The sequence below is a fragment of the Erithacus rubecula genome, assembly GCF_903797595.1.
Source record: "Erithacus rubecula genome assembly, chromosome: 1".
In the NCBI taxonomy this organism is placed as follows: Eukaryota; Metazoa; Chordata; class Aves; order Passeriformes; family Muscicapidae; genus Erithacus; species Erithacus rubecula.
In genome coordinates, this window is record NC_136658.1 from 83,069,934 (window position 1) to 83,299,561 (window position 229,628).

The following is a 229,628-nucleotide window of genomic DNA, read 5'->3' on the forward strand; positions in this document are numbered from 1 at the left end:
ACTGCAGTGCTTCCTCACTGTGCCAAGCTTGTGTAAACAAGCTGATCCACCAGAGCAAGATGAGGTGTAGCATCACACACACAAGAACTGACAACAAACTCAAGTACATCCATGAAGACACAGCTGATTTTGATTATTAAAACAAAAAATAAACACAAAGCAGCACTAGTGTGTGTTTCTCTCTGAGTATTATTATAGAATCACTTTAGCAAATTGTGCTCTGCCCCATCAAACAGGGGGGTTTCTCAATGCCCCCATCCTTCTTTAGCAGCTAAAGACCAAGGGAGAGGGGTTTATGTAATTCAACTGTGCTACATTTATCTCTACCTGGCAATGATTTTGTCATGCTGGCTGAGTGCTGCACGTTCTGTACCTCATCCCCAGGATCATGTCTCTGCATTTAGAACTTAGAACATAACAATGTCAGATCTTCTGAAGGGAACTAAAGTTGTCTCATCTCTTTCCCCTAAACCACATAGAATCACTTTGTCTTTTGACTCAGGTCTCATGTCCTCATTGTTCAGCCACAGCATAATTTATCTTTCTTTTCCCCCTCTCTTGACAATTCTTTGTTGATGCTTATCTGATGAGCAGGAAGAGATGGGGGAGGGGAGGGCTGGGAATCTGAGAGGTGGGGAGGTGAAGTGACTTTTCAGTGGCAATAAAGCAGCTCACTGAACTTCAGACTTATGCTGAAGTATCCAGGGCCTCTGCAAAGTGCTTACATCACCAGGTCACACCAAATCCCTCCAAGTCTCAGTCCATACCTCCTGCCAGACTTTTTTGCATCTCTTCCCATCTTCTTGATTGCTCCTTTTCTGAATACCTCACATGTTCTTCAATGGCCTCTTCACCCTTAATTCATGCCTTGCTAATATACTGCCAGTACCCTTCTCTCTACCTGCCTTTCCAAAAGCCTCCTTCTTTACCAGGCAGGAATTAATGGCTCCATGCCATCTTGCCATGTTGGCCTCATATTGTTGCAATTGTACAACACACTCTGATTTCTGTTTGAATAGAAAAATGTTACTCAGCTTCCACTGTGAATAGTGGCTGCCTGGGGCAGGCATGCTCAGAGAAAAGATCTTTGCTCTGTATCTAAAAAAAAAAATATCAAAGAAAGGCAAAAGTCAAAAGCTCATCATGCCCCAAAGAAATGTCTGTATCTCCATGGAAGAGTTCCAAGTACATAAGCCAAGCTGAAGTGGTAAGGGTAGTAAATTTTCAGATCAAAGCTTTTGAAAATATGAAGTTCTGTTTGTGTGATGCAGACCAGAGCTTTTTGTGCTTCTCAGAAGTAGCAAACTGGCCAGCACACTGATGCCAATAAAGCATTAACATCAGCTTTTGAAAGCTGAATGCCACTGCTGATTATTGCAAGAAGACCTGGAGCACAGCTTATTTTAATTGAAATGAAGCTTTCAGGCCATTTCACGCACTCTCATAAACCAGCTGGAGATACTTAGGCACAACTTTAGAAAGGCATTTTAAGGCATGAGTTCAATATTTGTACCCCATGTCACTTGGCTTGAGGTTCCAGACTAATCCCAGGGTGGTGGCAGAGAGCACAGGCCACTGCTGCAGGAGGAAATGGTAAAAATCCTGAGGGTGGGCATCAGCTGGGGAATTTGGGGGGTTTGTGGTTTGCTTAGTGGAACCAAGTGAGAAATAGGTATTGGTTACCCTGGAAGTAGGAAACATTGGACTGAAACTTAGGTCATCACTGCTGGTTTTCTGTAGTGCCATATCAGTCTGATTTAGCAGTAGCAGCATAGATTAGATTAGATTAGATTAGATTAGATTAGATTAGATTAGATTAGATTAGATTAGAGAGATTTACAATAATACACCTATCCAGGATTGTGAAATTAAAAAGGAACTGTAATTACAATATTTACAACCAATTTCAAGTAATCCAAGCATCTCACTGCATCTTTAAGGGCAGGGAGGATATTTTTAAACAAACATGCTTCCTTCCTGCAAGTAATAGATTGTAATAGCAACTGGCAGAAGGATTCATCTATTTTAGTTGTTCTCATGGTTTCATCAGTTATAGCTCTAACAAAAAACATTTAAAAGAAGGGAGTACATTCTATTACAAGGAAATTGTCAAAGGATTTCTTTTATTATTCTCTTCTATCCTGTCATACTTTTATTTTCACAAGTTTAGAACATTTTGAAACATTTCCTTTTGCTGTTCAAGCTTTCTGTGATTGATCCCCCTTCCCCTCCCAGCATGGCTGTTTTTTGCATACATACATACATACTTAAATATAGCCCCTTCAGAAATCTTGGAGGTTACAATGAAGAAGAATACTTTTTCTCTTTAGCAACATTCTAGCCATTCTTTTCATTTAATAGAGAGAAATATGTAGATAACTTAAGGCAAATTTCTATTATTTTGGATTCAGACAGGCTATTTAAAAAATAAAAGGTAAGTGGAAAGAACTGTTCTTGAGCTCATGTAACTGAACTGTTCTATGCATCTTAGAAGGTCTTAAAGACACAAGAGCCATAGCTCTGTGCTAGAAAATATTAGTGAAGGAGAACCAAGAACACCATCATGCACCTGTACAAATTTAGTGTGTGTGCATTTCGAGAGCCTGCTAATACTACATGCAGTCCTGGTCCTCACCTTAAAGGAAATACAGTGGAAAACATTCAGAGAAGAGTCACAGGGACAATCAAAACCTCAGAGCAATTTCCATACTAAGAAAAGTGAGAGAGAATATGGCATATGTCTATAAAACCACAAAGAGCATAAAGAGGATGAAGAGAGACTGATTGTTCTCCTTCTCTTCCAACCCAAGAACAAAAAGGTATCAAATAACACCAGCAGGTTCAAATTGAGCAAAACCAGATGGCACTTCATAAAATGTATAGTTAAGCTGTGGGGTTCCCTGCAGGAAGATGTTGCTTATGGTGGTTACATGGGCATATGGGAAGCTCCTGAGCATAAACTATTGAGGGCTGAGAAAGCACTCCAGGGAAGTGCATGCCTGTGCTATTCTTACTCACTTCCTCAGAACTCTCTTTCTTGCCACAGTTAGAGGCAGCATACTTTGGTCTGGCCTTGCATTTCTGTTCTTATTTTCATAATTGCTTCCTGATAAATCCACCTGAGTCCCTTTCTTTGCCCCATATACGTACCCAAACCCAGGCAGGAGTAGGACTGCCATTGCAGATAGGTTTGTTTGTAACAAGGTGCTGAAGTAAATGATTTACTGAAATACATGCAGCAAATCTAATCAGCAAACTGTGCTGGCATCAAGAACAGGAAAAGATGATAAGAGTGTCAAGAATGAAGCAGTAATTCAATTATTTTATGGTCTTGCAACAACTGGCACTGCAACAACACAGCGTGTGAAACTCTTGTTTCTAAAAGAAAAAGTGTTTCTTCCCGTGAAGTGACAGCCATTGCACTATAGTTGATGGACTGTTCTCATCTCCAATCCAGCCTGGCATAAATCTGTTCTTGACCAATGTTAGCGTTAAGGCTCCTCACTCCTCATCCAAATCACAAAGGGGCAAACTTCCCCTTGGAGACCTACTTCCTACACTGATCCTATAAATAACCCCTTGGAAAATATTTTGCTCTATTTAGCATTTTATTAAAAGCATTGTGTAAAATGAATTCTCTTTTACTCTGCACTGTTCATCTGCATGTAATACCAATGGTAATTGATTTTCTGATGGTGCATGAACTGCTAATGTAAAATGTCTGCAGAAGACTTAAAGGTGAAATCTATTCTCCCTGCAGAAAGCCTATATAATCTGGTTTTACACGGGAGAAGAGTATCTGAAAGGAGCTGGAGGGCAATGCAGTTCCTGCATCCCACTTACTGCTCCAGCCTATGGTGAGGAGACAGGCACTAGCCCAGACTCACCACGATCTCTGCAGAGGTGGCAGCATCAGCCACCAGCTGGTGACTAACACAATTTTGCGCCAGCAGCCCAATTAAATACATATTCTTCACCTAGGCTGTGTGTTTGCATCCACTCATGCCACTGCGTTTTCATCTCTGCACTCACCAACCCCATTCCCTGCAAACCTCCTGGCTGCTCCCAGTGGCACATGGAGGGAGGACACTGGCTGCCTCCCTGGGCTCCTGTCTGTGCAGTGGGTGCCACCACGCCAGGATCAGGCCCTGCAGGCTGAAACAGCTCACCACCTTCTCAGCAAACAGAACTGAGGGCAAACATTGCCCACGGTATCTGCTGATGCAGGAACACTGCAATTACTTCTGAAATCTAACCTCATTACAGTTGCTGAAGAATTTTTCTCCCTGTTCCCTGGCTCATTTACAGTTCTCCCACATTCTCCTTTATGTCTTCTTTCTTTGAGTCAATATTTACCTTTTAACACTTTCTCTTCCACTGCTCCCTTCCCTTCTGCAATGCTCTGTGGGAGTATCACAGTCTCTGCTAGAAGCTGCATCTGTGCACTGCCTGCCTTAGAAATGGAGACCAAATGCACCCTTCAACTTCTTACAGCTCCATCTCTGACTTTGCAAAATCAAGGGAACACCTCATCTGATTTTGCATTACTGAAATTGTTTGGTTTGTATTTTGACACTCTCCTGGGGCAGTCACAAGGAAATAAGAACCACGTTTCCATCAATATGAGGGTGAGGAGTTGACAGCCACAAAAAAGGAAGAGCAGTCCATGAACTCACCCATTTTCATTGATTATAGAGAAAGGAAATAATCTAGCTTAAAGGAAAAAGTTTTCTGAAGTTTTTTTTAATGCTCAAACTAAGATTTTGAAACAGCAAAGTAAATAATTTTTAAATGCATGGTTTAATTTAGGAGCGTTTTTAAAAATTGTTACCAGGAATGTAGTATCTGTTTGAATAAGGATGAGCACACAGAAGAACACTCCTAGGGCCTCATTGGCATCTAGTGCCTATGGACTACAGTAGTTTAAAATAAAGATTGAAAGACACAGTGAAGACATGAATCTGATACCAGCAGATAAATTCAGACTTCCACACTCTCTTATTATATTGATATTGTATCACTGAATTGATATTGATAGTTGTTTACTGTTTTGAGAATCATAGATGACAGAACTGAATATGTGTGGATAGATTTTATACACCTGAGTTTGAATATTTCTTTATATTTCTTTTGTCATTTACTAAACTTTTGCATTTAAATTGTCCATATTTCTAGTATCACATGTTGGGACTAGCAATAGCATCATGACCTTAAGGTAGGTGCAAGAGTAGGGTGTCACACAGAATCAAAGCAAGCTGAGAAGAATTTGAAAGAGCAAGTGTATGGTGGGCAGTAGTATAACTCCAACTACGTGAGCAAAACTGGTACCCAGAAAAAAAGAGGAGGGAGAGAAATTATCAAAATTATTTGGAAAACTGTGGAATCCTGACTGTGATGATGAAATCCAGGCCTAATCCACCTTCTGCCAAAATCACTGAAGATGATGATCAGGCTGTTTCATGTAAGGAGAGAGGCAATGGTTCACTCAACCTTCCTTCTGCTCACCAAGAGCTTCTGCATGAGATAGAAGGTCTCTGTAAAACTAGCCAGGAATTAAAATATTTACACAGGTCCACAGGAATATGTGCCTGCTAAAAAAGTACTAACACAGTGCAATAATAATGTAAGATGTAAAACATAATAACTATTAGCAATAGTCTTTTATTCTCAGCCAAGGTAAAGACAAAGATGCTGCATTGGCATTGACTTCTCCCAGTTGTTTTAAATTCAGTTGTAGCACTACAATCCCTTATTATCTTCCATTTTACTGGGACTTCCAGAGCAAAAACAGCAGATCCTTTTACTCCTGGGTTTGAGTTTGAGCTTCCTTTTCTTGAACAGCTCTCAAATCTAACCAAACTCCACCAGCCTGATTTGAGACCAGAGCCTTTTTTTTCCCAATATCTTTATTCCTATTAACCAGCACAGCCACACTGAAACTGGCTATATTCCCATGAGATGTATTCCCATTCTGCTGTGAGTGAACTGAAGGTCTTGTATGGGTAAGCAGAGGGTAAGCAGATCATCTCTTTCCCACACAAGTAGGAATTATTTCCACAGCCTTGAGCTTTGGCTTGCCAGACTGACACACACACACACACACACACACATGCAGTATGCTCCATGGCAATTGAATGCACACGTACAGCTCATGCTGTCTGGAAGTTCTTCCCAGAAAACATGCAAATGCTCAGCCACAAGATTGCCAGCAAGCTGTAGGGCTTTCTGGGCACCCAGCAGCAATTTCAACCCTTCCAGACAACAAGTCTATTCAATGTTTAGTAACTAATTTTTCAACCCACACCTTCTTCCTCCCCACTCTTGGCATTAACCACTTCAAGGAAACTTACAACCCTGTTTTCTGAATAAGCTGAGAAAGTCAAACCCTCAGGTAGTTTGTACACCTGGCTTAGTTCTTCCAAGAAAACCTTGGCAATGGATTTTTTTTTTTCAAACCAGATCTGACTAAAGTAAATTCAAACAAGCAAATTGTCTCTTCTTTTGTAATAACCATGCAGAAAAACAAGGAGTTTGGTTTTCTAGGAGAACAGATCCTGAAGACCCATCAAACATCCTACTCCAGTGCTTGGGGCAGCTCCAGTAGGATGCATGTGAAGTCCTTTTCACTGTGTGAAATCTCTCTGCTTTTCCCTGCTTCGAAGACTGTGCTGCTGGTTGATAAATATGCACCACCTCTCCCTCCCTCAGGAAGCTGCAAGCCACAGAATGAAAAATAATGCTGAACCCCAGAAGACTATTCCTCCCTGCAGAAAATTCTAACAAAATTGCTTACAGAAGTACATCACCCAAAGAAGGAGCTCCTCACATCTGTCCAGTGCTCCCATGCTTGCATCCCCCAGCCAGCCTGTCTGGAAAGAAGCACAGAGCTGTCAGCAGACACAGCCAGTGTGACTCCTCTGACCAACAGGAGACATTAGATTTATTTGCCATTTATTTGCTCTCACTTTCAACATAGAAGGTTGGAAAAGTGGCCCAAAGTCTGTCATTCCCCTTAATTAATATGAATCCAATTAATCCTTGTCCATCTCCTTACTTTCTTAAAAAATAAAGAGAACAGTTTCATATTCAGTGAAATTGGTCAGATCTTTGTGGGTCCTTTATTTTTTTTTTTCCATCATGGTCCTCTCCCCTGCAGTGCCATCTCTGACTTTTGTACCACTGTTGCCATTTATGTGGATTAGAGAATGATTATTTGGGAGAACCCTCTTTACCTCTACAAAAACACTAATCCGAATGTAGGCTTCCCATTTAAATTATGGGCTGCAAATGGCATCCTATTTCCCCACAATATCTACTGTTGCCTGCTGAATTCTGAAGTCTTTATATATCACAGAACATTCTGGGTTTGAAAGTACCTTAAAGATCATTCTGCCATGGCCAGGGATATCTTCCATTAGACAATGTTGCTCAAAGCTCCATCCTACCTAACCTTGAACACTGTGAGGATGGGGCATCCACAACTCTTCTGGGCAGCACGTTTTAGTGCCTCACAGTAAAAAATAAAAAAAAAAAAATCACCTAATATCTCATCTAAACCTGTCCTCTTTAATTTTAAAGCCTTTATTCTTTATCTTATCACTACTTGCTCTTGCAAAAAAGTGACTTTACTGCTCTCCTGTAGGCCCCCTTTGGGTACTTGGCAGACCTCTGCTTCCAGATTGTGGTGGCCAGGCTCTGGCTCTGGAGCCAAAGGATGTCCATAGCCTCTATGCCAAAGGTTATGCCATGCAGTGGCAGCACCTCATCAATTTAACTCCTGGCAGCAGGAGAAAGCAAACTAGCAGAGTTAAACAGTGTGTGTGGGTTGAACTCACACCCAACCCAAATCCCTGCCATGGTCTTGCCACAATGGAGCAGCAGGGTCCCTGGGGCACTGCTGTCCTCTCAGGCTCTTCCCCTTGGTGCTCCACCCTGGAGACACCTAGCCTGGGGTTCATGGCCTATTGAAAACCCTGTCGCCTGTTTCTGGGCAGTGAAGGTTGGCCAGACTATTCTAGTCAAAACAAAGGGGATTGTGTCTTTGGGTCACAAGCTCCTGGTGTCTGAAAAGTTCTTACTAGTATTTCATTATTATTAAAAGATTTCATTCTTTAAAATTGAACACTGGGCTCCCTGCCTAAAGTTCTCTTGCGTAGCATCTAGCATAACCCTTTGGTTAATTTCCAACCCAAACATGGTATTGACAGCATTTGGTTATTTTCCATGTGTCACTGGATGGAGAGAAAGGCTGTGTGTTTTGAATGGCTGGTATTTCACAATTCAGGGATTCAGGTATGAGCTGGGAAAAGCCTGCCTCACCCCTCTGCTGCTCGGCTCTTTGTTGCCTTAATTAAAGTTTACTCGGGTAACCTAGGGAATGAATTAAGAAACAAACCTCAACCAGTCACACTTGTTCACTTGTGCAATGGTGTCCTTAGAAATTCACAGCAAAAATGTTAAAACACAGCACGGTAGAGATGCAATTTTGTACATGCGCCCCTGTGTCCCTCTGATTGCATTTCTCAGCCTGGTATTTTCCTTAAGGTGCTTGGTTTCCCAGCTTCTGAAAGCACAGGGTTGGCTTAGGGAAAGGATTTTGGTAGGTTTTCAAAAGGACTGGAATATCAAATCATGTAGTGTATATAATCATGGGAAGTTTCCTTTTCTCTAACCTTACAAGGCTTGAAGATTTTATGTTATACTTCATTGTGCAATACAAAAAAAGTACCTCAGGAACAGAAATGTCTTTTATTCCACTCCCCATGTATCTGATGCTTTATTCCCTCAGGCACTACTTGCTTGCCAAAGGATTGTTTAACCACTGTTTGACAATTTCCAAATGGGAAAAAATGCTGGGTTTCATCCAAAGGAAGGGAGGAGCTTTTTGAAGTTTTGTATTTAATCTTGGTTAAAAGTAAACAACTTTACCCTTTCAACATTAGTCATGCCTGTTGTATAAAGTATGGTGCAAAAGAGCTCAACAAAGGAGGGTAACATTTTTCCATATTTTGTAGTTATTCCCATTTGCGTTGGGGATTGAATTGGACCAAATAACTGGCAGGATAAGGTGTATGGCAGGAGGCAGACATCACAGAGGGGTAACTGGGTGAGCTGGGGGATGGGGGTAGTGGGAGAAGCAGCACAGCTCCTCGCAGGAGCCAGGTAGCTGGAGCAAGCATCAGTCCACATGCCGCACCCACACACACGCCCGGAGTGGGCAGTGTTCTCTGCTGGTGGATATTCTGTGAGGATTAATGTGTCTTTACCAAAGGAGGCATCGAGGAACGTGGGGAAACAGCGCCTGGGCCAACATACCAGCTGATGCCTCGGAAGAGGCATGGCTGCTCTGTCAGGCCTTTTGGTACGGACAGAAGTTACACCTTTTCCTCCCCAACAAAACTCTCCTCTGAAGAGAAAAAAATACAACTCTCCTGAAAGTAAATGCTTCGGGTACTTATAATAATGATCTCGAGGAGAAACCTCATCTGCCGTTGCAAGAGGTGTCTGCCAGCAGTGCCGACAAGCCCCGGGTGCGCAGAAGTGCGAGGATATCAGCGGGCCCGGCAACAGCCGGCGGGCCCGGGGGACGCGGCTCCGGGGCTGCGCCCGCCGGGAAATGCGGGGAACGGCGGGCTCTGCCCGAGCCATGTCCCAGCTCTCTGCCTTCCTTGGGAAAGAAGGGCAACTCCGCAGCCGCCGTCAGAAGCCGGCAGGAGCGCCCGTCGAGGCAAAAGCAAGGCTCCGATCGCCAGCTCCAGCCCGCCTCGAACGCACCGCCTTCTCTCTCACTGGCCACTTTGCAGGACGAGTATTAAAGAAAAAAAAAAAAAAAAAAAAAAAAAAAAAAAAAAAAAGGAGAGAGAAAAAAAAAGGAAAAATAGGGAATAAAAAGAATGACCTACTTTGAAACAAGGAAAAAAAAAATAGCGCTCTCTGTCAAGGTTTTGCTCCAATTGCCTGTGCGCCGTTGCATAACCAGATCGGGAGCTCCTGCCCGTGCCCGGCGAGGCCGAGAGCCTGCCCCGGGGCAGCGCGGTGCCGTGCCCCGCTCCGGCCCGGCTCCCGCCGCCGGGACAGCGGGCACGGGCAGGGCACGGGATCACCCCCGAGCGGGGCCGAGCGGGGAGGGCGGCCCGGCCGCAGAGCGGAGCTGTGCGGGGTCCCGCAGGCTCGCCCCGGGAGCCGGGCCCGGCACCGGGCGCAGTCCGGCCGGCGGGGGCTCCCGGGGTCAGGATACCGGGGCGGCCGCCGGTGCAGAGCGCGGATATCGCTACAGACATATGTAAACGTGGGCACGCCGGGGTGCGCTGGCGGCGGCGGTGTGAAACCATCCTTGATGCGGGGCTGGCTCTTTGGTTGAGCTTTTTTTTTCCCCCTGCTTCCCCTTTCGTTCTCTTTCCAGCTTCTCCTTTTCTTGGATCCTCGCCTGTCTCCTCCCACAGAACGAGAGAGAGAGAGAGAGAAAAAAAAAGGTCACGTATGTTTGGAAAAATATGTAGGTCAGTGGAACATTCCCTGCACTTGTGCACAGGAGCCGGGGCGGGAGAGCTCCTCCGCAGCCCTCTCGCTCCCCACCGCCCCAGCCCGGCCCTCCCGGCGCCCACCGCGGGTAGGGGGGCGCCGAGCGCCGGGCTCCCTTTCCCCCTCCCTGCCCTATTTTGAGCAACAGCCTCGCGTTTGCGCTCCCCCCGGCCCTCACCCTCCCCAGGTCCCCCCGCTCCCTGCCGGAGAAGGCGACGAGCGGCGGAGGAAGCCGGCGCGGGAGATCTCCTGCCGCCGACGCCGCGGCTGCGCCCATGGGCGCGGGGCGCGGGGCGCGCCCCCGCAGCGCCGCCGGCTGAGGGCGCGGGGCGGTGGCCCGGCGGCGGGGGCAGGCGAGGGGAGGCGGCGGCGGGCGGCGATGAAGGGCCGGCGGAGAGGATGCCCCCGCCTCGCCCGCCGGGCTCCAACTTCGCGGAGAACTATCGGCCCCGCAGCCCCCGCTCCCGCCCTGCCTCTCCAGGCCGCGCGTCCAACTTAATGCCCCAGCGGGAGCCCCAGCCAGCAGCCCCCCCGGCCCCCGGCCTCCGCACCCCCCCGCAGCAGCCCGGGCTCCCGGCGGCCTCCCGGTGCCGGCGGAGCCCCTGGCCCCGGCGCGCGTGGGTCCCGCGGCGCCCGGGGCGGCGGCAGCGCGGCATGCGGCGGCCCCGCGCACCATGAGACAGGGCACCGGCACCGGCACCGGCGGCAGGCAGGAGGCGGGCAGCATCCCCGGCTCCTCGTCGGCGAGGAAGAGTTTGCCGGCTCCCGAGGCCGGCCTCTTGCGCGGCTGGAGCAGCGGCGGCCGCTGCCGCAACGGCACCGGGAGGCACCGGAAAAGCGGCGGCATCCAGCTCGGCGGCACCGGCACCGGCGGTTCCCGCGCCCAGGTGGCCACCGCGGACAGCAGCAGCAGCAGCAGCAGCAGCGGCGGCGGCGGCGGCTGGGGCTTCCCCGCCGCGCTCCCGCAGCACCGGCACCCCAGGTAACGCGCGGCCGTGCGGCCCCGACCCTGCTCCGTCCCGTGGGGCGCCCACCCGCGACACCCGCCCGCCCGGGGCACCCCCGCGGGATGCTCGGCCACGCGTGACCCCGCGGCTCGGCCGGGGTCACTCCGCGGTGCCCCACGCTCTGCGGGGCTGGCGGGCGCGCCCGGTGCTGCGGGGCCGCGGGAAAGTTTCCGCGGGGAGCGCGGTTATGTGCGGCGTGTCTGTCCCGGCCAGGCTGGCGGGTTCCTCCGTTTGGAAAAATAAGTTGCCCCCGGAGCAGTTCCCCCTCCCCATCTCGTGTTGGTGTGGTTGGACGTTTCCTGACTTTGGGGGTTCATATGGGCTAGACTGGAACAGGGTCTGCCATGCGACCGGGCGGTGTTTGCTCAAGGAAAACTTGCAGTAGGACCGTGGGGTTTTTGAATGGGCGAGAGCCGCTGGGGGCGCGGAGGTTGTGTGGTGCTGGGAGAGCCCTGCTGCGGCAGCAGCCTGCGCAGAGCTCCCGCGTGTTCCTTCCGCGCGTGGAACGGGGCGAACTTCAAACCCACGGCAGCACCGGGCTGCCACCGAGGGTGCCGTGCTGTTTTCCTCCGTGGTCACTAGCCTGATTTGTCAATTAACAGGCACGCTCATCCAGAAACTTTGCTCCGTACTCCTTAGCTGTCTGCAGGATGGCAGCTTACTTTCACTCAAGTGACTCAGAAATAATTAGCGGTTATAAGCGTTACAGCCAGCAGAGGAACTTGGATTTTTTCATGGCACTAAACCTCCAGAAGGGCTGTAGGGCTCTCTCCGATGGGCAGAGCCAACCTGAGCATTCAGTTCAACAAGTGGTTGCCTCTTGAAGTGGAAAATTATCTCATTTACCCCAGTGTGAGATGTTAATGCACTAAACTGTGGGTTTAGTTTGTTTGGTGGTACTAAATAATTAGAGTTCGCGTTGTCCAGACATAGCCAGCTCATCCACTGATCCACGTCTGATTCTGAGAGCTGCTGGCTCGTGGAGGGCCCAATCCTGTGTACATTTCAGAATATGGACACAGGGTTGCTCTGCAGAGATGGGCAGGAGTATTTGGAGAATGTGATTGCCAAACTGTACATTATTTCTGAAGATGTGAAAATGAAGGTTTTCCAAAACAAGGTATCAGCGTGATTCCCCAAGCTGGCAGCACTTCTGTGCCCTGCACCAAAGCCTGGAGACAGTGGGCTTGCCTAAATTAGTTTTCCCTCACAAATAAAGGTGCCTTGCTGCATGTTTGTAGGGTTGAATTCACAGACTATACTTTGCAGAATTGCGATTTTTTTTTTTTTGCCCAGATTCCTACCCTGAAGCATATGAGAGCCCTTGAAGGAGTTGTTTTCTCATCATAGACAGCAATGTTGTCTACAGTTAAAATTAGCTAGTGCTTTCTAGTACAATGCTCTGCTGTCAGGTGCTTATGCATTTGCTTAGCTTAAACCTAGGCTGATATTTTACAGGCTGAGTTTCTGCTGAAGACAGACTGTCTTTGGGAAGTTTCAGATTAAATGGTTTGGTTATTTCTGAGATCATGGTAAGAAGAAAACCTGTTATTTGACCACATATTTTATGAAGATGGTTTAGATATACATCCCAATACGTATATGCATTAGGGATGATCTATCTGGGAATCTGAATTTTTTTGCTATGGTACGAAACACTTTCTTTGAGACTTGCATTCTTGTGGGATTGTGCTTTGGAGCAGGGGAAAGATATTTGGCTTGGAATCAGTCCTGTCATGGAGGTGTGCCTTATGTTAAGCCTCTGAGAATCTTCCAGAATTTCTCTCCAGTATAATTTTATCACAATGCTCAGGGCATGTGCTCTTGGGAGAGGTATTGTTGAGGGCTTGACCAGTGCACTCACTGAAGATCTCTCAGCACAAGGCATGCTGAACATCCCAGCACTGTTAGGAGCTGAGCAACTGCTCCTCTTCCTGGGAAGGATGAGAGCACTCCTGTTGGTGGCTGAATGGACTTTCCCCCCAGTTATTCTTCCAAGGTGTTGCTTCTACAGTGAGCACAGGAGGGAGAATTGAAGACTTTCTCAACTGTGTGCCATGGAAGGGTGGAGGAGGAAAACTCTAATTCACTTGCATGGTGACAAGAAATTGTGGGACTAGAACTGTCCCACTTCTGAGAAGAAGTACTGGTGATAGATACATGGTGAAATTGAAGAGCAGAGGATTGAGACAAAGGATTTTGGGGTCACAGATGACACATCTTGGGAACAAGGTGCAGGGAATTGTAAATAGAGGTGGTAAACCCAGGCCAAGAAAAAGAATGGTGGGAAGAAAGAAATTGACACTTGCTGTGTACAGGGACAGCAGATCTGAACATGCACAAGGAGTAGTTTCCAGTCTTTCAATAACCAGGGCGTAGTACTACTCCTGCTTTTTCATCCTTCTCATTTTCCTCCCCACACTGCCTGCTGTGTGTTTCACCCCCTGCCTCTGCTCCTTTGCCTCTCCCCTGGATTGGTAAATGTCATACAGTTAAAAGTAACAGTCAAATATATATTTTATGTGGATTTAATTGCTTTTCTTTCTGTCTTAGATGAAGTTAGGTAACTTCCATCTGTGTTCATAGTTTTGTGTCTAGGCTCTTAGGACAGATGCACTTGAATTGCAGATTTTTAGAGGGATCATTATCTGTATAAAAAAATAATTTTCCTGGATTTGGCTTAACTGTCTGTCGATCCTTGGTCTAAATAAAACTTCTTGAATAGGTAGGCTGAGGCCATTCAAATATTTGTATTTTAGCTAATTTAATTCAGTCAGTCATCTGCATCAACTGATAGACTGATTTTATGAGTCTGACTACTGAAGTTTGAAAAGGAAACACTGTGTAATAGCATCTAAGCAGAATGCATAGATGCTGGTGAGTTTATTTATGCAGTGCTGCTTTTGGTATTGCTGGTTTTTGGGAGAGATTCAAGTCATTGTGACATGCTATGGGAAACAGAATATATATATATGTATATGTATATATAACAGTGTATTGCCAGCTGAATTCAGCAGTACAAGATATGCAGGGCAGGAAAGGCAAGGGGAGGACAAGGGATGCAGGTCATGTAGGCTCATGCTCTGAATAAGGAGCTGAGAAGCTGCAGATGTGGTTCATTCTCTGCTCCCTGCATTTATCTTTTGGTGGCTTGGGGATGTTGGCAGATTAGATTGAGGGATTTAGGGAATGGCTTTCTTGGCCTCATCCACATAAATTCGATGTACATTTTGGGGATGGAGGGATAAATACTGGTTTTTATGTTTCTCTTCCTGTGTCTCTCCCCCTGAAGGCAAACCATGAGGCACAGTTCAGTCCAACCAAAATGTTGGTTTTAATTGCACACTTCTGTTCTTTTATCCAAGGACCATGGCAGAAATCAGTGTTTATTGCAGGTTGTCTGCCACATTTGGGAAGAATAGTCTTATGCATCTCCAATTCTAGTTTTAATTCTGCTCCAGTCTGAAAATCCACCTGTGATTTCAGAAAAACAAAGCTCTCACCAAACTTAGGTCACTGGTGAGCTTGGACCTTTGTTACTAGGAAGTACAATTGCCATCCTATAATACCAATATTATAGTACTCCATCTGCCTGCTGTTTCTTGTCCTCTCCTTTACCTGCAAGCCCTTTGAGGCAATGCCATCTCTTTCTCCTGTGTCTTTGTGGCAGGTAGCATGCCTTGAGCAGCAAGGTCCTCCAAAAATGACTGTGTAAATGGTGGTAACAGGGTGGTTATTTAAGCTTCTTCTGCTTGGGCACAAGTCTGTATAAAACAGCTGGACTTCTGCTGGCCTGATTAGACAGAAGGTGTTTTTCAGCCGTTTTACTACCATTCTTAGGGATCTGCATAAAATAGAAGCTTTCTAGCCAAGTGGAATGATGATATGGGAAAAAAAAAAATCTAGAGGGCATGTATGTACATTTGAGATCAGAACTGAAATTTGGAAGTTCAGGTATGAAACCTCTCATTTCAAAGAGTACGGGAAGTGCTGGCATGACAGAATGTCATCTGCTGGGACAATTCAATCACTCTTTCTCCTTGAGTATCTTCATATTGTATAAATGTAATATGCATGTCAGTTTGAAAATAAATAGAAGAAAATATATCTATAATCATAGAAATTAATTGCTACGGATCACTGAAGATGGCAAAGCTTAGGCAAAATCTTCCATGGACAACTCAGAAAAAAAAAATCAATGCAATATGCAGATGTGATTTAAAAACCAAAGAGAAATAGAACATTGAGATTTGTTTTTTAAAGGATGGAAAATAATAAAAAAATAACCCTCATTATTTCAGTGTAGCAGTTGTAGTGTGCTATATCTTCAGTGTTCTGTGCTGTTGATTCCCCTACGTCAGAGATGGATAATGGCAAGGGAGAAGGTGTGTAGGGACATAGCAAAGGTGATCAGAGAAACAGAGACTCCTATCTCAGGACTGACAATTCTGATAAAGTGATGCAACAAACATCTGTAAAATTAAGCAAAGCATGGAAAAGGCAAACCAGGAATGAGTGATCACAGCAACAGCAGCAGAGGGCACTGGGTGAAGCAGGTAGTTACAGGAATGGAAACGAAAGGAGATGGCTCTTCACATGGCATGGTCAGATTGCTGAGCTCCTCACCACAGGATGTGGATGCTGAGAGGTTACATCAGCTAATGAGGTGACTGGATGAGTTCATGGAAGAGAAACCCATCAAGGGCTATTAAATTTAAAACCACTGCCTCTGGCATAGGAAGTTTTGAGCTGCGTATTTTGGAAGCTTGGTGAGTATCCTGAAGAAATAGCACCATTGGTTTGCCTTGTTCTTGTACTTGCCCCTCAGCACCTGTGTCTGGCCATGGCTGAGAGGGGCTGCAGAGCCAGGTGATCTCCCTGTGTCTGCTCTGCAAAATGAAGAGGGCCAGCATCTGGTCCCTCTCAGTGCCCAAGGCCAAGGTGCTACTGGTGGCTTGTACCTTCCCTGCTCAGGCTGGCCCCATTCCAGCACATCTGCACATCTGCCAGGGCTGGCTTAGAGGAGCTGGTCCAAAGAAGAGCCGAGGCACAGTCCAGAAATGTACCCCAAAAAGCTGCTTGAGTGCCCTCCCTGGTGTCCTGTTGTGGAGCTGTGCATTCATGGTGGGGATTGTCTTCTTGGGTTCAAGTAGGTCCCAAAAGCAGTTTGTTCACAGGAGCAATCCCGCCTGAGGGCATTGAATAATGAGATACAGTGCCTGGCTGAAGAAGTCCTGCTGGGAGACTGTAATATTGCTGCATGCCTGCCCCCTGACACAGGCTTGCCCTGCCTTCCCTGCTGCCCTGTGTCAGGGAGAGGGTTTGGGCCAAGGGGGCCATCTCCCCTGATGAGATGACCAGGGAAGCATCATGACCACGATTTGCTGTGGTTTGAGTTTCATCTGTCTCTTCAAGACCAGGCTTTGACTTTCTGAGCAGAGAATGAGAGGACTGGGAATTAAGTTTCTTCAGCAATTCACTGCATTAAAGCACTGGTTAAAACAAAAGTGTTGTGTTGACTGCTGTTTACCAAACCAGACAACTTGCTTAATCATCTGAAAGGCAGATCTTAAAGCCATGAATTACATTTATGATGGCTGTGCTAAACCAAGGGTTGTATTACTGTTCACTTAAGCACAGTGTATTAAAACACAGCTCACACTGATGGTATTTTGCTGGCTTTTGGATGAGGTCTGTTGCTATTTAAACAACAAGCACCAATCCCAAACTCAGCAATGTTTTAAGTCCTTCTGATCATTTCTTAAAATTCCCAGATGCTAACTGATACAGAAGCTCCAGTGCAGCACTTAATGGAGCTCACAACTGCCTAGCTGTATATTTTTGGGCTACCTTATGTAATAAAATGGCAGGCCCTTGCACTGCCTGCACAAACAAGGTTGCATAAGCAGCCTGGGGAAACAACCGGAGCTCCAAGAGCCCTCCTGAATCCTGCACGTCTTGTTTGATCTCATTTAACATTATTTAATAAGCAGTGTTAACCTTTTCCTCTCTTCCCCCCCCCCCCCCCCCCCAAGTTATCTGGAACCAGTGATACTGATTTAATTTCATGCACAGACCTCTCTTTTTAGAGAAGTCATCAAACTTTCCAGTCAATTGAGCAGCCTGATGTCTGGGTAGCCTTGAATTTTCTGTAATCAGCACTCAATCTAGTTAAAAATAAAAAGACATTAAAAACAAAGCCTTGAACAGGAAAGTACTTGTTTTTCACTCTCATTTCTAATTTGGTAACCATTCTTAAAGTTCATTACCATGGTTTGTTCTATCAAGGGATAAACAATTTATTATTCAAGCAGCTTTGGGGTTTTTCCTTTAAAAACAGACAATACTATTCAACCATTGGGAAGAAAACCAGCACAAGAAAATTGTAATCAGTTTTTTTTTTTTAAACAGGCTTGCAGATGGCAATGAATTTCTTTAAGCATAATATTAGCCCCACAAACAGTAATAATTGAGTTTGATTATTTATTATCCTTTTATCATTGATAAGCAGACCTGACTGTTTTTTCCTGGATTCCCTCTTCTAGGTGTGTCATATTTTTAAGCTGGAGAACAATTTTAATAAGGCAGCTTCCACCTGTAATCTCTAAATCAACAGGTGGATGTAACCATGTAAAACCTGAGCATTCCTGGTTATCTGATTGAATCAGCGGCTGAATAAATCTGACTTTGAACATGTCCTGGAATTATTGGTTTGGGTGGGACACCTCTCATTAAACTTCATGGGAGGATTGACATATTTCCCATATTATGCATAAGAATGGTATGCTTGCAAAATCTAGTCAGTAATAAATGCTGCATGCAATGTGATCAGCTAGAGATAGGATATTTCTCCGTTATTTCTAATTCTCGTACAAAATATCTGCATTGGTGTTTTTATTGGTAATTCTATGGATTTTACTTGTGGTATTTTGTCTGTTCCTGGTTTTGACATATAAAACAGGAAAAAGTTTTAAATTGGAGGCTTTGCATTAAGCATACCCACCTTCCAGTTACACTTCCAGTGAGGGTTCCTTTAGTTTATAATTTATAAAGGAGAAGACAGCTATATGATTTCTACATGGACCATTAAGGCCACTGTTTACTTAGGCAAAATCTTCATCCTGTTCATCAGACAAACAGTGAGTTGTTATAATTTGCTTTATCTTTGGCTACGAAGATGAGAAGAATATTTTATTCTCCAATCTACTTTTTTCATGCTTTCTTTTCCATGTAGTAATACAATATTTGGGAAAGATAGTTTCACATAAACAGCCTAATCAAAGAATAGTTCTGTAAGGCAGCTGGGTGCATTTCCAACAATTTCAGCAAGAGCAAAACTGATGAAAAATAAATAGGTCACTCATAGTCATTCCTGTATTTATATTTTTTTTATAAGAAGGACTAAAGAATCTTTTTTTTTCTGGGCTGTCACTGAAGTCGATGGAAGCTTTGCTGGAATAATTCTGGGCCTTTAATTTGATTGTTTGTAGAGTGGCAGCAGTCGTATTTTTCATCTTTTTTCTTTCTTTCCAACACAAAGGACCTTATTGTCAGCTGATGCAGACTGATGTAACTCAGCTCGTTGTAGCAATTGCCTGGCTTCTAGCATCCATATTTATTCACAAATGCATCATCTTTTTCAACAACATAATATCTTGATATATCTTGCTGTTATTTAAATATAAGAAATGAAGCTGCATGTGGTACATGTCCTGCTGTCCTCATTAAGGCAAAACTCCCACTGAAATCAGGGAGAGTTTGGCTGACAGAGAATTACTGACTCAAGCTTGTGAAAGGTCTAAATTATCTCACTTTCTGGGTTTGATTTTTTTTTTTTTATTTAATTTTAAATATTTATCTCTAACTCTTCCTCTCCTTTTACATTTCTGGTTTTGAATCTTTAGCTTCTTTTACTAGGATCCTTTTTTTCTTTTGACTTCTCTCAGGTCTTAGGACTTTCTACTTTCCACCTTGCCCTCCCCTCCTTTCTTCTCTCCTCTTACTGTCTCACACTTGCTTTCAGTCTGTTATTCTCACCTTCACTGACTACAGCACAGTAAAACGTTGATATACATCATACATGTTTCCAGGAATTTCATTTAGCCCCCTTCTATGTACAGGTGCTTATTTTAAAGTACTTGCCTTAGGGCAAAGCAGCAGTTTGTAAGATTGGTGATCCAGGCAGAGATTTATTTGCAAAATATTCATCTCAGTAATCCTTCCTCTTCTTCTGGGTAGAATCTTAGCATTTCCTCTGAAGTACTGATGCAGGGTTTCAGCAGTAAATTGAGTTTTGGACTGATAAAATAAATATTTGGCAGTCAGAAAAAAAATATACTTGCAGATTTTGAAGTCTGTGTAAAAGGGGTTTTGTTGAGGGTGACAAAACTGGAAATCTCCAGAGAAATGGGTTTTATTCCTAATTCTTCTTCTGTGCAATGTTACGAGCTTAGACCACATACATAATGCTTTCTGTGCATCACTTCTCTGATCTGTAAACTAGGGCAGCTTTACAGAGTATTGTAGGGTATGAACAATTCTGCCAGTCATAACCAGGTGTCAGAGGGGGGCACGAAGCAGGGGGCTCTGGGATGCTAAATATGCCATTGGCAGGAAGAGCAGCTACAGTAAGGGGGTTTTGGGTGGTGATCCACCTCTGTGTATTGTTGTTTTCTTGCAAGTCTGACTGAAAGCTGTGTTCTGTTTCAGAAGACCTAATTCATGCTTGTAAAATAAATAGTAGATGAATGGCTTCTTAATGTATAGTGTAGCATTTCAAGCACTAAAGTTATCAGTTTACTGCATCTCAGCATCTGGATCCCTGCAGTCATACTTCTTAAAGTAAAAGACATAACATTAAATTCACTTATTCTCCCTTAAACAAGCAAACACATTTTCTCTTATGGGAATGATAAAAAATAATTTTTCACGGTGCCCAGTTGCCTGTTATTCTGGCAAATCTAAAATTAATCAAAAACTGTGGTCTATATATAGAGAGTGACAGTTAAAGAAGCATTTCTTCCTTGATGCAATTTCTATTTGATTTTCTTAAAACCTCCTCTTCCAGAGACCCATTTCAACCATGTCTGAACAATAGATTTATTGTTGTCAACTGAATGAGAAATTTGATAAAGATAGCTTTTCTATTTCCATTAAAGAATAGATGATTTTTCAGAAGACTGAAGGATACAAGTTCAATTTTTAAGTTTGAATTTCACATTTCATTTGACTAGTCTATAATATATATATTTTCAAAGTCCTAATTGGCATTAGACTTGCTATATTTCTCTGCATATTTTTTCTCACCATATTTTTTCAAGTATGAAACTGTTAGAGGGTCATTGTTCTGGTATATGAAAGAGGGCTGACATTCTTTGTAAGTTGTGAGTGTTTAAATATTCCTCTATGCAAATTTTCCCCTTTAATGAAAAAGTTTAGAGAGACATCTTAAAAAAAATTCTTTCACAGTGTTGAAAAATGCAGGCTACATTCATTCCAAATCTATGCTATCCAGTGGTGCAGGGTGATGACACATTTCAAATTTGCTACTGTATAATTAAGAGGGGATTCCATATAGGACATGTAAGCATAAAAATTGGGTATGGCTCTTGATAATACTGCTGGTTTTGCTGCTGAATTCTTCAGTGGTTTTGTTAGAGTGTATAATCAGTTACACTTGTGCTGATTTAATCAATTATTCTTGTGCACAAACAAACAAACAAACACACACACACACAAAACCCAGCTAATTTCAGACTGTCTTTGAAACACCAGAACTAGAGATTTCACTTATAATGAAAGAAAATATTATTTTCAAGCCTCTAGAATGATTTTAAAAATGGCAAAGATATATTTGGGAACTATCATACTTTTGGGTATCAGCAGCTGTATATCCTTATGCAAAAGTGCATTTGGCTGAAAGACCAATTCATAAATATTGTGTTTGAAGATTGCAGCAAGCTTTCATATTTGCAAGAGATAATGTAAAATGTGCCACATTTTTTTTTGTTCACTCCAAGAAGTTTGAGTTTAAACAGCTTGGTTTCCCAAATCTAATGAATAATGGCCAACAAGCAAAAGTATCCATGGCTTCTTGAATCATGGAGACCATTCTGTCTGTGGAAGCAGAAAGGTCAGCGTGCTGTGGTCAGTTTGAACACCCTCCTGCGTACTGCCAAGCTGTGAAGTGGCTTGGAGGTGGAAGATGCCAGTAAATAACTTGACACTGGCACTCCATGACTTCACATCTTGTGGTCTATGAGCTTCCAGGCAAGCAGCAGCCTGCTCCTAGCTGCACTGCTTGGAGAAACCAAGGGAGTTGGGGGAACAGGAACGTCTCATTTTTCTGCTGGAAAGCGATTCTATTTTTTTCCTTTTTTGTAGTCCTCCTCTGCCTTGATCTGCTGTTTGGGGAAGTGAGGGGTGTAGCGGGGGAGGTAAGACTTATCTTTGATCTGATGGCTCCTTTCCTTCTGGGCTGCTCTCCAGGAAAAACTTTTTCCCCCTTTGGGACACAGTGCTTTTCATGGCAGAGGCTCTGCAAACAGGAGTGCTGTGGATGCTCCTGACTTTCCCTGACATGCTTTTGACATTTTAGCACGAATTCAGCAGAGCAGCTTGATTCAGGTAAACTCTTAAGCACATGCTTTTCATTACTCAGAATTTCATCTGAGTTTCTTTCCTGAATGTGGAAAGACTTAAGCACTTATGTAGGGGCTCCATTAGGTCTCCAGTCTGACTCATGTACAGAGCAGCAAGGATGGGTTGGATGGAAAGGGAGCAGTCATCACAGCAGCTGTGAAGTAAAATGTACTGTCTGAAAATCAGTACAAAGGGGCCTTGTTCTTATGGAAGGTTGCTTTTTGTCTGTATATGGTCTCAAGAAGAGGAGCAGGCCTGAACTTTCTGCTTTCATCTACCCATTCGTTCCTCTGTTTCTTCTTATTTTGAATTATTCTGCATGTAGTTTGGATGATGTGAAGTGGGTTTATAATTAGAATTTTTTGGTTGCTCTGCAACCTCATGTTTGTCAGTTTTAAGATTCACCCATCTGGCACCCAAGAAGAGGACAGTGTTCTTTGGCAGAATACTTTTGGCTATCTGCATGTGAAGATGGTGCTGTATGCTAAGTCCTCTGAGGATTTCTCACGTCATATCAGCCACAGAAGGTTTCTGAAATTTAAGTATTTGTCAGCAGTGAACACATACCCAAACCTTTTGGCTCTTTGTAACTACTTCATTCATGAAAAATGTTTGTTCACAGTTTTGTGTGCAGTGCTTAAACTGACTCAGGCACTGATGTAACCTTTCTCGCTTCTTTTGAGGATCTGAATTATGAATCTAGATTAATGTTTTGCAACACAGTGGAGGAAAGAGAAAGGCACTGCAGAAAGAGCTCAGAAATGGTTCTGCAGATCTTGGCTGTTTTTAAACATCTTTGCTGACACTAGCCATGTAAAGGCACAGTTGTAACTTCCTCTAAAAGGTGTGTGTTGTGTGCAGGTACTTTACTGGCAAGCTAAACTCTTACTCTGAGTAGAACGAGCTATCCCAGCAAAAAATTGTTTCAGGGGAGTATAGTAGAGTTGGCAGAAAGATGCTTCCTACATAGGGTTCACTGAAGGTTCTTTCACATTCCTCACTGACAGTGTCCCCCAAAATTTTAAATACAGACTACACCTGAATAGAATATGGCTAATGGGTTCCAAAACCTCAGCTAATGAATAGCCTTAATTATGGCATTTCTTCTTGCTCTTTGGCTTGAGCGTGACTACAGTGGAAGTCACATGTTTTTGGGGGATTATAATGTAGGAAGTGTGTCACTTCAGTCAGCAGGTTTTTTGCATTTTATTCTGGAGTTAATCATGTTTTAGGTGTTTCTTCCCTGTCTTGTTTCCTAGCTAGTCTGCAGGTTTCTTTTGGTGAAATATATTTGATGTGAATCTCCTCTTTGCCAAAGCATGACACCTCTTGCAAGCCATTGTCTTGAAAGCAGTAACTGGGAGTCATGAGATGTTTCTGGCATGAACTCAGGCAGCACTGCCCATATAGTGTATTTTTCATTTCAGACTGATGTTCCATTGCTTCCTCAAATCTCACCCATTTTGGCTAAAGCCATAATTGCAAGACTGCTTTAATACATTGTATTGAATTTGCTTGGAAAGGCTGTGGTGAAGGGAGGGCTATAGGTGTGTATTTTCTGAGAAACTGCTAGAAACTTCCCTGACATCTGGCAGAGCCAATGCCACCTGGCTCCAAGACAGAACCACTGCTGGCCAAGGCCAAGCCAGTCAGCAAAGGTACTAATGATTTTGGGATAATATATGTAAGAAGAAAAAAAACAGTTATGGGCAGGAGTTATTGCAGCCAGAGAAGAGATAAATGAAAATAAATGAGAGAAACAGCTCTGCAGACACCAAGGGCAGTGGAGGAGGAAGACAAGGTTCTTCAGGAGCAGAGATGCCCCTGCAGGCTGTGCTGCAGACCATGGTGAGGCAGCTGTGCCCCTTGGAGCTCCACAGGAGCAGAGATCCACCTGGAGCCTGTGAATGACCCCCTGTCATAGCAGGTGGATGCCAAAGGAGGCTGTGACCCATGGGAAGCCCACATGGGAGCAGGGTCCTGGCAGGACCTGTGACCCATGGAGAGAGGAGCCCACAGTGGAGCAGGGTCCTGGCAGGACCTGTGGGTCTCTGGAACTCACACTGGAGCAGCCTGTTCCTGAAGGACTGCAGCCTGTGGAACAGGGACCCACGCTGGAGTGGCTGGTGAAGAACTGCTGCCCATGGGAAGGGCTCCTGTTGAGCTGTCTCTGGTGGGAGGGACCCCACCCTGGACCAGGGAAGGCACTCCTCTCCCTGAGTGGCAGAAACAACATGTGATAAACTGACTGCAGTCTCCATTCCCTGTCTCTCCATGCCACTGGTCAGAAGGAGGTAGAGAATCAGAAATTAAGTTAAGCCTGGGAAGGAGGGACAGGTGGCAGGAAGGTGGTGGTAAGATTTATTTGATTTCTTATGATTCTACTCTGATTTCATTAGTAATAAATCCAGTTAATTTCCCCAAGTTGAGTGTTTTGCTGCTGTCAGTAACTCGTGGGTGATCTCCAGTCTCTCTCCACATCTTTAACTCATGAACCTTTTATTACATTTTCTGTCTGCTGTCCAGCTGAGGAGGGGAGCAGTAGAGCAGCTTTGGTGGGCACCTGTCGTCCAGGGTTAAACCACTACATCCATGTACATCTCTGCTGCCACTGCAAAGGATGATGCTGCCTCACTCCCAGCTCTGGACACCAGTGTGTCAGAGCAGAAAGCTGATCTTGCTGAAATTTAACCTTTATGTGGATGGGTTAATTGTCAGCTGTTGAAATTTTCCTAAGCTGGGTCACTGTGCAGCCACAAAAGTTGCAGAGATGGGAGGAAGACACAGGATCTCCAGTGTGGGTTTAAGCCACTTCAGAGTAACTGCTGAACTTTTCACATTTCTGGATGAGAGGAGAAGTGGGACTTGAGGGGAGCTGCTGAGTGAAGAAATGGAAGTAAGGCTGAGACTGACTGAAGGATTTGTACAGGTCAGGCAAGGACATGATGCATTGGGGTGAAAAATGGACCAGCAGGAGAGAAAGAGTGAGCATGGATGGAGTTGAAAATCATGACCAGTAGGAGAAGGAATATGGGCAAGGAGCAAGGAAGACAAGGAGATTTCAGCTGTAATCCATGGCAGTGAGGAAAAAGAAGAGATGGAAAAGAAGCCCTTGGTAGAAGCTTGGCTAATGAGGGCATGGTGTGATCTGCAGGAAAGAGAGGATTTCATGAAGGGAGCAAGCATGGAGCTGAGCCTGGAAGAGGGAGACTGGGGGGCTACATGGGAGAAGGAGGTCAGAGGAGAAGGATCTTTGGGCTGAGAAAAGTCTGAAAGTGGGGTTCTTAGGATGTGCCTGGGGCTTGAACAGCCAGAAGTAGAGATGAGCATGTGCTCATCCTGCAGTGAGGTACAGAAGGAGGTATCAAGCTGACAGGGAGGACAGGCAGGAAAAGCTGACCCATGTGGGCATCTGGGAGAGTATCCCAGTGCTGACAAACTGGGTGCTCCTCTGCTGCCTCAAGGCCCAGCATCTTATCCCTGCCTCTTACAGCAGCCCATTGTCCCTACCTACAGCAGGACCCTGGGACCACTTCAGCTGATGCAGCTTGTTAGTTGAAATGTGTGGAAGGCTGTTGATATTTTGGAAATATCACAGCAATGCCAAATAGTGAGGGTTTCCATTTTTAAAGACCTAGCAAAAGTCACACACTCACAGAGACACTGTTGAATGCTAACTGCTACGGATGCAAAGCTGAGCACTCCAAATTTAGGAAATAGCGTAATTAAGTCTGCCTGTATAATTTTGATTTACTCCCTTCCTGTGCATTCATTATTATGCAGTACTTAATCACACTATAATGAAATAATTTTTTTATTTTGCTATTGCTGGTCACTTTAAGTCAGCTTAATTCACTGGCACTTCACAATCAGTTCACTAAGTCACTTCACAACTACTGGTATAAGCTGGGATGGGCAGGGGAAGGATGTGACCACTTCTGTGCCAGCAGTGCTAGCTTAGCCTGGCCCAAACCAATGCTCAAATAACAACATTACTCTCCATTCAGTTGGGTAAAAGCTTGAGTTTTATGAAGCGTTGGCATATCCAGGCAGATTTTAAATGAGGATGTCCTTGTTGCAAAGAGCACACACACCTGCAAAACTTTTCTCATGAATATATTATCTCTACTTCTTAACTCCTCTGGCTGAAAATAGGAATAATCAAAATTCCCAGGCAGACACCAGACTGCAGAATTTCAACCCAAGTGGTTTAATCATGGAAATGTTCTGTATAACCAAAAAAGATTCTTGAAACTGGAAGAACCAGGCGAGGTTTCCTGGCAGGCACTGTCCCTAGACCGCTCCCTTGAAAAGGCTGAAGCTGAGAGAGCTCCAATGAGGTTAGCCCTATATAAAATCCATATTTACTGCAAACTTTCTTGTTTGTTTTCAGGTGCTTCTACTGCTAGAAAACAGTGAGTTTGGTATGGTTAAATCATCCTTTTGGGATTTTAAATTTTACTTTGTTTTAATAGAGTAATAAAGTTTTTTTCTTACTAATAAGTACTAATTTTTATGACTACCTTGGTGATATAATTTTCACTTTAAAGAACTGTGCACAGTTTTTGTGTCTTATAAAATACCAGCTGCTCAAGTTCAAAATTATATAAAGCCTTAAGGTTTCTTTCTGATATAAATTATTTCAAGATTGTCAGTATGTAACCAAACTCTTGAGATGAAACAGACCTTCTTATTAGTATTTTGATCTTCTAATTACATCTTTTTGTAGCAGATTGACAGGCATTAATAAAACTTTTAATATACATTTATAATGTACTCTACAAAACCTTGTGTAGGATTTTCATTGTCTGTTTGGATACTGCTTAAGCTAAGGAAACACAAACTTTAAGAATCTTGCTATAATCTTGCTTGGTGAGCTAGAATTGCATGTGCTGTTTTGTATTATACCTTTGATTCAACAAGGTTTTAAAGCTTGTGCTGAAGTTTGAAGTTATTTTTATCATTAAAGTTACTTGATTACCCTCATGCATCAATGTCTTCAGGAGAGTAATAGGTCTTGCTTCTATCATATATTTTTACACTCCAAGCCCATATGTATGCAAAATAGCATCCTTTAGTTGTGAGCTCTTTAAGAACAAACCTTTACACATTTACTTTCTGCTGTGCAAGGCTGGAAAACTCTGAAAAGTTGAATAATGTAAACAGTAAGAATAAAACCTTTGTGATGTCCATATGTTACATCCTGTCAGATTGATGCATTAACTTGCCAGAATACAGGTTTCAGTCAGCAAAAAACAAAGTAAAGTGGTGAATAAAAGTTTGACCTGGTTTTCCATAGAATTAAAATAGTCAATAGATTTAAACTGATGGAAGGCAGTGAACTTGGCTAAGGAATTGAAAGCAAATAAGTTACCTGTTAGATAGTTCTTCAGGAGAGAGTAATTCTTTCATTTATCTTGGAGACCAAAAGCTCACCCATGGACTTCTAAGGGATCCATTTACCATCTGAACTCCATCTATAATGGCTACAATAAATACACTGTTGTCATGGTAATACAGTGATCAAAGTCTGAGAGAAAAACTCTAGCGTTTCTATGGTTCGTAGTGTGAGATGAAAGGAAGACTTGACAAGAAATAAGATTGATTTTTTTTCTTCTGGACTCACTTCAGCAGGTCCATGTTCTTTATCTGTTGGGGGTTCCAGAGCTGAGGTCTATATTTGGAGCACAGTAGAGAGACATCATTACCTTCTTTGACCTGCACTTCTTTTGGTGCAGCCTAGGATGCAGTTGGCTTTCAGGGCAGTAAGAACACAAGTCCTTTTCCTTGGGGCTGCTCTTTATCCGTTCTCTGCCCAGCCTGTGTTTGTGTTTGGGATTGCCTGACCCTGGTGCAGGACCTTGCACAAGGCCTTGTTGGATTTCATGAGGCTCACACAGACCCACCTCTCAAGCCTGTCCAGGTCCCTGTGGATGGTATCCCTTCCCTCCCATGTGCCAGCTGCACCACACAGTTTGTGTTGTTGGCAACTTACTGAGGGTGCCCTGAGTGCCACTGCAGAGGTGTTGAACAGCACTGGTCCCAGTACTGACCCCCAAGGAATGCTTCTTGTCCACTTGCTCAGCAAGCTGTTGATCACAAATCTTTGAGTGCAGCCATTTAGCCACTTCTTACCCACTGAGCGATTGATCCATCAGATCCATGTCTGTCCAGTAAAGGGACAAAGACATTGTGCCAGTGTCAAACACTTGCACAAGCCCAGGTAGATGATGTCAGTTTTTCTTCCCTCATCCACCACTGCTGTAACACTCGCATAGAAATTTACCAAATTTATCAGGCACAATTTGCCTTTAGTGAAGCCATGTTGGCTTGTCAACACTCACCCCCTTATTTTCCATGTGCCTTATCAGAGTGAGACTGACTGGGCTGTAGTTCCCTGAAGTTTCTTTTCTTTTTAAAGCATGGGAACCTTCACAGAAAGATATTCTGAATTTAATTTAAAATTAAACTATTTCAATTTGATAGTGTAATCTTGCAGAGTTATTCTGATATTGTTGGGACTCAGAATAATACTGTCGTTGCCTGGGAAAAGTGACAGTCTTCTTCCCCAATTCAATTTCTAGGTTTTGTGGCAAAATTGACACAAATTGGCCCAATTGAATCATAGAATCATCAAATCATCGAGGTTAAGAGAGACCTACGAGATCATCCAGTCCAACTGCTCACCTGGCACTATCACTATAACCCCTAAACCACTAACCCACATCACCCAGCACCAGATCCACACACCTGTTAGACACCTCCAGTGATGGTGACTCCACCACCTCCTTGGGCAACCAATTCCAACGTCTGACATCACAAACAGTGAATTTTTAAAAAAAAATCTAATCTGAATCTCCCCTGTATCAGCTTAAGACCATTTCCTTTGGTCCTTTCACTGAAGGCACAGCAGAAGAGATCAGCCCACATCTCACTAAAACCTCCTTTCAGGCACTTGTAGGAGTGATGAGCCTCCCTGAGCCTCCTCTTCTTGAGCCTAAACAACCCCAAATCAGGTCTCCCTGCAAGGTCATGCTGGGAAGTTGCTGTGATCAACTCAGAGGATTAATAGTGAAGTCTACTGACACCTGAAAGATGAGGTTTCACAACAGACCACAACTTTTTTTAAGTCCACTCTGCCACCACAAGTGCACTTCAGTGGTGGAGGACCAGTGCCATTTATAAAAGTCAGATTTCCCTTCCCTGTTTCCTTCTGCCAGTTGCCTTTGCTATCCTACCTAATGAGGCTTCTGCACAAGTCCTGTCAGCTTTCTCTATCAGAAAATAAAAGAAGAAAGTAAAGGATGGCTGTGTTTTTTTCCAAAATTACAGAATTTAGCTAGCTCACAGAAGGAACACAGACCAGCAATAAAGATAAGCAGTGCAGGAGAAGCAGGACGATCAACTGTGTCTGTTTGGTGGCCATAAGCCAACTTGGCTGGCCCACTCTTCATGGCTTTGGGCATTCAAGATGGAGAGCCTGAACTGCCTGCTCACCAGGCAGGCAAAATGCATGTCCCCAAGGAAGTGCAGGATAAAAGAGAGGCTTGAAATCCTACCTTCTTCTGCTGCTTCAGTGCCTTAGTGAAGGCTGTGCTTAGGGCCATCTGTAAGGCAGGAATTTAAAGCCACAGTCCCTTATGCATTTATGCAACAAATCTTCCCCTCTGGGTTATTAGTCTTAGAGAATATTACCCAGCTCAGATCACTTCAGAGGAATAGTCTCCTTTGCCAGCATGCTCAGTGTGTTTCTAGCCCCAGTCCAATATTACTTGCTCACAGTGAATATCTCATTATTCCAAAGCAGTGTCCTTCACTTCAGTGGTGTAGCCTAATGGGGTATGCCCATAAATCCAAGTAGATCAAGCTGTGCGAGCTTTAGTCCCAGTGAAAGGGGATGACTCACCTGATGAAGTGCTCACTAGTCAAAGCAAAAGCAGCACAAAGGAAATCTGAAGTGTCAAAGTAGCCTTTTGTCAACAGGGACAGATCCTGACCTCCTTAATCACAGTGAGTGCATCTTACAAATAGTCCCATGAACAAACTGGAACTACTTGCAGAGTAATAAGGTAGCTCTCCTAGGAGAAAGGGCACTGAATTCCAGCTCTAGGTCATTAAGCTTGTATTAAAGTCTCGGTCCATTTTGTTAGTGTCTCACGGTTAATGTACCATGACAGCCCTTTAATACACAAGAAAACAGCTTAATCTGAGAGTGCCCTCCTGGCATGGTATAAATTTCATCAGTATTGACGAGACTATTGAAATTCCAATTACAATAAAAGATGTGAAATGTCACACAGCATGGTGATGATCAAATGCTGAGCACTGTCCTAGCCTCCTTCCTGGACACTGGAATAGGCCCACTGCCCAAAATCCTGAGATAAAGGCTTAAATATGAAGGGAAAGGCAAACAAGGGGAAGTGCAAAGGAAAAAGTGCAAAAATGAAAATAATAAATTTAAATTTCACTTCCAAAGAGCTTGATTGTCTGAACAGAATTGATGAGAATGTGGAAACCTCCGTGCAGGATTGAGGCAGCTTTCATTGTTTTTTTTTAAATATAAGCAGTATAAAAAACTGAGTGCATGTGAGTCATCATTCACAAAATCTGTATAAATACTATGACTACTAATCTGGAGCCATTTCTGGATTTTTTAGAAAATCCTTGCCAGAAAAGGACTGGTGACCTTAATATTTTTTTATTCAATAGTTAGTATGTCAAAAAACAATGTAACTTTGCTGACCTAAATGATAAGGAAGTACTTGTATTGCAGATATTAACTGCCTCATGCAGTTTTCAACCTAAACAATGTAAATAGAAAAGTAGTTTTGTCTGAGTAAGGACTTTATGATATGCCACAGAGGAATTAAAACTCCAGGAAAGGAAATGGAAAAATCTAGAAAATGTAGAAAGTACAATTTAATAGCATATTTAAAACATATTTTAGGACATGGGTTTAGCATCTTCCTTTACTGGGTTTTTAAGTGTACAAGTAAGAACCAGATGATGATGCACATTACTAAATCACAAAACAAAGATCAATAAGCATATCTGCAAAACTTGCATTTTTCTTGGACTCCAGCCTGGATATGAAAAAAAAAGAATTAAAATAAGACAAGGAAATTAAAGTATTAAATGCACTTTTTAACCTCCAAATAGACTGTAAATCAACCTTCAGGCAGCACTTAGCCATATAGAATATCAAGCATCTGAAGGAAAGACCATTACATCTGAGTGGCACTTACTGTTCTCATTTGTGCTGTATACTGTAAATATACAGCAGTAGAACAATAATGCTCTTTGGTTAGATTTTTAAAACACAAGAAATACTGAAGTCAAAGGCAAATGCTCAGTCAGACAGTCTGATAATTTTTTAAGAATGAAGTCAAAGTGATTTCAGAGACTCCTAACCCCTGACTCACCCCCTTGTGCTTTTGCACTTCTGCTCGTGAGTGTTTAATACATTATCTTACTTCCTATGTCTGATAGGGCCCTACAAGCAGAGACAATCCCAGGCCATGTGTCTGACAGCATAGTAAAATAAAGGGTTATTGAATAAACAAAGTTGGGGGGTTTAAAAAAAAAAAAAAAAAGATTTCTTTCTTTTCCTTCAGGTCATAGACCTACAGAATAGTTTCAGTTGGAAGGGACCTTAAGAATCACCTAGTTTCAACCACGTGCCCTAAGCAGGAACACTTTCCTCTAGACCAGGTTGCTCAAAGCCCCATTCTCCTGGCCTTGAACATTGCCAAGGGATAGGGCATCCACCACTTCTCTGGGGAACCTGTTCCACTGTCTCACCACCCTCACAGCAAAGAACTTCTTGTGAACATCTAGTCTAAACCTTCCCTCTTTCAGTTTAAATCCATTCCTGCTCATCCCATCCCTCCATGCCTGTGTGAAAAGTCCCATGCAGTTCTCTTCAGGTACTAGAAAGCTATAAGGGCTCCCTGAAGCCTTCTTTTTTCCAAGCTGAACAATCCCAACTCAGCATGTCTTCATAGGAGGAGTTTGGCATGATCCAGCCCTTTGATCATCTGGGCTCTCTCCAACAGGTCCAGATCCATCTCCTGTTGGGGGCCCCAGGCCTGGATGAGTGCTCCCCTTTGGTGAGTGTCATCACAGGAGAGCAGAAGAAGAACCTGCTGTTTTGAACCTGCTGTTTAGAGATGGTTGTCCTTGTACATTTTCCTGCATTTCCCTTACAGCTTTGTTACTCCTTACAGGACTTGATCCTTGAACCTGCATGGTCTGGGTATTGACATAACAACAGTTTTATTGGGGAAATGAGGAATATTTGGTCATGTCTGTATGTGTGTCTGTGTGTTTGTGTGTAGACGTGTTTGTGTGCCTTTTGAACCTGCTAGCAAATTTGTCAAGTTTGAGAGAAAGATAAGGATCTTGAGATTGCTGAATTTCTTCAACTTTTATTACCATAGATACCTGTCCCTGCAGACCAGGGAATATACTCAAAAGCTTTCTGACAGTTTCACCACTCAAAAAACTTCTTATTTTCTGCAAATACTTCCTTTTGAATCTGAATGAAGTGCAAGATTAAGTATCCCATCTGAAGTAAGTTTTGTTTGCTTTTAAAAAATAAACATTTTAGAAAGAAAAGGTTGGCAACCAGGAAAGAAGAGATATAAGAACTGGACAGAAATTGAGAAGGGTGGATATTTTTCAGACCAAGTGTCTTGAATTCATGGTGATTGCAGTTTTGGCAGATTAAGTATTATAGTAGTGGTTGTTCTGGAAAGATTCTTTGTCTCTTCTGGCCCCAAAAAGAGAAATCACAAGTGACAAGGGTTATTAACATGAAATGCTGTATTACTTTCCTAGGTCTAATAGATGATGTGAAAAAGCAATTGTCAAGAAAAGCCAGAATCACTCTGAACAGCATTTAGACCTGCTCCTGACTAATTGCTATTCTAGAGAGGTACAAAATAAAAAAAGCTAGAAGATGTGGTGCTGTTGATTACATCAGTGGGATCCACTGATCTGAGCACTCATGTGCAGCCAGCTGGCTCCTCTTTGAACTTTCTGGGGCCAGCCTTGCCTGTGGCACGTGAGCTGGGTGCAACAAGAGAGGAAGGCAAACATCAAGAAAAGTGAGGGGATGAAGAGACTGCCTGCTGAGCACTGAGCTTACTGCTCACAGGGACGCCAGTAAATATCACAGGTTTTATCTGGAAGGTCTCAGGTCTTCCCCATCATGAATTTGTAATTTTTGTCCTCCTCCAGTCCTTAACATTTCAGAGCAGGCAGGAGCTGGCTACTCTGCTTGCCCTAGATGAGTCACTCCTCCAGATAAGCCTGACTGACTTCAAAACTGAAGTTACTCTGCATCGAGTTGAGACAGAAAAAAGCAGACTGCAAATGAGGAAATGCTCCTGCCAAATTCCAGTACCCATCACATAAAGTAATGCTATTTCATGTGTGAGGTGACGTGCTGTTTTGAACTGACTTCAGCTGATCGTAAAACAAAAATGATATTGTAATTGTCACATAAAGGCTCCTGACATAGCAGGGGAGAAGACTTCAATCTGTCACAACCTGTTCTCTTTGAGGAAGAAAAGGTGACTGAGAAAGTGTTATTTGGCACAGAACAGTGAATCAGAAGCAGAAATACAGCCGTCTTTCATTTTTTTGGATGCGTTTACACTTGCTAATAGGCCACTTGGTGCTCTTAAAAAACTCAACTATTCATTTCTACCTGGCAGCAGACTGAGAATCTGCTTTGCTAGGAAGGTGCCAGAAAAATACCGCTTGTTAAGAACCAAAAGTTTCAGTCAAGTGTGCAATGCAACAGTTAAAACAGATAATGTTTCACTGACCTGTGGACTGGATGCTCTCCCTGTCCAGCACTGTGTCTGGGGAATTCCTGCGTGGCTCTAAGGCAGGAAGATTGCCTTTGTGCTTTCCAATGGCTCCACTTCTGAAAGAGCTCAGCCCACTTCTAGAAAACTTCCTAATGTGGAAACAAGGCTCCAGAAAGTTACAAAGGTGGCTATCCAGACCTTCAGACTATAGTGGAATGCCTGTTTTACCATTAGGGAGGAGTGAGGGAATGTAAGCATAGGAATGACAGTGAACCTCCCTTCATAGGAGCATCCTGAAGCTGAGCAGCACTGCTTTACAGCAGTGCAGTCAGGCAGTCACCTCACCATAAAGGTTATGAGCCAGGCCTTTTTCAAAGGAGTTCTTCAATGAGTCAAAAACTGTCAGAAAAATATTTGCTTGATGTTTTTGTAGAGAAGAAAGATAAATATCCTGTGTAATAAAAATGTTGAAAACTCTTTAATATCCTAGTAAGTATAGCCATAACTATACAACAGTATATCATCCTGGAACAGAGGAGCTTTTAGGACATAGTAAAAGAAACTCTTCCAGCTCTACTGTTCATAATCCTGACATAGGACACCTGATGGGTGTGCTAAATGGCCTGCACCCAGCAGAGGCTGCAATACTCTCATCATGCATATCTTAGAGCAGCCATCAGTGAACACAACCTCCTCGACTAAAATGCTGCTGGTAAAATGGAATACCATGCTCAAAGCTACTCTCATGCATTTATTCCATGCAGGTTATCTTATTCTGCTTGACTTTGGGGTAGAGACAATTAAAACTGACATTAACATTTGGGTTGTTGCTAGCAATCAGAAGAGCAGGAGAATTCAATTTATTGCTACAAGAATTCACTGGGGTCACTTCAATACTGGATGATGAGAGGAAAACCTGAGTTTGAAGACCAGCTGTGGAGGAAAGGAGGAGACACTGGACAACTTTTACACAGTGTTTGTGAAAGAGAGACTGTTAAGTTTTATCTGTGAAAATACCTAACAAGGAGAAATATCCATGGATTACAGACTGACCAGAAGGCCAGTGTGAAGTGAGCACTGATAGGACCAAAAGCTTGAAGCTGAATTTTGGCCCCATGAGGCTTGATGTAGAATAGGTAAACAAGCTTGGGGATGCACATGAAGTGGGGATGCAGGGATGGGCAGTTGAGTTGGCTGATGGATCCTGTATCTATAGAGGCAGACAAGGCAGGAGTCAAATATCTTAAATTTACTTTTCTGACTGTTAGTCTCAGGTAATAATTAAAGATATAATAAGACTTAGGATGGTGATTGCAGTTAAAATCAGGCAGAAGTGAGCTGCTCAGTCTGCTGGGACAATCAGCAAGAATTTTTGGGTTGCAGTGATGGTTTGGGACATCTGCTGAAAGGCAGATGCTTTGCTGAGTTTTACTGTCTTCATTTTGGTTGAGGTTAAGGGGAATGGGATCTGAGAAGTTTAATCAATTTTTGGTCTAAGGCCTTTGCCTTAGTAGCATGGCAGCAGGTTTCCCCAAGGAGCTTAGAGAAGATTAGTTTTCATTTGGGGTTTGGAGGGACTGTAGAAAGTGAAGCACCCCAGATTTGGAGCTAAAATGGGTCCTCATTCATTAGCTCATTATTCTACCAGCTCTATAGATCCAGTCAGATATGAATCTTCTTTCAGTCTCACCTCTAAACCTAACTTGAACATCAAAAGAAGTTCAGTGCCCTTCTTCTCAGTACAAATCACTACCTGCCTTTCAGCCCCAACACCAGGTCAGTGAACCTGCAGGGTCAGTGCTATCAACACTCCTGAAGCCAGTGCTTCCCCTCTCCCATCCTTTAAACCTAGCTCTAACCCTAAGCCTCATCCTTGGTGTATTTTAGGAGCCTGTATCTACTCCAGGGTTATGCACAAGCCATTTGCTCTGCTGGCATTTGTGCTCAGTCCAGCTCCATGGATCTCTTGAGGCTTTCTGACATTGTTCATCCTCATTCCCATCACAACATGGACACTTGTGCTGGACCCAAGACAAAGGAGGTGTTTTCCCCAACATCTGTATGTTCCAGCCAGACAGGTTTTTTAATCAGTGAAACTGAGACAATGCCATAAGACAGGCAAGAACACTAAAAATCTTTGCTGATGAACACAACATGCAAATACAACAAAATATAGAAAGCTATAAGCTGCTTTACTCCTCAGATGAGTGGTTGATGATCCCACTTTTTCATTTTCTGAGAAGGAATGAGTCACTGACCAGACAATTCTATTCAGCAGCAGAGACAGGATCTCAATAAATGGTCCTCTCCAAGGTTTCTTAAGGGGGTTTCTTAGATGCTGCCTTAGATGGTGTTATTCCCAAGCTATGTGCCTACCAATCCTTGTTAGGTTCTACACAGACACAACCAGTGCATGATAGACCTTGGCACAATGTGTGTATTTGGCAAGACTGTGAGGCCATACTTGTCTTCAGATCACTTTGTCCTGGTTTTTTATCTAAGCCTTTTCTTATCAACAGCACTTTCATTTCAGTAGGCTAATAATAGCCCTGGAAAAATTTGATGTATCAGCATAAAGGCTTCCCGTGGCTAAAAATTGAATTTGGAAGTATATGCTGACAAGGGTGAGCAATGAGGAAGCCAGTGTGTTGGCTCAGGCTAGGGTACAGCCTTGCATTTGCTTGGGGGAGGCCTGTGGTGAGGTTTTGCTGTTGTCTTTAGCTGGATCATGTTAAGCCCTTTGAGATCCAGTAATTAACTCAGTTCTTAGGGTCCAAACTCTAGTTCTACACCAAGCCATTAAACCTCACACTAACATAACCTAAAGCACATTGTTCCCACTCAGCCCTAGAGCTGGTCATGCTTTACTGTGTTTATGCTGTTCTGAGCTTTTTAAGCTTTGGTCTTCCAGGAATAGCACCTGCTTTTCATCCTCATCAATTCTTAGCCCCAGTCTCAGCTCCAGCCAGAGTCTTAAGAGACTTGAGCAAACTCAGGTCTCCAGAAGTCATGAATACCAACCTAAATTGAATCACAGCCTTTCAGTCTGGAGGAGCCAGCCAGAAATATTCAACTCCAGCTTTTCCAAAGCCAGACACCAGCTGATGCCATTCCTAAACTTGTATTAGTGGCCATGTGGAACATTCTGTCTTTGAGCCATGAACCCCTAAGGCAGAACGATTCTTTGGAAAGCACTCAGCAGCAGAAATGAGCTTTGTTTATGGTATCAAACTTGTCCTTTGAAAATGCCAGTGCAAGGTGCATTTTAATTTGCCTTTTAACTATAGCCCAAGCACAGGCCCTGAACAGTATCCTGTGTTACCATCTAGTCTTCTTTATGCAGAAGTCTGGCAGTAATTGCAGATATGAGTGAAGAAGTGCTCGTGGATAAAGACTGCTTTTCTCAAAGCCTCATTGTAAAATGGACACCTCAAATACAGACATGTACGTCATGCTATTGTTGGTATTTTGGCACTGCTTTTGAGAAAGCTGGAGTGCAGTAGTTTAGTCAAGGTCATGAGAGCAGTTCCATTAGGATGATGCACATTTTCCTGGGCAAATAATCTTAGTACTATTTATCTCCAAGCTATGTTTTCACAATAGAGTTGAATCAATGTATCTGATTCCAGTTCACATACATTCATTTTACTTACCAGTGGAAATTGATATTACTGGTCTTTGATAAGTACCTAAATGAATTCCTTCTAGACAATTCATTTAATGCCTTTCAGCCTGATAGAGTTAAATTAGCAGGACTAACTACTTAAGAGTACTGAAAAGAAAGTAAAACATTTTTAGGATTAGACATTTGAGACAGGTTTATACATTAGTATATTAAATCCATGCAATGCAGGTGTTAAAAAGGACTTTAGTTATTCCCTAATTAGAAACAAACCTTTGCTAAGACTGTGTGTGCATCTCTAGACGTGAGATTCCCTGTGGATGGGAGAACAGCATTGCTATGCACACAAAACTGCCATGGTGTATTTTAAATAGCACTGTGATATCCCTTATTCAAGTGGCAATGTAAATTCCTTATTTTCTTTGGTTTGTTTAAGAGCAGTGCTCAGAGCAGCAGTGCTGTTCTCACCCAGCAGGACCATCTTGTTGCCTGAAGCCTGGGATTGAGCACCCACAGGTCTCCAGTAACACCAAAGAGGTCAGATGTGAACCACCACTATCTGGCTTTATTTGGCTCTCTTACTGGAAATTGTGGCTCTGTTGGCACCTCAGTGTCTCCTGCCATTTTGGGGGAGAAGGCCCACAAAAGCTTTCTGGTTGAAAGGCATGAGCTGCTATCCCTTGCTTGTCTGACAGAATGGAAAACTTTCATGGGCAGTTCATATTTTATCCATGTCACCTCCTGGATCAGAGTCTCAAGGTGATGATTACCCAGCAGGAGGGAAAAAGCAACAGGTAATTTCAGAGTTTTTACTGTGGTGGACACTGCCTGCAAGTAGCTTATGATTTATGTGCAAATGGATCACATCTAATAAGAAATTTTGAAATATTTAAGTATCTTCCCAAATGTTTTTACTTTCTACTAAAAAAGTCAGGAGATCTGAATTATTTCATTAAAGAGAAGACGTATTCCATAGATGTATTCATAAAAGCAGTATCCCAAAGATTTCTTTTAAAGATGCACAAAGTGTTCCTAATGTTGTTTTTTTCCATGAAAATATGCCATTTTTCAGACAGTGAATGCTGTATCACTGTTTGTCAGTGTTCTCCTTAATTTATATTTCATTAATAATATTTTGTGCTCACCTTTGTTTAAATGTGCAAGGCCTACATATATGAGGATCCAGAAACAATTGCAGAAATCTTCAATAAAAAAGGTAATCTTTACTTTCCATTCCCTCCTCCTCTTCCTTCTACACCCTTCACTCCAATGCAAAGTAGGAAATGCAAGTTCTGAAAAATTGGCAAAAGGTTGAATTTAATGTATTTGAGAAATCTCTCTTATGAGAATAAGCAGGAAATGCAGTGTTTATGTACTGAAATGTCACCCTTCAAAGTACTTTCCACACAATGAAATATTTCCACTTAAGCTACTATGAAGTCATTAGACTATGTTAGCTATGATATGCATAAGGTTGCTTGTTTTTGAAACATTTCTTCTAGGAATATGGGTTTGTGCTGTGTGGCTTTGTTCATTATAACCTTAAGTCTGCTTGATTCCCATCTCTGAGTCTTGTGGAACTTTCTTGCTAATGGCTCAGTGATAGTGGCACCCTCCATTTCCACCTTTCTTGTTATTTAATTGGTAATTTTACTGCTTTGCAGATTTGTCAACTAGGAGGAAATGTCAGTAAGTACATTGTGTGCTTAACATCTCTGTCTTTAGTATTGGGCATTTTTGGTGCCATTCACAAGCCAGGATTTTTTCCTTTTTCTTTGATCTGCATCTGGCAGTAGTCAGTATGTGCTAACAAAATTTGGCATAATAGAGTTTTTATTCTTAAAGAAGTAAATAAAAATTAATTCTAAAGTGAAAGGCAAAATCTGTTACATTTTATATTTACAGTCATTTTCAGAATATTTAGATTTCAGGGTAGACTACAGTTTTAGCAGAATTTGGTGAGATATCCTTGACTCAGGATGCAGGTGTAAAGTAAGTGTGAAATTAGGGAGGAAAGTTTGTGAACATGGTGTTTCTTCTGTCTTTCACTTGTTTACTCTTCCTTGTGCCAAGAGCCAAAATATGAGAGTAGGAAAGGTCAGAGAGAGGAGATGAAGAAAGTGAGTCTCAGAGTTTCTTTAGCTTTCTCTGCTGCTTCAGGAAAAGCTTTTTCAATTCCAAGAGCACACATTCAAACAAAGATGCAGACCACCAGTCACACAAACTCATTTCCCAGCCCTGAAAGTGCTGCCATAGTATGTGTTGTGTGCTGTGCTGGAAGTGTCCTCATTTTAGGAAAAGAGTAAATGCCAAAGAGAAAGTTCCTGTATTGGAGCAAAGGCAACCTGCTTGTGTGCTTGAGAAGAGCTGGGTGGTGCCAGGAAGGACATGCTGGTGTGGGAGTGCTCATTTGTACTGGGCAGTGGTGGATGAGGAAGAGGGAAATAAAACCCTTCCAGAAACATTTTGATGTTGAAACTTTCTGCCCAATTGCTCAAGACACCGTATTTTTAATAACAACAAACCAAAACCAAACCAAAGATATTTGCATTTGTGTGACTTGAGTTTGCTTAATGCATATTGTATTCTAGGTGTGTATCACTGCTGTCCTACGAAAACAAAATGGTTCTGTCTTTGAGCTTTTTGTTGTGTTCCCTCTTTTCTGACTTGTCTGTTGAGAGATATTCTCCCTAATTTTCTGAAGCGTGATAAGTGCACATCAACATTGCAAAGCAGGCTAAAAGAAATTTAGTGGTAAAAGGAAAATAACAGTTTCTGTGGCACTTTTGTCCTGCAGGAACCCTAAATTAAACAAGTATAAAATCTGGGGGAGGTGGAAGGAAGTGGTAGAATGTTAAAGCACTTAGTCTCCTATTCCTTCTTGAGCTTTTTACTCTCCTGCTCTTTCTGTTAAGCACAAGTATCTCTCAGATTTGTTGCTTTCTGAGAAGAGTCATGTCTGCATTTGCAGCTAAGGAGCATCAGACTCAGCTTAATCAGAGTATTTTAGAGTAAGTCAAATGTTCCTTGGTCTCTGGTGCACAGCACAGCTTTCATTTACACTAGAGGCTGGCATCCAGAAGAAGCCCAGGCCATGGCTCCATTCTCTTCCCTTGCCCTCGTGGCTGGCGTGAGAGCCATGGGCTGCTCTAAAATCCAAGGACTTCCTTGCTCACCCTGCTGTGCCCCAGCCTTGTGCTGGCAGGTGGGTGCAGCATCTGCACCTGAGAATCACAAGCCTCAGAAAGCAGGGCAGGCAAGGAGGGCTCACTCCTTCCCTCTCTGTCTCACCATTTGCTTTAAAACTGTGTGTTCCTCCACAAGGGGACAAAATACCTCACAAATTCTCAGCTCTCCTGAGGTTGCATGTTCTAGTGATGGCATTGCCACCCATGTGACAGGAGAGGGGATACAGGCAAGGCATGCAGTGCTTGGAATAGCTATTGCAGCCACCAAAGTGCTCAAGTTGCTTGTGCATGCTTAAGTAATGACAATGCTGAGGGTAGTGGAGAAGAGTCCCCCAGGAATAGAACATGAACATTAATTATAGGGGGGAAAATATATTATTAACATCAGGCTGCACACTACAGGAGATCCCAGTGTGACTATTAAAGGAAATTAATTACCACCTCTTTTTACCTTTCAGATCAACTCTTCTTTATAATGAGAATAATTCCTTCATTGTTACCACTACTATTATCAACTGTAAGAGAATATTTTTTTCCTCGTATTCCATTCACAGCTAGTACGCATCTCTATGTTTTGAAAATAAATACTTCAGTGAAGGTACTGCATCCCCTTTAAGGAGAAGTTCCCCAGACTCAGCTCAGGCTGTGTAAAATGGGGCAATATGCTAAAATGCTCATTCCTCTGCACTGATACTTGTAAAATAGCATTCTCTGTTTAAATTATTTTCCATGTAAACCACTACCCTAAAATAGAGCAGTTAAGGAGATATTCTTTTTTAGACTACTCCAGCTTCACAACACTCATTTCCAGATCCCAGTGTATTTCACAAATGCATCTTGCATGAAGTCACATGAGAATTTTTTTCTGGCAAAGTCAGAATTGAGGTCAAAACTGGACTAAAAGAAAGCTCATTACAACTTCAACATCTGTAATCCACCCTGAGGAGAAAAATGAATGCAAGCAAGCAGGCCATGGATGCATTGTTTCCATTGTAGTCTTGATTAACTTATAATTCACAAGTGAGGGACTGTGAAGGAGACTACTGACTGATGGAAGGTCACCAATTCCAAGAGGAAATAAATGATATATAGGCATCCCATTCATCACTTTATTTGTGTAACAGCATTTGGGACTTTGTCTCTGTAGAGTAAAGCCCATTTAAATCTTTTAATATTTTTGCAAAGGCAAGGCTGGGAAGCTTGTGTAATCTCAGTGACAAAAGAACCGTATGTAAAATTCACATCATCCCAGGGCAGCCAGTGACTTTTTCCTTGAAGAGGGTGCTAATTCCCCAAATTCCTCATGATTGTCCTTGGATAGGAGCCAGTAATTTTTGTGGGTTTTTTCCATGCTATGTGAAGATCTGCTGTCACCCCATTATTTCTAGTGAAGTAGTAGCTGTAAGCTTTGCTGTAAGGTTCACCCTTGCACTACAAGGAGCACCCACTTCTCAGAAAACCCTCTGTTACAGCTGTGTCTTTAATTAGTGTCAGGTTCCCAAATTCTGGTGTAATATGAAGATACGGCATCAGTTGATCAGTTTCTTTGTAGAAAAGTAGCCAAATATCTGAGAACATGCATCAAGCTCCTGAAGCAATATCTCTCTTTACCACATTGAAATGGAAGCAGTAAAACAGGAGCTAGTCTAAGCCTGGAAGCAGTAGGAAGAAGTCAGGATACTCGACTTGTAAAGGCTTTAGAGAGTTTGAGTCAAATAAGACAAAAAACAGATAGTGGGTGATAATACAGACATCAGGGCCAGATGAAGAAAAGCCTTTTGCATATATATCCCTATTTTTATTTCTGCTAAGTAATACCGTGGCAATAGGGCAGCTAGACATGAATGAAATAACACTGTGTTTTCTCTACAGCTTATTGCAGAAATAATAAATGCTGTGCTGCACAGATTCAAATTGATGTATGTGATCTTCTATGTTTTTGGTGGCTAATAGGATTGCTTTGGAGCAGGTCAATGCACATTCACACTTTCAATTGCTTTGGACAAAAGCAAGCTAAGTGTACCATGAAAAATGTCATCACGTAACATGGCATCGAAAAGATGATGTATGTCTTTACTGTGATATTTTTATTATGCCTCAGAGAAAATCCACTTTAATGCACGGCTGCAAAAAAACCCACGGGTCTTAGGGCAAAAAAGACACACACTAACCAGAATGGGCTTGTATTTTCTTTCACATAAACTCGCAGAACTGCAAAAATGCATGAGATGGGACATAACCTGCATCTTTCTGAGTGGTTTGGGGGGGGGGGGTGGTTAGTGATAAATTTGAATTAATGAAGTCTAAATGCTGCATTTTATTATAATGCCTGTTTGGAAGGACTGAAATGCTAGATAAAGAAACAAGAGAAAGCTATAGCATGTCTGCAGAATCTTGAGGTGTGGAGGAATCAAGGCACAATATTAAAATAAATTCTTAAACAGCAGAAGTCTTCTTTGTTCAGCCCACCATGCAACAAATATGACAATCAGTATGACAAAAAAAATCTCCAGCCAAATTCCATCTTTGTCATATATAGAGCATGCAGCATGATTGGAACTGAGTGGGCAAATTCTCACCCAAACCACACCTCCAGTTAGTGGGAAACCTCTTCATGAAAGAAGCAGCTGCTGTGCTTGTTCATTCTAGCTCCGTTTCAGTGACTCTGTGCAGTGCTAGATCACAATTCTAGGTCAGCTTTACCAAGCTTTAGCTGCACACATTTCAAAGGTCTTTCTGTTGTTTCTCTCTACTGATGTGAGTAAGAGCAGAGACTGGCCTCATTTTTGTGTCCCAGCGGATGTGCTGGAGGATGCTGTAGGCAAAGGATGTTTCCCCTGGACCACGCCTGGATGGGGATGGCTGCAGAAAGAGGCTGTTCTCACCAGGGCTGCAGTCACCACAGAGAGGGGCAAAATCCAGACTGAGCCCAAGGTAATAGGTTTGATAGTTTAGGGGTAAGGAAATAGCAGATGTCTTTGAATGCTTTTTAAGAGCAACCAGGTCAAAAATTTGGTTTGTGGTGTTCAGGGTTTGAGAGAGAGAAGAAGCAGCTGCCCGTCTTCTGACGCATGGTGCAAAGCTTCAGTCTTTATTTGAACATCTCTTTGGGATGACAACTGTGGTCCTTCTTTCTGATGTGTAGTGTTGGGGTTTTTTCTTTCCTGTGGTTTCCTCATGACAGTGGCTGCTTCGATCTGCAGTTTAGTTCTTCAGGAGTAGACTGGAGAAGGCGAAGTGTCTGCATCTGTGAAAGGGAATAGTACAGGAGAAGGGGTCAGAGAACATCTGTTTCCTGGGGAGCCTTCTTAATGTACTTCACCACTGACCCAAAGATGAATTGCAATCCATGATAGTCAATGCAATTCCTTGCAGCACCTGGATTTTCTTTCAAGGTTTCTTACCCAGCTTTTCTCAGTCTGTTATTGCTTATCTGTACAATCGAAAATCATGTTAGCAGCCAACACAAAATAGTTGAGAGCTAGCTGTGAATTTAGGAGCTGTGATAGCTGTTCAGAGATTTATTGTCTTTTTTGTTTTTTTCTGGGTAATGGGCAAGTTAGAACCTTTCGATATTTCAGCAAAAGAGCAGCAGAAAATACCCCTGAGGACAGGCTGCCTAAGCTCTGATCCTGTATCTGAAGTCCAGTACACCAGTGTTTTCTCTCAAGAACAAAGTAATTCATTCAGCTAAAAGAGAGTGAGATTGACTTTGAAAATTAAAATCAATGCTTTAATTCAATACACATACAATTACCAGCTGTCAAATGGCATGTAATGCACTTTTACTGAAAAAAAACAGCGGCACAAAAGACGAGAAAGGAGGCTTTGACAAATGTTAGGATTCTCATAATGATGTTTTTTGTGTGGTTTTGAAAGCAAGACTGCAAAGTTAAGTGCTGTAGATGATAGGGCATTATGCAGAGGGCGTAAAAGGACCAATGGTGTTTTTCAGAACACATATCACTGCTCTCTGTAATGCTCTGTTGTCACAAACACATGGTGATTAGCTATTTATCAGCGTGAAAGCACATCATAAAACATTCCACATATCATTGAGTTTCTAATAATCTGTGTCACTGTGAAGATTAATACATTAAGTCAGTCCACACAACTTCATGAAATATCTTCTTTTGCCAAGATTTGTGTTGGGTTTGGCAAATGAAGGATGAAACACTGATGAAATGGAAACATCTACTTTTGTTGACTAGTCTGGGAAATAACACATTTGTTTTTTCACTCTTTAACACTGTTTTGAGGGGATAAGGGTGTCCCTGGTAGCACTGTCAGCTTCTGAAATACCTCACCTGCCTGCTCTGATACTACAGTCCTCCTTAGACTGTTTTGGGCTGTGACTTACCTATATTGAACCCCCCTGCAGACCTTTTTGCTGTGTTAAGGCATACTAAAGACCAGCACTCCATATCAAGATCCATATTTTCAATTGTGGATGTCAAGAGATCAGCACTTAAATCTATATTTACCCATTGGGCTAACTACCCTGCCAAGCATCCACACGTCCTTCAATTCCAGATTTACCTCTATCTCTGTTGTCACATGTACTTTCCCAGAGCTCCACTGTCTCTAAGGATACCCTGAAAACCATATTTTATCTAAAAGATAACCTGTGTAATTACTGTTTCTGAAAACAAAGAAACTGATCAGCCTTAACATTGCAAAAGGGGATTTGTCTCAAATCACAGAAGAACTCTGAAAATCCATCAAAATATTAAGATACTAAATATACTGTCAACATTAGCTTAAAACCATGTTTGAAAATGTTGCCCTGAGCCCACTCAGTACATGATTTGGAATTAGATGAATGATGAATCCAAAGGAAATGTAACTTTCTCAGGTTAGAGTGTGACTGATGACACCCATCTCCAATTCAGGGGAGAAGGTGGAAGTTCATTTAGATTGATTTATTAATGTTTTTTCCAGAGTCAGTAAGATGCTTGATAATTAATGGCACAGAAATATGAGTTCAACTGAAATCCTTCATAAATTAAAAGTATTTAATTTAATAGTAATTTAGAGGATTTTGCAAAGTGCCAGAGCAAGATAACTGCATTTGCAGAGGAGGCAAGATTGAGAGGATTGTCTCCTGGACTGATGGAAGTAATGCATCTTTATAGCCATGTGGGTCAGAATTCAGTAGCAGTATTACTATCCTTCACATCAACATTTCCATGGAGAGAGAGAAAATATATCAGGAAAAATATTCTCTCGCATTTCACTCCTCGCTCTTTAACTGCCTAGAAATTTACTGCGTGCTTCACACAGTACGCAGTGAAGTATAGTTTAAGATTTCTCATTATTTCTCAGGAAAAATGTCAGTTCTAAAATAGCTTAGAACAAGGCAGTGGGCTAACTGAAGCACAGCTGCAAATGCGTTGTGGTTCTTTCCTGTAAAATATTTCCGGGTGATAAAGACAGAAGAGTAAATCTAAGTGAAGAGAACCTTCTAATGCATTTCTGTTGCAGCTTCCCATGACTAACAATGGCTTGAACCCTTTTGGATACCCAGGCAGTGGCAGATGCTGTTTCTCATGGCCAATGCGTGCATCAGGCACTCATGTGTTCCAGATGCCCAGCACACCATCAGGGCCTCTGACTCAGGCCCTGGATGCAGTGCAGAGGAGGGGAGTGGGGATGGTGTGTGCTTGGCCAGGAGCAAGACAGGCCAGTGCCAGGGTCCCCATGTCACTACTCTGGAGAGGAGAGCGTCCGGGGCGCCACGGGCAGCTGGGGAGGCAGGACAGGGAGAAGCTCTTGCTGCTTAACTGGGTTCCCCAAATATGCGTCTATCAGCTTCCAGAAGATGAACCAAGATAGCTGGGGTTTTTTAAAAAAAAAAAAACAACAGGACAGTTAGACAGTAATGGAGCAGGATTGGAAAGGGTGAGTGACATAGACGTCAGTGCACACTGCGAATGTACTCATTGAATTTCTGTGCAATTTTCCCATGAATTTTGGTAATATGGAGCATTTCACTTAAGAAAGGTAGGTGTTACTTTTTTCTGCCCCGTGTCCTGGAGAGGGAGGTGGTTTGAAATAGCAGGGTGATAATTTTCAAAGAAGAGAGCAAAGGGGATAGGGCTGAAATTTGGATGAGGATGTCCCTCTTTTTCTCACACTTGTTTGAAAAAGCCCTACTTTGCTTTGGGGGATTTGAGTGACTCCCTGCAGCAGATTTTAGGACTGGAACATGTTCAATCATGGTCAGAGAGGATAAAGTGTACTTAATTCTCTGCTCTTTAGGTGGTTTACATTGGCACAGGCTGAAAGATTTAGAGTTCTAAAGTTTACACATTCACAGAGTCTTGGTGTTCAGATTTAACATTATGTACTTCTTTCACTTGAAGTAGAAAACAATAGGAACCAGCAGAAAAGTTTTCTCAGGATCTTGCCTTTTGAAGTATTTAAACAAGGGAGGCTGAGGAGGGAAAAAAACACCTACAGAGAACTAAGATGCCCCTGAAACAGTGTGGCAGTAGGATGAAGTATAAATTTTTCTAAACTGAGTGCTGTGACATCAAAATTACACCACCTTTGTCACAGTTTCTATAAATTGATATCTTTTCACAGACGCTAGAGTTGCTACAGTTTCAATAGCCACCCTTGAGACTGCTTTAAACCTGCCCAACAAGGAGGAGCAATAGCATTTTTACAAATAAACTTCCCAATCCATCCAGTGACAACAGCATTTTTCCAAAGTTCCTCAAAACTGGGATCTCTCTTTTTGTGTGGATTTTAGAAATAGGACGTGGGACTGTCCCTTTCCTCCTCATCTCAGCTCAGCCCTGCAATTTACCTCTCCCAGCTGCTCACGAGACCAATCTCAACCCCAGTCACGAGACCAGAGGACCCAACCCAACCCCAATCTCAGCTCCCTGCCAACTGCTTCTCTTTCTTTCCTCTTTCTCCCTCTCCCTGCCCTCCCCCAAGCTGAGCTGCCCTACACACACTTTTTTGGTGACAGTGGGTAAATATGTAAACCAGCAGACCCATGGTGAGCTGAATTGATGCTGAACTACATCTCTACAGCCAGATCAGATAATGTTTCAAGAGCTGCAGTCATAGTACTGGCTACAGAATAGATGGGATGTAAAGTACCTTATTTTCTTAAGGATATTTAATCCAGTTTTTTTAGGTTATCTGCAAAATTCATGGTGTACTGAGGGTTGAAGTCCTATTTTTTTATATGTGGTGCTCCAGTAATGGCTATGGCATTCTACATAAATAAAATGTGGTGCAGCTTGAGTTGAGATCTAGAATTATGTCAGGTTTTACCCCCTCCTAGTTTTTTTCCTGGTAATTATGAAAGATAGGAAACAGTGATGTCCTTTGGCACACGGACACACACTTAGTGTGCCTGTATGAATATTTGACACAGCAAATAAAATAGCAAGTCAGCTTGAGATTCCAACATCAAATTTTCTTGCAAGAGAAAAGGTAAAGTGCACATTATGAGTGGAAAGCAGCACCCATCAGAGCCAAAAGATGCTTTCCTCCCAATATCATTTGGCACAGAACAGAGATTATTTCGCAGTTCTAAGTCATGCAGTACATAAGTGTGAGGTGAATCAGCACATCAGTATTTCACTGTGGTTTTCTGACTGTCTCTATTCCTTTTCAAAGTTAATATCTGGCAGAGGCATAATTTGATCTTTGGCTATGGGGCTTTTAATGACTTCTCTGTTTCTGAACTGCTGCAGTTGAGTGAATAAGCTAAAATCTAAGTGCACTTTACACTCTATGGGCTGTATCCTTCATTTAGCCTGTGTTCAAGAGGACATTAGCCTGAGACTTCTTAAAATCTCTGCTTCATTTTGGTCAATAGGGAGAGTTTAATGTATTATATGAAGCAGGAAGATTTTGGTATATGAATAAAAATATAAACAAAAGCAGTTATAGCTCTCTCTTGTTCCCACATTTCATCAGTTTAAAGCTGTTTTTATGCTAATCAGTGCTGGATCAGTGGAATGCACTATGAATAAAATACAGAGCTTTTCAAGTTATTTCCTTGTGTAGGATCCTTAAGAGGGTATCTGAATTCTGGAGCCAGATCAGTTTTAATTGATTCTAAATAATCAGATTCCAAACTGACTATATATTGATAGAATTTTTTCAGGCTCTGCACTTAAATTGAACACACAGCTTAAGCTTGTTCTTGTGTTCTCCAGAATCCCCTTTTTCAAGTCACAAATACATAAGGGGATGGTTGGGATGGGGTTTATTCCCAGAGGACCAAGAGAGAGCAATTCTCTCTTCCTTGCTAGCTCCCCATGCAGCACTGCCACACACATCATGTAACACAGCAGTGTTGCACCACAAAAATAGAACATCTATCAATTACGGTTGAAGAGACAAAAACCTCCCTCTCAAATTCAAGACAAAATCCCCTGGGAATGTTGAAGCCAATAGCAGAAAAAGGGACACAAGGTGCAGAAGAACTGACAAATTAGAGAATTTCCCATGTGGGAAGGCAATATCAGCCCTTAAAGCTGCCTTCCACTGGAGAACGATTATGCAGAGATTTTTCCTGCTTCTGTACTGGCTTTGGGGTTGTTTTCTCCACATCTTGTTTTTTTATCATGCTGACCCATAAGAGTTACCAGTAACTAAAAATAAAAAAACAGGAAATGCTATATGCTTGGTACCATAAAGATTTTAATTTTCATCTCATAACATTTTGTTTTTCAAATCACTGTATTCCCAGTAGCACAGCAAAAATCATTTGCTTTAATGCAATTGCTAATAATGATGATATCAACACAAACCTCTGTTTGTTCATATGTTGAGCTCATTGAATAAAGAAGCTTATCATTTATCTGTGTAGAAGCTTTTAATTAGTTTTCTGAATTTACTCCAGAGATTAATGGGCAGATGATATTCAATATATGCTTTATTGTTTAAATTCCTTTATTGAGATATCTGAATTTGTGTGCTCTTCCCTCTTTGATCATTTACTTTTCTCTCTCTGTTAGATAACTGTAAAATATTTGTCTGCAAACAGGCTCATAAAAAAATCCACTAGGCCATTGCACCTGGGTGGTGGTAGTTGGGTGGTAACAGGACACAGCTGCAAATTCCACTCTGTCAGGGATTATAAACTTTACTCAGAAAACACTGTGTCACTGAAAAGTGTCACTTGCTGACACTTTATTTCCAGTAAGGAGGAGGAACATTTTTCTGCTCACACACAGCACTAATAGTGTATGTATTCAGACATTTCTTTTCTAATTGAGATTTCTTTTGACCTTTTCCCCCAGCTGCCACCTTTTCCCCTGGCCATCAGTTCCTGTTGGCCAGTGCAGCGTGGCTCCTGCCATCCTTTGGTATCCCTCTTATCCATGGGACTGTTCCAGTATGGCAAAGTCATCCTAGCAACCTCCTGCTGTCTCCACCTGACAGGTCTCTGTTTCATGAATCCCTCTTTGCTTTTCTTAATTTCTTGTGTCTTGGGAGAAGGTGCAGATAAAAGGGAATGGAAACCCTCAGTAAACAGTGCATCGTTTTTATTAAAAATAGTGGCCTATGTAAATACAAAGTTCAACATTAAGGTTTTGTTGGCCCAGTAGGAAAGGGATTAAAATGCTTGTTAATGGAATTTAAAAGCAGGAGTTCAGTTATATTAGCTACAAAAATATAATTATCATAATTAAGATTGCAAAGCACTAATGAAGTTCTTTAATAATTATCCTTTTTCCTTGGAGATTAATTTTGTAAAACCTGATTAGAATTTTACATCACGCTGGAGAAACTTTATCTTTGTTGAGATGGAAGCACTGGTAGCATGAAGGGTCTGAGAAGAGCAGTACTTGCACATCGCTGGAGTGTGGCTCAGTCTGAGGCAGGAGGGGCTCAAGAGCATGAATGTTCAAAATGGCACAAAATACAGGCCTGATGCTGCAGCTGAACTCCTGGCAGGTTCATGGACTCAGAAAACTGGGAGATGCAGCTAGAGAACATTACTCCCCAAAATGTCATGCAATCTGGCAGGTTGAGTGTCTCTATCCTTGCTGTCTTTAGGCTTAGAGATGCCCAGGCAAACCCTGAAACCTCCTGCCTTGCTCTGCTCAGAAATGACCTTAAAACTCCATAGGTTATGTTACCTGCAAGGGAGGCAGCAAGCAGTACAGAGCAATAATCTGTATGGTCACAGGCTTGCAGGGTCCCTTCTGAAGAGAAAGAGAAAGCAAATTCTCAAAATTAAATGACAGCAAATTGTTCATTTAAAAATATCTCCCCCAAACAGCTTTTCATGATTCATCCAGATGATTATTTAGTTCTGCTGACAGGGATATGATAGCTATTATAGAGCAGAAAATTTAGTGCAGTGTATGAGTTATCAGCAGATGTGTTATCAAGCCATTAACACAAAAGTGGTGGGATTATTGGTGTTGATATTTGTATTTATTTCTGTAATATTGTATAAGGATTTTTTTTCCATCACCAGCAGATCTAGGTCTTCTGCATGGGGCAGGGAAGTTGTCTTTCAACAAAACAAAGTAAAAATCCTTTATTTTTGACAAATAAATCTTTATAGTATTACACTTGCATATTTTGCCTGTATCAGCTGAGCATTTGACCATCATAAAATCATAGGTAAAGTGTTAAATTATTCTACTTATTTAAATATTTGCAGAAGAACATAAACAGATTCTTACAACTAAGAATACTTTATAAATTTTCAAGGGAAGGTTTCAGAGCAGCCCAAAATTGCAAAATAATCTATGCCATTCTACCTCCACATTTTGACCTGGATTTTGCAAAGATACACATACATGAGGGCCTTCTCATGTCAGTATAAAGTTAAGCACATTGTAAAGTCTTTGTACATTCAGGACTTCTGATACTATGAGGATTAAAGTTTTATAAATATCTAAAACCGATTAAGAACATGAGAAGTAGAGAGGGAAGAAAAACAGGTTTTACAGTCAAGGGCCATTTTCCCGAGAGGCCTCTTTCTTACTTTTTTTTTTTTTTTTTTTTTTTTTTTTACTAATTCTATCATAAAGTGAATTTTTTTAAAAATTAACATGTAGAAGTGACATGACAAACCCTGACATACAGATGTACAATGTCAAGATGTGTACCTGTTTATAAAGCAGTAATGATGTCAATGTAAAGGAGATCTAATCTGCTGTATCTAAGATCTAAGCTGTATCTAATGCAGAGACCAAAAACATAGTAAAATACATCTCAAAAACATATATAATATAGGAACTAATTCAAGGGGACTGATTTGCTTAGTATATGTAGCCAGCTCAGTAGAACCAGAATGACTGGACAATTTGAGTTGAAACTGAATTCAGGTTGAAACCTCAGGAGGTTTCCAGTCCAATCCTGCTCAAAGCAGGGCCAGCTCTGAGGTCAGATCAGGCTGCTCAGCCTGCAGGGATGGCACAGCCTCTCCAGTCAGTCTTCTCCATGGTATGGATGTCCTCATGGAGAAAAGTTCCTTCTCTCTTCTTTAAACTTATGCCTGTTACTTCTTACTCATAAACCCTTCCCTTGATCAGGCTGTGTTCCTGTCCATGCAGCCCAGGGTCCTGTTGGCCATCCTTGTCACCGAGGCACACCACTGGTTCATGTGCAGCCTGCTGCCTTCCAGAGCTCCCCAGGCCTTTCCTGCAGAGCTGCTCTCTGCTCAGTCCATCCCCAGCCTCTATCAGACTTCAAGACTCTTCATTCCCAGGTGCAGGACTTGACAGTTTTCCCCACTGAATTTCCTAAGTTTTCTTGTCTGTACTTCCCTTCAGCCTCTCAGTCTTCCCCATGACAACAGCCCTGCCTTTGAGCACGAAGCCAGCATGAATGACATCCACTGCTCTCTGCCCATCCCCAGATCCTGTCAATTCATCATACAGACAGTTGGGTTATTCTTGGTTAATCCACACTGGCTGTTTTTGATCACCTTCTTCTCCATGTGCCCTGCCCTGTGCTCCAACAGGACTCACTCCATGATTTCCCAGGGGCCAAAGTGAGGCTGACTGGCCTGTTGCTCCCTGGATCACCTTTTTCCCCTTTCTTGAAGGCCAGCATTTGCCTTTTTCCAAACATAGGGACCTCCACAACCTCTCAAAATGAGAGATCAGCCTAGCAAAGGACATCAGCATGTCTCCTAGCACCCAATGATGTAAGTAGTCAGTCTCTGTCAACTTGCACAGTCAGCTTCCCCCAGGCTTCCTCAGGTTTCCTGAGCTGATCCACACCTGTTGCTGGTGCTTGTGTTCCTCCCTGCCCCTGCCTCCAACACTGAGGCTGGGAGACCTTGTTGGTGGAGACTGCCTTACCTGTTTGGCTCTCACTAATTCACCCCCTCACACACCTCCAGGACTGCAGCAATCCTGCACTTTCACTGTTCAACCTTTTGCCACTGATGTACCACCAGGACCTTTTCTTGTTGCCCTTGTCATGCCCTGCAGATGTCACTGCTGGTGAGCTTTGGCTTTCCTGCCACCATCCCTACATACCCAATGAAGTCAATACAGAAAGACAATATCTCTGCCAGGTGATTTACCATCCCTTGCCACTTTGGCTGATCTGTAAGCTTTGATGACTATTTGGCTGTACACAACCAGAAATAACTAAGCATTTAGCTGCCCTGTGCCTCAGTTTCCGTGTTGAATCGCACCCACTAACTCCAGTGCATCAGCCAGGCTTTGCCAAATCCCTGATCCTGCAAATGTCAGGTGTCACCATGCAGGGAGGAGGGTGTGAGCTGTCTCATGCTCCCCATGACAAGCCCAGGTGCTTCATCTGCTGGCTGATAGAGAAGGCGAGAGGGCTGCCAGCAGACCACTGCAGTCACATCCTCCTGCGCTCATCACACGCAGCGATGTTACCGAACTGACCTACTTTCCCCGTCCGCCCACGGAAGGCTAATCCTGTTTAGCATTGCTGGAAGGGGACGGGCACGTGGAGAAGTGCTCTGAGTTATACAGATGGCAGTCTTTGCTGATTAATGTTAGTTTAATTTGTTTGCCTTTCTGTTTCCAGCCATGCGAGGGGAGAGCAGAGCAGCGGTTGAACGTGGGGATTCACAGCCTGTTCACTAAAGTCTGAATGGCTTTAGCCATTCAGTAGCAATAATAGCAGTGAGGAGGATAATGAGTATATATGTACTGATCTCCATCCGAGATCCAAACACTGCACAAAACTTTACATGTTGCTCACAAGCCAGAGATAAAAGATGCCTCTCACCCTGACCATGCTCCAGCACGGCATTGCTGACATCAGCTGTCTCACTCCTGACTTCCAAAAACTGATGTGGATCACACTGCATCTACAGAGGGCTCACAGACTGAACACCCCAAAATTCAGCCACCAGGGTGGAGGGGACAAGGTGTCTAACGCAGAGCAATAGGTGCAAGGTTTCTGACATATGGAAATGAATAGCCCTTCCCACTAAATGGAAATACTGTAAAGAATAAAACCAGAATATGCTCTGAGACTTTATTTCTGTTCATCATAATCTCTTAATACTCAGCACTATTACCTATGAGGATCTTCCTATCATCCCCAAAAAGAGAGGAGCATTAATTTCTGTCAAATTCCATTATTTTTACTGTCCACATGTGGATTGTTTTTAATGTCTGCTTTAAGCCTGTTACCATCTAAACACTCATTGTATACATATGTATGAAACATGAAACAGCCCATGAGGTTCATGAAGTCCAGTATTTTCTAAAAAAGTTTTCGTTTTGTTCTTGAAGCCTCTAAATATCTGTAGTGTAAACAAAATGTAGTAACCTACTGAATGCAGGAAGACCTCACTGTACACTGTCAGGCAAAAACTCTAAAGCTGGACACTTAATGATGCTTCTGGATTTTTCCTTTGCTCCTAAAGCCAGTAATTCCCATAACAATCTCAGCATAACGTGGCCCATGGTGATTCCAGACTGCCATTTTCCCACTAAAAAGCCACATATCTTTCTCAAATAACCATGTATATCATCAGGAAAGTGAATTTTTACTATCTTAAGTTTTTTAAAGGCTAGTCTGTTCACATTTCGATAAATCAGTTTTTATTGCTGTGGTTGGGAATGTGTCATATTAAATTATGGACTCCAGCATGTTCTTGTAACAGTTCATAGGTTTATATCTGAAAAAAAAAAGGAGAATAGAGTGGTACAGGTCAGTTTGATGTGTCTGAATCTGTTGATTTGTTCTGTGTTTGTACAGATCTTTTGGCTGTGTGTTCACACTGTACACTTTCAGGTGGGATATCCAAGTGCTTCATCCATATTACAGAAACTTGGAACAAGATGCTTAAAATGGTCAGATGGTCATTCTTGCTTGTCATTCCTGCTGCTTCCTGTTTGCTGATCTTTCTCTTTGCCTTCCAGCAGGGCTTGGGAGGGAAATACTTCACTTGTTAGTGTTATTCATTTCAGAGCTCATCTGAGGGAAGCAGGTAGATTTCCTGGTCACAGTGGTGCTCCCGGGGTGGGAATGCCCATCTAGCCCTTGCTGTGGAACACCCTTGGCATGGTGCCATTGACCATCCACAGTGCCCATCAGAGCCAGTTCATCATCCCTGGGCAGGGGTCTGGCAGCAATGCCAGCACAGTGACCGAGCTGCCCTGTCCCCTGTGCTAGTGGGTGCCTGGAAACTGTGCCTAAGGATCATGCCTAGAGTCTCTACTGTCTTTTAGTGCCTTCTTCCCATGTATTGGACTCTACTCATTAAGCACAGGATGCCATGCATGGCTGGATCTGCCTTTGAATCCTGAACCCCACCACACATACCTGTGTGCCTCCTGTGTAACACTGACCTCTCTGCTAAGAGCCTTTTCCTCCCCTTCAGAGATGGTAACTCCTTGCTGAGGCAAAACAGGAGCAATGCTGAGCAAAGAGGGGCTCTGGAGGCTTAGCAGTGTGTCTGGAGGGCATGGGACCATCTGCCCTCCACTGCATTGCTCTGTTCCTTCCTCCTTCACAAGGATTGCAGTTGTTGTTTCATCCCAGCATCCCCATTTTCCATACATGCCTTCCCCATCCCCTGTCTTTGAGAGGATTGTTCTCCAAGTGCACTATCGTCCTCTTCAATTAGGATTGGTTGTACTGTACCAGCATTCCCAAATGGTCTGAGGTGTAAGGCTCAGGTGTGTCTGCAGTGGGTGGGAGCACCCCTCTCCAGGGCTGGCCATACCTGTACAGGACAAGGGGTAGAATACCCAGACAGACCTGTGGGATGATGGAGGCAGACACCCCACCTTGCTAGACAGGGAAGTGAAGGAAAAGCCTGGTCTCTTCCTTGAGATGCCAGACACAAGGGCCAGGGAAGCACAAACACTCTTGATTTCTCAAGAAGGTCCCCCAGGCACATCTCAGGACCTCTGGAAGAAATTTACAGCTCTGCTTTAATTCAGCTAAGTTAAATGAATATGATTAAAAATTCTTGATAAAAATCAGGCTGATTTGTAAGAACTATTAGCTGTCCTTGTGGCAACTTGGTGGGAAAACAACAACTGATTACCTACATTTAAATGTCTACAGCATATCCTTATGAAGAGTGGGGCAGGAAGGAGTGAAACTAACCTCACCAGCCCAGAAAAGTAGTAGCTTAGCTCAATAAAAAATATGTTTATAGCCCAGGATAAGGTGATCAGTGCCAGATGATTTTTTATAGTGCAAGCTCTGTGTCCACTGGGAATAGACTGTATCAAAATAAACATGTGCAACCTTTCTTCTGGAGAGTCCCTGGAGCGAGCTGGCACTCTGCCTGAATTACTTCTTTCCCAAGCAACTATTCATTGCATGAATGAATGTGGGGGGGATGTTTGTGCTATAATTCTTCAGCTGATAACTAAGCCAAGGGTACATAGTTAACGGTTTTAGTCAGTCTTTTGTTTCCAAAATGCCATTCTTCCCTACTTGTCGATATGCATCTTTCTGTGTGTTTGAGTACCTCCCTCATGGGAGTACATGAGCTTTCTCCTCCTTGTTCCAAGTAATTCCCATCTTTTTGAGTGATAGTCTTCACTCCTTGATGATACTGATGATACTAATAAAGCTCCAAATGTAACTGTCACTGTTAAATACTCTGCCAGCAGCAGTTACATCATATGGTGTTCTTTCCTGTAAGTTTACAAATTCCCTTTCTTATCATGAAAGGATTCTTCACATTTTGAGAAACACTTATGCCACTTCCTTTTTTACGTCACTTCTTTACAGGAGAACTGTGGCACAGAGCCTTGGTATTTACTGCCTGCCTCCATCACTGCAATGAGTCAGAATTTTCTTCTAAACTAAGAGACAGTAGGTTTCCAGTTTGCAGTCTGGGACCTTCACAGCTGAGGAACTGGCAGAATAACAGAAAGCAAACAGGTTGCATTAAGCACATACCTAAGCTCATTGCCATTTCTCCATCAAGTTGTAAGGAGAGAGCTCTGGTGGGGCACTGGAGAGGGATGGCAATACCAGCTCGCAGCAGTTTTACACTATGATGTGTCTATTTTATTGAGAAAGTTTTAATTTCATATGGTGCATATGTACTGGCAAACCCTGTTAGCAATGCTTATGATGCTCTAGAGATTTTGCCATGTGAGCAAACAGAAGCAAAATGACAATTAGATATTGTCTCAAGCTAGCAACAGCACAGCAGGTCCAGAATTTCATGTCAGTCAGTGAGAAACCTTGTTTACTGGAAGCTGGCCATGAATTGCTTTACAGATCCAGCCAAATCCTTGGCAGAACAGACCAGTTAGATCTGTTGCTCTCTCTCAAGAGTAGAGGCTTCCTGGCGGTGTAATTTCTTGATGGTTTAGGGAGTCCAGCTGCAGGAAGCCCCTTTTCATTAGGTGCATTGTGCTTCTCCAAAAGAGCCAGGGCTGAGCAGCAGCGCTGCTGACTGTCTCATCCTCCTCCATCCTTCCTCACAGGCACTCAGCACACTTGTCCACATATTCCTGCTTCCTATTGGGAATCTGTTACAACCAGAGGAAGACCTTTAGGGATTCAGGGAGAGCGACTTCTGCTGCTGGTACTGCCCCATTTTGATTGTCATACCCTAGATTCAGCAAGTGTGCATGCAACAGAACATTCTGTGCTGTGCTGTGCTGTGCTGTGAGGGTGGTGAGACACTGGAACAGGTTGCCCAGGGAGGTTGTGGATGTCCCAACCCTGGCAGTGCTCAAGGGCAGGTTGGATAAGACTTTAAGCAACCTCGTTTAGTGCAAGGTGTCCTCCCAGCCATCAGGACTAGATGATCTCTTTCTACCTCCTAACATCCTATTATTCTATGATTTTGAGCAAAGGTTTAGCAAAGAAACACTGCAAGATCCTAAATGCTAATCCTGCCATTTTAATAATGCCTTCTGTATTCTTGAATAGCATAGGTTGCAAAAAGTGAGCAAATAACAACAGAACACACTGAATATTGTCACTACATTATAGCTTGAATTATTTGAAAACACAGTGATTGGGATAATAGTTTCATTATAGGACTAAGAAAATAAACATCTAAAATACATGTAAAATACTGGTTGGTAAAATTTTGCTGGGCTTACACATTTTCCTGGTCCAGAATATGGATTATGATGTAGCTGACTTGCAAGTCAAAAATCGTGGCTGACTGTGGCTGTTTTGCAAGTAAAAACAAATATCTGGAAAAAAAATCTAAAAACTACATGGTATTATTTGTGATTTTGTTCTTACGTATTTGTTATGATGTTTGTATAATGGAATTCAGCAATTTAAATTCACCAGTTATGACTCAAAAAACTAGTCCCTGGGCCTTCATGTTTCTTGTTTGTCTTTCATCAAAGAGCTGAGTGTCATTAAGTGGTAGCTTTACCCTCTAATCAGTGACCAGTGGCTCTAATTCCTCATAACTCATTTGATAAAAAATTATGGGGTGGTTTTGTGTTCTTAACTAACTGTTGAGTAATGACCAGGTAGAATATTGCTGTAAGGTAACTAGTAACAGAAGTACTGTTTTTACTATAGTTACATTTTCACTTTGGTTTTTTGATAAAATTTTCTTTAAACAGGCAAATTTATGTGTGACTCATATGTGGAAAATAACATGGGCTTAAATAAAGCCTAGTTATTAACTTCCTTCCTCCTCCCTTCCAATTTTATTCATGTCTTACATGTTGAAGACTCATTAAATGAGAAACATTGATTGCTGACAAAGAGTGTTATTGCTGCCTATCATTACACCACTGCTTTGAAAATGAGGCTTTGACAATAACCAGTGGATTGTGCTGCTGTTTCAGAAAATACTTGCCTGGGATGCAGCAGCATGTGGATTTTGCATCCAAAAGGGATGCCAGATGCCATGAGAGGGGCAGTGGCACAGGGTTGCTTCTTAGACTGAAGTGGTTTCAGATAAAGTGTCCCTTTCTCATAAGATCACAGAGCACAGGCGGGTGGCAGTGAGCTTGTGGCAAGTGTTTCTGAGGCACTCAGCCTTCAGCTGGGCTGCTTTTGCATTTTTCCCTTTGCCTTGCCTACACACATGTACTTAATTTACCCAATTTACCCTTTTCTCCTTACAGCTCACACTGCTGGAGCAGTTGAACTCCAAAGCTGAGGTCACAACATTTTGGTGAAGATTAGCAAAAAAAGTGATGGGGATGGGACAGTCCCCATGCTTGGTGCCAGCATGGCTGGTATGGTCTGACTGGGCTGCAAGGGGGGGTTTTAGTATGGCTCAGGCAGTGGAATTTATAAGGACACCTTGAATTTGAGGTGTAGTTCAGTAGAGTTATTACCATCTCTTCTGGCTTTGGGTCAAGATGCACAGAGGAGGATGAAGAGCTTCCCAGTAGGAAGTGCAGCCTGAGAAGTCAGAAGCATCAGTGATGCTGGCTCTTGCACTGAAGGTGGTTTTGGTGGGAACATGGGGGCAATGAAAATGCTTTTCAGCCTGCAAGTTTGCAGAGAGTAATCTCCACACAAAAAAATCCCCAAGAAGTGGCTGCTTTTGTAGTGTGCTGATGCACCAAGTGATACCTGTGAGTCTTGGTCCTAAGGCTGGCATAATGCTCAGGAATAACATAACCCACAGTGGATATTTCCTAAAATCAAGGACTGTGGCATACAGCACTGCTGACACATTTTTCTGACCTGGATATCATTGCTGTGTTATTAAATTGAAATAGAGTGACTGTGAGATTAACCTGCAAATAGAGCTAACAAAATGACAATTCATAATGATTCTTGCATTCCTTCAACAGAAAAAACTGCTTAGACAATCTAATGGATGAAGATGAGAAAGACAGGGCAAAGAGGTGAGTATCTTTTCTTCTATAACTCTCTGTGATGAGCTTGATACTGTTTGTTGCTGCAGAAGCTGTTTTATCCATAATCAATTAATCAAAGAGCAAGAGAGTAAAATACAATCAAACACAACTTGAAAAGCTGCCATCTCACAGACCTCCTACTCCTGGCTGCACTGTAAGAAGAAAATAACGTGGCAATGTTTCCTGTGGAAATGCTGAAAAAGCCTAGGCATTGATCGTTTTCTTCACATTACTGCAGAACATCAGAACTGAAGCACCAACAACATACTTCTGCCACTATAATACATCATCTGAACTTCCTAAGTGAACAAAAACATTGTGGCTTTTTTTCCTTTAAATATATTTTGCAGAAGAAAAAAAACAACTGGAAAAGTGGGGTTTTTTTCCCTATTGGAATGGTCATTTATTAATTTATTCATCAATGCCTGTCTCACAGCAATGAAAAAACCCAGAAGTTACCTTCAGAGCAGAGGAAGACCACAAAAAGTCAGCCCTAAACTGGCACAAACCTATATTCATATACAGTCTGCACTCCATTGAGTCCTGGTTGGTGGGAATTCATTGTGAAGCCTTTGTTGGGAGAGAAAAGGTGTGTTTCAAGGCAGAAGACCCGTGGCAATGAAACTCTTAATAACTGTCAGAGCTGACTGGCATCTGCAGAAAAGCAGTTTGGAAGCATTCGAGGTTATCAGTGCCTCAGCCTGCAGTTTAATTACTTTAGAGAGAGCCAGAGGTTGCCCACATTTTTCCCCTTGGTTCCCTCTAATGAGAGTTTTTCCAGTCTGGGCACAAGCAGTTGATCCAGTTTCATCTCTTTTGATTCCTTCTCCGCTTCTTTCCCTCCCTGCAGCTTTGTCTCACCAATATAGGTCAGCACAGGCTGCAGCCAGGCTCAGCTCTTCCCCTTTGCTTCCTTTTTGGAGGATGCAGGAAGGAGCCCACCTTGCAGCACTGCTTCCCCTGCTAAAAGCCTGATCATCTTCAAGATATTTGTGTGCTAATTGGTTAAAAAAAAAAATTTAATGGATGCATATATGAAAAAATAAGATAACACGTATCCTCGCTATCGGCAATTGTCATCACCATCTGGTATGGTTTTTGTGCTGTTTGTTCCCAGGAGGAATTTTTGTCATACCCTGGGGCAGGCCTCTATCAGGGTGCATAAAAAAGTTATAACTTTAAAAATTAAAAAAGGGAACTGCTGCTTCAAATTGTAATTTGCTTTTTAGAAATAAAGCTAAAGTTGAAATCGAGTTTGAAATCATGAGATGCTTCATGGAAATCTAAAATTAATACATTATACTGAAATGGTTCAGGTTCATTTGAAAGCTACAGGTTTTCTTCCAGAGAGTCAAACTTAGGAGAAGCTGTTTGAAGAATATGTTGCTGCTGCATCCTGTAAACTGAGGAATCTCACTTTTTTTTCTTCTGTTTGGTATAAAGACTGGGTCCCTCCGGGCTGAGAAACATCAGAGGGGATTAAAAAGCCTAGAAAGTGGTTCTTTACTTTTATTTTCTGTGTTAAAAGTAGGTGAGACTCAAGATTTCTGGACCTAAGTTTTTGGGATGGACTCATAGGCCAGGAGTTAGGTGTGTGTAGAGATACACATACACACCATGTACATCTGCTGCAATTTATTAGGCATGTACAGGTTGCATTACACAGACATGAAAAAAGGATCCATCCTCTCCTGAGAAGAGGCACTTGCACTCTCACCCCTGTGCCAGGTGTTTAGTATTTGGCCAAAGTACAGAACTCTTCTTTCAGGAGGAACACTGGGTAAACTGAGCCCTGTTCTGCATTGCCTGACTCCTTCAGGCACAACTTCACTCTGAAGACCTGAGGACTAAAATGTGGGTGTGATGGCACCACAGCTGGGAGCACTGAAGACCTATGTGAGGTTTTCTGATCTTCTGAGATCAGGAGCCATAGTTTCATTTTCAGTTCTTTGATGCTAGATGAGGTTTATTTTGGTTATAGAGATTTATTAATTCTAAACAAAAGGTGTGCTTTGTGCACGTTTTTCTCTATTTGCTCTTCTTTCAGTTTGCTTTAATAGTACATAATTTTAAAATACTTTTTTTGCAATTCAGTTGAATTCCAAATTCCAACCAAAACCAGCTTGAAGTCAACCATGAGAAAGTGCTTAATCATGAAGACTACTACCTGCCATTTTCCACTGAAATAAAAAGTAAATTTAAGAATCTGAATGAAGGTATGTGATACACTTACTTGCATTGATGCATATATAACACTCTCCACTGGACTGTCAGAAGAAATCTGAAATTTAGTGTAAAGTCACATTTCATTGTAAATTAGCAAAATGTAGCATCTACAAGTCAGTCAGTGAGTATCTCTCTGTCTGAGACAACAAGCAGCACATCTGTAAGCAAACAAAAGTGGCTGTTAAATTGTTGATTTTGATCATTCTGAATTCAGGATGTTCTGTATTGCCTTTAGCTGTATTCACTGAAGGTCCTGATTCTATTCATATTGTGTCTCCTCCTTCCCCATGAACATGCTGTAATCTTGGTGGAGTAGCAAGGAGGGAGGAGAACTGGGACAAGTAGTATGGAATTAAGACAGAGGTTGTTTGGGCTTACTATAATTGTATTCCCTAGCACTGAAGTAAGCAAGGCTAGGAAATAATCTTCAAAGGGAAGTGAGGAAAGCTATCTTACTTCATGCATTTATAACTGTACTAAACAAAGTATTTTCAACTGTGCAGGGATAATTTTTATGATATTTTCCAATCTTTTTTCATTTTTTTCCTTTTCAAAACTTTACTGTGATCATTGATTCATATCTTGGTACAGTTATTTCCACTAGAGGAGGTTTTATATTTCCTTTGTGAATAAAATGTCAAGTGTTAAAAATAGATACTTTAAATTTCTGTCAAGGCTTTTTTCTTTTTTTTTTTTTTTTTAAAGCAACACATTCCCTAATGACAGTTGGTGGTTTATTTTATTTTCAGGGAAATCTGGACTCTTTAAGCTTAAAATGAACTGAGAATGGAATTATGAGGAAGTAAAACGTTGATATTCTTAACATTGCCCTGAACTGTAGAGAAATAGGATAAGGCTGGAGCTTTTCACATCTTGTTCTGACAGCCTTTTGCAGTGTAATAGAGCAAGCTGAAATCAGTCAGGCAGTATCCACCCAATCTCTTGTGTTCAAAGCTGTAAAATAATCAAGCATTGGCTTCCATCCAGTGTATCTTCAAGTGTGTTCAGGGTTGAGAGCAAGACAAACAAAAATTACCCCTCTGTCAGTAGTAACATCCAGAAGCCTCTGTAGTGATTTCTCTGCTGAAAATGTTTATTGCCATCCTGATCCTCACAGGGGATATATATGCTGGGCTAAATTCTGCTCTGATTTTCAGCAGTGTGCATCCAGAGCTGCTTAGAGGCACAGCAGAGTTAGCTGGGGCTGAGAAATTCAGAGTGAGAACTGACCTTTTCTTTCCCATCTACATGTAACCAGATTTTTAGGTCTTTGCATAATTGACAAGGCAAATCTCATCTGCTTGAGGACCTTTCAGAAGAACAAACAAAGCTACTGGGCTATACTTATTTCTATTTCCACATGGATACAGAAGTCCAGGTGATAACCTCCGAGTCACAGTCGTCGTATTCATGAGAACAAGTTAGAAAGTGCTGTGTACAGATTGACATGGAGTTAAAAAAACCAAAGTGCACATGCTGAAGAGATTATCAACAGCCTTAATGACAGTATTATGATAGTGCCAAAACACCCCAAATGAAATCAGATCCTTTCTTCCTCTGAGCTCTTGGAACACAGCAGCAGAAGCAGGCTCTCTGTGAAGAATCTGCAAGATAAACAGACAAGACTGAGGATGAAAGCTGTAGAGTCTTTGTTTTACATCTAGAGACTTGGGGCACTGACACTGATTTTCCCAGTGGCACACAGAGATTAAGGGCAAGCACTGCTGGCACTTTCAAGACCCCAAATCTGGCAATGCATCCCAGCTTCAGACCCAATCCATGCTGTTTCCCTCTCTCTTGCTTGTCTTTGTGACCTTGGACCCTGAACAAAGCGACATACAAACCAGATGGGAGCTGCAGCAAGTTCTGCTCAGGTCTCTGATCTTAATGACTGGAAGGCAACATCCTGATTCTTCTCTGCCAGCCTGGAGGTAGGCAGAGCACCTGTGACCAAAGTGGGCAGGTCCTTCTAGATGAACCCAGCTCCATGCAACAGCTGCAAGACTGGGGTCCCTCTCTTCTCTTAAGACTGCACAGATGGGTATGTGCACCCACCAGTCTCCACTCTTCTTCTTTATGGACAATTTTACTGTTGTCACAGTATTCCTGTTTCTTCTCACTCTGTATGCCACCCCAGAGACTGCAAGAATTTTTTAAGATCCTACATATATCTGGGAGATGGACAGAGCTCCTTCAACTACAAGCTCAATGGTGTCCTGATAAGCTCAGCCAGGGTGTCCAGAGGCATCACAGAGGAGTGAGCAGAGCCTCCATCTCCCTGCTGGGCACTAAAGGCAGCTCAAAGACAAGAGCAGGAGGTGGGAACTGTTGCCTCCTACTTGCTTCTGCAGCTTTGCTGGAGTCCAGTGTCAAGTTCACACACTGACACATGCAGCAAGCTGATTTTATGTGTATACATTGCAGAGAGCAGGTACATGATCATTTCCCTTCTTGGTCTGCTCATCCTTTGTTTCTTTTCCCCTGTCTACAGGGCTTCGCGTAACAAGTCTGAGAAGAAGAGGCGCGATCAGTTCAATGTTCTCATCAAAGAGCTCAGCTCCATGCTTCCAGGCAACACTCGCAAAATGGACAAAACTACTGTGCTGGAAAAAGTCATTGGCTTTCTGCAGAAACACAATGGTAAGGTTTAGTGCAGCTCTTCATGCACTTGCCAGACAGTTACTGTAATATCCTGTTTCCTTCGCTGATAATCAGAATGGCTGGAGGGACCTACAAGTGCCAACGTAAGGTATTTGAGGTTTTTTTCCTTCTCATCAAAAAAGATCATTTGCAGACACTGTGCTGCCCAAATCCATCTCCTTGTTTGCTCTTCAGTTGAAGATGACTCTCAACCTGCTAGAAAAGGGGGCAAATGGCAGCAACTGAGGGAAAGAGGGCAACAGTGCCCTGCAGCACTCATGAAGACAGATGCTTTGAACAAGAGAGATTTGGGAGGAGAGGGAAGATTCCCTTACTTGAAATTTGCAATATTCTGAGCAGAAGAACAAAGCATTCGCCCCAGTTTCTCTGCAGAAAAAATGCAGGGAAGCAATCTGTTCAGCACTCCAGCTCCTCAGTGGACTGTGTAGGACTCAATTTTCCACATTGAATAGAAAACTCAGACCAGAAATCACCTCTGTTTTTGAAGCCAGCATCAGCAAATTGCATCCACACATAGTTGACTTGCTTCATCCAGTTTGCACAAGCAGAAGCCACATCACATGTGCACAGCATGGAGTTGCAGTAGTCAAGTTCAGCATTGGAAAGGCAGGAGTTTATTTTTTAAAATGCTTGCACCAGTGACAGTTAAGTCCCTTAGAAATGCACCTTCACAGAGGGCAGAGGAGATTTCTGACCCTGCTGATCTACTGTCTTTGGTCTAGTTTCTACTCAGAGGGGGGAATGTGCATTGTGACTTTCCTGATGCTTTGACACCCACCAGTAGTGGTCAACTGAAATGCTTCTCCCTTATAAATCAGGGCACTGGTTTGAAATGGGGCTCTCCTGCTCTGCCCCCATGAGGAAGAGGTTTCAGTGGGTGACTGTGAGGAATGCCCCTGGTGCCAGAAAGCAGAAAGGGGTTTCACAAGGTGATTCACTACATCACCTGGTATACCTTGGATCATCCAGCACCTCCCTCCTGCACTCTATGGAGAACTGTGGGTGTAACAGGAAAGACCCATTAAAACTCTTATATCATGACTCACAACAGAATGGAGTCAAAAATGTCAAACTTATTGAGGAAATAATTATAATGGTTCTGCCATTAGAGTGCAGTTTCTCCTTAAATGAATTTTTATCACAGACAAGATAGAATCACATATTTGTTTAGGTTGGAAAGGACATTTAAGACCAATGAGTCCAACTGTTAACCTATGGTTTTGTACAGGAGGGGATGACCAGGACATTTCAAGGTTTAATAATACACTTTTTAAAAAATTATAGTAAGAGCTTACTTTTTTTTTTTAGCTGCCCAAGGCAAAGGAAGATGTGAATATGCTCAATTATAAAACTAAGCAAAGAAAAATCACCCAAGATTTGAAAAAAGTGTGTGAGTGTAGCTGAAGGTCGAAATAATTTACTCCAAAAGGTGCTTTTCCTTGAAAAACAACTAGATGAAGGAAAGCTAACAGTCACAAATCTTTCCATAGCAATTGGGTCAAAATGTGTCTGGGGTTTGTGCACTTGCTAAAAAAAGCAAATGTTATCTATTTTTAAACCAGATTAGTAGTCACAGTATATAATACAAAGCATCTGCATTTAGAAGTGTTGATTATCCTCAGTGTACTTGGGATTTGGTTTATTGAGTCCTATTTCCCTTCTATTTGGTAGGCTAAACCAAGAATTTAGTCATAACAGAGGAGGAGGTAAATTTTCAGATTCTTTTCTTCATAAACAGCCTCCTTCATCATAATCCACAGAATCTCCCAAATCTCAAGTAATTCTCCCAACAGTCACCATTTCATGTACATTGGCTTTTCCAAGCTACAGATCTGCTGAAAATATCCTACATTCTGAAACTACCTTAAAAAATCTGATGGACTCTTTTTCCTTATTCTGGTTTTCAAACCTGTGTGTAAAACCTGTGTGAGGGCTATGGAGAGTTGCTGTGCTGCCAGGAACAACCCCTAACAGTACAGAAAGTGAGTCAAACCAGCTGGTAGGAGCAAACATCTCCACTGATACAGCCTGAACAGAGGCTTTGATTTCTTTCCTGGTGACAGAATGCACAGGCACTGGGAGAAATTTACTGTCTTTAGTATCATTTTTCCATTTCTCTGGCCAGTTTGTCTATGTGCTCCGAATACAAAGCATGGAGTGTTACATGCTCTGGAAGTGTTAATCAACAGGATTAATTAGCAGGAGGTGCTGAAAAGAGAAGACAGTGTGTGCTCATCATCCCCTCACTACTAGAGCTGAGTGAGGGAGCACTCCTGGAGAGGCAGAGTGAGCAGCAAGCTAAACCAGCTCAAGTTTCTCTAAGTTAGAGCTGTCCCCCAGAATCCTGACTCAGAGCTAACATGAGTGACTGTTTTTCAAAGGCAAACAGTGCATCCAGCTGTCCAGAATGGTCCCCAGTTTCATTGCAAAGCTGTGAGGTGTTATCCCAGTGTGTTTGCACCCCTCCATGGAAAGCCCTTCAGGAGCAAGCCCTCTGCAGGATGCTGTGGGGTCACGGTTCTACAGCAGTGGGGCACATCTCCTCTTGGGCCTTATGGACTGACAGCACAGGGAACCCTGCCCTCCAGACAGGATTTGGGATGAGATGCTGGTGCTCCATTCCTTCTCCTGGCTGCTCTGCACCATGTGGCTGAAGGCAGGGAGAGATTGGTGGCTCTAGCACCAGTGTAAAGCTGCTGCAAATGCATGTGTTTCACTTTCCTTTTGAAAAACAGAGCAATAGCTCTGCAGTTTGGGTCACAGCCCTTTGGGGATCCTCTGATGGAGCTTTCTTGCTGTTCTATTTGGAACAGAAGCTATAGGCTGAACCCTCTCTAGCATCCTGATTTTGAAGCTGTAAATTGTAAATACCAATTTGACACGTGCTAATCCTTGCCTTGATTTTAATTTCATGCAAAGTGGTTTTATTTTTTGATCAATACCCCAGTAATGCTGCTTGAGGCCAATGGCCTTGTGCATACAGGCTCCCACTGAAGTCTGTACAAGCTGACTTGAGTAAAAAATGAGGAAAAGATTTCAGGCTTGAAAACTGCAATTTTTGAATACAAAGGTTATTTCTCTCTTTTCATAGCAACTCATATGTAATATTCCAAGATAGAAGTTAATTTGAATTTTAAAGATGTAAATGTTCTATTTGTCTAGAAGTCTCAGCACAGACGGAGATTTCTGAAATTCAGCAGGACTGGAAGCCTTCATTTCTCAGCAATGAAGAATTCACCCAGCTGATGTTGGAGGTAAACATGTACATACATATACCTTTCCTGATTTTGTCTAGCACTCATGGAAACCCCTGTGCATTTAGAACAAACTGTCATCTGCAGTTCCAAAAGAGGAGGTTTTGGGAACTGCTGTACTTGACCATCAAGCAGAGCTGTCACTGGGATTAAAGTCCCCACTTGTTGCTCTTCCCTCTCAGCAGCACTGCTGCTCTGTGCTGCTGCAGCCTGCAGAGCTGTGCAGTGACTCCTAGGAAAAGCATTCAGGGCAAAGATTCAAATCACAGGCTATATATATTTTTTTTACAAACAGAGGTGAGGTAAAGGGCACATGGCTGTTTTTCTCCTGTTCTTGGAAGGTGTTGTTAGCATCTAAGGTTTGTGCAAGACTAGCACCTGAAACGTAGTGGTGTCGCATCCCTCTAGTGCTTGGTGCTGAACGAGCAGATAAAGCCTGACAGCTCCTCTTGGCTGGATACAGTTGGTACTTACACTCTGATTTTCAAGGCCCTTATCAAACACTTCTAATTCTTGCATTTTACAATCATAGTTTTTAAATTATAGCATAGGTTCTTCTAATGCTAACTGGGATTTGAAGGGAGGCGACTCAGTGGTGTTTATGAGTGTTCAAAATGAAAAGCAAATGAGTTGCTAGAATGTGATTTTCTCTCTCAGTAATAGCTAGAACTGCCTTTAGCAAGGGTCTTCTCCTGTACTAAACACATGCATGTTGCATAGCCCCACAGTGTCCTTTGAGAACAAGCTTCTTCTCTTCCCACAAATGATCTGAACATGGCACATGATCCAGGCTCTGGTGGTGGGCAGGGAAGGATGTTGGGGAACAACTTCACCACCAAGGAGTGGCATAAAGCCACATTGCTGACTCCCAGGGGCTGGCAGTCCTTTGACCATTGCAATTTGTTGTGATGAGACTCCCCTGGGCCAATTTTATGAGACATTTTGCTCCCATTGCTCTGACAACCACCCATTTCCATTTCTGTGCACAGGAACTTAACACACATAACTCCTTCAGTCTGCACTGAAATACGTCCCTCAGATAGCAATAAATTGACTTTTGTTTTGACAGGCTGGGCCTTTGTTGATTCAACACAATTTTAGATTAAAACAATCACTTTTGGTTTCCCAGCTTATAAATCACGTTCTTGCTACTGTGATTTTCCATGCCCTTCAAGGTAACATTGGGTATGGGGATGTCCTGTTGTGCCAGATGTTCATCATTCCCTGCTATTTTGCCTTTCTACTAATCTTATTTTATTAGCATTTGGACAAAACTGCTTGAAGTTTTTCCCATCCTGTTATTAAAAGATGGATAGGGTTTTTCCAAGCACTAATTCAAAAGACTCAATGCATAATTGACTGCAGTAATATATCAGCTTTCCTGAAAATGGCCTTTTCTTACCACATTGAAAAGGCTGTCACCAAATTACAGTGGGTATTAGGCTCTGTTTGTCTGTCTAGGACTGTTGCAATAGTAAAACCTTTGAAGAAGAAGATGCTCTCTTAATGCTGGGATGTCCAGTTGCAAATAAAGTAAATACAAACAGAGTTATGTATTCACACATTAACTTGATTTTACCACAAAGCGCTGATATGAGTCACTGTGTGTAATTTGCATTGGATATGAAATAAAGACTTGATTTTTTAAACACTAACAACCTTCACCATAGTAACACACACAATCCAAGTGCCTTGTAAAACCGCTGCTCTCTTCTGTGGGTTAACAGCTATCATGCTTTTTTAGAAAACAGCTTGAATGTACTGCACTAAAGAAAAACATTCTCTGCACCTAGATTAACAAAATCAAACTAACTATAGCAGCTGGAGGGTTTTCAGAGATGCTAAACACACACTCTTCTACTGGGGTATAAGTTATTGACTTGCTTTTCAAAGGATTGAAGCACCAGCAGATTCCCATTGACTTAAATAGTTGTGGATGCTCAGCATTCTCTGGAAAAAGGAACATATGTTTGTGTCTTTATTCAAGGCTTTGTGTTCCCCTTTTTTCTTTTTTTTTTTTTTTTTTTTTTTTTTTTAAACAATTAGCATTTTCCAGTGTTCTCAGAATTCTTTCCCTTATTGAAGTCAGCGGGGGGGAAAGGATGTGCTGTGGCTTACAATATCAACTGCAGGTCTGGCTTGGAGGCAGGTCTGGATTTGCAGTATGGTTTTGGCTCTCTGGTCAGGCTGTTTGCAGTACACCTGTCTACTGAGCAGGTATGGCCACTAGAGCATAGTCAAACACTGCTCTGATTCAGCCATGCTTGCAGAGCCTTTGCTGCTCAAATACTGCTGGAGTCAGTCAGTCAGCAGCACTGACTCCAGAACATCAGGAAACTGGCAGGAAGGACCCAGATTTGCTCCCCTTGAAGGACTGTGGCTCCCTAATGACAGTGGAAAGGTTTTAATATATTCTCTGAGCATCTCCTGCTGTGTCTTAATTTTTTGAGGTGTTCTCCTTATAGTGATCTAAAGATCATCTAGCTTTAGTTCACTCTGAAGAGAATCCCCGAAAAATAAAGTTAATCTTGCCTTAGATCTCAAAATCTATCTAGGTTTAATTTTGAACAAAAACTTAGCTCAAAACTTGGCAGCTCATACTACAGAAGAGACTCATTTTGATGGTGAAATTACTCCTGTGCAGAGCATGGGGATAAGGCTGACATTTCCCTTCAGTCCTAGGAGTGAAGGGGTTTACCACAGGATGGGACCAAAGTGAGGAAGAAATTCTGCAGAAGGGTGAATTTCTCTTGGAATGAATAATCTAATACCATGACCTTTAAAATAAATCACTCAATTAAAACTCAGACTAAGGATTATTTGATCATTTGCATTGCTTTTACTTACATGAAAGCCCAGTAATATACAATGTTACATTAATACAAACTGAGATTTATGGGGTTTGCAGAGAAGTACCATTTTGAGATAGGACTGCATCCTTTCATCGTCCTTTGATATTTACACAGAGCTCAAATGTTCATTTTAATAACTTCCAAGGGATCCAGTCTTAGTCATTTTGCATTATTAAAATGTGTGATTAATTTAAAAACTGAGACATGAAGTGTTCCTGTGAGCCCTTTGTTGCTTCAATAGTAGGTTTTACTAGACTACAAAGAGTCTTGTGAAAGTTAAATCAGACTGTAAAATCAGAGAATTACTGTTCTGCAACTTGAGATAACATTCCTACAACTCAATAACAATATGGTGCTGAAGTCAAACTGTTCTGATCAACGCAGGATGAGATGTCCTGTTTACACTACTCATTCCTATTAAAGCACTGTCGACTTGTCTGTTTTCCTTAGGCATTAGATGGCTTCATTATAGCAGTAACCACAGGTGGAAGCATCATCTATGTGTCTGACAGCATCACACCACTTCTAGGGCATTTACCGGTGAGTAATTCTGGCATTGCCTTTTTTACTGCTCATTGTACAATTGGGCACTGCACATTTAGAAACGGATGTAAAACGGTGCTGGGGGTGGTGTTTTCCTAAAAATGTGTGAAGGAGTTTGTCCCTGCATTATGTTGGCTGCTGCTGTTGCTCAGCTCTGCTCTCTCTCTGTCTGATTCATACCCTTCTGGTTTTTGTTGCTATGAGGAACTTCAGCTTGAATGGAAAAAGCTCTGCAGGAATAGTCTGGCCAGGGGAGGGACAGGGTGACCTGGCTGATCATTTCCATCTCTGATTTCTAAGCTAGCAGAGAATAGCACCAGTGCTGCTGGCAGCCCAGAGAGGAGCTTGTTAAGGGCCTTATTCTGCTCCCAGGGAGATAAAGGACACAAATCCCATGGAATCTGGAGGTAGCCAGAGGCTGCTGTGCTTTCCCAAGGGGAGCACACGGTGCTCCCAGCAGGTGCTGGTGGAGATGATGCTGGGTGCATCCCTACACCAGTTCAGCCAATGCTCCAGCACATTCAGCTGCCTTTATGTGTGTGCTGCTCCAGGAGACACTCCTGTGTGCATTGGCTTGGGCTGGAGGAGCAGGGGAGAGGGACTGCTCCAAACCCTGCTCCTGTTGCTAAGGCTGCCCTAGGAGAAATGGCACAATAATTACAGATTAATCCTCATGCTCATTTTTAGTATCCTGGTCTCAAATAAATACATGCCCAGGAGAAAAAAATCAGCTTCCAAATCATTATAGTACTACCCCCTGCCATGTTCTTAAGAAAATTACAATTCTCTTTCTCTCATTTAGTTTTTCACCAAATATGTGTTATGTTTTCCACCCAGACAAATGTATTTCACAACACTACCTTACTGGAATAAGAACAAAAATTATTTTCTTCTGAGACAAAAGGAGCTTGATGAAAGAGCAGCTCCTGGTAAATACAAAAATATTGCTATGCAACAAGAGATTGAACTGAGTCTATTTATTTCAGTTTTCTTTCATCCTCAAGAGTTTAGAAGACCAGTACTTTATTTTCTGACATTTGCCTCACTTACAAGTGTGGGGAGAGCTCTATCCTACATACAGGTTGTGGGGTTTTCACACATTTACTGATTTCCATGAAATTTCCTTGTCTTCCATCATTTGGTGGTTTCATTGGTATCCCTTCCAAATACTGATTCTCAGTGGAGATGGTAGATCTGCTGTGGGAAAGTATTCCTCTTCAGGGAGATATATTTCAGACTCTGTGCCTAAAATCTGAGGCCTTGACTGAACATGGATGGGTTCAGATTTATAATTCCTGAGTTGGACCATCAGAAATGAAATTGGTTTTCTCTCCCAAAGACATGCTTTGTGTGATAACCTTACATGGTATCCTGCCCAAAATAAGGATAGACATTAATTTTATTGGCATAGAAGCAGCACATGGCAGTTCCAAGTCAGGGGCAAGCCTGGCAGGTTGGAGGTGGAGCTGACCCTTCTGGAGCTGTTGGAGTGGCAGTGGTTAACAGCTGCCCCACCAGCCCACAGGTGCAGAGGAAGCATCCCAGAGGCACAGCTGAACAAGGAATAAAGGCTTCTGCCTGCCCCAGGCTGGCAGATTGCTGTGGCCATGGCCAGGGGCCCAGCTGAGGGTGCATCTAGGTGACCATGGGTATTTTAGTCCTCTGTTGCCATTTGTTGTTTTTCAGTTTTAAAATTGATCAGAGTGCTTTCTGGAAAATCTACGTGGCTTATTTTGTTTACCTGGAGGATCTATTTGTAAGCTAAATTCAGTCACTGTTTGAGGGACAAATTACCAATTCTTTCTCCTCTGTGACAACATGGAAAAATACTCTGCAAATCTTTTGCTTTGAGCAATGAAAGGAAAGCAGAATGGGCAGAATGCAGAGCAGGGCTCTCTGAGGGCTCCTGTTAAGAAAACTGATATATTTTCTTTCATTAAAATCATGAAAGACTCCAATGCTGAGAGCAAATACATCCAGTTCTCTTTAACACAGCTTCCCTTACTTCCATGGACTATTTTCAAACACAAGCTTTCCCTGTTGTAATCCTCAATTATTTTTTTTAACAAGATCTGGAGACTATTCGTAGGGTCAGTTGAGATGGAGGGGTCTAGCTCACATGGTAAGGATGACTCAAACTGAAGTGAACCCATTGAAATCTGATCACAACTTACAGCATTTGCCAGTCAGATGCTACACTACGACTCCAGGAATATGCAGTCTCTTGAGAAGGATCCTCCCTGTCCCTTCTTGCCTGCTTTTCCTGAAGGTCCCTGGCAGGGTTGAGATTTCTCCTCAGGGGCTGCCCAGTGAAACTCAAGGAGCTGCTCTGCTGTGTTGGGTGCTTAAGGTAAACATCAGGCTGGAAAAATCCAGGACATAGCATCCTACAGAGTACAGAAGTCAAGCATGCTGTGTTGCTGTTACAGGGTAGCAGTGGGAATCAGTGCAGGACATACAGGTGGATACAAGGGCCAAATCCAGCACACAAGTGCATAGCCATCTTTATTTTTTGTGTTGATGGGAAAGAAACCTGTCTCATATGAAGCCCTTTCCTAGTAATCTTATTTGCTTAGTTCCTTTATTTTTTTTCTCCCTGTAGCAGGATTTTTTCTTCCTAACCATTACCCCCATCCCCTGGTAAAAGCAATGAAATTATGAGGAAGGAGTTCCATTTTGGAGTACAGCTGTTTTGTTGGAACTGCAGAAATATTTTAACTATTCATCCCATTATTGTATTTAGATCAGACCAGCATCCATGTAGACAGAGGTGTTCCTTGCCTGCCTTAGCTTTCAGGAGTAAATACTCCAAAGCTTTGCTTAGCAAGATCCATAGATTTGAAGATGCAGAGTAGATTCCAGGTTTGGCATCATAACCATGCATTAGCATAGTTCATCTAACAAGTCTACCCACAGTCACTGGAGTTTGTCTTTTATCTGTTTTGCCTATCTCATTCAAAAATACTCTGTGGCTGTCTCAGCCAGTGGCACAGAACTGCCCACTGCAGAACAATTAGACAGAGCTACAAACCATTCCCCTCTAACTGATCCATTTTTATCACCAATGGTCAAATTTTGTCAATAGAATCAGGTCAGAAAAGACCTGCAAAATCATCAAATCCAGCCTCTGACCTAATATCACCATGTCCACAAAACCAAAGTGCAACGTCCACTCATTTTTTGAACCCTTCCAGGATGGTGATTCTATCCTGGGCATCCTGTTCTCATGCTTAATCACTCTTTTGTGAAGAATTTTTTCTGATGTCCAGCCTGAGCCTCCCCTGGTGTAGCTTAAAGCCCTTGTCCTGTCACTGGTTGCCTGGGAAAAGAGACTAACCCCCACATCACCACAACCTTCTTTTAGATAGTTGTAAGAGTGTGATAAGGTCTCCCCTGAGCCTCCTTTTCTCTAGGCTAAACAATTCTAATTCCCTCAGCTGCTCCTCTTACACTGTAAGACCTGTGCTCCAGATCCTTCCCCAGCATTGTTGTCCTTCTCTGGACTCCAGCACCTCAGTGTGAGGTGAATTGAGCAGCTCAGAACTGGACACAGCACTCGAGGTGTGCCCTCACCAGTGCTGAGTGCAGGGGACAATCCCTGCCCTGCTCCTGCTGCCCACACTATTGCTGATACAGGCCAGGATGCCATTGTCCTTCTTGCCCACCTGGGCACACCCTGGCTCATGTTCAGCTGCTGCCACCAGCACCCCAAGGTCCTTTTCCACTGGGCAGTTTTCCAGACACTCTGCCCCAGCCTGCAGCACTGCCTGAGGTTGCTGTGACCCCAGTGCAGGATGTGGCACTTTGCCCTGTTGGACCCTCATACCGTTGCTCTCAGCTCTTTGATCCAGTCTGTCCAGATCCCTTTGCAGAGACTATCTGTCTCACCACTCACCCTTTTGCCATGACATCTGATGTCTGCCCTTTGGGTCTGGTGCAGAACTAGCTCTGAAGAGCTTGCTTGGCATTTTCTGCAGCTCCAGTGAGACAGTGGAATATTTGCTTCCATCTCTCTGTTTGACTTAGCAATGTATTCTGGATTGACTTATTGATTCGAGAGCATTGTTGAAGTCTTGATATGCACAAGATCTAGAAATTCTGTTCTGTGCACTGTTTTACAGGTGTGCCATACCTCTGCAAGAGGAAAGAGTTGTGAAACACAGGAAGAAGTAGAAACCTTAGCATTTTTTTCAAACTCATTTAAAAAAATTTTTGTATTTCTTATGATCAAAGATGCAAACCAAAAATTAAATTGTGGATATGGCACATGATGGCAGCAAAAACTGTAAATACCAGGGCTTGCAAGGCAATGAATACCTGGTGCTCAGGGTGAGAGGTTGGTCTGAAGGGATGTGTAGATAAAAAGTCTCTTGCAACTCCAACCATAGGTGTAGTGACAGGCTCTGCAGCTATCACCTGAAACAGAAACAGCAGTGCAGAGCTAATCAGAGGTTTGGAATTGGAGCTTGGTCACGGTATGGAGACAAAAGATTTCAGAGGAGTGGTGATGGCTCACATCTAGTCTTCCTGCAGTTACTGCAGAGTAGATGGGAGATTAATTCACCTGATGGTATCATTATCATTTACAGGAAAAATATAATTTCTGAAATTGCACCTAAAGCTTGAACAGAATTCACTAGCAGAGTTTCCTGTCAAAGGCTCTTTCTTCATATGCACCAAGAAAAATTTACATGAAACAATGTACTGTATTTTGTGAAATATGTGTATATAGATGTATGTATGTAAGTATTTATAGATATATATATATACAAAAACCTTAATCACATACTGCATATCAGTAGGATTCACATTAATAAGATACTAACTAAGGCCACAAAAATAACTTTCAAGTATTCTTCACAACAGGAATACTCAAGTAATGAGCATATATAATACTTCTAACTGAATCATCTAAAGTGATATATTCTTCTCAAGATGTGTGTATAAAGCATAGCAGTCTGATTTTTAAAGCCTGCTCAATGAGTTTCAGCACTCTAAACAGGAATTCCACACAGAAGAGCTAGCATGAATAGAAAGCAGATGGAAACCAAAGCACAATCTCACATAAATAAATGATGGTTAATGACTTGCCAGTCTCATGCAGGGCTGACATGTTTTCAGCATGACTGTAGAGTCTGATAGAAGCTGCTCTGATGACACACAAAGCTGTGTCAGTGTGCCAGCTCAGCCTGAGGTAGTCTCAAGTGGGACAAATGTAAGTCAGTGCCATTGGAGGGTCAGTTTATCTCAGGCTTCCTTTCAGAAGTGTTGGGTTAGTCACCATGCTGAGCAAAGGTGACTAAATACCTCTTGGCAGCCCCTGACAGACTCTGTTTTCTCCACCCTGGGCCAGCCATGGCCTTTTGCACAAATCCATGTCCTCTTTCCATTCCCAACTCTCAGTTCCTAGATTTTTGATGGATTTCAGGGTGAAGCCAGCTGATCATGGGGCTGGAAGCACATGGACATTTAATCCATGGCTGGCCAGAGGGAGGGCTTGTGTTGGTGGCACTTTGGAGTCCCCCTTCCTGGAGACCAGCTGCTGTAAAGTCATGTCCAGACTTGGAAGTGCCCTTCTCCCTGCTCCCACCTGCCAGGAGGATGCAGGCAGTGGGGACCATGGCCTGCCATCCCAAGGAGCTGAGGGGATCCCCCAGGAAGGGGCTGGTTCTTGACCTGGCTCAGGGTGACTCTGCTTCACTGCTCCTGCAAGTCAGGATCTGTCAGGGAGAGAACAAATTCCAGTGATCCACAACAGGCCTGTGCATGGAGCTTAGTGACAGTATGGGGAGCCAGACACACTTTCCCAGCCCTCTCCCAGGTCTCATAATTTAATTGCATGGACACACCTGATGCATCTGATGGTCTCTGAGAAGCTTTAAATGTTGTTGAGTGCTGAGACTTAATCTGATGACCAGCCCACAGAGAAGTGGCCACTCAGTTTGTCCAACAAGCTCCCCCTCTGTTTTAGAGTACCTGGAAATCAGTGAAGAAGCTCCTGTCAAATGCCACAGGTTTTGTATCCACCTTGTTGCTCATCTCTGCAAGCATTGCTTGTTATGATATTTCTGTTTGTCTCAAAAGTTATTTCTCTTTGCAGTGTGATGTCTTGGATCAGAATTTGTTAAACTTCCTCCCAGAACAAGAACACTCAGAAATTTATAAGATGCTATCTTCTTGCATGCTTATGACAGATTCTGCCTCATCAGATTACCTAAAAAGTAAGTTTCATTTTTTTCTTCTCTAATAAATGAAGAAGCATGGGCAGGATAAAAAAAATTTCTCCCAGAAAGAGTTTTTTATGTGATGTGCAATAAAAAAATTAGGTTTGTAGCCTTTCAAAAAGATCTTGCCACCTGGAATGACCCTTTGGTTCTATTTCTAAATTAAATTCTTTGACTTTATTTTACTAGGCTAAGACTACTTGCAGTTATGTTAATTATTAAATATCATATCATTTGAGACAGCTAAGGAAAATAGGTTAGCTGATGGAAATTGAGAGTTCGCCTGAGACAAATCACATCTTAATTGATATTTCAGCCTGTTCAAGTAAGATATTATTCAGAGATAAGCTAATGTGGCACACCTTTGGTTTGCCTTACTGTCAAAAAATGCCTCTAATTCTTTTTCCAACTGAAATTTGTTTTTCTTAGAAATGTTTTTGCTTCCTCAGCCTTGCTCACTCTAGGAGATAAGGTGTAGAAAACCAGAAAACACACGATCATGTAAGATGTACAGCTGCTCAATCTACTGTATTGTACCAAACCTGCAGCTGATGGCTAATAGCCAAAGTTAATTTAATAGATATTTTGAGGTAATTAAGCACAGTTCTCCATCATGAGATGTAGAACAGCTGTGAGCTGTGAGGAACTTAAAGAGAAAAAAGCAGTAAGTGAAGGACCCAGTTTTCTCAGTTGCTGCACAGAGGCTATGGCTGTGTAGCTCCTGTGATGAGATGGTGTCAGAGAGGGGTGAGTTAATCCTGTCCCTGAGCTGCAGGCTCACCTGTGCACAGCACTGAGCAACCTGCAACCCTGCAAGGTGCTTCCTTGCAGGGGCTCTGATCCTGCAGTTGTTTAGGTCCTACAAAGACATTGGTGTTTAGGACTCCTGAGTGGTAACAAGCTGCTCTTGTGCCACCAGTTGCAAGATTGGGGTTGGAAGACACCATTGGTTGTGTTTAGCTTAAATAGTATATTTATTTCTTCTTCTTCTTCTTTTAACAATCCAGCTGACAATGAACTAGAGTTTTATTGTCATCTTCTGAGAGGAAGTTTGAACCCAAAGGAATTTCCAACATATGAATACATAAAATTTGTAGGAAATTTTCGGTCTTACAGCACTGGTAAGCTTTAATTGTTGTATAAATGTTACTTTAGCTGTGTAAAATAAAATATAAGTATTTCTCCATTGAACAAGACAGGCTTTTAACTGACAGAACTATTTTTAACATTATGGGATGAATTTTGCTTCACATGGATCTCATGGCTGAGTTGCAATAGCTGGATGGATACATGTGATGAGTGAAATTGTGTTAGTTGCTTTTGTTACTGCCCTTCACTTGCAGTGATCCTGGACTCTGGGTAAGTTTGCAAATAATGACAGGTTTAGAGGAGGGTTTATTTGTGCTCACTAACACTGTGTGCAAAGACCCCACCTATTAGCAAAATTATAATCTTGCTACCTTATCTGCTGGTTTACATTAAACACAAATTCCATGCCAGAACTGATAACCTGTCAAATCTGTCTTCTCACCCTTCTCTGCAAAATCCTGGGGAAAGGCAGCAGTGCCACGTGGCATCAGAACAGCTGAGGACACTGCCACCCACCTCCCTCTCCAGCTGCCATTTTGCATTCCTCTCCAGCACTGCAGAACCCAATACTCTCAAATAATTAAAAAAAAAAAAAAGAGGAAAAAATGCAGTCAGCACAGTCACTAATGTGGCACAGTCAGTCCAGGGAAACCATCTTACAAGGGATGAAGAGCAGATTTCCACCTCACCCGTTCTCTAACAAACAGATTGCTGCACAGCCATTAGTGTCAGAAATGAAATACTCTTTTATTACTTTCCTTCTCCTGCCTGCCCAAGTTTGCTTTAGTTGCTTGCCTGACTGAACTCCAGAGTGGCATTTCCAAAGTTGCTGGTATTGTTCCAAATAGGTCATCCTCTGCAAAAAAATTCCCCCACCGTGCTTTCCAAAAACTGCACGCCACGCTGTGAAAAAAAAATGTCCCTGTCCCCATTTAACTTTCTGCTTTTGCTCCACATGACTAGAATAGAAACCTACGTGCAGGATGGAGATATGTATTTCTTGTTTGGTGCCATCTGATTTGAGGCTCTATTTGTATAAAAAAATGTAGCTGCCTGTATGCTTTCTAGTTTGAATGAAGTGAAATCGCCTGCCTGACAGACGTGCACACCAAGCTGTTCTGTTTTCTAGAGCAGAAACCGGATTTCAGGTGCTGACTCATAAGGATACATTTCTACCAGGGGAATTTCTGATCCATTTTCTTCAAGGATTTTCAGTTCTCTCTTTTGGCTTGACATTAATACTGCCCCCTTACCCATTAGGATTTCACATCCCAGCAATTCTATCTGTGGCTATTTCTCAGAAGAATGATAAAACTTACATTACAGATATCTTCCCTAGCTTAATGCATAGAAACTAAATGGGAACATATTGATTTCAGAACACACCAAATCATTTTCCAAAGACCCCATCTTAATAGCTTTCAAACAAGTCATGTGCTTTCTTCTTCATGGGTTTTTTTTTTTGCCTTTGTGCCACTTTTCTCTAAATCTTCCACTTCATTTTGTCTCTTCCACTTTCTTCCCATCTCTGCTGCAGTCTGACCCTCTGATTTAGAGGGAGGGGCAGCCTTAGCCTGGCTGTGTGAGATGGTGCCTCCTGGCCCCCTTGCCATCTGGCTTTAGTTTCACCAGTTCAGTGCAGAGCCTGCACTGATGGAGATGCCTCACCAGTGCATGTCCAGCAGTGCTCCCCTTTGGCTGGGAGTCACCCCATGGCTGCCTCCCAGCAAAGGTGGAACTCCCATGTAGCAGCAGCAAACTGCTTGCTTGGGAGCTGATACCCTTGGCTCACAGGGTGAGCAGCCAGAGGAGGGTGTAGACCTCCAAAGGGTCTGTCCTTGCACCAGCCAGCTGCACCCTGAGCAAGGCACAGGAGAATCAGCTCAAGTGAGCACCATGTGAAGGCTGCACCCTTTGGGGAAGCCACCCAAGGGCTGTTAGCAAGCAGCTGTGCTTTGGCACAGGGACCTGAGGCACAAACAACTTGGAGCATCTGGTGGGTGCAGTGGTGGGCTGGATTCCTGCCTCTGCTTGCCCCACAATTGTCAGGCACCATCCCCCAACCCGTGCTCCTCAGGGCTGTCACCTGTTGGACCTGACAGTAATTGCCCTGTTTTCCTCTTGTTAAATAAACACTGGTTCTCCAGTCATCCATCCTGCAGGTGTGAGGCCAAGTGGGCAGAAAAGGAAGTGGTGGGAAGGGTGGTGGGAGAGACACATATCACTCAGGGCAGCATTTGTCCTGTATGCATAGGATCAGCTGGCCCCAAAGCCTGCTTTTTGGAGGTGTTTGTGAAGGAAGGAGTCTAAGCTAAAGATAAGAGTTAGCTGGGGGAGAAAGACAGAAATTGCAAATTAGGCTTAATTAGCAGGAGGCATTCCTTATGAATGTATTGAAGAATGTTTTTCCCTGTAGCTTTTCACAGCAGTGGAAGTGCGAGCATGTTTTTGCACATGAGAGACTGATACAGGATGTTCTTTAAATACAAATCCTGCTGTCCCTTTTTAGCCACCCAATGCCAGCTCCCACCTTTATTTCCAATGGTTTGCTGGGTGTACTCTGAGCCCACTCTGCATGTTCCTGCAACAGGGATGCCACACCCTCTATGGCCAGGAAAGTTTTTTATCCCTGGGCAGGTTATATCCTATTAGGATGCTTAGCTGTTCTATTGTCATTAATGTAGAGTCATAGCAGCAACAGCCCATGTAAATCTGTCTCCATTCCTTCTCTTTAACCTTTGCTGTTTTTAAGAACTGGTAGGTCCTTCTTCACCCTCTTTAACAGAAATGTCACTATCTTTATTCTACTTCCACATAACCTTTTATGTAATCTCCTTTGAATTATCATCTCCTTAAGCTTATTTTATTATTGTTCATTGCTCATATACTGTTGGTGCTTGGGGCAAGGAGGTCATGCATGTGGGTTCCCAGTTACCTTGCCCCCCTCCCTCCCCCTTCATACCTTCTCTGTTAATTGCATTGTGACTTACGGCTGAGAACATCATACAGGGATGGGTTTGAATGGATTAATTTGAAGGATTGCAGCTAAGAAAGCCAGTTAGAGGCTTAGCTGCTGTCCCTAACTTTAATGGGAGCTCTGGGGCTTTAAAGGCTGTTGTATTGAGATGCCAAAGATAATTTCTTTCATGATAAAGGAGAACAAATACCTGATACATGCCAAGGTGACTTGTCACCAGAATTGCTGTCAGGGAGCCAGATCACACAATCTGCATCGAACCCATGCTACTCCCACAGAGGAGCAGTCACCAGCATCTTCACTGATCCCAGAAGAGGCAGGGACATGCATGTGCAGGGCCCAGAAATTGCCCAGGAAAGCTCCCACAGTTCACAGCTGGTCTTCAGTCTTTCAGGAGATCACTGTCCCTGGAGCTCCTGGGGTCAGCTATAGCTGCAGGCTAGAGGAGCTGCCAGGGTTAGCAAGAGTGTGCACACTTGGGCTCCTGAGGAATCTGTACTCTGCAAGCCCTACTGCAGAGCATTTCTGCAGCTGTATCTGCACCAGGGAGGTGACATGAGCTGCCTGCACATGGTGAATCCCCATTGCATTGGCCGTGCCCAGGCAGGAGCAGCCGACCAGCGAAACAGCAGTGCAAGCTGTGCAGAGCGCCTGCATGACTCACTGGCTGTGCTAAATCAAATACAAGAGATTTGATTTTCCATTTGGGAGGATTATATAATCATCATTAATTAAGCTTCAGTGAGGAAAGCGGGACTGTAACCTGATGTGAAGATTCAGTAGTCCCGTGAGAGGAAAGGAGGTGGCCCAGGGGCCACTGGGATGAGGAAGGTGGAGTTCCTTTGTGCTTCTGTGAGAAATGCCTGCTTGCAAGTCAGATCATCAGGGTTGTTTCTGTTTTATTTGCAAATAGGAACTCTATCCAGTATTTTTATATATTTCATGTTCTGGGTCTGTAGCCCAGATTTTAACAAGACACATGAATGCCTGCAAACATCTGAGGGAGCCAAGTGCATCACTGTACCTATTTACCAGTAGTACCTGATAATAGAGAGAGTCATATCAGCATCACCAATGAATAACACAGTGGCTCACACCCAGTCTTGCCTGAGGGCTGAGGGGGAGGGCAAGTAATAAAGGTAATCCTCCTCAAAAATCCAAGGAAATGCCCAGCTCCCAGTATAAAATGTCAAATTGAGTGAGAATAAATTATTTTACAAAGCCGCTTAATAGCTCACTCTGATAAGAAATGATAAGATGGGCTGGATTTATCCCTCCTGTGAAAATTGTTTGTATGTTTGTAAACAGACAAAGATCTCTCATAATTATATATCCAAAGATTGGCTCTGGTATCCTCTTTCTGAAGTGACACACTTGCTTAAAAACTTCCGAAAGAAACAAAACCAGAGTCGTCCCTTTCAAGGAGTTAACCAATATTCAAAAGGACCACCAGCATCTTTTAAGTGATAGATCTGTCCTTTCATCCAAAATGCCTGAAGCTTTTCTCTTGAAGAAGATAAGCATTATCTAAAAAGAGTTCCTAATCAAGTAATACAATATTATAGTGGAATTTAAAATTGTGCATTTTTGTTCCCAATTACATGGAAACTCAGGAAGTATCTGGTTACTGAATGCTAATAATAGCAGATACTCTAGTGTTAGCTGATACATCTCTCAGATACAATAATAAACATCAAGAAAATTACTATGTTGAGAAGAAAAAAATCTTAACTTTTGGAAAAATTAATTGTATCTGAATTAATTTTTAAAATAAATAAACAGTTCATACAGAAGACACCTTGATCTTGAGTCTCCATAAGTATATGCTGAAACATCTGAAACAAGATTAACTCAATCCAAAATTAATGTTTTGATCATAACCAACAGCTGCATATTATTATTTGCTAACAATATGCAGCACTCATGCTAGGCTCTCTGTGCAAAGAAAAGCCACCACTCCTGTCCTAAAGAATCTGTTTGGGATTCATATCAACACAGCATGGCCAGGGGAGAAAGAGGAGGAGGAAAGAGGAGAGAGCAGATCCAAGTGGACAGGTGATGTATGGACACTGTCACTGTTACTCATCCACATAGCTGCTGAGACCAGTCTGGCTCACCACCAGCACTTTAGATTTCTTCATTGTATCTATTAATTGTCAAATATTCTGTTTATCTGAGGCCTGATTTAATTTATGTGAAACAATTTTGATTTTATTCTGGTCTGTTTGGCTCATGTTTTTTGAAATCACTGTTCAATTTGTTTGGCAGTCACTAAGACTGGTACTTTAAACATTAACATCTTCTGACAAAGTAGGAAGGAGAGATTTCTTCTTTCAAATAGCACAAGCAGCAGGTTTGCTATCTTAGGAAGATTATGTTTTACACATTCCAAGTTGAAGTAAGATGACCGAGCAACTGACTGCTGTACTATTATTAACTGAATAAAGTGGCATCTGGGGTTTTTGGAACATGTTTTCATTCATTTCATGTGGCGTGATTTCTCTCCCTAAGGATAAAAATCCTTTTATCTGTGATAGTGAAGGGCTTGGTTCCCTGTGTATATTTTTTATTTGTACCATTCTGTCCCTAGTGTTCTGGTCTTAAAAAAAAATAAAAAAGAAAAGAAAAAGAAGAGAAACAAAAATCAAACTAACATCTCTAGATAAGTAAATCAGTTTCTATCTTATGAGATATTTGCAGGTATTTAATACTTCTACAAAGTAATTTTGTGGTACTCTAGCAGGTGTGGTAGGTAACCACAAAAACTATTAAAATTCACTCTGAGGAGCATCAGCTAGCTGATATATATGAGACAACTGTTCCACCTTTCTGATTATGTATTTAGCATTGTCACATGATCTTCTGATTCCTTACTAAGATATTTTGTCTCAATCATTTAATTGTGAAACACAAAGTCCTTCATTTACCCAAGCCCACCTGTTTATGGCCAGCCTAACATTTTCATTAGGCATCTTCTGACAAAATCACTCCAAGGCCTATATTTGACTTACAAATGTTAATATCACCATAGCCTCAGGCTTGATCCTATCTTTTTTGTTCCACTGTTTTTCTGTGGCACTCTCAGAAAGTTTGCTACTCAGCTTGGCTACCTCAAGATGTTGTGTTTGTTTTAAAGAGACTTGTGGAGTCATAAAGTATGATTTTTCAGAAGGCTTTTTTAAAAGTTTATACAAGGATTGTATTGTTTTTTAATTTATCTAATGAGCTCTTTTTTAAACTACACTTCAAAATTCATCAACCAAAAAAGGTTGAAATTCGCTGACCAGCTGCAAAAGCAGAGCAAAGCAGGTTGAGCAGGCAGAGCTGTGGAAAGAAAAGATAGCAACAACCTAAGTCAGGCAGCAAAATAATTCAGAAGCAAATGTGAGTGGTTTTTTTCTTTCATTTGTTGTAGTTGTCATTTTCAGATGGAGATGTACTTGACAATGTAGTGGCTGCCTGCCTGCATCATTGAGGCTTTTAATGCTCTGGACTTTGTCAAAGGCATCTGAGTATGAGATAGCACAGTAGCTGTTCAAAGGCAGGATAACATCCAGCCAGGCCAGCTCTGTCTCATCTCTTTGGGCTTATTCATTCACTTCCAAATGTTGTGAGGAAATCCCAAATTACTGCCTAGCTGTCCTGCACAATAATTATCACCCTCTTACTACTGCATTTACCTGTTGGAAATGCAATCCCATTCAGGGATGTATTCTGCTTTCTTCTAAGTAAATGCCACATTCAGGGATCTATTCTGCTGTCTTCTGGGAATATGTCTCAGGCTTGTGGCTGTTTACATCCAACAGCTGTCATAAAAAAGCCATCTGCTCTCTTTGGTGTGACTCAGTCTCTGCTTCCTTCTACAACTGGTGTCATTTGCTAGCCCATTGTTGGCTAATGAGGTTAACTTATCATACCTGGGTTTTGGAGGCTAAATGTGCTTCTCTTCTTTTCATATCTTAGAGCCCTGCAAGAATTTGCTACTGAACTTGCCTATTACAGAGACAAACAGCCCCACTAACTTCAAATGTCACAACATACTACATAGCAGGCTTGGAATTGACTTTTCACAGTGCCCATAATGTGGGTTTATAGCATTGCCACTACTTTCTAAATGGGACCAACAACAGCAATCAATGGACTTGCACTAAATAATAATATCAGAGATGGACCAATAACTCTTTACTTAGGGCTACTCATGTGTCCTTTTCTTTTTTTCATCTTTTTGTGTTAATAATCACATGGAAGCCCACATACATGTACATAGTCCCAGGATCAGAATGGGAATACATATTCCTAGGGAGTTCCAAGAACATGTGTGCTCTGCTGGTGAAAGGAGAAGAATTTTGCCCACATTTTTTATCTTTATCCAATCAGCTATGCCCTCCAGTCTCAGCTATGAGACAGGACATGACCTCTGTGGATGTTCATGTCTGTGCTGTCTTCTCAGATAAAGAACCTTTCTTTTACTTTTTGGTGTAATATATATTGTACATGCAGTGGCCCAAACCAGTTAATCACAGGTGTGAATTCCACTCAGCACACTTGCTTTTCTATCTCATATACCCTGTTATCCTTGTTACCTGTAATGCATCAATATTCTAAGGCTTTTAATAGGTTGGAAAAGCACGTGATCACTTGAGACTTCTTCCATCTCTGCAGTTTGTGGTAGTGAATGAAATCCCAGTGCAGAAGCACCCTAGGATAAAAATGGTTAGTTATCCTCTTCCCAGATAGATACAAAACTCTTCGGTTTCACAGTAATGCTTTGCCCTGTGCAGAAAAGCTAGACTGTCAGAAACTTCATGAAGGTGGATATAGGGACCTAATAGTAAGAAAAGAGAGTTTCATATTAGTACTAATCCCTGTTATCATTAAATTAGCTCATGTTGGTGAACTCTGGCTGCTAGATAAGACCTTTTCTGCCCCTGTGGGAGAAAGTCAACTAGGCAGGGCAAGAATCCAGCCCAGCTCCCACTGCAGCCTGGCACACTGTTTTCTTTCATAGCAGTGGGAGTGGGATTACCATTTCTAAACAGCTTGAACTTGGAGGAATAATTTGCATTATGTCATTCTAATATGGGTCTGTGGGCTAGTTTATAGCAACACGTCCTTTTGGCATTGTGTCTCTGTGGCAGGGGGTGCTAATGGGCTCTCAAAGCAGCTGGAGCCATGCAGTCATGAAAGACACAGGTAAAAAGCACACACAAAGTGTGCAGCCACATCACATGCAGTTTTTCCCAGTGTTGGACACAGCAGACCATCAGCAGACTCGCCAGATGTGCCCATCTCTGGAGTCCAGTGGCTCCCTTTTCCTCTTGTTTAAAACAAGGATAGCTTGAGCACACTGGGGACAGTTCTTTCAGTGCAGAAGGGGAAGGCATTCTTCAGCAGCCAAGAGTCAGAAGCATCCTCTTGCTAGCTCGCTGAAGCCCCGCTGGCTGTGGGCCCCGGTGTTTTGCCACTGATGACTTGACGAACTCTCTTCAGCTGCCTCCTTTGCCAACACTTTTTTTCACTGCATCATGGAAGTTACAGCACTAGGCATGCTGCAACTTTTTTTTTTTTTCTTTTTCTTGTGAGTGGTGAAAAAGAGCAATTGGATGCATGGGGTTTCTTTCCAGAAAACTGGTTTATGCTCTGTAATAAGGTTTGGCCTTATTTTTATCAGGATTAACCTGTAAAATTCATACTTGAAGTTAAGCTCTGATGCCTTTCTGCCTAACTTGACTGACTTGGATTTAAATATATGCATATCAGCTTTAAAAGCTTTTAGAGCACTTCTCTGAATAAAAATAGTATTAGTACACTTGGAGTGTGCAAAATATTCAGTGACAGCAAATCTTATCTGAGGCCTGACTCCAGGTCCCATTTTTCCCCTAACTAGTGCCTAACTCCACTTGCAATGGCTTTGATGAGGCTGTCCCAAGGGCTTACAGAACATCCCCAGGAAAGCAGATGTGCTTTGTTGCGACTGTTCGTTTGGCAACGCCTCAGTTTTTAAAGGTAAGTGCTCACCATGGGTCCCATGCATGGCAGAACTTCTCAGAACACTTTCAGACGGGGGGACACAGAAGGTTCTTAGTTTTGTTAATTGAATGGATTACAGATATCACGTTTCATGCATAAAAATCCAGTGAAGAGGATTATCAGTGCAAACCAGGATCTGTGGAAGCACTGTCACTTCTGCCCCCATTGCACAGGATACAGAAACCCCCCTTGTAACAGGAATTGGCAAGTTGCTTTGAAATTTGGTTGCCCGTTGCTGCTTTGTGTTCCTGCGATGGGACAACGTACAAAGGTCTCAAGGGTCTTTTCCAGACTAGTTAATTCTGTGATTCTGTGATTTGGTGATACTGCTGACCACCAACTCTTTCATTTGTGCTCCTCAGCCTCTTTGGTGCGTTTCTCTTCTCACAAATCCTGGAAGTAAGATAGCTGCTTGTGGTTATAAGGATAGACAAACCAAGCTTGTGCCTAACACTGCTGTTCCCTCATTAACAAAGGTGAACTGCTGCATCAGGTGTCCTATGCCCAGAGTTTTAAGAGGTCTTTCTACATACTTGAGATGTGACCAATATGAAATCACTGCTCCCTTGGCCTGGTTCCATTACTTCTCTGGAACTTGCAGGGCATTCTAGACTTATTCCTGACCCTGCAGGCAGGTAGAGTCCCTTGTGGGTAAGTGAGGACACTTCCTATGAATCTTAACCACAAAAATCATATTAACAGAAGGGCTGGAATTAAAGGTTATCCGAGAAGCCTAAAAGCAAATTTCCCTGTTATTTGGGTAGCTAGCATCTCAAAATAAACAGGGAAACAAAATGGGCTACTTGTGGCAATGAGTTGCCCAGTGCTAGGGAGGAAGCAGCTGCTGAACATCCCAGTGAAGGTTTTAACTGCCACAAAGTCTGAACACACATCTCTTCAGTTCATCTGGGTGACTCACCCAACTCCCACTCTTGACTTCCTACTGTAAAGTGAATTTAAAATGTTTATCTGACCAGCTAAGGAAGACAGAATGAGCAGTTTGGTTGCACACAGGAGTGTTAGCACATTGAATTTTAGTGTGTGTTCTTGGCATCAGCATGGATTTTGGCCTGAACTGGAAAGAGAGGGAGAGAGGAATTTAAGGAGTTTTGAAGCTTTTTGCCTCTGCACAGCTAGAGACTTCAAACTACTTCATCAGCATTGATACATATCAAAGAATTGCTTGATGGCAGCACACCTCAGCTTGTTCTCTGGTCCCAACAGGGTTTAAAACATCAGTGGTCTCCTCTGCCTGTGGGACAGCAAAGAGGGAAGCAGTAATGGAAATGTTGGGAAGGTGTCAGTGATCCCACAGCATGGGGGCATGTGGCATCAGGGAGCAGCACTGGGGGCCAGTGGGCAGGCTTTCCTTACCAGTGAGGATGGAGACCCTCCTGAAGTACACCAGAACCCTGGGTGCCACAAATCCAGAATGCTGATGCTGGGAATTCCCAGGCAGGAGCCTCCAGGCTGACTCTAGGCAGCTCATGGAGCTGCAGCTGCCTCTGCAAAGCACCCAGTGAGAGAGAAAAGGTTGACAGAGGAGAGCTTGGCGTGGACAGCAAGGTGGCCATGGGATGTGCAGCCAGCCCCAGTCCATGCATGGGTGTTCACTGACATGTGCTGACATCATTCCCTCACTTCCACCTCCACCCAGCAAGTGACCACCACTGACTGCCTCCTGATCCTCATCTCTCTGGGGCAAGGCTGTCCTGCCTCACATAACTCACTTTTTAATTGTCATCCTCGTGAGCACTGAGTGAGGGCTGCTGTCAATCTTAAGGGCCAGCTTGTTTGCTGTGGCAGTGAAGTGCAAGGCAACACTGACCCCTTTTACCCATGCAGACTGGCTACATGAAAAGGCATTTATTTACTTCTGCAGCTACTGAGGGAAAAGGAAAGTGTCCCCATTTCTCAGAGACTTTGGAGGGCAGACATCCAAAAGGACCAAGGGTGGTGGGTATCTTTAGTAACACAGAGGGAGTGAAGCAAGATGTGGCAAGCCCTGGTGGGATCAGGCACAGGCTGGATGCTGGGAAAGCCCACGGCCATCACACCCCAGGCACTGCTTCAATGCCAAAACAGTTCTGGCACCTCGAGGCACAGTCTCAGCTCTTAAGTACATGCGCATTACAAGTTCTTCTCCCTGTCTCCTATAAAAAATGTTGACGTTGATAAATATAATAGTTTGCTCTCTGGAATGGCCAGAAGATGGGTGAATCCTCTGTTTTCTCCTCTTATGCACCATATATTTATAGCTAACAAAAGCTAGACGAAGCAGAGGGGCAAAGCTCCAACTCTGAGTAAGTCAGTTTTCTCCATTGGACAGGAGATGTGCATTGTAGAAGAACCTCTAGAGGAATTCACATCAAGACACAGTCTGGAGTGGAAATTTTTATTCCTGGATCACAGGTTGGTGACAAGAAAAGTCCTGCTGGTTGTGTTTGATGCTTTTCTACTACTATATCACAAGTACAGTTTTCTCAAGTAGTGTTCCATTTCACATTTAAATCATGAACATGAGGGCTGCCACCGAAATTCCTACAAAAGCTGATGCTTACTATTTTACATTTACTTTTGCTTTTATTTCTAATGGGCCTTTAAAACAAAAGGACTCTGTTGCTTCAGCTGAATTTGTGATTAGCTTGTTCTTCCTTCCTTTAAAATTATCAACAGACCAAAGCCTGTCACGTGGCAAAATGATCTAATTATTATACAGCTGCAGAAATCCTTCTTTCCAAATCCAGTCGTTGATTGCGTGTGTGCAATTCCCACTGAGTTATGGAGGGAAAGTCTATGTGCTGGCCTCAGGCATCTGTGCTGGCAAAGGTACAAAGCAAGTGCCTCAGCATGCCACAGATGAGCTCTCCAGGCACCCAGAGGAAAGCAGCACAGATGATTTCCTCTCTTATCCCTGCAGTCCCAGCAGATGAGGCCTTCCAAATACCTCCCCGTGCATTTTCCCCTGTGTGAGGGCTGCAGAAGCCATCACAGAGCCCCTGACCAAGCAGCAGCCAGGGAACAGCTCCCTCACAGCAGATTCCTGTGTAAAGGTCCCTGAGAAGCTGCACTTGTGCTTTCCACAGTCACATTTTCCCTGAAGGAGTGTTGTCATAGTCTTGTCCTGGTGGGATGGTTCCTGCTGGTATTGCTGTGCCCAGCTGGGTGTCCCAGGCTCAAGGTGGGGGAAAGTCAGGATCCAGCCCCCTGAGGTGAACAACTATACTTTCACTGATAAGTGAAAAGAGATCTGGGCTGTTTGCATCTCAGCATCCACATGCAGAACTGCTTGTTCTGTGTTTCATGGACTCCTGTTGTGCCCAACCGCAGAGCACCGCCGATTATCGGGTACTTGCCTTTTGAAGTGCTGGGTACTTCTGGCTACGACTATTACCACATAGATGACCTAGAGCTGCTAGCAAGGTGCCATGAACACTGTAAGTATCACATGGCCCAGGCTCCTGGGAAGTCACTGGGACACCTCAGTGAAATGCTGTTTGGAAGGGGAGGTTTGACTCTTGCCTCAACGTGTATATCTTAGCAGAGCTGTAGCAGACTGCAGGCACTGCAGCTGATTGGCATCTGGGACAGACTTACCAAACTCTGAAAAGTGCAATTTTATCTTCTGTATCCCCAAAAGCAGTCAGTGAGACTCACTGAATGGATAAAATATGTCAGATTTGATCCCTGTTCTATTAGTAAAGAATATGCAGAAATTGTTCAAGCAATTCTTGTGGATTATTTCCCCTAATGTTGTTCACTGTGTATTTGGGATTAGCTATGATTATTTACATACGGTCGATTAGGATTTAATTGGAAAACTCTTTCACTAAGTAAAGAAAACAAGGCAATGCTTTTCAAATATTTGCTTACAGAACTGTCTGTAACATCTCAGCTTACCACATCTTCCTGTCTTGGAAGTATCCTGTCAACATTAGTTTTTATATATTGACATTGAAATATAGAAAGGCTAAACATGTGGATGTTTGGGAACCCCTTGAAGTCACCAGGGGAAAAAAGCAGAGATTAATTTGGTTGGTAAATCTTCAAAACCTTCAGTACATCCTGATTTACTTTAGTTTGAATTCTTGTCAGTCTGGGAATTTTCTTTCAAATTATTTTTATCTTTGCACATGTTATCTTCTATGCTTACCTCATTCTAAAACCATCTGCACACAATGCTCATCTTTTCAAGTATTTTTATCCTGTACTTTTCTGGTCTAGAACTTAAGATGATCAGTCTTAGAAAATAATCCCAGGTGTCTAATTAAGCAGTATGTGATCAGCACATAAAGGAGGGTGAGAACTATGTTTAAATTGTAGCAGACATTAATTCATTAGTGTCCAAACTTAAGGTTAATTGTACTGTGTAGGAATATACCATCCAAAGCGTCACAAGAAGGTACCTACTAATCATTATGATTTTGCTCTGTCAGAAGGCTCAGAGGTGCACTTACTCAAAATTGGTGCTTATACTCCTGTCTACCTATGACAGATATTTTTGTCACTTTTTTCACATTTCATGTCATTCTCACGTGGGAAATGGTGCTACAAGCTGTGTGTGTTTTCTGCTGGCAGTGATGCAGTTCGGCAAGGGGAAGTCGTGCTGCTATCGGTTTCTGACCAAAGGACAGCAGTGGATCTGGCTCCAGACCCATTACTACATCACCTACCACCAGTGGAACTCCAAGCCAGAGTTCATTGTGTGCACACACATGGTGGTAAGGTATGGAAAATCCTATCAGCCGGCCGGGACATAAAGGACAGAAAGAGAGGAGCATCCTCATATCTGCCAGCATTTTCTTTTAAAAATATAACATCATTTACATAACAAAAAAAAAAAATTAAGCCTGAACTTTCCAAAGGAAATAGGGTAATTATAGAAAAACTATCAGACTGAACCTTAGTTTATGTTAAACCTAATTTTTTTCTTTTTTTTGTTTTGTTTTGTTTAGGGCTAGAGAACTATGGCATTTTTTCCATTTTGTGCAAAAATACAGAATAGACAGATCCCTTAAATATTCACTTCCTTTAATCATTACATTGTTTTTAAAGAGATGTATAGAAGCTTCTCAGTGAAGTAATAAAGTGGTTGTAGGATGTGAACTTGACCTTTTTATATAGTTCTTTAATATGCATCTTGCCTTTAAGAAGATAGGAGTAGAGCAAAACCTGAAAATTTCAAATGTTATTCCATAGCATTTGACTTAAGTCACTTTTCAGCTATTCATTTAACCTGTAAAATGTACAGTAGTTTGTTCCTCTTCTCTTAAAGTGCATTTTAAGAAATACAGCAGTTCCATGTTGATACATAGAATTATGCTTTCCACTCAGTTACGCAGATGTTCGGGTGGAGAGGAGACAGGAGATGGGCTTGGAAGAAGTGTCCTCAGAGGTTGTGTCCTCAGCACTAAAGGTACAATGAGAAAAGCTTTTTTAATGAATTTATGTAGTAATCACAACTTTTTCCTGTGTTAATGTCACTGAAGACTCCAGTATTGTCTTTTTCCAATGTTGGTGGATTCTCTCAACTTCAGAACTCATTGCCCAATTAGGTGAGTTTATGAAGGGATCAACCTGGAGATCAGTAACAGCTACAAATGAAGTGGAGCATGGTCAGGGCCAGTGTGAGATAGCTTGACTTTTCCTTGGCAAGGTGCTACAGTTTAAAGATTCATTAGAACAAGTTCTGGCAATCAGCCCTCTTGGCCACATCTCAGTGATCTCTTGAGGGAAGACAGCAAAGCTCATCCTCAGTCCATGGCCGAGTGTCTTACAGGGGCTGCAGTTGCTGTCACATCCAAATGAACACAAAACAAAGATTCAGAAAAACATCTGAGGGCACAAAGTGACTATGGCAGCAACTTGCTATTTATAACTCAGTGATAGTTGTGTATAAAATACATTAGTTCAATCCTGTTTGGAAGGGGCATTGATGCCTTGGTCCATGTCTTCTGCTGGCCTACCTGAGATTAGTTCTGCTCAAGTCATTTGAGGTCTGCCAAAGAATTGGTATGCAACTAAATTTCAAAATGCTTTACCTCTAACAGATGCAATAGTTATTCTCCTTTTCTGGTTTGTTTTAGGACAGTGGTGCCAGCTTGGATCCTGAACAGCACTTTAATGCACTTGATATTGGTGCCTCAATCCTCAGCGCTAGTCGGACACCCTCAGTATCATCCAGGAGCTCTCCAAAATCTTCCCACACACCCAAGTCAGACCCAGCATGTGAGTGGCATTCCTGAGTTATGGAATTGTTTTTAATTTTGCCAAGTTAAAGAATGTGTGCTTATATACCACAGCTGCTGACTTAACAGTAAATTATGAGGTGTTGATGATAGTCACTGACAAAGAAGTTCAAAAGCTGAAATGGTAATGTACAGGAGGGAAGGTTCTAGCACAACCACCTAAATGCTGGAAGATGAGCAGTGGGATGAGACATGAAATGTGCTGTTTTAATCTTTTACAAAAATGAGGATTTTGTCTTTAGATTTGAGGGCACCAGTGTGAGCAATATGAGACTTCTCTAGACTTACATGAGTAGTAACAGCCTGCAGGTCACTCTCCCAAGATTTAGGATGCTCCAGTGTTGACTATTTCTGCATCCTGGTCTGGAAAAAACGCCAATGAGCTAACCTAAATTTACAGTTATTTGGATCTATAATGGGAGTTCCAGCTGGTTTGGAACAGTTCATGGGTCCTTTTGGACTGCTCATTGGAGCATAGAATCAAATAATCTGTCTCATTTACTTTTATCTTTGCCCAGACCCTCCTTATCAGTTTAATTTTATTGCCACTGGAGTCAACAAGAACAGCCATGACTTCCACTGGAATTTAGCCAGGCCATTGCAATTTCTACCCAGGTCCTGTCACATTACCCACTTCGAACAGGGTTGGTTTCCAGCATGTAAGATCTCACCAGTACTTTTCTTGCAGCTACACCAACAAAGCTGATTGCAGAGTCTAACACTCCCTTGCCAAGAACACCGAGCACACAGCAAGATTTATCCGTGCATAGACTCAGCCAACCTGCTGCTCTTCAGGTAATTTCACAAGGAATCATGGAAATAGGCAGAGGATGTAACAGCATGTGCCTCATATGCAGCTTAGCAATTAAAAACAACTTACACAGAAGCCATGGCATTAGGAGAAACCTCAAATTTAAAGGAGCCAAACTTATAAATAAAGATTTGGTTTGTTTGTTTTTAACCTAGGTTTCTTTGCCTTCTCAGCTTCCATGTGAGCTTCTCCCACAGCAGTTGCTGCCTCAAGCAACTCTGCAAAATCAGCCTGCACCTCTGGCACAGGTTAGTTGGGGATTTGGAAGTGGAATAGGTCACTTGCTTATCTCCTGATATTTTCTCATTTTGGGGCTTTTAGGTTACCTCTCTAGTAACTAAAATCTCCAAATCCAAACTCTCAAACATTAAAATATTGTGGGAAAGTAATTTGAATTGTACACTTGTATGTTTTAACATATAACTGCATGCAGGTGTTCAGAAGCCCAGGTGCATGTAGGTTCAGTTGTGCACACATCTATTTTATAGGAGGACAAAAAACAGATGGAAAAAGACTTTTCAGCTTTGCTTTTACAGAACCAGGTCCCATCAAGATCAAATTCACAATGAGAATTAAAACCAAAAACTAACAGACACCCCAGTCCTGCAAAAAACACCTGGTTGGCTCTGCTGATACAGAATTAACTAGCAGTAAAGGACATGGAAATTCAGCAACACTGATTTTGTCAGTGTGCCAGTAATGGTGAGGATGCCACTGAAGACAAACTTCAGATTCCTCCAATTATTAACTCATATCTCAAAAGTGGATGATGGTCTAAAAAGTTACCTCAGGGTTACATTTGCAGTGGATTTTGAAGAAGCAAATTTGAATACCATATTCCCAGCACATTGTTTTTCTCCTATGGTCCTGCTGTGATAATACACGCAATCATCCTCTGATTTGAGGAATGACAGAGTATTGCTGGACCTCCACTGGTTCTGCCATTGATATTGTATACTCACTGACAAGATCCCAGAGTTTATTTCTGTAGCACATACAACATTACAAAGTCCTGAGGATCCTGGCTTTAAAATAACAAATTCTCATTTATCTTCCACGTTTAATATTCTTTTCATGACTCCACACTAGCACACAGTGAATAAGCAGCATATCAATTATCTGCTCTGAGCATTCATTTTCTTTTACAGATACTTCTCTCTGTTATTCATTAATGCATTTTCAAACATCAATTAGTTTATGTATTATAAGCCTCCGTGTGTTTTGTTTGTCTTTTTTCTACCTCCCTTTCTTCTCCATCAAAGCTCTTTGTGAAAAGAAGCTTTCCAGTTGTTTACCAAGAGTCCTGCTGCCTTGTCCCTTCCCAGTAAAAGGCTCTTACTGGCACACCACCCCCCCCTTTTTTTTTTTTCTGACAAATTAGAGTGCCACCTAGTCTATGATTAAGCCTCTTTGAGCCACCTAAATCTTGGTGAAAGGAGGAGGGCTGACTTGAGTCTGTCTACACAGGCAGCCCTCTGGCAGCAGTCACAGCAGTGCTCCTGGCAAAGCTCAAGGTGAGGCTTGACATGGAATAGGGAAATAACACCAGGACATTGCAGCTCAGGCTGCTGATGTTCACACTGCATAGCAAAACGCCTGCACAGAGTACCAAATCTCCACACACTTGGATGATGTTCATAAACTGTTAGGAACATTACGATACTATGCTGTATGTCCCACTTCAAAATAATTAACAAGTCAGCCTACAGCAAGATAATTAGTTATTTAAAAGACAAAGGTGCCTGCAGCACTAGGTGAGTGAGGGATGAAACCAGGTACATGTGCATCCCATCAGGAACATTTTCTTGGCTTCCTAGCTGACCATTTCCCAGCAGTTTAGTGGCAGAACACAAGCTCATTGCTTGTAGAAATAGTGTGGCCAGGTGCCCCACTGCCAGCTCGCAAGGAGGAGCTGCACAGGTTTCTCCCTGCTGCCTTTCTGCCACTTGTCCTTAGCTGAAGGTTACTGATGGCAGGAGCTGGAGGGTCTTGAATGTCCCTGTGGCTAACATATGGCTACAGGGTGGCAGCAGCAGGGAAAACATTGTAAGTGGCCACAACTGTGTCTGCAGCAAGCAGCTAGCTGCTGCCTCAGGCACCATCTGCTTGAACTTTGTGTAGTTTTATTTCCAGCAAAGGCTGTGATGGTTTTATCTACACTGAAATGTGATTTTTGTTTCTGCCTTGCTTGTGTGAGTGAACAGACAGCACAGTGTCACCCTAGATGTCACCTGAATGTAAATGGTTTACTTTAAACCAAGTGCTCCTAATTAGAATATTTGTTTGTTTGTCTTCCTCATTGTCATAAATTAAAATCCCCTGCAACACAGCGGATGTTGATGACTGAATAATAATTAACACTAATAATCTGTTTGGGATTGAGCAGGTGTTATTCAGATGACAGAAAGAAAGAACAAGTTGTTCGGTGAGCTGCAAAACTAATAAAATCCAGCTTCCCAGGGGCTGTGCCTTGCAGGGCTGGTGCATGGAGCCAGCCTTTCCCACAGGAAGAAGGGATGAGTGCATCCTTCTCTCCTTTGCTCAGCTAAAGATTTTGTGATGTTGCAGCAATCTGGTATTTTTGACACTTTCACAACTCTGTTGAGTATCTCCAGCAAGAATCATGGCTCATCTCTTGGGCCAGAAGGATTGAAAGAGAGTTGGAAGGTAGGCAGAAAATAAAGTTTTAAAGGCAACTGAGCTAAAAACCAAATAGGGTCTCTTTTCTTTCCCCAGCTACCTACTGTCATGACACTTGTAGCAACAGAATGTCTTGAGACATCCATTTTTTTGTTCATCACATTTGAAATGAGGAAGCATCCTGACAGACACAGGAGTCATAGGTCCCCTCTCCTGGCTGCAGCCCCCCAGCACCTAGAGAGAGGAAGCAAACCTGGCACCCTGGGGTAACACTCAGTGGAGAAAAACACCTCTCCTTGGGCATGGTCTAGCTGATGTCTTTCAGATGCCCATGGTGGAGAAGAGGAACCACAGCATGGAAGTGCCAGTCCCTCTCCCTGGGCTGTAGGGCCTCCCTGGACCATCACCAGCACAATGCATTGAGCCCCTCCCTACCAGAACATCTGCTGACATGACCCCAAATGCATCACTTTGTTTTACTTTTCCTTTTTAAAGAAACCAGACTAAAATTACTGCTGTGGGTTTTGCTTGTTTGTTTTGGGGGGTTTTTTTGCCTGCATTAACAAACCTTGGTTAAACTGGTGCATCTATAGAGATCTGACTGGTTTAGTCTCCCATGTTTGACTGTATCTAGGAAGATGACACTTCTGTGTATTTCATGCACTTTTCAAAGGATTCTGTGGACATTGTAAATACCTAAGTGAGATGAAGAGCAACTTCATCTGATGTCAGTGGCAGAGTAAAGCTGGGCAGTGTTTTCTGTGGAATGTTTTGAGTTAAGCTCTTTTAATTTATTATACAATTAGAGGTTTCTCCCTTAATTAGTAGAACGGTTAATGATCTTGAGATAAATACTCTCTGGTGCAGGTAAATTGCTGTTAGTGTCTCATTGTACAAAAACAATAGAAGCTCTGTAAGCACAGGGGTCATGGTTAGAGTTATCAACAATTTGGGGGCTAGAGTAGGAAAAGGGAAAAAGCAAAAGAGTAAGTTCCTTGTCTTCATCTATAATAGCTTTCACTCTAGTATATCAGCTAATTGTTGACATTAAGTATATTAACACAAAAAGCATATGAAAAAGAGAAGAAAAAGACACTATAAGATGAATATGCTAAATATAATAAACAACAAAAAAAGGAATAATAGTTTTAAATCAACAGCAATATATTCTTGTGTGCAACTTTACAAAGCAAATTCAAATTTAAAACTAAAGCCTGGTAATGGATTTTGTTTCATTTTGAGATATAAAGTGATTCTGAAACTACCTGGTTTAAAATTTCTTACATTGATCAATTGAAGAAAATCAGGTTCTTTTCTCAAAGGGTCTTCAAGGAATTTGCATGTCAATCAAAAGTCTGCCATCACCAAGCTGGGCAGTTAAAATGAAGCTCTTTTCTAAAACTGTTTTCAATTCCTTTTCTAACAAGGATCCTTTTAAAAACTTAAAAGCAGTCCTAGAGATAATTAGATTACAAGACTTGTCTTTTTAAAAGATTCTTCTGTACAGAGCCAGGTTAAAGCAGGAATTGGCCATATCTTGTCTATGACCTGTTGCTCATGGCATCATTCCACTCCTAAAATCAGGATACCTGGGACTCTTCAGAATCAAAAGGCTGGGCTACAGCAATCAGCACTAGATGCCCCTTGGATCACATGTTCTTATTCCCAAACATCTGAGGTCTCATCTCAGCCATTCCTCAGGTTAATTCTTTATACATGAAGAAAGCAAGAAAGACACTCTGCTCTGGCTTCTCTGTAACACCAATTCAAAGTACCAGAACTTCCCTTTGAGAGGTTTGACACCATTTTCCTGCTGTGGGAGAGGAGTGGGTTGCAGATGATGGCACTGCTGTTTGCAGGCACAAGCACCATGAGCCACAGCATGGCCGAGGGTTTGTCACCTCCTTGGGCAGACACACGAGCTGTGAGTGCTCACAGCTGCCTCTGGCTGCAGAGTGGGCTCTGAGGGCTTCTGTCACCATCAGCTGCAGGTGCCACCTTAGCAGCCCTCCTTGCCCCTGAGCAGGGCTGGCTGTGGGACTGACCTCCACCTGGCCACCACTCTGTGCAGTGACCTCCCAGGACTGTGGGAAAGCCATCCTCTGCCTGATAAATGGGAATAAACCCTCTGAAGTTCTCTCTCTTTCTCTGCCAAAGGCAGAGATTTTTACTTGGAGATGTCAGCTTTGCTAGAGGGAATGTACTTTCACGTACTTAACTGGTTTAAGGTGAACTAGTTAGCTGATACAAATCTACTCTGTCACATTTAGCTTTCTCTAAGTAGACAAAAATTTCATCTAAGGAAGTGTACAGTGCTGCTAGCACCAGAGCACTCCTTAATTCCTGTCTTTTTATCTTTTTTTTTCCCTACTTAAAGCCAGAAACAATGTAAGCCAGTGTGCACCATGGAGAAGGAAGGTTCCAGCAGTGAGCATCAGCTCACCCACTAGCACAGAGCCACTGGAACCACTAAAGGAATAGGGCAGCATTTTCAAGTCACAGCAATTTATTTTTTTATGCCTGTACACTCACAGCCCTGCATGTTTTCAAAAGTATCTTGGATGCCTTGGTTACATAAAAACTTAAAACGATTTTTTGAAGGGTTTTATTCTTTTTTTTCAAAGACTGTTTTTTACTTTTGGAATATGAGCTTATGGAAAGCAATTATTCCAAAGCCTATTAAAGTAATAATTAACTTTGGTGAACTTTGAATCATACCTGAAAGCACCAAATACTGGGGATTTATTGCTGTTAGTCCTTTCCACAATTCTTGAATGATTTCAGTTTGTGCCAGTATTGCTGCTATCGGAGGTTGCACCTGCTTCTTGACCTTGATTAATGATCTCCATTTTTTACTGTTATTTAGAACAGCCTTTCGTCCATTGAGTTGAGCTATTAATTTTACATCACATACAAAAATAACTTAATGAGTATTTCTTGTTTCTTAGTACTACTTAGTACTACTCAGCTGTAGAAATCTAGAAAATGTTTATTGTGGTCTATTGTGTGATGCCTTAGTAAGTCATCAGCAGAACAAAGCATTGCAGAGCTGCTATTTCTGTGCAGAAAAAGGAAAGCATTAGTAAACCACATCTGGATTATACTGTTATGCCATACTAAGGCACAAACTACACACTAATGAAAATAATGCACTCATTTGCCATCCAATTAGGATGCTCTTGATATTTTAAAGGAGCATACTCTCAAAAACAGTCCTTAGAACATGGTCAATTGTAAGCAGATCATTCTAACTGAGGCAATTTGATATATGTGCATAACCCTGAAAATAGACAAGATCTGTCTTTGCCTACATGTTAGTATATTACAAAGACATTTTTATTTTTTAGCTGTGCTTTACAATCAAACAGCTGTTAACTCCTTACAGAACAATGTTCTACTAAGGCCTGTTTGTATTATAATAACTGATTCCCCCCCTCCTCTTTTTTTATTTCCCACCCCCCAGTTCTCAGCACAATTCAGCATGTTCCAGACCATCAAGGACCAGCTAGAGCAGCGGACACGGATCCTGCAGGCCAACATCCGGTGGCAGCAGGAGGAGCTCCAGAAGATCCAGGAGCAGCTCTGCCTGGTCCAAGACTCCAGCGTACAGGTGTGTTACTATTGGAAGGGGCAGAGTCAAGCATCCTCTCTCACGTGGTTTTTGACAGGCTTGGCAACTTAAAATCGCTCCAGAGTCCAGGGTATCTGGACAAGTGTAAACTAGAAATCTGAATGAGGATGTTACCCTCTAAAAGCCTCTTGAGTAACCTATGTCCAGAAAAATTTAAGAGCTCTCTGGTAAAAGAGAAGGAAGGAATACCTCAGTCTTAGGAGGAGGAGAATAATTTGGGTCATTTACAATAGCATTTTATTACTTTATCTACCAAGTCTTCAGACTGAGCAGCTGTAGTAGAAAGAATGTTAAAGTTCAGACTTTCTTGTCCCATTAAAACCCCCAAAATTCTGCTGATGTTCGTTTGTTCACACCTGAGAGGTACCTGAATGTGTTCTTCACCAGGCAGGCTTAAGCCTTTAGGGTGAATCTGACTGAGCCTTCTCTGCTTCTGCCTTTGACACCTCCTACACAGAGGTAGGATTCTCTAGTACAGTATGTGCTTTTTACTCCTTATGCCTACCAAACCTCAGAAATAATAGAAACTGCAGTTTAGTAGATTACAGGTTCTCTTTAACAACAAATGGACAAATCATCCAGTTTTACGGAAATTTTCTGAATGTGGAGTGATTATAGCTATATTTCTCATAATTTAACTATAAATGCCAGGTTAAATGATCCTTGCTAGTTTTGTGGCACTGGGGAATTTGTGAGTATTATACTAACAAGACTTTAGAAAACAAGCTCTGTTAAGGAAACAAATATCTCAAAGAGTATTTTACAAACAGGAAGAAAACATGGGACCTACTAAAGTCAGTGGGAATTTTGTTTGCAACTTCCACACAGAAATAGACTCTCACCCATCATCAGCATCTGTGAAATGCAGTTTCACACATTAACAATTTGGGATTGTATGTTTAGGTAATTAAGGGACCAGTGATGCCAAATTAGAAACTTTGCCACCTAAGTTGCTGCATGTGCACTGCTGTAAGACAGCATAGCAACTGTGGGTTTCAAACCCAGGACTTTCTGTTCCTGGTGCCATACAATCACATAGGGAGACCAGGTTTAGCTTCAGTGTGTTTCTTCTATTGGTTCTCTGCTGACTTTGATTAATGGGAAGAGAAAGTCTCTCTGCAATTGACAGGTGTTCAGTTCAGAATCATGTTATATGTCTGAAAGCTATTATTGTTATTATGAGTATCAAGAGACATGATATTCTCACTTCCTCCCTTTTTAACTGGGTGACAGCCATTACTCTATCATGATGACATCTTCAATAATCATACATGCTCTCTTGTTTTTCATCATTCAAGCAAAAATAGAATTTCAGAGCACATTCCTGTATGCAGGAAACATTTTATTTTTAGAAAGCTGTCTCCTATATACATTAGGGTGCATTAGGGTGCACAAAGACCATGGGACAGATTCTCATGTACACTCAGAGAGAGCTCAGGCAGAGGCCCAGAGGGTAAATGGTGGGTTATTCTTTACTTACTGCCCACCCCTTACCAGTTTGTGGCTCTGAGTTACACCATTTGGGTGCTGCCCTCTCCCAAGAAGACTGCACCAGGTTGGAGCAAGTATTTTCAGACCATTACAAGTTCTCTGGTATCAGTACCTATCATTTCCCAGCTTACTGCAGATGCAGAACTGAGAGACAGGAAGAATGGAAAGATCCTGGAAGTGCAGGGCGATGCACATTTGCCTGAAATGGCAATGTTGGATGGAGATCATCCAGCAATGCTAGATGGAGAATACATCCTCTGTATTTAGTGTGCTTTTTTGGTCTCCTCAGAACAATCAAACAAGGTGATGAGATTCAAGTGGTCACACTTACTCCTGGCCAGGACCTTTTTCTTCTCCCACTTCCTCTAGGTAAAAAAACAAAAAACACACAAAGAAATTACTGTGCTATTGCAGGGATAGATGGAGACGAGGAATTAATTCTGTCTTACTTGGCTAAGGGCAATTTGAAAGAAAGCCTCACACTTTTGCATGCAGCTCTTTTGTGACTCACAAGCAGCAAGGAGTAAACTGTTAAATCAGAAATCCAACCACATGCTTTGCCACACAGATTTCATCATTCAGGGAGCTGAATGTCTGCAGACATTGATCTGTGTCTACTATCAAAGCTAAAATGCATAACAAACAGGCTACTATCAAGCACTTTTCTGGTGTCTTTAATACACTGCTTAATAGAGCTGTAAGCGTGGGGGAGTGATGTAGGTTGTCTGAAAAGGAGGAAGAGTTCCCTGCTTTTCCCTTATTAGCTGATTTATTAGCATATCATCCCTGCTGGTTCAGTCCCTTCCACACAGAAGTGTACAGGTAGCTCCATGGAGAATTTAGCTCGATTTCCATTTCCTTCAGAGATCTTCAAAACTGAGTACGGCAGTCCACCAAGAAATGCTTTCCCAGCCAGACAGATGTTGAGCACAGTAGTCTGCATTAGAAACTGTTTGCAGGAGCCTTGTGCAGAGAAAAATGAAAGTATTGGGAGGATTGCAGGCCCTGAATAAAAGTGTTCAAAACCCCGTTAAATCTGTTACTGCTTTTCCTGACAATGAAGGACAAGAGCAGAAAGAGTAGCCTCAGAAGTCTGAAGAATGCTGTGTCTGCTGCAGTTTGAACAGTCTAGCTAATGATTCACAGATGCAGAGGAAGGCAGAAAGGCTGAGCCTGACTAGCTTGCAAGAACTACAATCAAGACCATCCACAGCCACCCATCATTTGCAAAGCAGGCTCTCTTCGAAGTCAGTGAATCTCAGCTTCCCAGTGCTGTGCTTCTCATCGTTATATATTTTACATAAAGAAAGAGTCTTGATGCCTGTAATGATGAGCCCAAAAGCTATAATCCCCTGATTATCCAAAGGACAGGTGGAGTCAAAGAGATGTTTTCCTCAGGATGCCTTGTCAGTGTGATTCAGCCATTAGCTGTAAGGCCCATCTATCTTGGAATGAGGGGGCAGCAGTGTCAGAGGGTCCCTCCTCTCCCTTGCTGCTTTGCTGTGTATGTTAACAATCTGGCCAATTAAAAAATGTTTGTAAGATGCTTCATTGACCTTGCAGTCCACAAAATCACCAACGAGACATGTCATTAGCAGCAATACAGTTAGGAGGCTGCTAATTTATCTATTTAGGGAAAAAACTTATTTTTTATGAAAAGGTTTCTCTTGTTATTTACAGCTGCTGTATTTTGGTGTTTTGGGAAAATTCAGACAGGACTATCACAAAAGAGGCACATTATGAAAAACCACCATTAAGTTTTGTACAGATTAAACTTATAGGTTTAACTAGCAGGTGGAAGTTCCATTAGTCAATCCTCTGTCAGGTTAACTCTTGCCTTGATAAGGCATCTTGAGTCTTCATTTCTGCAGGGACACGGCCACTACCGCTTCCCACTCTGAGCTTGTTTTTTCCAGGTCATTTATGTCCAGAGGGTAACAATGCTGCTTTGCCATTATAATGGCAACAGAGGGTTCTCAGGTATGAAACACTCAGAGCCCTCTCAGGGTATGAACACATGAACAAATGAAATTGGTCTACTGAGATAAACTTGGTTCTAGATTTATGGTGTGTTAGCTGCCAACCATTAACTATGCACGTTCCTACCCAGTGGCACACTCCAGTAATTGCAAAGTAGATTACTCTGCTTTCTTTGGAGGGTAAACTCCTTGGCCTTCATCTGGAAGTGGTGTAAGCACACAGGGAGGTCCCTGCTAAGTAAGTAGTCTGCTGCAAATTCACAGGCTGGGTGACGTTAGCCTTGATAGATGTTGAATTTGCATTGTTGAACTGAGTGTTTCTCCAGTGCTGCGCGCAGCATACAAGGAGGACACTAAGTAATCCTGCTAAAGGTCTTGATTTGCAGTGATCTGTCAAGTACCAGTGGGCTCACACTCCCTCCCCATCACTTTTTTGAAATGCACCACTTGCTTTGCCTGTTCTGAATTTTGTACCAAATTTCATACCAGTGGCAACCCGTTTCACTGCTAGGGCTAATCAAGTGAGTTCATGTACTAAGCATGTCCAAAGCTTAGCTTCTATGTACAGAAAATAAACAAGAAAATGAATTTTCATTATATTTGTCTTTGATTTATTCATAATAAGACCTATTTACTTGGCAGAAGTTGCGAGACCATCTGTCTTTCTGATATGTAATGGCTCCAAACTCAGTGAGCAGTGTTTTTAAAAGGAACAACTCAGAGCTAGTTTCAGATCTGCTGCAAGCAGCAGCCCCAACCTTGTCACTTGACCCATTTATTCCTATCAGACATCTCTGAGATGTGGTTAGCCTACAGCACCTGAAACAAGCTGTTGCTTTTCCTTAATTGCCCCCCTCTCCCAGCTGATTAATGTAAGCTTTGTCTGTACCTTTTTTCCTGGGTAAAATCTTAGCACAGAGAAAATAATTAAAAATTTATCATATTTAAATAAGCTAGATAACTAAGTACAGACATGGTGGATCAAGCCATACTTTTGCAAAGAAAAAAAGCAATACATTATGCTGGGCCTTTGGAGAAAGGTATAGGCTTTTTCCAGGAAAATTTAGAGGGGACATGGTAGTTTAGGGAATTGTTAATACAGCAATAAGCTGCACAAAGGTGTACTAATTACTGGGTGTACCTCGGATGTACTGCTAGGCATGTACATGAGACTGATGGATGAATAATGAAGAGAATAATTTGATTCTGATTTCATTGAAAACTTAAGTAGCTCCACTTAAATTAATGGAGTTCCACACATGTAGCAGTGGTGTGGAATCAGAATCAGATCCAAAAATTACGTCAACTGTGTGGGATGTGTATCTCCATACAGTCCTTGGTGGCAGAAAGGCTAGATCTGAAATACTGCAAAGAAAGCTTGTAGTATTAATAATGCATGGTTTTAAAAGATTACTTTCTCCTCTTTACAGCTGTAATAAAAGAAATAGCCCCTAGAAAAACAAAAATTCCCAAGTCCTATAACTTGTAAAGAAGAAAGCCTCATCTTGAAATGCAAAAGTAGAGAGGACATCATTTACAGAAACACTAAGAGAGGAGGAGCTGCTAGCTCTTTTGCACAAGCCAAATTCATGACACAGTTAGGAAGAATGCCAGGTGACAGTTACCTGATGGGAAATCAGATAAATGACAGCGACTGTCTGTTTACACACCCTGTCAATGATAAGGACACGGCCATTCAGCTTGGAGAGCTCTGGCCTGACTGTGGCCTCATTAAAAACATTCAACAACTCAGCTGGGAGTAAAGTGTTGAATTTCCAGAGACAAATTCAAAGACAGCTCTGTCTGAAAGGCAGGTGGATTTTGTTGAAAGGAGAAACAAAAGGGCTGAAAAGACATGGAGTTGCTCTCTTCCCTTTGGTCAGGATGCCCCAGAACAGTGAATATACTGGCAACTGTTCTTAAGAGGGCTGTGCCTGCCCCATGGAGAGAGGACTTGCACCTTCAAGACACATTTCACAAGTAAGGGGTGCACTTGCAGAACAAGAATCCAAGAAACTAGAGACAGTAGAGCTATTAATGTAGGAATGATAGGTGATTTCCAACTAACAGTAAATGTGTTATTAATCCAGAAATGTGATAACTTTATTTTAGAATATATCTTTGGATTTACTTCTGTCACATTCATTATTCAAGATATCTGGCCTGTGTAAATAAATCCTCCTCTCTTCTTTTCCAGATGATCTTACAGCAGCCAACAGTGTCCCTGAGCTTTAGCAATGCTCAGCAGCTGGACCCACAACAGCTACAGCAGAGGTCAGGGGCCATTACTCAGCAGCAGCTTGTCTCCAGTCCTCAGCTTCAAGGGCAAATCACATCTTCACAAACAACAAACCAGCAGTCACTGAGAGAAGCAAGCGTGATATCAAGCCAGGTAATCATTTTTTTTGTTAATAGAAAAGCATTTAGATAGAAAGAAGACACTGAGCTGTTATTAAGCAAGCAAGTAAAATCATGTCAGTCCTGTAACTGTGCCTTTGCCTTCCCTTCTTATTCTGTATAAAGGCAGCCTATAAAAAGGGTTTCCCTACAGCATTTGCCTTACCTTAAAGCCTTTTTTTAAGACCTCAGCCAGGAGGGCTACTTGAGCAGCTGTTTCAGCTGCTTCAGAAAATAGAGCAGGGGGGCACACCAAATGTGTAGGTGACTTACTGTTGTTCAGGTGGTCCTGAAAGAAACCTGACTGATCACACTGGGAACTTGAAATAGTGAGTCCTCTCAGAATACTTGCTCCCCAAGCCCAGTGGGACACCACCAATGCAACAAAGCTTGTCTGCTTTGGTGGCACACACAATATATTGAGATTCATTTCAGACCCTCAGGCTGTGGATGTCGACAGGTTCCCGCACAGCAAAAGTAAAGTTCAGCCTCAGCAGTAACTGTAATCGGTGAAAGCTATTTGGTTTGGCACTGTATTTATTATTTTCTCCATACTGCTGGTTTCTCAGCATTTCCAGTGTTTGCTCTTCCACTCACCTGTTGTACCTCCCTTCACAGAAAACTGAACTCCTGTTTCTGCTTCCTGATTGTGTACCAAGCATATTTGCATGATTGTCTTCAAAGTGCCCAGCTGCAGCTTTTCACTTCCTACATACCTGTGTTATAATGACTCTATTGAAATAGAGAGTGTATCTGTATGACATTTATTAGACAAGGGGCAAGGGGCAGAAACTGATGCACGGGAAGTTCCACCAGAATATAAGGAAGAACTTCTCTGTCACTGTGCGAGTGACCGAGCACTGGAACAGATTGCACAGAGAGGGTGTGGAGTCTCCCTCCCTGGAGATTCTCAAGAACCGTCTGGACACGATCCTGTGGATCCAGGATGACCCTGCTTGAGCAGGGAGGTTGGACCAGATGTCCCACTTGGTCCCTTCCAACCTGACCTGTTCTGCGATTCTGGGAAGTAGGAAAAAAAAAAAAAGCAAACAAAAAAAAACCCCCAAAAAACCACAAAACAACAACCAAAAAACCCAACATTTTCTTTCTTTGATTTGCTCCTGTTATGGGTCTTGGCGGCAGCTCCTCACGCTTAACTTCGCTCCTGCCTTAATGGGGGGTCGTTTGGGCAGTGCCGGGTTTGCCGGCCGGCAGGAACGGGTCCGGGGCAGCCGCGGGCATGACGGTCGTTTCCCGTATGGTGACAGCAGCACCGCCGGGCACTGGTGCCGCAGTCGGGCTGTCTCCCCGCTCTCTCCCCTTCTCTTGCAGGGCCCGAAGGCGGCGCGCAGCGCGGAGCTGGCGCCGGGCGGCGGCCGCGCCCCGCCCCGCCCCGCGCCGTTCCCCTCAGGCGGCGGCGCCGCGGCGCCCCCTGGCGGCCTGTCCCGCGGCGGCACCCCCGCGCCCGCCGGCTGCAGCCACGACCAGCAGCTCAGGTACGGCGGGCCGCGCTCGGGAGGGCGCGCTCGGCAGCCATCGCAGCGCACAGCGGCTCCGCCGCTGCTCAGGGCGCGGGGCAGTGAGAGAACCGCAGTGTAGCTGCCGGAGCCCGCAGCCTTATGAAAACTGAAACCTTGCTGCTGGCTTTGAAGAGCACAAGGTGAATTTAATCCTAGTTGTAAGATAGTATTGAAGCATCGGTACTTAGCAGATGATAATGGTAACAAAAGTGATTTATGAGATGTCTGTAAGGCACGTAGATCAGCCCAGCCCCGCCAGAGTTCCTCACCCTCAGCCAGCTGCCGTGCCTGGGAAAATGCTGCTTCTCTTTGCACAGCGTGGGGTTTGTATGGCCCTTCTCTTCCAGCAATGTCACTTTTTTGTTTGTTTCCTCATGTGCCAGATTGTTGCTCAGCCAGCCTATTCAGCCCATGATGCCTGGGTCCTGTAATGCAAGACACCCTTCAGACCTCAGCATGGCGGGATCCCAGGCCAAGTACGTGCCTTGTCGAAGATAAAACATCACTATTGCTTTGGAGGGGAAATACCCTTATTTTGTAAGATTATGAAGTAGTTATAAATATGGGGAATGTGTTACTGTGCTGAGCCTGCCTTCCAGCATCAGGGTCAGCCTTACCCTGCCTGGTCATATCAGCAAGAATGACAGAGAGAAACAAAGTGCCAGTTTTAACAAGCCACGGCTGGGGGAATTTTTGTCCCTCACAGGTTGGATGTTTCAGCACTAGAACTTCTGACCCACCAAGGTAAAGTCAGCACTGGCTCAATTAAATGACTGGTGCCAAGAAAGCCTCACCTCAGTCATTTTGTCTCCTCAAAACTAAGGTGAAGGAAGCAGAACATGCTAGTCAAAATACACCTTTTGTTTAATCTGTTTTTTGTCACTGTACTTAATTGTGAACTGCTAAAATAATAAGCAACTGTTCACACACAATTTCTTTTAAAAGAATTATTTTTATAAAACGGTATTGTTCTAATGTTATCTCAGGAATATAGGTATTCACTACTTTTTCTTTTAAAAATCATTACTGTTAATATTACCTTGAGCTAATTTATCAAATGTTAATATTGTAGCTCTGCTTTTAAGGCTCTGAATAAAAGAGGCCTTATTTGCAAAGATACATCTCCCAGTTCATGTAGACTTCCTGCCTCATGAGACCCTTTTATAGGAACTCACATCCTCATAGAAGTACCCAGACTGTAACATTTCTGACTAAACCCTAATGTTGAACAGCTGCTGAGTGAACACAAGCCACACTATGATCTCATCACCCTTTACAGGATAAACAGAATTAGGCTGGGTTGGCAATAGTTTCATTGTGGTTTTGCCCACAGCCTTCCACAAAACAACACATACTTAAGTTTGCTTTGCAAAAGCAGAATGGCAAGAGGAGATGAGTATTTTGGTTCTGTCCCATCCCTTGTTCCAGAGGGTTTCTAGAGGCTTCTTCTGTTCCTAGAGTGGGGCTCGTGGTGATGGGAACTGCTGATCATACTTGGCAATATGTGCATGAGCAGCTTCAGAAGTAACCAACCCTAGCCATGTTTCTGCAGGAGATCCAAACCCCCCAGGCAGTCACAGGGGAGCCAGGCAGGACAGGAGGTGCATTTGCCTCTCTCTTGTTGTAGTTCAGGGCTCAGCATATTAAAAAAAAAAAAAAAAAATCAAAGGCCACTTGGTTTAACGAGCCTGGGATGTGAATGCTGTGGCTGAAGACAAGATGTGCATAAACCAGAATATTTAATGAATCTAAAACGTGATCTGGATTTTGAGGTGAGATATATTCTTCCCTCCAAGTCCAGCTCAAGCACAGAGTAAGGGAAAGCAATGCTGCCCATAGTGCTGTTGTTCATATTTGTAGGTCCCATGCACTGGAATAATTTATTGGGAATTATCTGGGGGGTTTCAGCTGCACAAGAGACCCAGGGAGACCTTACAGCAGCCTTCCAGTATCTAAAAGGGGCTACAAGAGAGAAGGGGAGGGACATTTTACAAGGCATATAGGGATGGGACAAAAGGTAGTGAATTTAAACTGAAAGAGGGCAGGCTTAGAGTGGATATTAGGAGGAAATTCTTCACTGTGAGGGCCATGAGGCACTGAAACAGGCTGCCCAGAGAAGTGGCTGATGCCCCATCCCTGAAAGCCAGGTGAGTGGGTGGGGGTCTGAGCAACCTGGTCTAGTGGAGGATGTCCCTGCCCATGGGAAGTAAGTTGGAACTAGACAGTCTTTGAGGTCCTCTCCAAAACACAGCATCCTGTGATTCTATGATTTAGGAAGATTAGGGATTGCCATCCCTATTCTAAGGGAAGACCTTGGTTTCCAGCACTTTGTTCTTGATTGTTTTGCTGCTTCTTCCACAGATATTCTCAAACCCAACAAATGTTTCAAAGTTTGGAAGTGCAGACTTCCAGCAGCAGCTCTCCAATCGTACTGATGGGACAAGCAGTGTTAAACCAAGGGTTCACCACTACCCCTCCTTCCCAGCCATCCTCTTTGCCACCTATGCAACTCCAGCACCAACAGCATCAGCAACAACGCTACCTGCAGGTAGGACAAAGAGGATGATGTATAAAGTGTGCACGCAGACTAACAAGGTGAGTGGGCTGTGCAAGTGGGGCCCCAGGTTTCTGCTGGAGCCTGATGCTGGCAGAAATGCCCATTCAAGAGATTCTGACTTCTGACCTGTGGCACACTGCTGCAGTGGCTGGTGCTGGTACAGCAAGGGAGCAGTGGGAACAGTCAGAATATTTGAAAGGAAATTACTAATTCTGTACATTTAAAGCAAAATCAGATTATCTTGGATATATTTAAAGTTTATTACCAGCTGGAAATCAGTGCCTTAGGATTTGTTCTGTACTCTTTATTCAGTATAAAATTTGCTTAGTTTACAAGTCAAAAAATTATTTTTAATTACCAGCATCAACATAAAATAGATCTGGATCAGATATCTGGATCCCTTCAGGAAACTAATGTATTTTCTCAACTCCACAAGGCAAAGAAGATAAAGTGGAGCACATTGCCTGGAAGAGCCAGGTGATTTGAAGATGTAAAAATACTTAATTTTTGACCTAATTCAGTGCATACTAAAGTAAAGGGAGAAAATTAGGTGTCTCTGTAGTAGTTTAACAGGAGCTGAACTGAGTCTATAAAACCTGGTTACATATCTAATGGCATTATTGAAAGAGTATAACCAACCTCAGATGATTAAACTCTTGTAATTGAAATGAAATCCTTATCATAGCCGAGAATTAATGAAAAAAAGTCTGGCAGATACTGTTTCCAATAAAGCATCTGAAAAATTCACATCAACTTCAACACTGCAAGGTCACTCCCAACTGTAAGCTCAGGAAAAGGAAGGGCTAGGAGAGAGAGCATGAGGCATATTAGGATCCTGTTTCATTTCTGCCATCCATCCATGTCATTTCTGACATGTTCACTCATGCAGTTCCCAAACAGGCTTTTCAGGATAACCTGCAAATCCCAGGCAGTGCATTCCTATGAGAAAACCTTCTCAATGTCTATTTGGAATGTTCTTCGTTGCAATTTATGTCCATTCCTTCTAGCATTAGTTAAGCTAACCTCATGCCAAACAGCTCTAGAAATAGAAGCCAGCAAACCAGTAGTATTTTTAAGCATCCTGTAACCTGAGGACAAAGAGCATTGATACATGAAAGAATCAAACAGCACAATTAATTTTATTTCATCTGTAGGTGCAAACACCAAGTTCTTTGCACAATGAACAACCTGATTCTTTGCTCCTGCCATCTTACTCACCACAGCAAGGAAATATGGGGTATCATCAGACACAACAGCAGCAGCAGCAACAGCAACAACTAACATCAAGAAGAAGGAGTAGTTTATCAGAATCATCAAATTTACCACAGCCACTGCGATAGAGTCCCACCAGCACAATCAATGCACGATTAGCTTTAACCAATGGGCACACGGGGCAGAAGAGAATGACTTTGTACTTACTGTTCTGGCTTTTGCACAGCATTTCTTTCCAAGCTCTATGACAGGAGTACGCCCAGAGTGCAGACTGCCACAGACAGTGCATTCACGGCACGCTGGCTTCCGTTTGTGCTGTGCCGTGAGCACAGGATGTACTGACGGAGCAAAATCAAAAGGAGCACTAATCCTGTGTGCCTCCATCACCACTGGGAGCATGGGAAGAGGCGTGTCACTCTGGAAGCCATCTGGCAATTCCAAAAGACTGTCGACAGACTCATGAGGTACTTGGCCTTCACTGTTTCGGTTCTTCTTTTGTGTATGAAAAGCACTGCGTCAAAGGTCTATCGAGGAGAGAACAAGAGATTATTTTTATTATGATTATTGTTATTATTTTGCACAACTGCACAGATGACAAAACCTAGGCACTTTCTGTAAAGAGAAGTTTGTTTCTTTATTCTTGTGGCCAAATCAGCACATCCAATGGAGGAAAAAGCCCAGCCATTGGTGAAGATGGTCTACAGCTCATACCCTTGATTTAGAATCTGAGAAGTATTATGCAGCTTACCCTAACTGTTCTTCATTACTAAAAACCAACCAACCAAAAAAACAAACCCGCCACCCACACTGGACTGTTTTCTACATGAATTGTGATTGCAAAGGAGAACTCAAATTGTAAGCACAATCATGGAACTCTCCAATAGTACATTAATCCTTCTTCAACCTAAACTCACCCACTCCAAGTCTCTGAGAAATATGCACTGTGTTTTGGCCCACTGACTCGGGATGCTGCAGACTATTACATATCTCTTTCATGATAACATTTAGGATTAAATTTTCCTTTGGAGGAAAAAAAAAAGAAAATGCACTTTTCGCTTTTTTTGTATGTTTTCCGTTGATATGTTTCTAAGAAAGATTTTATGTAATTATTAAATAAAAAGTAGTGTATTGTACAGCTGTTGTAATAATGACCTATTTCTATATAAAATAAAATTATATGGAATTATGTGGAAATTATTTTGTATATGAAATATCAACTCATTTCACAAGTATAAAGATTGTGCTTGTGCTTTTTTGTGAGTGGGTATTTTGTAATAAACTAATGAATTAGAAATGTTTTTGTGAAGGGAACTACTGTTTCATGCTATATACAACTCAGACTATTATTTTTTTCCATTTAATGATGGACAGTTGTCTTTATTTGTAGAATAAAATAAAATAGCCAAAAGGCTTTATTGCAGGACTTGCACACATTTTCCTGTGACTGTTGAACTATGTGATTCACTTTAGACTTTTAATCTTAGCCACAAACTTGAATGGTGTTTGGCACCCAGTTAGCAAAACCAAGTTTTATCCCTTGTAGTTTTTGTCATGGTATAGACGCTGAGAAAGAAAGCTCAGGAAGTTCTATTAGCTGCAAGCAAAGCTCATTTTAAGCACCTTTAAAACTTTAAGCACCTTTAAAGACCTCAGGCAGCTTTGTACTTCCAACCAAAGAGTTTTATATTAGCACAAAACAGATGGTTTAAAGAACAGTTTGACACAGCATATGCCAGGGCTTTGACCCATGTCAGCTTCAGTGTTTTAAGACATTGCTGAGTTTTGGGGCACTTCTCTTCTGGAATACTTGCCCTGTAGACAGTCTGGTTTCCACTTTAGCATCCTTGTGCAGACTCCTTTTCATGTTAAATTCAAATTGACTAGAGGATGGAGCAGCCAAGGTACAGGCTAGTTTTCCCTCTGGATTGAGGTGGGTAACTGAGCAGAGGAATGTTCTTCATTCCCCACAGTAAGACTGAAAGGGGATGGCCCTCAGGGTAGCTTGCAGCCACTGGAGCCAGCATTAGGTTCATCAAAGTGCACACATGGCCTTCCCTCCCCTGAGTACCAAGGATCACATCAGCAGGGCCATGTGTTCTGGTTTCTATGCCATAGGGGAACAATAGAGATAACTGGGCTAGGAGATGGAAATTGTGAAAGCAAGCTTTCATGGAAATGGAAAAAAAAAGTTTATTGGCCCTGAGTTCTGAAAAAGCTAAAAATCTCCTAAAGAAAATCCATTTACAAAATTACCCCGATGCTTCAAGTACAAGACTGGGTGGTAGCACTGATGGGTGCATGTGTATTTCAGTCCATACTGTATTGGGTCCCTAAGAAAGTGTTTTTACTGCTAACTTTAGTTACCAGGGTGAATTAGCTTGCTCATCCCTTTAAATTCTTGTATTCAGTGAAGCAAGAGTGACCCCACCAGATGAAGATTAGATAGATGTGAAAGTCACACTTAATGTCTGAAGGAACCTCTCTCTTTCCATTAACTATGACAAACCTAAGCAAAGGTCAGCTGGCTAAGCTAGAGGCTAACTTCAGCAACCCCAGCCACTCCTGGGAAAGGAGGGCACAAATCTGTAAGCCCAAAGTTCACGCAGGAAGAGGTAATGAAGGAATATGAGCACCTCAGAGATTCCTCTGTGGAAGCAGCAGCTGACAACGCCTATGACAGAAGACACAGGAAGGGAAAATTCTTTGTAAGAATTTGTTCTACTTTCCCAATTGCCATTAGTATGTCCAAACCAAAATCAGCCTTGGAGCAAACACTGTATCAGTGGCAGTGTAAGCTGTTAACAGGGAGGTGCTGTAAATAGCGTCGGTTTGCCTTCTTCTGAGCTGGTTTAATACATTGTTTGGAGGGATACAGACAGTTCACAAGAGCAGATTTACGTGAAGACTTAGTTTTTCATGCTCTTCCCCATACACACATTCTGATTTGGGATTATTGTCCTTGTTCTCTGTTGCACACAGAAGGCATCGCCAGTCCTCACAGAGCTGGGCTGTTTTAGTTCATTATAGCCAAAAGCCAGCTTATTCCAACATAATCCCTCATCTCGGATCGGTTTTCCGGGCAGGCAGGATGATTACATCAGGCTACTGCCCCACGCCGGGATGCCTCGGCTCTGTCTCTGGAACAAGAGCTCCAGATCTGTAAGAGGCAAAATGCTTGCTGGAAGCACCACTGCGCCAAGCCGAGCTCCTCACACACCACTCCACAGGAAGCGGGCGGGCGGGCACTGAACAGCCCCGGTACGGGCACACGCTGACACCTTCCCAGAGAGCGGCCCCGGTACGGGCACACGCTGACACCGCCCCAGAGAGCGGCCCCGGTACGGGCACACGCTGACACCGCCCCAGAGAGCGGCCCCGGTACGGGCACACGCTGACACCGCCCCAGAGAGCGGCCCCGGTACGGGCACACGCTGACACCTTCCCAGAGAGCGGCCCCGGTACGGGCACACGCTGACACCTTCCCAGAGAGCGGCCCCGGTACGGGCACACGCTGACACCGCCCCAGAGAGCGGCCCCGGCACGCCCAGCCCAGCCCAGCCCAGCTCAGCTCAGCCCAGCTCAGCTCAGCTCAGCTCAGCTCAGCTCAGCCCAGCCCAGCCCAGCCCAGCCCAGCTCAGCTCAGCCCAGCGCAGCTCAGCTCAGCCCAGCCCAGCCCAGCTCAGCCCAGCCCAGCCCAGCTCAGCTCAGCCCAGCCCAGCCCAGCTCAGCTCAGCTCAGCCCAGCGCAGCCCAGCTCAGCTCAGCTCAGCTCAGCTCAGCTCAGCTCAGCGCAGCCCAGCCCAGCCCCTCCCGCGCCGGCGCAGTCGCGTCCCCGGCTCGCCCCGGAAGGGCTCCTGTTTCCCAGCGTGCCCCGCGCGCTCCTTTCCGGCCGGTGCCCGGGCACGGTGAGTGAGGGCCGCGGCTCGTCCCGCAGCATCCGCCTCCATCCGCCCCGCAGAGCCCGCGGCGCGGCGGGAATGCGGCCGGGCCCGGTGTGCGGGGCGGCCCGGCAAGGGCGGCACCGGCTGGGCTCTCCCGGCGTGGCCGCGTTGGGCGGAGATGGGGCCCCTTTGCTGGCTTCCCCCGCCCCGGGGAGGCCTGCGGGACTCTCGGACGGGGACGCGGCCCGTGCTGCTGTCCCTTGGCGGAGCCGGTCTGGCTCCGTCCTGTTCACTGCGGGACGGGCTGGGCAGCGCTCCTGGGTCGCCTTGCAGAGGGGGGGGCTCGGGGCTGCCAGGAGGCCGATGCTAGTGCGAGGTGATCGGAGAGTCCGGGATGTGCTTCCTGCTCTTCTCAGGGAGATGGAAGTAAAGCTCCCGTGATGCTGGGAAGCTGCTGCGTGAATACTGCGACTGGTGCGACCCCGGGGGTTAATGAAGCTCGGGTTTAAGTTTCTGGATGTGGGAGTTGTGCGGTTTGTAGTGTGCTGGGGACGGGAGGAAGGTCCGGGATGTGCGTGTGATGCGTGTGCGCGGTGCCTTTCAGCGTCGCTGAGATGGCTCCCGCAAAGAAGGGCGGCGAGAAGAAGAAGGGGCGCTCCGCCATCAACGAGGTAGTGACTCGGGAATACACCATCAACATTCACAAGCGGATCCATGGCGTGTAAGTTCTTTTTATCAGCGACATTGGCCTTCTGTGAAGTGGAATTTGGTAGTGGGTTGGGTAGGTTTTAAAGAGCACAGGACTGTCCTTAGAGCGTTGTGTTTGTGGTCCCTTGTGCCTCTGTTGTGTCCCTAGGCTGCAGCCCTGTGCGACCCCAGATTTGGCTTGTGGCTTTCAGGAATAAGCCTGTTTCTGTGATTGTGAGTGTTCTGGCACTTATGTTAAAGTTAGATCAATTTAGTTTCGTGCACAGGTTGTCATCTTTCCCAAGCAAATGTTTAAACTTCAGCCCACTGAGAAAGTTTCAGAAATGAAATGCTGCTGTCATCAAATGACTGGCTTCATGTTTGTCACTAAATTGTGTGAGGTGTAAAATGGGATATGATTTGGGTGAAAGAATATTTGTTGTGTGTAGGTAAGAGTGGTTTTTTTAGTTGACCTGATGCTGAACCTCATGAAACTGTAGTGGAGAAGTGCTTCAGAGGAAACGAGTGCTCTTGCATTCTGTGTATACCTGCAAGCACATGGAAGACACCATTTAAATCCAAACAATTGGTGCAGTGCTAAAGTTAACGTGGAATAGGAGAGAAGTGAGGCAGTGGAGCATGGCAGAACCGTGGCTGAGAATGGGAGGCACTGGTTCTCTTTAAATGGCAATAAGATGTTCTGGCCTTGCCTGTTGATTGGCACTTCATTCTGTTCTAATGCTGATTATCCTGCTGTCCACCTTTCTTTTTGGGCTAGAGTTAAAAGCTTTTATTTAGTGCTTGTCTCACTTGTGATCAAGTATCCACTTCCCATTTCTAGCACAAAATATCAATAGCAGTGTGCACATAATATAGGTAAATACAATCCCCTGTGGGACCTCAGGCAGTGCTGGCACAGCCCCATGTCATAGTGTGGGTATTGTATATATGGCAGAACACTCGTGGTGCAGCTCTTCATTCTATTGTGGATGCCCAGTCCTGCAGGATCTACCATAATGGGCATGAGACAGGCTGTACTGGGGAAAAAAAACCAGTTCTGGTGCAGTCCTGATTTGGTGTTGGTGCAGTCCTGAGAGCATGAAAGATAAATATCAAGTACTGTTCAGCAAAATCTGGTATTCAGAATAACATCAGATTTTTTGTTCTGTTTATTTCAGTACTGATAGAGTTCTGTCACGTTTATATTATTGTTGCACTGCTTTGCTCATAGGACTTTTATTCAGTGTCACTGACACCTCTGATCTCTTCAGTGTTGCTGAGATATTCAAACATGTTGACATTACAAAGAAGGCTTAAGATGCTGGAGATCTTGCTGCAAAACTTTACTGAAGTTATTCTAAGTGTTTTCTATTAAAGTTAGCATCTGCCTGCCAGGGTGAAGGTCTGGTCAGGCTGGTGCAGATGTTTGCTGTTATGCACAATGCTCTGGGGGGTTGTATGTTTGGAGAACACATAGAACAAGTGTCTAGTGCTGACAGTGTCCTGAAGTTAAAGTTGAATGGCTCTTGTGTTTGTCCCAGGGGCTTCAAGAAGCGAGCCCCACGCGCTCTCAAGGAAATCCGCAAATTTGCCATGAAGGAGATGGGCACTCCTGACGTTCGCATCGATACCAGGTTGAACAAAGCAGTCTGGGCTAAAGGAATAAGGTGGGTTTTGCCTTTTTCTTTACTGGGTGAGGAAGGACATGAAGGATTAGGAAAAAAATTGTGTACTTCTTGCAGTATTTGTGTTTTCTTTGCAAATGCTTCCTTCTTGTGGCATGGACACCAGCTTAATCTTTCTGTCTCCTCTGTGTTCTGCTCTGCTGTCCGGCATATTTGTAACAAAGCTTTGGTAAACTCTGGGATTGAAAGAATTTCCTTCTGCTTTTAATAAGAATAAAGCAAAGGCAAGAAGGAATGCAGGTTTGGGGGTGGAGGGCGGGGAAGAGAAAGGATTTGGGGTATTGTAATACTGTAGTACCTTGATCCATGTTGCACCAGACAATTTTTATAAACTTGACCTTTCAGTGATAGCCACAATCCCAGGCTAAGTGGGATAGGAATAGGAATAGGTTTTGAAGCATGCTGAACAAATGTTGCACAAAAGGAGGTGTGTTTTCAACAGGGCTTATCTTTTCTTGAAAGTACAAATAAATAAGTTGTTTGGGGACCAAAAAATTACAACTTATGTCAAATCACTGTTACAAAGGCAGCTATAGCATGCATAAAAAGGGTCCAAAAGAACTCCTGTGGGGAGTGGGACCTCTTAAACTGTAACAAAAGGTTAACTGTTCTAGATTGATGCTTTGAGAGATGCAGATGGGTTTAAACCGTGTCTTCTGGGAATTAGATCCCTAAGTCTGGTCTATGACATACATAGAATGCTTTGCCTGGCGTCGTGCAGCCAATCCTTCCTTCAGAAGCAGAGTGGGAGGGAGAGACCGAGTTCCTTGGTCATACAGGCCAGGGTTCTCTGTCCTCCCTTTAAACTGCCCAGTTCACAGGGAGTGAAGAAGTGGCAGTGGAACCAGGAGACAGCAGTCATAACTCCAGAGCTTTGTAGTGAGGCTGTTAACCAAAACTTCCTTGTATTAACTGGTACAAGTGCAGTCCATGGAGCAGGGAGTTGCTACATCAGTCTTTCTGTTGTGAGTCTGCAGTTTTTACTAGTTGGAGTAATGTATGCAAAGTAAAGTATCTTTCTCTGGAAGAATCAGCAGAGGCTAAAATTACCATGTTGGCCGGTATGATAGTCAGTGATCTACATAAAATAGTGAAAAATGCTTTTGACTTTGACAGGAAGGTAGTAAAGCAAAGCCAGTTCCTGTGTCTTAATTGCTATGTCTACCTGATAATAACTGTTCTTGAAAAGATTGTTCTTGCAGCAGGGAGGAGGAGGTTCCTTCACATATTCTGTGGAACAAGTACTCTGAGGAGGAATTTCCTAAAATCTTGAGTTCAAGGTGGCAGGTTATGTGAAAAATGGCAAGGAGAAAAAAATCTTGTGCCTCCCCTCAACAGCATATTTTGAGCATTATTAGGTGAGGACACTAAGCTGCGATTTGCCTGTTAAAATTAAATCATTGAACAATGTAGTTATGATTCCATGGGCTTTATGAGGAAGAAATGATCAGTTTTGTGTCCATAAGACTTGGTTCAGGCTTGATGCCCACTGGAATTTCTATGACTTCTGGCATTAAGACAGGCAGTACTCTTTTGACAGTGGCCTTGGACTTTCAGGGTGGATTGCTGGTGTTTTCCTCACTATTTTATATTGTAGTAAGAAATGCTTGTTAGTAACAACTGCTTGCTGATCATGTTCACTTGATGATCATCTTCCTGGTGTGTTTCCTCAGTAGTGGACTGATGATGCACTTCTGACTTTATGCTCTTACTGGATTATGAATTAATCTTACTCAGGGCTCAGTTAAATCTTACCAAGCAAAACTAACAAAAAAAAGCTCTTCTAAGGCAAACAATACAGTCTCTTAAGGTACAAGATTTTGCTCTTGGTATGATGCTGAGAAAGAGCTTTCCTATGAATTCACAAGTTTCAGTACATCACTGCAAATGAATGTGCCATCTTCATTTCAGGAATGTTCCTTACCGTATCCGCGTGCGTTTGTCCCGAAAGCGCAATGAGGATGAGGATTCACCCAACAAGCTGTACACCCTGGTTACCTACGTACCAGTCACAACGTTCAAAGGTAAGGAACGTTCCTGCATCTCCTCTGCAGTGCTCTCTGAACAATAAGCAAAGCACGACAGCTCCTCCTGCAGTGCAAAATTTAGATGAAAAGCACGCTGCAAGAGTCAAACCACTGGCTTAACCTAGCTCTGCTGTAGAGAACAGGGCTCATGATCCACAGTAAATAGAAGTTAAATCATCATGTAAATTTTGAGAGATGCAAAAACACAGCCATAGTCGCTAGGGTAGTTTTAAGGTTTGTTTTCCCATGTCAAAAGCTCAGGCAGGTTAATCCTCTCTGCTTGTCATGAGAAAAAAGGATTCTGTAAATGCAACTAAGTTTTTGTAACCTTGGGAGAAATACTTGTCTATATAGTTTGCTCTTCCAGAAGTAGATCATCAGATTAGTCTGGAAACTGTAGGGTACTTTATTGGGAAGACTTCCAAATATGTAACAGGTGGTGATAAAATGTCTTGTTTTGCAGGTCTACAGACAGTCAACGTGGATGAAAATTAAATGGATTTTCATTACAATAAAAAGATAAAATATATTATTAAGTTGTTGTTTTTATTGTCCAGAGTCTCTTCAAGTTCTCAACTGTGAAGCATTGACTTGAACAGGTACCAGCCTTTTAAAGTATCTTGCTTTCTTTGAATTTGAATATAATGGTGTAATTTCCTTAATTCAAGATAATTAGACCTAAGTTACATGTGAATGGAATAAGGAAGAGATTCAGATGTTCTTTGTGGGTGGCAGAGTCCTGGTGGGTTTGTTTATTTTGGGTATTAAAAAGCCTGTACACAGGTATTTTAAGTTTAAGTCAAGTTTGTTTAAAAACAAAAAAAGAAAAACTCAACAAAACGGATAGTTTTAGATATTTCATGTGTGTAATCTCATGTGGATGATGTGCCCTTACCTTCTTAGGCAGACTCAGTAGGCTCCTCCCAAAGCAGGTCTGTATGCAACACAGAAACAGGGTTTTGCTTAGTGAAATAATTGTGATCATACTACCTCAGGGTATTTGTATAAAGCAGCAGGGACTAAAGTCACTTAGCTTCCCTAAAACAGTAAATACTGTCAATGCCAGTCTAGTACAAAAAGGGTTTATTGAAAAGTGCATGTTTTCACAGACCAACATCAGAAGGACAGTCCATGTACACTTAACATTTCAGCAAGACATAAAAATTGGAATACAATCAAATATATTAAAATAGTTTCAATTACCAGCATTGAAACAGTTTTCAGTATTAGTGCAAAAAAAGGCAACCAAAACAAATTGTGGACAGCAGATGAAAAGTGTTTTCCCCTGCTTAAAAAAAAGAAACTGGAGCCAGCCTCTGCTGTCCCAGTGCAGAAGAGGGCTTCAGTGTCTCCACACTGTAGACAGATGGTTTTTTTACATTCAAAACAACATAAGAAGTCAAGGGCACAAAACAAACCTTACACTCTTTTAGCTTTTAAAGCTCTTAAACTGAAAACCACAGACCAACAAATTGGATACCAGAAGTCCACTGTTAACTGAAAGCCTTTTACAGTATGTCCTTTGGTGTAATTTCAGTGCATTTCATGTTTGACATGTTGACTGCTACTGGGTGCTTGGTTTTGCATGTTCACTCCGTGACTGGCAGCTCATTCCGTTTGTTCTGAGACTGTATTGATTTAGCTTTGCATTCTCAAGTTTTGGTTTCAGTTCTAAGGGTTTTTCAAAGAAGTTAACTAATGATTGCTCAGTCAAGAGGGAGGCTAAAATATGTTCAAAAGACACAGTCCAGTCCCCTTCAGTCACAGGTGAAGGTTGAGAGTCTTTGGGGGGAGTCTTCACAGTGTCAGTAAAAACAGCATCCTGGTCTGAAGTAGAGGCCTCTGGCTGTAAGTCCTCAGTGAACTCGTCTGATCCACTCCCCGAGCTCATGCTCCTTTGTCCTACTTCTCCAATCTGAAGTAACAGTGTGGTCACAGTGGCAATGGCTTGATACAAATCATTCTCCTCTGGATCTTCATGAAACATGCTATACAACGTTTTGCAGAACTGAATGAACTCCTTCTGTAAAAGATGAAAACCAGCATCAAAGTCTTGACTAGCCATGCTAAGGATCACTGCAGGAGTCAGTCAGGGCATGGGAGTGCACAGGCAGGTGGAATGCTGTGTAAATTGGTATGCTCTTTTATAACTTACACCTGCTTTTTAAAAAATGTTAGTGAAGGCTTTTCAACCCCCAGTGGTGCTAGAAAACCCTGTGCTGAAATCAGAAAGGGAAGAGTGCAGTGAAGTGTTTTTATGTTCTGAAGAAGGAAATCAGGACCTACCAGATGATCCAAGAGCAAGTGAGATGCAAGGCAAGGGGTAATCCTTTACTGTTGGCTGCTGCAGAGACAGGGTTACAACCAAAGCAGCCACCACAGGCCTGCAGGCAAACTTCCCTTCTGCTGTTTCTCTCCTCCTTCCCAGCTCTTCTAAAACAATTCAGAGATCTTCCCTGCCCAGCTCTTCCTGTCTGTCCCTTGCTCATCCATCACAGGTGGTTATCAGGCTAGAGGATGTCCCCATGTATCTTGTTAGAAGTGAGCCCTCAGTGAAATGATGCCTTTATGAGATCATGAGCCCCTGCAGAGCTGACAGGCTGGGTTCATGCCACCCATTTAAAACTTTATTTAGCAACACAAGCACAGAGGGATTCTGGGGCCAGTCCCAAGTCTGTAAATTTGTTTCATTAATATGGGACCCCTTCCCCTCCAGTAGATTTCCTTATGCCAACAACACAGAAAGCTACTGGCATTAGGAAACAGATTGGTAGGATTGTGAAAGCCTTCAGCTGTTTTCCTGCAGTTCTAGTCAGTGTTTGGCTAAGACAGGGCAAGTTCCAGGTGTGGTGGAGTAAGAAGTTACTGGTTTGGTGCAGAGGAGGTATGGGAAGACACAACAAAAAAAGTGCATTCTTGGGAATTCTTTGGCTTAGGAGGAGGAAAACTTTTTCCAGCCTGTATAAGCCTGTTTGCTTGCATGTTCTGCTACAGATGAGGATGAATCTGAAATTCTATTCACCAGCCAGTCTGAGCAGAGGGGAGTGCTAGGAAGGTAGTTTTTTCAAAGTGAAAGTTTTTAAGCACCTGCTTCCTGGATCAGAGAAGCCCAATCCTCAATGCCTGAAGGACTGAATACAAGTTCAGGCTGAAGTTATGCTTCATGAGAGAGAGCCAAACTGTTATATTCAGTAATTTCATTTTGAGTACACTTCTTCATTAAAGAAGTATAACCTCTTAGAGTACAACCTCTAAGGTACATACCTGGCTCATTTTTGGCAATTCCTTTTCAGTTTTTGTATCCTTTTCTTTGGCTAGATCCTTCAGCATCTGCTTCAATTGCTTCTGGTAATCTACTGCATCACCTTTTTTGTAGCAGACATAAAAAGGAGAATTAATTTTCAAGTCACGAGTAACTTCACATTTCAAAACAAACCTCAGAGCAGAGATAACATGGTAGGGGATCACAAGTGGAATTGGTTATCTCATGCACTCACATTAGAGAACCATTCTGGACATACCATTTGATTTTCCAATGACCAGTGGTCTTGATGTTGACAGCAAAGGATTCTTCAATGGTGACTGGCTGTCTCGTTCATTTTCTGTGAGAGCTGTCCAAGAAATGTGACAAATTTAATCCTTTGAATTCAGCATGATTGGTTATTTATTTTTCTTAAATTTACATACTTGAAGAAAGCAAAGTAATTCTGCAAAGAAGTTCTGTAAATGCTTTTAGGTACTCTGTTAAATCATAGTGCAAAATTACGTTCCTGTAAGACTGCTGCTGCAGTTGGAAGGTTGCCAAGAACTGCACATTTAATTAAAATCTTTGCACAAAGGAACTACCACAGAGTTTTGTCACCTAATCAGTACTGGATCAAGGTATCCAAGGAGATCTCTACTGTACATTGAGTACAAGCCATTCAAAAACGTTATTTCAGTTTGTACTTTGTGTGGAAGTAACCATATAATTGGCTGCAAAAGATCTCTGAATGCAACAGATGTGTGAGCTTTGACATTATAATCTATGCATTTCACCCAAAAAGGTTCCATTTGTAATTAATTGAGTAATTTGTAAAATGCAGTGAGTGTGACTACAAATGCACATCCTATAAGCTCCCAGTTGGAAGGAAGCAAGATTTTTATTAAGGTTCTTTACTAAGCATTTTTTCCCAAAAGCAAGCAAGAGATTTTTGGGGAAACTGAGGTATTCATTTCAGATTTCTTACCTGGTGGGATATGCAGCTTATATAGTAACTTTATCTTTTCATTCATTTCTCCATTATACATAACATCTGCAAGGAAAATAAAGAACAAGAAGGAAGTGAACCAAGCATTACTTCCACAGTTTAAAATAAATCAGGCATCTCTCTGTGCACAAAGGATAATTGTTTACATGGACAATAAATATATGGCCAGTGTCTAACTTTAGATTGTGCCTGTCACTGAGGACCAGCAGGTGACAGCCATCTGTTTTGGTCTTTGTTCTTGGGAAATAGACTGGAAGCACCTAACCCTGTGGAGCTTCAGTTTCAGCACTGCTTTTCTATAGAGTAAGCCCAAAGGAGGTAACTATTTCACATGTATTGTAATTCACATTTTCAATGACCAGTAAAAATTAGGTTGTAAACTTTCAAATGCACTCAAGTACTGTGAAGAATTTTAAATTAAAGTTGTATCCCTCAATCAAATCAAATAAAAAGAGAGTAGAGGGTATCTTGGTGTTCACATAAAAATCCTAAGTGGAAAGAATACAAAAATCACTGATTTTTACTGAAGCTTTGAATTTCAGGTTTTTCCACTTGAGGTCAGGCAACAGTTGTGATCTGCCACTTTCTCTTCAGCCAGATTTTGGACAGGCAGTTTCACCTATTAGGACAGCTGGTGGCCTCAAGAACAGCCCTAGCACAGCCTTCAGTCACTTCTGGCCAGATTTTTTTTGTTCTGCTTACTGTCAACATGCAATGCAGGCAGCAGTCAGCTGTGTAGGGTTAAGTCTTCAAAAAGCAGTTTCAAAGAGGTACACTGAGATTTCAGAGGTGTACTCAGAGCAACAGCTGGGTAGAGAGGATTTCCTAGCATTACGTGCAGACCCAAGTGTAATCCTTAAATCATACAAGATTTGTACCGTCTGACAAAATCAAATGTTATAATACAGAATTCAGTCATGTCCTTAGGCTGTCTTTTAAATCAAATTGACTTCAGGTGATTGAAACACAAACGGTAAAGTAAAGGTCACTGATGCGGGTAATTACAAGCCCTCGGATGCCAGTCAGGTGGCACTTTAGCCCTCCCGCCGCCCCCGGGCGCTCTGCCCCGCCCAGCCCGCAGCCAGCCGCTACCCAGGCAGCTGGCGAGCGCCTTGAACTCGATGAGGCGGTCGCTGTTGTCGTCCAGGAGGCGGAAGGTCCTGTGCGCCAGCAGGTCGGTGTGCTCGCCGCAGGTCCAGGGCGAGAGCAGGCGGTAGAGGCTGGCGAACTGCCGCGCGTCGATGCGGTACTGCTCGGCGTACGGCCGGCTGGGGTCGTGCCGCTCCGACAGCGCGCCCCCGCTCTCCCAGTAGCACCTGAGCAAATGCTCCCTCTAGGAGACAGAAACGGGACACACAGCGCTTGTTGCGGAGAGCACGAGCAGCAGAAAAAGGCGTTCACATCAAACTACGTGCTCGAAATTCGCTCTGTGCAAGGTGTCACTGTGATACCGACACCATTCCTGCGTGAAAAAGCAAATCTCTCATCAGAGCAGCCAGCCACTCTCACAATCTTTAATGGATAATTAATAAATATGAAGGGAGACTGGGAAGATTCTTGAAAGAGATTCACTGTGGGCTACTGAAACTCTTTTAACCACATCTGATCCAGGATGTCCCTGAGGTACAAAGGGTCACAGAAAATCTGGAGTAAGCATAGGCTTGACCTGCTCGTTTATTTGCTCTCAGACCTCTCCGCTTAGTCTTCTGTTAGGGACAGGCAAACCAGAGTCCCAACAAAGCAAGCTGTCCCTGGGAGAGCAAAGGAAATAACAAAAAAGGAACCACTACCAGAAAATGAAATTAGGGGAGTGTGAGCTAGTCAAAGATCAAAACCAGCAGTGAGGAGCAGGAGGGAAGCACTGAAGAACAAGCCCCAGCAGCATCATCTTAGAACCACTAATGGAGGCAGGATAGAGCTGCTCTTGGCAGCAAAGCTGTGTAACACTAACAACATACCACAGTCAGATTCTCAGTATTCATGAACAGTATGCAGAAGAAACGGTCCATTAAGGGAAACAATTACAGCTTGGACCTCTAAATCAAGTATAGCTGTATAAGCTTAGATGTCCCTGTATCCAACTTTACTGTAAGTTTTATCAAACATCAGCTTGACAGAAAGGAACTGAAACTGCTTTTAGTTTAAAAAAAAATAGACAATATGGAACAAATGGCAAGGACACAAGGTTGGGGGTTTGGGGTTTTTCTCCCCATGGAAAAGAGAGTCTGCCTTTAAAGAGATTTAGAGAACAGGATTTAAAAGCACTGCCAAGCTCACAGTGAGCAGATCTACATAATATTTAATTTATTCTGCATGTGAAAGTTAACAGAGCCTAACTTGTCAGGGACCATTTCCAAGCAGGAAGTTAGAAAGATGCTCTGGAGCAGCTGTCCGAAGAATCAGTACATTACTATTCTTCTTTAACAACTGCACAACCACAGCAAGGACAAGATTGCAAGATCCCATCCAGGGAGCACATCCCCGGCAGAGGATGGGAGTGCTGCACTGCCAAGCAACAGCTGCAAGTTAAACCCAAAGAAGCCTCAATGAGATGCATCCCCTGCTCTTCAGGGAGACCAACCTTGAACAAGTCATACAATTCCTCTAAATCTTCAGGAAGAATGGAGACATCTGGGATGACAACTCGGAGCTTAAAAAGAAAGAAAATCATGTTAGTGACATCTCACTCACGGTAGACTCACGAGCTCTACTTAGGTGGAACAGCTGAAACCACTATTAAAAAAATCTTTGTGCTGTTTCCCCCTTCTTTAGGTACAACAGTTGGACAGATCCATGAAAAGAGAAATCCCTCAAGGGCTATTAGGAACAAAGACAGGAAATCCCTAAGCTACAGGTCACAGAGGCTGGGGATGCATCGCATGGTGCTGTCTCTCCCCACGCTTCTCCCCAGCCATCTGCTGAGGGTTGGCCACAGTCACAGACAAGGTGCTGGGCTGGACAGTCCTGCAGTTGTCCAGAACTTTAAAGCCACCCTAAACTGTAGTAATTACATGGCTGCCAAAGAAAAACCATCAGCATCCCAGGAAAGCTTTTTGCAGAGTCAGCAATGATTTTTCAAGACCTGGTGGCACCTTTTTTAAAACTAAACCCGTGTGCCTTCAGAGGCAATGCTGAGCCACCTCAGTCAAAATAATGCCCTGCTCACCACATTCTGCTTGGTTGTATCCTCATGGCTCTGCAGGACACGGATCCGGTGTTTGTAGCGCATGTGCTCTATCTGTTCCACAGAGTGGTCTCCAAATTTCTGTAAAAGAGGAAACAGAGTTTATTATGTATTTTATTATACCTGCATTAATTGGAAATACGGCTTTAAAAGTGCAGTGAGACCTGGAGGAAAAAGTATACCCAGTCTCTAGTTAATCTAGGTGCTCATACTACACCTAGTCTTGTGTATGAGAGCATTTCAAGGAATCTGTAAACATGTGTATTAACTTTCAAAGCATCCAAGCTGAATTTAACCTTTTTCTTTAAAATTCTAACTTAACTGACTAGTAGATACAAAGAATTATTTTACCTCATAGGAGTCATGAATCAGGTTTGCTATTTCAGTCACTGGAGAGGGTTCCTGATCGTCACTGAAGAATGCATGGTGATTACCAATAGGTGGCAGAGGGCTTTCCTCGTTTTTGACATGCTCTAAAAACCTGAAAGGAGAACATATATAAGAACACAGATCACATTGCACTGTGCTCTTCTCAATTCAAATAAGCAAATATAGTTCAGATTTAGAAATAAAACGAGTTTTGGGCAAGCTAGACTCTTCAAAAATGCCCTTGTGATTACTCATCTGAGGAACAGCAAGCCAGCCAAATGACTAAATGCTGCCCAAGGAAGAAAACTTCTGTCTCCTTGAAGTCTGGAGCAGGAAGCCCGTCAGTCTAGGGAAGGCACGAAGAGCAGCAGTAAATATTGCACGCTGACGCAGGCGATGCGCGTCTCGGCAGTGCCAGGAAATTTCACAGGACATCTCGTCTGATGTGCAAAGCCATTGTTTAAGGCAGACACAGTGACAGCAGCAGCAGCAGCAGGGTGACACAGAGGGGCCCTGGTGCCTACTGAGCAATGCCTTTGTTTCAGGGCAGAACAGGAAGGAGTGCTCCTGTGTGGCCATACCTGCTCAGGATCATCAGCGCCTGCCCATCATCCTTGCTGTTACACAGATCCACAGCGTTGGCTTCCAGTATGGCCAAGCCCAGCTGGAAAATGGCTTTAATGCCATCATAGAAGAAGCAGTCCACAACATTCACAGCACTTTCCAGGGGCATGATGCTGAGGAAAAGGGTAAGGAACCAGGAAAGAGAGATGGAAGCTAGGGCTGTCAGATCCTTCATATGTTCAGCCAGCTCTGGAAGTTGCTCTTTTATAAGTTCTTCAAACACTGACTGATCTACCTGAGCACCTGCAAGTCATAAAGGAACAGTATTAACCAGGACTGACACAGGAGAAAATATTTTTTAAGCTAATCACTGCTGTGAACTATTAACTGCAAGACTTCCTTAAAATTTAAACCAGCAAGAGACACACACATCTACAATGAAAAATGCCATTATCCTTCTGCTCTGATCTCAGCCCAACCCTTGTGTCCGTAATCCTTACTGAACAACTTTCTGCAAAAAGTGTGTTAATTCTCCTAAGTGCCTTTAGGGTGCAATGAAATAGCAATAGCAGCAGCTGTTGGTCTTGGCTACAAGAGCACATAATAATTAAGTGCTAGTAAAAGCAATCTTAAAGCATTTTATTGCTCCACTTGAGATGTATGCAGTAAAAAATAAGACAGAACACATTCCTCTTCAATGTATGTACTCAACTAAGTGGGCAGCAAAGGTTTTGCTGTAAGTGAGAAAATATAGGCTGGAAGTCCAAATATGGCTACATACACCCAGCAGGAAGAATATTTACACGGAAGTACATGTACAGATACAAATATATATTCACAAACATACGTATCTACACATAAAGAACAAAACATTTCTGCAATGCCCAGATAAAAGATTTCCTAACTGTCCCAACCTGTCTTTCCAAAAGGAGCAGATCTGGGCTCTGATTTAGTTACTAACTCAGTTCTGCTTTGTCAGCAGCTGTTATAGAAGCAATAAAGTTTCTTCTCAGTGAAGTGGACTGTGTCTACAAACCAAACCTGCAACATCAGGGCTTTGAGCAAAGACACTGCAAGTTAAAAATATTCCTGAATACAAAATGCAGTTAGCTTTTCAATTATTTTGTCTTTCTTCTCACATTATTGCATTTCTTTCTTACAGTCCATATTCTGCTAATCTCAGGACACAATTTTAATTGCTGACATATATATATATCCCTGGCACTCAAAACTTCTGTTGTTCAAAAGCAGAATATAACCTAGACAATTTGTGGCAGAGAGCCAGCATCTTTTGGTTTGCATCCAAATCACATGGAAAAAAGTAGCTATGACATTTCTCTGTCTTAGAACCTTGCACATCAGGCCATAAAGAGCTTCTGCTGGTGACTGAACAAACATTACAGCATCACAAATCAAAAATAAAAGCCCAGGCACATCCAAAAAGCTTTTGAGAAACACACCAAGCATGATGCTTTGAATAAAAAGCCTCCTGTAAGATTGAAGAAAAGGAGAAAAACAGACTGGAGTTACTCAACAGAGGGCAATTTCTGTTTGGGTTTTTTTAATAAGCTTAAAGCAAACAATTTAATAGGCATAGTTAACATAGACCCAAAACCCAGAGCTGGATTTAGAGGTATTTGAAGCAAGCCAGAGACAGATAGACAAGACATATATAAATAGATCATTCCACACTCAGAGACAGCAATAGCAAAACCAGAGCTTTAAAAGGAACATGCAACACTGCCCAGATCTTTCTCAGATCTTCTTATAATGTGTTGCCACTGTAGACGAAAGTCAAGCAGACATATTAAAATGGATTGTTCTGCCCATTTTTTATTAGGCTCACAGAAAACATGAAATCTGAGCAAATGAATCTGTATTACAGCATGAGACCATAATGAGGTAGGTGAGGATGCAAGATTAATGACATCTTCGGGACTGAAAAGACAAATCAGAGAAATGCAATAAGGTTTTCAGTGTTTGAAGAATTACAGTGTCAAGTTGATGACAGTCTAGCAGGTAAAGTGGGGTAAGATGCCCTGCTGGTTTATGCAGGGGATGGAAAAGTCATGGTAATTGAGAATAGGATATGCCTGACCCTTGCCACCACTCTTGACCCATATACAACTTGTTCCTATCTTGCACATATCTGCCTATCATTTCCTCTATGCATTGCAGAGAGGAGAGGGACAGGGAATTCCTGAAGGAGGAGCCCTGCCTGCAGGCTTTTCCCATTTGCAAGCAGTGAAATAATGAAAAAGTTCATGAAAGGGGTCAAGGGCAAGGCTGAAGGAGGGAGATGAAAGTAAAAAAAGGTTGAGCAGGACTGAATTGCCTAAGCTTTGAAAGCAAAAATTATAATTAACTAAATAAACACCCACATAAATAAACAGAATATTTTGAAAGTCATAAAGAAAAGGTCTGAGACAAAAGGAAGCTCAGAAGACCTGTCATAACCAGGTCATTAATTTGGTAGCTGTTTGGACTGTAGAGATGACTGGCTGACACTGAAGAGGAAAAGCGCAGTGACGGGTGCAAGGTCAGGGATCGCCAAAGTTTTTGAGAGATCCAAATTGGGACAACAGTATTGGCAGGGTACACAAAAAGGAAAAGTTGGGTCTTGGAAGTGTTAGGCAGGAAGAAACAATACAAAGTTTAAACAAGAGCTGGTTGCAAATCAAAAAAGAAGGTTGACTGAAATGCAGAGCCAAGAACACTAACTCAAGCAACAGGAACCAGAGGAGGGGCAGGGTGGAAAAGATCAGTAGCACCAATTTGGGCATATTAAGTTCTAGGATAAAGCAGAGCTGCACAAGTAAGTGCTCAGTAAAGCAACCATGCTGCAAAACTGCACCAGTGCCACTCAGCCAGGGAGAGCAGGGCAACTTCCAAGCTGAACTCCTGGCTCTTCACACTGTGGTGAGCCATGGCAGTAGAGAGACACAGTACCCTTTCTTTGAGGTAAAGAGGGCCAGAAGATAGAGACACAAGACAAACAGAACTTTCAGCACTTAAACAATGTAGGCTGTAGCCATGGCAAGTGACAGGCAAGATACAAAGCACAAAATAAGAACAACAAGGCAGGGGTAAGGCTGGCCAGAGAAAGCTACTTAAGGGCAATAACCCAGCAAACATCAAAGTTATGAGTAATCCAAAGCACACTGTTGATATCTAGAAATGCTTGAGAACCAATAAAACTGTGTTTCTCCTTTAACCAAGGAAGGAGACAAACATGAAAGTCAATTATCAAAATAGCAGTTTAAAGTCATGTTTGAAGACAAGAAGAAAAATTCTGACAGGTGGGACAGTTACAATGTCCAGTCCATTAGCAGAAAATACCAATGGCATTCAGAGCACTACAAAACATGCTAAGCATCCAATTAACTTTGGAATAACTCAGCTTTAACTTACCTTCTTGCTAGTTCAGTGATAAGACAGAAACTGAGCACTGAGACAGTGTTTGCAAGAAGGTATGACAAACCCATCCTTCAAGGAAAAGACTGGAAATTTTCTCAAATGTCTCCTTCCACTCCACAGGCAGCACAAGAGTGCCCAGACCATTTCTAGCTCCCAGAACCACTACTGCCAGCGATTTTCTCCTATCCTCACTTCCTCACATGTGACCCTAGTCCCTCTCTTTGCCACAGCAAGGGTGTAACAGCAGATACTGCAGCTATGGACTAAGCTTAGCATTAAAAAGGGAAAAGCTATGAAACATTCCTGTGAGGGAAGAAAGTGACTGCAAAGAACAAATACTGCTCATCCCCTATCTTTCTGTGCATTAGGCATTCTGCATAACAGTCTTTAAAACAATGGCACGAAACAGGAGACACAACACACACAGTGTATAGCAGTGTATAGCAGAGCTCATTACTATCACCTTCATCATTAAGGGCTAGTGTAGATGCAAGCCTGCATTGCTCCAGCAGCCAGGCAATTTAGACAGTTTAGGTCACAAAGCAGATCTTATCTTAAACAGCTTGAGTCTCTAACACTGCACACTCCTAGCCAAGACCCACAAGCTCTTCTATTTATGTAACAGGAAAAAGTGTCACCATCTTCTGATCAACAGGAAAGAAAAAACAAACTGTAAAGTTGAGCACATATTTACAGATCTTGCAGTTCAAACCCTTCAGACTGAAACCAACCCTGGCTGGAATCTGATCAGTCACTGCTGCTGTCCCTGCATACCAAACAAGTACATGGAGCACCTCATCTGTGGGGTCTGGACCCCAGGTGACCCTGAGCACTTTTTTCCCCAGCCCTGTGCCATATGGCTGCCCCTTCCCAGTCTGCAAGACAACGAACACGAGCTCACCTATCACTCGGTGGTTGAAGTAATCCGGCAGCATCCGCTCACACACAGCAACCAGCAGCCAAAAGGCTTCTTCCTCTTTGGCATACAGCAGCAACACAGAGGTCAAAATATTCATAGACTTAACAAGGGCAAAGAAGAAAATGGGATTTGTTAGTGACAGCAAATCCTACTGACAAAAGCTCGACTGTGGCTATTTTTATAGAAAGAAAAGTAGCCTAACAGGATGTAAAGAACTAAGAAAAATATAGCAAGAAAAAGAGAGAATAGACAGCAAATACATAATTGCAACCCATAGGCATAGCAAATTTTCCAAGCTTATGTATACTGCTTTTCATAAGAGCAATAGGAAACAATGGGGAAAAGCACAACACTGAATTAGCCAAGATATAAAGCAGGTAACCAATACTGCAAGATGTTTTGAGGCTGCTGTCACTGCCCCCTATTCCAGTCAAAATTCAGGGAGTTGACCAGCTAGACAAAGTACTTTCATCATTTATCATTGGTTTTGGAAGAAATTGGCAGAAAGGTTCTTTAAGCCTCTGCCCCAGTGCACTACATAAATCTCTTCTGTGTAGACCAATTTGCTCTACACAGCTTCTACGTATTGTCCAAGAAATGCACTTTTGAACAAACAGAATTTTTCCCCTCCTATAAATGCAGTTTGCAAAAATCTGAAGCAATACTGTTGGTGGGACAGAGCCCTCTGCTGAGCCTATGTGCTTGTTTTCCAAAGCCGAACAACATTTAGTATCTACAACGATGTACTTTTCCAACAGAAAAGGCATTATTTATCTAAAGCACTCTCAAGGGAATGACAGAGTGGGAAGAAGGGAGAGAGCAGGGCCACTGTCGCACCTGGCAGTAGCCAATTTTGGGGTTCCTGTGGGCGTAGGCTGTGAGCACTCTGCGCAGGGCAGCGATGCCCGTCTCGCTCTGGAAGGCCGGGTGCTCGGGCAGAGAGCGGTGCAGGTCGCGCTCAATCTCCTCTGTGGCCATGCAGCACTTGCCCATGGATGCCTCCACCAAATGCACATAGTAGCCAGGGTGTGAGGCCAGATCTGTCTCGGCATCTGAAGGCAGCAAGAAGGGAGGAAGAGGAAGATGGGAGCGGTAAGGATGATGCTAAACCAAAGTGTTGTGGGAATTACTGCTCAAGATGGTTTTCCCCAAGGTCTGTGAATATCCAGACCTAAAAGACAAAGTCTTAGCAGAATACATGTCTTGAAAACTAAGTATTAGCAAAGCATGACACATCATTCAAAATACTTTGTTTCAGCAAAAGATGTCTCCAGCAGAAAGTATTTGTTTTATTGGTTTGGGTTGAAAGTACTGGTTAAAGATCATCTCCTTCCAACCTCCTTGCTGTGGGAAGGGACACCTTTCACAAGACCGTGTTGATGAAAGCCTGATCCTTCCTGGCCTTGAACACTTCCAGGGATGGGGCATCCACAGGTTCTCTAGGCAACCCCTTCCAAGTGTCTCACCATCCACAGGTATTACTGGGAGAAAAAGCTCCACATTTACAAATGTCTGAATATGTCATATATTGGATTAAGGACTAAACTTGAGATCATACTGTGGGCACGTTCTGGATCTCCCATATCTGTCGATGAAATGAGTTGTTTTTTCCATCTCCAGTTCCTGTAAGCCCTGCCAACATTCAACAAGAAGCAGAAGCAGGTCTGCCAGCATTGAGATTGTCATTATTTTGCAATAATCTGATTTGTCTAGGGCTAACTCAGTATTTACTCTGCAATCTAATTGCTGCTTGAAGATGAACATTGTTTTATGAAAACATGATGCTAATTTTAACTTACATAGATTGCAAAGATGTTATTTTGATTCTTCTGTACGTCATATGGCATCATCCTGATATAAAACTTTTACAGATCTACCTGGGTACTTCCTTGCATATTAGTTTAGATCACATCTTTTCCTTAAGTAGTATCACAGGTTCCATGTAAAGGATATTTAACTGCCTTTGAGAGATTTCTTGCCTGAATGTTTTGACATATCCAGAACCAGATGATGCCTACAGCCAACATTTCTAAGCATGCCTACCTGAGAAAAGCAGCCAGAGTTTGCCTCTTAAGGATTCAGGAATTCCCATAGCCACAAGTTTTCTGATTTTCTCTGTGCGAAACATGCACACAGTGCTGCCATATTCTACAAAATGGTCATCCCACAGGCTCTCTTTGATTTGCTCCCTAGACTGGGAACAAGATGTATTAAAAAAAAAAGATAATGTGCATGTGAGAGCTGATAAACAAAAGCATTTCACATATTAGAAATTACACAAGGTATTCCATTACCAATGGAAATGAGAAGGCTGCTCTAGGGACTTTGACTTGCCCCACTTTGCATATCTAATTCACCACACAGGGATAAAAATTATAAATATTCACCAGAATGAAATGGGGGAAGAAGATAAAAATCCAAGCAAATAGAAAAGCTGTTATCCCATATCTAACTTCTCCAACCAATAGAGAGTGCATTTTACTAAAAATGCCTATCTGTCTGAATGTAACCCCTGCTTTTTTAAAAACAAAACAAAATCTAAAACTCCTAAAACTTCCCCCAAATGTTACATACCTTTCCAAAATCAAGGCCTGGTATTACAGACTGATGAAAGTCTGACCTTAGTGCTTCTGCATTGAGCAAGTAATTGTTCTCCTTTTCACATTCACTTCTCTCTTTCCCTTGTGAAGCCTCTGTTCCCAGACACGCAGGCTCATCATCCCCCGGCGTGCACACGGATCCGCAGGCAAGGCTGCTCTGCAATGCCAAATCAAAGTGCCAATGGCTGAAAAGGCTAAGAGCTACATCAACTGTCCTCCAGTCACAGAGCTGAGTTACCCTTTGCCTTTTGCATCAAAGCCTGTGACACCCTTCAGGAGGAAAGGTCTAACTCAAGACTTTATATAAAATTGTCATTTGCATGTAAGGAAAAGGATTTTACATTAAAACAGAAGTTGTTCGCCAATTCTAAGTGTCCTTGATGGCAAGCTACCAAAGTTTTCTACTACTATGATTTGAAAGATAAACTCAGAACAATTTAGGCTGGGGAGGACTATTGTTTTCAATCCCCTGCTCAAAGCAGGAGCCCTCAGCCCTGGTTGCTGGGGTCTGTGCCCAGTCAAGTTAAGTTGATCTTCCAACTCCCCACTATTTGGCAGGCTGGCTGAGGAAGCCCTGCTCCCTCCACCTCTCCTCATAAAGCATGTGCTCCAGCTCCTGACCATCTTACAGCCCTCCACTAGATGTACTCCAAGTTATCAGTGCTTTTCATGTGTAACCAAGCAGAGTTAAAACTAGACACAGTACTTCTGATCAGCCTCATAAGTGCTGAATAAAAGGGAATAATAACACATTATAACATAATAACAATCTATGACCTGCTGGTTACAATCCTGCTAGTACAACCTGATATGGGGCTGTCCGTCCGCATTTTAGGAGCACACTGCTGACTTACAAGCTTGACTTGTTCATGACTCCTCCACCTTGTCCACACAGCTGCTCTCCAACCAGCCAGTCCCCAGCCTCTCCTATCACATGGGCTTATTTTGCCAGGTTTCACATTTCCTTTTGTTCAACTTTGTGAGGTCTCTATCAGCCCATTCCTCCAGACTGTTGAGGTCTCTGTGAAGGGCAGCCCAACTGCCCACTATAGTTCCTGCTCTCCCCAGCATGTCAATCACAGCTATGCTGTGAGTGTCCTCTATCCCACTAGCCAGGTCTTTAAAGGTGGCATCAGATAAGCATTGGATCAAGATCAATTTGGTGGGCTCCCAAAGAAGGCAGGACAGTGGAATACTGGATTAACATATTGGATTAATAATAAAATAAAAGTCCAGTACCTGATTGTTATTTTGCAAGTTGTTGCAGTACAATGGGCTGCTGGAGTTCACCTCTTTTAACCTCTGGAGCAGGTTCTCCACCAAAGTATCCCGGTCCTTCAGCTCAATGAACTGAAAGGCTGTCTTACTCCTTATGCTAACAATGATGGGATTAGGGAGAAGGCTCGTGTCCTCCATCTTCTCTATACTGATGACCTTTTCCAGAGACATTACAGAAAACACATTAGGCACCACATGCACAAAAACATATTCAAATATTCTGTGTGTACCAAAACACAGCATTTCATATGCATCCTTTAAATGTGGTTATTCATATTGGCTTTCCTTGATCAAACATATCCTAGCCTGAAGTTCACAGTTTCCCTAGAAGTTCAAAACAGATGCCAGAAAGTATCCCAGATGCCTTTTTTTCCCATAAATTACTTTGCATGCCACTTCTAAACAGCAGACTGAGGAAAAAAGATAAGAAAAGGGTGTATGATTTAAAAAAAAGATTTCTAAGAGAATCAACTTGATCACATTCTGGGGGTGGAGGAAGAAATTTATTTTCCCACCTTTAAAGATCAGGAAAACAGTTGATTTGGTAATTTTGATTAAGTATACAACACTGTTCTCATACTGTTTTCTGTTTCTGCAACAGGGGAAGGTGAGTTGCTACAGTTACAATATGATTTGGATGTTACTCTATTATTAGCCAAGGATGAAAGGGAAGCTTTAATTAAGAGAGCATAACAGTCTTGTAATTCACATCAGATCAGACAGGTGTTAGATGACAGCTTCCTTCTATTCTACTCCCACCACCTTCCCTTGTGCTCTCCCTCCATTTAAATTCATCTCTTGATTTCATGGAAATTTGTCAGCCCATCACTGCATCCATAACATCACCTCTTTCTCTCTGCCCTACAGCTTGGCCATGTACCCACAGGTTTGTTAAAGGTTGTCTATGGAGAGAGAACTCAACACCTGTGTTGATCCCAGGCAAAGATGCTTTTGCATTGCTGGAATGAGTTGAAGCCAATCTCCATCAACATCAAGATGGATGTACATGTTTGGGGAGCCTTGTCCAAGTATTGGGCCAAGCAAATTCTGGTTTTGAAGTGTTCTGTCCTGCTGCATTACCTGTCCATAAATCACCCATATTTTTAGGAGCTCAGGCCCTAATGAGTCCCAGAACAAACTGTACAAGAATCCTTATAGGCAGGATACATTTCATTGAACTTCTGTGCAGCTATGTCAAGTGGCAGCAGAGGCTTAGGGCAGAAAAAGGCAGATAAGGATCCACAGCAAAGCAAACAAACAACTCTACCTCTCTAAGTGGGATGATAACAGTGCAGCAGCCATTTTCTTTGCTGGCAAAACAGATGTAACTGTCTGAAGTGTACATCCTCCCCGCCGTGTGGCAGCGACTGAAGGGCGTCCAGAGAGAACAGTCCACAACTTCCTGCAGCTTCTCCTTCCTGGGCAATCTGAAGGAGGCCCGAAAGAATTCATTCTGTGCTCTGGCTTCAAGATCCCTTAAGAAAAAGCAGCAAGAAAGAATCACAAGATCCAGAAAGCCAGGACATGCACTGTGAGGTTAACTTTTCTTGCTGGCCTCACCAAGAGCAAGGAATACAGAATAAAAACACCATGCACAGCAATCTTCAGTGCCTATTTGAACAGAGCACTATATAGGTAACTCTGAAATATGTTAAAAGAAAAACATTATCAATAACTGTTTTTTAACAATAAGGTCCAAAGCAACTAATACAGTAACTATGAAGGGAAAGGAAACTAATTCAAATCAGCTATTTTGCTGATTTGGTTTGGGGTTTTTTTATATTATTTTTTAACCATGCATTTTCTATGGATGCTGTATGACTATACAGACTCCAAGCATTACAAATTTCAGTGCCTAGGAGATAATTAAATATTTCATCTGATGAACATATATTGAGCAAGGGAGATGAGCTTGATGTTCCTTGTTTCTCTTCACAGTAGTGTTACTAACATCACCTCAGGGACTTGCACCTGCACCCAAAAATAATGCATTTTCTCAATGACTACTTCCAAAGTGGACAGTAATAGCAGTGTTAATGATGGTGGCATTTACATGGTGGAATCCTTAACTTGCAGAGGTACCAGTCTCACAGAGCCCTCTGAACAGTTTCAAAATGCAAAACAGTTTCAGGTCACTTAAAGATTCAGTTGGGAATAACAGCACTAGCCACACTCATTTTGAACTTGGCCTCTTTCCAGCCACCCATCCACATTTGTGTGGAGAGAAAAGTTTAAATAAATAAAACTTTCATTACTGAGACATGGTTATATAGACTTGGCTTTGGGGACTTATTTTTCCTCTCCTTTCTTAATGAAGAAGCCTACAGGAATTTAGAGAACTATGCAATTACATTATAAACAAGCCATGGCTATTAGCTCACCAGCAGCAGCTCCAGAAACATTAGGGCTTAAATTCTGTAATTGTCTTTACTACAAGTAAATTTTTCCTACCATGATTCACTTCAAGGAAAAAAAAAAAAAAAGAAAAAAAAAAAAAAAAAAGAGAAAGGAAAAAAGCTTGATTTTGTGCCACTGGAAGAATTTAAAGCGTGGGCTGAAGCATAACAGGGAGTGGTACCTTAGTGCAGTAAATCCCTTTCCACTCCTTCCTTCACCCTGCACTTCTGCAGGCACCTTCCCTCAACCCCAGCCCTGCTGTTAAAATACAAGCTGAGTCAAATTAAGCCATTGCCTCAATAAGTAAATCAATTGCTTGTTTGGGTTTCAATTTTTTTTAGTTTAGTTTAATCCACAGAAAAAGACACAGCCATGTGAAACAGGAAGGAAGACAATCCAGAACAAACTGAGACCTGAGAAGGGAGGATCTGTATCTGCAGGCAAGAGAAAAGACAGAATGCGCTCAACCAGCGTTCAGCTTCTGTTTCCTTCTCAAGCATTATCTTCCTTAATAATATTATCCAAAGAAAGCAGACAAATAGTCTCCTGTTTTTCACACAGAACAAAGAGAAATCCTATTTGTGAAGAAAGACAAAAAGGTTGCTCCTGAACTAAAATTCCACAGTGAGAGCAACTCTGATAAGTGCCTGCAGCGAACTGCTATTGTGACAAGGCTGGATCAGGATATGCCTCCTAGTTAACTCACCACTAAAATATTTTCCATTTTTGCACAGCACAGATGAATGCTGCTGATAGCATCTGCAGTCAGGTCTGGTAGAGCTGTGCTCTCCTGCCATTGTGCTGAAAGGTAAGAGCCTCCCTGCACCTACTCTGTTGTGAAAATTTCTTGACCTCTATGTGAAAATTTAGGCTTTATACAGTAGAGTGGGACCTCTATTGAGGCACATGTTGTCTGTTATTTAAGACCTGACTATTTCATATGCTCCAAAATCTGAAGCTTCTGAGTATTCAGGATTTTGCTGCGTTTGTTGGAGCTGTGGGTTTCACATGCAGGGCCTTTCAGACAACAAACCACAGGATTTTAAGCTGAAGAAGAACAACATTAATTACATCTGAAACTAAATTCACCAGCATTTTATCCACCCCCACTCACCCTGTACCTGTGGAAGGCTGCCAACCCCAATATCCCTGGAACTGCCTGTGCCCCCATGAGTCACACACAGGCTCACACATAGACACCATAGGGACCACAACACAGCCAGGGCTGCCCCACAAACAAGTGCTGAAATGGGACAGCCTGCTTGGAGGAGGGATCCCAGAATGAAAAATAATAGCAGAAAGATGACATGCTGTCAGCATTTACTACTGTGGGCTCAAACAAGAGGTTTTATTCTAAAGTTGAACACCACGAATGTATTTCCTGTTAAGCAAGCAAACTCTAGGGCTTAAAGGCTTCCCTTCATAAACACAGCCAAACAAAATTAGAGCTGGTTAAAATAAACCCCAACCCTACAACTCTTAAAAAAACCCACAAACAAATTTAGCTCCTAAAACAAGACAGGCAATGTTTAAATATGATACAAAAAAGATGGTCCATGTCACCAAGTCCCACAGCTTCCATTTAGTTTCACAAGATCTCCAAAACCAAACTGAAATGCAATCTTTCTATTTGTACCCATACCTGTTTGAAAATTTCTACTCTTGCTTAACAATTTCCAAGTCAGTTTGGTTTTAAGCAAATGCAGCATACTGAGTGGTACTTAATAAAAAAGGAAAGCTATAATTATGTAAAAATAATGTTTATTGAGTATTTACACAAGCATCAGAAGAATAAAAGGTAACAAGATGCAACTGCCTTGTTCCCTACTTTTCAAAAAACTCAGCAATTCCTTCTGAGTGCAACTCCCAACTTGCATGTGATGGGATCATGGACTGCCTCCAACTGCAGCACTTCAAAGTGAATGGCAAGCCTGAACTGCAGTAACTCCTTGTGCATGACCCCCATGTTACCTTCCAAGAGTTTTAAATTAAAGGAAATAACACACACAAGACTAATAAAATGTCTAAAAGCATCAGGATACTTAAATGCTGTCCTCAATGTCAAATGTTTTTCTGTGCTTTAAATCCAGCAGAAGCCAACTTGGCAAGATTTTAGCTCTGCTGAGTCACTTGTTGCTTATCTAAAATCTAAACAGACTCACTGACCTCTTGCTTTAAGAGAGAGATTACTAGATTCTTCTTACTATTGAGACTCCAGAAAGTCAGATACTTTGGAAATAACATATCCAACAGTATATGTCTTGTTTATTAGAAAAACTACTAAATTCACGTGGGAAGAAAGCATTCTTATAAGCAAGCCAGGAGATGTTATCTGAGAAGAGCCAACATGGACTTGTCAGGACACATGTAAACTGAACATCATTCCCTTACACAGCAAGAACACTAGACTAGTAGATGAAGGAGTTGCAATGAATTTCTCAGACAAAATATATGAAAGTCTTGATATATCCTCTCATGGAACTAACAAAACTAGAAGTGACAAACTGTTGTACCAGGACAGTTGCAAAAGAGTACCTCAAAGCACAGCCCTTCAGGGCTTCCTAATAAATTAAAAGGTTGTATCAAGAGGAACCCCCTTGGGAATCTGTCCTAGATTAGCTTCTGCTCCATGTCTTCATCAGCAACCTGTATGATGGATCAAGAGCTTGTTCCTAAACTTGCACTTGATGCAAGGCTGGTAGAGGGTAATGAACGTAACAACAGGATCAGGTTCAGATTTATATTCATAAATGTTGTGGGAAAAAAAGCATTACAAATATTTTCAGCTGTAAATCATAAGCTTCACAAATACAGCATGGAGATGAATTCCAGCAGGAGCCATCCCTTGGGGATACACAAGCTGAACAAGAGCCAACAGCCTCATGCTCACAGGAGGAAGAGGAACAGTGGCTGGGCTGCAGAAGTGCATGGCCACCAAGATGCAGCATGGCAGTCCCAGAACTGGCAAGGTTTCTGGAGCAATCCTATATCCCACCACAGTGCACCTGCCCCCCACATGTCCAGAGAAGGGTGAGCAGGATGGCTAAAATCCAGACTGGTAAGAAAACCCTGGTGGAAGTTGGGCAGTGCAGCTTAAAGAAAAAACGATAAAAGATACACATCAACCTCCAGATACACCAATGACTGCCCTAAAGAAAGTGAGCACTTCTGATCTCTTCAACAGTACTGGGAAGAACAAGAAGTGACAGACTCAAAAAGTGCAAAAGATTCAAGTTAGACCTCAGACTTTCAAGTGACAGAACAGTGAAGTACTGGTATGGATCCTGATATGCCCATTACTGCAAATCCTAAAAAACACATTAGGCAATCACAAAGAGATAACCCAACCCCTACCTTTTGCTACAGAGAGGTAATAAAAGGAGGTTCTTTCTAGTCACATTCTCCTTGTTGCTCAAGTTTTAAAGCATTCTCAGATTCCCTCTCTGAGGAATAAATACAAATTGAAGTAACATTTATGACTCAGGATACTTCAAACAGTTTCCATTGAGCTTAGATCAGTGACTTTGCCTTCACATGAGGCAAAGTCATTCTCATTGGTAATTCACAGTTAAACATGAAGAAAAGAAACTGATGTGGTTAGAGCCTGGGAAAGCATATCACACTGTTGAAACCTTAGTGACACCAGCACTACAGCTTTTAAATTGTGGGTTCTGCTCTGGAGAATTTCTCACATGTTTGAGAAATGCAATGGTATTTTTGCATCCTGAAAGAGATGGAAATTAGAAGTACAAGAAACCTATACCAGAAACTGTTGCAGCCTTGTTTTTAAACAAGAAAAAATAGTTATCATATGTGTTCCAGTAAAATTGTATGGCACATACATGTCTGCAAAAAATGACATTTGTAGGTACCAAACACATCAGCTCTAGTTTGCTTTTTATGGCAATTACCTCAATTAATGCCTTTATAATCCATAATTATAATCTGTGTCTTATCATTTCATTGAACAGCACCAAAATTGCATACTGACTTGTTTGATTCTGGCCATGATAAAATTTGTGTCACAGGCTGTGGGCCTAATCCCACAGTGTCTCTGAGTCCCATCCCTCCTCTGCTCAGCAAGATGACCCCAAGAGTCTCTGGAATGGCAAAGGTTTATGGTTTTCAGACTGTAGAACATACAGATCATGAGAGCACTGAAAATATATTTTTTAAAAAATAAAGATATTGAAGCAAGCCTCTCACAAAAGAAAGCCAAGCAAATAAAAGCCATCTACAGTGATTTCATTAATTTATCAGAGCAGGAATAGTTCCAATGATGTGTCTGTCTGCTTTCATTTTCACAGATTATTATTTTTTCCAAATCATGTACAAGAATTAACAATGACAATTATTAGGGGGAACGTGCTGAGAGGAAAGTAATTGTTCTCATACTACTGCAGTGGCTTCAAGAAAAAATGCAGCAAAAAAAACTTCATACACCAAAAAAAGTACAACATCCCCCCCCAAACCTGTTAACACTAAAAACCAGTTTATCCACTATTCAAACTACAGTCTTGCTAAATCACCTTACATCAAAGTGGTTGCTGAAGTGGGACAAAGGGCACCAGAAACAGCAACTTCTCCAACCACTGCCTAGTTTATGCAGAGGAAATGGGATTTTGGTATCTTCCATGTTTCCCTTTCTGTCATCCCAAATCACAGCACAGGTTAGAGAACATCTTGACCAGGAAATCCAGTAAATATATTTTTATCCTTCCTTCTCCCTCTATTCCTTTAACTTTCCTTTTTCTTCTTTAGTTGGAGGGAAGGAGAGAGAGAACCTTTTTGAATAAGTGTGTAGGATGGTTGCTCTTGCTTGTCTGCTAACAGACACACTACTTTTCCAAAATGCCACAAGATACTTACAAATTGATTCCCTGACAGCCCCTTTTCATAGCATATTATTAAGCTTATACTTTTCTTTACAACTGTAATTTTATTTTCTTTCCACTCAGTTAGTACCCCTGATTCAAAGACTATTTTGAGAAGTGACGATGACAAAAATTGGTAGATGCTGAAAAATATCTCCCCCAGGTTTTTGTTATATCTCCTCTGAATTTCACTTCTTGCATCTAAATTTTCAGCCCAAAAGCAGGAGGAGGGTAAAATGGTAAAGGAAAGGGGAAGGATATAGAAAGGGGTGGAGTTACAACCTATAACAGCCATATTCTACATGAGCTAAAGTACATATCCCTACATCTCTTGAGCCAAAGGCCTACAATGTTAAAAAAAACAAGTTACATACATAGTGTAAAAATGATGGTACTCTTGTATTCCAAGGATCTCGAGCTATTAAAAAAAAGCCTGCAAAGATGTTTATAGTTGCTCATCACTGTGTTACCTCACGTGAATTCTTCAATAATATCACAGACGAAATTATGGTGTCAGTGATTTTCCTTAATGTGTGTGCATAGGAAATTGCAGAGGAAGTCCATTTTACTGTTTTAAACTCCATTATGAAACTTTGCAAAAGTCTTAAGTTGAGCTATAGGCCCACCACCACTGCAAAAATGTCCCTCAGAAACAATAAAATAGCTACTGATCTCTCTTTTTTGGGAAATGATACCATGCATTCCTTATGTTTTAGTCAGGAAGCAACATCTGGGTGATTCCTTTCATATCCCTGGCAGAGGGAGAGGAAGGAAGAGCAGGAAAGGGCATGATTCAAGAGGAGATAACTGTTCCCCTCACATCCCATTCAGAAAAGAAGTATTTCCAATCAGCACCTTAACCTTGATGCCCCAGGCAAATTCCAGTTCGGGCTATTCCATCCTGCCCACCTAAAATTCCTCAAGACATCTTCCCTCCCCCTTTTTTGAAGCAACAAATAAAACACAGAGTTGTGTGTTGTGTTACCAGCAGAGAAATAGCCATCAATCTTTCCCTGAGAGCCAAATGCATTTCTGTAGTGGGAGAGGAATGCAGAGATGCATTTCAGGGATGCAAGGGGTAGAGCTGACAATAGCAATACCACAACTGTGTATTTTTTAGTCCTTAACTGCTTGCTAAATTGGCTGTGGTAATCACACTAGTGGGAATTCCAATTAATGTTTCAGATATGATCAAAAGCAGTAATTGCAGAGAACTGAAGGCACTAGGAACGTTACCAATATGTTAAGCAAAATAATGCTGCTTTTCAGGGAAGATAGAAAATATTTCTTGTTGCAATCTTCCCTTCTGTGAGAATAGTATTTTTGAAACTCTGTGTTGTTTAAGGGAGTAATATAAAGTCGAAAAATGTATCTTGCAAGTTAAAATGCACCTTTTGGATACACCATAACACATTATGAAGGCTCTTTTGCATCCAAGCAAACAAAGCTTTGAAATCTTACCCAGCTAACACACCAAACCATGAAGCCCACTCGTGAACCTCTGCTCATACAGCAGTTTAGCTTTTTACCTCTTGGTAATCTGAGTAGGATCCTGCAGGCCAGGGTCCAGCTCGAAGATTTCATTATCCAGCAGCCTCCGGAGTGTCACATCTGCCAGCTGCTCCATGATTCTGAAAGCCTCGGCGATGTTGAGGAACGTGGAGAAGTCGCGCTCTTTATTCGCTGTAGTGACGCGCACCGTGTCGGTCATGAAGACATTGGAGGTTCTTTCCAGTTTCTGGACCTCAACCCAAGGAATGATAAGTTTCACTGCAATCCAAAAGAAGAGAAACAGTGAGTTGGAAACTTTGCTTACATCTTTCAGATTTGGGAAACAATCAAATTCAGAATGAAATACAAACCAAAGAGCAGAGAGATTAGTTTTAATGGGCAAGACCAAGCACATGCTGAAATGTCTTATGACTGCAATCAATCTCACTCATTCCAAAAGATGTGTCATTTTTAGAATCTCCCCCTAATTTTAACTGTCTTCACAAGAAATGCTAGACTGGGGTGTGGTGCCTTTGTAGAACATCTGCCATATGCTGTGCTCCTATCTCCTTTACAAGTCATTCTGCAGCCTCACCACCAGAAGAAACAGTTCATCTCCAGAATACAAAGATAAGAGGGAAAGGCTTTGGGATCTCCTAGAAACAAAACTGTAGGCAGGTGGAAAACCAACTGCATACACAGTTACTTTAGCTTTTAAAATAAATCTAACTCCCATCCAAAAGAAAGCTCTTTTGGAGACTGCTATAAAGTGTAATTACTACTATAAACAAGACATTTAAAAATCTGCCTAGGCATTGGCATCTTCCCATTTTGGTTACTTTTTACTGAAAAGACGCACAGGCACATCTTGCCCAAAACATTAACTATAGTCAGATTTGTTTATAGAAAACAAGAAGTGTACAGCACTGTTCTCTATACTTAAAGCTCTTGAATCATATAAATACAAGTGGCAAACAGAATCAGCTTATTTTGGATAACTCCTGCAGGATGTTACTTGCCTCTCACATGAAACTCTGGGTAGCAATTAGGCTGGAAAGGACTTTAAAATAGATTCAATTTCTTCTTAACAACTGTTGGAAGCTTCCCCGACTGCCCTGTGCCAGTAACATCAAGACCACACCCCCTAACACCCCAGCTGGTCTCCTGATGCCAATAAAGCAATAAAAGGCAGTAATAACAAACACTGTCATATATATACACGACATTTGTCCAAGATCATTAATTACATAAGGAGCTACCCTCTGCAAGTTTTCTGTACTACATGAACAACAGCTGTCAAGATTATTTGCAGATTACATTTTTTCTTAATTAAATACAGCACAGCTGCATCAACATGCACAGACTGTTGCAAATGGTCATAAAATCAACTGTACCAACCCAGCCAAGGGAAGAAAGATTAAATAATGCTGTAGCAACAGCATTGCTGCTCAGGCAGGTCACAGCCACACAGGCTCTACAGTGCAGCTTACAGAAAAAGCACAACAGCCTGTAGAGGACCCAAGCCACTGATATAAGGTACAAAGTCTTCAGAAAGTTTCAGAAAAACACACATTTAATTAAAAAATGTGAAGAAACCTTGGTATGCCCTTTCAAGCTAACTGATGATCTAAACCTCTGAATCCTACAAATACTTGGAGGCTTAGATAAAAGGGGCCTTGCCCTGGAAAAAAATTTCCATAGAGTTCATAGTCAAATAAGCCACAAATTAATTTTATAAGAAGTTGAAAACAGGTTCTAATATTGCATTCCAGGTCACTTAACAAAAAAAATGAAACAAGAAGAAGAGAAAAGACTTGCCAGATGCAGAAGACTTAACACTTTACCTATAAAAGAGATTTGGCTATAAAGAGATTTCTGTCTACAATTTGAGGGGATTCTTCAGAGGCGAAACACAATTGAGAGCTAATTTTATTGCAACTCATATATTGGGTTTTTTCTCAGCATAGAATTGAAGAATGCAATAAATGTGATTTCTTAGCAATATTTACAAAACCAGATTTAACCAGATTTCATTTGTGATTGCTACCTGTAAAAAATAAAGGTAATGAATCACTTGTTCTGCATGTAATCAGCATCAGCTTCTCAAATAGTTAACAACCAGAACTGTATTAATTCTGGATTATTCCCTGTAACACAAATACTTCATCAACATGACAAAACACTAGTCTAGAAACAGAACTAATCTGCTTTATCACAATGAAGGAAGTAGGAATCATTTTGGCATATATGCTGCTTCCCACTGAGCTAGGGAAGTTTGTCTAACCAAAAGAAAATTCAGAGGGTTTTCTCACATTTCCATGCAGATATATGGGAACACAAAGACAATACAACTGACAACATTGGTGAATGAACAGTGCATTTTCCATGGTCAAAATAAAAAGTTGCAAACATGTAATTGTTTGTTTGGGATGGGTTTTTTTATCTTCATAATGAATCCTATTAAAGATATGAGAAGAAATCTCTTCTTAAACAACACATCATGATATTGTATTTCCATTATCATTTAACAAACTGTGGTATGGCATAAACCAAATTTTTGGAACCATATAAAGGGTTTTTCGCTCTGCCTCCTCCTTCCACTGTTATCTATCATTAATAAGTATCATTTTTTCTTTGTGTCCTTTGGCAGACTGGCTATCCCAGATTTAATGACAGAAAACATCCAATGATAGTAAGAAATAATGATTGACAAAGGATAATATTTAATACTAACCAGAGAACAAGGAGATTAAACAAGAACTCATATATCTAGTATATATCAAGAAATTTCATTCTACTCTTCACAGCAAAACTCAACTTTTATTTTTAGAGTGAATAACAAACTTAGCTACATTTCGAATATAACTCTTCCACTTTTTGCTGGTATGACAAAATAATTGGCTTGAAATAACACAAGGGAAGAAAGGATCTGCAGCTCTAAGCATGTCTTTCTATGTTTTCAGTCTTAGAAACTCTTAGTTACTATATTTCTTAAGATGTGCTTCATTTTTAAACCCACAGCTATATCTCAATATTAAATTCAGATGGAATATGGCAAAATTTCCTAATTTTTATAACTGGCAAATATTGCTATACCTACAGCAGTATGGGTTTGTACTGCTAATATGTTCCAGCAGGATAAACAGGCTTTAAAAAGCTAGAGGTTCATGCACAATTTCGCTAAACAGAGAAATGCTATAGAATTTAAATGGCTACATTCATTTTTACCACCTCATCTGTTACTTTAATTTTTATCTCCTAATATCTATTCTGACAGGCTTTTCATTCACACAATTCTTTCTCCATAGAGGAACACCATAAACAAATCCTTAGAACTTGCTGAACCATCTGAAAGTCTAAAAAGCCCCAGGACACACTTCTTGTGACCTTACTGCAGTGCCATTCAGAAACACAAACAAATCCCTAAATCACTGTTCTTTCCTTAAAAGCTCTGAATTTTCACCTGGTTCTTCAGGGCACATTCCTTTTAAGTTTCCTGGGCTACCTTCAGGCAGGCAGCATGACTCAGGCATCCCTGGTCCCACCAGCCCTTCCCCTATCACCCTGCAGCAACGTGGTGACTCTGCTTCCTTGCCTGTGGGAGGGACCCATCCTTACTCACTGTTTTCAGCACTAAAACCCCTTATTTTAGAACTTGTAGGAGGTCTGCTGCATCTTAAGGTTGCCTCACCGTGTCAAAAAGAAAAACCAACTATAGTAACTATGTCTGTGTGCTCTTGCAGTGTCATTTTTATTACTGGATTCATATTAAAATACGAAGGCTAAAGCGAAAATTGAACAACTAAAAACTCAGAAACTAAACTTCAGAGGTGAACTAGGCTTTTCATAAGAACCCTGGCTATTCTTGCTTCTAAATGTAGTAACATTTATATCACTCCCAGCATAAGATTTCTTATGCATTTACACTTACACTCTTTGCCCAGGAAGAAGGAATAAAAACAAAGATGATTGATGCTCAAATAAAGCCAGCCTTGCCGAGGAACTTTTCCTTTCCAACAGCAACAGGAATAATAGGTGATCAACTTCTCTGCTTCAGGAAAATTAAATCTGGATTCAAATTTCACCAGGGCTTCTCGGAACTTCTCGGGGTCTTCCTCCTGCTCAGCAAGCTTGCTGCTCGTTTCCTCTGCAATCAGTGCCTGAGCCCAGAACAAGACCATGTATCAGGATAAAGCTACAGCACACACACTCAGGCAAGTTGCTACAAGCTACCCATCCAAATTTTAATAATGCAACAACTTCTTACAAAGAAATTCCAGTCAACTTGCAATTTTCACAAATGGAGAAGTTTCTCTGGTGCTTGCATCTCCCATGTATTTTGAATGATCCCAAAGCAAGAACTTTTGGGGCATTCTTTTCCTTTTATCTAGTTTGTTCAGTGAGTCTGGCAGAACCATATCTCTGCACTTTCACTATGGCTTATGAGTGCTCTTATTTTGTATATACAGAGAAAAAGTAGAGTACCAGCTGTGTATACTGACCAGTACTATTTAGCTATGAAGAAGCAAAGCAGTCAGATGTGTCAGTAACTTGAGAAATGCTTGGAACCATTACAAACACAGTTTCGAGAACATCTACATAAATATAATTAGGATTTCAGATTTTTAATAGTGGTATTACAACAAAGGAGGTAAGTATGCATTGCACAGTGCAGACAAATAAGCCATATGTTACAGCACCTGGTATAGTTTGCAATTACCAAGGAGTCCTAATACACTAGAAGTCTACAGCAGGTACAAGGGTCCAAAACCTGGATTTAACATTAACTAATGAAACCTGAAGAATTTTAAATATGTGTTGTGTAACAGGTAACAGGCTGTCACTGTGTTTTATCAAGAGAGATTAATTGTATTTGGTATTTCAGTGTACTTAAGACAATATGCCTTTTTTCAGAGAAAGTGGGATAGAAACTAGGATTTGTACAATGATGTTTTGGTTTTGTCCTCTTCTTCCCCAGATTCAGAATCCATAGCAGCAAAGTTAAAATTCACCAAAGACATTATGTTGCCACAAAATTCCCAAACTGGAAAAGAGGCTATGGAGGGAAGAGCATCCCACTAAAATTCTTAGCAAGAAAAATAGTGGGATCTGAGGTACACCAGTGAACCCACACTCCCACTAAGCCATCACCAAGCTCCTCTTAAAGTACGTATTTAATTAAAAGCAGGGCTCAGGACATCAGATTTTCTACATTGCTTACCACATGCCCTTGTTATTTTTAATTTGATTTATGGTCACAAAATTCCTTTACTCTTAAAATTCTTTAACCTTCCAGAAGGATACTCATTTCTCCAACCCTGTGGCAAGTCAGCAGCTTCATGTACTGGCCACATCAGGTGCAAGAGCCAATAGAAAACAAGCAATATTTATATGGTCAAAATCAAGGATAAGTAACAACAACTTCATGACATTCCTCTAATAAACCATATGCAATCGGGTAAGGGAGGGTGAAAGTGAGACAATTTTCTTACCTTCACTTTCCCTTTGACAAAACTAACAATATCTTCTTTATTGTCAAACACAGACAAAGTATGGAGCAAGTTTTGTTCCAGCCATTCCCAGTGCTGGTTTATTTCCTCTGCAGTGGCACCTAGAAAGCAAAAAATAGTATATTGAAACTAATCCTATAAAATAAAATTGAAAGAAGGGGGGAAGGGGAAAGGTAATAAAATGCACTATTTCATAAATTCATTATGAGAAATTGAACTTTCAACCTCAGAATTCTCAGTAGCAAACAGGTCAAAAAGGTCTCATTCATAGCAGCATAGTTAGAGAAAAACAAAATCCTCATTGTTTTAGAGAATTAGTTTTAGTGCTTTTAGTTTTATCTTCTCAAATGCTCTCAGCCAGCAAATGCTGCATTAAAAGTCAAAGCAGCAAAAACAGCAAACCTTCATCCTGAGCTGCTAGACTGCAGCTTATTCTGACATGACGTTCTGTAAGTGACCACTGGAAACTTCTGATTAATGCCCTGCTCCCCAAAGTCCCTGATCTTCCTCTCTCCCTCCGTCAATACACACAAGCACACAAACCCCACACACAAACACACGCACAGCCTTTGAGAGGAATACAAAGCCCTCTATAAAAAATAAAATCCCTTAAGAGTTTGGTTTTAGAACCTAAAGGTTCTAAAGGTTCTAAAAGAGCATATTTCTGCAGTTTGGGGAAGAAATAAAGCAAACAGAAATCTTTGACTAATACAGCTTTCCAAATCTTTAAAGCTTCTTTCTCTAAAGATCTGAGGGGTTTGCTGGTTCTTTAAATGTAACGTCTTCACACTAACTCCAGAAATAATTCACTCATTATCAATTTGCTTTGGCTCTTTCTGCTTGAAACTGAATCGTCTCTGTATGACACAATGACAGAAAAGCCATAGCAAGATGGGAACCATACAGGGCCACCAAGGGAAAATCTAGCCCCTCCAGATCTTACTGGTCAGTAATTAGACATTGTATGTAAAAAAGTAAAGGCAGTATAAATTGCTTCTCCTAGTGCCTTGCTTGTGAAAGAAAGAAAAGAAACAGCTGTATGAAAGAGACATCCAAATCACACATGAATTTAATAATAAAATTATACTCAAACAGAAGACCCATTATCTCAAGATTTGTTTTGTGTGTACATTAGTGACGCATTATGTTGCCTCACAACAACAAAAAATGATAAATTTAGGTAAGGATTTTCCACTTCCCTCTGCTCTGTTTTCCATGCAGAATGCCAACTGGCAGGGAAACCTTCCAAGCTTTAACTTCCCTGACAGGAAGGTCTTGTAATGGAACTTCTTCAATATCATTAATCAAGGTTAAATTTAAATTTTAAAAAAATCATAAAATTAGAGACACTTAAAAGCCCTTTAGCTCAAGAAAACAAATTATATAAATGTTTAAGAACACCAGAAATACAGTAATTTTATACTGAAATGGCTGCACAAAGCAAATACTGAGTCAAACTTTTATTTCTGAGTAACCTAAAAGATACCAACTGTATGGACAAGCTGTTGGGCTGCCTATTGTGAAATAAGCTGTGAGTAAGATCCCTTCCATAGTAACATTCACACTACTGGGACTGCTCAGAGCCCAGGCAGCTGCTAAATCCCACAGGGGCTCCTGCAATCCTGCCTCCAGGGTTTCTGTTCAAATACCAAAAGATCATTTTTGCCCTTTCATTTGGTCAGACCAAGTCAACTTTTTGAGCCCCTCTTCCCTTCTAATTTCTATTTTTGTAGTTTAAAGTTGTCCTGTGATTTGATCCAAGCATTGCCAATTGCTTATTTCCATTCCTTATTCTTCTACCCATCTTCTTCACCTGCACATGCCAACTGTTTTGTCTAACCACTGCCTCATTCCTCAGAATCTTTTCTTTAGACCCACTTCTCAACAACTCCTTGCTCTACCTCTCCTAAAACCAACTTTGCTTGACTGGGATTTGAGTTTCTGTTTTGGCCAAGAACCTCCTGGAAAATTTCAAGTAGCTCTACACAGGGGGTGAGGTTAGCCTTTTTTTTTTTTTTCCTGTACTGGTATAACATAATTAAAACAACTCTGCCAGAACAGCCAAGCAGGGATCAGACTTCCTAGCACCCCTCTGAGATTTGCAAATGTCTGTAACACAGATCTGACCCTTATGCATATATTATCATTTAAGCCTACAGCTCCTGGAACCGAGGACTGACAATACACAATGCAAAATGTCATTTTAATTAACTGCCTGATGACATGATGGCTATCCACAACGAAGTTACACTGGGAGACTGGAAGGAGTTCCTGGAGCTGCTCCTTGTCCTTGCTATACAGCAGCAGGAACTTTAATTTGACTCACTGCTCCTTGCAGAGCCAGTAAGAGACTCCCAACACCAAGTCTGTATGCATGAAACGCCTCGTTCAGACAGGGCAGAGCTGGGTGAGCAGCAATGGCCATTTCTGTGTGGGAATGTCTTTCTCCAGCCTCCCAGAAGGGGTTGATGGGGTGATGCTCCTCTGACTCCTATTGCCAGCTCTCCCCTGGACACTCATGTCAGGGTTTCACAGCAGCAATATTAATCACAAACAGCTTCTGCTGCCATGGTTCTTTAGTTCTGCACAGCTCTGGCAACTGTGTATGTTCTATCCATGCAGCACACAAAACAGACCCCTCTGCTTTCTGCTCTACAACTATAAATGTCATTTCCTCAGGGATGAGCACCATTCAGAAGAGCTAAAGAGAATTTTAGAAAACATGAATCGTGTAAATTTGTCTCAGCAAAATCCTTAGCCATTACAACCCAGCAAGATTTTCATTTGTAGTTCCTTCAAAAAATAAAACAAAACTAAACAAATTCTGTGTGCAGTAAAAGTATAGGTGGAGCAAGGATCAGCCCCAGAAAGTAGTATTGCATATGTTCAAATAATCAAGGTCATGAAAGCAACTCTTTTCCAGTGAAAGCTACCTGATTTCATCACAGGACTGTAACAGCATGAAGCTCTTAAATTTCCCCATGAGATGGCATTACTTAAATACAAAAAGGAGGGGAGGAGGGATAGAAAGCACAGAGCAATTGCAAAACAAAGAAAACCTAGCCAAAACAAAAATAGCCCAAATAGATTTTACACAAGCTTCGTCACACACACATCTGACCCAGGGAACAATTCCCAGTATTAATGGGGAACACGCAGAGGGACCTCTGCTGAACCAAGGAAAAATTGATGGATGAGCATGTACAGAGGAAAGGGTTAGTGTGAGTATATAAACTGACTCTTCCATTTAAAGGACTACTATGTCAAACACTATCAATGACATGCCAACATTTACATTACCTAACTATTGCATTACTTGATCTGTATAAGAAAGAATAGAATAGGATAGCACATTTTCAGTTGGAAGGGATCTACAACAATTACGGAATGGGAAAGGCTGGAAGAGACCACAATGGGCTATCAGGTTCAACCTCCCTGATCAAGCAAGGTTATCCCTGAACACATTGAACAGGATTGTGTCCAGATGGTTCTTGAAAGTCCCCAGCAAGGGAGACTCTACGACCTCTCTGGGCAATCTGTTCATCTGTAACAGGCCCACATTATTCTTTGTTTTCCTTTTGTTTTTGATGCGTATCACAAAGCTCTCCAGGTTTTCCTTGAAATCCTGGGAATCATCTAGTGCAACTGCCTGACCACTTCAGGACTGACCAAAAGCTGAAGTTATTAAGAACATTGTCCAAATGCCTTTTAAATATCAGCAGGTTTGGTGGGACATCAACCACCTCTCAGAAGGAATCCCATTCCAAGATCTGGCCACCCTCTCATTAACAAGATGCTTCCTAATGCTCCCCAGTCACAGCTTTGAACCATTCCTAAAGAAAAACTGCTGTAAATATCAATGCTAGGATTTTTTAGATGGCAGCAGAAGGGATAAGAACAGTCCTGTACACTGGCAAAGCAGCAGTAGGATGAATGGAACTTCAGATGGCTTTTACTGGGTCATGGCAAGATCACTGCATTTCAATAACACCTTCCTGAAGATCAACTTGACTTTCAGAAGTTGCAGAAACATTGCAAAAGGGATTAGTGCACAGATTAGATCAGGAATTTGACATTTCCTCCCTCTCCGAGAACTTTCCCTCCTAAATCTTCCAAATGTTCCAGTTATATTTCATTATAGCAAAGTGTGTGAAGACATTTCACAGTAAGCAAGTGAAAGACTAGGCTGGTAAAAGCCTAGACTAAGTAGCTTCTTGCTGTAAGGGATACTACTACCATAGTGTAAGATATGCATAGGAACAGAACCACACCACTTAGCAACAGAGAAAATTAACACAGCAAACCACCCTCAGCTAAACAAGTTTTTCATTGAAACTTAATGTTCCTAGGTAACACTTTTTCAGTGATTTTAACCAGAAGTTAATTTGGTTGTTAAACAAGCTTTCCACATACACACAACTAGCTGGGGTTACCTTGAGCTTCCTGGACATGCAGACATTGACCATGCTCAGAATCAATTTGGGGTTTTCCATCTGTGACTCACCAATAGCTATGGCCCAGTAAACTTCTGATCCATTCAATAACTCACCACATGCAATGGCAGAGTAAACCTGTGAGCCTGGAACTTGGAGTAGAATTCGAAAGGGAGCAACGCGCGCGTTAGAGTCTAACACGGCATCCAGGGCACCAACCAAGCGACCTGCAAACAAAAAAGGGGGGAAAGAGGATTAACACAAGTTTTCACTTCTGTAGCCTAAAAGTTGCTTCACATTTAAAGCCATAAAATTAAAATACAGAATATAATGGCAACATTTCTTCCCCAGTTTTATGCTGTGCTTTACAGGTGCTCAGAATGCAAAAGGCAAACCAGATTAGAAGATCAAAAGCATATAGAATGCTCTGCATTTCTGGTTTTGCCTCATATATATGTATATAACCACAGAACTGAAGTGGAAAGACCTGAGGGCATCTTAAGAAGTTACTGTTCCAGCCCTGCTCTGAAGTTGGATAAATACACCTATGTAAGTGGTGATTGGTAAATACACCTGTAAGTGGTGTTTGTCTAACCTGTTCTTCAAAACCTGCCACAGTCAAGATGAAACAACTTCCCCAGGTAGCCTCTTCCACTATTTTCATTAAATATTGTTACCAAAAAAAAAAAAATAACCAAACCAAAAAACTGAACAAAAACAAACCAACCAAACAACCCAACAAAACCGACCAAACAAAACACAAAATAAAACCAAACCAAAACCCAAACAAACAAGTCTAGCACAATCTTAAACTTTCTTGCTATAAATTAGTCTTGCTCCTTGGAACATGCAGAGTAATTGGCCACATGCATTTCTGATATTAATGTTCAACATAATGAAAAAATAACATCGTGGTTTCCCACCCCTTAATGATTTTTCTTTTTCTGAAGAAACCCCAATCACCTCATCTCCTCCTTATGGGTCAGGTTTTTCAAACAGCTCATTGTTCTTGAACTTACACTGGAATCTCTCCAGCTTATCTTTAAGCATACACTCTCAACTGGACGGGGTGCTCACTGCTCCTGAAGGCTAGCAGGATGGAGGATCACCTCCTGTATCTCACATTTGTACCACTGCATCCAAGAAAGCTTGCAGCAGCATCCCACTGTAAAACAGCGTTGGATTTCAATACACACAAATTCATTTTGAAGTGCTGCAGCAACTGCTGACCTCAGAAAAGACTTTCCAGTCTGGAGGACACCTGGAGTTCCTGGAGTTTCTTTGCCCATTCCCCTGAGCTGGCAAAACCAAGCTACCAATGAAAAAGTTATCTGAATGCCATGATTTGCAAATGCAAGCTGGCATATTAGAGTAACTCAAAATTGGTTTATGGTGCTTACAAATAGCAATTCAGGGCAGCTTTATACTCAGTTTTCCTGGGACAATGAGGAACAGCTTTACCATGTTTGTTTTAGTACCTAAAGTATCTAGGAAATTTTTTGCAATACTTCTTTTTCGTTTTGCATATGTAACTTTTTCAACTTGTATTTTTGTTTCTTCACCATTAACCCAACACAAAAGGAACTAATTTCCCTCTCCAAAAGGTTTGCCAGCCCTTGGCACCACATGCTGTTTTAAATATGGCATTCTCCAGTCCATCACCCAAGTGATTAATGGCAATAATGGAGACCTACAAAGTCCTAATTGCCTTCTCACTTGGATAACAAATGACAGGTAATTAATTTAACACAACCAAACAGCATTTCAACGACTTTCTAGTCTAGAAGCTGTAAGAAGCTCACATGGAACAGCATCAATAACCTGAGAGTAAAAAAAAACTACATTAAATACTTCCTCCTCACATACACACACAACATGGATGATGCTTTCAAAGCCAAGTAGAAGATGGACACAAGATGTCTTTAAAACCATACAGTGAAACATTCTTCTCACTTAAATATGTGAACAGGTGTTACACTCATCAATTAAAATGGAGATATGGATTTGCAGACTGATGACACATGTATATATCTGAATTGCTACATGCTCTCCTGTAATTACAAGAAAAAAGCAAAAAAACTCATCTTAGTATAAAAGGTAGCAAATCAGCTGTGCTCACAGAAAACACTGTGCAGAAAACTTTAGTGTGTAGTCTTCAAAACAGTTGGATTAAAGCCAGTAAGAGAGTATTAAATGATGCAGAGAACAAAAATAGGGTTTAACTTTCAAATTTCAGAAGAATTGAGACACCATAGAAAAGAAAAAAAAAAGAAATTTCTGCACTGTGCATGTTTTCCCCTGATGATAGGCCTATGAGAAAGATTTCTTTTCCATTTCACTAAAGTCATAGAAAAAAGTCAACTAACAGCAAGTGCTATCAAAATGCCTAGAGAATGCTTAATGAACATCTGATTTATGAAATACCTTTTTTCCTTTCAGAAAACATAAAAAAACACATGAAAGCACAGAAGCAGCTGCAAAGTTTTGCCTTACTAATTCTTAGCCTGTGCAAAATTAATTCCTTTTTCTCTTCCTGAATAACAGACCAGAAAACCCAATTCCTCTTCTCACTGTTTACTTCTGCTTACAATTTCCATTTTGCTTCCAAACTATTAAAAAGAAACCCATTACTCCTTCAACTGTACAGAGCAATAATTGCCTCGCTTTTCTAAACTACCCATAACTAAACTATTAACTCAGGATGACAATGAGGAGCCAGAACCAAGACACAAAGAGAGGAAAAAGAGTGTGGCCATCAGGATACCTGCCAGAATAAAGCCCAGGTGCCCTGGCCCCTCTAGGAGGGGCTTTGCAAGGGAACAGAACCCCACACATAAATCACTCTGAGCCATCGCTCTGGCTGACAGGGAGTCCTGTCTTGTCCCACCTCTGCCAGGAGGAGCTGCAGAGGGGACACAAGGGCAGCAAAGGAAAATAAGAGCAAGTATTGTTAAAGCTGAGCAAGTATAAAGAGTGGGGTCTATCCCCATGTTTGGGACTCCTTTATTTTTTGAATGAGAGACTGAGAAAGGCAGCAAAGAGGGGAAAAAAGACTACTAAGAGTGCATTTGCAGAAGCATGAAAAGGATTCAAGACTAATATATACACCCTGGCCAAAATAGTAATTTAGTTGAAACTGTGGTAACAAGAAAATTATAAAAACGAGAGGCAACTTAAACTTAAGCTTAAACTTCCAAGATGTGGGGCAGAGAGTGAGTAAAGATGAACTCAAACTAGAAACTCAAAGTGAAAAACTATCTGTTATTTCCACCTTTTATGATAATACCCATGAGACAGTCCAAGACACCCTCTACATACAGCAAGATGATTTCTACCTACCTCCATCATATATTAAAAGCCTTAAAAGAAACTTTTTGAGAACTACTCAAAAATGGGGTGGTTGCTTCAGCAGCTAAACCATGCTGGAAGGCTGAGGGACTCGGATTCATCACTTAAGAGTCTGGGACTAATAAGTTAATAAAACCCTCCCAAAAATTAAATAAAAAGGGAAAAGGCCAAAGCTGCCACTGTTCTTTTTTTTTTTTTTCCTGGAGTAGGAGGGGGGCATAGGGGGAAGAGCAAAGAGAAGGAGAGAAAAAAGTGAAGATTTAAATCTAAGTGACAAGGAAGCCCTTAGTTTCACAACACTCACCATTGTTACCCTTTCAGTTCTACTTGGTTTTTAAGTAAGACATTTAGTCACCACAGCCAGGATCTTTTGATTAACATGAATTATCCATCCATTACAAAGTGGGGAATGAAAGCCAGTGTACTTCAAGGAAGCAATTATATGCAGTACTTGCAATTGGTCAGTAAGTAATTCTGATGGTATTTTTAAAATCTGGGGAACAGTGGGTCAGATGCACAGAGGAACCTGTTCCCACACAGCCCTGAACTTCCCAAATCAAGTACTTATACCCTCTCTACCAAAATCAAAGGGGTGGCAGAGTCCAGCCTGCATCTCCAGCATCATGGAGAGCACCTTTAGTCACTGTACAAACAAACTGACTGCTGCAGAAGTTTGAAGCAAAGAAAAAATAGTCCTTCAACTTCTGCTTTGTCTACTTGGAAAAAAAAATACTTGAGATTTCCACTGCACCTGAGACGAGCTCAGCTGGACAGATACACAACGACACCTGACTTAAAAGAATATCTAGCCCTTCCAAAAAAATATGCACAGGACCACCACCTTACAAGGACCCAAACCAGACTGCCAAGATGCTCAGCAACTCCAAAGCTGAGGTTTCTTTTGGCTGCAGGCATCTGGCACTTTCAAAGCCAAGAAAGTGACGGCACCACATGGTCTCTGGGGACTGCAGTGGCTGATCTGCAGGGACGTGGAAAAGAACACTTGGTGGCTACTCACTTATATTATGCAAAGCCATGTTTTAAGTATTCATACCCTCTTTTTTTTTTTCAAATCAGACTAGGTTATTTTTGTAAGACAAAACCACCAAATTGGGGTTTTTACAATTACAATCATAGACCAGCATTGCTCAAGTGCAAAAAACATGAAGTGAAAAGCATGACTTTGAATTCATCCTTGGGAGCTCACTGCTGCTTGCTACATCTGCTCCACCAGAGAAAGATGGGGGCAAAAAGAAAAATAAGCCCAGTTGTCTGAAACAAACTGTATTTTTACTGGAAAAGAGAAAGCTCTTCCAGGAAGTGGAAGGAGCTAACAGTAAAGCTTGCTTCTCAGTGGCTGCAGTTTTACAAGGAGAGCTAATAGCTGTAAGAATCACCCTAAGCTGTTTAGGCATGGAAATTGGGAGAAAAGAACAAATCAAACAATTCAGATGATCATAAAAATAAAGGGTTTTTTTTTAAGGACAGTGAAACTGAACTAACAGCTTCCATAAATCAGAATTAATCTTGGCTCTTTGAGGCAGCGAAGCATTTCATACCCTGAATCCTAATTACACTTCACATAGCTTCCTCCATCCCACAATGATTTGCAAACAATTAGAATCTCAGAAGAGGCATGGTGGGCAGCAATTAGCCATGCTAGAGGAGGCAAGCAAACTGGCTGTAGAAACAGCCCACCACCAGGCAGAACACAGGGACACGTGGATGTACCCATCCCCTACTCCCTGCTGTCCCTGTGCTCCAGCTGGAACAGAAAGCTGCTTTTCACACCAACCAGGATAAGCTCAGCCTGACAAAAGGGATCTCCTGGGACAGCATCAAATAGCACAGATTGCTTGCCTGGCTCTGCAAGGCATCTCATCCCTAGGACTAGTGTCCTTGCTGAGAGAGGGATGGGGGAACTATAAATCTGACTTCCATCAGACCTCAACAACACCATCACACAGGAGCCCGAACATGTGACCCCCACCCCATGGATGGCCCAAGGCAAGACCCAGGACTGAGATGCAATGAGGACCACTGTAGCCTCTATCCTCACTCTCACACCCTGGAGTGCCAGGCCCTGGGCATTACAGGCTAAGGTGGAAGCTTTTGAGCTGCACCAAGGTAGGATACAGCCCAGGGCAGTGGCCATGAAACTACTGTTGGCCAGTGGTGGAACCCAGCACAAATGTTTGGGGGCATCTTTAGATCTATCATATCATCTTGATTCGATTGCTCTAAAAGTTCAAAACTCAGATGCTTAGCAGGTTGTTGATTTCACTCAGGCCACCCTAAAATCCATGTTTTTGATGGATAATAACACCATCAATTATGCAAAGCTGCTAATAACAACAGTTTAGTGCAATCACACTGTCTTTACTGAATTTTGCAAAATTCTATAAACAGGTTTTGATACAATACAGTACCTCTTTGGAAGTATTTATTACACTTTTACCACCTACCAGAAAAAAAAAAAAAAAAGAGTTGAAAAACTTATTTGGGTAAGAAAAAGGATGAAGGAGGACTCTCCAACGGCTGTAGGAAGGCTCTGTTTCCTTTGAAATGATAAGAGCTCACCACAATGAAAGATAAGCACAGACAACATTAGATTTCAGCATAAAGACCTAATGCTTCAAGTATTTATTCACCCAGGAAAATACCCAACATCCAAGCCCTTACATTACTTATAGCACAGACCTTGCCAGATCAAACACTGCCACTGGGCAAATTGGTTTCTGTTGAATTGGGACTTTTTTCAATCTGGTATGTAGAAGCAAATTGTAACAAATTTCTTAATCATTAGCCTAGGGTTTCAGTGCTCTAGGGGGAAGGTGGACATGAGAAATGTGGGGAGTTCAGGCACGTCACCATGGGGGTTGGTGTCCTATGGCTCCCATATCCCTGGATGTGATGCTGAGTGCTTGTGTCAGACCACCACATGCAGAGGGAGAGACCACACAGGAGGAAGAAGCGAGATGAATTATGGACTGTCTCTCCTGGAATAGTGGAATTGGCATCCCCACCCTGGAGCACCGATTGTTTCTCCCTAGCACTGCTTCCCCACAGGCTGTTTCCCCAGGTGGGCATGCTGCCATGGCAAAGCATTCACAGCTGCTTATCTCAGTCCTCTGCCATGAGTCCAGTCCAAGCCAAGCCTATTTTTATAGCTCTGAAGGCCGCTGAGCCAAATGCTTTGGTTCTCATGTTACAAGTAAAAATACCTGAAACTGTTTTCCACCTGAAAATGCACAAGAGGATGGGATACACCAGTTGCTGCTGCAGCCCTGTAAATTATTCAGACATGCACCACTACACACAGGGGAATATTAAGAAGTCTCTCTCTTTTTTGCCAGGTGCTGTAAATAATGCTGGACAGACCAAACTACTGCTACATTAACTCTGTCACCACTAACGTGCTCAATTATTTTATAGGGAAGACATTTTTTTCTGTGGGGAAACAGGTTGCCAAGAGAAATTGTGGATGCCCTATGCTGGAAATGTTGAAGGCCAGGCTGGGTGGGGCTCTGAGCAACCTGGTCTAGTTGGAGTAGTCCCTGCCCATGGCAAGGGCTTTGGAGCTAGATGGTTATTAGGGTTCTTCCAGCCAAAATCATTCTAGGATTTTCCTGCCTTTTTCTGTGCCATTTGGCCTCCACAGCATGAAAATAAAAAGCCACTGTGGGTGTTTACTGGATTAGTCCTGCACAAGGTAGTGGTCAGACCCCATGCAGACACAACCCAGCCTCTCCCTTTCAAGCACAGGTACCTCCTTTCCTTCAATATTAGCACTTACCACACTGCTAACATTTCAACACAAGTGCACTTCACCTTAGCTCTCTCAGCACCACTGTAGTGCTCAGGAGCAGGAAACTCACCCCAGAAAGGCAAGCAGAGAGGTCAGAATGGCAGACACAGCTCACAGGGCTCAGAGGTCAGGAACTGGGGTGCCTGGCTTTGCAGGTAGTAGCCTGGCACTCAGCTCCTATCCTTTCTTCCAGCTCATGCCTCTGGGCCAAACAGTGTAACAGAGAAGCCATCCTATTGGAAACGTGCTTTTAAGTATGCATTCTCCTTAAAAAAATGTTACAGTAAAATAAAGAGAGGAAAAATGGGAAAAAACCTGCCGATCTGAATTCCAGTTGTGGGCAAGGCTAGATAATATTTTGACAAAAGTCCAAGCTTTCAATAAAGTATGCATGTTTCTACTTCTCCTGTGTAAGACTTCAGAGAGCTGCTCCTTAAGGAAACAAAACCATGAATACTGACAGTAACCATTACGAACCTCCTTTATTAACATCAGTATTGTGGCATCTTCCTCTCCTCAAACAGCTTAACTTAAAATGAAAGTGTTCTGTTGGGTTTGGGGGTTTTTTTTCATTAGCACTCAGACTGAGCATAACTTATTTTGGTATCCTGAACATATCTTATGACAAAAAGGAATGCTTTTTTGAAAAATGTATTGGGATAGACCTTTTAATATGATTTTATGAATATGCTACTCATTTTGCCTTTTGCCCTTCCATAAAGTAAAAAATACTATGGGGATTTTCATTTGCATTCCTCAGTAAAAATCCAAGTCTTCATGTATTTTGGACCCTCTTCTGCTACAACATAACAGGAGTGATCTAGATAAATTCCCCATCTGAGTTGCAGGAATCTTCATCCACTGTGGTCCTCTTGCTGCCTTTCCCAGAAACAGACTCCATTATGAAATTATTTACTTCAGACCTTGGGAGATGTGCAGAGCCACTTAAAGCTGAGGTATTGGCAATGATTACAGCACTGCCTGGACAGTAGAGTATGAAAGAGCAACAAAAGATCTTTTCATTTTTAATTTCCAGTAAAAAATTCCAGAGCTTATCAATAACCATTTCTCTGTATGCCTTAAAAAAACTTACACCCAAGCAAAGAGAAAATAAGGAAGAAAGGTCTTATCACACAAACTAGTTAGTTCTCCACTCACAACCAAGAGGTACTTGGTAGATGAGTCCAAAAGCTATTACCCTGCAAGAATTTTATTTGAAAGAAAAAATTAAACCCTAAGATGGCATTTGGAAATGTATTTACCATGCCTACCACATTTATTTTTATTAAAGCAATAATAAGGTTTAGATTAATATACCATTTTTTTTCTGCCAATCTATTATATTGAAAGCTTTGTAAGAATTGAAAAAATAATTAATCTCCTCTTAAAATTTTCGTTCTCTGCAAACTGCAAATAATGCAAAACTATATCCAGCTTGGAAAGTGCCCTGAGCTGAAAATGGAGGCTGGAAGAAGAGTAGGAAAATATCATAGCTAAATTAAAAACATGGGTAAAACAGGAACAAATCATAATCTTTTATTGATCTACTTCAAGCAAGAAGTCAAAGAAGCATTGTATCTCAACCATAAAAAAAGCTGCTGGAAACAAGAGTTCATTTTAAGGTCTTATTTGACCTTATTTATAAAAGGAAAGAATCACAAGTGTTGCTAAGTGGGTTTTTATATGCTAAGAGTGTGCAATGTGAAGTATTGTATAAACAAAAACTGCAACACTGGCTGCTTGGGAAGACTGAAAGACTACTCTCAGTCCAGTACAGTGATAAAACACTTCCCAACACATCCCAGAACAAGCAATTTTGCTGTCAAAATGAGAAAACTAATCAAAGAGGAAGGTGCACAAAGGCTTCAACATCCCTTCCTAAAAATTAAAGTAGTGATTCACTTAAAGGCTAAACCATCTGGCAGTATTTACCACAAGACATTTGACAGTATTTATTTTTACTGTCATATAAAGCTTATCATTAATATGTAACCTCAGAACCAAATACATCAGCAAGTATGAAATCCAACTAACTTTGATCTGTTAATCATGGCTACATTGCAAACCTTTTCTGTAAGGATCACTACAGTGCTCTCCAATTAGGCAAAAAAACCACTACAATCAACAGGCATTGATGAGCTAAACAATTTCTTTAAATCTAAAACTTAAAAATAGTTATTAATTTAAAAATTTTAATTCAGATTTTTAAAGTATTTCTAGATATTTTTAATTTCCTTATTAAGTCTCTGATCCAGCAGAGCTGTCAAGTAGAGATCCAGATAAAGTGGCAAGTTAAACATTTACTTGAAAAAGCATATCCCTAAGGAAGACAGAAACCAAAATGACACTGGTCAAGAAAGGAAGAGTCAAATACAACCCCCATCATTGTTTGTACCCTCTGCTTACAAGCTCAGTGTGCATTTGGGAACTGCCCTAGGACACAAATTAAATAACAGTAGGAAATAGAGTCCCTCACTTATAAACATCTGCTCAGCGTCTGACAAAAACACAGTACACAAAGAAACACAGATATGGGGAAAAAAAGTGCTCTTGTGCAAAAGACTTTCTTTAGTCCATTCTTCAGGAATTAAATCCACATAAAATATACCCTCCAGCTGTGCTAACTTACTCTTACCTAATAGTTAAAATGCCCTGGCAAGAACAAAGAAGCGTCCTAGAAGAAAGAAAGACAGGCAAATATGAGAATTGGGCCATAAAGCAGATGTCCTCACAGGTTCAGTGCAAATACCATGTTGTGGCAACATGCACAAGGGCAACTCAGGCATCACACCCTTCCACCCTGCTGAAAGCAAATTACATCCCAGGCAGTCACCTGCCCCCTCTACACACACATGAAATCCAATATTCTGAGACTTTTGTTCTGCTGATCCTACATGGATCTAACACAGCCTCAGGATATGCAACCTCCTCCTCCCTGCAGGAGCTATGAGATTCCCTTCTATTGTGGCACCTGCTCTCATGTACACAATCTTCACATCTTTGAAACTTACTTCTTCCTTTTCACGAAATGTGACTGCAATTGGCCAGGGATCAAGGTATAAAACGGAAAACAGATTTGGATATTGTTCTCACTTAAGCTTTGCTTCCCCAGTAAAACAAACAAAAACTTCTTACTTTTGGTTTTACCACTTGGCAGACCATACTCTGAAATATGGCAGAGCTTTACTGCCCTTCTGCCAGTTTTGAAAAGACAGGTACTAGTTATGTGTCTCTGCAGTCACATAAAGCAAGAATCAGGAGATCAGTTTTGCACTGAAAGCAAACACCAGCAAAGCCTTGCTGTTTCTCAGTAGCCATCTCCATTTCCTTCATTGCAAGTAAAAACTGTGAAAAAAAATTATCCTGTCTAACCCCAGCTATATCTAATGCTCTGTATTTTGGTCTTGAGACTCAAATTTCTAAGCACTTTCAAACACAAATGTTTCCAAACAGTTTAAAAGACTATCAGAATTGACAGTTCCCTTGGAAAATGTGCAAGACAGGAGTGGCTTTCCTTAGCCAGCCAAAAGAGATTTGAGCAAGCCTGTGCACTGTAGATTCAGCAAAATGATTCACCTGAAACTTACCAGAGAGAAAAGCAGTCTGTTTGGTTTAAGCTTGCAAATTTCTGTAGTGAAAAGCTCGGGCACAAGGCATTAACATTTGTGAAACTGAACCTCATGATTGTCCTGGAACTAAATCAAGCAGCTGTAAACGGCTATTTTTAACTCTGAAAATTAATCCACATCGTCTTTACTGTCACAAAAGAGTGGTCTGACTTCCACACAGGCAAGCAGAAGAAAACAGGAGATTGAATGCTTTAACTCGCTGGCAAAACTTCAATTTCATTAGTGATACACTGATAGCAGGCAATCTACTAAGTCACAGCTGAGTTTTGTGCACTTTATGGACAGGTAGGATAAGCTCTGATTATACCAGAAAAAAAAAAAAAAAAAGGTGACAATGCAGAAAGCAGTATGGAACGGGTCAATAGCTCAGGAAAAAAGGATTTTAATAAACTAAGTACCGAACGTGCTAATGCAGCTTCTTAAACTCCACAGAAAATACTGATTTTGAAAATACCTCATGATTCTTTCAAATACATAATCTACCATTAAAAATTCTCACTTTATAATATTCAAAACAGCCTCGTTTGCTTTTAAGTAAGAACTACACTGTTAAACTATATTATTTCTCCAAAGCATTGTTTATTCGAATTCAGTTGCTGCTGTCTTTGAACCAAAAGTTTGGCCCAAATTCCCTACTCTAGAACGTCAGCGCAGCCTAACACATCATTGTCGCTGGAGTTATTCAGGGATCCACGCTGCTGCGAGGGTAGAGCCCGATCCTTCCCTTGCACAGCCTTCACTACACGGACCTGGAGTGCCACACGCATATAACGTGCCGGATCTACAGCCACCACAACCGGTAATATAATCAATGCAAAAAACAAGACGGAATGCAGTTTCCCACAACACTGAATTAACAATGTCGTGTATAGTCCAAAAGTCAGGAGCCCTGTATGTACTTATGTAGCTCTCGTTACAGAAAGGGGAGGCGAGCCGCAGTCGCGGACGGTCCCGGGGGGAGCACGGGCTGCAGCACATCGCTCTGTGTGACCCCAGCATCCCTGCACGTCTCACCGCCGCCCGCAGGGACCTCCGCCGAGTCCCGCAGCTGCAGCCCCCGGCTCTGCCCGGCTGCATCCTCCGGCCACGGCCACCGGCTCCGCACTCCTGACGGGCTCCGCGCTCTCAGTCACGCTGAGTAACCCACCGGGAGGGAGCGCGGGGAGCCAACAATAAAAGTGTCCTCAGCGGCGCTCAAGGCTACAGAAACGCGGAGCTGCTCCCCAGGCAACTCGCGGGGAGCCGGGGCAGCCCCCAGTGCCCGGCCGGCGGCTGTTCCCGCACGGCCCGCGGCGGGGACCCGCGGATCGCCGAGCCGGGCCGGGCCGGGCCACCCGTGCACGGCCCGAACAAAGAGGCCGCTCCCGCTCCCCCCAGCCCGACCCGCCGCCGGGTGCCCCGGAGCCCCCCGAGTTCCCGTGGGGCAGGCGGAGGGGGGATCTGCGCCCAGCCCAGACCGGCCCAGACAGGCCCGGCCCGGCCGAACCCCGGCGCCACCAGGTACCCGTGAAGCGGCCGCCACCGTCCCCGTGGCCCCGACGCCGCTGCAGGATGAAGTAGCCGCTGCTCTTCTGCGTGACCCACAGCTTGAGGGCGTTCTTCAGCAGCACCTCCTCGGGCTTCAGCCACATCTTCCCCCGGCTCGCAGTGCCGCTCTCTCCCGCTCCGAGCCCGCCCGCCCCGCACGGCACCGCACCCGGCCGCCGGGTCACATCGCCCCCCGCGGGCTGCGCGGCTCGGCTCGGCTCGGCTGGGGCTCCCTCGGCGCGGGCCCGGCCGCCGGGGAGGGGCCGAGGGCGGAGCCCGGGCACGGGCCGCCCTCCCCGCGGGGCCGGGGGCTTTGTGCGGGGGCTTTGTGCGGGGGATTTGTGCGGGGGCCGTGCTGCTCCGCGCCGCCCGAGGGGGCTCGGGGCTGCGGCCGGAGGGAGCGGGACTGGGGCGAGGCCCGGGTTGTCCCTTTCGGGGGTGCCGCGGCGCCCCGAGCCCCACACGGAGCCCGCTGGCTCCCGCGGTGCCCCGGGGTCCTGGAGGATGCGCTGCCCGCGGGAGCGCAGCCGGGCCGCTCCCGCTGTGGGTTTTACAGCGCCTGGGTCAGGTCCCGCAGCCGTGCGGGAAGCAAAGGGTGTCCTGGGCTTGGAGAGAGGTTGGGGGGGTGGAGGTGTCTCTGCTTTCCTGTTTCCTTCTAGATCTAAGCCTAAAGCGTGAACGCGCAGCTGCTTTGATATTTAAAGGCTGGTACTTGGAACCTCCCATCACAAGGGAAAAGTCAGAATCTTAGTTTTACGGTTCGGGATTTTTTCTCATTTTAAGAAATAATCTGTCACTGCTTGCAGTTGAGCTATTGGCAGGATCTTTTGAACCCGCACAAATGGTTACTGCTGCAGCACGTTGTGTTGGTAATTCTCTGACACTGTATTTTGCATTTTTATTAACACAGATTGTCATTAATGCAGGTGGTGAGACACTAGAGCAGGTTGCCCAGAGGAGCCGCGTTGCCTCATCCCTGCACTGTTCAAGGCCAAGTTGGATGGAGCTCTGATTGTGATCTAACAGGTGTCCCTGCCCATGGGAGGAGGGTTGGAACTAGATCTTTAAGATCCCTTGCAACACTTTTCTATTATTCTATGGTTAAAATAGGACCAGTGTACTTTCTGTCACATTCCTTTTCCAGTTAACTGCAAATGTTAAATAATTACTTTACAACAACTGAATTTGCAGGCTGCTAAACCTCACTCTTCTCGACTAAAGACCTCAGTCACTGTGAGTTAAATCACAACTAAATTTCAGCAAAGATCCCTCTAAATAGAGAACTTCGATTAGGGATAAAGACCTGAGCTTCACTTTCCCAACCTCTGCCTATTGTTACACGAAATATACCAATGAAATATACCAATGCTGCAGTGTGCTACTTAGCACAGCCAGTAGTAATTATGAGCTGGGAGTTGGAAGGTGCCCATGTAGACTGCTTAGGAGTTGCCAGTGGGATCATTTATTAGTCAAAATTCTGTACTCAGCTGCAATCTTGTAAACACTGTGTGATCTGTGTTCTTTACAATTTCTGTGTGAAGCAACGATTTCATTTCCATACATAGAATAGCAAGCAAGCATTTTGAGTGTATTATTTATCTGATATAAAAATAAGAGCTGTCAAAAGGAGAAGATGGACATCCACATAATAATGTATTAAAAATTAATGAGAACGTAAGGAGAAATTACTTTAAATGCTCTTGCAGGATAAGAATAGCTCTGAGATTTACCCTGCCCCCACCCAGAACTATCTCCCATAACTTTCAATATGTAACTATTAAAAGTTTAAATGCTTGGTGAATTGAGATGGTGAATATTTCTTCCCTTTGCAGATACTTGAATATTAATTTTTTATTGTTTTTGGGGCATTTTTACATTCAGTCTTGGGGTTTGGGCAGGCTGATTTGGGACACAATTTAGAAGAAGACCAAGAAAGTTCAAGCACCTTTGAGGTGCTTTTGAGCTTGAGAGTTAGCAAAAGAGTAAAGCAGTTGAGGATCCAGTGTCATGCATACCTGTCTCTGTTAATTACATCCTAAGACAGGCTTCTCCTGGACCACACCAACAGGACACTTTCAGAGCCATGGGCTTTGGAACTACATCCAAGTTGGCCCAACAACTGTTCAATGAAAATGGGATTGCTCATGCTTTTTTAGCAGCTTTTCCAACACATAGAACTGGTGGAAAATAATTAACAAAGAATCTCTGAGAAATGGCTTCAGAGAAGCAAAAGGGGGATGGATGAGATGAGAGAAAACTTACTGAGGACGACAGAGTGAAACAAAGCACTTTGTAATATATATTGTAATAAATGCATCTACTGAAAGCGGGAGCATCCTTCTTTCCCAATATGGCATTGCATGGGGCAGTCCCTGACATCCTGAGGCACAGCTTCTACCTGTAAACTAGACAGTCTTTGGCAACAGCTAATAAGTTTATTTCATAAAGAAAGTCCTACAAGGTATTGACTATTTTCACAACCAGTATTTGAACAGGATTTGGGTGATGTGAGGATCTTCTGAAGTCTCCTGTGAAACAATAGTTCAAAAATGCTGATGGCTAGAGAGGTACATAAAACCAGGAAGGATGGGAATCTAGTAGATTATGAGACAAAAGCCAGAGTGCTGTGAGGAGTTATCTACCTTTTTGTTTATTCTCTGATAAAGTCTAGAGAAGATAGAACTATCTTACTCAATTGCTTGAAGTAGTACTTAAGGTTACTAGACTGAGGAAAAATAACTTTTAAAATAAAGATGTATTTGAAAGGAAAGAACAGAAAGGAAATGAGGTTTCTGGCCTTATACCACCCTTAGCACACACTCTGAAATGATTGTGTTTGCGTTATTTATGACGTTATGTATCTTTCTTAAATTTCAGTACTAGTAGCACAAGGCAGGGAGTCTGCCATTCAGATTATGTTGGAGCATCAATCATACCTAGAATAAGCTGCAGAGATTCTGAGCATCTATGAATTATAGACAGCAAAGGGAACAGCCACAGGGAAAAATTTGCTTTTCCTTCTTGTCTTTGTCACTGACTGCCTTCCCAGCACTAGTCATGCCCTTTAACTTCACATGGCTTCATATTTTTCATCCATCAAACAGATATATAATTTTTATTCTGAATGTCACTGAGGTGCTCAAGAAAAGTGAATTCATCCTGTGCATAAAATGATGTCAGGAAAGAGACAGCCATGGTGCTCTGGACCTCCTGCCTGGCTGGCCCTCTGCAGAGGGTACCAAACCCTCAGAGGGGGCTGGCAACACCTGAACAAGCTGGAAGTTTTTGAGTATGCAGTGCTCTAGGATAGGCTCCAGGGCTTGCAGGTGCATGATTGCAGCTGATGCACATTTGAGCTGCCAGAGAAACAGGCTGTCCATGCTCCCTCCCTGACCCCTGCCAGACTTTCTGTACTGAATGGCTTTAACTAGTTAAACTAGTTGAAAAGTTTTATTTATTAAAGTGATTTTGGCTAGGTTAGTTCCTTAGTCATGTTGTGACTGCAGGTAAACTAGGTTCAAAGTGCATGTCCTGGACTGAAGGAAAGAAACAGTTGATCTTTCAGACAGGAAAATGTAGGGAAATTCAGTTGCATTTATCATTAAATGTGAGCCTAACGATGGAGTTTAATTTATTTATACTTTAAATTTTTTTAAAAAAAGGACTGGAATTTGGACTGTGGACTGTGTGGACTGGAGCTAGACTGACTGGACTGTGCACCTGCCTGTCATTCTGCAGGTGCACAGTCCAATCATTTCCATGTTTCCAGTTTTGATTCTTTATCTTGTACCTTAATTAGTGTCTGAAAAACCCAGATCAGTGTGCTGACTCAATTCCCAAGACGGAGTTGCTGAAACTGTCAGATGATCCTGAGTTTGGACTTATCAGAGACAGCAGTGAGTGCAGAGAATTAATGTTTAGGGTGCTAGGGAAATAATACACATCAGCAAATATAACACTGGAAATTCAAACTTTGGCTAATACATTTGGGAGAAAATAACTAAAACATACTAACATACTTATTTCAGGGGACAAAACAAACAAACAAACATAAACACCTCGCAGAGATTAATCAATAGCTGCTGTTTTCAGCACCTTTATTTTCTACAGCCTCCAAAGTATTCCACTGCAGCACCAGCCTCCTGTAGAACAGTTGGCATAGGCATCAGTACATTTACTTTTCTTTGTGGCATATCCCCTTGAAGCCATCTGCCAGTGCAGAGATCCACAGCCCCTAGGCTGAAAACCACTGAGCACTCTGAGAGCAGAGAAGGGATTTTGCTGAAGAAATGAAGCCACAAATTTTCAGATGCACCATATTGATACATGGCTGGATTTTGAAAAGGCTTTATCTCCCACCTACACTGAACTAAGGAGAGATGTAGTGACACATTGGGTCAGTGCCCAGTGGCAGCCTTAAGCCCTCAGCATGCTGCTCCGGGCACTGGCTCACTCTTGAAAGAGCTCTCAGGGTCCAAAATACCCCACTGCTCTGGCAGGCCAGACTGCTAGGCTTTCCATACACCACAGGATATTTCCACTGTTGTATAGACAAATCACAGACCAGGTAGATAACAGTGCTCCTCTACAAAAGTCTGATGGGACCATTCTTTATATAACATATTAATTTCAGTATTTGAAAAATGTAGATGTAGTGGAGGCATATTACAAAAAGAACAATAGGAATTATTACAGGTTTAAAGCTGTCTTGTGAGCTCACATTGCAGTGGTGTGATATATGTGTAGCTTGGCTGAAAGTGACAACTGAAGTGAAACACAAAATAGCTGCCTACAAGAACCTGTGTGCTAAATACAAAGAAGATTATATATTTATTGCATTGAAAAGGTGATTCACTGAATGCAACATGAGACGTTTGTTTGTTTGCTTTTTTAAAAAAAAAGCGAAATTAGATAAAGTACTAAGCTTACTGAGCAAATCAGATTGATCTGAAAGTCTTTTACTGTGAATAGCGCAACAAGGACCAGACTAGAGGCATTTTAGAAATAGTATAAGATAAATAATTTCATATATGATGGAGTTACTCTGTGATGTTAACTTTGTGATCAGAAAGATTGGGTAACCAAGCAAGATACCCTCTGCCTTCTAAGCACAGGTAATGACTTTTTTCTCCACAAGAAATCCCCTACAAAAGGGGATTTTTAAAAGATGCTTTGAAAGGCTCTTCTGCAAGGTTCTTTCCTGTCAGACACCCTCCCAGATACTTTGCTGTTGGAATGGAGCCATGTTTGCTTCTCACTCACAGAAAGTCCACTTCAAGTTTGGCAGAAATGAGAGAGCCCAAAGGGAAATCACAGTAGCTCACACGCAGATCCCGAATCCTGGCAGCATGCCTCCATTGAAACAGGACTGCAAGGACCCCTCCTGCCAGACAGATCAGATCCTGGGAATTTGTAAAAGTAGCTCTTATGCTTAGATCTTTTGAATAGATTCAAACACAAGGTGCATTTTGGTTTGAAACGGTCACAGAAATGTAGTAGTCAAGGTCTTCCACACCGAGAAGTGCTGAGTTATAGAAACACTGAAAACTGCCTGAGCATTCTCAGCTACATCTCCAAGTAATTTAATCTTCATTGTCTTTCTCCTGTAATGGCTGAATTGCAAAAGCCAGTTAATGTTTATGGGTCCATATGTTTTTTGTCTTACTGCCTGTTCTAGCAAAGTAACAAAACTGTTACAACCTGTAATTAATTCCAGAGGCTTCATTTATAATCTCTGATTAAATTTATGCCTGTGCAATAAAGAAGATATAAGAAGATATAAGAAGTTATAATACACTGTCAGGAGCAAGTGTAATTAAGTTATAGGCAACACTGTAAAAACACATTAGAAGTCTTGACTCACAGTTTTATGCAAAAATATTTCCTGGCTCTTTCCCTGTCAATAACATTATAATGTGCATTTTTATATTTCAAGTACCAGCAATGGAACAGCAATATCCAAAATGATTATGTGGCTGATTCCACTTCTTATTTTACTTCCAACCTCACTTCCTCACTTCCAGTTGCAAAACCCACTTCTGCAATTTAGTACTGTCAAAGCTTTTCTGGGAACCACACAATTACTGTGACACTGGAAAGGTCATCACATTTCAAGGTGTTTAACAAACATTTCCTAAGAAAACAGCCTCTCTCAAGTCATTAAAATAATGCATACATGTGGTTTAAGGCAGTAAACTCCACCTTTTTTCTTGTCTCAATAAATTCCAGTTCTCCAAAACACTAGATTAAAAAAACAACCCTTTAGCCCTTTACTCATAGACAGCAGATCCCTGCAGAGCACACAGGTGATAGAGAGCAAGCCAAGGCAAGGGCTTCACGGGCACCGTTTCTCCAAAAGACAGCAGGGGAGTTAGATCTTGTCTTGCCCTGCCCACTACTTGACACCCTCTCCACCAGTGCTTAATAATGTGTCTGCACTCTGCCAGAGCTAAGTCACACCAGCTTTCCTCCCCACCTTCAGTAGGTGCAGAAGACCTCTGTTCAGCACAGTGGTAATGACCCCACGAAGCTGGGAGAAGATGATGTAGATTACATTATGATGGAAAAAAAAAATGTTATTTCTCAACTTACTGCCCAGGACACCCTCCCTGCCCATCCTCATTTTCATTCTCAAGATATAGCTATGGGTAGACCCCATCCTCTCAGGATTTTATTTACTACTCAGTTTGACGTTGAGATAAGACACTGAAGTTATTCTGTACAAAAGAAGAGGAATGGCCAGCCCTATGTAAGAACCTGCATTCCAAGAATTCAATTTATTTTTGGCTTCGCATAAGTCTTTGCAGTGTAGTGGGAATGGAAAAGTTGGCCTCCTAAAATGCATTTCTGCTCTTTAGGGAGAATGACTCAAGCAGACAGTGATTTTTCTACCTTTTGGTAGATACAAGACCTTGAACAATAGAGTGAATTAGCAGAGCCAGGAACAAAGGAGGCAGAATCAAAAGTAAAGGTGCCAAGGCTCCATAACTTGTGACAAGGGGAAAAGCCCAGAGCAGAGAGGACAAAACTTCCTGAACGTTTTCCTGCAACCTGCAACTTGCAATGAACTTTCTGCAACCTGCCCCTTTTCTAATTGCATTTTTCTGCACAGCAGTAATGTTTCAGCAGCAATAGCAAACGACCTTGATAGGAAAAAAGCATTGCTGCCCTAACACACTACCAAAAATGTAGCTGCTGGCATTCACTTGTGCCAGGCAGTCTCAAAGGAAGCCTGAAGCTGAAGGAATGGCCAGTGTTAGCTTCTGTTAGCAGCAGCTTCCTCCAGCACTGCTTCCTGATCCAAAATTCCCACAGTAATTCATCTTCCAAGATCAAAAGTCTACAGGAGTTCAACAATACCTCAGTGACTTGGTGAATAAAAAAATCTCAAACCAAAACCAAAAAGTAAACCTAAACTTCAAAAGTATGCCATCATTGTTTATAGTGCCCCATCTTGCTTCTGCATGGAGATGGGCAGTGCTTTTCCTACCATAGCTGTCTTTTGCTGTATATGGGTACAATTTGCCTTAGCTAAAAGTATGGCCTAGGAAACTGGAAGAATTTCCATTTTTCTTTGCTGCACTTGGAATCAGAGGCTCTTGTTTTAAAAATTCCCTTTAGGCGCTTACCATGTTCTTCCTTTGATCCCCTGGAATATCAACTTGCGTGGACAGTAAGGCCACACAAGGGACAGTAAAATAATGAATTAACTGTGCCTTTTTCTAAGTCAGAGATGGCTCACAAGAGTTGCATAACAGAAACTCATGAAAGCACATTATGGCCCCTGAAGTCATGATGGTCTCTCTCCTGCCTGTATACACAAAGTATGACTTGTGTTCCATGGGAGTTGTCCTAACCCTGTGCACACAGGAACCCTACAACCAGTTTGCAGCTACATAAAGCTGTTCTCCATTTTCTGTGAATCCTGCCTGCCTGCCTGGCAGCTGCAGACAGTTGGCACCTGCACCAAGGGGCTCAGCACCACATTATCACCCAAGCTGTGTAAGGATGAGCGTACTGGGACTGCTGGTGCTGGGCATGGTGGTGCAGCAGAAGGTGTGGAGGGGAACCACCACTTCTGCTCACCTTCTAAGGATTTTGAAATACCTGTGGGGAGCTTCAGCTGCAAGGGTGGCAAGACTGTGTCACAGCACAAGCCTGGTTGTCACAGAAGTGCCAGAGCTTTGACACAAGTTTTAAAATGTGTATGTGAGTGCCTTTGAGGCACCCCCTTTAACATATTTTTTCTGGCAACCTTTTTCCTCTTTTTTATGCCCTGGGGATCCCCAAAGGAGCATTTCTGTTGTGATTTTTACCACTGATCTTCTATGACACTCAAAGCTATGCTGAGCTGAGCTTGGTACATGGCTGATACTGATGGGTAGGAATCGTGCTGCACACACCTAGGACTGGGTTTGAACTTGCTGTCTTTGATCAGCACTGCATTTCTGTCTCTACCTGACTCCTATATTCTGTATAAAAGCTCTGTGATCTCCTTTTGTTTTGGCTGCTGGCTAATTTAAATGTGACACCTGCCATTCTAATAGAATTTGGAGGCTTTCACCACCTATGTTTTTGCAGGTAGGTTAAAAAGATGTTAGTCTTTACATGGCCACAGAACAATTAAAATTGGGAATGCATGATTCCAAAGAAAACAACTACAACTCTCTTCCCTTTTTTTATTATGCTGCTTTTTTTCCTCTTCTTTTCTAGACTACCAAATCATATGGTTTCTAATGAAGTCCTGTTGTTTCTTCACTCAGTTAGGCTGGTGACTACATACACATCCATGTTTTCTATTCCTTTCAGGGATAAAATATTCATCACACACAGAAATGCACTCAAACCATCTGCCTAGTCTTTATGGGAGATGTAGAAAGATTTGAAAACATGCTCTGCTTCCTTTTCTATTTGCACAGAGGAATGGATCTTCTTTAACTACTTTTTAAAAATCTTTGTTTTACTTTGCCCTTTCTCTTAGTGTCTCAGGCCAGCAAAGTCTTTGTTTCCATTCTTGTCATGGTGCAACAGAAAATATGCATATTTGCATATCTATTTCTCTCACAAACCAGTTTCTCCTTGCATACCTTGGGAGAACTCAACAGGCCTACAGAGCCTGAATTTTCAAAAGATATTGCTGCTTTTGAGTGTGCGTGTTAAAACTTAGCTTTGCAGAAGTAAATAGTGTATAATCGACATTGATGACAACTGTGAAATCAATCCCTTCAGAGATTTGGTGCTGAGCATCAAGGAGAGCTCTTAAAAGTAGTTTCTGCTTTTGAAAACTTTGGACTTGAGCCAGAGCTTTCATCTCCTTATCTGTGAAAATGGAATACAGCTTAAATACCTGTCCAACAGCACATGAAGGTTCATTAATGTTTATAAACCCCTTGGAATTGAAAAGCACTGATTACTACTGTTTATTTATTAATTCCTGTTGTCTTGCACCTTCACATTCCTTTCACATCACAAAGAAGAGGATTTAGCAGCCAGCAAAACCAACAAAACCAGTAAAAGCCTCTGCTCTCCTGCCCCTCTCTCACTGTAATAGTCTCCCTGTACCCTCTCTCCATGTCCTCATGGCTTTTTATCATTAGTCCCCTCTTCCTGCCATGCTTCCTGTTTCCCCTCCTCCCAGTGTGGTTCAGACTCTCTCCCAAAGCCTCCCTGCTGGGGCCAGCTGGTCTGACACAGCTGCAAAGTGGCCAAGAAATGAGAGCAGGAAAATTGGTTAGAGTTGAGAGAGCGGGCAGCAAAAATAAGGGCAGACTCCATGGCAGAGTCCTTCCCCTCCACCAGGTCTCCAGCTGATGGAGATTATTCAGCTGCATCTCTTCCAGGCCTCTGTCCCTCTCTCTGCTTTGTCTGGAAACAGCCACAGGTTTAAGAGTTACTGGAAAAGGGGAGGTTGGTACAAGAATGTGTAAACACAGAGTGGTTTCTTCTTTTGTTGATCAAGCAGATGTTTGAAATGTTCTCAATGTTCAGATCATAAATAAATCACACTGAGCAAACTCATTTTTTCCAGTTGAAACCATTTATGTAAGCACACTATTGACATTTCTCCGTGTTCTTTTTTACAAGGTCATACTCACCTTGGTAGGTGTATGAGAGTTGCTCCATTCATGGTACAGATTAAGTCTTCTGAATGACACAATGGTTTATCTCAGAAGTGTTTATGTTATCCAGCAACAAGACTCAGGACCTCAACAAAACAGCATTTTCTGAAGTATTGCCCTGCTATTAAAATATCTCAAAGTAGTTCTCAGTCCATCTGCCTTGGCCAAAGGGACATAGAGTTTACTCTGACCTGGCATGGCCTGTGGAAGCTGCAGCATCTGCTTCTGGCAGAAGGATGAAGGATGTTGTAAACGGTGGAGCCTGCTAGGGCATGTAATCTTCTAAAGATGAAAACCATACCTACAAAAATACAGGAATGTGTACATCTATACACGTACTTTGTACACCTACAAGGTGAAACCAGTGAGCTAATGGAGAAACTGAAATCAAGGTAGTGGTGTTACTGCTCTGCCCTTTTCTCACACAAAGCAGCCCTGGGACTTGGGAAACTCGATGCTTTGCTTTCAGTTTTGCCACACATTTGCAGCTCTGTGAAGTTATACTTCTGCCTGTTTCTTGCTGTAAGATTTACTTTGGCTTACATATGTGAGTGCAGATACCCAGACAAACCAAACTTGCTCAAAAGCACACATTTGATTCACAGTTCTGGATGCAAGTCCACACGAGGGGTTCTGGTAAAGTGGCTTGGACTTCCAAAGTATCACCAGCCTAAGGTGGTGTACCTAAGAAAATGTTTCACCATGTGCTGTGGAAAGACCCGTTTGTTTTTCCTCAACTCCAGCTCACAGACACTCCTAGTCCATTATTAAACTACTAAAAAATAAAATACTTCTGATTCAGCTTTTTCTCTCCTATCCTCTCCAGCTGCTGCCCAGGCATGGATCCTGCACCATTGAAAGAGCTGTTCCTGTTTTGGACTGTGATGTTATTTCAGAAGGATGCATACAGAAGGCTCTGGCCATGAAGGGCATTTCAGCAGTGGTCTTTTTTAACCCTTACTTAGTGATGGGACCTGGCAAAGAAATGATGCTGCTTACGTTTGCTGAGTGTTGACAGCTGTTGTTTACTTCAGCCCTTGCCATTTGAGGTCTCTGGTGCTGCAGGGTTGTGAAACTGCATCAAGATCTAGAGTAGGGGTGATAAGCAGCAGCTAGAGTTATTGCATAGGGAACTCTGCCCTCTTGAAGCCCTATGAAGACCTTGCTTTGACCCAAATCTGCTGTAATAAACCAAAGATGGGACCCAGTGCACTAGTGGGTCATCACTGCTAACCAGGAGGTGGCTGTGCCAGGCTTAGGTAAACATTTTTGTGTTGATTAGACAGCTTCTAAAGCTGTGATAGGAATAAGTTTGTGCTGATGCCAAACCACAGGCTCCAGTAGCTAATACATGTGAAATAGTAGCCGGCTGAGGGACAGCACACTTTTCCAACTGCACTGACTGCATGTGTCTGTCCTTGGGGTGATCTCTGCAAGAAATGCAGGAACAACTGGCATTCAGGGACACAGATCTGCAGATGGTGGCTGATCACAGGGAAACATTTATGGACACAGGCATGGGATGCATAAAGTATGAAACAAGAATCCTGAAGTAATTTAGGGTTTCCCCTCTGGAGAAGGGACTCAGGTTATTTCTGACAGTATATTTACAAATAGAAATTGGTATTTTCTACCCATTATTACTTTATTTGACCCACCTCACCATCTTCTTCTGTCCTGGCATGTAAAGTTTAATGATGAGGAGAGATCACCTGATAGGAAAAGAAGGTTTAATTATATATTAAGTATTTGCAAAATGGTTTCAGTTGCTGAAGGCAAAATTGCTCAGCCTTCAAACTTGTTTAGATGTCTGTATGCTCTGGGCGATTTGTGTTAACAGCACTCTGCACCTTCACACCTTCTGTGAGGGCATCAATTAAGAATGTCAGTCTATGGAGATAGGCAGGGACTGCAAGAGAAATCAAGGATGCCACAAGGATGTCACACCTCTCTCTTCCCACCCCTGAAATACTGCCAAGTACTCCTACCTCTGCACTGCAAGTGGCATGTTTGTGTCCACCACACACTTGGTGAATGTGAGAGGAAGATGTTCATGCTGTAAGTTTTTCTTGACTCTTCCAACTGTATGTTAAAAAAAAAAAAAATTTAGACGTGTCCAAAATCAGTAAGCATCTGCAGGAGAACAGGAACCTTTACACCCTCTCTTCCCCCCTCTCTCTCCCCTTGCTCCAAGAGACTCTTGTTTTGTCATCTTACCTAAGAAGACTGTAATTTAATTTCCCTTTTCTTTCTTTTTTTGGTGAAGTGGAAAGGGGAGAAGAGAATGTTCTTATTTACTTTGCTCATCAGAATAGGGTCACTGTTTTTATGACTTTACCTCATCTTTATCCATTAGCCTGTTCTGAATCCCTTGCAAGACAGTAGTCTCCAGAGTTAGGTACTTCAGATTCAAGCTTGAAATAATTTGGCAAACAAGTAGCTAGGGTTTTGTGAGAAAGGGTAGGACAGCAGAAGTAAAGGCATACAGTCATCGATACTGTCTTAAATGTATTTTTAGAGTATTGACTTGCTGGAATTCCTTAACAGAAGAAGCTATTTCCAGACCTATGACAAGAGACCTCATCTCTTCATTGGAATGTTATCTGCTCACCAGCACATTAGTGAATAGGGAGGAACTTACGGAAGTTTAGTCTCTTAAATGATCTTACCAATTTCTCCATTAAAAAAAATCTCAAACATCACAGTAAAGAAGGCATTAGAAGATGTCAGACTAAGTTGAGGAAGCTGTCTGAAAACCAAAACTGCTTTTCATGTCCCCTTCTCTGTCTCTGGCTTTGCACTTCTCTTTCACCATGTTCCCTGAGCCACGACTGAGAAGCTCCCCAGAATATGACCTTAACATTCAGCCCTTTTGGGGTATAAAGAAAACCCTAAAGTGTGCTCTGCCCTCTCCATCCCACAACCTCGTTCCTTCCCTTCCCCTTTGCCACCATATCTGTCTCTCCACCCCTGAAATATTGCCAACAACCCAGCCTCTCTAGAAGTACCTCTGAACTCTCACTTAAATGACTCCTGTTCTTCCACCTCCAGGGGACAATGAGCATCATGTGGTGTTACAGCTATGCCCAAGGTGACAGCCCGTTGCTGCCTACCCACTGAATTCAGCCAGAACTGACTTCTCCCATGAGGGAATTGATAAGAATTCTCCTCTGGCCCACCACTGATTTTCATAAAACTTGTGTGTGGCTAACACCTATGAAAGAATTTTGCCTTTCAGATCTAGCTGAAAGAAATTATTGGTGAGAAGTTGATGGGAGGAGGGAAGGGGGCCAATTTGATAGACAGACAAATAGACAATGTGATTGCATCAGTCTCATTTCCTTAGGAAACCGGGCTAAAAATAAAAGGTTTTATTTGCCCCTGGGAATAAAGAAGAATGTCTCTTACATCTTTACAAAACATTTGTTTCTATGTATACTTATAAATAGTCAGGATGAGAGAGGAAGTTTGCACTGGATTTTGAGAAAAGAACTAAAAGGAAGAGCAGGAGGTGCATGAATCACACAATCTGGGATTCTTTTAGGCATATGAGAGTGGAGCAATGAATGCAGGGCCTTGTACACCAATGCCCCATTACCCAAGAGTTCACATCTCTGCCCTCCAAACCAACTGCCCATTGGGCAATTTTTCAGAGCCCCACAGAATGAATGCAGCTTTACTGCATAAGTGATGGATTATGTGCTTTAGATCAAACCCTTGGTGTACTTTATGGTCAGCAGACTCTCTCAGGTGTGAGCAACACAGAAACTGTTATATTTGTTCTGATTTATGGTCTAGAAATTCCTGTCTGATGGTGACCAAGACAAGTTACAACAGAGAAAATAATCCCCAAAAAGGTCTCATCCATCATTAAGAGATTGTGTAAGATGAAGAAGCACTTATGTGCCTTCTAAATTTCTCCTTTCTTGAATTTACTCTAGATATTTTGTTATCTTTGAAAATGACATAGGCCTTCTTAAAACCATGGCCTCTGTGACAGTCTGTAGTAATAAGTTCTTTATATGCATGCTGTATATAAAATGCTTTTTGTTTATGAGATTTGAATTTACTACCTTTCAGTTTCACTGAACTGGCAGTGCTGGGGACTTGGCCTTTTACAGTCATGCTTAATATATAGGGAACAAAGTAGTTCCACATCCTCTGGAAACTTCTGATTGTTGCAAGACATCAGTGCCAACAAACAGGAGCCCCAGGGGACTTCCCCCAGGGCAGGTGGGCAGAAAGAAGCAGTTGTATTGTACAACCCCTTTGGTTGATCTTGCTTCTCCAGGGGATGGCATTGATCTCCTAACTCAGAGGTCAAAAATGAGGTGTCTGAGGTCATCATTATACAATCCCTCCACCATTAGCCAAGGGAATTAGTTTCTTCTGGAGACTGTTCATGTGACCTGTCTTAAATAAAAGATAAAAGTAATTTCTTCTGTTTTCAACTATATGTATAAGAGATTTCTTCTCTGACTGGTATAACATCCATGCTCACTCTACTGCTATTAGCAGAGTTACTTACTAATATCACCACCTATTCAAGGTACTTTAAGAAGCTTTTCTTGCTCATTTATTTTTCTTATTAGGAGAGTCGCTGCTATGGGCAGAAATAGAGCTTAACTTATATTTTAATAACAAAACATGCATATGCCTGTCTTAGGTACCTTATTTGGTAAACAGTTTTGAATTTTTAGGTAACCTCTGAAAATTGTATATCATAATCTCAGTCTAAGATGCATTCTGGGAACTACTAATAATTCAAAAAGCATCTCAGATTTCAAATCACTTTTATAGTCTCAGAAATTTTGCTCCTGATATTACTTGCATCATCTTCTTGAAAGAAAACCACAGGATTGAAGAAACATCTGAACAAAATGATAATGAAAGCAGCTGATTTCTTTTTAAGCTCGATAGCAAAACCCCAGTCTAATTATATGCAATTGCAATGAGGTCTGAGTCATGACTTGTCAGATGATCCTCTTATTTGATGTGGCTACAAACCAAAAGCTATACATTGGGAAATCAAGCTAACTCGAAGACCTCACAAAAGCATAGGCCTGGTCCTTTGCTTTTCTCCCTTTCTTTATGTATTACCTTATGTTCAATCAACCCACAGAGCAGAAGCTGTATTTCTTAAAATCTTGACAGCATCATGCACATTTATGGTGCTGTGCAGATGGGCAAAGAATATGAATGATGCTGTGAAAAGACAGAAGGATTAGGTGTAATGATGTAAATTTGACCCATATTTATTTTTGATAAACACTCTCTGAAAAGAACATGTCACAGTACTGGAAAATGAAGGCATTTACATATAACACTAGGAAAACATACAGTTAGTAGAGCCTGGCAATGGTGCTGTTAGTTTTCTGTCCAAGTAGCCACACACACAGGCTGGTCAGGACAGTGTATGGCTGCTTCACATCTTGCTTGTTGACTTCTCAGAAACCTTTCCTGGAAACAAGACACTCCATATGATTTAACTACTGAGTCATTCATCAAAAGGGAGCTGCTATCTTATGCTGATGTGTATGTCTGCTGTATGATGGCATTTTTCTTTTTGTGTTTCTTAGTTCACCAAGTGAGCGTGAGAACTGTCTAGAGGGCATCCTTGGGAAGTTCACTCCAGAGCTAATGCACTGCATTCTCTGGCAGCACTCACTGGATGTGGATCATTAATATCTTCATTGTGATCAGAGCAGATAAGCAAAGCTGTGTCTGGATACTGAAATTTTGTGGTTTTGCCTTTTATTTTCTCGTACCAAGTATTATGGTATGAGAAAATAAAATTATTAGTAGTATTATTACTTTTTTAAAAATGCTGAAAATGATATACTTCCAATATGGATGATTGCCAAAAAGATTGCAGGAGAGGGGGAAAGAGGGCCAGGAAATGGAGAATGTGAGTTTTTTTAGTAGAGACATATTGTATTGCATTTGCCTTGTCTCTGAATCACATTAAATATACACACTGTTAAAAGGCTATTGAAATGTTCAAATGTCAGTGTTTCAAATGAAAATCAATAGCATGCTATTAGGCTCGTTATATTGCTGTTATGCATCATTAAAACGTATTTAAAAGCTTTCAGCGTAAACCAGGAGATGGGGTGACTTAACAAGACACTTTGAGGATGTGCAACATACTTTAAAGGAAATAAAGAGTCAGGCAAAAGAGAAACTTTGTAGGCACTGGGATAGAAAGTCCTTAAAAGAACTCTCCTGGTCTTAGAAACATACGTGAATATCAGGAAATGAATGACATGGAACTCAGGATACAGACAAATGTGTGAAGCTGTGCCGCTGAAAGTATATTACCATATGAAAGCATGCATGTGAGACTAAGAGACATTCCTTACTAAATTTCTGAATTTTCTTTCTAAAGGGAAAGACTAGGAAGAAGTGACTCTCTCAATGGCTGGGAATTTAGGTGGACAAGAGAGACAGCAAATTTCTAGTCCCTTCACACATGTATTTTTATTCTTTTACAAATGATTGCTAATGTTCGTGGAGCCTTGTTCGTGGAGCAGGACTAAGAGACAGACCACTTACCATCCTGAATGTCACATTCTCATTTAATCCATCAGAACCTGCTTTTTCTCCCTTCCTCTTGTGGTGAATCTTTAATGCCTGTAAACAAAGTAAAAAAACTTCAACCAAAGGAGATAAACACTCCCCTCTACTCCTAATAGCCATAGTCTGGGCTGGAGTTTAAATCCCTTTAGGGAGATGAAGAAAACCTGAATCTCCCACTTCCTGGACAAGAGCTGTCTAATCAGCTCAGGATTATTGAATATTCTTTCAGAAGGTGGATTTCAAATTTGTAGCTTAAACATAAAGCTTCCTCCTGCAATTTTATCTGCATAGGTAAAGATTCTACTGAAATTGATTTTGGATGAAAAGAGAACCATAAGGCATAAATCAAGTCAAGGAGCCAGGGAACGGAAATAGTTCCATTTGTATCAGATATGCAATTGCATAGCTCAAATTAAAAATGCTGAGTGCACAAATATAAGTTCACAGTGAAGAGTTCCTGAGAAACACACAGACTGAGTGTTTCTACACAGAACATATGCTTAGATATTTTAAAATTATAAACAGATTTTTAAAAAATCCTGTCTGAAAAAAAACCCAAGAAAAAAAGGACAAATAAGAATATTATTTTGCTTCAAATCGTTTTTGGAGGAAAAAATGTTTCTGAGCGATTAGGAAAGGGTTTCCTTGTCAGAAGAAGAGTCTATAGACACATATGTAAATAGCCATACTGTATGCTGCTTTTTTGTGTCACTATGTCCCTGCAGGAGTTTCACCACAAATATAATTGGGCCAAGGCTCTGTCTCTTCTGAGAGCATCTAACACTCAAGGAATCAAGAGGGTGGACTAGCATTAATTTACAGGTGTGATCATGTGTGGCTTAAAAAGCAGAGACCTCACTAAAACGTACAGCAGTTAAAGAATTCAGCAATGACCATGCTTATTTCTAACCCACTCAGTTACTCAGTATTCAGCACTTATGAAACCATTCATGCAATGATATTTTTGGTGTTTAAGTGCTTTTCAAGCTGTCTCCAAGATGCCTTGGCAGCTTAGAGAGCTGACTAACAAGTGAAGATGTGTTCTCATACAGTTACTCAGGAAGACTTTTAGGCATTGTTAGCATGCCAATATTGTTGATTACTCCAGGAATAAATACTCCAAAATCTGTTTCTGTATTGGTGGTCCTGTCTTGTATTTTGAATTGAAAAGATGAACTAGGAAGAAAATATTCCATCGTTGCTAGAAAGATGTATACAAAATGCATCTTCTCCTTCCTTTCTCTGATATGCTCCTATTTATTTTATTGTAGACAGGATGGGTCACTTTAATTACTATGGAAAGGATTTTGTGTACAAGAGAGAATTCTCATGAGAATAAACAGAACAATCTGGAAGCACTTTAATTCAACCTTTGACTTTAAGGTGTGATTTAATTCCTTCCTACTGTGTCCTTCCTAAATGAACTGTGGGGATAAAAGATAGGCTGTTGGGAGTTGTTTCCTGAGTATTCAGCCTCTTTGCTAGAAGAAACTAAAATACTGACTGGATACTTCTTTAATACTTTTATTGCTCCTTCCAAATGTCTTTTTCTATCTATCCTCCATTAGGACTTTTTTTAATAGTACATGCAGTGCAGGCTGTGTTTCTTATGCATCATCTAAAACACAGCAGTAAACAATATAAAACACAATAGTAAATATTATAATCAATTTTAAGAAGGAAAGAAGGAAAGAGAACTCCTACAGCTAAATTGCACAGCCTTGCCCTTAGCTCAGGAAATAAAATCTGACTGCTCTCCTTTAGCTGTGGATCTAATTTTCCAGTAACAATTGCAATTCATCAAAAGCTGGTGTTCTTTTAAATACTGAACCAATTGCATTCTAACAGCCAAATCATTTTATAAACTTTGTTTTACATTTGCAAAGGGTAACCTGCCAAACTAGATTGCCCGTGTCACTTTTAGTCTGGCATCTCTGTGTCTGTGCTAATATGTATTAGCATTTTTGAGCCTACAAGACAGGGTTAAACAAGGGGGCTGAGAGTTAGAAATTTAGCCCACATCTCTTTATCCCTCTTTAGGAACTCAAAGCATGATTTTTGCTGAGGTTCTTCCTTAAAATCAAACACAAAAAATGACACATGTATTTTCTGCTTGTATTGACCATTTAATAGCTGTTCCATAGCCATCTAAAAGAAATGGAATATGCTCAACCTGCTCCCAGAGGTGCTGTTCTGCAAAGGGAGGACACTGAACTCTTCCTTTTATACCATGAGACTGTGCTGCACTGAGGCATCTCCTGCAGAATCGACCCCCAGGCCCATCAAGGTAGCTGGGGCCCCAACTTTCCTCCCTGAGTGTAATGCAATCCATTTCAGATCCAGCCAAGAACTCATTTTATTTGAGTCTGCACTAGTACCACACACTCTTGCTTCTTCATTACACAAATTTTGAGCCCAAGAATGTCCAACACAGTCATGTGTACACAAAACATAGTGCCCTGTGTGGTCACAGAAACACTCTTTTGCTTACTACACTTCCTGTCCCAAGAGCATTTTACCCTCATCTTTTTTTTTTTAATTATTATTAAGGTTTTTCCTATCCTGAAATGGTAATCTTTTAAAACCTTTGTGACTTCAAAATTCCCTTTTTCAACTGATGCTTGTGCCCATCCCACTTCCTATTAAGTACTCCATCTTCTAAACTGTTAGCTTTCCTGTTCTGACATAAATTTAATTTACATAAAAGGCTTTCATATGGCTGCATTAGTGAGCACATACAAGTAACACAATTTTTTTGCTATGTCAGGCATCAGGGAAACTTTTTATTTCTCTGTAGTCCATTTCTGCAGTTCTGCATCCATTATTCCAGTAAGCACAATATCAAAGAGTGAACAATGATTCTGAAATCTACAGGAGAAGAAGCAGCTTTCAGTTTCCAAACATGTTTCTTTGTGCTCTGCTGTCCTCAGCAGAGTTTGTTATTAGGAGGAACTGTACAAAAATGATCACCTGGACAAAAGCATCAGAGGTTTATTTGGGTGATAATCCACCCAGCAAGCCATCCCTCAATTTAAGGCACAATTTTAGATGCAATCATTTCTAACCATAAACTTCATGCCAAAAATGAACAAATGCAACTTTTGCCAGCATACCCGAAACAGAAAACCGGCTGGTTGGTCTGAGGCCTGTGTTTTCCCAAGTTTTTCATCTAGCTCTACCACACAGATACATAGTTTACTTCCTCAGCTATTTGCAATGCTTTAATCTTCTTCCTAAATTTTATCATTGAAGTCCTTGTTGCAGTTGTTAGTAAACTCTAAATTGGCCTAAATTTCCATGTAATGCTTTCCTTGAATATACTGGCCATGTCAGGGAGCTCACTGGAATCCTCTTCCATCTGCTTTACTCTTCTAGCAGTGTATGCTGCAATAAGACCTCTCACTGTGATCCAGTCTGCTGGTAACTGCTCTATCAACAAGGCTTTCAGATTGCCTTCCCTAGCTGTAGACCTTGTTTTCCTTGCAGATAAAATTTTAACAAGTCTATATGTACATTAATCCCTTACACCTCTGAGATCTGCGTTTCTTTCTCATCAGAAATGTGAAATAGGGAACACTTCCATTACTTGGTCTATATGCAGAACACAAGCCTTCACTTTATATTACTTTAGAAACTGAATCCCATCTCTTACACTGGTATGGCTATCTGGAAAGCCAAGATCTTTAGGTCTGGGTGACTTGGGAGGAGTACTACTACCAGAAGGATCAGAGCCTGCTCTCAGGACTTCCTAAGCTCTTCTCTCAGCACATTCCACAGAAAGCCCTTCCTCCAGGCCATGACCTCAGCACTTCTTCATGTTAAACCACTGACTTGCTGTCCCATGAGATGGACTTCCACAGGATAAGCCAATGAAACAGCTCATCACACTTAACAGGGATGTGCTTCAATCCCTGACACACATTCCTGCTGCTCACCACCCTCCAGCTCTGCTGAGGGCCCCACCAGCAAAGTGGATATTCTCAACTGCAGTGGACCATGAAAGACATGGATGAACACCAGCCCTTCAGAATCACAGAATCAATTAGATTGGAAAGGATTTCTGAGATCATCGAGTCCAACCTGAGGCTGCACACCAACTTGTCAATTACACTGAGGCACCAAGGGCCATATCCAGTCCTTCCTTAAACACCTCCAGGTGACTCTGCCACCTCCCTGGGCAGCCTTTTCCAATATCTAATCACCATTTTTTGTGAAGAAATCCCTAATGTCCAACCTAAATCTCCCCTGGTGCTGCTTGAGGCTGTGTCCTCTTGTCCTGTCGCTGGTTGCCTGGGACAAGAGCCCGAGCCCCACCTGGCCACAGCCTCCTTTCGGGTGGCTCTAGAGAGCGTTAAGATACCGGCTGAGCCTCTTTTTCTCCAGGTTCAACAGCCCCAGCACCCTCAGCTGCTCCTTGACTTGCGACAATGGACCCGATCCGAGGTGTAACTGCTCCGCCGTTAAACGGCAGGCAGGGCCACGAGGAAGGAGAAAACTCCCGGAGCCGCAGCGGGGCAGGAGCGGGAGGCGGCGCTGGGCTGGCGGCTGGCGGCAGGCGGGAGCAGGCCGGGAGCAGCCCCGGCCCGTGAGGCGCGGCCCCGGCCCGTGAGGCGCGGCCCCGGCCCGTGAGGCGCGGCCCCGGCCCGTGAGGCGCGGCCCCGGCCCGTGAGGCGCGGCCCCGCCGCCACCGCGCTCCCCCCGCGCGCCGCGCGCTGCCGAGCGCCCCCTGCCGGGACAGGCGGGAGCGCGCGCAGCCGCTGCCCGGCCCAATCCCGGCCCAGGCGGCCGCGCGCGCGCCGCCCCGCAGGCCGGGCCGGAACGCCCCCGCCGCCTTTCGCGGCAGCGCCGTAAAGCGCGGCCGGCGGGGAGCGCCGGGCCCGGAGCGGCGGCGGTCGCGGTCGGATGCCCGGGGGCGGGGGCAGCCCGGCGCCCGGCACGCAGGGGGCAGCGGAGGCGGGCGAGGCGGCGGCGGGCGGCAGGATGAGCCTGTCGCCGAAGGAGCTGTCGAGCCTGCTGAGCATCGTGTCGGAGGAGGCGGGCGGCAGCACCTTCGAGGGGCTCTCCAGCGCCTTCCACCACTACTTCGGGAAGGCCGAGCACTTCCGGCTGGGCTCCGTGCTGGTGCTGCTGCTGCAGCAGCCCGACCTGCTGCCCAGCCCCGCGCAGCGCCTCACGGCGCTCTACCTCCTCTGGGAGATGTACCGCACCGAGCCCCTCGCCGCCAACCCCTTCGCCGCCGTCTTCGCCCACCTCCTGAACCCCGCGCCCGAGCGCGGCGGCGACGAGGCGGAGCGCACCCCGCTCTCAGGTGCGTCCCGGCGGGGCGGGGAGGGGCGGCCGGGAGCCTCCTGCCGCGAGCGCCGGGAATCCTGCACGGCCGGCGGCTCCGGGACCAGCCAGGCCGCCTGCCTGCCCCTTGCAGCTCTCTACAGCTGCCCCAGGGGGCTGGGGCTGTTTAGCCTCTGCAATCACCTGAAGGAGGCTGTAGCCAGCTGGGGATCGGCCTCTTCTCCCAAGCAACCAGCGACAGGACAAGAGGACCTAGCGTAAAGCTGAGCCATTAGGTTGGACTTTAGGAAGAATTTCTTCATAGAAGGGACGGTTAGACGTTGGAATGGGCTGTCCAGGGAGGTGTGAAGTCACGTCCCTGGAGGTGTTTAAGGAAAGACTGGACGGGCACTCAGTGCCCTGGTGTAGTTTACATTGTAATGTTCAGTCATAGGTCAGTCTCGATGATCTCAGAGGTCTTTTCCAACCTAATTGATTCTGTGATAACACGGAATTTTTTGGGAGACTGCCATTGCAAAAAGCTGGAGGTGACAGGATGCTTCTGACAGCCTTAAAGCTGTGAAACAAAACTGTTAGAGAGAAATACACGAGAGTGAAACTTTTTTTCCTCTTCAGTAAATAATGACACTAGCAGTGTCGAGTAAATCAGTTTCTAAAAACTGCAACCTGTTGGACAGACTACAGAAAGAGCCACCAAGTTGGTTAGAGGGCAGGAGCACGAGAACAGGCTACCCAGAGAAGCTGTGGGTGCCCATCCCATAAGTGTTCAAGGCCAGGCTGGATGGAGCTCCCTTCGAGCAACCTGGTCTAGGGACACATCTTCCCCCCACCATGGCAGGGGGTGGGAACTAGATGGTCTTTAAGGTCCTTTCCAGCCCAGGTCATTCTCTGATTCTGTGAATTGTAATGCCAGCTCATACTAAACAGCTCACTTTTTGTCTGGGTTGGAAATAGTGTGAATGAATTACCATGAGTGACTTAGCTGTCAGGTGTCATGATGTGTAATACTGATCACATAGAGCTGTATTTTGCATTAAAACAGTTTTGTATGTGTCTCACAGACTCTCCAGCTGCACCTACTTTGCCATAAATAATAGATCAGTTTGTCTTAGTTTTGGTTGTTAAATATGAAGAGCATGTAAACTGTTAATGCTCCTATGTTAAAAACCTTGGATTGTTTCTCATTTTGTCTCCTCAGGCTTCTTACCTCCCATAACTCCTCCAGAAAAATTCTTTCTTTCACAACTGATGTTGGCCCCTCCTAGAGAGCTGTTCAAGAAGACTCCTCGGCAGATTGCTGCCATGGATGTGGGGAACATGGCCCAGTCAGTGGACATCAGTGGGCTGCAGCTGGCATTAGCAGGTAAGGAGGGTTTGTGCTGAGGCTGTGGTGCTCTTAGGAATGGAAGTTCTTACTGGAACGTGACTGTGGATTACCTGAGAAACAGCTGTCTGATCTGAATATGAAAAAGTTTGTATTATGCTTTAAGGTCTTCAAGCCTGTGTTCAAGCATTTAGAGAAACCTCAGGCAGAGATTGCATTCTCTTTTATTCTCCTTAACAAGTAATTTTTAAAGCATATATGCAATTGCCTTAAATACAAGAATATTTTGCAAGTATAGGAAGATTTTAGTCTGAAGCTGTGTGGGGTTTTGTTAGGGATGAGTTGTTTTGGAGGGGGAGTGTTTTTGGTGTGTGTTTTTTTCATTTGCTTGATTTGTTTTAGTTATTGTGTTAGTGTAGGGTTTTTTCTGTATTTTCATCCCTTTTCACCCTTTGCAGTATTTCTTTTATGAGAGAACAAGCATAACTGTCAGGATACTATTGCGTACTAGTACTTCAGTTGTACCTGTACAATTATATCTGCACTTTATTGCAAAGTTAGACCTTGCAATGTTAGCTCAAGAGCTAGAAAGTGATCCAGTTTTACTATGAAAAGCAATGTGATGCTTATCCTTGGACAGGAGGAGGAACGTGATTGTTCATGTCACATCTAATATGAAATATATATTGTTGTGAACAAGGAACCATTTCAAACAAAAAAAAAAAACATTTTTCCATAGGTATGTGCCAGTAGACCTGCTTGTTTGAAAACTGACCATCCCAGTTCTATGTCTACACAGTGTGATTTATTGCTCTGAGGCTGGACACAGTTAGACTTTCTGTGTCCTGCAGTTGTATCTTGGTGTTGAAATTTTTTTTTTCTGTGGACTCTGATATTGACTGATAGAGCTGTGATACGCTGTCCCTTGTTCACAGTCTACAAATGTCTTGTGGGGTCCTCCTTAGCTGCTATTTCCAGACTGGGATCATTTGAAAATGCAAATTGAACACCCTAACATGCCATTGTGGGTGAGACAAACTTTTCTGGTCTTTCTTCTGCTCATCCTGTCTGTATTTTGTAGAATACCTTAGCAAATTCAAATTTTGTGAAGCCTCAAGTAACTTAGCATTTTTTTAGTGCAAGGCATGTGTGATGCCTTAAGAAGCCTCAAGTTTTTCTTATTTGTATTTCTTTCCCCCTTGGTACTGTGTTTGCCTTCTGAATAGTTTGTTCTCATTAAAAATGAAATCATTGAATAACAGAATGGTTTGGGCTGGAAAAGACCCAATAAAATATAAAATCATATACTTCCACCTTCACCCACTGTAGGCATGAACACTTTGCAATAGGCTAGATTGCTCAAAGCCCCATCCAGCCTGGACTTGGACATTTCCAGGGATGGGGTCCACAGCATCTATGGGCAACCTCAAAACTGGTTGGGTGAATGTGTGCTCTAGGCCACATACTTTATTTTAAAAGAGAAGATAATGGTGGCTGAAAGTAGAATACAAAGTCATTAATGGTGCTTGGATAAGATTTATATCATTGTTTATATAATCCAGTAAAACTGCACAATTGCTTACAAGCAGTTGTAGAAGTTATGTAACAAAACCAGCTGCATCTGTAAAAGCTCTGCTGTCTTTCTCAGACTTCTTGCTGTAGATCTCCAGAATAACTGTCTGCTTTCTAATCAATTTCTTAGAAGATAGATCTTCTACTTTTTTTTTTTTATCATGGCAATGCTTCTATTTGTTGTGTTTTGGAAAGTCTATGATTTTTTTCACTAGCCTTCAGTATATTTCTCCTAATGATTCAATATGCAGGATGAAGCTGGTGCAGGATGATAACACTAAGGTGCAATGTTTGAGGTGTTTTGTTTACACCTTTTCTCAGGATGTACAGAATATCACAGCTGTAACACCTGGTAGCTCTTCAAAAATTTGGTCCTTGAGATCAATTCAGGGCTATTCAGAGCAGGATGATCACATACCTGTAAAATCAAATGAAATAATTTAGAAGGCATTTAATTTTTTTCTTTTTTGTTTTTAAGGTTTATCACCCTCTTCCAACCCCCCTCCCTAAAAAAAGACAAACAAAAAAAAGTAGAATGCTGAAGTCAAGGATCTTGGACACTAGTATTAATACTTGTTCTGTTCTGTCTTCCCTTTAGTCTGCAGAGAGAGCCTATTTGAACTTTGGTACTGTCCTACAATAATATGTTTTTGTTCATCTGGTGTGCTACCCTATCAAAAGAAGTAATCTTCTAGTTGCAGGGATGGGTCTCCTGGCAAAGTGTTTCTCAGTGTTTGTCTGCTAACCTGTGTTTGATGGGGGAGTAATTGATCTCAGAGTATGAAAGCAAAGCTTTTAATACATTGTAGAGCATTCTTTAAGGATCAATGAAAGTTTCTTTTTACCTGGGAAAATAAAAGGAACCTAAGGATTTGGTTTCAGTTTAGTTTTGTAAAATTTAAATGTCTTACTTGAAAATGCTGTGTTACTTTCTGTTAAATCACTGTGTTGTAATTGTTACTTCTGCTTACCTGAAGCTGTTGGTTCAGCCCTTATTCTTGAAGCAGTGAGGTTGAACTTCTGAGCTTCAATGCATATAACTGAGGGCTCAGGCAGGCTTCTCAAATCAGTGAAGTGAAATATCACTACTTATCTAACATCACTAGCAATTTCAGATTATGAGGTTACAAACAAATCTGTGACTTACTGACTGATAGATTTAAGTTCTAGACTATAAATGAAAAGATAGAAAAAGGACACCAAATGCCTCACCCCAGCTCCTGTACTTCATTTGTTAGGGGCTAAATGAAAGTACTCATGAGATGAAGTTTGGAATAGGTGCTTAAGTAAAGGATATGTTTTATAAACCAGCTCATTTGGACTTTGCCTTTAAATTTTTTAAGTGACTTAAAAGTATTGTAGTTGTTGCCTTCAATGGAAAAATATATCCTGCTTCAGTGCTGCTAAAGTGAGCATATATGCAAATGTTTGCATTATCTGAAAGGGTTGGATAAAGTAGGACAGAAAACCAAAAACATTAACAGCTTTGTTCTCATGATGCATTTGTCACTCACAGTTTTGGGCATCTCTTGCAGATTTGCTTGGAGTGATATGAAATAGTTTGTGTGTGTGGGCAGCTGGGAAGGGTCAACATGATTGCACAAAAAGGAACAAGCACACTTTGCTTAGAAGTGTTAGGGTACACAAAATATGACAGCACACACTCAATTAGCCAGGAAATTGAGTGGTGTTTGGTTTCATCTGGAACTTTTTCAAGGGATTTCTTGTGTGGTACCAGCCATTTTGGACTTCGGTTTGCTTAAGGCGTAATCTGCTGCTCAGTGTTCCCTGTTAACAGGGTGGGGAGAGGAATGTTAAGTGGTGTTCTCTAGTGGGGATTTTTCTGCTTTATGTCCTTTGGAGTTTCTTTGCCAAAGAAGTGGAAAACAGGATCTCTCAAAATAGTACAGAGAACACAAAAGATCAGCCATTAAGTCTTCAGATACAGAAGAGTAATAGGTTATTGACAGAAGGGCACATAAAAATCTGATAATGCGAACAAGGAGGCCCATGTTTTCCTTTTTGGCCAATTTCTTCAAGTCTTCAGCTGTATATACACTTAACCTTAATGTTACTTTTCTGTAACTTCTTTATGTTCTGTAATTTGACCTCTAAAGGGATGATTTTAGCTCCTTTGAAGTTTGCTTTCATTATGATGTCTGTAGAATCACGTAGCCATTTAAACTCCATTGTTTTCCACTGAAGCACTGATTCTGGCTTGACAGCAAATGTACAAGGAGCTCAGGCAATGCCTCAGAAATGCCTGAGCATTGGGTAAATTTGAATAGCTGACATCAGGTCTAGTATGACCATTATTGTTGGTAAATGGATTTGTGTAGATCTTTGACTTTCCTTCTTTGAGAAGTGATTACAAAACTAGATACAGCATGTGAACTCTGAGGAAAAGCATGGGAACCTACTAGTGTGCTGCTTTTAGATGTAATTACATCAGTTATGTGCCTTTTCTAAGGCCAAGACTGCATTTCAGATTAACATCTATTTCTTTTTATCCTTACTGCATACCCTCTGTCCCTTGCCTGTCAGGTGGCACTCAGGCTGCTGACTGCCTGACTGTACTAAATTTCATGTTGATGTTATCTGGTTGTTGTTTTTTTTAAAGCCAGTTCTTTTCTAAAGCTGCTTGTTTCTCATTACTTTTAGTATTCTAAGCATCTCTGTTCCAATTTTATGGTTTAATATTCTTCTTTCAGAACGTCAGTCCGAGTTGCCAACACAAAGCAAGGCCAGCTTCCCCAGCATTCTCAGTGATCCTGACCCAGATTCTTCCAACTCTGGTTTTGACAGCTCTGTTGCTTCCCAAATCACAGAAGCATTAGTGAGTGGACTAAAGCCTCCTATAGAAAGTATGTGACATTTTCACATCTTTGTTTCTGTAACTCACAACATGCTGTGTTATTACACTTCAGATAAAACATAATGGAATTCAGGAGTATTTTCAAGGTATGAAATGGAAATTGAGGGGAATGAAAGTGTGAAACCTCATCAGGCTGTCTCTAGATCAGATTCTAGTGTTCACATTTATAGACTTCTAGAAATATGGAGTCTGTCTTCCCCCGGTCATCTGTTGAACAACAGATACCAGTCCCTGAACTGAGATCTGCATTGGCTGGTAACACCTCCAATGTTTAAAAAAAAAAAAAAAAGGCAGTTACTGTGGAAAGGGAAAAAGACCCCAGGATCAGTAGCACATTGATGTGAATCAAGAGGAAAAACAGGCGGATGTAATGGTATCACTAAAAATCAGAAATAAATGTTTTTCTGGGAGGCAAATAGGATTGTAATGCTGTTCTCAGTGTTATAATATCTTAAAGAAATAGGGGATTTTGGGACATATTCTGTTTTTTACTGATACAGAACTGAATACCCAAAGCTTAAAGAAACATTTCAATTGTTGCCATTCTAGGTCACTTTCGACCAGAGTTTATTCGACCACCGCCTCCACTCCATATATGTGAGGATGAATTGGCATGGCTGAATCCAATCGAACCAGATCACACAATTCAGTGGGATAAGTCAATGTGTGTTAAGAACAGCACTGGAGTTGAGATAAAAAGAATCATGGCAAAAGCTTTTAAAAGTCCTTTGACTTCCCCACAGCAAACGCAGGTAAGGATGATGCACTTTCCTGTCTAAAATTATTCTCTAAGAAGCTTTTAACTCCTGTGTTTTAGATAACTTTGAGCACTTTAATTGGTCTGTGTTTGGATTCAGGAAATTTCTCAATTGTGAAAATCCAAGAATTTTGACTTGGGCTTGTCTGAATAAGAAAGATAATATTCATACCATTGACTGGATGTAGTTACAGTTGATCAGGAGTGGCACTGACATTTTTCTGTGTGGAAAAATCTTCGTATAATTAAGCTGCTCATACTTATGTGAAAGTTTTTGATAAATAATTACTTCAGAAACACCAACAACATTTTTTTTCCTCAATTTTTTTTATTACCTCTGATTTCAGTGGGCTTCTTTCATAATCATTATGCTGGCACTATAGAATAAACTTTATTTGCACTACTCTTCCTGCCAAATGGACTTGAAATTGAGATTTTCTTCTACTGAACAGGAAATTAAAGTAGACTGAAACTTTTCATGTGGAATTTTTTTAGCTGCCTTCTTTGCTATCCACTGATGAATGACTCCTGAATGTGCTAATAAAGGTTTTATAGACACAATTGCCTGTACATACAAATTTTTAAGTAGTCCACCAGTGCTTTTCAGTAGAGAAGCCTAAATCTAAAGGGTTATCATTCTGCTGGATCTTAGATGTATTATAGCAGTTTTTTTTCAAGCAGTAACATGAATAGTTGAGGAGAAATTAACTGAGGGTTTTGTTTCCTTCTTCACAGCTCCTTGGAGAACTGGAAAAGGACCCCAAGCTTGTTTACCATATTGGTCTCACTCCTGCCAAATTGCCAGACCTGGTTGAAAACAATCCTTTAGTAGCTATAGAAATGTTGCTGAAACTAATGCAGTCTAGTCAAATAACAGAGTATTTTTCTGTCTTGGTCAACATGGACATGTCCTTACATTCAATGGAAGTTGTGAATCGGTGAGTACAATCTCAAATCTAGTAAGGTTGCATTGAGTATGTAAAATGAGCAGTTTTGTTTTATTAGGATATCTGGAAATGTTCATTTTGAGCCTTCTTGAGGCATGTCTGTGTGGGAGATAGAAGACTACAGTGGGACAAAGGGCAATAATTGTGAGAATCCTCCACAAACAGTTAATGCCACATGGCTAATCTGCTTAATTGCAACTTGCATTCTTGATGCAGCTTTAGTGAACAAAAGGAGCTGTTGTTAAACAGCTGCCCTGCTGTACATTCATGTCCTGTTTTCATTGAGAATAATTTCTGCAGATAGGTACAACCCATTTTCCTAACAGAATGCTAACCCCTGAAATGGGAAAACTTTTCAGACAGCTAATTCCCACAAATTTACAGAAATATATCTCTCACTTAGTTTCTTCCATTTCTTGGCACTTACTGAACATGAACTACCAAATAAGCCTCAATCAGCAGTCCCTTTGAAGCAGACTTGAATTGCACTTTAAATATCTTCAGATTAAAGAAACATTTCTGAAATAAATGCCTCCCTACTGCTGCAGACTAACAGCTACTGCCCTGAAGTGGGGCTAATGATTGCAACATGGAGAAAGAGTGGTAAGAGAAGAGCTTTCACCTTTGCCCAGGAGAGCTGCACCAGCAGTCAGGCATACTGGTTCTCCCACAGCACAGCTACCACAGGAACAACTTCGATCAAACTGCAAAGAGACTGTCAGTGCTAAGGGGGAGACACTGATTGTTAAGGGAAATAAGACAAAAAATTGAAACTGTACTTGAAACTAGAACCTTCACGTTCTTTCCCTACCATCCCCTCTTCACTACTTGAGATAGGACTAATGTGAGGTACTTTGGTCAGATTCTGTTGTAACCTTGTGGCAGTTCTCCGTTTAGTATATGTTGTTCTCTTAAGAGAGCTGTACTATTCTTTCAGTTAAGAAGCAGTAGCAACTCAAATGTCAGATGTACTAGAAACCAATCTAACTTAGCTTCTATACTGTCAGAGTTTAAAAAAGTTTTACTCTCTTAATGAAGAAATTTAAATGACTAGATATATGTCTGGAAGCTGTCAAAATCAGTTCTGTATGACACAACTGTGAATAAATATCACAGGTATGATATGATTTGTTTTGCTACAGAAACACTAGATTTATGGCTTCATAAATCACTGAGTATATTCTATTTGAACAGGCTTACTACTGCAGTTGATCTCCCACCTGAATTTATTCATCTTTATATCTCCAATTGCATCTCCACCTGTGAACAGATTAAAGACAAATACATGCAGGTGAGTGCTTCAGTAAATTGGTTAGGAAAAAGTGTCCCATATATTGCTCTGTGAAATATGTGCTATGATTTTAATAAGGATGGTAGAATTAGGTTATTCTATTTTACTGCTTTTTTATTTCAAAGGCATCTTTCTTCCTAACACACTGTGCCATTCTTTATAGAGTTTAATGGACTGTTCTTCACTTTTTTATAAGTGAAGGTAATCACAGGTAATCACTGTTCCCTGTTTTGCTGTAGACATCATAAACTTCTTCCTGGCAAAACTGTGGTTTTATGTGACTGGGGTTCTTACATTCTTACATGGTTTATCTGTCACTCCATGAGCCTTTTCTTCATCCTCGGTATTAGTTTGCATTCTGCTTAGTTTTAAGCTTCAAGTTTCTGTTCTGTATAAGTGTGCTAGCCACTTCCAGACCTCTGAGGTGACGCTACAAAACTCACAGGGAATTCTCACCCTTCAGTCATAACTGATAACAGTCTGCAGATCTCCTCAAAGACCTAAAAACCTTTTGTCTTTTTAACACCACAGTCTCTGCTTCCCACGCCTTCTGATTCCCATACTTCCCATACTTACATGCTAATAGTGAGGAAGTTGTAACCACTCCAAGGATCCCGGTCTGGGGAGGATCAGTGGAAACCTGAGGAAGTTTACACACTTCTGGCATTCAGGGTTGTCTACATACTGTGTGAGGCACTTTCTTCTCTCCTAAACTGATCTGTTGGTTATACCAGGTGCCCATTAGAACTTTCCTTGGGTGTGTCATTGGTGAAAAATAGTTCTGTATTCAGTTTCTCCAAGGCTTTTTGAATCCCACGTCCTGCCTTAGCTTTTTCCTCTTGATGCTGAAGGACTGCAGTGTCTTTAGTCTCTTGCAGGAAGACAACTGCTCCTTTCCCTGTAAGCTATTTTGGCTATTAGAGCCTTCTCTGGCTCTAATGTATCATCATGCTACAGAAATGAAAGTTGCAATGCACAAGATAGGGTTGCAATGTGGCTCTGGATAGCAGCAATCCCCCATCTTGTTTTCAGTCCCTTTCAGATGATGTGTTATCTTTTGATGGCTGCTGATGCTTCTCTGCTTTGTGGTTCTGCCAGACACATGGGTGACTTTATCTGTGACCTGCTAAGTAGCTCTGCCTATTACATTTGGTAGTGGAGTAGGAAAATAGCAGCAGACCTGGGCTGCAGCTGAGAACATGCCCAGAGTGGGACACTGTGCTCACAGGGGCTGCTGAGAGCACGTAGCAGCTGTGCTTCAGGCACACAGGGGACAAAAAAGAGCTCTGATGGTCAAAGGAACATATACTGATCACTAAGCAGCATGCAGCGCTTCAGATCTAACATCTTTTAATGTGTATGGGGCCTCAGAGCAGCTGAGACACAAGATGTTTTGTTTGAAAAGCATGGTACAAAATACTATTGGAAATGATCCTCAGAGACTGGGAGTCAGCCAGTAATCTTGCATTTGTTCTTTTGCCGAGTTTCACGTTCCTGGATTATTATAATTACTCGTGTAACCTAATTTGTGTTGCAGAAAAAGCATGTGATGCCTTTTGATCACAGTGAAGGAATTAAGTTGTTCAGTCTCTGAATTCTCTCATTATAAGTAGCAAATCTTGCAGTAGTATGCTCAGTTCCTGGAAAAATAGCTGTTATCTTATTTTCAGTGTCAAATAATGTGAAATGCTTTGGACATTTAATCACATCCCTCAATTCAGTCTGATAAACATCGTTCACATACATAATTGCTTTTAGGGAAAGAGTTGAACCCAAACCTTTCTTAAAGTGTGAAGTATGAGAGGACTTTAATGAAAAAGACCTGGTTTTGTCCTTGGGGAAGCATGTGCTCCATGTTAAACAGATGGTTGGTGACTGCATCTATGTATGACAAATTTTAAGTGCCAGTTCCTAAATTGTCACTTTCAATTCCCATCTTGATCTTCAAGGTGTTGCCTAAGTAGCTCTTAAGAAAGAGGAGCACTTTTAAGATCCTGTCTTTTCACTGGATCAGGCAGGAAATGAGCCATGAGTTCTTGGATTAGGTATCCCTAGAACTGTTTTTCCTTCTAATAGAGAGCAAAAGGGCTATCTGCTGATTCAGCAACAGAGCACATTCCATGAAGGAAGTTTGGAATCAATTTGGTTAATGTCACTTCCTATTTGGAATTTGTTGATGAAGGGGTGATAAGAAATTTTGAGATGAGAAATTAGTTCAATTTTCTTTATGGCATTACTGTAGAAAATAAGACTAAGCAAGACTCAAAAGTTGACATCTTCAGCTATTATCTCTTCCCTGCCTTTATTCAGAGATTACTTAATAAAATAAGTACAGTGGATAGGTAGATCTGGTGCTTCATTTGTGCATGGGATTAATCCTGAGAAGGCTCCTGCATCCAGAAGTACAAGAACTATAAAGCAGTCAATTCTTTAAATATAGTAGTAGTATCTGAAATGGAAAAGGAACAGCATGTACAAAGCTTGGGAACATGGTAACAGCAGAAGCTAAAGTGCTCCTGAAACACCTCACTTGTTCTGCTGAGGGCCAGCTTTAACTGATTTGGTGGCAAACATTTATCTGGATTATTAAACCATCTCTCTTATGTTTCAGAACCGCCTGGTCCGTCTTGTTTGTGTCTTTCTTCAGTCTTTAATCAGAAACAAAATTATTAATGTACAGGACTTGTTTATAGAAGTGCAAGCATTCTGCATTGAGTTCAGTCGGATACGAGAAGCAGCTGGCCTTTTCAGATTGCTGAAGACACTGGACACTGGGGAAAATCCATCAGAAACAAAAACATCAAAATAAAGTGACTGTCAGTGGCAAAAAAACTCTTGCTGGTGTTCTATACCAATTAATTGTACATTTTAAACATAAATCCCTGGATTAATTATGTATTATGTTAATTACATTATAAATAGCATTTAATGCACTTGAATAATAAATAAGGCATTTTCTGATACATGGTTGAATTTGTGAAATGTGTTAGCTTTACACTGTTTTTCACTATGGTTACAATTTGTATGTCATATGCATGTCCTGAAATTCAGGTTCTAGTTCCAGAGAGAATATAAATGATACTCAGCATTCACAGCAAGTTTGAGCATTAATCTGGCACTCACTGTGTTTGGGTTCAAATTTGTTTGTATATAACTGAAGTCAACTTATATCAGGGTAGGTAAGTTCCTTGTTTTACCTTTTGTTCACTGTGTAACACCTCCTAGGGGCTGGAGAGAATTCATAACAATGTATTCTGGTTTCGGTAAGGGAAAATCTGTCTTTATCTAGAAACAGCTAAAGGCTTATCTTTACAAGGCAGGAGTTGGGTGCTGTAGGCTCAGAACAATATTCTCTCCTACCAAGACCACTGAGTATTTTCAGAATCATGCCAGCAGCAGTTGAAATACCACACCTTACATGCTTGTAAAAATGTTTGAGGAAAGAGGGTCATGTATCTTCCCTAAAAATAAAAAAAAAAAATCCAGTCTCTTCTCACTTCCAAATTTGCATGGGCAGTTGCCATGTATCTTCCAAAGTTAAATAGCCTCTTCCTTCTAGAGTACAGAGTAGCTTTCATGTTAGATACCAGGTATTGAGGAAACTGGATGTAGTTTGCTAAGCTATAATTTTAAGCTGAGAATACAGTAGCTGATGTTATATTTAAGCCCTGAGACTGAAAAGGAAAATAACTTGGAAACTTAACAAGTTCTAATTTAGTGCTGCTTACTAAATGAAAGCTGTTTTAAATCTGCATCAGCTTCTCAAATTTTTACGAAGTACAAGATCAATAATGCAAAGTGAAGATGGTCTTTTGGCTTTTTCTTTCCAAGCAATTTAAGAAAAGAAAGTGTTTGGATTGAAAATTCCATCAATCTTGTCTCATTTAGTATAATCTTTCAATAAAAAGTCCTGCAAGAAATGTTCTGTAGTCATTAGGGGTTAGACTTGCACAGCTTTCCAGTTAAAATGTATCAGGTCAACTAAAGTAACTTATTTAAGGTCTGTTCCAATTCTGAACAGTGCTTCCAACCCAAATACATTTGCTATCAGGTATTTTTAGTGGCATCACTTAGAGCACAAGCTGGTTTAAAATCATACCTTAATGTTTTCTATTTACTCAAGCTGAAGCCCAATTTGACTACATTTTGTGTAGTAGCACCCCTCTTTAAAAACACACATTTTAGACTAATGTTTGAAATGTAAATTGCAGTACTATGCTGAAGTAACAGGCTCCAATATAAAAATGATTACTACTGGTTAAAGTAATTTCCATCTACTTTATGATTTACAGAATTAGTTAAAAACAATTTAAGCCTCCCTGTCCCCCAAAGATTGCTACTATTGTGCTACAGCCAAAGTCTAGCTGTTCTGCATCTTCACTGTATTTGCTTGAATTGTACTGATATACGTAATTTTCATAGTTCTGTGGCAAATCCAAGGATTAGGGATTTATCAAGAAATCTGAGCCATTAATTTCAGAGCCCTGTGGTACCGGGGGAGTGCAGGGTGGCTGTTGTGAGAACAGGCTGAGGCTGCCCCATTCCAGACCCAGCCAGGATGAGCTGGCACAGCACAGCCCCTCAGCCAGGCTGGTGGCAGCTCACTGATAACCCTGGAGGGGTCTATACCTGATGGAGAGGATCCACACTGAAGTAGTTCTTAAAGAACTGCAACTCCTCAGAAGGAGCTCAGGATGGAGCAGGACAAAAGGGTGAGGAGGGAACAGCAGAGAACCACCCCCCTGCCCTTCCTATTACAGGCTCACAACCTCCCCCTCCTTCCCTATCCTGCCACCATGGAAGGGAGAAGTGTCAGCTTACAGAAGGGTAGTTTTAGTCCTCTAAAACTAATTTACCGCCATTTCAAAGTAATCTTCATAAAGTCGTGTCTCTTGTGTCTGTGATTGTAACTGTTTTTTTATCTTGACCAGCAAGTTCTTCCCCCAATTTTCCTGCTCCTCACCATGCAGCCAGCCACAGTTAACCCAGACCACCACCCAGGTACTGGTGACATGGGGAAAGCACCACAAGCTCAAAGTCTCCCCTATAGTTACCCAGCATGAAGTTACGCTTGTTTTGTGCTGTGCATCTCAGATCCATTTCCTAAGTGTTCCAAAGAAAACAAAACCCTCCAGCTTTTCAGACGTTGCTTTTTAAAAGGTCTGTATAATTTATTATCGAATTTGAGCTTTTAGCCATTAAATTACAACAATGCATAACTTGACATTCTTACAACTGTACATACACAATGGAAAAGACACAAGTGCTTAATCCAAACAATGCAACCAAATTAGTTCAAGGTTACAATAAAAGACAGTTGCTGACAGACTAGCAAATTCAAATAGTTCTCTGCAGGTATAATTTTATACTAGAAGTTTTAAGTGGCTTCAAAGTTTTGGATTTAAGCTTCAGACTAACAAAGTGATGGAAACTTACGTTGCTCTTCTGAATGAAGGATATGCTCATTTAAAAATGCAGTAACATTACCATGTTTCAGATGATGAAAAGGAGCTTCAGGTCCAATGGAAGTATAATGGAAAGTCCCAGGTAATGCACTCTTCACACAAATACATGCAATTACAAAGGCATTCTATTTTAAAACTTTCTTAAATCAAGTTTTGCAATACAGCAGGATATCTGAGGAGAGATCAGGACCCAAACTGAACAAAACCAAAAGCCTTCAGCTTGATTTGTGCATGTTAATCAATTCCAATTTTCAAATATTCACATATCACCTGTGAGAGAAAAGAACACATCTAGTTAAGACCAGTCTCAAAGACGTTAGAATTTTTTACAGTCATTCCAGTTAAAAAAAAATGCTGCTGACATGTTCCATTTCAGGAACTGTAATTCACCATGGCCCTTTTATAAAACTGCATGTCTTCAACTTACCCAAGGGGACAGTCTTGCTGAACTCTGCCCAACTACAACTAGCTGGTTGTAGGGGAACCTTGCAGGACGGACAAAAAACCTGAATGACCATTCCCAAATCAATAGGCAATTAAAAAACAGCTTTGCACACTTGACAAAGGTGTTGCAATGGTTTCTCTGCACCAGTTACAACCTGAACAGGACCAGAATTCCCAACAGTCCAGCTTTGGCGGGAATATCCTGGTATGAATTTCATTAAATCAGCATGGATTATAGACATTTCCACTGTAGGTAAGTTATCTTACAACTCCAGTAGACCTCTAAAATCAAGTCCTAATTACTGGCAACAGGCTACTGGACTGCAGTCACGTGCCATGTGGAGTGCAAAGGGGCAGGGGAAAGGAGCTACTACTATCCTATCAAATTTCTCTAGTACATGCCAAGAATCTCCTCCAAGCATTGCTTAGAGCCAAAGAAAAATCCAGTCTACCAGTCATTAGTGAAAGAAAATCCAGATTTTCCAGTTAAATTGGTACTGCAAGTAATTAAACCATTAACATGCTTTTTAGATCTGAAATATCTATGGTTGGTTCTTGCTTGCTATCAAGTCTGAAAGAAGTATAGACAATTGTTTTCTACCAAGGTTTTTCCCGTTTGTCAGTTGTAGACTATTATTCATAAACTAAAATTTCTGAACAAAGAGAGGCCTTCAGTTTTTCCTTTAAGACAGCAGTTAATTTCTCCTTTAAAAAAAAAAAAAATCACTTCACAAAATTTTTCCCTAACAGAAACAGCAGGAAATCCATGCAAATGTAACACAACGCTAATAAAATTTATTCCACAAAAACCAGCATCCCCTAGTCCAGCCAGGGATTTTTCCAAAGTGATTTATTCAGCTGCAGAGGGGCTTTAGACTTCTTGTGAGCTGTGCAATTTAGCATTTTGTATAACGATACCACAGGAATGTCTTCAACAAGAAGCACTCTGCCTGATTACAGCAAAATCTAACAAAGGGACAGAGGTGTCCCAGACAATTTCCTGCATATTTTATGAAAACCATGCAGCTAGGAAAAGTGATGAGGGAAATGGGAGACAGCAGGTACCCACAACAAACACAGCTGCAGCTCCCACACTAGGCAGGACACGGCTGAAGCAGCAGAGGCAGATTACAGCTTCCCCAAATGCAAGGGAAGGGAGTCAGGAGGCACCTACTCTACCAAAAGGATTCACAGAGGGGGTGAAACAAAACACTCATTGGTTTTGACCTTCATACAGGCTTCTGGTAGTTAAAGTGTTAGAAACCAGCAATACCAGTTTGATCAAACTTAGTGGGGATCCAGATCAGCAAAGTCTGTGCATGTGTATTTACCTACAGCAGCCTACACCCATTTACTCAATGTAAGCTGGAACAGCAGGTCCTATGCTTCTTGTTTCTAAGCTTCTCTTGCTAGGTTTTAAACACCCTAGATTGTCTTTTTTGTGCCCATACTTTTCATCCTACCTTTCATTTTACTAATGCATGTCAGCTTTTTGACTGAGGTCAGACTAGTGATTCGCTTCAGGTTATTTTTGTCATTGTGCTTCCAAGGAGAGCAAACTGTTTGCTGGATGCACTGCAATTCGGCCTTTTATTGTCATCATTCCTCAGCAGCACAGCTGGCCTTACAAGACCTAACTATACCAAAGATCAACTATGTGCAAAACTACTGTACCTATTTTTGTGAATGACTGAAATGAAACAGGTGTAGTGCCAGCATGTGAAACAGACCTCAGGAGTCTTCCTACTCAGATATTTTTCTAAGTCAGCACACACCAGATTTCATAAGCACACTTCTCAGTCTGCAGGTTACTTAGCTTTTCTTCCAGCTTCCTGTCAGATCTTAGATTTAATTCTTAAGAAAAGCTTTTGGTTTTATAGGTATTACATAGAAGCTCAAGTACTTACCACAATTCTCCTCTCCAGGATGAATACTGTGCTGTAGGTATCAGCAAGACACAATCCACAGACTGACAACACTTCTCTTGATAACTTCTCTTTTGGTTCCTCCTTGAGCTAGAGTTTAAACCCACTCAACATCAATTTACTACATCAATGTTCAGTTTTGTGTTAAAGAAGAGGGAGAAGACTTAGTTTTTAATATTTAAGAGATAGTTGAAAAGGCAGTTCTGGAAATGTTGATAAGCTTCTTTTGGAGACTTAAATATCCCTACACATTGTCTGGTTTAGTTGTAGGTTGTTTATTTATTTGTTCAGTTTTGGAGATGGTTGGTCAGTCATATTTCATTCTCATGTGCTTCTTGTAAGATAAAGGCATCACAGAAACTTGCACCTGCTGGTGACATCAGAACTACAACCTGACAGTCTTTCAGTAAACCTAGTATTTATACTCCTACAGGGAAGAGACAGATTTATTTATTTTTTTTTTTTAAGTAGGCATTAACAGAAATTTTTTTGAAGGAAATTTAGGGTGAAATATCTGCTCTGCAAAGTAAAAGTTCAGATTATATTTCCCCCTCTGTCATTTCTGGAACATTCATTTTAAAATTTAAAAAAAGTTATTGCTTCTATTGAAGCTCAATGTAAGTTAGAAAAAGAATTGCATATCTTCTTAAAAACATTCCAAATATACACTTTAAAAACCAAATGCACTCTAAAAGAAATGTCTAGTGAAAGACACTGCTTTAAGCAATCTGTAGCAACAGCTTTACAAAAGAAAATTGAGGAATGTAGCATATTATTTATAACATGACAATGCTGAAATCCTAAACAATTCACTTAACACTCTTAAGTAGTGTTTTAAGTATACATATTTCTTTACAAAACATTTTAGCAATTCCTTATACCACTTACAGTATATAAATATTTGAATAAGAGGTCATAATGGGAGATGCCAGGGTTTATATTTACTCTCAGATGCTTCAGATTTCTTAAGTGTTTTACTATAAGGCACAATACTGCTAATCTAAAAGAAAGGAATAAAAGCTAATGGCAAACCCAGTCAAAACTCCTAATGTGGAATATCCAAGAGAATTCCAGCATCTTTATGCAAAGGAAAAGAAAAAACAAAACAAACCCAAACTTAGTATTTTTTAAGAAACAGTTTCAATTTGTACATAAAGTGGGTCAAGATGGGAACAGGAGCAAGAAGAAATTACGTAAATTCTTATAAATAGACTAATAAATATATTTTAGCCATAATTAGCCCTTTACCTCTGTTCTACTGAGTTTAAGATTGAAAGAGGTAACCAGTGTGCATATACTAAATGTCTACATGCTCAGCACGTGAAGACCACCTAGCACAACCTATTACAGTCAAATTCAGTATAAAAAGCTAGCAAGATGGAGGTTTCCTTTTCTCAGCATCCACTCTGAATAGAACACATTACAAGATAGAATAAGTATTTGTTACATGTTGCAACCAGAAATTTTTCCATCAAAGGCAAAGGGTACACATCCTATCCATTAAGTTATTTGATTCCTTCAAATTAAAGTCTTTTCTAAGAATATTCATCTCCAATTACAACAAATCAGAACTTTCAGAACATTTTAATAGTCATAGCTTGTAAGTGTTCTCCATGTGTACATACTGAATGTAAATAGTGCATCCAAAATATTTAACCATTACACATTCTACATTATTTTCACTGCCTTGTCTTCATCTTTGTAACAGCCCTCTGGAACACAATGACATTGCAACAATGCTTACAGAAAAAGGGTTATTGCATTTTTTTTTTAGGATGAGACATCCAGAGGAGATTTTATAAAATCCTCCTGTGTACAAAATTCTTAGTTATTAGCCCTTTTGGAACACCAGCTAGAAAAGTTGGAAAGGTAAAATAATTTACATTGTTATTTTTTCTGTTCACTAGACAAAAGTTCATACTAATTAAATAAAAAATAATAGTTCTTCAACAGTCTATTCAAGATATTTTCCATGAAGCAGTTCAGTGGGAATTTCCATTAGATAGATGTTCTCCATGCCGATTATTACTGGCATCCACATCTAGAAATCAGGAATTAGAAGAAAAAAATGTTTGTTGTTTTACCATTTTAATATGCTTTATCTGTTACATTAATCCAGACTCTGGCAACAAACTTCATACTCGGATATATCTAAGGTTCTCAAGATTCTCTGGCTTAATCCTCTTACATCTCACATACTTACATTCTTTTTTTCTTTCTTTCCCCCAAGTCCAGTTATTTCAACAGAGCTCTTTGAAAATCTGCTTGTATTTTTTTAAGACCCATAGTAAGTGAACACCATTCTGCACTGCAGTACTAACTGCTCTCACCTGCTAGGGAAGGGATTCTAATGCAATGTCTAGTGCTAAGGTTTGTCCAGCAAAACACTGAATTACTTACCAAGCAATGCTGTGGTTTCCCCTGCATCCTCTTTTAAGCTGGTACACTGCAATACAGATTCATTAGTGGAGGAAGCTGACAATTCGCTTACTTCGTTTCTGTCATCATCTTGCAAAGCAATACTCAGACTTCCGACTGAAACGCTGCCACTTATGGATTCAGGTATTGGAACTTCAAGTACATCTTCAGGGTCCCCCTTCAAAATTAAACATATTTAACTGTCACTTTTTTTCTACCATCAGACATCAACATTCCTCCATGTCATCTTTTTTAACCTCATTTTATTGGAAAAAAAGACCATTTTTTAGCTATTACATATGTATTCCCGGGAATAATATTGATATTGTCCACGTTCAAAGCTATTGTCTGACTGCAAAGAAAGCAAGCCAACCAAAAGAAAAGCCATTTTTCCAAAGCCACCCCAAATCCAAGAGCAGCAACAGGAAGAGTCACCCAGTCAGCCTTTTGGATGGATTATTTCAACACTGTAGCAGTAGCATTGCTGAAGGTTAGGAGCAGGCTCAGCTCATACAAAGTACCCATTGAGGAAACCTATTGATCCTTTGAGTATGCAGAACTCTCCAAGTCCTGGTTTTTCATGATAGTAGTTGGCCAAGTTTATACTAGGGTGAACAAACATTTACATCAGAACCAAATTCTTTCCTCCTCTACCTCCAGCCTAACTTTAACTCTGTTCCAAAAACACAAACACACTGGCTTGTCACTTTGCAGGAATGCAATATCTGCACCACAGGCAAAAGGTTCTATTTCATCTATTGTACAGCATGAGCTATACAAACCTGAATTAATTTTCAGAATGGATCAAAGTCCTATACGAACAGTTCTCTTTCTACAACTAAACAGACTACCTTCTTTGCCATAGATATACTGATGCTATACATAAACAAATATATTGCAACTTAAGTAGCTATTCTTTTTGCTTACTAGCAAGTATTTTTCCCTTCCTTGAACAACTAGCAAAGGCCTATCTTAAAATTTAAAAAATTCTAGGCTGATTCTTTCCTTAGCATCAAACCAGTATAATTTAAAACATATTGAATTTTAAGGTGCTATGGACCTGCTACAATCAAACACAAGACACATGTGATATTTATCTTTATGTTTGCAGATAGGAGGGGGCATTAATGATTTTGGTGTCCAAAACTGAAACACTTAAGCATTGAAACTACAAAATTCAGGAATGCTCTACAAAATTAGTCAGACATGCTGAACTGCAATTCTTTCTCTCATAAAAAATAGCTTAATGAAGAAGTAAGACTACTGAATTCTGCTCTTTACAAAAGTCACTTCATTGGACTTAGTGCCTTTTTTCTACTTCAAACCTTTAAAAATGTAAAAGCACCTGAAGTATTCGTTGTCAATAACTGAACTGAGCCTTGAGCCTCTCTGTGGGAGGTTTAGTACATTTCTACAGTAAGGCTGCACATGCTTTTCTGCAGGCTCAGAGTGCAGTGCTGAGATCAGCTGCCTTGCTCTTTGCATTTCTTTTCTTCACATCAGTAAAAAAAAAAAAAAATTGCAATCACTCCACAGACTAGAATTGGACAACATGGATCAAACTGAAAACTAACCTAGAAAAAAATTCCTGAATGGTTTCCCATATTATTAGCTTCAGTGAGACTTGAATGATTAACGCATACATAAGACCCATTTGCCTCATTTCATTAGAAAAATGAACTGGATTTTGCTATTTAATCTAATCCTATTCAATCTGCTTTCCAAAAATCATTTTAGCCAACAAGCAGAGGAGTTATTACTCATCCTGGGTGGGCTTAGTACACCAGTATCCTCTGCAACAGAACAAATTCAGGGAATATAATTATTCTGAAGGTTCCAGTATTTCAGTTTTCAGCCTGTATCCAAAACAGTAAGTCCTTCAGCATATAACACAAGATACAACCTCAAGAACTGAATGTGAGCAGAAACCAAGCTGCTAATATAACACTATTAAAGTAGCAATAGCTACTCCGCATGACAAGGAGATTGCGACTCCTGGGTAAAGTCTGACTTAATAAACAGAAGCACCAAAATCTGATATATACATATTACATAGCAAGGGTATTGTCCTCTTTGACAAAACAAGACAGTAATTCATAACACTCTTCCAAAGATCTGGAAAGTCTCTGAAATGAAGTAAGAGAAAGGGCAGTCAAAATACAGACCTAATCTATGAAAGGAAAGCCCCAAACCAAAAAACCACCCCTATTTTCCAGAGATCTCTATAGATCAATAGGAGATAAGAGAGGTGCATTTTTGCCTATAGTGTTTTAGTGGAGCTCAAGACTATTTATCAACAGTGACTGAGTAACCTACCGCATGTGTCTTCATCTCTCTTTTCTGGTGCTGTCAGAAAGAAATGAGAGCACATCATTTTCTTACTTAACCAATTTCTAGTGAATGTCTTTAGGAAGGTTTCAAGTACCAGCTCATTTACAAGGATAAATCACGGAGCACATGTGGAAGTACACAAACATTCTCTGTAGAAAAACTACAATTTCTTCTTCTGAATCACAATTCTCAACAATATCAAATATATGTTCTAGATTTATTTAATTCAGTTATATTTTTGCAGACTGAGCAAACAAACAGTCTCACCTCTGCTTAAAATTGCTTAATATCAGCTGGAGATAAAAAAATCTGATTATCAAAAAAGATTCATAAGCTGCTCAACGTATTTAAGTTCATAGCCATAAAATACCCTTATTTTATTGGTTCTCATCCAATTACTCTTTGCCCTTCTCAAGTCTTGTCAAATAACAGCTGCTCTCATTCTGAAGAGGTACATAAGATTTGCCTCCTAAACTGTACTTCTACTTTGAATATTAAAGTAGTGTGCAACATACCCAGTATCCCAGAGCTTTGATAACATCTAGTTTACACATTGGACAAGTTCGGTGGTCCAAGAGCCAAGGATCAATGCATGTTCTATGGAAGATGTGCCTAAAGAAAATAAATGCTCTTTAGAACTTACCATGAAAGCCACACACTCCTCCTTCAAATAGTGTGTAAGTTAACACAGAAAAATAAATCTTTCCTTTATAATCTTGATGATTAGCTCTGCTCAATTTACTAGTATAGACATTGCTCTGGAAACCTTTTGGTTCATGCCAGTTTTCTGAAGAGGAGATGCTAATAACCACAAAGACACCATGCTGTTATCACTTCAACAGTGTACAGTTCTAATTTAAGTAAGCTCTACTTCACCCCTACAGTTCTCCCAATTGCTTCCTTGCCCCCAAATACACATGAAGTGCTAGGTGGTCTTACAGTGCCCTTCAACATTTAACAGGCCATACAAAAGGCAGTATCAGCTCTGCCACCAGAGGTTCAGAAGATTTTATAGGAAATTCATCCCATTTCTTCAGAAAAACATGCTTAAGAGTAAAGAATAACTATGATAACTTACTTGCATGGCAGAATTCGGACAGTGTCCTTCAGTTTGTAGTTCTCAATGCACACAGCACAGTTTTCCACATCAACATCTAAACCCTAAATATGACAACACATTTAAGTGCATTACATTCATTCTTCATTACAGAACAAGCTTTGTGTAATAGCTAGCTACAAAGAATGCAAAATATATTAAATGATATAGCAACTAAAAAAAACCACCTCACTTAATTCAAGATCCTATCAAGAGGTGATTTGATCAAGTTATCAAAATACTAGAAGCAGCCAAACCCAGATTTTCTAATTTAAATATGGCATCCTAAGTAATTCATTAAATCTCATACATTGGCTTTGTTTGTGGAAGTATAGGAATGTTTCAGTTCAAGGCAGCTGTAAAACAAATGCATTTTAAAAGAGGTCAGCACAAATCAATGTGTGCAATCTAATTCTCAATGAACGATCCCACGGATTTCCAAGAGCAGGAAGAGATTTTTGGGGTTGAATACTGCAAACCTCTTCTTCACCCTTTTCTTTTTTCTACCACATCCTAGCAGATATTCATTCCTTCATAGCCAGAAGAAAACACAAGTATGAAATTTGGATTTAAAACTTTTCTCCAAGTTCCCACTAGACAGAATATAATTTCCCCACTTCCATTTTTATCTAAGGGTTAAATATCTTTTCACACAAGTCTAACTGTCTTCTTGAAGCCCTGCTCAGAGTTGCAGTGCAAACATGATGGATAGCAAGATACAAAACACACAAAATACAAGATACACAAAATACAAAATACACAAAATACAAGAAAAATAATCCAACATTAATTGAGCTGTATAAAATCTAAGTATTAGAACAAGAGACAGTGGGAAAACTCCTCTGCTTTCATCTCTAAAAAAAATTATTATTTTTGATTCACAATTTTCTGGAGCACTTCAGTTTTAACACAAACATCCAAACTAGTTCTGCAAGAAAACTTTCAAGTTCAAGGCGAGTATTTCCCTCCTTTGCATATTATCAATTTACAATTAATTTATAATTAATGCCTTAAATTCCTAATTAAATTATATTAAGACTGTTTTTTTACATAAGCAAAGTTAAGACAAGCGCTTATTCTATAACAAGTTTTTTTTTTTTCTGTACAAGAGGCAAAATCCAAGCATACCATATGTAGCACATACTCCAATGAGTGTCCATTTTACAATAATCCTGTAAGCTTCTCAGGAAAAATCTACATGATCGCAAATACACTTTTAATATATGACCCATTTTTAGTTAAATATCTCAACCTCAAGTGGGGACAACGAAAGACTGAACTGCGTCACAACAAAAGAAATGGACTCTTTTGAAATAGCTGAAAGGAAATATTTAAAGAAAAAATGTACATATACAGAGTAGACAGGACAAATGTCCAGACAAATTTATATTAGTTCATGAAAATACCTCTGCATCAGTAAGTTACATAAATTTGCTGATAGTAGGTTGATTCAAATCCCATTAACAAGATGAGATTTACCACACAGAAAAGCCCTATTTTAACGGAGAGATTCTAACCCTAACTCATTCTATTCTTCTTAATGAGCATAGGAGTAACCAGCATATAGTATAACAACAAATTCCCCCACTTAATTTACTTTAGTCAAGGGTCTATTTATTGGAAGGAACTCCCTGCATACTGCAAAAATAACACAATACAAATCCTACTTGGAGGATTTTACTGAACATCAATTTTAAAAGCAGTTAACATCTTCCATGTAGTTTTCAACATACATTTCATTGTGACCCTTCTATGTCCCTTTCTTCCTATGCTGACATTCTGCTCTGATAGTGCTTTACACAAGTTTAGGTTCAATTCTGTCTTTCTTGATCTGGGATGTCCCCATTGTATGAATTGAAGTATAAATATCCTTCTGCTCTGAATTATATGCTAAGCTCCAAAAAGTAATCTAATTAAAAGTAAGCAATACTCGTAAAACACTATTTAAGCATGCTGAAAGCATAGAAGGAAAAGACAAAAAGTTCAAAGACATTTTTGGGATTTTTTAAGTTTAAAAACTGATTTACTAAATGAAGAACGTATTCTCTGTAGCACATGATCTGAGCGGAACAGCTTCTGCTAGACTACAGCTTTTAAAGTTTTTACATATCAATGTCTTATTTCACTTTAATTTTATTCATAGACTTAAAAATAACCTAATCCTTGTTTTTCATCTCCAAGTAAATCAGCCCTTCCAAAAAAAAAATCATCAACTAAGACAAAGGTTGGAGGGAAAAAAAATGCCTATGAAGCAGCAGAAATCTAGTCAGAAGCCAATTTTGCATCTAGGATCAGCACTCCCAAAACTCCAACTAAAATATTTTCTTTCAAAATGTTGTCTTTTTCTACTTCAGTTATTCTAATACAGCTGAGTTTAGGCCGTATGCTGTCAAAGCCAATTTCCTGAAAGCTGCTTTAAATTTTAGATTAGCTTTATTTCATAACATAGAAATGCACTTCAAAAATATTTATGATTCAGGTTAAGCCTACACAGCTCCTTAATGTATTATATGTCAAAAGATAAAACAAGTGTTTTATTTTTCAAAGCTTTTTATACTTTTAAGGCCTTCTGATCAATAGGAAGATGAATGTTCTTTTAAGAAAACAGAACATTACATCAGCTGTACGAACTGTGCGGAAGTATTTTGCAATCTACTTGTTGATGTTCTCAAGTGCTGAAAAGATAACAATGTTTCCTCATCTTTACAGTACCAGCCCCCTATACCTTCTGTATAACCAGATATTATTTGTAACAAAGTAGCTGCAATTTCGTAAGTAGTTCAGATTTGACTCTTTAATTTTAAATTCTGCCTTTAAAACAAAGGCCCTAGCATAAGCCTAAAATTGTATGTCACACTGCAATTATGTTGTGGTAATTTTAGTTTAAATTCTTTGAAGACTTTACAACCATTTTAAAAACTTACAGCAACAGCCAGAGATACTGAATTACCTTTTCTCCACGTTTCACTGTATGCAGCTGAAGCTGGCTGATGGCTCTCTTGGTCTCTTTCCTATGTCCCTTGAAATAAGATTTTAAGTGTTAATACGGACGGTAGTTTCAGGAATTACATTTCAAAGCTTTTAAATGCTTTCCATGTGGATTACTGAATGCATCTAAAAAAGCCAACTCGATCTGTGGGCAATGAATTTGTTTATAAAAGATGTCCAGCCAGCAGACGTTCAGTAAGTTGTGTGCTCCTGAGCTCTCTGCTCGCACAAGGAGCCCCGGCTGCGCAGGCGTGAGCTGAGCACGCCGACAGCCCTGCATCCCTGCTGGCACTGAGGCCCTTCCCACACAGGAAAGCTGAAACCCGTGTAGGCTTTAGAGGCAACCAGAGCTGCAACAATAGCCATATAACCAGACCTTCCAGTTAGGCAAGCCCATGAGCAAGCACACCGTAGGTTTTGCAGCAGCCTGGGAGAAGGTGGAATCCTTCCAGGCAGCCTACAGCCAGGCACCAGGTCAAAAGGCTGCTTGTAGCTATTAATACTTCCCCTCAGTTAAACACTGTCTCCTGCGTTGGACAAAGCTTTGCACTGAAAGGACACATTATGCAAAGGAGATGACAAGAAAGGCTTTACAGACATGATGCACCATACTGGATTTCTATTCAGTGTAATTATGCTTAGAGGGGAAGCGAGAAAAGAAAGCAGCACTGTAGTCCAAGACAAAGTGCTAGCTACTGCAAGAAACTGAAAAACTAAACACTCCTAGTTCACAGATGCTGACCTGTCTAGCAGCAAACCCAGTAACAAAATATCCTAACAAAAAAAAAACAAAAAAGAAAACAAACCCATAATCACAGCTTTTCTCTGTAATTATTATGATGACATGTACATTTTTACAAATGTACAGTACTGAAAATTGTGATTTTTAAATTTTCATGGTGTTAAAGATAAGTAGCCTGAAAGGTCTCCCAGAAATGGATAAATCTAGCAGCAGAAGCCTATTACACCTTTTCAGAGTTTTCTGCACAGTCCTGTTTCCATCTTCAGCAGCAAGGAGATCTTCTATAGTTTTACTGCTAAACTGATATTAGAAAAAAATCTTAAGATACCCATCTTCATCTTCATTTAGCACTTACACTGCAGCTTGCTTTAAAGCATAACATATTTAACTCACAAGTTTTAATTTCAATTGAGTCTGTAAGCCGAGCAAAACAAGATTTGTGTTATAAAGTGACTTTTTGTTTCCAAAATTCCTTTAAGACTTTTAATAATACATCTTGACTAATATCATCAAAACATTTTCCAACTTTGCATCATTTTTATTTTCAAATGGCCATTTTAGAAGAAAAGAATTGAGAAAATGGCATAACGTCCTACTGCTACACAGTTTTACTTATTTAAGAAGCATTCAGATGACAAGCACTGGCAAAATCTACTGGCATTTGGATGACAATAGCAAAATCCTATTAAGAATCTGTGGCACATGTTTCTAAGGAACATCACATCCACATCCTTAAAACTAAAGTACATGATATTATGCTTCATAAAGCATATGAACTTTCCTCTATGAGAGCTATTTAAAAGGCAACAGGAAGAAGCCATTTTCTTCACCAAGCAACTGTTACAACACAGAAACACATCCCTTTTCCTACAAATACTGCTCAAAATTTTTGTTTTCCCAAAAGTATTCTCACAAAGTAAAGGCTAAGATTTAAAGCTTAGTAAAAAAGACTCTAGAAAACAAAAAAATTGAGGGAGACCACAAGTTTAACCAATACAGAAGTCCTGTGTGTTATCATCAATAATTATTGAAAAGAGAAATTAAGTATTTTCCTAGAAAGTCTTCTAAGTCCTAAGCAGAGTTCAGACTTCTGAAAGCAAACAAAAACTCCTTCCCCCAAATCTAGAATCTATATTGTCAAGGAAAAGGCAGGAGAACACATGCTAGAGCACTAATTGGGACAATATTTTTTTCTGAACTGAGAAAAAAGAAAAAAAAAAGAACCTGCAAACATTAGAGCTGCTGACGATCATGGAAGAAACCTGATCTATTTGTTGTAGCTGAAAAGCAGAGGTAAGTGCCATTCTAAGGTATTTTCCAAATTCAGATGGACTCATATCCTCAACAACTCCATAAAAGTTGCTGTCTTGATTGCAGGAATCCAGAGGTCCCTTACACACCTGTTCTACGGCAAAGTACTTCCCTCAGGAGAAAAAATAAAGCTGGCTTTGTAAAAAGGGCAAATAAGGAGCAAAATTACTCCTTCATACCTCCTCAGTACTCTCACTGTTCTCAGTACCTCGAATAGCCCAAGAGAGCTGAATCTCACCACACCATCTCACACCTTCTAGCCTACTATAATTCAGTGACTCTACAGTGGAGTTGTAGAATTAAGAGTAACAAAAGTAGTTTTCATAAAACTTTAGAACTAAAAAGTCAACACTGAAGTATTTGTGGGTTTTATAAGAAAAGACTAAAGAAAAAACACTTACCTTGGTCTCTTTCCATTAAAAAAGTCTGGTTAGTGAAGTTAATACTTTTAAAATGAAAATTACAGAAGAACGAAAATAACTTTTCATGTCAAAAGGAAGGAAGTTCAGTTAGGTGACAGATCACATAAGAAGCTGCCCTTATTTTGTTGTTGACAAGTTGCTAAATGTATTTCTCATTACTTCTTATGAGCATCTAGTAATTATAACTAGTCAAACTTGAGATGCCAATTAGCATAGTGCTTATTAGCGCTCACTGACTGTTGCTGAGCAGCACTCATAGTTAGCAAAATAGGAAGAAGGCACAGATCTTCAAGAATGCTTCAATAAACAATCAAAGTTAGGCAAGTGATTTGACACGATAAGGGGGTAAATACTCTTGAGTGCCATTAGCTCCATTTACCTGGTTTCCAAACTGTGATCCTGTATAGAGGAAACGTTGTATATAGTAAAATATGAGCCAAGCAAGCGATATAATCATCATGGTGATGAAGGCGATGGCTACAAACACAACTGATTGACCACTAATGTATTCTTGCACGTGTCGTGTGCCAACAACAATACTCATTCTGACTGGAATCCCTCTTCGTACTGGCTCCAATATCTCTATTCCTTTTGGATAGCCAACCATTATCACAACTGTATTTCCTGTTCCTGTTGGAGGGAAGAAAAAAAGAAAAAGTCAGTAGTCGCAGTAAAAATGTAAATTCTTGCTTGAGAGCAATTTGTCCTCTTCAGTTAAGAACAGCAAGCAAAGTTATAGGAAAATCTCCACAGCTTTTTTTCAGGCATAGCAGAATTGATAGAAAGTTTACTGGTAGAGAATCCTTTCTTTTCTTTCAAAAACTCTCAAACACAAGATAAAATTCAATGGATACATTTTTACTGTTCAAGGCCTGTAGTCATCATTTCACAGTGAGGTAAGATGTGGATCCATACAAAAAAGCCAGACAAGTCATACACAACTCATCTTGAAGCAGTTAAAGTTCTAGCTTGCAGCTCAGAAACAGCTGGTCTTTTATTTGTCAGCATAGGAATTTTAGTTGCAGATGGAAACAGTATGTGAACATCAAAGAGAAATACTTCAATTTAGTTTGAATGTGAATCTATAGCTCAATTACACTGGATATATAAACAAAAGAAAAAAGATTCATATATTTAATAATAAACTAAATAATAAATTATTTTAAACATTGAAATACTTACAGATTCTTTAATAGGAACTGTTCAAAATGTAATGAGACCTTATGATAAGGACTTGTCAAGAAATACCTTGTGACTCTTTTGGGAGAAATGAACAAAAGGATTTTTCTAATATATTAGAAATCTAGAGCTCTCAATCCATATGAAAGAAATCTAATTAAAAAAAAAAAAAAAAAAAAAAAACAACCTTAAGGCAATATACTGCCACCAAAATCAGTAAGATACTATCAAGATCAACTAGCAAAATCCAAAGACCTCTGTGACTAGTGTTTCATTCCACAATTTTTCTGGAAGAATATCCAGTATTTTCAGAAAGATCTAACCCTAGTATTACAAAACAAATTACAAACAAATGTACCTATTAAAAATGTCACATTTTCACTGTTCTATGATATTTCTATTTGTATAGTTCTTACTTTGTGTGTACCAACACTTCTGCCACCTTGGCAAGTCACAGCTTCATAGTTTACTTTGCTCTCCTACCTCTGAGAAAAAGTGAAACTAGTCTTAATTCAGAGAGAAAGGAAGAAAAAGAGGGGTTTTCCCAGCTGAAAGTCTAAAGCTGTAATGTTACAGCTACCTTTTTTAGATGCCTAAAAGACTAGCTACCCACAACAAGACCTCCTCCTGAAAGCTTAAAGCATCTTTTCCTTAGATTCCTTACAGAGAAGTTATGTCAGAAGAAATGGCTTCCTTATTTATAACATCACATCAAATAGGAATTTTCAAAATTCAAAGCTGCATTCTGGCCTCAGCCACCTCTGCCCACTAAGACAAAGAGTTACTTGCCTGAACTATTTAAACCAAATTCCTTTAGCTGAGACAATTCTGGCTGTGACAACTTCTCAATCTGGCCACTCTGCCCCCAAGTCAAGGAGAATTTGCAGAAGTTTCACTTGTGTACGTAGAACTCCTCCCTCCACAAGGCATAAATAGTTTGCTCTGGATGAAAACCAAAGGTTACAGGTATTAGCTGAATAAACCTCTCTTCCCAACTTCACCTTAACACAACCATCCCACCTCTGGTCACCTCTCTCAGAAGCATTACACCTGTGTAGGCCAGACCCAGACTCAGCAAACAATCAGATTTTTCTAATACAGTTACACCAACGTGTGCCTCCCCTCAGACACCTGCTCTTCAGCAACAGCCAGCCCACCTATGTTGTCTTGCTTGGTGGATGTCTTTGGAGACACAAAGCAGTGAAGCTGAAGACAGACAAGCACCCAGGCTCTACTAATCAGTTCTGCTCACCAACAATGTGCTGATCCACATGACACCCCAAGCCCAAGCATCCTATCAATTTGTTAATTAATATTGTTCTTATCTCTGAAACAGCACAAAAACACTACTAGAGAGCCTCATGAAACACAGAGAAAAGTGTGAAACACCCACTGATCCCCTGATCCTGCACAACTCCACAGGGAGTTGGCAAGAAAAAAAACATATGGAAGTAGGAATTTATCTTACATTGCTAAGAACTGCTATACTTAAATCAGGAAATTAGATCCTGTGTCCTTAATCAATTGTAAGAGGTACAAATAACAGGAGGGGTGCCTAAGGATGGCCAGGGAATGGAACAAATATGTTGGAAAGATTTATGTGATTTCATCCAAGCTTAAGGAAGAAAAGGAAGTTTCAAGATTAGAGGCAGCCTGGATTTTTCAATCAGTAAATTTCTACCTCAGTCCTAGAGTCTTAAGTCAGTCTAATCCTGCTATCTGATTCTCTGCACTATTTCTAATGATGAAATATTAAAAAAAACCCACAACAGTAAGTATTGTCCTTCTCTGCTTTGTCACCAGAATGCCAAACAATCAGACAGTTATCTCCTTGAAATGAAAGTCAGGCAACTTTTGCACAATGGTTTCTAGACAGTGAGACACCTTCCACTTTTAGAATTAACATAATTACACATTTTTAAATAAATACCCATTAAAAGCATTTTAACAGTTTTAAACATTTGGTGATGAACCTGCCATAAAAAATACATGCAACTAAACACAGTGGCCTTGAAGGCCATGAGACAGAAGGGGAAGAAGAGAAGAAGAATTGCAATCCATGATTACAAAAGGAACAAGAGCAGTCTCAGAGAAGCAGTTGCCCTGAGCAGCCTGTAACACTAAGGGTTTTAACTCATTCCTTGCTAATTTTAGCCTGCTGTTCTGAAACTCATTATTCAAACACTGAAATGATGGTGAGTCATTCCATCAGCTTCTTCAACTGCCACAGAACTCAGATACCTCAAATCACATTTATAAAGAAAACTCTGAGTGTCACACATGCATCTACTGAAGGCATGTTCTATTGGCTTTGCCTTTCCATAACCTTCTAGTTTTACAATAAATAATCACATTTTTACTCCACTAAAGTAAACTTAACTTTTTATCTAGGTTTGATTGATCCTTCTGTGAAATTGAAAACTTAAAATTTGGTCTGTGCTTCTTAACATTATCAGGGCTGGCAATCCTTAGGATATTTGCAAAAAAGGACAAATTTGGAACTTTGAAGATGAAGGTATGTTTCCTGCCAGTGCACACAGTTTTACTGCTACCACTCCCAGTACTTTTTTGCTAAAGGAAATTATCACTCTACTGATGAGGAAAACATAGGACAGGTACAGATCTTGATTCCAGGCACACCAAATTACAACATTTATTCCCATTCACGCTTAGGGATGAAGATATTTTTCTGTCATCTAGAAACTGATCACAGACACACTCTAGTTTTAGTCCTTCTGAGAAATGTCAGAAAGCTCACAGAGTTCAATCATCTTAGTAAAAATGTTTAAGCTCAGTCCACTGGTTTATTTAAACACAGGCACCCTACTAATACTGCCACAACTAACACCAAATATTCTTTTTTGTTCCTGTTCCAAACAAATGCTAACAGTATGCTAACAATCCCATAACAAGCTTTGTCTTGACCATCTACTCCAACCTCATCCCACCTAATTCCTGGTGCATGTTATATCTTTACCTGCCTCAAGAACAATATACAACGACTGGTACACATGCTCCTTTCCACCTGAGCTCCAATACATATGCACTTTTATCTATAAAACAGATATAAGCAGTTACTCCTGCTTCTTCAGAACAGCATTACCAGCTCAACACACAGTCATGTCTTACATAAGCAAGCCACTGTCCTTTCAGCAGTTACAGTACCAGAAACTTTCAGTAGAAACCAGCAGTAACACAGAAATTATGCACCATTTGAGAACCATGAGCAGTGCTGCAAGCAATGTAGCAAGAAGTTGAACTACGTGCCAAAATAACTAACTCTTTGGAGATGTCAAGAACTTTATAGAATCATGAGCACAAAGTAATTTGCATGTTTTGTTCAATATATGTGCAGTAAAAACATGACAATGGACAAAAGAATTAGTTGGATGTATGTTGGCAAATCAAAGACCATTTTCATTATGTAGACAAAGTCATACACTCAAATTAAATCCCAAGCTTCCCTCAAATCCACAAACCATGAATTAAAGCCCTAATCCAAACCTACCTCAAACTATTACAGGCAGCGCCTCCCGTCCCTGTGTGTCAAGCACAACCACATTTCATTCCACAGTCTACAATAAGGTAACTAACTTATGTTCTGATCAGGATCACCATATCCTAGCATGGGGAGGGAGGGGTGGATACAGAGATGGTTGTGTGCCCAGCATGAAGTGTAACAGGAAAACTATAGAACCAGAAGACCCTGTTTTCTTTCCATTGCAATATACCTCTGCTTCCCTCTAACTTCAGAACCAGAATTGAGCCTCTGACTCTCCTCAGTCTGGCCTCCACAGCACTCCAGACTTTGCCTCTCCAGATTCCTCTCCAGCCCACTCCCAGCTAATATTTACATGCAGTATTTATTTTGGTTTTGGAAAGCATTTTGAAGCTTCTGTATTGTATTAAGTTGACCATCATCAAAAATGAAGTTAGGACTGCCTGCCAAGACTGTAAAACTGAAATCTGAATTTATATAATTCAGATTCAGTAAATGAAGTACAACTCCCCAAGTCTTTTGGGTAAAATGAGAGTTTTCCAATGGAAAAATCATCTCAGTCACACGTGAAATAGTGTCACTATTGCTTTCCTCAAGGAGAGAAGTCATCCAGCATTCTGAACACTGCAATTTGACAGTGAGCAAAGGGCTTGAAATGAGACATATCAGTAGAGGCACATTTGCAGAACCTTCTTTTGGATTTCAGGACTTCCAAGATTTCAAGGCTACAATTTGAAATTCTTGACTCTCTTGTTCCAAAACTTCAGTTAAAATCCCTACTCACTGCACTCATGAAGCTTACAAGGTGAAAAATACAGATTATTTGGAATACTTGTCCTTTTTTAAATGCTTTCACCAGATACAACAAATAATTTCTTCACCTAATCAAGAAACTCTCTTTTTACTCAGACTGAAACATGCCTAAAAACACCAAAAGACCACCAACAAAACCAGATCACATGTATCACACACATCCCAGAAAATTCAAAGGGTAGGTTTTCTAGGAGGAGAATTACAAGATGGCACCGAGACCACAAAAGCTGTCTATCACTGTCACATAATTTGGGCTGCATCTCTACCAGCCATAACCACTGTTCCATCTCACATCATTTTCAGTGCCACTAATTGCGAACGCATTAAGCGGATTTTACTTATGCATATAACTCCACTCCTTAGTTACTGCACTGCAGATTTCCCAGAGTATTTATCCTCAGCACTCCTCCCAGAAGGAAAGCTTGATTCCTTATGTACCAGTTCAACAAATCCCTTCACAGAAATGAAAATGTAGACCCTCCATAAACTATAGCTTTACCTTCCACATTCTTCCTTGCCAGTCTTCCACAGACCTTCCTATCATTTCTCTTTAAAAAGTCTAAGACTTAAAGCACTAACAGTATCTCTTGCCTTTATTTCCAAAGTGCACCGAAAGTGTTTGAACATTTACATGTTTGAAAGTGTCAACCATGAAACAAGCATTTAGGACTACATCAGAGCTTGTAATTGTATTGCGATATATTATTATAGTCCCATTCAAACAATCGCAAGGTCGAACCTGATTTTCAAAGTCAGTATAAATGCAAATGTATTACTGTACATATGCACTATGCTAAATCACACTCTCTACAGGGGTGAAACCTTCATCACCAACATTCTGCCAGTTCAAGAGGGAAAAAAAACCCCAACGAGCAGTCAGAGAACACTTCTCCATATGCCACTGGCAGACATAACTAACTATACTAGTGAAGTCCAAAACTTAGTATTAAGCCCAAGAAGGTCTTCTGTAACAAAGATGATAGCAGAAAAGAGATTTTTTTTTTTTTAATTACAAAATAAGCAAGAAGAGAGAAAAAGATTCAACAAAAGAGCAAATAAAACTGATGAGAGGTTACAATAGGGAATGGAGAAGAACGTGGGGGAAAAAAATTGTACTGATTGGCCAATACAGGGTGAAAGCAAGAAAAAGAAACTGTTTCAGATGAAAGCGGTATTACACAACAAAATATCTTAATCACCACCTAGGATCAAAAACAAAGGTTCATTTTATCTATTCACGCTTTCACAGTGAACTAAGACTACGATATGTGCCTGGCTGATCTCAAGCAAGCAGCAGAGTAAGAACAATAATCATGATTGCAATCCCCCAGTTGGTGCCACTGGGTATTCCAAGAGAAGAGGTGTGTTTTCCAATAGATAAATCACATGTGCAGTACAGGAACAGCTCCCTAACTGAGACTTTCAGCTCACTGCACTAACAAATAAGTTTGTTTCCTTTAGAAACATGTTATGGTTTTATTTCATCCAAGACCCTGGTCCTTCTCTCCCTCACAACCAGGAATGAGAACCCAAGCACTAATAAACTGATCATAGCAAAATCATGTGAAGCACACATCTACAGATTTTTTTTACTTAGTTTGCCTTGTCTTTGCATCCTCCTCTGAAGACCCTCCAGCTTCTCAAAAAATCTACAAAAGCAAACAGATTTTACTGCCAAGTTTTGAGGCTTTTTTCGCCTCTTAGATTTAAGCATTTAATATTGTCATAACCATAAAAATTCAGCAAGTCCTTTGTGTCATAGCCCAAGCGCTGACTGTGGTGACAGAACATCTGGATTCCTATCTCGGCAGAAATCACAGAAGCAGCAGCAGTACGCTGAGACAAGCCAACATGCTTCTCCTGGATTCAGTTCTCCTATTGCATTTGCGAGCGTTTAAGGATTACCTGATGATCACACCTCTCTCTCACTCTCAACAGACCTGCGCGGGAGAGGACGATGAAGCTACTACAACAAAGCCTGCACCAAAAGCTATCTTCAAATAGCTACAGCTGTGCCTTCAAAAGCACCTGAAGGCATCTTCGGGATACCTGGTGCGTTTCCACAGGGCCTGCAGACAGAGGCCTACCTGTGCCCGCTGTAGCCGTTCTGCCGGAGGGTACCAGGCAGAAAGGTATCCCTAAGGAAATGCAAGCCTCCCACCCCTGTCTGCCACACGGCTGCCGGTCCCGATGGCTGCGCCGCATTTCCTCCCTGACGCCCGGCCCGTAACTTGGGAGACACAAGACGGTCCCGGCCTTTCCCTAGCGCGGCTTACAGGAAGAGAAAAGAAAATCCCCGTTTTCTGTCTCCCCATATCCCCATTCCTCAGGCGCAGAGCCGCATCACCGATGCGGGCCGGCCTTAGACAAAGCGATTCCCCCGACCCCCGGCGAGCGCGGGGAGCTCACCCAGGTGGGACATGGAGACGGTGCTGTTGCCGAAGCGGGCCTCGTTGTAGATGACCACAGCGGCCGCCCGCTTCCGCGCCGCGTTGGTGACCTTGTCCTTGAAGGTGCAGCCCCCGCGGGCCACCAGGGCGATCCAGGTCGGTGGGTCTCCCTCGGAGGGCCCGCGGCCACCGGGAGGCAGCGGTACATCGTAGTCGGTGTCGGCGGCGCAGCCCTCCATGTGGCGGGGCGAGGCGCCGCGGGGAATGCCCACATGGCCCTGAGCGCTCTCCTTGGGCGAGCTGTCCCCGTAGCGGCCGCTCTCCGTGCGGCCGTTCACCGTGCGGTTGCTGAGCGGCTCCACATAGGACGTGCTCACCCACGCCGTGTACCACTCCAGCGCCCGGGCGCCCGCGCACGGCGGCGGCGGCGCCCCCAGCGCTACCAGCGCCGCCGCCACCAGCGCCAGCCGGGCGCGACGCACCATGGCCCGGCCGCCCCCGCCGCGATCAAGAGAAGCGTTCGCAGGTCGCTCCGCCGCCACCGCCGCCGGCGCGCTCTGCCCCGCGGCCGCCCCGCGCCGCGCAGGTACCCGCGGTGCCGCCCGGGGCGGAGCCCGCCCGCCGCGCTGAGGGCGAGCAGGGGCCGGGCCAGGCCGCCCCGTCCCGCCCCGCCGCGCGGCATGCCGGGAGAGGGGAGCGGCGAACCAGGCAGGAGGGCGGGGCAATGGGGCCGTTCCGGTGTGTGTGCAGCTACAGGGTCTCAAAATCAATTGTGTTGGGAAGGAGCTCTGAGATCATCGAATCCAGCCTGTGATCGGACACCGCCATGCCAGCCAGACCGTGGCACTCAGTCTTTTCTTAAGCACTCCTAGCCCCGGTGAGATCATCGAATCCAGCCTGTGATCGGACACCGCCATGCCAGCCAGACCATGGCACTCAGTCTTTTCTTAAGCACTCCTAGCCCCGGTGACTCCACCGCCCCCCTGGGCAGCTCACTTCAGTGCCTTGCACTCTTTCTGTGAAGAAATTCCTCCTAATATCCAACCTAACCCCACCCTGGAGCAGCTTTCAGGCTGTATCCTCATATCCTGCCGCTGGTTGCCTGGGAGAAGAGGCCGACTCCCCCTGGCTACAGCCTCCTTTCATGTGGCTGCAGAGTGGCAAGGTCTCCCCTGAGCCTCCTTTTCTCCAGGCTAAACAACCGCAGCGCCCTCAGCTGCTTCTCACAGAACGTGTGCTCCAGCCCCTTCCCCAGCTCCATTGCCCTTCTCTGGACCGATTCCAGCACCTCCGTATCCTTGAACTGAGGACACAGCACTCGAGATGTGGCTTTACCAGCGCCGAGTACAAGACGAGAATTACTTCCCTAGCCCTACTGGCCACTCTATATGTAACACAGTCCGTTGCCCCCGGTCTGCCGGGGCTATTCACGGAGCTCAGCTCAGCCCCGGCCCCCTGGTGCCCACGGGGATGAACCTGAAGCGCCTCCTGCACGGAGCGGGCGCTCCCTGCCCGGCAGCCGCCCTCCCTGCCGGCGAGCCCCGGGCCCGCTCGGCCCGAGCCCCGCGCCAGCCCCGGCACCGACACCCTGCCCGCCCCGGTGAGTCACCGCCGCAGCCGCCGGGCGCGCCTCGCCTCCATCGAGGCTGCGGCGTGCTTCCGTGGGGAGCGGAGGGAGGCTGGAGCGCCAGAAGCCAGGACACGAGGGAACAAGAGGCGGCCAGAAGGCAGCGAAGAACAGAACGGTGCACAGACGTGCAGGGGGACAAGAGCAGAGCTACGGTCAGGTACACACGGTGCCTGTGCTGTTGTGCCGAGGAGAGCTCACTCCCGAAGGATGAAAAATGGTGACAGGGTCTGTACCGTGTCTGGAGGAAAAGGTATATAAATGCAAGATTAAAGTACTGAATGGACATGATCATTCTACAGACTTGTTTTCCATTAATTAGAAGAATTTGACATTTGCACCTTTCCCCAGCTTTTAAAATGAATCACTTGTTTTCACCAACCACCAGCCTTCTTTGAATGGTTGTTTTCCTTCAGAAGACAGGTGTTGTCTTTTCCTGCACTGTTACCTATGTTGTCGAACAACATTGTCAAACTTTGTTGATGTCCTTCCTAATTGTGATTACATATTGTGGGTGCTGACACAGGCAGGCCCTAATAGAGCCTGGAATAGTTTGTGCAGAGGATACCATTGGAAAAAGCCATGAGTGTAAGCATCAAGGCCAGTATGTTCCCATTTCTGTTCCAGATGCAGTGTTTCAACAAACAAACAAATACCTTCAAATCCAAAGTATTCCTTAAAGATATTCTCTAGCATTCTCCCAAAATAAGACTTGGCAGTGTTAGGACTTTCTGCAAAGGCACTGAGCATAGTGACAAGAAGATTAAAGTGGCAGAATCAAGAATACAGACAAGGCTGAGCAGACAAAGTAATGTGGAAGGGGCTGTGGAGAACTTGGAAACTGAGAGAAGAACATAGAGAAATTAGAGTTAATGAAAAAAATAGGGAAAGGAGGATAAGGAAACAGGAGCATCTAGCAAAATGTTAGGTGGGAGAAGGCATGTGGAGGAGAGAAAAGACGAGTAAAAGGTTAGCTTTATTGACAACAGTTTGGAAGAAGGGCAAATTCAGTATTTAGCAGAAAGCAGATTAAAAATGAAAGTACTTCAGTGATTTCAAAAATGTTTTTTGTGGTTTGTGGGGTTTCTTTGTTTTGTGTTTTTTTGCTTAGTTTTATATGTTTTTGTTTGTTTGGTAAATAAATGAAAGACCCTTGGTCTAATCAAAATAGACATCACTCCTGAAATGGGATAAAAGTAAAAACAGTAAGTAAAAAGGAAGAAAGCAGCTGTAGGAAATGTTCTTTTAAAAATACAGATTACTGGAAATAAGCTGGTGTTGACTGAGATTTGTACAGGTTAGGGAACTGTTGTAACAGTTCTTACAGTAAATGCAGTCCAACCAGTGACAAGAAAAAGATTTAAAGTGTAAATAGGAAACACAGGCTGCTATTTGATCCTAACATAGGCTGTTATTTCTATTCTATTCTATTCTATTCTATTCTATTCTATTCTATTCTATTCTATTCTATTCTATTCTATTCTATTCTATTCTATTCTATTCTATTCTATTCTATTCTATTCCATTCCATTCCATTCCATTCCATTCCATTCCATTCTATTTTATTCTCATCTTTATTGGATATGACGTGGGAATTTTAGTATGAGAGCTTTTTGTTGAAAGGAGATGGTTCAGGAAAACAAGATGAAAAGGTAAATTGTCAGACTTGGCTTAAGAAAACACATCAGAGGAAAGTGGACAGAAGAGAACAAGCTGTAACAAGAACTTGTAAGAAAAAGACTGGCAAGGGAAGAAATAGCACTGAGGAAACTTTCAAAAGACTATTAATGCACACCCAAGAGATGAGTGCTCAGTTCCTACGTGCAGAGAAGAAGAGCAAACTGTAAGAGTGACATTTAACTGCCACAGTGAAAGCAAAGAACACAGTAATGTGAAGATGAAGGAACGATAAAAGGTGCTTGGCCAGACTTTTCTCCCCAGAGAAAA

At 41.9% G+C, this 229,628-nt stretch overlaps 5 protein-coding genes and 1 long non-coding RNA gene across 13 annotated transcripts; 3 read left to right on the forward strand and 3 right to left on the reverse strand.

Annotated features, from left to right (window-relative positions):
* Positions 1-10,521: 10,521 nt before the first annotated feature.
* NPAS2 (neuronal PAS domain protein 2) lies at positions 10,522-113,822 on the forward strand. Of its 4 annotated transcripts, none has more exons than XM_079309517.1 (21): positions 10,524-11,503; positions 59,995-60,048; positions 64,778-64,926; positions 68,110-68,201; positions 71,504-71,593; positions 77,697-77,817; positions 78,828-78,941; positions 87,774-87,892; positions 90,246-90,328; positions 91,247-91,353; positions 92,495-92,642; positions 93,251-93,332; positions 94,003-94,144; positions 94,853-94,959; positions 95,131-95,223; positions 101,079-101,225; positions 106,914-107,108; positions 108,446-108,609; positions 109,017-109,109; positions 110,995-111,181; positions 112,345-113,822. In XM_079309517.1, exons 1-21 carry the CDS (start codon positions 11,196-11,198, stop codon positions 112,528-112,530), a joined length of 2,781 nt encoding a protein of 926 aa, XP_079165643.1. In that variant the 5' UTR covers positions 10,524-11,195; the 3' UTR covers positions 112,531-113,822. The 4 variants fall into 4 exon arrangements, with proteins under 4 accessions (XP_079165646.1, XP_079165645.1, XP_079165643.1 ...); XM_079309518.1 differs by having other exon boundaries at positions 95,149-95,223; XM_079309520.1 differs by lacking the exon at positions 78,828-78,941 and having other exon boundaries at positions 10,522-11,503.
* Positions 113,823-116,187: 2,365 nt separating this feature from the next.
* On the forward strand, positions 116,188-121,210 carry RPL31 (ribosomal protein L31). The gene is made up of 5 exons (XM_079309595.1): positions 116,188-116,306; positions 116,887-117,003; positions 118,511-118,636; positions 120,566-120,678; positions 121,145-121,210. The coding sequence occupies exons 2-5, from the start codon at positions 116,897-116,899 to the stop codon at positions 121,174-121,176; spliced, it is 378 nt and encodes a 125-aa protein (XP_079165721.1). The 5' UTR covers positions 116,188-116,306; positions 116,887-116,896; the 3' UTR covers positions 121,177-121,210.
* A 537-nt stretch (positions 121,211-121,747) lies between these two features.
* On the reverse strand, positions 121,748-168,558 carry TBC1D8 (TBC1 domain family member 8). Of its 4 annotated transcripts, none has more exons than XM_079309495.1 (20): positions 168,257-168,558; positions 156,039-156,194; positions 151,517-151,635; positions 149,956-150,184; positions 146,063-146,303; positions 138,530-138,689; positions 137,224-137,418; positions 135,959-136,141; positions 135,428-135,578; positions 134,222-134,436; positions 133,367-133,484; positions 129,066-129,351; positions 128,467-128,596; positions 128,098-128,196; positions 127,513-127,581; positions 126,024-126,264; positions 124,911-124,976; positions 124,203-124,292; positions 123,946-124,046; positions 121,748-122,704 (listed from the first exon to the last, which is right to left on the reverse strand). In XM_079309495.1, the coding sequence occupies exons 1-20, from the start codon at positions 168,381-168,383 to the stop codon at positions 122,246-122,248; spliced, it is 3,435 nt and encodes a 1,144-aa protein (XP_079165621.1). In that variant the 5' UTR covers positions 168,384-168,558; the 3' UTR covers positions 121,748-122,245. The 4 variants fall into 4 exon arrangements, with proteins under 4 accessions (XP_079165621.1, XP_079165619.1, XP_079165620.1 ...); XM_079309493.1 differs by having other exon boundaries at positions 121,748-122,701; positions 138,530-138,737; XM_079309494.1 differs by having other exon boundaries at positions 138,530-138,737; positions 156,084-156,194; positions 168,257-168,556.
* Positions 168,559-189,710: 21,152 nt separating this feature from the next.
* CNOT11 (CCR4-NOT transcription complex subunit 11) lies at positions 189,711-201,994 on the forward strand. The gene is made up of 7 exons (XM_079309553.1): positions 189,711-190,284; positions 191,464-191,628; positions 195,873-196,025; positions 196,586-196,788; positions 197,529-197,731; positions 198,935-199,031; positions 201,643-201,994. Exons 1-7 carry the CDS (start codon positions 189,879-189,881, stop codon positions 201,838-201,840), a joined length of 1,425 nt encoding a protein of 474 aa, XP_079165679.1. The 5' UTR covers positions 189,711-189,878; the 3' UTR covers positions 201,841-201,994.
* A 2,183-nt stretch (positions 201,995-204,177) lies between these two features.
* Positions 204,178-206,841, reverse strand: LOC306803796. The gene is made up of 2 exons (XR_013774705.1): positions 206,404-206,841; positions 204,178-204,766 (listed from the first exon to the last, which is right to left on the reverse strand). It is a non-coding gene; the product is annotated as an uncharacterized lncRNA (long non-coding RNA).
* Positions 206,842-208,433: 1,592 nt separating this feature from the next.
* RNF149 (ring finger protein 149) lies at positions 208,434-226,697 on the reverse strand. Of its 2 annotated transcripts, XM_079309568.1 has the most exons (8): positions 226,074-226,697; positions 218,553-218,803; positions 215,661-215,729; positions 212,693-212,775; positions 212,130-212,226; positions 211,600-211,629; positions 209,266-209,461; positions 208,434-208,906 (listed from the first exon to the last, which is right to left on the reverse strand). In XM_079309568.1, the coding sequence occupies exons 1-8, from the start codon at positions 226,537-226,539 to the stop codon at positions 208,848-208,850; spliced, it is 1,251 nt and encodes a 416-aa protein (XP_079165694.1). In that variant the 5' UTR covers positions 226,540-226,697; the 3' UTR covers positions 208,434-208,847. The 2 variants fall into 2 exon arrangements, with proteins under 2 accessions (XP_079165694.1, XP_079165695.1); XM_079309569.1 differs by lacking the exon at positions 211,600-211,629.
* Positions 226,698-229,628: the final 2,931 nt, after the last annotated feature.

Coding starts and splice junctions, on each gene's coding strand:
- NPAS2 (XM_079309517.1), top strand. CDS start 11,196: ATGAGACAGGGCACCGGCACCGGCACCGGCGGCAGGCAGGAGGCGGGC. Junction 78,942..87,773: donor TTTTCGGTCTTACAGCACTG/GTAAGCTTTAAT, acceptor TCCCCTAACTAG/TGCCTAACTCCACTTGCAAT. Junction 94,145..94,852: donor ACCCAAGTCAGACCCAGCAT/GTGAGTGGCATT, acceptor CTTTTCTTGCAG/CTACACCAACAAAGCTGATT.
- RPL31 (XM_079309595.1), top strand. CDS start 116,897: ATGGCTCCCGCAAAGAAGGGCGGCGAGAAGAAGAAGGGGCGCTCCGCC. Junction 117,004..118,510: donor CACAAGCGGATCCATGGCGT/GTAAGTTCTTTT, acceptor TGTTTGTCCCAG/GGGCTTCAAGAAGCGAGCCC. Junction 120,679..121,144: donor ACCAGTCACAACGTTCAAAG/GTAAGGAACGTT, acceptor CTTGTTTTGCAG/GTCTACAGACAGTCAACGTG.
- TBC1D8 (XM_079309492.1), bottom strand. CDS start 168,383: ATGTGGCTGAAGCCCGAGGAGGTGCTGCTGAAGAACGCCCTCAAGCTG. Junction 133,485..134,221: donor CCAAAATTGGCTACTGCCAG/GTGCGACAGTGG, acceptor GCCCTTGTTAAG/TCTATGAATATTTTGACCTC. Junction 124,977..126,023: donor GGCGCTCGCCAGCTGCCTGG/GTAGCGGCTGGC, acceptor TTTTCCTTGCAG/ATGTTATGTATAATGGAGAA.
- CNOT11 (XM_079309553.1), top strand. CDS start 189,879: ATGCCCGGGGGCGGGGGCAGCCCGGCGCCCGGCACGCAGGGGGCAGCG. Junction 191,629..195,872: donor GCTGCAGCTGGCATTAGCAG/GTAAGGAGGGTT, acceptor TTCTTCTTTCAG/AACGTCAGTCCGAGTTGCCA. Junction 196,789..197,528: donor CTTCCCCACAGCAAACGCAG/GTAAGGATGATG, acceptor CCTTCTTCACAG/CTCCTTGGAGAACTGGAAAA.
- RNF149 (XM_079309568.1), bottom strand. CDS start 226,539: ATGGTGCGTCGCGCCCGGCTGGCGCTGGTGGCGGCGGCGCTGGTAGCG. Junction 212,227..212,692: donor GTCCGAATTCTGCCATGCAA/GTAAGTTATCAT, acceptor TATTTTCTTTAG/GCACATCTTCCATAGAACAT. Junction 209,462..211,599: donor GAGAGATGAAGACACATGCG/GTAGGTTACTCA, acceptor TTAATTTTGAAG/GGGGACCCTGAAGATGTACT.